The sequence below is a fragment of the Lygodium microphyllum genome, chromosome 20 (assembly GCF_053477565.2).
Source record: "Lygodium microphyllum isolate KBCC chromosome 20, Lygodium_microphyllum_v1.1.10, whole genome shotgun sequence".
NCBI lineage: Eukaryota > Viridiplantae > Streptophyta > Polypodiopsida > Schizaeales > Lygodiaceae > Lygodium > Lygodium microphyllum.
The window spans coordinates 56,754,650-57,043,007 of NC_141154.1; the positions used below are offsets into that span (position 1 = coordinate 56,754,650).

General features: G+C 42.3%; 1 protein-coding gene and 1 pseudogene across 2 annotated transcripts; both read right to left on the bottom strand.

Annotated features, from left to right (window-relative positions):
• Positions 1–54,113: 54,113 nt before the first annotated feature.
• On the bottom strand, positions 54,114–191,001 carry POP2 (Pyridoxal phosphate (PLP)-dependent transferases superfamily protein). Of its 2 annotated transcripts, XM_087701369.1 has the most exons (19): positions 190,869–191,001; positions 182,564–182,676; positions 182,272–182,356; positions 182,071–182,143; positions 181,608–181,705; positions 181,430–181,522; positions 166,141–166,214; positions 166,008–166,046; positions 165,821–165,909; positions 165,658–165,734; positions 165,496–165,570; positions 165,368–165,415; positions 150,927–151,010; positions 150,724–150,811; positions 128,676–128,754; positions 128,472–128,565; positions 128,303–128,381; positions 58,672–58,787; positions 54,114–54,441 (listed from the first exon to the last, which is right to left on the bottom strand). In XM_087701369.1, exons 1-19 carry the CDS (start codon positions 190,896–190,898, stop codon positions 54,361–54,363), a joined length of 1,515 nt encoding a protein of 504 aa, XP_087557495.1. In that variant the 5' UTR covers positions 190,899–191,001; the 3' UTR covers positions 54,114–54,360. The 2 variants fall into 2 exon arrangements, with proteins under 2 accessions (XP_087557495.1, XP_087557496.1); XM_087701370.1 differs by lacking the exons at positions 128,303–128,381; positions 128,472–128,565; positions 128,676–128,754.
• Positions 131,840–131,952, bottom strand: LOC148018925 (5.8S ribosomal RNA; annotated as a pseudogene; the record flags this gene model as incomplete).
• Positions 191,002–288,358: the final 97,357 nt, after the last annotated feature.

Sequence of the window (288,358 nt, forward strand, 5' to 3'; positions counted from 1 at the left end):
ATTTCAGTGCTATAATATAGTGGATAGCAAGCGTTTATAAGGGAAAATTAAATACCTATTGCTTTTGGATGTCATTCAGGTGCTTCATATCAATGTATTGATGCTTAGCATTAGTCTATGCACTTGGATACGCTATTGAAATCTTTTGAGCTTAACCTTTGAGCTTGGAGACATTTATCTTGGCCGTGGCTATGTGCCTTTGTTACTTCAATGGCATACACGGTTATGGGCTTGGAGAATCTATTGGGTTTCATGCTCTCAGCTTATGTTTCATGTATATTGGATACTCAGATGTCATGTACTTGATGTTTTGAGCTTACATTGCTCATTTGGCATTCGATTTTGTTCCAATGGAAGTTACTTATACTACTTTATATGTTACATAGATCTTTGGATTTATGCAGTTGAGCTTGAGATCATTCGATTGAGAATGTGGAATCCTTGTTATATGCCTATGCTCTCAGATGCTATTTGGATTCAATTATTGCTTAGTGGGTTGATTTGATCCATGCTTTGAGCTTGGCACCTACCTTTATTAGTTTGTTGTCATTGATGTATACACCTCATATGGTTATGTATTGAGCTTCTACTACACTTTCTCAGTTAGTTGTGTATTTGGCCACTCTCTTTCATTGTCTTGAGACTGACTATATGCATGACAATTGTGCCTCTTGGATGTATCTCTATTTGACATATCAATTTTGATAGACTGCTAGTGATTTGTACACATCCCACTTCTTGCACAATATACATGGAAGTTTTGCTGATTGAATTTTATTGATTGATTGCTCACACTTGGCTTTGGTTTATGCATCCTTTATGAGGGCAGATTCACATGGGCTCAGAGGATGAGGGGGAATGGATGTTGGTTTGTGTAATGAGATGCAAAGAATGGAACAAGAAAGCACAAAGGAGGTGTGAGAGGCTGGAAAACAGTGTCAACGACTTCTTGTTTTTGAAATACAATGGAATGTGTATGTGGTTTATAGAGTAAGCGGTATTTTATTGAATTTTATGATGAATCTCTTGTTCTTATGATAGAAAATGTTTGAATATGCTTGAATATGTATGGAGTTATAGAATAGCCAATAATTTCCAGCCATTCATGTAATAAAAATCAAAATTCTAAAATTTGCAATGTGGGATTTAGTAGAAAAATGATAATTTCATGGATTTTTATAGTTCAAAATGGTGTTCTTATGGAGTTATATTGAATGTTATGCTAAATCACAATCTATATAAGCTTTATAAAACTAAAAATAAAAAAACTAGCAATTAATTAAAATAAATGATAAAAATTATTAAATTTTATTTTTATTAGAAAAATTTAGTTTTCATATGTAAAATAATACTATAAATTAGGTATAGGTGTGTGGAAATATGGTGAAGGTAGGACATGGAAATTTTCCTCAACCTACATCCATCTTTATGTGAAAATGTGTGAAATAATATTTTTTGCATGACACGTTGGTTGATTTGTGGTTAATTTATTTGAGTACTATATATAGTATTACACCTTGCATTTGTATTCTTATACAAGGTATTAAGAAAGAGGAAGTCTCCTGGATGCATTGCAATTGATTGCTAAAACTATTGACCAATGATGAGTGTGTGAGGATCCCTAAGCTAGACTGATGAAGTGAGGAAACAAAAATGTCTCCTAGAACATGTAGCTTGGAAAAAGAAAGGACAATGTTACGATTGTGTTTTATATTTGAGACTGTGCATCCTGGGGTCAATCCCCAAGGTGTAGGATGTCAAGATTATGGGAGAGAAGGAAGGAGTCTCACTTGTAGCTTTCTTACTTGCGCAATGGGGGAATACACACACAGGTGGAGGCTGAAAATAGTTTTCCTCTTCTTAGTTGTATAAGCCAAAAAGAACTCTAGTACAAAGAAATAGAAGAACCCTATATATGGGTCTCAAACCAAACTCAACTAACTAAGGTGGCATACTAACTGAGCCACGAACTAGAGTAGATAAGGATAGTTGTCATCTAGCTATTATTCATGGGCGGTGTACCAACCGCATCTGCAGCTAACAAGTCGGTGACATAAATGCACAACAGTCACCCTGGCATATCACGAGTGGAGCTCGATATCTCAACACTCCCCCTTGAGCTCAATCCCAATTCCTGCACACCAAGCAGGTCTCTGAACTTGCGCAGCTTCTCTGCGCCCAATGCCTTCATAAATATGTCAGCTACATGATCCTTTGTGCTGACATAAACTAGATCAATAAGACCTAGTAAAACCCTCTCCCATACATAGTGATAATGCACCTCAATGTGCTTTGTTCTAGCATGATAGACTGGGTTATTTGCCAAGTGTATACTACTCATGTTGTCACAATAAATGACAACTGGCCCATCTGTAGCCTGATGCATATCATAAAGTAGCTTATGCAACCAAGCTACCTCACATGCAGCCATTACTGCACCACTGTACTCAGCCTTTGTGCTCGACAAGGCAACTGTAGGCTGTTTCTTCATGCTCCAAGTGACTGCAGCACTCCCAAAAGAGAACACATATCCACTGGTAGATCGTCTATCAAAAATACTACAAGCCCAATCAGCATCAGTGTATCCATGCAACTGTATCTGAACCCCAGTCTCATAAAATAGTCCATACTGCAATGTAGATTTCACATACCTGAGTATGCATCTAGCCGCATCCAAATGCGGTTTCCTTGGAGCCTACATAAACTGACTTACCAATCCAACAACATAGCTCAAATCTAGCCTGGTAATAGTCATATAAATCAAACTTCCTACTATGCGTCTATACATAGTAGGGTCTTCCAAAAGCTCACCTGCATCTGCGCTCAGCTTCACATTCTGCTCCAAAGGAACTGAAATAGGCTTATAGCCTGTCATCCCATATTTGGACAACATATCCAATCCATACTGCCTTTGCAAGAGCCGTATCCCACTTGGTGATCTAATCACCTCAATGCCCAAGAAATAACGCAGCTCTCCCAAATCCTTCATCTCAAACTTCTGCTTCAATAGCATTTTCACATGAAGGATATCTTCATCACTATCACCTGTCATAATCAAATCATCAACATAAATTACAAGTAGCATAATATATTTCTCTGTTTTTCTCACATAAAGTGAGAAATCTGCCTTGGAAATCTGAAAGCCAATAGTGACAAGATATTGTCCTATCTTGTCAGACCATGCTCTAGGTGCTTGCTTCAAGCCATACAAGGCTTTCTTCAACCTGCAAACAAACTCAGGATGAACAGCATGCACATAACCTAGTGATTGCTCCATATAGACCTCTTCTTGCAAATCACCATGCAAGAAGGCATTCTTTACATCCATTTGATGTAAAGACCATCCCTTTGATGCAGCCATAGCAATGACTGCTCTTACTATTGCCATCCTTGCAACCAGACTGAATGTTTCTTCATAATCAATGCCATATGTTTGTGCATACCCCTTGTCTACTAATCTTGCCTTGTATCTATTCATAGAACCATTTGTATTGTGTTTCACCTTATAAACCCACTTACAACCAATTGCATTCTTATTTTTAGGCAAAGGTACCAATTCCCATGTAGCATTTGCTTCCAAGGCATCCATTTCTTCATCCATGGCTTTCTCCCATTTTTCTTTTCCCATGGCTTGCTCAAAAGAAGTGGGTTCTGGTTCCTGTATCACTTTGACCATATAGGCATAGTGAATGGCTGTAAATCCATCATATTTCAGCCTATCCACAAGACAGTAAAAATCTGGCAAGTCTTTTTCGTTGAGCATGGCACGAGATACCTCTCCAATATGCCTGTTTTTCCTTTCTGCAATTCCATTTTGTTGTGGGGTATGACTACATGAATATTGCTGCTTTATACCATGCTCCTGTAGGAATCTTGCAAACTCATTTGAGAGATACTCTCCCCCTCCATCTGACCTTAGGCATTTTATTTGTAGGCCTGTTTCTTTTTCAACCATAGCATTAACAGTTTTGAAATGCCCAAACACTTCACTTTTCTTTTTCATAAAATACACCCAAACTTTTCTGCTATAGTCATCAATAAAAGTGACAAAATAATGACAGCCTCCAATAGATGCAGCTTTAGTAGTTTACACATCAGAGTGGATTAATTCCAATGGCTTCTTACTCTCTTGAACATGTCTAGGAAATGGTTTCCTTGCCTGTTTTCCAAATTGACAGGCTTCACATACCTTATGCATTTTAACAACCTTGAATTTAGGCAATCCTACAACAATATTTTGGGCTTGCATTGATTTAAGTCACTGTACATTAACATGACCAATGCGTTTATGCCAGATATCAATATCTGCAACTACACCGGTCCCATATGCAAACATTGCTGCACTCAATTTAGGCATGTCTGCATCCAACGTAAACATTATGCCCTTCTTCTTTCCTTTTGCTATCAAGCGACCTTTATTTTTCATAGCCTCAACAAAGCATCCATGGGAATTAAATCTGACCTGCAAGCCCTGCTCAACCATTTGACCAACAGAAACCAGGTTCTTGGTGATATTGGGGACATGAAATACATTCGACAGGTATTTCTTTTTCCCATCTTGCATAGACAAATGAATATTTCCAATCTACACAATAAGATGTGTAGTATCATCACCAGTCTCCATAAATCTTGGTTTTTCCATTTTCCTTGCATCCTGCATCCATTCTGCATGACCTATCATGTGGTTTGATGAACCTGAGTCAACATACCACACATCGTTGCTTCCTTCTGCACTTGTCATAGAATTGGTCATGTGCTGCACCATAAACAAATGCTCATTTCTGTCATCACCCTGTCTACTAGAAGATGCATAATTCCCTTGTTGCAAATTTCCATTCATGATGTCATTCTACTTTTTATAGCAGTCTTTAGCCATATGACCCATTTTACCACAGTAGTAGCATTCAACATTGTTGTTTGCATTTTGGTCTCTTTGCCATCCACCACGACCTCTTTGGCTCCCCCTGCCTCTAGAGTTACCACGTCCTCCATAGGACTGGTTTTCCTAAGTTTGCTGCATATTCTGATTTCTACCATGGCCTCCAGATCGGCCTCCTCTACCTCTGCCTCTACCTCTTCTAGCATTTGAGTAGAAGACAGCTTCTTTTGAAGTTCCTCCTGAAGAAGATGCACCACCATTTCTCTGCTCCTCAGAAATTAGAAGAGCAATCAACTCCTCAAAATCAGGAAATCTTTCACGAACGAAAATGGATGTTCAGAATTGTGCATAATCCTTTCCTAGACCATTCAAGGTCACAGAAACTAAATCATCATCTTCCACTGGTGACCCAATGGAAGCAAGTGCATCTGCAATCTTCTTTACCTTCATGTGATAGTCATTGATGCTCATACTTTCTCTTTGCACATTGTGCAACTCTTGCTTGAGCTGCATTTTCCTGGCTTGCATATTTGTGCTATACATTTTTGACAAAGTATCCCATGCCTCCTTTGGCGTACTTGCATCCTGAATATGCACAATCATAGAGTCTGAAATACTGATAGACAACCATTACATAACTTTTCTGGCTCTCTCATGCCATCCTTTAAATGCCTGCATTTGCTATTGATTGGGAACATCAGGAAGAACTGGTTCTTCTTCATTTCCTACAACGAATTCCCAATATCCTTTTCCCATAAGGAAATTCGTCATTCTAAACTTCCATGCTTGGAAGTTGTTCTTATTAAGCTTTTCAATGACAATATGTGAAAGAGAATCAGACGCCATTACAGAACACTGCAAAAAATCCTGTGACTGCAAAAAACACAGCTTCAGCCTCACAAGGGCAATTTGCAAAAGTGACGAAAGTGGTATTTGACCACACAGTCACTTCGTAGTGACGATTTTGCATCAACAAGCAACAAGGATGATTCTGTAACTCCCAATGTCTCTGCGCACAGGCATACGATACAATTTCTACTGAAACTTTTCACCAACCTGTAGAACAGTGGTCGCACAGCAAAAAACAAGGCCTTTTCCTGAGTGCGTGCGAAAAACTTCTGCCTCCAAAATAGGCCCCGAAATGGCCTCAAATTAAAAAAATAGAGCAACAAAGGGCTAAATCCCACACCCGCAGCATATATTGCCCTCTTGCTACACTACGAAGGGCTTCTCAATCTGAGACAATGCACTCTTACACTTTCCGGCTGTGCTACCTGCAGAGACTTGCTCCCAAACTCGAAAAATGAAAGCAACACTGGTCCTCTTACCAGAATGCCGCAAACTTGGTTTGCTTTCTTGAGTTCCTTACCACGAACCAGGCTCTGATACCATGTCAAGATTGTGGGAGAGAAGGAATGAGTCTCACTTGTAGCTTTCTTACTTGCACAATGGGGGAATACACACACAAGTGGAGGTTGAAAACATTTTTCCTCTTCTTAGTTGTATAAGCCAAAAAGAACTCTAGTACAAAGAAATAGAAGAACCCTATATATGGGTCTCAAACCAAACTCAACTAACTAAGGTGGCATACTAACTGAGCCACGAACTAGAGTAGATAAGGATAGCTATCATCTAGCTATTATTCATGGGCGGTGTACCAACTGCATCTGCAGCTAACAAGTCGGTGACATAAATGCACAACGGTCACCCTAGCATATCACGAGTGGAGCTCGATATCTCAACATAGGAGAGCCATAGGAGTCACAAAAATCAGTTAGGGGGTGCTTTATTTGTGTGTATGATGAGGTGCTAGTCACCTATATGTATGGATTACTCCCTCTGCTTAGAGTTGGGATGTGCAATACATTGGACTATAGTTCTATAGTTCAAAACTCATGTCTACAAATTTATTTGATAGATATATCATTTTGTATTATCTTGATGCTCTTGGCTGTGAGACTGTGGGGGTTGTTTTGAGAGTATAGGAGCCTGATTAGAGCCTTAGAGCTAGTGTTGGGCCCATTTTAGGTCCTAATACTATTGCATATGTGGTTTTTGACACATTACAGCTATGACAGTCCTCAGTGTTGAGCGGTAGTTCATGGCTTCTTTCTTCTTAGTTTCTCATAGTTGGTTTGTTGACATATTGTTGCAATTTATTATAGCAACCTGTCATTTCAGTTCTATGCATTCTATTTGAGGGTAGTCATCTAGGCTTGATAGTCTTTTGCTTATAGTTTGTGGACAACTCATTACTTTGGCAGTATCTCCTCTCTCCTACTTGATTCAGTAGTGGTTTTGGAGTTGATTTGCAAGGTATTACAACAACTCATATTTCCCTTCTATGTACTCTCTTGGTCTCATTATGGTTAGTGGTTCTCATGACAGTGCTATATTCAATATTGAGAAACTGGATGGGACCAATTACAACTATTGGAAGACCTAGATATAGCAATTTTTAGTGCAAAAATTGTAGGTTAGGCCAATCAAAAATGGGATTGCCAAACTTGAAAACATTGCAATCGTGGATTGGGATGAAATGGATGAGCTATGCAAGTCCATATCACTCTCTAAGAAAGTATACTACAATGTTGTAACTCGAAATTAGACTACATATAAGCTTTGAAGACAGATTAAGAATTTTTATGATAATAAGAATCCTACATCTCAAATATATTGGTTGAAATAGTTGATGGACCTTTGCAAGAACGAAGGGACTTCTATGTCTACACACTTGAATGAGTTTCACACCATCATTAGCCATTTAGCTTTGCAGGAGATTAAGTTCAAGGATACTTTGCATCCTTTATTTCTACTTGGTACTCTACCTGAGTCATGGGATACTTTTCACGTTGCTCTCTGTGCTAAGGATGGGCTAAAATTATAGGATGATGAGAGTGCCCTCTTGAAAAAAGAGGTGAACAGAAAGAATGTGGATACTTCCTGTATATCACATATATTTATTGTGAGAGGCCGATAGGATGAAAATAGCCATGGTAAAGACTCTAAAGGTCTTAGTCTAGGACACATGGACAGTCTTGTAGTAAGTCTCATGGCCATAAGTCTAGTCTTATTTCTCATTATTGTGGAAAAGTAGGTCATATTCGACCATAGTACAATAAAATACACGAAGATAAGTGCAAGGAAAAGGGAAAGGCGAAAGTGTAGGATAAGAATGATGATTGTAGCATTGTGCTTAGAAATTTTGGTATCAAGATTGGAAAAATTAATATAGTGTAGCTTAATATATCTAATGATCTTATCTTAGCGGCTTCTTCTTTGGATACTTCATAGCTGACTAATGCTTTGCTAGGATATACTCAATGTTGGCGGATAGATTGAGGGGCCTCCTTTCACGTGACCCCTCATAGAGAGTAGTTTCTCTCCTATCACATTATGACTAGATTTTTCTGTTTGGGTATTGACCTGGGATTGGAGATAGTTGGTATTGGTTATGTCTAGCTATGTTTTGGTCCAGACAATATTTTTACTCTTCATGATATATTTCATGTATTGGCTCTCACAAAGAGCCTTACCTCTGTCGGCACCTTGGATGATGCAGGTTATGTTGTCTCTTTTGGTGATTTCTCATGGAAGATTCACCATGGGAATCTTGTTATTGCACATGGTGCTAAGTCTAGTACCCTCTATCCTTTGCTTGTATCTGGGTCAGTTGACTTTGTTTTGGCTATGGCTGTAGTTCCACATGTATCTCTTTGGCATCATTGCCTTAGATGCATATCTTTGAAAGGAATGAAAATGCTTACTAGTTTGCAATATCTTATGCCTTTATACTATAAATGTTTTGAGTCTTTTTTATCATTATTTATATGGTAGGCAGACACATAGTATGCATAAGAAGTCTGGCATAAAGTGCATGGGTGAGCCTTTGGCTCTTGTTCATTCTGATGTGTGTGGTCCCATGCCTTGTCAATTACTCGGTGGTGTGAAGTATTTTATCATATTCATCAATGATTAAGCACATAAGGTTTGGGCTTACCCTATTAAGCATAAATATGATGTCTTCTCTACCTTCCAGTATTGGCTTGCTCTTGTTGAGAACCACTCTGGGTATAGGATGAAATAGCTAAGGTCAGGTAATGGGGGTGAGTATGTCTCAAAGGCTTCTAAGCAGTTTTGCAATGAGCAAGGTATTAAGTGTTAATTGACTCCCCCTACACCCCTCCTTAGAAGTATATTATCAAAGGTATAAATAGGACAATTCAAGAGAGAGTCTGCAATATGCTTAGGTAGGCAAGCTTATCACAGTACTTTTTGGCTAAGGTAGTTACTACTGATGTACACTTGATTAACTAGTTCCCTTGTACTGCTACTGATTGTTTCAGGTTACGGAGAATTCTGGATTGGGAAACCTCCATCATATGCTCATTTGAGTGTCTTTGGTTGTGAGGCATTTTGCCATGTTCCCAAAGACAAGTGTAATAAGTTGAAGAGTCCTAAGTCTGTGAAATGCATCTTTCTTGGTTATGGGGATGCAAGTGAGATGGGCTATTGCCTATGGGATTTGTAGGCTTGCAAGGTAATCTGTAGCTGTGATATTGTTCTCCATGAGGAAAAGATGCATAAGTAGCCTTAGCAAGTGGTTGACGTATGCAGGGTGATCTTTCAAGAGGAGCCACTTGCTCCCGTATAGCTAGCTAGATAGCCTACATCAAATTGATGCTCTAGTGGCTAAGGCCTCACCTATTGTGGAAGATGAGCTTGCTTTGAGATGCTCTAGTAGAGCTAGACAAGCAATTCATGCCCTCCATGAATTATGTTATGGTGATAGATATAAGTGTGCATCTCTCTTATGATGAAGCCATGCACAAAGATGATAGTCACTCATGGGACAATGCTATATAGTCAAAGTTTGACTCCTTATAAACTAACCATATGTGGGATTTGGTTCCTTTGCCTAGTGGCAATAAGGCATTGCCATGTAAATGGGTATACAAGCTAAAAAATACCCTTGGATATCTGAAGCCATCTGAAGCCCACTTATAAGGCCAGATTGGTAGCTAAGGGTTTCAAGCAGGAATATGGTGTTGACTTCGGTGAAGTCTTTTTTTCTATGTGGTCAAAATGACAACCCTACACTTGGTACTAGCATTGGTTTCTCTAGATCAAGATCTTTATCTAATGGATGTAAAGAAGACATTTTTACATGGGGACTTGCATGATGAGATCTATCTGTAGCTGCCTAAGGGCTTTGAATCTCATGAGGTGGCACATAACGGCTCTGCCTAGGACCTGGCATCATAACAGATGGAATCCCCAATTCACTGTCTAAATTGTCACTACTAGATGAATCATAACCTGCAGTGAGTGGACCTATTACATCTTCAAAAACCTTTTCTTTTCCCTTATCTGTTCTCCCCCTCACTGACATATCCATGTCAGTGGATGCAATAGTGCGACTCTGTAATCGTCCTTTCCAAGGACTCACTATAGATGATACATCACCTGTCTGACCACTCATGGAAGTACTCTCTACAGGAGTATTTTCAGCATGACTCATATTGGGTGAGCCATCACTAGGCACTGCAATAGGATTCCCATACCACGATGCTAACTCATCAAATACCACATCTCTACTTATGAGTGTCTCATGCGTAGAAGGTACATAACACTTATAAGCTTTCCGTTCCTGTGCATATCCTATAAACACACTTTTCACTGCCTTAGGATCCAATTTTTTCCTCTTCTCATCCGGTATATGCACATATGCAATGCTGCCAAATACCTTCAAGTGTGAAATATCAGGTTTATGATGACCATACAATCGTTCATATGGAGTGACATCATGAATCCCTGGTGTAGGGGTTTCATTCAGCACATAGACAGTAGTCACCACTGCTTCAGCCCAATAACCATTTGGCAGAAAATTTTCATTCAGCATAGCTCTAGCCGACTCCATCAAAACCTTGTTTTTCCTCTCTGCAACACCGTTTTGCTGCGATGTATAACTACATGTGAGCTGTCTTCTGATCCCATGTTTAGCAAGATACCTATCAAAGTAGTTTGAGACATATTCACCTCCTCCATCTGATCTCAAGCATGATATGTAACAGCCCAATTCATTTTCAGCATGTTTCTTGAAGTCTTTGAATGCATCAAACACATCATCCTTATACTTAAAATATAAAGCCAAGTGTACCTGTTGAAATCATCAATGAATGAGACATAATACCGTGCACCGCCAAAAGAAGCATTATGTGAAGGACCCTAGACATCAGAGTGCACCAACTGTAAAGGCCTAGTGTTATTTTTTACATGTCTCATGAAAGGAAACTGTGCCTACTTCCCAAATTGACATGCAGGGCATACATGGCCAAAATCATTATACTTGAATTTAGGTAATCCAAGTACTACTTCTTTCTGCTACATAGATTTCAGCTTTTGTACATTGACATGTCCAATCCGCTTGTGCCAAATCTCTACATCCCGAATGGCACTCTCATCATGAGCAAACATGACTGCCTTGAGTCCCGGAATGGTCGCATCCAATGTAAACATCCTACCATCCCTTTTTCCCTTGGAAATTAACTTGCAGTCATTTCCATACTCCTCAATGAAACACCCATCTTTGTTGAACCTCACTTGCAAATTCTGTTCTGCCATTTGACCCACAGACAACAGATTCTTTGTTATGGTTGGTACATGTAATACATCATGCAGGCCTTTCTTCTTGCCATCAGGCATCATAAGAGAAAAAATCCCTTTATGCTTTATGTCATGTTGGGTGTCATCCCCAATACATACATGACCATGTGTACCTGCAACCATCTCATCAAACCACTCTCCATGCGGTGTCATGTGGTTTGACGCTCCAGAGTCAATGTACCATCTGTCATCTCTATCATGTCTCAATGCATTTTTAGATACATACTGCATGGCAAAGAGTCTATCAACTAGCTCATCATGAGCACCACTGGAAGATGCATAGTGCCCATGCTGTCTTCCCTTTGCCTTCATATCTCTCTGCTTCTTGTAACAATCCTTTGCAATATGCCCATACCGGCCACAATAATGGCATTCCTTGTCCCTGTTGGACTGATCAGATAACTGCCATGAACCAGATCCACCACCTCTACCTTGGGGTGATCTCCCCGTGGCTCTAAACCCACCAGATCCACACTGGCCTTGTGTATTTGCACCATGCCAATTACTCTGCCTGCCGTTGCTGTCCATAAGCATTACGAGTGTCACCACGACCTCGAAATGAACCACGACCTCTGGATCCTCTGCCACGCTGGCTAGAGTATAACACAATGTCTCTACTTTGAGATGCACTGGAACCTGTATTCAAACCAAGTTTGACTTCCTCATGCAACAACAAAGCACCTAGCTCTTCCCAGCTAGGGGACTCTTCTCTGATAGAAATGGAAGTGTCAAAAGCTTTGTACTCTTTGCCTAAGCCATTCAAGGCAACAGCAATCATATCATCTTCTTATACACTTGAGCCAATAGTAGCAAGTTGATCAGCTATGGTCTTAATCTCCGTGGTATACGCCTGGATGCTCTTGCCATTCCTAGACATGTTGTTGAACTGCTGTTTCAACTGGATCTTCCTTGCATGTGTCATGGTTCCATAATTTTTCATCAGTATGTCCCAAGCATCCTTCGGATTCTCACATCCAGTGATTTGAATTACTGTAGCATCAGATATACATAAAGAAAACCAATGCAGCACCTTGCATGCTCTTTCATTCCATAGCCTGTAGGCTCTTTTATGTTCATTTGTTGGATTGTGTGCAGGCAACTCAGGAGCAACTTCATCTCCTGTACATAGATCCCAATAACCTCTGCCAACCAGAAAGTTTTTCATTCTGAATTTCCATAATGCAAAGTTCTTGTTGTCAAACTTCTCTCCAACTATCTGATTGATATTCTCAGTCCCATGTGCATTAGCCATGATGCAATAGATTGTCTATCAAGTGCCTGACTCCCTGCAAACCAGTAGGCATGACTGACCAAGTTCAGTCCATCACAGTTTATGACAGTTTTCTGCAATTAATTGCAGTAAAAAACCAGTAAATTTCAGCCCAGTATCAGCCCAAAATAGTCCACAATCAAGTTATCCAACTCGTAGAAATAACTGTCAATACATATGCCGTGTACTTGCTTCAGATTGAACTCTTGCAAATCCACTGCCAGGGTCCAAAAACATGCAGTCCAAACCTGTAAACTGTGATTAACAGCAACACTTCTAATGCCAAAAACAACATGCATACATGTCATATATGTCCCAAGTCTTCTCAGATGACTGCAAGTACATATGTCACTCCAAACATGAGCATAGAAGCACAAAACAGTGCATAATCAGCAAGTACAAGTGTTAACAGTTTTGTTTGCAAGTTGCAATCAACCAAAATTCAGCATAACAAGCTCCAAACCGCTTCAAAGTGTCTTCAAACCAAATCATACATTTGCTCCAATATGACAAGGTCAATGCATGCTATGTAGTGACCATAGACTGTCTGTCTCTAATGAAGAAAGTCATACATTACTTCTGCAATTTGTACTCAGTCCCAACAAGACAAGATTGCATTTGCTTCAGCTCCAAAAATTTCACCATTCAGTAGCACTTAATGCTTTTCTCAACCCATGAACATTCTGACATACACATGTCAGTACATACATCTCATAGATGTCACCAAATGTCACACTATGCTTCAGTAAAGAGCAAATGCTTGATGTCCATATTAAATGACAATTTTCAGCCTGTCTGAAATGCTCCACATCTGAGTATTTCAGTTACCAAAATCAGCTTGCAATGGATCACAACAGGTACATATGACCTCGAGCATATACCTATGCTCCAAGAGTGCTTCTGGGCTTGTCAGAGAACTTCCAAAGCTCTTCAATGTGTTGCATATACCATGTATACTATGTATACAGCAGTGGTGCTCTTTTTTTTTTCAGATCTGCCCACTCTGATCTCAGCTCATGTCAGAGCTCAAGGCCAAGCATTTGCCTCTTGCCATCTCAAAGCACTTCATACCTGACCTAACCAAGCATTTGATGAACAAATGCACTAGCATTTGATGAAGTGCATCCCAACAACTGATAGCAGCAAACAGGTGCAGTTCACGTAGATTTGTCCCCTGCTCCAGCAACACGATTTGCTGAGTTTGATATTGATGGCACACACTAGTGCTCAATACCCCCTTCACAAGGCTCTAAACAAGCCACAACCTGCAACTTGACCCATAGAGTAGACAATCACTCAATGCATACCTTCAGTTTACAATAGCATTCAGCCTGTTTGAAAAAATGACACAAGTCTTCAACTGCAGATCATCTTCACTCCCTCCTGCTCCAAGAGGTCCACCAAGTAAGGCTCTGATACCATGTTAAAAGTTGAGAGAAAGAGAGACATGGAAACTCCATTTTCTTGAGCCTTCAGGCTCTCAAGCTCATTCCTTCATGTTCCACACACTAAACTGAAAGGAACACACTATACAAAGATAAAGTGACCTAGTGTAAGTGTAGACTAGACAGACTAAGTCTAGTCAGGTCACTAATTGACTACTAACCCGACTTATTTAATGTAGTCACATGTAGACAGCTACACACACTAGCTGTCATAGATGTCGGTCATAGATAAAGACACACTGCTTGATTTCTAACATAAATTATTAGTTGTTTGGCCATAGGAGTTTGGAATAAACTTGACACATGAAATAGACCACTTGAAGCTTGCCAAATTTAAGGTTTCTATTTGTGAATGAGAGGTATTACCAACTTGCATAAGATTCAAAGAGTGGATTAGCATGAGAATGAGATGGAGAATGGAGATATAAAAGGAGGCACAGAAGAGGATAGCTACTGCATTGAACATGGATGGAACATTTTGGACATGGAGGATGGTGAAAATTTGCATGCATCATATTTCTTAAAAAGTGAAGGTACACAAAACACTTAGGAATTTCACCTAGCAATTTGTCCCAAGTGTACTAGGTTTTCAAAGTCGTATCAAGGAGTGAAAGGCATACCTTCCTTAGAAACACATCTATTTCATCTTCTTATGTATCATGAGATTTCATCAAATTGAACATATGCCCCCTTAATAGTATTTGTGGAAACTCTCGCTCAACCGCGAAGACCCACGGATTGCTTATTTCTTCAAGCGTTCCAAGCCAAGTAATAATGGATACCTCTCACATAGCCAACGCGCCATCCATCTCTACGGGTGTAGTGAGCTTACCTCCATGCTCGATCAAGTTACCTCTTCTCCCGAGCACTCTGATAGCTCCAAGATCTAAGTGCAAGCTTCAAGCAAGCTCCATCCTCAAGCTCCCCGCTCCAACCTCCATTGCCACGAGCAAGAAAAGAGAAGAGAAGAGAAGAAAATAAGAAAGGAGAAGATAGAGAGCTTCTCCTCCCCGGTCCCTCATCCTCACACACTCGCTCTCTCACACTCTCACACTCCCTCTCTCAAGCACAAGCTCAAGCAAGCAAGAACAAGAAGAACAAGAAGAAGAAGAAGAAGAAGAGGAGGAGAGCCACTTTTGGCCACACACAAGAATGAGCTTCTCATTCACTTTTCAACTTTATATACAAAACCCTAACTCCCTTTTGGGTGGTCATCCCCTTATCCCCTTTTTTACATGGTCGGCCGTGGCCTAGGCCCTTTTTCCAATTGTCCTCCTATCTTCCTAGCTTCCTTTGCACCGCCCGTCTACATTCACAAAACGCACACGTGAGAGCTTGGCACTCTTAAAATAAATCATGGTGCGCCTTGCGCTTTTTTACAACAGTATAGACTCACACTTTTTCTCATGTGTCTTTTTCCTTGATTTAGGACTTTTATGCACTTCTTGTGTTTCCAGATTCTTCTTGGCACGCCTTCGTTTTATGTCTCACTTTTGCCTTGGCCTTGTCTTCTACTTTAGATTTTTCAGCTTTTCCACCTTGTTCATTTTAGGGTTAACATTACCCCCCTCCTAGATAAGTGTCAGTCCCAAGGCACTCATCGTCGTAGGTAGTAGGATTTAGCATGCACCAAAGGTGTAGGTGGCAAGGACGTCTGTGGTTGCCTTGGAGGATTTCTGGTGGTGGGCATATGAAGGTTGTTGGGGCCACATTGTTAGCATGGGTGGCTGGTGGTAGGGTGGTTGGAGTTGGGGGTAGGGTTGTTCATTGTTGGGAATTGCGTTGGGGGTTGGCACACGTGGTGGTTTGTCAGGATTCTGCACATGCCGATTGTTTGGTGGGCTTGCATGATAGAAATGGTCAAGAGGTCAGAATTGAGTGATGATGAAGAGATGACGATGCATTTGATGGAGTCTTTAGTACCTGTGATTGAAAACCTCGCATATGTGGTCTCTCCCTGGGGATAGTGCTAGTCTTCTTATCGTGCACAAGACGTAGTTTGATTAGTTTAGGAGACAGACCGAACTCTATGCAAGCTGAGAGTATTGTCCGGCACTTGAGGACCTAGAGTGTGTATATATTTGGGTGTAGATATTATGTGAGTGTTTGTGCATACTTAGATATTACGTAGTTAGAAGGCCATGGGTCTGGTTCCTCATAACATGTGAATGAAGCAAAGTTGTCCATGTTGTGGAGTACACATGAAGGTGTATGAGACATCCTTTTCATTGTGACAGCACGATGTAACATAATTGAACACAGGGACAATGCACTTTTGGTAGTTGGCAGCTACTGGACTTGCTCAACGAGTATGATGTACTTTTCATGGCCAGTCATGCGGTGCTTACCAACAATCGATTGAAATGATACTAAGGCGGAGTGCAAAAAGGAATCATGCAATTGGGTTAGGGTGACAAGTCTAACCATAGGTGAGACAAGCTCCCTAGGTATGTCCTACCCTTAATGTACCCTGAACAATCATTGGGGAATGTGTAGAGGGCTAGGGGACTAGGGACGGAGCCAGTCAACCAAGGTCACTGGGAGTATCGAATTTGAGGACCCCTAGGTGTCGTGTTGATATTGTGAGTACTTTTTTTTCTTTTCTTTTCTTTTCTTTTCTTTAAAGAGAATAACCTAAGTACAACCATTGCAATACATTGAGGCTATCAACCTTTCAATGGGTTGGAAAATGTCGAGATTCAAAGGTTTTGGAAATGGATATTACATCGATGATTGTGCCCTAGCCTCATTGCTAGATAAATAGTTGTTGAGATGGGGAGATACACTGGAGATTTTACAAAACCTCTTTGTACCATGCAATGTTGGTACAATTGAGGTAACAATTGCCGTGAGTGCCAGGTATTCAGAAAGAGAGAGTGGCCACTGATCATGCTTTGGGCCATGCGATGTGGGTGATCGACAAGGATGATTTTTTCTTTCGACGGTGAGGCTTTGTCATGGCTCTTTGTGAGGTTGGTGGTCTTGCAGTGACTTGGGCCTTAAACACTTTCGTACAAAGACCTGCGTCGTCCTACATCCACTCCACACTTCGTGAGATTATATGCAAGTCGCATGCATCAATTATAATGAACAGATGCAATACAAAAAGATATCACTTTATCAAAATCCTATGGTACTGACTGTGATGCATATCATCAATGCTTGTTAAAGACGTGACATGTAGTAGTAGTAAGGGAGGTTTGTACAGTTGGGGAGTCTACCCCTTTAACCACTTAAGGACAAAAAGTTATGGCAAGATGGCCTTTGTTAAGAAAATTATACAACATAGGGGCTATTCTATTTGTATGAGGCGGGGTGAGTTTGGGTGGTTGGGCGACTGGGGCTGTACCGGTGAGGGGCTCCCATCAGTTGGACAGGGAAGATATCAGCTAGGATGTGAATGGTGTAATCCCTGGACGCAGCTGTTTCAAGAATGCTTTTAAATAATTCATCAAATTTCCTCTTGTTTCTAGCTGCCTTCTCGTCTTTCGAACACCTAGTGCTACTCAAGCATCTGGTGAGGGCCTGCACGCCTGGTGTTGCTACACCCCGGGTGCTCCCTTGATCCTTCGTCCTCTTGGCTTGGGAATTTTTTGGCCTGCATCCTGAGAAGTGTCGCTTGGGGCCTCTTTTTTGCGCATACCTCTTTAGAGTAGGCACATAGCATTCTAGTGGAGACGCTAGTGCCTTATGCTCCCTCCGACGATGAAGAGCTTCCTTGCAAGCCAGCTGCACTATGTGCTCCATGACAGCTACTATGGGGGAACTTGCAAAATGTGAACCAAGGTTAGGCTTTGAGACAGCATAGAATTATTTGCATGAAAGGGATTAAATAGTGGGTTATCAAGTGCATATGAGACAAGGAGGGGTAAGGTGAGGTATGTAGTGTTTGTTGTAGAGGGACGGCCCCTGTGATGATATTCATCCTACTTCGACGACTACGGGTTGTCTTCCTGTCATTAGCAGATCTTGGCTTATGCTAAGTTGCATGGACTAGTTGTGATGGAGTGGAGCAGGGCTTGTCCTCGGAAGGATAGACCGAAAAGGAGAAAGATGTATAGAAGGGGACGACGCCCCATCTATGCCGTCAAAGATTGTTGGTCAAGGATTTCTATGGTGGTAATGAGGGTTGCATGCCCTCCACCTAGAGGCGGGAATGGTCACACGACTTCTAGACATGTGGTGAGAAGAGGACCTGAGGATCTCAGCCAATCAAACCCAACTCTTCTCCCTGCGCCTTGACTATCATTGCTTGTGTGTGTTGATTATCTATACAGGGTCAAAAAACTCATTGTTTATTTATGTACATATTTACGAATCCACGTCACTTCGTGAGGATAAAAACCAATTGTAGAACTCAAGATTGTACTAGAGTATGGTGCACACATCCAGTACTTGTGGCAACTTACTCAATAACAATAGATATTTTTCAACATCGAGTAGCATGGTACCTTGTGTCCGAGTCTACTAGCAACATATAACTCCTCCTCAGTGAGAACCTTATCAGCTAGAGAATTCTCTTGGCTAGTTCCAGCTAAGTCCATACCCCTCCCAGTTCGGCCATTGTAGCACGGTTTTCAAACCAACATTTTTCAAATTGACTTCGACCCTCTGATTGTCGCTTTGGTTGCTCTATCCCCAAGAGATTTGGTTGGTAGAGCACATAATTGAATGTCATAGTTAAGCGTAGTTTATCAGCTTCCTTGTCAAAGATGAGTCGCATGCGTTCATCCAAGACCCTGTCATAGTGCTTGTCAAGATGTTCTTGCTCTTCCCAGGATAGGGGAAATGGCAAGTATTCTTTCAGCTTCCCCCTAGGAAATGCACCCATGTCTACAAGGACATAGACACGTGTGAATAATTTGAGTTTAGCATCCAACTCAATTAAGCATTCTATGACACTTCTATATTCAATGAGGGCTTTCTCGATTGCTATCTCATGCAAGCTTCTAGGAGTTTCCCTAGGCTTTAGCATAGCTAGGGGTTCAGGCCTACATGAGCAAGACTGGTCAACTCTAGAATTGCTTATGCTCTCAGGGTTTCCATGTTTCTCCTGATGCCTTGCTGCTATTGTGTCATGGTTCTCCTTGGATGTGACTATTACAGTCTTGTCACCCCTATTGTGACAGTGTTGTATCCACTCTTCATTGGTCAATTCAAGTTCTGTTGTCGATGGATTGAGTGTTGCAAGCAACCATTGATGGTAATGGTTGCTTTGCTTTTTCAAAGAACATGGATGCATTTGAGATTTCACTGCTACTAGGAGAGATGGCAATGGGTTCATTCATGGGTGGACTCGATGCTTTATTCCTTAGCTCTTCGGCACTCTTGCCTTGATCTTCTTGGTGTCTACAACCACTTGTAACTGCCGTTGTGTTCATTGTGTTCTCCTCTTGTTTGTGGGAAATGAAGGTGTCTTTCTTAACAACTCAGGACCCTGAACTAGGTCAGACCTGATGTGCTTGGTTGGGCCTTAGCACTCTCTTTCTCTAGTGTGCTCTCATGGGACTTAGTTGTGCCCTATTGAATAGCCTTGCTAGGTTGATTGGTCAGATGTGCCATCTCCTTGGCCACATCTTCGAGAGGCTTCTCCTCAAGCCTAGGCTTTAGGTGCTTTGGTAGCAATGCTAGAGGTATCAAGGATGTTGGTTGTGACACCTCTTCCACCAGTGAATGGCTAAGGACACATTTGGCAAGGGGCATCGTCATGGCCAAAGGTTGCGACTACTGTGATTCTTGATTGGAAGTAGTAATGGATGGTTCAGGGGACTCGCCACTATTAATAGGCTGTAGTGTTAATTCCTTAAGCAAATCAAAAGTGGATGTGTCTTTTGTTGCCCTTTGCACATTCACCTATGGCAATTGAGCATTAGTTGAGCTAGTCACAATGGATTGCACAAGCATATCCTTAGGTTGAGAGCTAAGGGTGATGTCATGTCCCGCATTTTGGACATTTGGAAGCTCAAATAAAGATCGTGATTGGGATTGAGCAGCTGCACTTAACGATTGCTGTTGTGCTTCTTGTGTCCGTTTAGGGAAAGAGAGTGTAGGAGACTTGGGACTCCTAAGTGGCTTTGACACTGGCTGGACGATTTGCTCGTGGCTGTTAGATAATTCTGCCATTTGCTTTGATGAGAAATTAACCTCACCATAAGCAATGTTGTGCCTATGATGCTCGTTATCCTCTTGGAAAATCAAAGGCTCCTTGGGCACTAGTGGCTTTCATGCACACTCAATGAATACATATGATATTCTCTTGTTAAGCACATTAGGCTGAGGATCTACCCCTCGAATAGAGTCCCATTTGGTTTCTTGATTTTCATGAGGGACTCAATCACTCCAACCTTGTTGGGTGAAGACTTGGATTTTTTACTAAATTTTCTCATTCGTTTCTTTGCTTTTGACACGATCTGGTCTTTAGCTAATAGAGGTGATTTAGCAGAGGGCTTTGGTACCCAAATCCATCAATTACCTGCATAATACCCTTGAGCACGTAGCAACGCTTTGGATATCCATTGCGGCATTGTATTAGCTCTCCATCGATGCCTTCATTTGTAAGCTTGGGCTTCTTTTGTGGTCTTCTATGATATTTGTAAGTCCAAAGCATGTCCTTTGTTAGAAATCAAGCTCCACTCGTCAGTGACTTGACTAGAGTTAGTCAGTCTAGTCAGTCTAGTTTACTTTAGATTGTATTGTGTGGTTTAGTATTATTCTGAATAGGAATAAAGAAAACACAATGAGAGCCTGAAGGCTCATGGATATGGAGTTTTCCCTGTCTCTCTCTCTCATCTTTGAACATGGTATCAGAGCACCCATAATACTGGGCTTTGTGGAGTAGAGCATTGCAGAAGATGACTTCAAGACTGACCTGAAGGGCTGGAAAAAGAAGAGGATTGATTGTCATTTTTACCATTTGGTCACACAGAGGTATTCATTGTTGAAGGAGACTAGCCATTGATCAAGAGGTTGTTGGTGACCCTGCTAGAGCATTTGAAAGGCCTTCTTGAGCCTATGCAAGCCTTGTATAGGCTCATATTAGTCATTGTGTACAGCAGCAACCCATGTTCATTCTGTGTGGACTGCGCCTATAGGGCAGAATGGACTGCAACGTGTGAAACATCAAATGGGGCACATGAACAAGACCCATAAAGCATGAATTCTCACTCTTGAAGGTACTTGAAGAGTACAAGAAGCAAATGCTTGTGTGGAAGCTCTATTATGAGCTGGATTAATCAGACACAGACCTGTAATCAATTCTGAACTATTGAGAAAATGAATGGACAGCTGGCATTTGGTCATTATTGACATACAGGAGCTTTGTGTTACACTCAGAAGGCATCATTAAAGCACAAGAATGTGTCAAAGCATGTATACATTGGATCTAATGTCTTGGAGCTGAGATTTTTTGCTCAAAATACTCAGATCTGAAAGCCATTGACAGGCTGGAAACTGTCATTAAATAGTGGACAACAAGCATCACTTTTCGCTGAAGCATTACATGCTACCTTGGGCACCCATCATCTATATGAGGTGACATATGTATGCTGAGTTCTTAGAGGATCAAAGAGAGCTTTGGATATTACTGAATGCTGAAGTTTTGGAGTTGAAGCAAATGCAAGTTCATCTTCTTGGCTGAATATAGACTATAAATGCAGTGTATGACTTGGCTCATCGAAGGCAGGAAGCCTAGACTTACCCGCATGGACATGTATTGACTCTGTCACAGTAGAGCAAATTTATGGCATGATTTGAAAACATTTTGGAGCTGCTTAAAGCTTGTTATGCTGATTTTTGGTTGACTGCAACTTGCAACCAAATTAATTGACACTTGTACTTGCTGGTTATACACAGTCTACAGTTTTCAGATTGCATCTTTGGTCCCTAGCAGTGAGGTTGCAGGAGTTTAAACTGAAGCAAATGCATAGCATATGTATTGATTGTTTTACCTACGGGTTAGACCATTTGTTTTGGGACTTTTTTGGGTTATCAGTGGGCTGAAATACCTTGGTTTTTTATTGCAATTAGTTGCAAAAAACTGTCATAAACTATTTTGGACTGAACTTAGTCAATCATACTTATTGGTTTGCAGGTAGTCAAACAATCTATTGCATCATGGCTAATGCACATGGGACTGATAATATCACTCAAATAGTTGGAGAGAAGTTAGACAACAAGAACTTTGCATTATGGAAATTCAGAATGAAGAACTTTCTAGTTGGCAGGGGTTATTGGCATCTATGTACAAGAGATGAGGCTACTCCTGAGTTGCCTGCAACGAATCCAACTAATGAACAGAAAAGAGCTCATAGGCTATGGAATGAGAGAGCATGTAAGGTGATGAATTGATTTTCTCTATGTATATCTGATGCTATGGTAATTCAAGTCACTGGATGTGAGACTCCGAAGAATGCTTGGGACATACTGATGAAAAATTATGGAACCATGACACACGCACGAAAGATCCAGTTGAAACAGCAGTTCAACAACATGTCTAGGAATGGCAGAAGCATCCAGGTGTATACCACGGAGATTAAGACCATAGCTGATCAACTTGCTACCATTGGCTCAAGTGTATCAGAAGATGATATGATTGTTGTTGCCTTGAATGGATTAGGGAAAGAGTACAAAGCTTTTGACACATCCATTTCTGTTAGAGAAGAGCCCCTTACCTAGGAAGAGCTAGTTGCTTTGTTGCTGCATGAGGAGGTCAGACTTGGTTTGAATACAGGTTCCAGTGTATCTCAGAGTAGAGACACTGTGTTATACTCTAGCCAGCGTGGTAGAGGATTTAGAGGTCGTGGTTCATTTCGAGGTCATGGTGAGACTCGTAATGCTTATGGACAACAGCAGCATCAGGGTAATTGGCATGGTGCAAATACACAAGGCCAGCGTGGATCTGACGGGTTTAGAGACAGGGGGAGATCACCCCGAGGTAGAGGTGGTGGATCTGGTTCATGGCAGTCATCTAATCAGTCCAACAGGGACAAGGATTGCCATTATTGTGGCAGGTATGGGCACATTGCAAAGGATTGCTACAAGAAGCAGGGAGATATGAAGGCAAAGGGTAGACAACATGGGCACTATGCATCTTCTAGTGGTACTCATGATGAGCAAGTTGATAGACTCTTTTCCATGCAGCATGTATCCAAAAATGCCTCGAGACATAATAGAGATGATAGATGGTATATTGACTCTGGAACGTCAAACCACATGACACCGCATGGAGAGTGGTTTGATGAGATGGTTGCAGGTACACATGGTCATGTATGTACTGGGGATGACACCCAACATGACATAAAGCATAAAGGGATTGTTCCTCTCATGATGCTTGATGGCAAGAAGAAAGGCCTGCATGATGTATTATATGTACCGACCATAACAAAGAATCTTTTGTCTGTGGGTCAAATGGCAAAATAGAATCTGCAAGTGAGATTTAACAAAGATGGATGTTTCATTGAGGAGTATGGAAATGGCTGCAAGTTAATTGCCAAGGGCAGAAGGGATGGCAGGATGTTTACATTGGATGCGACCATTCCGGGACTTAAGGCAGCCATGTTTTCTCATGATAAGAGTGCCAATCGAGATGTAGAGATTTGGCACAAGCGGATTGGACATGTCAATGTACAAAAGCTGAAATCTATGTAGCAAAAGGAAGTAGTACTTGGATTACCTAAATTCAAGTATAATGACTTTGATCATCTATGCCCTGCATGTCAGTTTGGGAAGCAAGCACGGTTTCCTTTCATGAGATATGTAAAAAATAGCACTAGGCCTTTACAGTTGATGCACTCTGATGTCTGGGGTCCTTCACATAATGCTTCGTTTGGAGGTGCACGGTATTATGTCTCATTTATTGATGATTTCAGCAAGTACACTTGGCTTTATGTTTTGAAGCATAAAGATGATGTGTTTGATGCATTCAAAGACTTCAAGAAGCATGCAAAAAATGAGTTGGGTTGCTACATATCCTGTTTGAGATCAGATGGAGGAGGTGAATATGTCTCTAATTACTTTGACAAGTATCTTGCTAAATATGGGATCAGAAGACAGGTTACTTGCAGCTATACACCGCAGCAAAATGGTGTTAGCACCCTAGTATGGGAATCATGTTGCAGTGCCTACTACTGATGGCTCACCCAGTATGAGTCATGCTAAAAATACTCCTGCAGAGAGTACTTCCATGAGTGGTCCAACAAGTGATGTATCATCTACAGTGAGTCCTTGGACAGGACGATTGTGTTGTCACACTACTACATCCACTGATACGGATATGTCAGTGAGGGGGAGAACACATAAGGGAAAAGAAAAGGCTTTTGAAGATGTAACAGGTCCACTCACTATAGGTTATGAGTCATCTAGCAGTGACAGCTTAGACAGTGAATTGGGGATTCCATCTATTATGATGCCAGGTGCTAGGCAGAGTTGTTATGTGCCGCCTCATGGGAGGCAAGCTCATAGTGAGCCACAACTCAGGAGATCAAAGAGGGTCAGACGACCTATTGATAGATACACTTACATTGGATATTCAACCCGTCATTATGCTTATATGACAAAAGTAACAAGTTTTAGAGAACCAAGCAAGTTTGATGAGACAGTTGCCGATGAGGATTGGCGTGCTGCTATGGATGAGGAATATTCAGCTTTGGCTGAAAATGGAGCATGGGATTTGGTACAATTGCCTGAGGGCAAAACACCTATTGACTGCAAGTGGGTGTATAAGGTAAAATGTAAATCAGATGGATCATTGGAAAGATACAAGGCCAGGCTAGTTGCAAAAGGGTATGCACAGCAGTATGGTCTTGATTATGAGGAGACTTTCAGCCCTGTAGCAAAGATGGCTATAGTTAGAACTGTGATTGCTTTGGCAGCAACTAGAGGCTGGAAACTATGGCAGATGGACGTAAAGAATGCCTTTGTGAATGGAGAGTTACAGGAAGACGCTTACATGGAATAGCCTGAAGGCTATGTGCATCCAAAATTTCCAGCACATGTATGCCAGCTGAAAAAGGCATTATATGGGCTGAAATAGGCACCCAGAGCATGGAATGCTCGCATCAGCAGTTATTTGCAGCAACATGGTTTCTGATTGGGTGATGCTGATCATAGTTTGTTTGTGAAGAAGACAGATCGTGGTTATGTATTCCTAGTTTTCTATGTTGACGACTTACTCATTACAGGAGATGATGAAAGCAGCATTGTTGAAGTAAAGATATGTTTACAGGCTGAGTTTAAGGTTAAGGACCTAGGAGAGCTGAAATATTTTTTGGGGATTGAGGTTATCTCTACACCTCAAGGCATATGGTTGCTACAGAAGCAATATTCTCAAGACATGTTACAGAAATATGGTATGGCTGATTGCAAGCCTATGGATACGCCTTTAGAGCAAAATGTCAAGCTGTAGATTGATGTTGGTATAGAGATTGAGAATGTTACCATGTACAGACAGATGGTAGGCAGCTTGATCTATCTCACGATCACTAGACCTGACTTGAGTTATGCTGTGGGGATGATCAGTCAGTTCATGCAGAAGCCTTGCAAACCACACTTGGATGCAGTTAGGAGAATTCTGAGATATGTAAAGAGTACTAGAGATCATGGGCTATTTTATGCATATGGAAAACCCCTTGATGTGATGGGATATACTGATGCTGACTGGGCTAGTTGCACTTATGACAGGAGGTCAACCAGCGACTATGCATTTGGATTGGGTAGTAGCATGATCAGTTGGCAAAGTAAGAAACAACCTACACTTGCATTGTCTAGTACAGAAGCAGAGTATCGTGGTGCGACCTTAACAGCCTGTGAAGCTATGTGGTTACAGAAGTTGCTGAATGACTTGGAAATGCACTTGGACAACAAAGTAAGGCTGTACTGTGATAATTTAAGTAGTATCATGTTAGCAAGTAATCATGTTTATCATGCAAGATCGAAACACATTGAGGTTTACTACCATTTCATCAGGGAAATGGTGTTAGCAGATCAGATTGACTTGGAGCATGTGAAGATTGAAGACCAAGTAGCAGACATCTTTACCAAATCACTTGGTAAAGATAAGTTCATTCACCTTAGACAGCTACTTGGAGTGATGCAGATGGTTTGAGTTTTTGGTTTGAGCTTGAGGGGGAGTATTAGAAATCAAGCTCCACCCATCAGTTTGTCTTGGTGTGTAACCGACATCTGTGACAGCTACTGTGTACAACTATCTCCATGTGACTACATTAAATAAGTCGGGTTAGTAGTTAGTCAGTGACTTTTGACTAGAGTTAATCTGTCTAGTCAGTCTAGTTTACTTTACATTGTATTGTGTGGTTTAGTATTATTCTGAATAAGAATAAAAAAAACACAACGAGAGCCTGAAGGCTCATGGATATGGAGTTTTCCCTATCTCTCTCTCTCATCTTTGAACATCCTTGGCATTGTCTCCCAACCCTTTTGTTTCAAGCATGGCCTCGCTCACTGGTTCTCTCTATTCGACATGCGCTTATATCAACTCTTTCAAAAATTCATTGCTCTCATTAGTAGGCTTGATTGTTATGTCAGCACCTTTCTTGCCTTTCCCTTGAGGTTTGATGAGGTCACCCTTACTAAAGGTCGTGATTATCCTCACACCCGGTAGCGTCAAGTGTATCCTAGTGCTACATAGTCGACCTCACACTTCGTCGCCCTTTTGAAAGGTCGTTCGATGAGGATTTCCTTTCCACAATTAGCACTATTTGAAGAAACATGGAATAGGATAGGCAAGCTTTCATTTTCAACAATTACAAGGATTTTACACTTTCCCGTATGTGCTTGGGAGTGTCCCCCATAAGGACTATGAGTTGTATTAGTCGGTGTGAGCTCTGGTTGGCCTAGTAGAGTCCATGCTTCATAGATCAAGATATTAAAATCAATTCCTTTATCGATGAGAGCGTCCACACAGTGCTCCCTTTTTGCGATGAGTTTGACCCTAAGATAAGCAAGTGGTACTATGTATTCGTCTTCCAGGTCTTGGCTTGTAAATTCAAGCCTTTTGATCCATGCCCTTGAGTCCCCAATTACACGACCAGATTTGGATTCTCCACTGATTTCTTGGGTCGTCTGTGCAGTGTCGTTCAAGGTGAATCTGTCTTCAAGACTGTCATCTCTATCATCCTCACAGTTGTAGCTTGAGGCTGTTGCATTCCGCTTTGACTAAATGCAGTCCGAACGCAATGTGTTTTTGTAGTATGGCATTTTTTCCCTTGTAGGATAGATTTGCCCATTGAGGTTCTAGGGTCTCTGTTTGTCTTTTTTCGAGTATGGGCTTTTGGTTGCTCTTTTGCAAGTGATAATCCATGCTTGTGTAGAGTCATTACTACAATATAATCTAATTTGGAGGACCTATCACAGCGCGTATTTTCTCTCCAACCTACTTGGAGCCCCAAGAGGAACACTAAGGAAAAGGGGTTTCTACTGCAAGAAAATCTATCTTGTAATATCAATGAGCTTCTATTTCATTCTTTAGATTACCAAAACAAGGAAAATAGCAAATCTTCACGTAGCATCATAGTAAATATCTCCCACAGATTTTATAAAAACAACCATAATCTTCAACATCTTCATAAAATACATCAATAGAACAAAGAACATAAAAGAATACACCATTTTTTAATGGAAATAATCACATAGTATTCATCTTCATTGTCTTCATAGGTTTTTTTCTCAATCTCTCATAGAAAGATACATTATTTTGATAGATTTGACTCTCTCTCTCTCTCTCTCTCTATCAATAGTACATCATCTCTTTACTAAAACACTCAAGAATGGCACTTAATAATCCTTCTTAGGTCATGGATGCACCTCCCAAGAGGTATGGGAGGTATGAAAGGGCACCAAAGCCACTACAGTGTCTCTTCATAGCTGTCTAATGTCACTATCACTCTAATCTTCTTCTTCAGTCTTCAGCACTTACTTCTTCCATTTGTTTTAGCTCTTTTGATCTTAGATTCATCCTTTCCAAAACTTAGAAAACTTTTCCAAAGTCACACATACATTCTACATAACACTTACTGAAGATCTATAAAACAAAACAGAACAAGAACAGAGCAAAGACAGAGCAAAGACAAAGGCTCTACAGAAGGTCTATAGAGGGTTACAAAAGGTCATCAGAGAACAATAGATCCTCATAACTCATACTAAAACCATTTCAAACTATCAAAAACTATTCAATAAGCTTTCAAAAAACCTCAATCTTTATCAATCATCAATCCATGCTTCATACAGAAGAAAATCAGAACAAAACAAAAGGTAAACAAAAGGTATTAGAACCTCAACAGAACCTACCAGAACATCACAAAGCTTTATATTTCTACTAAGAATCATCATGAGATTCCAAAATATAATAAATATCATCCAAAACACTCTCAAACACTTTCAAAAACAACCAATCATAACTCAAAATCCATCAAAAATCAACCATTCAGACCTCAAAAACAACAAAAAATCAATTAAAAATCAATCTTTTTCCACTCTCAACATATCTCCACACTTAGAAAGGAAGCGTCCTCGCGACCTAAGGAAAAGAAGAATGTAAGTTTGTTAAAAATATCAATTTGATCTTCTTTATTATCTTCAATAATCACCCAAACACGACCCCAACTTATCACATGTATCTAAGAAAGAATACTACTAAAGAAAAACATCATTTGCATTAACATATCTTATAAATAATAGAAAATCATGACAAATTCATAAAGGATATAAGAGGTCCCTTAGCTTTGCATCGTAGGCTTGCAATCCCACCATCACCATTAGTGTCAATAGTCGAAAAGAGAGCTCTCAAACAAATTATTCAACCAGCACGAACTCATCACATGAAAATTAATACATCATAAACATAAAATAACCATCTGAATGGCACCTCCAAAAAAATATATCATTAAGAAGCATAGAAGATACATTCAAGGGTATCATTGAAGATGATCCCTCTTGAAATCTTGATGATTACGAAAGTGATCCATGGATAAAGACTCATCTATAAAAGATTTTGCAGGATTCTAAAAGAATTGAAGGCAGCACATCCGTTCTAGCAAAACAAGGTATCTGCTAGGTAAAAAAAGGGCATGAAAATATAGAACATCCAATTGTTGAGTATCAATGTTCACATTGACATTCATACAAAGCTTGGGAATGGCCTTTTGATCGTTATGGGAATACCTATACATATATGCTAAGTACCAAGCAAAATGGACTGTCAATCTCACTTAAGGATCTAGAGATTGTGAATGTTGTTGGAAAAAATGGAGATAATTTTGGTACGCTTGACTAGCAGTTGTCCAGTCTCTTGGAATTAATGGCCAATTAATCTATGGTCTCATGAGAGAATCAATTGAACTCCATCCTCTTCTTCTTGGAATCTACTGATCAAATCCTTCATACCCACTAACCAATTGAGGGGGTTGAGAAATAGAAGTGGTAGAAGATGGAAGAGGAATAAGTAAAAGAGGATGAAGAGATAGGTAGGCAAAATCATAAAATTAGGAATAAGCTAAAGAAATATTAGCTTAAAATTTAGGTGAATCAGTTAGGAAATATGTTAATTGATAAGCAGGAAAAGTAGAATGTATATGGATAGATTGGGAAGGACAAGGCGGAGAAGGGGAAAAGACTCGATCTTTAATAAAAGAACAATAGGTAAATATTGGAATTTGAGGAAAACCCTGAGGTTGAAAAAGAAAAGGTAAGATGATTGCTGAGTTGGATTGATAAAGGGAAAAATAAGCATCATAGCGATGTGCCATTTGTTGATAATACAATAAGCTAGGAACAGAGGGACCTAAAACAGATCATCGATAGTAGGCATCAAAAGAAGGATGAATCAAATGGATGGTTCTTGGAAAGATAAGCTAAAAGATCCACCCTCAGTTGGTTAGTGTTCTACACATGAGTAGAGGTTGTATTCTGTCATTGGTTCAAAACTATAGAATTAATCATTGAATGCCATAAAGTGTCACGGCAAGTAGCCACTTTAGAATAATAGCACTGAAACATGTCATATATCCTCAACTCCAAATGGTTAACATATGAGGTGGCTTGTAAGACCACATCCCCTACATACCAAGTCAGATCTACATCATCTGAAATTAACAGATCACCTCGTAGATACATAAAAGATAGTAGCATGGTATCCGTCATCATAGAATCTTCAAAGACCATACGGACAACTTTTGTCAGCAAATTAGAGGACCGGGCTCCACTCCAACCATCCTCTTGAAGAGAGAGATCTATCGTTGAGAGCTTAATATAGAAGGCCAACTTTTGTAGCTGATAGTGGACAAAAAAGGAATGGTTGAGAGGAACATACTCCTGAAATTGCTCAAATATAGACCATATAAATCCATCCTAGACTGTAATCTTTCCACTTTAGCTTGAAACAACGGACATAATGTGGCCTGTCTCTAGATAACTGCCAAAGTCCTGCTGATATATAAAAGGAATCATGGGGACACTAGGACTTGGAGGGATGAACCGTGACTGCACTAGTTGGTCCTTCAACTTTGATCTGGGAAGCTTGGGATTCCACTGTATTGTGAGCAGAGTGCAAAGCTAACAGTTTCGTATCCAAAAGAGTCTTAAACTCTTGAGTTTCTTTGGACATTTTCTCTTTCTCTTTCAAAACTCTAGTGGCCTTTGGCTGAGCTTCTACTAACTAAGTTTTCAAAGAAGATATTTCTTCTCTTTGGGTCTTAATCATTTGTGTTTGTTGCTCCATCTACTTAAACAAATCGGAAAGTGTGTCTTTAGTAGAGGCTAACTCCATGGTTGCCTTATGCATATGGTCTTTGGATTGCATCAATTCTTCATAGAAAGAAGCATATAACTGTTGAACACAAGCTGTCACTGAGAGTTCAATAGAACTTTGAATGTCGTTACAAAGGAAAGAAATGGCATCCCCTATCACTAAGCTATTCAGCGAAGAAACTGATATATCCAAAGAATCCTCTCGATGTGCCCTGAATAAGTTGTTGCATGTGAGGTAAGCAGGGAGGTCACTTTCAAAGCTAGCAGGAACTGACATTGAAGGAATGACTAGTGAAATTGTCTCTGCTGCACGCTTCAAGAATCTCCAGTGAATGACCAATAGAGGAGGGGAGTCAGTATTCTCTATATCAATGGGTTTTAAATCTTCTAAAGGTGGAGGGGGAGGGACTGGATCAGATGGAGGAGAAGATAAAACACTCTTCTTAAGGCCTGAATATATCAGGAAAGCATATAAATATGAACCATAGGTTACATTGGTAATATTCCCTCTAGTCACATTGATAAAATACTGGTCCATCTTCGTAAGAAGGTAAGTACTCCAGTCAATGGCAATCCCTTTTAAAACCATCTTGGAAGCTATGAAGAGCTCCTTGGACAAATAGTGAGATTGTGTCTTGGTAGGCATGAACCTGTCTTGGAAAAATTGGCAAACTAGGATCCAAAGAGGATCAGTGATCATTGAGAAAGACACTCCTGAAGTGTTAATCACCTTCTTGACATCGAGGATCTCTTTAGTATGCTTTTGTAACGTCTTGAGGATCTCTTCATTTAAGAATAATTGCGGTGTACCATAGTTATAAAATTTGTTCCAATCAATTATACAGGGATTCTTCTATGGCAACACTTTTGGGTTCATTTTGATGAAGTACCATAATGACTATTAGCTAGGGGATCATTTTCTTTTAGTCCTTCCATTAACTAGTTGGCATGATAACTAATTTGTTATGCCTATAAAGTTAATACAAAAACAAGGAATTATGCATATCACAATTAGATCCCCTACTTGGACATTATGAAGGATATGACCAATTTTAAGCCATCTTAAAGAGTCACCAATGTACGTGGCCCATGGTAAAGCACATTGCATACCATTATCGATAAGTCCATTATCGTGCATCTTAAGTCTCCTAATTAGACTTTATAAAGTGTATGACCAATTTTTAGCCCTCTTAAGGAGTCGTTGATGTAATGGTACCCATAAAAAAAGCAAAGTGCATACCATTACCATAATCATGGATATGTTATCGTTCCAATATATACACACACAGGTGGATTACATCTTGAGTAGACAAAAGCTATCCATTTGAGTAGACATACATCTCCATAAAGCTATCGATTTGAGTATACATCTCTTTCTCTTTCTCTCCCTCTCTCATTTCCTCCCCTTCCCCCTCTCTCCCCTTCCCCCTCTCTTTCTCTCTCATTTCCTCTCCCTCTCACAATCTATCCTAATACTGTCCAAAAGAAAAAGGGAGAGGGAGAGAGAGAATGCACTCTCCCTCCCTCTCCCTCTCCCTCTTCCTCTCCCTCTCTTTCTCTTTCTCTCCCTCTCTCATTTCCTCCCCCTCCCTCTCCCTCTTTTTCTCTTTCTCTTTCTCTTTCTCTCCCTCTCTTTCTCCTTCTCTCCCTCTCTTTCTCTCTCATTTCCTCTCCTAAACAAGCAAAAGAGAAAGTGATTTAAACCCTAGACAAGCAAAAGAAGGAGAGAGGGGGACTCACTGATGAGATATGGCGACTGTGGGGCGGCTCTTCTTCGCGATGAAGGGTCCTCCTCTCCTTCACGAACAACGGCGGCGGTGCGGCAAGCCTTCTTCCTCTCCCTCTCTCACGACGGTCTCTCTCTCTCTCTCTCTCTCTCTCTCTCTCTCTCTCTCTCTTTCTCTCTCTCTCTCTCTATCTATCTATCTCTCTCTCTCTCTCTCCCTCCAGAGGATTCCTGATCTACATCGACAGCAGATTGAGATTCGACGACACTCGACACATTGGATCTCAAACCTCCAGTTTGCTCTTTCTCCATCGCCGATGTACCACATCCTGCATCCAGGAGGGATCACCTGCTATTAGAGACTTCGACGACTGCTACTACATCCCAGGATAGTATATCTCCCTGCATCTGTTACATATACACATCGCACCACTTTATCACAGCCGACAGTTGTTCCCCTATCACAGCTGACATTTGTTCCCCTTTTGTAGCCATTATCTGGAGTACCAGAGCTACATACGCACATACACATACACGACACTTATCACACTCACAGCACCGTATTTTCAGTTTTCAGTTTTTAGCTTTTCATTCAGCACTTTTATTTTGGATAGCTGGACCTCATTAGTTGTATCACAGTTTGTCTCATAGGCCAGTTTTGGTCTTTAGAAGACGTTAATATAACTTTCCTTCTAACTTTCTTTCTTTCTTTCTCTGTCTCTCAAAACACAAAACGCAAAATAAATCCATGCTCGGTTTCAGCCTATTTTTTTTGCGTGTGGAGCGTCGCTATTTCGACGCCGGTATCCATGTCGCTACCCGCAGTCGCTATAGGCTTAAATCCTTATAGTGCCTTTATCAAATTGATTTTTTAAATTTATTTTCTTGATTAAAATGTAAAAAATAAATTACAAATATTAAAAATCCTTCAAAATCCATTGAAAATTGAATAAAACTCATTAAAAAATTAATTAAAAAAATAATTTTATTTTTTTTAAAAAAACTTCACAAACTTATTTGAATATTTTTAAAATATTCCATATACTGAAAATGCTTTGTCAAATGGTTCAACTATTATTTTAAGATAAAAATACTAAATTCAATATCTAAATTCATGAAAAAATTATTTTTAATTTAAAAAATAAGCTTAAAAATACTAGATAAATCTAGAAACATTGTTGAAACTTGATAGTCTAGTTTTCACTCATGGTGGACTGCTGAAACCTCACCATAAAAATTTACAACATATTCATGTGTCTCATTTATCCCATTTTAATCATAATAAAAAAAAGCATCAGATATCTGTTTTAAAATATTTTTTTTAAAAATAAAAATAAAAATAAAAGATAATATAACAATACAATCAACAAGAACAAGAACAAAACAAATTACGTACATGAAACAAATAAACATTCACTAACCTTGCATTGACGTATTACATCATTTTCAATTCATGGTTTTTTTTCATTTTTGGACTGCTGACTTACATCTTGGGATTGAGACTTGCACATTCCATTTCATTGTATACACACATATCCACTTTCAAGTACATTTTTTTTCTCTTTCTATTTTTTAAATTTTCACTATCCCAAAATTCATGATTAATTCTTAAAATGAATCCTAAACACCACCATGGCATGCGTGCTCACGCTAAATACACATTTTTCTCATAAATTAAAATCAACACATTGTTCACTTTACACTCGCTACGTGCGCTTCAGAGGCATCTTAATTTTAAATAAAAATGAACAAACCGTCACAAAAATATACACGTTGAAAAAGAAGAGCGCTTCAAACACATCAAATTTTTAATTAATGAATCTACATTTAGAGACTTGAGTTTGGGTATTGAAGTTGGGGATTTGTTAAAAACACAATTTTACATTAATAAATTATAATTAATAATTTAAAAATGAACTATAAATTTTTAATTAAGGTTTATAACCTAATAAATTTTCAATCATTGTTAATAGTTTATTAAAATAAATCCTTCATTAAAATCATTCCTCTTAGTGTTTTTTTTCCCTTTTCAATAAATACGTTTTGTGGGATGGGTATGCGCAGTCTTTCAAGCTGTTATTGATTATAACAGTTCTAGTTATATCGTGAGAAGGTTATTGAGGTACTATAGTTTGATTGTATGATATGATTACGGGTGCGGTCTATAGTTTTATTTTCTACCTTGATACAAGGTCTCGGGTGTATGTTTGTTGCATAGTATGAAGCTTTCGATCGCATATGTGTAGAGGTCAAGCCGAATTTTTTTAAGGATGTGGATTATTTGGGGTGGACACACACACACCCACACAGGCACAAAATTTTTTACTATTTGATATTGTCTTTGACATGGTAACCTTGTATTACATTGTTGCATTTGATGTCTTCCAATCATTACAATAAAAGTTGATAAATTTCATAGATGGTCCACCACTCACAAGGCCAATCTATACAGTCAATGCCAGAGGAGACAGGCAACCTTCCAGACCTACCTACAATCTTGGAGTCTGAGATGGAGGCAATGATCGATGCATTGATTCCCATGGATGTCCAGACTTCTGATCCGCTTAGAGAGGAAGCATCCATACCATTATATGATGGGTGCCGAGTATCTCGGCTGAAGACACTGCTTGCACTCTTAAATGTGCAAGTAAAATACGGGTGGAGCGATACGAGTGTGACCGAGATGTTCAGGTACCTTGTACATACACTTCATTGATTTTTTTTTCGACACTATTATTACAAACATTTGTGCTTTTTTAAGGTGTTTTATGATTTTTTTCAAGTTATTAAAATATCATATATTACCACCTGTAAATACCATGCCTGAGTCTCGTAATGATGTACGACATGTTTTACGGAAGCTTGGCATGGACTGCAATAACATCCATACATGTATCAACGATTGCTGTCTGTTTCGAGGAGAATACGAGACTATAGAGACATGTCCAAAGTGTGGTGCTCACAGGTATCGACAGGACTTGCAAGGGCAAACCATCCCTCAAAAAGTTCTCAGACACTTTCCGCTCATCCCCTGCATAAACCACATGTTTCGTACGTTCGGCATGGAGAGCTTGACAACGTGGCATGCGCAGAATAGGTCCACGGATGGAGTTCAACAAATATCAATGGATTCGCGCACATGGAGCCACATTGACTCTACCTTCCCAGGCTTTGCGCGAGAGCCAAGGAATCTTCGGCTCAGTCTCGCAATGGATGGCGGAACCCATTCGGTTTGCGCTCAACTTCTTACAGTGTGTGGCCTATAGTCCTTGTCAACTACAACATCCCTCCATGGCTTTCTACGAAGAAAGGACATCTCATCCTTAGCTTGCTCATCCCAGGCCACTACAAAGTAAAAAATATGGACGTGTATCTTCGTCCATTAGTCGATGAGCTTAAGATTTCGTGGGAGGAGGGGGTCACTGTGCAAGATATGAGCAGGCGCGATGGTCGGCGGTCAGCCAATATTCGAGCCATTCTCATGTGGACGATGCATGACTTTCCAGGATTGGAAGAGTGCTCAGGTGAGCAAGCCTCCGTTCTCGCTGGTAATATCTATATTTTATCTCATTCAATCAAGTATTCACTAGGTCATGGTGTTGGAACAGGTCTGGTTACCTTAGGTTATCATGCATGTCCATTGTGCAGGCTACAGTTAGACTCCCAAAGGTCATGAACCATAAAGAAGATGGTATATCAAGGACACGCTGCTTTCTTGCCGGAGGATCATGAACTCAGGGAAGGTTTCCTTGGACGAGCTCCAACACGTATGAACACCGCAAGCTGGTATGAGCTGAAAATGGTCCACGCGGAATCACATCCAAATGGAATGTGGCGGTTCTCAGTTTTCTACGAGTTGCCATATTGGACCTACTTACAAGTCAACCACTTGTTGGATCCCATACATATTTTCAAAAATGCGGGCAGCTTGTTATGGGACCACATCACACGAAAGAGAGACACTATAGGGGCACGAATAGATTTGAAGGAGGTAGAAAAGATGGAGGCGCTTTGACCCAGTCGAGTGCTGATGATCGTGTGCAGCTTCCTCACACTCCTTGGGTTTTGTCCACTAAAGAAGAGCGCATTGTGAAGTAAGTAATCAAGTCTATTCACACTCCGACGGGTATGATGCATTCTCTCAGGTCCGCATTTTCTAAAGACGACCAATTATCAGGGCTAAAATCCCATGACTGGCATAAGATATGTCAGGTTTGTACTACGAATGGATTGTAATTAGTATGGGCATTTTGCTATTTGGAATGTGGCCATTATTCATAATGCTTTCTCATTTGTGGCAATTTGTACTACCGATCGTGATCGCAGGATGTCTTACTCTAGAAATTCGTGGGGCCATTTACAAGTTGTCGACTTTGGTGCAATGGATCTCACAGAAGGAGATTAAGACTTCCTCTATTGAATCCGCGAGGCGGGGAGCAGTGGAGACGGTCTGTCTCTTTGAAAAATACATGCCTATCAGCATGCTCACAATACAAATCCACCTTCTTGTGCATCTTGTGGATGAAGTGGAGATTGTTGGATCTGTCCATACGTGATGGATGTTCTTCTTAGAGTGCTTCATGAAAACCCTGAAAGGCTTTGTGTGACAACGAGCTCGGCCAGAAGGTAGCATGGCTGAAGGTTGATTGGTGACTGAGGCGCTAGTGCATATTTCACAATGGCTATCAACGGTGGAACCAGACAATGAAATGCTATGGTCGTCGTCGCTGAAGGAAAGTACTCGAGTGAGGACTGAAATGATGTATGGATTGACTCTTACCCATCAAACCTCCAATCCTTACTAAGAGAATTAAAGAGAGGCACCACCTAGCCAAAGGGAGGATGGGCTAGGACATCCCTTTTTTCAAAGAGAATCAAAAGAACCAAGAGACAACTTCACGAGAGAGAATATATGTACTAGAAACCATATTAGAATATGAGAGAAAGAGAGAGAGAGAAGAGGAGAGGGAGACAAGAGGAGAAGAGGTAGAGGAAGCTTGCCATTATGTATTCATGGAATGAGAAGATGAAAAGAGAGGGAGACAAGAGGAGAAGAGGTAGAGGAAGCTTGCCATTATGCTACATAATAAAAGAACTCACTCATAGCTTACCTCAAAGAGATGGACTACCATAAGGGTATTCTAGAGTGCTCTCATATGCTTGTCCTTTTCCTTCTCACATCTCCATGGACTCCTTATATAGCCTCCATGAGGAATTAGATTAAGCTAATCTTCTTGATTAACATAATCCTAGATGATGTATGGCATCTTTGAAAATATGGAGAATAGTGAATGGGACAAGTCTCCACCTTGGTCATCATGCAAGAAGCCAAGGGTCGTGGTATAAAAAATAGAGAAAGGGAGCTAGATTACAAGAGGTGGATGTCCAAAGTACATTATTATAATATATTTACAAGAAAAATAGAATGGAAAGTTGATGTGGTAAAAGAGAGAAGAAAATTGCATGTCGCCAGCAGTCTCCGCCTTCGTAACTTCAAATCGGTGAAGAATCTGAAAAAAGTTTCTTCTACAACTTTGTAGACCAGGTCGAAACCAATCGAGTAACGCATGAATTTTCTTTAAATTCGCATGTGGTAGAAATTCAGTTTGTAAAAAACCCGGATCATCGGGCTGCGTGTGAACAGCTACGTGAAAATGGCTAAGCATGCACCACCGCATGGACAAGTCCGGACGCGTGTCCTCGCGCACGAACACCCACAACAACCACCGACACCACGACCATGCACAACGGTGTGTGACTGATTGCAACAAAGACCCGCAACCCGCACTAAAAACTCGATTGTTGCGTACGAAGGGGGGCTTAATAATGGGTGGAAAAGGGCTTCCATAGGGGAGTGGGACAAGGGCTTAGATAAGGGGTGGGACAGGGGGGCCTAACAGGGGCTAAATGTAGAGGGGGAGGGGGCAATGTAGGTGGCTGGGGGCCAATTTGGGGGGATAGGGGCCAATTTTGGGAGGTAGCCAAATGTGGTTGGGAGGGAGGGGGAGGGCCAAATGTGGTGGAGGGGAGATGTCCACAGGGAAGGGCGAGGGAGAAGGAGAGGAGAGGGAGAGAAGGAGGTAGTGGAGGAGGAGCAGGTGGAGGCGAAGGAGGTAGCAAGGGAAGGGCCGTAGAGGGGTGGCCAGCAAGGAAGGGAGACCGGCAAGTGGAGGGGGAAGCGAAGGGAAGGCGAAGGAGGGAGCGGAGGAGCCGCAAAGGGGGTGGAGGAGGGAGCAAAAGGAGCCGCAAAGGAGGCAAACGTGGAGTGGGGGAGGCGAAGGAGGAGGAGACGGGCGAGGACCAGGACCGCGCATCGAGCACCCGATTGGAGAGGCGGGCGAGGAGCGAGGAGAGGAGAGGAGATGGAGGTAGGGGCGGGTGGAGGACTGCGGCATCAGAGGACAAAAAGAAGATGAAGAACACGACAATGACGATTGTGTTTTTTTTTTTTTTCTTCTTATCTCTGTTTTTTTTTTTGTTATTGTCGTTTTTTTTAAAAAGTTGTTTTTCTTTTTCTTGTTTTTTTTTTAAAGTTCTTCTTTAGGTTTTTTGTTTTGGTGAATTTTTTGTGATTTTTTTAGTTGGTTATTTGTGGTTTTTTTGTTTTTTCTTTCTTTCTTTAAGTTTTTTCTTTTTGGGATTTTTTTTGTGGGTTTGTGAGTGTTGTAGTTGTATAGTTCTGTTTGTAGTTGTGATTATTTTGTGTTTTAATTGTTTTTTAATGGAAATTGAATTTGTGGTTGTGTTTTTTATTTTTAATTTTAAATTTAAATTGTGGTTTTGTTGGTTTGATTATGTTGGTGGTTAGTGGGTAAATTAAAACAAGGAGTGGGGGGAAAATAATTAATGTAGGAAAAATTAAATTAAATGAAGAAAATAAAATCCTAAAAAGAAAAGAGCGCCCCCGTCCCGTATGCATGCATGAGGGAGGGTAAAGAAAATTTACAGTAATGGAAAAAATAGAGCCGAGACATCAGGATGAAAGGGTGAGTAGAGAACGGGGCGTCTCGAGGCACGTAAATTTAAAAAAGTGTGTGTTCAAGTGTGAGGCAAAGCACGCGGAAACACGGAAAAACAAAGAAAATTTAATAATGCACAAACCCTTCATCAAATGCAATGCTGAAAAAAGAAAAACTAGGCCCAAAGGCAAGGGAGAGCCTACGGAAAAGTACAATGGGGTGTCAAGGATCAAATCAGGGCGTTCCCAAGGAAAAAATGTAAAAAATAGGTGCGAAAACCCACACGACAATTAATATCAAAAAATCCATTCGCCGAAACGAAACATGGAAAAAATAAAAATGGTGGGAAAAGGTATAATACCGGACAAGCCTATCATGTCAGAACACAGTTCCGACAAAGATAAGACTCGTTCACATGGAAAAAAACCCAAAAATCAATCTTGATATGGGATTCAGAAATTAATAGCGAATGATCCATGCACCGGAAGGGAGGGCAGGAAAAGAAAAATGTCAGGACATATAGAATCTTCAAGGCTGTCGCATCAAATTTCAGTTTGGATGGGGTTAGAAGGCATTCACATAGTAAAAACAATAAAATTAAGCTCGATAACACCAATAAAAATTAATAACACAAAATCGAGAGGTCAAAATAGGGCGGATGAAAAATGAGAATTGTGAAGAAAGAATGGCCAGACAAGACTATCCATTCAAAATTGAATTCGGAGGAGAATAGGGTAGGTTCACATGAAAAAAATGTCAAAAACATGTACAAAAAATATACGAAACCGTACAAAAATTAATTACAAACAAACCATATGTCAAAATAACAAGTGGATAAAAGAAAAAATGTCTAGGGGAAGTCAAAGGACAGGATTGGGATGTTAGATCACTATTCCGAAGCTAAAAGGGCGCATTCGCATGAAAATGCATCCAATTGTGCGAGAAAAGCTTCAAAAATTAATAACACAAAAATGGTAAGTTGGAACAGGGGGATGTAAAAAGAAAAACTGTGTCATTCGAAGGGACAAATTGGGCTATAATGTTGGATCATGAGTTTGAGGAACGTAAGGGATATTCACATAGAAAATAAAAAAATTATGCAATAAAAGTAACCACAAGGGAAACGGTCTCGACGATAGGGGGTATGAGGGTAGATGGGTGAGGAAGGGACCCCATTAAGGCAAAACGAGTACGGGATAGACTCGCATGATTAGGTAATGACATACACATCAGACGCATAGGGACGTATCCCCACACTTAAGACCTTACCGGTTAGGGTAGATTGATTGACACAGCCACAGACTTGTCAACTGACTAGACGCTGGCGTTTCCACACTTAAGATATAACATACACCTGCAATCAGAAAAATAGGGTTAGGAACACTTAGCCCATTTTATAGATGGTTGAAAGGAACCGCCGTTGATGTAGAAAGGTTGAAGTCGTCATCAGGCGACAAGAGGAACCAGGGCACATCACAGAATACGTCCAACATGGCAGGGACCATGCAACAGCACCCAATGAGGTAGTTTTGTCAATAAATTTCGTAGATTCAAGTGTTGATGATAAAGAATAGAACTCTTAGCTCACGGGCACTCGAGGATGATAGAATAATCGCTCACCCCATGACGCACATCACTTCAATGAATAAGCATGAAATCCCATAACTCATGATCAGTTTAGAATTGAACAAGGGGAAAGTGATTGGGAGGGAGTATGCTAGTGTGCACAATTAATAGTGTAATCGTGCGTTCCACCCATCTCGCATATGTGCAAGGAGGAAGGCTAGGGAGCCTTGTAGTGCAGTGCACAGAACAGGGTGATGTGTCCTGTGTTGATGGTAGAGACATGTCCGGTGTGTTCATAGAGAAACGAAAACGTACCTGACTCCAATTTTTGTAATGTCCCTCAATCTCAGGTCTCGGAATTGATTAAGGAGAAACACTAGTCACACTCAGTCCACCCTCTGTCTCATACTCTGTTGAAAGATACAGAGGACAGCCCATTCCTAAAACCCATTGATATAATTCCTCACCTTCACTTATGCAGAGGTTGTATGCCTTGTGTGCATTTGATGGTGTAACAGTGCATCTCTCCATGTGTCGGCATACAGTGTAAGCAGGAAGGTTAGAGAGCCTTATGGTGCAGTGCACAAGAACAAATCGTGTGTTGTGCATTGAGAGGCCTAACCCTTGCGTGCAACACTCCATTCACACATCTCGCCTTTCATTTGATTTGAAGGGAAATACTGGTCACTCACCCCACCCTCTGTCTCATACTCTTTTGAAAGATACAGAGGGCAGTCCTCACTCACGTCCCCATCCTATGAGGATGAAAGCTTGCATCACTCAAGGGGTTGGTGATGAAGATATTGTTGGCTGTTGCCATCAGGATGTTGAAGACGAGACGTACCCATGGAGGCAGCCAACAAGTCTAGTACTTCAATGATTTGTATGAAAGGTCATCTTTTAAGGAGGGCAGACATACTAATATTGCAGAGATAGCGTACCATGGGAGGTGGCTTCAAATTGCTTCTGAAAAGTTCTGTTGATGAATCAGCTATCTTGAACTGCGGGGTGTTACCACCTTTTTCACAATCAGCTTCCCACCCTAGGGTGTTTCCACTTTTTTTTGAAACGAGGCCTGCTACAACATGAAATTTCTTCATTTTCTTCCATAACGATTTATTTGTTTTGGTTTTTTTTCGTTAATAAAGAGAATGGTACAAATACCATGTGTCAGGACCAACCTCGCCATCGTAACTGAATCAGACAAGAAGAGAACAAGGGCGAGTTGAGAGATATCTGTGAGAGGCTAGCAGAATGAGACCACCTTATGAGGAAGATCATAAGGACTATCAGAAGCACAAGGAGAAGGACAGTGCAATGCCCAAAAGGGAAAGGGTGGGTCGATTGTGATTGTCAAAGTCCCTAGAGAGGGAAGTACTTCTTCAGCCGCCGATAGCCATTGATCAGAAAGGGATCATCAGAGGTATCAACGGTCTGCACCTCAACAGAGCCATTAGGGTTGATAGCAAGTACCTTGTACAGGCCCATCCCTCATTGTTGAAGCTTGCCAAGAAACTTGCCAAATCACGAATCATAGGCTAGGACAAGATCACCTTCTTTGAACTCCTTGTACTTGATAAAACTGTCATAATATGCCTTACGTCGCACTTGAGTGGTTTCCATGCACTGCAGGGCCATCCGCCGAATCTTGTCTAAACATTCCAAGTGCAAGAGGCGGTGTTGCAATGACTCATCATCTCCCAAGCGTTCTTTAACTACCACTCGCAAAGAGGGCAATTCTAGTTTAACAGGGAAGACGGCTTCGGTACCATATACTAGCTAGAAAGGGGTTTGTCATGTAGCAGTCTTATGGGAGATTTTGTATGCCCAGAGGGCCTCTGTAAGTCGGTCATCCCAATCACGACAATGTGCAGCAATCGTTCTTGTCAAGATCGAGCAGAGGATGCGGTTGGTGACTTCAACTTGACCATTGGCTCTGGGGTAGTAAGGAGTGGACTTGCGATGACGGATCTTACAGTTCTGTCAACTCTTCCATGATCTTGTTAAGGAAATGAGTACCTCTATCACTTACTAGCTCAAGGGGACTGCCAAAACATGTGATAATATTCTCATACATGAACATGGATACGCTGTTACCATCATCCCACTTCAGAGCTTTAGCTTCACACCACTTTGTGACATAATCCGTACATACTAAGATGTATTTATTCCGCTTTCATCTGATAGGTGGATCAATGGGACCCACAAAATGAATCCCCCACTTCTCGAATGGATTTAGGGGAAGAATAGGTTGCAATGGCATGGCACTTGTTTTGGTGGATTTTTCCATTCACTAACAAGTATCGCATCTCTTGTAGTAGTCATGTGCATCCTTGTGGAGGGTCGACCACCAGTATCCCGCTAACAGAGTCTTCCTGGCTGTTGCTTCTCCTGTGAAGTGTCCATCACATGGTTCATCATGGCATGCTTTCAATACTATGCTGATTTCATCTCCTGCAACACATCTTCGCAATACTTCATCTTTGCCTCTCTTGTACAGTGCACCGCCTAGCAAGGTGTAGGGGACTGATTCTAACAAAAGCTTCTTCTTCTCACGGCTTGGGATACCAGGAGGATATTGTTGAGTTGTCAAGAGGTTGGCTATGTCTGCATACCATGAAGTAAATGTTTCAACTAGAAACAAGGAAGCATCAAGAAGGTCTGGATCATCCTATTCCTCTTTTACAGTTTGAGGGATCTGTGATGATCGGCTAGGACATGGGAATGACCAACTTAGTGATCACTTCAAAATCAAACTCTTGGAACAAGAGCAATCATCTCATCAGTTTCCCTTTGATGTCTGATTTATTCATCACGAATGACAAGGCTTCATGATCCACGTAGAACTTGAAATGCGTTCACAATAGATAATGTCAAAATTTCTCCAGTGCAAACACCATTGCCAAGCACTCAAGCTCTATCACTATGTAGTTCCGTTCTCTATCAGTGAACTTTCAGCTTGTATAATATATTGGTTGATCTAATTTAGAGGGGGACCTTTTGACATAGGACAACACCTAGCCCTTCAACTGATGCATCTGTGTGCACATGGAACTCCTTCGTCCAGTCAAGAGGTTGCAAGATAGGTGCTTGGATAAGGCACTGTTTTAGGGTATCAAAGGCTTCTTCGCAGTCATAAGTCCAAAGGAAATCCACATCTTTTCTTAGGAGCTTGTGTAGAGGGGCTGCCTTAGTTGCAAAATGTGCAATAAATCTTCTGTAGTAGCTCACGTGGCCAAGAAATCCTCTCAGTTTCTTGAGGGTTGTTGGTGCCGTCAAGGCGGTAATCTTCTCAATCTTCGCTGGGTCTGTTGCAATCCCTTGTGCAGAGATAATATGTCCCAGAAGGACTCCTGATGAGATGCTAAAGATACATTTGTAGGGATTGAGAGAAATCCCATACTCTCGACATCTGTCAAAACACTGCTCTAGGTGTCCCCAATGCTCACAGATTAGTTTATAGACACAGAAGTCATTGAGATACACCTCAATGAAGTCATGCATATGGTTTTGGAAGGCAGTCATCATTACTTGTTGGAAGGTGGCAGGAGCATTACTAAGCCCAAACGGCATCACTCTATAGGCATAAGTTCCCCATTCTGTGGTGAAGGTTATTTTGGATTGGTCCTCTTTTGCAATTTGGACTTGGTTATATCTGTTAAATCTATCCAAGAGGAAATAGAGCTCATGGCATGCCATTGTGTCCAACAGTTGGTCTGTGAAAGGGATAGGAAATGATCCTTCTTCGTCTTCAAGTTCAGCTTACGAAAGTCCACACATATTCGAAGTTTTTCGTTCTTCTTGGATACTACCACAATGGGCGAAACCCATTCACTATTAGCCACGGGATAAATGAACTTGGCTTCAAGAAGCTTCAATAATTCAGCCTTCACCAAAGCAGAATAATTAGGATTCATACGCCTTTGTCTTTGCCTTACAAGTTTGGCATTAGGCTCTAGGTCAATGTAATGTTGGCATACTTTGGGCTCAGTCCCCTTTAGGTCTTTGTATGACCAAGCAAACACGTCTAAGTTCTTCTTCAGTAGGTCTCGCATAAACACTAGTTCTTCTCTTGGAAGATTGAGACCCACTTTCAGGTGGCGTTCGGTACCATCAGTATCCAAGAACGTCACTTACCTTTCACCTTCCACTTCGCGGATAAATGTCCCACGGATTGCTTCTAGATAAAGGTCTGACTCCTTCAAGGAAGTAGTGTCATCGTCTGATGTTCCACTATAACCAGTGTCCTTCTGAACAGATGACTCATTTGTCTGTTAATATTGTTGGAAGGGTGCCAGATAGCATAGACCTTCTATAAGCCGTGGCTCTGATGGCTCTGGCTTCTGTTGACAAGGGGCATCGTCATTCTCTTTTCTCTAGAATGACTGGTCAGGGCGACAAGAGCCATGGTGAACTTAATTTTTATACCTTTGATCCATTGCTTATGCAGATTTTGCATACTTTATGGTCCATTGGTTAACCCAAATGGAACCATGGCCATTCCATCCAACCCCCCGAGATCTTCGGCCTCTAAAGTCTCTGTAGAGACATCAACAAGATCGTCCTATCAGAGGAATATTTTCATATGCACTTTCATAACCAGCTTCGTTTTCTTCCTCATCATCTTCATCCTCTTCCTCTGAAGACTCTGTCTCTGCTTCTATAGAGGCTCTGTAGGAGAAGAACAGGTCCTGAATCTCTGTGTCTACTTCTACTTCTGCTTCTGTCTCTGGCTCTATCTCTGCTACTATCTCTACTTCTGACTCTGAGACTGCCAAGTAACAGGAAGAACAGTACATCCATGCTTCTATCTTGCTGTCAGAGGTGATTTCAGAAGTCAATTCTAGTTGAGGCAGGAGGTATTCTCCCATGGACAAAGAATTTGCTTCTTTCGGTAGTTGGCTTACAGTGCCCATTGTTAGAGACTATGCCCCTGTTTTCTTAGGAAATATATGTTTAACAGTCTCTTCATATCCTGATGTACCATCTATTACTTCATTGGAGGAGTCTGTTATGACTTCGATGGATGTGGATCCATTACCTTTTTGCGATCCATACAATTTCAACACCACTTTATGGGGTCCTTTGCCTAGGGTTAGGGTTCCTTTGAACCAGTCCGTCCTTGCTCTTGCTTCAAAAAGCCAAGGTCTTCCCAATAGTGGAGGATATGAGGTCCCATAAGAATTTGGTTTGACCACCAAATATGTTAGCCAATAGTCTCTTTCTGCAAGGGTTGTTTTTACGTATGGGAGGATGCTCAACAGTTTGATTCTGCTTTGGTCTGCCAATGTGATAAGCCACTGTATAAGTTGAATTCCTTGCAAACCTAGATCATTCATTGTCACATCCATCATTATGTTTACTAATGAGCCTCCATCAATTAGGCATTTGCAATGAAGTATCCTTTTATCCATACACTAGTCTCTGGGGTTCCAGATCTAGGAAGACGTTAGTCATATCCACTTCCTTCGCAGGTTCTGAGGCTTTGTTGGACTTTGTTGTTGTTGGCGGAGCGATCCTTAGTCCGCATCTTCTTGTCAAGATGCTTTTGAATGTTTTTCGGCAACTGGGAGATAGCATCAACAACTGTCGGAAGGTTAGGTTTGATTTAAAGGTGTCTAAGTCTTTGACTAAGTCATAATCTTTGATAGGATCCACAGTCTTTTCCAGCCTGCTAGGGAATGGGGCTACACCCATTTTCATCTTTCCTTTTTCTTATAGAAATAGCAGCATCAACACTTCCTCTGTTTTTGGAGGTGCTTCTGTATCGTCTATCTCTTGGACCTCTGGTCCTGTTTCTGGGACTATCTCTGTGATTCTCTGTGACACTGCAGTGCTCTGTACTTCACTGTTATGTCCTTACTGCTCTGTCCCTCTGTTGGCAGGTTGAACTTCATAATCTTGGCAAAGGAGTTGTTCTCTTTTTGGACAACTGGCTCCTTGACGCATGTGATAGCCGCAACTTCCAACTCTACCAAATTGGAGGCAAGCTCCTGTGCTTGCTGGCTATCGGTGGCATTGGCCTTGACAGGGGTTGGACTTAGACAGTTATTTGCGGTGTGAACTTCTCCTTTGCATCGGCTACATAAGGACCTGTAGTCCACAGATCTTCTAAGGTTTGGACAATTCAGGGAGATATGACCATTTTCTCCACATCTGTAACATTCTACCTCGAATCTCTGACCATCGCCAGACTATCATCCTCTATAATTTTGAGAGGGAAACCTCCTTGGACCAAAATCAGAACTAAACTCCCTAGGCTTTAATCAAATGTCATGTATTGTCATTAGGCTTTTTGTCTTCGTTCGTGCATCTCTTTCAGAGAGCAGATATTCTCTATATGGTTCTTCCTCAAACAGTATGAACAAAAGGCTCCAAGAATGATTGATTTTCGAGTACATTCAGTAGCTAAATGTCCCCCTGATTGCACTTTTCACACCATGTATTAGAATGCATCACATCTCTCCCATCTCACGCAGGAGTGGATATATTAACAGTATTCACCTTCAGTGCATATAGTTTCTCTGTAATCACATCCATAAGCTCTTTCTTAATATTTTTGACTAAGTTGGATAAGTATTCCTTCAGATTTTCACTTCATGAAGTACTTGTAGTAGGGTTTTGGAAAGCTTCTGTAATTACTACATACACTGGTTGGGTTGATCCAAAGGGTCCTCTGTTCTCGTTCTGATTCAGAGCTCCTGCTGAGACTTAAGGTTGTTGATTCCAGTTGGTAGGGTTTCACTGTTGTTGAGTCACCATTTGAGGAACTGCTTGAGGCCATTGTTATTGTGGTCAAACCATCATTTGAGGCACTATCGTCTGCAGCGACCATTGTGGATTACTTGCACTATATTACGACATTGTTTGCATCTGGGAATAGGAATAGGAAACTATCCTTGGGATTTCATTTGGTGGGTATACCATTCCTGGCATGGAAGGAGGTAAGACTCCTCCTCCTGGAGTCATTAACAACCTTGCTTCAACTTCATCATACAATCTTGCACCTTCCATTGCAACTTGTAGATCGAATGGTCTTCTCAATTCTGCGAACTTGCGAACTTCTAGTTGTAGGCCTCTGCGGAACACTCCTTTCTAGATACCTTCGTTCAAATGATAGTTAGTCCATCTCTTCAGGATGGATTCCATTTGCGAGACATAAGCTTCTACTTTTTCTCCAGAGAACTGACTTTGGTTCATGAACTTCTCTCGCATCCGCTCTTCAAAACCTTCATGCCTGAATTTAGTGAGGAATGCCAACTTTAGGTCGTCTCATGTGCCAAAAGTTCCTGTTGCTTGTCTCTCATACCATTGAAACGCCGCACCTTTAAAAATGGCGGGAAAGATTACTAACCAATGCTCAGGGGTTCTAGCATTGTTATCTACACATGCTACCATAAACTCTACTACATGAATATCAGGATCTTCATTATACTCTCCTTTGAAATTTGGCAATGGGACTACATTTGTTGGCATGTCATCAATATTTCCAGAACGAATCTGACTAGGAAGGGGACCTTCAATCGCCATGGGGACTTCTGTAAAGAGTACTTTTAGGGCGTCAAAGGAGGCTTCTACTACAAGCTCGTTCTCAGCCTTGATTCTTGCATTCTCTCTTCATACGTACCTCTGAATCGTTCTAATGTTTGCCTCTTGATTGTGTCATTCATCAGGGTCTTGGCTGCAACCAGTTGGTCTGTACTCAACAGAATAGAATCTGAGAGGGGCTTCAATCTCGGGAGGATTCTCTGGCCAACATCTCTTCTACTTCATTCTTTTCAATATCTCTGAATTCAACTTTCAAACCACTACAGAGGGGGAGATATTCCATTCTGAAAGTATCAAAACTCATTCTTAGGATTGTTATTGTGCCATCATCATAATAATGACAGCTTCTGATAGTTTCAACAATGTATGTTGTGAAAACCACTCTGTCTACCAACTTCCAATGGGTTGCTAATTGGACAGTCAGAGCACCAAGCATCCCACGTATCTTGATGTTAAGCATCCACGAACAAATTCCAACTCTTTTCTTTCTTGTTTTCGTGAACCTCCACTGACCACGACTCCTGAAGCTTCTTCATGATCTCCCACTTGATGATGTCTAGAAACTTCTCAATGAATGCCAAAACTTTCATGGATGGTCATTCTCTATGTTTCATCTCTTCAGTTTTCTCCCAAACAATTTGCCACCAAGATGCAAGTTTCTACTGCTTCAACAAGGAGAGGAAATAGTCCACCACATAGAGCTTGCATTATGATAGTAATATGTTTCCGTCATTGTGGGATAAACTTGTAGAAAGTGGCTTTGGCAATAAGAATCTCCAATACTTCACTGAAAGAATGAACTTTGTAAGGATATATTAAATCATCATCTTCTTAGTAATGCCATTTTCTTCATTTTCACCCTCTTCTAATGCTTGTTGATGACAAGTTTCCGCGGTTACGTACCAAAAACATGAAGCCCCAAGAGGAACACCAAGGAAAAGGGGTTTCTACTACAAGAAAATCTATATTGTAACATCAAAAAGCTTTTGTTTCATTCTTTTGATAACCAAAACAAGAAAAACAACAAATCTTCATGCAGCATCATAGTAGATATCTCCCACAGATTTGATAAAATCAACCATGATCTTCAACATCCTCATAAAATCCATCAATAGAACAAAGAACATTAAAAAATAAAAAATAAAAATAATCACATAGTATTCATATTCATTGTCTTCATAGTTCTTTTTCTCAATCTCTCATAGAAAGATACATTGTTTTGATAGAAGTGATTATCTCTGTTTCTCTCTCTCTCTCTCTCTCTATCAATAGTGCATCATCTCTTTACCACAATACTCAAGAATGGTACTTAATAATCCTTCTTAGGTTGTAAATGCACCTTCCAAGAGATATGAGAGGTATGAAAGGGTACCAGAGCTACTACAATGTCTCTTCATAGCTCACTACTGTCACTGTCACTCTAGTCTTCTTCTTCAGTCTTCAACAGTTGCTTCTTCCATTTGTTTTAGCTCTTTTGAACTTAGATTCGTCATTTTCAAAAGTTAAAAAACTTTTTCAAAGTCACACATACATTCTACAGAACACTTATAGAATATCTACAAAACAAAACAAGAACAAAGCAAAGACAGAGACTCTACAGAAGGTCTACAGAGGGTTACAAAAGGTCATCAGAGAACAATATATCCTCATAACTCGTACTAAAACCATTCCAAACTATAAAAAAATATTCAATAAGCTTTCAAAAGACCTCAACCTTCATCAATCATCAATCCATGCTTCATACATAAGAAAATCAGAACAAAATAGAAGATATCAGAATCTCAATAGAATCTATCAGAACATCACAGATCTTTATATTTCTACTAAGAATCATCATGAGCTTTCAAAAAATAATCAATATCATCCAAAACACTCTCAAACACTTTCAAAAACAACCAATCATTCACTCAAAATCCATCAAAAATCGACCATTCAAACCTAAAAAACAATAAAAAATCAATCATAAATTCAGACTTTTTCCACTCTCAATACTTCTTGGGGTAAATGCCATGCACATCATAGATCTATTACTAGACTGAAATCTAGAGCAAGTAGTTCAAAACTTAGCTATGAACGGTCCTTCAAATCGCGCATGGCATTTACCGTAATGGCCCTTCAAATCATTAAAAAACCCTACTGTATGCTCCAATGTTTTGCTCCTATCCTTCCTAAATGCAAGAAAAAATCATAAGGAAAATATCTACACTACTCCAATATGCTTTTCCAAGTCCAAAAACCAAAAACCTACTTGCTAAGAAGATCGAATACCTCTTCAAACTCCCTCACTTTCTACCTATCTACCTCAAGCAGTGGTTCAGGAAAAACCCTACTTCAATGCTCGATTCGAAGCATGCAAGTGCTCAAGGCTTGAATCCGTAGGTCCCGGCAACGGAACCAAAATGTGAAAACTCTCTTTCTCTACCACCAAGACCCACGGACTGCTTATTGCTTCAAGTGTTCCAAGCTTAGCACTAATGGCTACCTCTCACATAGCCGACACGCCATCCATCTCTACGGGTGTAGTGAGCTTATCTCCATGCCCGATCAAGTTACCTCCTCTCCTGAGCACTTCGGTAGCTCCACGATCCAAATGCAAGCTTCAAGCGAGCTCCATCCTCAAGCTCCCCACTCCAAGCTCCATTGCCACGAGCAAGACAAGAGAAAAGAAGAGAAGAGAAAAATAGAGGAGAAGATGGAGAGAGAGCTTCTCCTCCCCGATCCCTCATCCTCACACACTCACTTTCTCACACTCCCTCTCTCAAGCACAAGCTCAAGCAAGCAAGAACAAGAATAATAAATGTGAAAACTCTCGCTCAACCGCCAAGATCCATGGACCGCTTATTGCTTCAAGTGTTCCAAGCCGAGCATTAATGGCTACCTCTCACAAAGCCGACGCGCCATCATCTCTACGAGTGTAGTGAGCTTACTCCATGCTCGATCGAGTTACCTCCTCTCCCGAGCACTCCAATAGCTCCACAATTCAAGTGTAAGCTTCAAGTAAGCTCCATCCTCAAGCTCCCCACTCCAAGCTCCATTGCCGCAAGTAAGACAAGAAAAGAGACGAGAAGAGAAGAAAAGAAGATAGGAGAAAATTGAGAGTTTCTCCTCCTCGGTCCCTCGCTCTCACACACTCACTCTCTCACACTCCCTCTCTCAAGCACAAGCTCAAGCAAGCAAAAACAAGAAAAAATGTGAAAACTCTCACTCAATCGCCAAGACCCACAGACCGCTTATTGCTTCAAGCGTTCCAAGCCGAGCACTAATGGCTACCTCTCACATAGACGACATGCCATCCATCTCTACGGGTATAGTGAGCTTATGTCCATGCCCGATCAAGTTACCTCCTCTCCCGAGCACTCCAGTAGCTCCACGATCCAAGTGTAAACTTTAAGCGAGCTCCATCCTCAATCTCCCCGCTCCAAGCTCCATTGCCACGAGCAAGAGAAGAAAAGAGAAGAGAATAAAATAAGAGAGGAGAATATGGAGAGTTTCTTCTCCCCGGTTCCTCATCCTCACACACTCACTCTCTCACACTCTCACACTCCCTCTCTCAAGCACAAGCTCAAGCAAGCAATAACAAGAATAATAATAATAATAATAATAATAATAATAATAAAAGAGCCACTTTTGACCACACACAAAAATGAGTTTATCATTCACTTTTCAACTTTACATGCAAAACCCTAAATCCCTTTTAGACAGTCATTCCCTTGTTCTCTTTTTTGCATGGCTGACCTAGGCTATTTTTTCCATCGTCCTCCTATCTTTCTAGCTTCCTTTCCACGGCCCGTTACAGTATAAACTTGCACCGTTTCTCATGCGTTTTTTCCTTGATTTAGGACTTTTCTACACTTCTTGTGTTTCCAGATTCTTCTTGACACGCCTTCGTCTTCTATTTCACTTTTGCTTAGACCTTGTCTTTTGCTTTAGATTTTTCAACTTTTCCACCTTGTTCGTTTGAGGGTTAACAATATTCCATACTCAAACTTTATTAGATATGCCCTTAAATGTCAACATAAGTTTGTGTTAAAACGTGATATTCTAGACTAGTTTTTAAAACATTGTGTTTGTTTCTAGCACCATGGCTTGAAAAAGTGCATGCATTGTGAAAATGCATGCCATGTTGAATGTCTTAAAATACATTTTTTGGGAGTGAACTTTTCTATGGCTCATTAGCAAAGGAAGATGCATCCTATTCAGAATGAAAGGAAGTCTTTATTTTAATTATAGAAAGCCTAAATGCTCCTCATTAAGAACAAGTCTTATTTGCAATCCATTGTCCAATCCTTTGTGTAATAATAGTCACACTCTTATGATCACATTGGTCTAATATTATCTTTAAACCTTACTAAAAGCTCACCATTTCACCTCAAAGATCAACATGAAAACCTCACCAAAAATATTATAGAGCTAAACATGGAGCTTGTAATTGACAAAGCCATCTTGGATGATAATGTCAAATTGAACATTAATCATATTTTATTAATGACCATGGCTAAACATGCTTACTTCTTCTGCAAAATAAGAGCAAAAAAATTATAATAGTTTCTCATTGTATTTGGCATCATTGAAATGTAGTTCATGGAATCCTTGAGATGCAAAACACATGCCTTCAAGGAAGCAACCCCCTTACTAAGTGATTTATCCATTGAACAACACTTGCTAAAATAACTTTGCCCACAAGAAGATACAAGTATTTGTGGCAATTTTATCAATCATAGACTACAAGGAATTCCATTTTGTATATGATTGTTGGGATAGGTTTGTCCCAAGCCCGTGCATGTGAAAATAATTGTACTTACTAATTCATTCCTAGTTCTTTCACAATTGAGAGTATCACAACTTGAGTAAATGGATGTATAGAAAGAAAAGGGACTTTAATTTATGATACAATTTGGGATAATTTCTTAATCAGGTGGGGTGTAGCAAGTACCATTTTGCGGGGCATAGCAAGAAGTTCCATTTTGTGGGATTTTGATTTATGATACAATATATGACTTAATTGGGAAGAAGTTCCATCTTGTACTTTGAGATAAGCCAGTCTCTATGAAATAAAACTACTTGATTTGTTTTTGAATTATTTTCTAGTTATGAGTGTCAATAACAAATAATAAATCAAGATTGTCCTTCTCTACAATCTCTTAATTAGTCTCTTCTAAATCTAGACTCGATGCCAAAGCAAGAAAATGAAACATTAGAGTCTCTTTATGTAAAACTTCATCAATCCAATATTAACAGTTTCAAGTACCCCAGCAGCTTCAAAAATAATTTTGAACATTGAACCCACGAGTTCGGATGAGAGAAAAACAAGAATTTGAGGGGTATAGAGTTTTAACTCCTATGTATATACCTGTACAATGCACACCTTTTCCTGTAGTACTTTATATAAATTGTCAAAAACTCTGAGAGGGATAAAAACCCACCATGCAGTCCCAAGAATATATGGCTTTACAAATACAGACCCGTCATGGTAACTGTATATCAGGAAAAGAACGTAAAATGACCAATCTATACATCATCACACAATCAAGAGATCAACAGGGTCACATGCTGGCCTTCTTTGTCTGAAGCTCCAAAACTCTTTCTTCTGTCCTCCTGACAGACTCTTTGAAAATAGATACCAACTGCAAAAAGGAAAACAAAATAAAGGGGGGGCTATCAAGCATAAGGCTGAAAGAATTTGTTAGTCAAGTTGATATATGGCTGCAATATAAGATGTTTGAAATCCTTCATTGTGTGTTTTATTAGACTACCTTTTGGTCGAGATAACAGTACGCCGGACGGATATACATACATACATACATACGTATGTATGTATGTATGTATGTATGTACACACATATATATGACTGCTCAAACCTGAGCTCTACAATATCTGTCAGCTCAATATTGAGGATCACAAATTCCATTGGAGGTGTAATGCTCTTTGAAATTTAGGCAATGCACACAGGCAGGAGATGGTCAACAGAGATTAATTAATGCCCCACAGGGGCTAGGCATTATACACAGGGAGTGAGGAGGCTCAAGGGGGCAGATGTTTCTATAGCCCAAAGCCCTCGGGAGGTTGGAATGGCCACCACTGACTTTTACACAGCCCTTCTAACCTCCACAACTAGACCTCCAAGATTCAAGCTGGACAGAGATACAGTATGATGGGGCACGAGGCAGGTAGTTGTAGAGGCTAGCGGAGCAGTTCTTATGGACCCTTTCACAGAGAAGCAGCTAAAGCTGTAGTTGCTTTGCGAAGTAGCAAGTCCCTGGAGATGATGGTATAGACGACATTCTTTCAGAGCTATTGGGACAATCTCACCTCAGGTCTTCTTTCACCCTTTCAGAAGCTCATGGCATTAGAAGACGTGTCCCAGAGGTTGTCAAAGGAATTGATAAATCTCATCCCAAAGGCAGCAAAGGTCAGAGATGACTCGGTAGAGCTATGTCACCTTGCCATCAACTAAGTAGAGATTATTTAGTGGAGTCCTATCACCTTATTAGGGACTGCAAATAAGAACCTAGCTAATTGCTTAGTCTCAGGCTTTCTCCCCTTAATGATGGATATCATTCATCACACTAAGATAAGATTTGTATGGGACCACATCATCTTCGATAGTATTGTTCCTTTTTGATAGATCCGCAGCTCACTCCAGGAATCAAAATTCCAACTGCTGCTTCTTGACTTTGAAAAGGCTCATGACAGGGAAGATTGGGAGTTCTCAGACATTCCAATGTTGAGGATGGGATCCCCAGATTGGTGGGCCAGAGGGATTGCAGCTTTGTAGTTCTTTGCTTGTAGCTAGGTTCTAGTCTGTGCTGCCAAAGCCGACAAATTCTGTATTCAGAGTTGCTATTTCCTTTTTGTATTTGTTGCACAGACCATCAGCTCTTTTCAGACAGACAGATCAACTAGAATTGGGGGGATTAGACTTCCCCATTCTAAATCAGATGGGCTTTTAGATGTGGAGTTAATGAATGACAAAACTGTGTACTTGGATGGGGATGAGAACTTTAGGACCTTTGCAGGAAAGACAGATTTTCTACAAAGCCACAAATGGTCTCACAATTGGCAGTTCCCATGAATTTTTGCCTGTAACAGATCAGCCCTATGAGAGCTTCACTTTGATTCCTTGAGGGACATCAATTAGGCCTCACATGGGGATTGACATTTCATCAAAGCAGCAATTACCCTCCCTACTTCTGAGCATTAATAATTAGATAGAAGGTTCACTATCCAAGAACAACTAGACTTTTCTTTGTAGGGAGGGTGACTGAGGGTGGCTAACCGGGTACTCTTAGCAGGACTAAGTGGTACATCACCTCCTGTCGGTCTTTCTCCAGATCCTATATAGGCTAGGTGAAGCAACTCATTAGGGACTTCATTTGGCTAGGAGAAGATTGGGGCAAGATGTCATCATTCAGAGAAACAGTTTGGGGGATTGATGTAGGCTGTCAAAGTATACATTTGCTAGTCAAGCTTACTGTTAACCAGGATATGGGACGAAGGAGCCATCTCTCTTGACAGTTTGAAAATCTCTACTCTAGCAGCTTATGCAAGAGCTGCCAAACACATAACAAACTGCACAGAGAGGAAGATTTGGGGAGTGTGATCTGTGCCACAGTGAAGATCCATCCATCATAGTCAATCTCCCCTTCCCCAATCTCATAGCATTGGGCTCTTATACTTACGCTGCCCCATAGAGCAGTGAGTCATCTTGCTTGGGGATAAAGTTGGCTCTTACTTCAACCTATAATCCAAAAGGAAATGGCAAAAGTGAACATGGATATCCACCTATCATTAAGGCCTTGGCCAAATCATGTGGAGGAAAGATGAAATAGTGGCCACAGCTTCTTCCATATGCTTTGTGGGCTGATAGAACAACTCATGGTGCTGTCAGGGGATATATGCTGGCTGAATTGATGTATGGTTAGAAGCCCATCATGCCAATAGAAGAGATGGATGTTACATGGAGTGTGATACCTTGGGAAGTAGGGTTGAATAGAGAGGAGTTTCTGGTTTTATGCATAAGGCAGTTGGAAAGAAGGCTTCTTCCATATGCTTTGTGGGCTGATACAATAACTCATGGTGCTGTCAGGGGATATATGCTGGCTGAATTGACGTACGGTCAGAAGCCCATCATGCCAATAGAAGAGATGGATGTTACATGGAGTGTGATACCTTGGGAAGTAGGGTTGAATAGAGAGGAGTTTCTGGTTTTATGCATAAGGCAGTTGGAAAGAAGGCCAGAAGCTGCCTTTAGAATAAGACACTGTTTGATAAGAGACATAGACTCTGGCCAAGAGCCATACATGACTACTTTGTCCTGTTGCATTTGTTATTCTATTTTATTTTCTTGCTTTTCTAATAGCCAATGTGTTTTGTTTGTCAACTTTCATCCCTAGCCTTCAAATTTTACTGTTCTTGCATGCATTCAGCAACCTGTTTCCCTTCATTATAGCCATCTAAAATGAGAAGATGCATGAAGTCACACTAAGATTTACATGATTATTAAGATAGTACTAATTCTAACTCTTGATCTGTGTGTGTGTGTGTGTGTGTGTGTGTGTGTGTGTGTGTGTGTGTGCTCGCTCCCGTTTCGCTGTTTTGGATTGAGGGTGAAACTCCGTTTTGCACCTCCGAAACACATTTCTATTTCCCCATTTTCTCAACTATGGTTGATCCTACAATTTAAACTCAAGCTCTAATATTGAAACCTGTGCTTCACAGATGGCAGCCTCTAGCCTGCTGCAGAACATGAAAGAGTTTGGAATCACCTCACCACATGCTCTTTGGGCCATACGAAACTCCTATGATTGTAGAAGAAGTGTGGTCACATATGGCCTAACCTTGCAAGGTTGGAAGGTCCCATCCTAGGCAGGATAGCTTTGGCCACTCTTGTAGGAGTGGTGTCTTTGCAATAAACTATTTGATTACTATACAGCGGATGGGACCTCCTTTCATTTGGCCATATTCCACTATGGCTGATTAGTGTAGATTTTTGAGCTTGTCTATAGAAGCGCAGTCTTTCATCCTTCCTTCTCATCATGGTTTTGCATAAATATTCACCAAAGTTTCAGCTGCTATACCATTTGGCTGGCAAGATGATCATCTCACTAGCCATTTTGTTTGGTTTCATATTCGCCCCCTCAGTGGATGATTCTTGCAGGAGAATCAATACTTCTAGTCCTTGATTCTCCAAACTATTTGTCTAGATTTGCCATCTTTATCATGGATAACAAGTTATTTCCTTCTACTCTTCAAGATTGGTAGGGTTTCATGGGTGCATCATTTGACAAGTGCAAATTGTCACTGCACAATAATAGTTGTATACCGATCCTCATCCTTTTGGTCCTTGACAGGAAGGCTTTCTGTCACTTACAAGGGAATCTGGGGAGTGATTTTGGCAGATCAGCCTCGATACAACCTAAGGGAAAGATTTTAGTCTAAATAATCTTAGCATTCAATTTTGGACACCTGGCATGTTTCTGGTGGAGCATGACTAGGGTATTAATTGGGAGTACTGTCCCCCCATCATAGTCAAGCTCCCCTTCCCCTGTCTCATAGCATTGGGCTCTTATACTTATGCTGCCCCATAGAGCCGTGAACCAGTGACTACTTTGCTCTGTTTCATTTGTTATTCTGTTTTATTTTCTTGTTTTTCTTTAATGTATAAGAAACTTGAAAAAAAAAGCAAACACATTTCACACATCCCAAAGAATACAAAATGACAACCCTGTAATAGACAGCTGCCTTTTTCAAGCACTTAAAAGGCCTGAAACACAATATGCAAGATGAAACGGAGTTTTTTATAAAGCATGTATGACAATGCATTATGTAGATTCATTAGCATGAAAAGGACAGACCTGATTGATCTCTTCCTCTGTACTGATCAAGGGGGGTGACATCATGATTATATCTCCAGAAATGCGAACTAGCATGCCTTGCTCTGCACATTGACTACCAAAATAGGACCCAATGCCTGCAAGAAAAGAATCTCACCATCATGGATAATATAAATAAACAAAGTTGAACTCAGTACTTCAGCAGTTCAAAAGTATTTTAGCTCAGAGTAACTGTTACACCATGTGTGATATGTTTCAGATGAGTCACATTGAGCATAGCTCCATATTTTACTACAAGCTCAACCAAAATAGGTTATTAGCAGAATCTAAGCATGCTCTATTCATATGCAAGAGATGCAACTGAAGTTAACAATGGAAATTTTCTCCCTTCAAGTTCAATCTTTCTAAACACTCTAGAAATGATGTCATAAGTATTTTGTAAAAAGGATGGGTCTGCCTGAAAATCTTTGACCAATAAAATATGATACTCGCAATAAAACAGTTTGTAGTTTGTGCTTTTACTTAATGATCACTAGTCTTGATTTCATAGCCACAAAAGTTTGGAGGGACTGCAAAAAATGCAGCAGCAGCGGAAATTTCAGGCTGCAAAGTAGACATGCATAGGGCAGCAAGGCATTACATATCTCAATCGAAAAAGTGGGGGCCAAAAAAGACTGCAAAGACTCACAAGTACTGCTGTCCCTCATCAGACTTAAAATTCAGTATTTTTGTTTCCAGGGGCAGGATACCTCACAAAAGAGCCAAGGTAGCCATGGTAAGAAGAAGAAATGGAAGTTGCAGCATTTCTTCAGCACTGGATAGACCTAGACAAAAACTTGTGATCGGCCTCTTTCCTAGGGCAAACATCAGTACCAGCACCCTCAAAAATTCTCTCACAGGAGACTACTCCTCTAGGTCAGGCTAGACCATCATCAAGATGAGTCACTTATAGGAGCCACCAGCCAGGGCCTTAAATAGAGCAGGACACCACATACCTCATGGCAGATGCCCATCTGTGTATGGAAAGCCTCCTCTAGTTCCTTCTCTGTGAAGGGGGCTATGAGGAAGCGTCCCATCTCCTCTGTGACGAGGGACGGGATGTTATCCCAGACCTGCTGTCTACAACAATATCCCCTAGCTGAGGCTGTCTCCTACTGGAAGAGGCGCCTATAGTAGTCGGTGGCAATCTCCATCACCTTGTATGGGCTAGAACGAGTCCTCCCATACTGATCACGAAGACTGTGTATCTGCTCTCCTGTGGTGCGAGACTGGTGCACCTGGAAGAACTCCCTGCACATCATGTCCCCCTTCCGTGCCCAGAAGGCTACTGAGATGCAGAAAGAGAACTCCGAGCACCTGTCCTCAAGGCCAGCAATGGCTGCTCACACTCCCACCTCCTGTGCCTGGAGGGTGGGATCTCGTGGTGCCTCCTGTAATAATCTCTATGTGGCTGCAAGGTCCCGCCGGAGTGCTCTCTCCTCCTCCCAGCTCTGCTACCTGGCCTGTATGGCTACCTCTTGGCAGATTTTGCTGGACTCAGCTAGGACCTCTACAACCTCCTCTGCGATCCAATCCCTCCTACCCCACTCCCTAGTCCAAATCTTCTCTATCTGTCTCGTCACCTCCTCCCTTCTATAGATCTAGTCAAGGATCCGGCAGGATCGTGTGTCTAGGGCAGATGCTGGGGGGTCAAGGGTCAGGATAACTGGGCAATGATCGGACAACGTGGTGCCCACCAACTGCTCAATCTGGCCTCCACAAGAGCCTCCCCACTCTTCCACATAAAACCTGTCCAACCGCTCCAGCAGGACTCCACCTAGTTGTCTATCAGCAACCTTTCCCTCCTATGGAAGGCAGGGTCTCTCCAGGCATCGCGTGCTCCTACTACCAGTAGAAAGACCTCTCATGCTTCCTTCTCCTCCGCAGCCATGCCCTGGTAGTTTCTGCCTCTGCCTTGCTAGTTCTCCAAAGCCTCCAAGTTGTTGAAGTCTCCTCCAACGATCCACGAGTCCACCTCTGAGAGTCCATCCGCGATCACCCAGAACCTGCTGCGTGCCCTAACCTCCGTAAAGGCATAGACATTGAGGACTCCAAGGTACGAGTTCCCAATATCTAATCTGATCCATAGAACCCTCCTTGACACTATCGTCCCGTGGTCTCGTACACAAGTGGTGAGACTCAGGCCAATAGAGGTGCATACATCTCCACTCCTGCCGTGGGCACCTATGGTGTGCTCCCAGTAAGTGTGCGAGCTGCCCGGGAGTACCTTCCCTACCTGCTAAGCCTGGGTGGGAGTGAGCTTGTGCTCCTGTAGAATGTAGAAGTAAGATGTCGATCCGTTTGGCAAGCACAGGCTGCAGCTCTTGCCGAACAATCAACTTCCTAGAACCACGTGCCCCACTGTAGTGGAGACTATTCACATTCCACGATGCAAGGTGTAAGCTTATGGGGAAACCTGTGACAGACCGAACACGCATCTGTTTGGTGTGGAGGCTGCTGATGAGGAGGAAAAACTATGGGGTATACAGGTACGCTTTGCCGCCAGTCTGGACGGCGAACTCCAGTCCCCCATGGTGGCCCTTGGCCAGACCATAGAGGTGATAGATGCTCCAAGTGGTACTATCAAAGCATCTATCAACCATGTACAAAGTCGTCAAAAGATGACGTACCAGCAAGACGGTAGGGTTTGCCAGGAGGAACACAGAGTAAACTCGGCAAACATGGAGAAGAGAAGAGAAGAGAAGAGAGAAGAAACTTTGATGAATGGATTGATGAAGTTCCGAATCATGGAGTGAATGTGATATAAGGGACCAAGGGTATCGTAGCACAAGGAAGATGATGAAGACAGCCACGAACCACGAACCGCGATGTCCTCCTGAAGGGGTGTGAGGGTAGTGGAGAGGTTGGAGAGAGGAGGTGACGGACTGAATGAATCAGCAGTGAGGAATGAATGAGAGAGTGGCCTATAAATAGACACAATCAATCTAGGATGGCGCTCCTTTTTGGGGCTGCAAACCCTACACGCAAAACCTAAACGCAAAACACAGAAACGCAAACTGCAGGTGAAGGGTAAAGGGTTTCTCAACACCCCCTCTCAGGCCCAAAAAGGGGAATAAGAGAAGAGTGAGGTGGAGATGCAATGCTTATGCAGCAGGTGCCACTTGGACAATGTCCCTCGTGGGGAAATTGTTCACTTGTCCAAGTGCCCTAGTACAAAGATGATGAAAGCATGCAATGCATAGGAGGAATGTGAAACTTTGTGTGGTGCCGAGAACCATAAGGATATACCCGTACTCAATCTCGGGAGGTGGCTCCAAGCTGACCAAGTGACCAAGGCAATAAGAGAAGAGAAGGAAGAAGATGTAGAGGATCCCTAAGATCCAAGATATCCACCGCAAAGGGAACCTGTAGTAAAGAATAGTAAATAGAGTGAATTGGAGAACCCGAAACTCAACCTCAAGAGAGAAGCCACTAGCTCCGTGCATCCATGTTGGAAGGAATACGAAGGCCTCGTCACCAAGTCACGGTTGAACCTCCGAGGTCCCGATCTAGGTGGTACCTGAAGATCCTAGGTATCAGTAGAAGAGATGACTGATCGAAGACAGCAACCCCAAGAAAGTAGAGGATGGGTGAAGAACTTCATGTGGAGTAGGGTCTGCCTCTGAGGTGGGAGGCGGAGAGACCCCCGCTGAAGTCGAAGAAGAAGTAGATACCCCCTCTGAGGGCAAAGAAATAACATCCCCCTCTGAATCCCCCTCTGAAGTAGATAGGAAATCCAAAAACTCATGGATCATGAACTCCAAAATGTCTGATAACGAAGGACGTGCCGCCAATCGTGCCGAAGAAGGTATCTGGGGTGCTAAAGAGCTCCCAGAGGTAGCCTCTCGAACATGAGTAGTCGAGGGTGGGGAAGGGTGGGGCTCAGAATGAGCAAGAGGTGGGCAACAGTCGCTGTGTCTCAATGGAGCAGATTGGGTAGCCAAAGAAAAGGAAGGAGTCGAACAGCCACTGTCTCTCGAAGGAGCAGACTGACGAGGAGACGGTATCAAACAATCATTGCCTCTCCATGGAGCAAACTACAGATCCATAGGTCGTGGAAGCCACTGTACCTGAAAATAAGTGGGAGAAGACTTCCGCTGGCATTGCGACGATCTCTAGGAGGTCATAGCGCCAATCGATCCTCCATGTGCTCGAAATGACTTAGTGCGCATCGGATGTGTCTTATTGCCTTGAGCATAGTACTCTGATAGTCAATGTAGAACAATCTCTGTGGCCCAGAAAGGAGAGGTAGCACAAGGAGTGCCTAGTGGAAGGCGCATCTACTCCGAGGAAGTAGGGAGCAAAGGTCGAAGTCGGCAAGCATCGATGGTGTGTCCGGTGATGCCACAATAGGAGCACCCAGTAGTCTGGACATCTGTTGGTAAAGAAGCCATGGATACCAATGTGCCTTGCTGAAGAAGGAAGAGGTCAGCCACCATGAACCACGAACCGCAATGTCTGCCTCAAGGAGTGTAAGGACAGTGTGAAGGACGAACCGCAATGTCTACCTCAAGGGGTGGGAGGGCAGTGGAAAGGCTGGAAGTGAGCTGCCAATGGAAGGAGGATACGACCAGCAATAAGAGGTTGCAACCAGTAGAAAAACACAAGTGAGGAGAGAGAAAGAATAAAAATGCAGGCAGGACAGCCTGCAGGAGAGAGAAAGACTAAAAACGCAGGAGAAAACAGCCGCAGCAGTCAATATGCTGAAATCAGCTCCGAATAGTGTGTGATAAGCTGGAAACAGGCGCCAAACTGTTGTAGAAAGCAATGGCCAGCTTGGATCGCGATGTCCTCTACATCCGGGGTGTAGGCAACAAGCTGAAATACCTGAAATCTGCAAAAACGAGATTATTTTCTGAACGGAGAGTGATCAGCAACAATAGCTCTGCTGTAAACAGCTACAAACTGCGGGTGGAAGGCTGCAAACATGCGCCAGACTATAGATGACACCAAGGGACAGTTGAGACTACAATGTCCTCCGCAAAAGGGGTGTGGGCAGCAAGCTGAAAACACCTGAAACCTGCAAAAACGAGATTTTGATGCAGCCTAAGAAGAAGAGAAGTAGATGCCGAACCTACCACCGGTCTTTGCCTTCACTGGACTGGAGGATCTTTGCCACTCTTTGAGCAGATCCGCTCTGATACCATATCAAAAGATGACATACCAGCGAGACAGTAGGGTTTGCAGGGAGGAACATGGAGTGAACTCGGCAAACATGGAGAAGAGAAGAGAAGAGAGAAGAAACTCTGATGAATGGAATGATGAAGTTTCGAATCATGGAGTGAATGTGATACAAGGGACCAAGGGTGCCGTAGCACAAGGAAAATGATGAAGATAGCCACGAGCCACGAACCGCAATGTCCTCTTAAAGGGGTGTGAGGGTAGTGGAGAGGCTGGAGAGAAGAGGTGACGAGCTGAATGAATCGGCCGTGAGGAATGAATGAGAGAGTGGCCTATAAATAGGCACAGTCAGTCTAGGATGGCGCCCCTTTTTGGGGCTGCAAACCCTAAATGCAAAACGCAAAAACGTAAAAACGCAAACTACAAGTGAAGGGTGAAGGGTTTCTCAACAGTCGTGACTCTATACACTGGTAGAAACGGGCCGCCTATGCCAGGGGCCACTTGATCACATCCTACGGAGCTCTCCATTGTGGGGGGGCTCGAAAGATAATACTCAAGTGTGGGACCTCGACACCAGCCCACCAGTAATGTCCATCATGCAACCAGGCCATTGTTGTGCAAATAGTGCTAGTCCTTCTTCTCCCATCCACTGGGAGGTGTGGTCTGCCACCTGACTTTCAGCTCCTCCTCTATCTGTGTCATCGTCCAATCCTCTGAGTAAGAGGACAGAAAGAAAAAAGCATAGTTTGGTCCATCCAGTAGTGCTAGTAGATGGACCTTGCCCCTCCTTGACTTACGAACCACGAAGATCCCCACCTCAAGAGGTAGTGGGAACTCTCCGCACTCCGTAACTCTCAAGTAGGACCATGGGCCACTGCAGAAGAACTCCTCTGGCAACAACTATGCCTGTCTCGTGAAAGTGTAATGGGCGGCAGGGACAAATTAGCTGGTAGATGTGTGGGGGGAGCACTGCTGGCGCAAGGAGGATGTAGGCGTGTATGGCTCATCACCACTTGTGGAAGAAGGGAGGGTGGGTCCGGGGAGAATCACCTAAACCGGGTGTGGAACAGGGAGGGTGCTCGGCAAGGGAGATAGTGGGGGGAAGAGGGGGATCAGGAGATGTCGGAGGTATGTGGCGGATGTAGCGGGGAGCTGGTGGCCCTCGAAGGACCAGGGTCAATGGGGGGGGCATGGGAAATGGGGGGGGAAGGGGTATGGGGGCTGTGGAAACTCAGGTGAAGTGGTCTGTGGTGTAGGTGATGGATGTGGGGGACTACGGTCTTGCCGGGTGGGGCGGGAAAGGGGGGGTTTGCAAAGTGCTCGACTGAGGAGACGTCGCTCGCCTTTCAACTCCCTGTTGTCAAGGCTGGGTCTGAAGAGCTGGCTATGCCCCCCCCCCCCCCCCCCCTACCATCTCCCTCTCTGTCATCTGTGGACCCGTGTGAAGCCATCAGCATCCACTTGTGGGCCCCTCATCGGAGCCGTCTTGGCCCCGAAACGCATACAATTTGTTGCCTGATGTCCAAAGTCGTGGTAGCGCAGGCATTGCCCTAGTTGCCCAGTCACAATGACCTGTTGTCTAAAGGAGTGACCTCCAGCCTCAATCTCCAAGAACTTTGGTATGCTTTTTGTGTCTTTCACGACCACTCGTACCTTTGGGACTCCTGCAGCTGTCATTCCATCCGCGAAGGAAGCAGGGAGAACTATGCCAAAAAGCCGTCCAAAGTCCTCCACTAATTGGCGGTACTCTACTGCCAATCCAAGGAAAAGTAGGGTGACTGAGTGTATGAGAAAACTGTTGTGGAGCGCAAATAACTCCACTGGGAAGCCGCTATACCAAGGAACCATGTAGATGATCCCCTTTGTGGAGACATAGGGTGAGCTCTCCACTAACTCACAGGTTGCGTCCGTAGAGGTGAGTCGAACCATGAAGATCCCTCGGCCCATGAGGACTGCCTCCGAGATCTGCGTTGCACCAATGCGTAGCGTGGAGTGGAGCCAATCCCACAACTGGGCCCTCAATGGGGAGTGTCCAACGATCGTTGTTTCTTTCAGCTCCAACTCTGTGGCCTGCACGGCCAAGAGCTGTTCCTCAAAGAGGATGATGCGCAAGGTGTTTGACTAGGGGGCACTCGTAGAATGCACTGGTGTCTGACCAGAGGTTTTCATTGCGCGTCCGTGCTGAGGACCTACCCCTCACGCGGGGGGGGGGGAATGCTTGTTTACACAGTGGGGGAGGTGTTGGACACCGCTGTAGTCCAACTCACAACGAGGCGAATGAGTATGTTAGGCCTATCGTATAGAGCCGCAGGCCACAGTACAGGTGGAGCTTGGGGGGGGGGGGGGGGGAGAGTTGGTTTTCAGGGCAAAGAGGTGGGGAACCAGATCCTTAGGCAAGAGGACACGACGTTGGTTCAGGCGCGGGGGCAGGGGGGGAGAGACTGTAGGTGATGGATGTGGGGGATTGCGGTCTTGCCGGGTGGGGCAAGCAAGGGGGGTTGCAAAGTGATCTGCCGACGAGGCATCGCTTACCCTCCAACTCCCTGCTGTCGAGGCTGGGTTTGAGGAGCTGGTTGTGCCCCCCCCCCCCCCCCCCAACTGTCTCCTTCTCTGTCGTCTCTAGACCCGTGTGAAGCCATCAGCGTCCACCTGTAAGCCCGTCGCCGGAGCTGTCTTGGCCCCGAAACGTGTACAATCTGTTGCTTGATGTCCAAAGTTGTAGCCGCGCAGGCACTAACTTGGTTGCCCAATCACAATGATCTGCTACCTAAAGAAGTGACCTCCAGTCTCAATCTCCAAGAACTTTGGTATGCCTTTTGTGTCTTTCACGGCCATGCGTACCTTTGGGACTCCTACATCTATCACTCCATCCACGAACGAAGCAAGGAGAATTGTGCCAAAAAACCATCCAAAGTCCTCCACTAACTGGCGGTACTCTATCGCCAGTCCGGGGAAAAGTAGGGTAGCTGGGTGTCTGAGAAAACTGTTGTGGAGCGCAAATAACTCCACTGGGAAGCTGCTATACCAGGGAACTATGTAGAGGACTCCCTTCATGGAGGCATAGAGCAAGCTCTCCACTAACTCATAGGCTACGTCTGCAGAGGTGAGTCGAACCATGAAGATCCCTCAGCCCATGAGGACTGCCTCCAAGATTTGCGTTGTACCAATGCGCAATGTGGAGTGGAGCCAATCCTGCAGTTGGGCCCTCGATGGGGAGTGTCCAACGACCTGACTAAAGATCGCTATTTCTTTTAGCTCCAACTCTGTGGCCTAGACGGCCAAGAGTTGTTCCTCAGAGAGGATGATGCGCAAGGTGTTTGACTGGGGAGCACTCATAGAATGCACCGGCGTCTGACCAGAGGTTTCCATTGCACGTCCCTGCTGAAGACCTACCACTCATGCTGTTGCGCTGTCGGGGGGGTGGGGATGCTTGTTTACACAGTGGGGGAGGTGTTGGACACCGCTGTAGTCCAACTCGTAGCGAGGCGAATGAGTATGTTAGGCCTATCGTACAAAGCTGACCTAATGCATTATTTGCATTATTTTCTACCTATTTAGATGCCTCCTCCTTAGTCTGATCATTCATCACTTGTAGATTCTAGTGCAAGCCCTGTTGAAGAGACGGAGCCGATGCCAATGCCCATGCAGCCAGTGACTCACTATTGTATGCAATTGTCTCGTGTTTGGTATATGGATTCCATTTCCCAAGTATATCTCTAAGTTCTCCTTTTGCAGTGTTCTTTTGTTTTCTCCTTTCTCTTGTATTGTGCAGTCTATTACAGCAATCTTCTACACTTTCATTGCTGCACCCACTTCTAGCATGGTATTAGACGTTCATGTTCAATCTCTAAGTGTTGTTTTCTGCAGTGGATGGTCTGTCCTCACCATTTACTGGTGCTGATTTACCTTCTTATGTCTGCTGCAGCTTGAGCAACTAGTTTCTAGGTATTTTCTGCCTGTTTTCAGCCTTCTGTCTTCTGTGTTCTAATTTTCTGCAATATTTTAATGTTGTACGGCTGCATTTAACACTCTTACTCCCAGCATTTTTGTACTCAGCCTTTGCATTTTCAGCATTTATTGACCTTGGAGGCTGGCCAGCAATGTTTCCAGTATTTGTTGTTTGTCATCTCTCTAATTCTCCCTGCTTTTGCAGTCATTTTGTGATTAGATCCCATACTCTCTCTCTTTTTTTTCGTAAAAGGTAATTGTATTAATTACGAAAAAAAGGTACAAGGTTACATGATTACAAGATACACGATGGCTCTAAGCCACTGTGTGTGAACTTGTCAGTACAAAACACGGAGTGGGATACACAAGTCCCAGACACAGAGGAAATTGCCCTATGCCAGGGAAGCAAGTCTTCCCGAGGAGCCTGGCAATGTGTCCCAAAACATTAGAGGCCGACTCAAAAAGAAAGGCATTCCGAGAAGTCCAATTATGCCAGCATCCCCAATATCTGAGAAAATGGAACAAGGTCTTCAAATGCAACTGTGCCGGTGCAGGGTATTTTGAGCGTGCAAAAACCCAATCGAAAGGACTCATTGAGAAACCAACCACAGCTCGCCAAACTGCAGACAAAAGCGACCAGATTTTCCTAGCGAGAGGGCAAGAGATAAATCGGTGACGGGCCAATTCCACAGTAGTGGTGCAGAAGAAACAGTTGCCGTTAGAGATTCGACGCTTGGAAAGGGCCGAGGCAAGAGGAAGACCACCAATCATTACCCTCCAAAGAAAGACCTTGCATTTGAAAGGTGTCTTGTTCACCCAGCCCTCCATCACAGTTGCCTTCCACCATGACTGAGATTTCCACAACCCCCATACAGTATTAGCTTTAGTGACCAGCCATTGATGATCTTTAATTAGAAGATGGTACACCTGGTTAGCCGAGGCCTTTTCCAAATTTAACCGACCTGCAAGGACCCAATCCTGCCACAGGCGATTCACAGCAAGGGCAGGAAAGGGTTGCTTGCTCTGGAGCACTGACAAAAGCTGTTCCCATAAATCATGGTATCCACGAGGGATTCGGAAAAGCCTCCTGGCAGTACGAAATGATATGAAGACATTACGACTGGCAAGGGTGGCATCTACAAACTGAGGTCAAGCCCAAACGGGCCATGCGGTTAAACTTTGCTCGAAGCTCCTGTTTGCCTTCCCATGAAAGTAATCTCGAGGCTGCCAACAATTCCAGTTGAAAAGAGTTAGAATTTACGCGGCCCTCCGCTGAAGACCAACGCGCCTTCTGAAGAACCAATTGCCAGGAGCCGACCAAATGAACAAGCAGAGATGAGGAAGGACTCGAAAACCAAGAGTCTGCATTAAGCACATGCCACCAGGAGCCTCGAATTTGTGTATTCCCATGCAGAAGCCCGCGGTCCTCAAGAAAATAACGGGCTATAGCGGCCCACGGGTGATGCTCCACACACATGGCACGAAAAAGAGACCAACGAAGTGCCAGCATATGAGTTTGGGCATCCAAAATAGCCCCACCACCCAAGCATTTGGGGGTACATGTATGCGACCACGACATCCATGAAATACCGGCATGCAATGAATGCTTCTTCCATAACATGAAACGAATGGGCCGGGTGAGAGCGTTCAAAGTAGTAGGAGTCCAAGACAGCAATGGCAAGAAATATGTGAGCATTGGCAGCATAATTGTTTGAGCCACTTTGAGGAGAAAATGGAAGGACCAAGCTTGCGACTTCCAATAGAGAAACTTCACTGCGAGTTTCTGTGAAATCCACTATAGTAGTTGTTTTGACTGAACATCAATACCCAAAGGGTACCCAAGATGCCTGACAATGGAACCACGGGGAACAACCTATCCCTACCAGCCCAATGACTATAAATCGGACTCCGTACAACTAAGAAGGGCCGATTTGAAAGTATTGATACAAAGACCAGAAGCCTGACCAAAGAGCATCCAGACATCTAATGCCTTGCAAATATTATCCTTATCCGCACGTAAAATCATAAAGCTGTCATCTTCCAATGATTGACTAACGAAGTGCAGAGACAATCCGGCCAACTGAGCAAAAGTTCCTATGGAGGATAACATCGACAGAACCGGATGAGTTGCTAGGGCAAAGAAGAGAGGACTCAAAGAATAACCCTGTCTCACAGAACCTGCTAGGACAAAGGGCTCTGTAACACCACCATTTAGCATAACTAGCGAAGAGGCCGCCGCACTAATGGTGTAGATCAAGCGGGACATCCGAGTGCCAAAGCCCATCGTTGACATAAGTTCTGCAATGAAAGACCAGTCTAAATAGTCAAACGCCTTTTCCAGATCCAATTGGATCAATACCACTTCTTGATTAGAGTGCCTTGCATAGTCAATAGCCATTTGCACATTTAAGATATTATGCAGAATGTTGCGGCCCTCTGAAACCATATTGAAGAGCATGCACAATGGCCGGAAGATGTTTGTGGAGCCGATTCGCCAGCACTTTGGAAAAGATTTTATACATCGAATCCATCAAAGAGATTGGTCTCCAATGTTGCAACATTCACGACGAAGGAACCTTTGGAAGCAATTTGATAAGCCCTTCTTTCCATGAGAAAGGCATGAACCCTGTTTCCCAAACCTGCTGAAACATAGCTGTAAATGGCTTCACCAGTTGGGTAGCGGAGCTCTCAAAGAATTCATTGGTGAGACCATCCCAACCGGGACTTTTATCCTTAGGCAGGTGCAACAAAACATCCATAACCTCCTCCTCACAAATATCAGACTCCAAAGTAGTTTGCATATCAAGTGGAACCTGATGTCGGACCAGATCATAGAAGACTGAACGTGCACGCGTAACCCGGTCAGAAGGTGACTGAGAAGAACCAAGAAGCTCCAGAAAATAATTCCTGCACATATTAACAATAGTCTGAGGGTCAGTGACCATTTGACCCTCTGAATTCTGGAGTCTAGTCATATTTTCTCGAGCCGGAGAGACATGCAGCGCACGAAAGAACTTATGAGTTTGACAAGCACTATCTTGCAAATTCTCAGTCAACTTTTGTAATTTGGCCTGGTGATAAGATTTTAGCTGAAACTCTTTACTAAGATCAGCTAAACGCATTGCTAGTGACAGCAGAAATTCATCATCTGGAGTGTCTACCAGCAGAGAGCGAACCAAAGCCAGTAAGTCCTCCGTTGCGTGTCGACGCCGCCGACAAAGAGAGGTATGGTGGATCCCATACTGCCGAGCTATCCGCTGCACATTAGAGAGCAATCTTTCAAAGGAAGCAGTGCCCTCAGAGGCGAAGTCCAATAAAAATCTATCAATCAATTGCTGCATATAGCCTCGGAAGAGCGAATGCTTCAAATAAGAGTTGAAACGTAAAGGGAGTCTATCCAACAGTTGCATAAAAGGTGCAATGGGTTGTGCAAGTATCTCAAGCTGGAGAGGGGAATGGTCCGACAAAGCATATTGCTGCAAGACTATCATTTCCAGCATCTCAAGAAGAAAATCATCATCCTGCATGATGTACATTCGGTCCAACCTCGACCATGTAGTGGCATACTGCGCCGAATGGAAAGAAAACCTTGAAGAAGAAGGGTGTAGCCAGGACCATAGATCTTGCTTAAGCATGGCAAGAGCAAACATATTCCACACCCGACTTTCCGGAGCATCCATCACCGAATGCCCTGAAGTGGATTGTGAAGAATCAACACACATATTAAAATCCCCCCATCTTCAAGGTATTCCAAAGATCCCGGTGGGAAAAAGGATCATTCGGAGCATATAGGCCCAGCAACCATAAGATTTCTCCTTCAAATAAAACTTTGACCACCACAAAGTGGCCATGTACATCATTTTTAATAAGAACCGGCTGATATTTCTCATGTACAATCATAAGCACACCAGAATAATGCCCGGCGGGTGTCTCTACATAAAATAAGCGAAACCCATGGCAATCCACAACTTTTCCTGCTTCACCATGACTCTTGTGCTCTACTGCACACAAGACATCCCACTGATTCTCATGTAATACAGTCCACATGGTATGTTGCTTATAGCAAGAACAAATGCCTCGCACATTCCACATGGCTATCTTCATGTGTCTCCAAAAAGAAAATTAGGAACGAGGCACCACTTGCCTCGATTTAACCTTTTCTGCTAGGATATCAAGGACACCGTCATCCAAAAAATCAGCTAACACGGCAAAAGAGTCCTGACAGCCAGCTTTAGAGGTAGACGGAATATCCACTGTCTGGGGGATGGAACGGGGATAACGACGATCCCATGGCGTAATCACATTCCCTCCAGTATCAAAAGCCAACTTAGCAGGTGGGCCCTTTGGACCGTCGGTATATACTTTCCTAGCAGACTGATTACGAGGAGAAGAAGGAACCATAGTACCCACAGCGTGCTCTGAAGACAGCATTTCTTTCCTGCACATATACGTGCACATGAAATCTTGTGAAACATTAGGCCCAGTAGCTGCCTGGCCAGCATCAACCTTTTTACCTTTTTTGGGACGTGCCTCTACCCAGTCATTGCCACGGGAATCCAAACCCGAAGCACGTTGTTTACCTTTATCCAGAACTTTCTGTGCTGGGGTGCATCCTGGGACGGAGCATCAAGCACCATGTCTTCCATCGGCAGCGCAACATGCTCATCATCTGAAGATGGTTTCTTCTCTGGGCATTCGGCCATAAAATGCCCCAATTTTCCACACGAAAAGCAATGTCCTGCAAAGTTGCCCCATTTCAAACGAAAGTGCAAAGGATGCATGCTAGAGCAATTAATACAAAGCCATGCAGGCCTTTTCCTAGCAGTATCCCATAGCATACACAAACAGTTGTGATTCATGGCCCTTAGGCTCGGGGGGACCAGAACAATTCCCACAACGGCCATGGCATCCTTTAACAACGGCCTATAGACAGCCGGGCAATTTTCCACTTCAACCCACACCGGGCATTCACATTGAAGGAGGCGTTGAAAGTCTACCATAGGGCGCCATGGCACAACATGGACCAAACGGCGATCAAAGAACAATGGCAGTTTAGACAGAAGCTCAGCCCGATGCACCTCGGATTTCAACAGTACCTCATAGAAGCCTCGGGGCCCAACAAAAATCTCCTCAACACACTCCCCCTGTAGTAAATGATGCAACCACTGGCAAATGTGGGAAAGCATTGGAATCCTGCCAATGAAGAAGAGTATAGCAGCACAGTCGTAAAACACCAAAAAAGAGAGCAAGACACTTTTTGGGTCCATCGTGGCTTCCAGAACATCATCAGTTCCAAAGTCAAAAAACGCTGCATGATTGTGTTGGACATACTCGCCAAGCAGCGTGTTGGCAAACTCCAATAAATCCTCCCAGTTAATATCCTGCAAGTCCACAAAGTCAGAGGCAACCTGAGCATACGAACATTCCTGATGATCCATTATCTCTTTTGACGTATGCTTGGAGCGTTTGCCCACAGGCTGGAAGTCCGGACCAGGGGGCATCTCCTTCATACACGGAACCATGTCCTCTGGTTCCTCTGTATCAGAATCCGGACCAAGGGCTGCCACTGTTTGGTCGATAAAAGCCAAATCCAGTCCAGCCATGGTGTTCAATACGTGTGCAGGTCGGATGCCACACCAGGAGCTCACGGAAGACCGAGACAACACAGGCCTCTCTCTCTCTCTCTCTCTCTCTCTCTCTCTCTCTCTCTCTCTCTCTGTGTCTTGCTGCAGCACAGGTCTCTGTCTGCTGAGTTAGAAAATTGCACCCCTATAAGCTGGTTTCTCACACAGCGGAGGCCGACCCTCTGCTGTATCACAGAATTCTTTCTGCTGTGCCAGAAACCTAGAAGACTGCGTGCCGGTCGCTCTTAGTACAGGGGATTCAAAGGCCAGAAGAGACGGGGGACTGACGGTGAAGTCTGCAGTGCAGCTGTCTGAGTGATGGGACAGAGTACGCGCAGGACAGGACAAGGACGTCTGGAAGGCAAGGGCGGAATTCGACAGGTCTGGCAGGGAATACAGACGGCGCCCACTCTCTCTCACGTGCGTACCTGATGTCACAAACGGGGGTTGAAGACAGATGGAAGAAGGAGATGGGCTGCAATCGAGCTCGCCAGAAGCTGTTGCCGACGTATCGGATGCGGGCAGAGTCAAGGAAGGTGATGTTGACGACACGCTCGACTTCTCTGACGTAGTCCTCAGGAGGACGAGGCCCTGGCTCGAACAGCACATCCACCTGCCGCCTCGCCTTGAAGGGCACCACCTGCGCCGCGATGACGGCGGGTCTGAACCTCCATCACCGACACTCTCTCTCGGGTTCTCTCTCCCTCTCTCTCTCTCTCTCTCTCTCTCTCTCTCTCTCTCTCTCTCCATGAAGATAATTGAATTAAGAAGTAAATATTTACATCAGACCATCAAGTCAGCAAAGAAAAAACAGACACAAATGAAAGTCTACCAAGACTCTAACACAAAAATATCACACAGAAAGGACAACTAGTGTGGAGTGAACAATATCCAACCAAGGAGCAGCAATGTCAGGAAGAACCAGATCAGCTGACACCATAGAGGAGATCTGCCATAACACTAAACCATGAACACAGGCCACATGACCATGGATGCCCGATGCTAAATCAAAAATATAGGGCATTCCAAGTATGCCAAATATGCCACATGACTATCCATCTAAGGAAATGGAAGAGGCAAGAATAATCTGAATGCAAAGTAGACATAGAGGTCATCTTTCTCATAATCCACGAATGAGCTAATATCTGATGCTGAGTCACTTAGGACCACACACGGGAAACAAAACTACAAATCTGTTGACCAACAGGGCAATAGACAAAGAGATGAAGCAATGTCTCCTCACATGTAGTGCAAAATATACAACGACCAACAAAGATCTTGTGAACACACAACACATCCCCAGTTGGAAGATCCCCAATAAGCAATCTCCACATGAATACTTTATCCTGATAAGGAGCCTTAGACATCCAGAGTTGGATGAATCTTTCCTGGCACTTCTTTTTGCTATCCCGAATATGCCATAATTTATCAGCCTTTCTAGTGACCCATCTCTTGGCCTCCACCATCTGATGATATATCTGATTAGCTGACCTTTTCTCGAGATCATCAAGAAGCACAAACATCCGATCTCGCCAAGGAGACGATGGATGTAACGCAGGAAAAGGAGAGAACCTCAAAAGCCTATCATGTATGGATGACCAAATGTCATGATATCCTCGAGGCACCTGAAAGTGCTGACAAATATGCCATAAAGAATAAAGAGGGGACTGCCCAGGAATGACACCATCAAGGACTGTTTGCAACCCCAAATGAGCCATCCGATTAAACTTGTCTCGCTACAAATCTTTATCAGGCCAATCCAACCTGGAGGTAGCCAATACTTCTCCTTGCAGCGAATTCTCCTCCTTACGAAAATCAGGGGGTGCCAAACTGCAAAACGTAACATCTCTTGCCAAGATACAATCAAATGAGAAAGGAGAAAAGATTGGGAGACCTTAATAGACCTCGTGGAATTAAAAGCACATGCCACCAAGAAGCGTGAATAACCGTGCTACCGTGAGAGATGCTAGTCCTTTCTATGAGCAGGGAATGCAAACGTGAGCAGTCGTGACTAGAGAATGCAGTCATGAGCAGTAACTGAAAACAGTGTAAATGTATTTGGGCTCATAAAAGATTACTGGGCTTGCAAAAATTTAGTGAGGGGTTGGGGAAACCCTGGAAATTTGCAGGAATTTGCAGGAAATCGCAGAAATTGCTCTGATCTGACAATACAAAGTACAAGTTGAGTGGCTTTGCACACAGTGTATGAGAGATGGATAATGTAGACAAATGCAAGCATCAAGCCATGGAAAATGAATATCTAGGAGATGAATCTGATCAAGAACTACCACAACTGTCCATGGAAGCAATGTTCAACACCCCTTCTAAGAATACACGATACAAGACATATGGCCGTAGGGTCCGTGATTGGACCGTCTCCCCAACATCTAACAGGCATGGAAAGACTTCACGCACCATGAATGAAAAGAAATATGAAGAAATTCATCTCATGATTCGCTCTGAACTAAGAATTATGAGACAAGAATCAGAGAAAGAAATATGAGAGCAGGTCAAACCCGAACTAATAGTAAATCAAAGGGCAGAAATGCAAGACATGCAGATAAAGATTAAGAATGACCTACAAGCACAAATGCTGTCTGAAATGCACACGCTGAAAACTGAAATGCTGAAAGTTGTAGATGCCTACAAAGCTGAAATCTTAGAATTGGGGGAAGAATTGAATACATTTAAGAAAAAAGAAATGAACGTGCAAGAAGAACTACAAAAAGAGAAAGAGGCTTTGAAGGCATGTGAAAGGGAGGTTCACTCATGGGCAGAAGTGGCAAAGGCAACACATAAGCAGATAGAAGAAGCCAGCCCATGGATTGAGGCAATAAAGAAGAATAAGGGAACATCAATGAGCAAGACTGAAGTAATGAATGCTACCTTGGAAGAAGAGGCTAGGAGACGAACTAGGGTTTTACATGTATGGGTAGTAGGATGGGAGGAGAAAAGCAGCCCATAGGAAGATGCTAAGACACTTGCTGACAAAATTGGGGCTTTAGACATACCTATCGTTAGTGCTTGGAGAGTGGGGAAAGAGGACTATAAGTCCAAGGCTCTAATTCTTCGCTTTGGAGACAGAGAAAAAAAAGGCCTTCCTCTCCAAGAGGAGAGCCCTCAAGGGTGAGAAGATTTATTTGGATGAGACGTTACCCCAGCACAGATAGCGCATCGCAGAGAACACATGCCCAAGGTATTGGAGGCTCGCAAAGAGGGAAAGTGGGCTGTTTATAGGGATGGACAAGTCATCATCACTGACAAAAGGACTTCATGATGGTACAAGGCCTATGAGACACTTCGGATGTCAATATGGAATTGTAATGGAGCCCTACGCTTCGATGTTGGTTACTTTGAAGATAGCCTCCGAAACATAGATATAGCAATGTACACAGAAACACACCAATGTAAAGGTAGCCAACTACCAGACGTGCGGGGATACAGGTGGGAAAGTGCATTTTGTCCAACAGCTAGAAAACCAAGAAGCACTAGGGGTTCTGGAGGTGTGGCCATACTATATCGGGAAGACCTCAAAGGGATAGTGCAAGTAATGAAAAGAGATGATGATGCACGATATTTATGGATTAGGATACATGCAGGAAGACCACGGGATATATTCATCGCAATATGCTACTTTCCTCCTGCAAATTCTACCTATGCCACACGAGATGGATCTCCCTTTGATGTACTCTATGAGGATATCATGAGATATGCTAGCACTGGGGACATATTATTAGTAGGAGATTTCAATGCACACACTAGAGATAGACAAAGTGACTTTTATATGCATGACAGTGCCAAGTTCAAAGAGATCGACATAGATGAAATAGACCTATGCAAGAGAGCCCAAGATAAAGAAGTGAGTACGTATGGGACACACCTATTGACTTTGGAAAGTGCACATAGACTAGCCATCTTTAATGGTCTGCCACAATGGCCAGGATCTGACAATTTGACATGTTGGAATCACAAAGGAGGGGCAAGTACTGTGGACTACCTGATGGGCTCACCAGCATTGATACCAGACATCCAAAATTTCAAGATATCTAAGAGGCCAATTGGCATAGCAGCAGATCATGCTATTCTAACACTCATGCTCTCTTGTGTACATATGAAACATGAAACACCGTGCCTTCCTAAACATCCCAAATACTACTTTACAGAAGACACCTCACACATCTACAGTGGTTCTCTGCAAACCAATTTACATACATTGGACTTGAGTAGATCGTTGGAAGAATGTACAAGGGATTTAGCAGAGGCCATACATGGATCAGCCATGTATGCATTCCCACACACCTTGCCCCGATGTAGACCCACACAATCTGCTACTCCCCAAAATAGCTGGTATGATGATGAGTGTAGAGTCACCCGAGCTCGCTTACAGAGGGAAGTGGAGCTAGGCACTCAAACACATCACCAAGCAAAGGCATTCTTCAAACGCCTTGTGCGGAAGAAGAAACGAGACTATCTCTCGAAAGCAAAAGCAGAGATATATCAGCTATTTTTGGGGTAGGACAACAAGAGCGCATGGAAGATATTTCATGAAAGACAACCCCCCATATAGATTACATCACCAAATGCCTTGGCTTGACTATGGGAGACAGTTGTATGACCTGCCAGGACAGCCACCTATGCAGCCCCCACAAGCTTGTATACCAACACAGTGGTCTTTCTTCACATGGAAAATAGTTAGGGATGCAATCTATAGATTACAAAATGGAAGGGCACAGGATGAGGATGGACTAGTAGCAGAACATTTCTCACATGTTGGTGACATATTAGCACCCATATTAGCACATATGTTCAATAGAGCAGTATGCGAAGGTTTCCCTATGAGTTGGTCAGACAATATTATAATTCCGCTATTTAAAAGTGGTGATCCCCCGATTCCTAGCAACTACAGGACTATCATGATCGGTCATTCTTTGGCCAAGATATATGGATCTATATTGGAGCATGAACTCAGTGAGTGGGCTGAAATGCAAGGCAAGAGAGCACAAGGACAGGCAGGTTTCAAACGAGGATATACCACGCTGGACCATATTCTCACACTTAGAGCCATTATTGAGGAGGGTCAAGCCCGAGACAAGAGGATCTATTGTTGCTTTGTAGACTTTCGCAAAGCTTTTGATACAGTGCCTCATACATGCATCATGCAAAGATTGCATGACATTGGAGCACCAAAGGGTATACGATGGGGTGTCTATGCATTATATGAGGCAGTGACAGGTCATGTACGAGCACCTGGGGGGCTATCAAAGAGGATTGACAGTACTATAGGAGTGAAACAAGGATGTCCACTTTCACCCACATTGTTTGGTCTATACATAGATGAAGTGAGTGATTACATAGACCGAGGAGGAGGAGCTGGAGCCAACCTGGCAAGGGTGCTGATACCAATATTACTGTATGCAGATGATATTGTTCTCATTTCAGATTCACTAGCTGAGATCATGTACAGATCTTGAGACCAGCTACAACCCATAGTCTCCACCACACTTTTGTACATGGCTAAATCAAATCTGGTTCTCCTTTCCTTTCCTTTTCTTTTCTATCGATTGAACAACACTACACATGATTCAACCCTAGTATAGCCCCATCGTATAGTTATTTTCAGTATTGTTTCATACGCCATCCACTTACTTGTAATGTTATCTTTACCTTACTGATGAGATGACATTAGACATGGATGTAAGCTGGATTTTGTCTCATAAGCCACATTGGCCTTATGTAGACATTAATATATCTTTCTTTCTTCCTTTCTATGAAAAATTTTGCAATATCTAACCAGGGATGACTCTCTACACAGTGCCTGCAAAAGAGCTAGTCTCAAAGCAGCCATATGCAAATTAACATCCAATAAAGCTGCTCCCCCCATCCTTCTACAAGTAGTCACATGCTACCACAAAATCCACAACTGGCCAAACGATTCCCTTTCTTTTTCCACAACACAAATCGAATAGGCTGAACTAGTTCCAAAAGAGACTTCTTAGTCCAAGGAAGCAATGGCAAAAAAACCGAAATCATACTAATCATGATGCATTGAGCAACTTTAAGTCTCACATGAAGAGGCCAGCCTTGAGATCTCCAATATGTGAACCGATCATAAATATGGAATGACATCTAATCAAGCAAGGCACATGGAGCTACATCCACACCAATAGGATAACCCAAGTGTCTGGTTATATCTCTCTTAGAAATCACAACTCCATGCCAACCCAAGGCCTACAAATCATTCTCCGTACAAAAAAGCGGTCTAGATTTTTGAGCATTAATATGAAGTCACGATGCCAAAGCAAAAAGATTCCACACAACCATTGCCCGACTAACATTAGTGTAATCAGCCTTAAGGAACATACAGGAATCATCAACCAAAGATTGACCCAAAAGTTAGGCACCACTCGGAAGAGACAAACTAACAATCTCACCTTAATCAGCCAACTTATCCAACAATGAGAGCATCGGGTGAGTGACTAAAGCAAATAGCAAAGGGCTGAGAGGACAGCCTTGCCGAAGAGACCAAGACAAGGCAATTTCATCTGTGATCCCTTCATTAAGTGCAATACGAGCCACAGCACCCTGACTAATGGTATCAACAAGAGAAATCATGCAATGACCAAATCCCATGGTGGACATTAGTTGCCGCAAAAAAGACCAGCTAACATGATCAAATCCCTTTTCAAGATCAAGCTAAAGCATAACAACCTGCTGGCTTGAAGCTTTGGCATAATCAATCCCTAGTTGAATATTCAAAATGTTATGCATTATATTTTGACCCTTAATGAAACCATATTGATGTGGATGAACCAAGTGCGGAAACACTTTCTGCAATCTGTTGGCAATGATTTTAGAGAAAATTTTATATAAAGAACCCATAACAGAAATGGGTCTCCATTGTTTCAAAGAGGTTGGAGAGGGAATCTTAGGCAATAACCAAATAACAACAATCTTCCAGTCCAAAGGCATCATACCAAAATTCCACACTTGCTGACACAGGTGAGTTAATGGGTCCTTAAGCTACTCAACATAGGCTGAAAACAGCTCATTAGGAAGCCCATCCGAACCAGGGCTTTTCCTTTGAGGCAAATGGGACAGCACATCTTCCACTTCATCCTCTGAAATATGTTGCTCCATCAAATCAACCCATTCTGGCTTAACCTGGTTACTAACCAAATCGCAAATGTATCGGCAAGTAGAGTGGACAGCATCAGAAAGAATCTCCTGTGGACCCAACAAAGATTTATAAAAGTCAATGCACATTTGAATGATGGAAGCAAAATCAGTCACCATAACACCTTGCTCATCCATCAAACTCACAATATTTTCCCAAGCGTATTTCTGGCGTAAACAAGCAAAGAACTTATGAGATTGACAGTTATTAACATGTAAAGCTTCTGCTCTTGCCAGCAATTTGTATTTAGCATATTCCTCTTCTTGAAGAGATTGAACTCTACATTCAACCATTCAATACATGTGAGTAAGTCATTAGTGTGGTATCCCCTGTGACTAATATAGAGACAACAAGTGGGCCAACAAAGATTACTCATGCTGCAATTCAGCTCGCATGCTGAATACCATATTATCAAGACAGCGCTCGTGCATTATCCCTAAAAACAGCACATGCTTCCATCCCTCCAAATAGGACCCCTGAGCTAAAAGAAGGAATCAATTGCTAAATACATTCCAAAAACTGATTTTGCAAGAGAAAAGATTGGTTGAAATGAAGAGGCAAATGAGCAAGGAGAGCCTTTAAGGCATGAACAGGTCTGTGGGTCAATTCCAAAACCAAAGGATAGTGGTCTGACAAAACATGATGTCAGTCCACCCACATATCAATGACTGTAGGAAGAAAAGAATCACTCTGACAAGTGTAGATCCTATCAAGTTTGGCCTAGGTGTTTGGATGTTGAAGAGAACGAAAAGTATATCCAGATTGTGAAGGATGCATCCAGGACCACACGTCCTATTTCAAAGACACAGTTGCCAGAGCATCCCAAGCCTGTCGCTCAAGACCATCCATGATCGAGTGCGGTGAAGTCGCCTGATCCGCAGATACACATGCATTAAAATCACCCATGACAAAGCCTTGACGAGCCATGGCAAGTGTTGGGATAAAGGCCCTTTATTCTATAGTACACATGCATTATTTAGTTGTATATGTGAATCCACCCTTACGTGCCCTAAATATAAATACATTTTATTACTCTCTCTTTTTTTCGTCAAAGGTAATTGTATTAATTACGGAAAAAAGGTACAAGATTACATGATTACATGATTACAAGAGACACAAGGGCCCTAGGCCAATGTGTGGGAAATCCCCATACTAATGCACTAAAAAGGTTACACCAATCATGGCAACGACCCAGAGGCAATTGCCATATGCCAGGGATGCAAATCCTCCCGAGGGAGCAAGTCGGAGTGCCGAAGGAGATCTAGCTGCCAATGCAAGAGCCCTTTAAGCCTGGCAATATGTCTCGGTACATTAGAGGCCAAATCAAAGAGAAAAGCATTGCGCATGGTCCAAATGTGCCAGCATCCCCAGTATCTGAAAAAGTGAAATAAGATCTTCATATGTAATTGTGGCGGTGTGGGGTACGTTGGGCGCACAAAAACCCAATCAAAAGGAGTTAGTGAGGACCCCACCACTATGCGCCAGATTTGCGACAAGAGTGACCAGATATTCTTGGCGAGCGGGCAAGAAAGAAAACGATGTCGGGCCGATTCCGCAGTAGTCGTACAAAAGAAACAATTGCCATTGGAGATTCGACGCTTGGAAAGGGCCGAGGCAAGAGGAAGACCACCAATCATTACCTGCCAAAGAAAGACCTTGCATTTGAAAGGTGCCTTATTCAGCCAGCCCTCCATCAACGTTGCCTGCCACCATGACAGCAATTTCCGCAGTCCCCAAACAGTATTAGCTTTCACACCCAGCCATTGGTGATCTTGAATGAGAAGATGATACACCTGATCAGTAGAGGCCTTTTCCAGACTCAACCGGCCTGCAAGGTCCCAGTCCTGCCAAGGACGATCCACAGCCATGGCAGGAAAGGGTTGCCTACCCTAAAGCTCCGACAAAAGCTTTCCCCATAAACCACGGTATCCGCGCGGGATCCTGAAAAGTCTCCTAGCAGTCCGAAACGATGCGAGGACATTGCGAGTGGCAAGGGTAGCATCCGCAATCGAAGTCACACCTAAACGGGCCATGTGGTTAAATCTCGGTCTGAGCTGATGTTTGTCTTTCCATGAAAGTAATCTCGATACTGCCAACAATTCCAGCTGAAAGGAGTTAGTCTGCAAGCAGTCCCCCACTGGATGCCAACGGGCCTTTTGGAGCACCACTTTCCAAGAGCCGACCAAGTGCAGTAACAAAGAGGAAGAGGGACTGGAAAATCGAGAGTCAGCATTAAGGACATGCCACCAGGAGGCCCGAAGTCGTGTGTTACCATGGCGTAGCCCGCTGTCCTCAAGAAAATAACGGGCTATGATGGTCCACGGGTGATGATCCACACACATGGCACGAAAAAGAGACCAACAAAGAGCCAGCATATGAGTTTCTGTATCCAAAATAGCTCCACCACCCATGAGTTTAGGGGTACATGTATGTGACCATGAAATCCACGAAATGCCTGCCTGCAGTAAATCCTTCTTCCATAGCATGAAACGAATGGGATGAGTGAGAGCCTTCAAAGTAGTAGGTGTCCATGGCAGCAATGGCAGGAAATACGTTAGCATTGGTAGCATAATTGTCTGAGCCACTTTGAGGCGGACATGGAATGGCCACGCTTGCGACTTCCAATACATAAACTTCGCCGCCAATTTTTGTGAAATCCACTCCAGTAGGTCCTTTGACCGTACATCAACCCCCAATGGGTATCCAAGATGCCTGACAATGGAGCCACGGGAAACCACCTGGCGCTGCCAGCCTAATGACTGTAAATCAGGCTCCGTGCAACTGAGAATGGCTAACTTAAAGGCATTGATGCGAAGACCAGAGGCTTGACCAAAGAGCGTCCAAACATCTAATGCCTTTCAAATGTTGTTCCTGTCCGCCCGCAAAATCATAAAGGTGTCATCAGCCAAAGATTGGCTAATGAAGTGCTGCCCCAAAGGAAGAGACAATCCTGCCAGCTAAGCAGAAGCCACCATTGAGGATAACATTGAAAGGACCGGGTGAGTCGCCAGGGCAAAGAAGAGAGGACTCAAAGGGCAACCCTGTCTGACCGAGCGTGCAAGGACAAATGGCTCTGTAACCCCACCATTGAGCATAACTCTTGAAGAAGCCACAGCACTAATGGTGTAGATCAATCGAGACATCCGAGTACCAAAGCCCATAGCAGACATGAGATCTGCAATGAAAGACCAGTCCACATAGTCAAACGCCTTTTCCAAGTCCAATTGAATCAATACCACTTCCTGACTGGAGTGCCGCGCATAGTCAATAGCCATTTGCACATTTAAGATATTATGCAGAATGTTGCGGCCCTTAATGAAACCATATTGGAGAGGATGCACAATAGCTGGAAGGTGCTTGTGAAGCCGATTCGCCAGCACTTTGGAGAAGATTTTATACATCGAGCCCATCAAAGAAATTGGTCTCCAATGTTGCAGCATTGACGGCGAAGGGACCTTTGGAATCAGTTTGATAAGGCCTTCTTTCCATGAGGAAGGCATGACCCCTGTTTCCCAAACCTGCTGAAACATGACCGCCAATGGCTTCACCAACTACGTGGCCGAGTTCTCAAAGAATTCATTAGTGAGACCATCCCAACCAGGACTTTTATCCTTAGGCAGGTGCAACAAAACATCCATAACCTCCTCCTCGCAAATATCCGCCTCCAAAGTGGCTTGCATATCAAGTGGAACCTGCTGGCGGACCAGATCATAGAAGACCAAGCGGGCATGCGTAACCTGGCTAGAAGGCGAGGGAGAAGAACCAAGAAGTTCCATAAAATAATTTCTGCACATATTGACAATGGTCTGCGGATTAGTGACCATGCGACCTTCCGAATCCTGGAGTCTAGTCATATTTTCGCGAGCCAGAGAAGCATGCAAGGCGCGAAAGAACTTATGAGACTGGCAGGCACTATCTTGCAATGTGTCAATCAAGTTATGCAGCTTGGCCTGCTGATAAGATTTCAACTGAAACACTTGAATAAGATGGGCCAAACGCCTCTCCAGTGACAGCAGAAAATCATCATCTGGGGAATCCACGAGTAAGGAACGGACCAAAGCCAGTAAGTCCTCTGCTGCATGTCGACGTAGCCGACAAAGAGAGGCATGATGAATCCCATACTGCCGAGCAACCCGCTGCACATTAGAGAGCAGCCATGCAAATGAAGCCAAGCCCTCAGAGGCGAAGTCCAATAAGAACCTCTCAATCAATTGCTGCATATAGCCCTGAAAAATTGGATGCTTCAAATAAGAGGAGTTGAAATGTAAAGGGAGCCTATCCAGCAACTGCATAAAAGGTGCAATAGGTTGTGCCCGCATCTCAAGCTGGAGGGGGAAATGGTCCGACAACGCATATTGCTGCAAGACCTTCATTTCCAACATCTCGAGAAGAAAATCATCCCCCTGCATGATATACATTCGGTCCAACCGCGACCAAGTAGTTGCATATTGTGCGGAATGAAAAGTAAACCCTGAAAAAGAAGGGTGAAGCCACGACCAAAGATCTTGCTTAAGTACGCGCAAAGCAAAGGAATTCCACACCCGGCTTTCCGGCGTATCCATTACCGAATGCCCTGAAGTGGACTAAGAAGAGTCAACACACATATTGAAATCTCCCATCAAAAACCCCCTTCGGCCAAGTGACATGGAGCCCTGCAAAGTCGACCAAAGATCCCGTCGGAATGCGGGATCATTCGGAGCATAGAGGCCCAGCAACCATAAAATCTCTCCTTCAAATAAGACTTCGATTACCAGAAAGCAGCCCTGCACATCATTTTTAACAAGAACAGGCTAGTATTTCTCATGGACAATCATCAGCACGCCCGAATAGTGCGTAGCATGTGTCCCTCCATAAAACAGACGGAATCCATGACAATCCACAACTTTTCCTGCTTCACCGTGACTTTTGTGCTCAACTACACACAATACATCCCACTGGTTCTCATGCAAGACAGTCCACATGGCATGTTGCTGATGGCGAGAGCAAATGCCTCGCACATTCCACGTGGCTATCTTCAAAAAAAGGAAGTCACGAACGAGATGCCTGTTGCCTCGATTTTACCTTTTCCGCGAGAGCTTCCAGGACACCCTCATCCAGAAAATCAGCCAATATTACAAACGAATTCTGACGACCTGCTTTAGAGGTAGAAGGAAAATCCACTGCCTTAGGAGTGAGGTGGGGATAACGCCGATCCCAGGGTGTAATCACATTACCTTTTGTATCAAACGCCAGCTTTGCAGGTGGGCCCTTGGGACCGCCTGTATAGACTTTCCTTGTAGACTGATTACGGGGGGCAGACGAGGCCATAGTACGCGCAGCCTGCTGTGAAGTGAACATTTCTTTCCTGCGCATATACGTGCGCACAGAATCCTGTGAAGCATTAGGCCCAGGATCCGCCAGGCCTGCATCCAACTTTTTACCTTTTTTTTTACGTGCCTCAATCCAATCAGTGCTACGGGAATCCAAACCCAGGACCTGTTGTTTGCCTTTATCCACGACATTAGGTGGCTGAAGGGCCTCTTGTGCTGGGGCATCAAGCACCATGTCATCCTTAGGCAGCACAACCTGCGCATCCTCGGAAGACGGTTGCCTTTCAGGGCATTCGGCCATAAAATGCCCCAATTTACCACATGAAAAGCAGTGTCCTGCAAAGTTGCCCCATTTCAAGCGAAAATGCAAAGGATGCATGCCAGAACAATTGAGGCGAAGCCACGTAGGCCTTTTCCTGGCCGTGTCCCATAACATGCATAAACGGTTTCGATTCATAGCCCTGAGGCTTGGGGGAACCAGCACTGTTTCCACAACTGCCATCGTATCCTTCAACAATGGCCAATAGACCGCCGGACAATTTTCCACTTCCACCCACACCGGGCATTCTCGTTGAAGCAGACGCTGGAAGTCGCCCATAGGGCGCCATGGTATAACATGGACCAAGCGGCGATCAAAGAATAATGGCAACTTGGACAGGAGCTCAGCTCGATGTGTTTCTGATTTCAGCAGCACCTCATAAAAGCCGCGAGGTCCAAGGAAGATCTCCTCAACACACTCCCCTTGCAATAAATGGTGCATCCACTGGCGAATATGTAAAAGCACTGGGATCCTGCCAGTGAAGAAAAGTATAACGGCACGGTCATAAAACATCGAGAAGGACCGCAAGACTGATTTCGAGTCCACCGCAGGTTCCAGCACATCATCAGTTCCCGCGTCAGAAAAAGTTTCATTATTATGCTAGACATAATCGCCAAGCAGAGTATTGGCAAAGTCTAGCAAATGCTCCCATTCAATCTCCTGCGAATCCACAGGATCAGAGGCAACCTGCGCATAGGAACGTTCCTGAGGACCCATTGGCTCGTCAGAAGTATGCTTGGAGTGTTTGCCCGCAGGCGGCAGTTCAGAACCCGGAGGCATCTCCTCCGTGCACGGTACCATATCCTCCGGCTCCTCTATATCGGAATCAGGGCCAAGGGCTGCCACCGTCCGGTCTAGAAAATCCATATCCAGGCCAGCCATACTGCTGTCTTCTCTCTGAAGAAGTCGTCAGGCGGCAGTCGTCAGATGGGTCTCCAGGCGGCGCGCAGGTCTAGGCGATCCTCTCTCTCTCGCTCTCAGCTGCCTTAGCTTTGCACGCGGACGTAAAGCAGGGGACCACGGGCGAACAGGCGTGCACTCGTTCAAGCGTCTCTCTGTCTCTCTCTCTCGCTCGCTCTGCAAGTTCCGCAGGCCTGCAAAATCAGGAGACCGCCCGACTGCAGCAATAGGACTGCAACGGGGCTCCTGTGCTGAACCGGCCGGACGCGAGCAAGTGAACCCCTGACCAACAGGGCGTGTGAACACAGGTGAGTAGCTGAGGGCACAGATCCAGGCGACTATGCAGCGTCCGAGGAGAGACATCAGGCAAGACTCCGCGCAGTAGGGCAGAGTCACACCGCAGAGGGAGACCAGGTCGCGACCTGATGGCCACGGCAGACGACGCGACGGCAGCAAAGAAAAGAGGGACGACGCAGACCTGGCAGGCACGGACGTCGACGGCGAATTCTGAGCCTCCACAAGTAGGCGCCCGCGTGCAGGATGACGGTCGCAGGCAGAAAACGACAGCGCAGGCGATGTAGGGCATCCTCTGACGGCGCAAGGACAGGACACCATCGTCAATCTTCACGCTCGCCATTCTCAATCAATCTCTCTCTCTCTCCCCAAGCCTCTCTCTCTCTCTCTCTCTCTCTCTCTCTCTCTCGTGCACGCTTCTCCTATTATCTCTCTCTCTCTCTCTCTCTCTCTCTCTCTCTCTCTCTCTCTCTCTCTCTCTCTCTCTCGTGCACGCTTCTCCTATTACTCTCTCTCTCTCTCTCTCTCTCTCTCTCTCTCTCTCTCTCTCTCTCTCTCTCTCTCTTTTTCAGCTGCTACATACACTCACAACAACTGGAATCAAAGCCCAAGGTTCTGCATGCTTCCCGAGACCAAGGCGCAACTGGCAAGTTGTGAAGGCAACCAAGTGACAACTGCAACGGGCAGGTCCAACAAGCAACGGCTGTAGGTCGACGTGAAGGCCATTGTAACGGGCAAGTCCAACAAGCGACAACTCCAACAAGCAAGTCCAGCAACAAGCGACAGCTACAGGTCGACGTGAAGGCCAACGTGACAGACAGCTGACTAGGCAGTGGGCGTGGACCAAGCAACAGGCAACGGAGACCAAGATCAGGCGGCAGGTGTTGCGCACATGGTGACCAGTGTGGACAGTCGGCGAAGGCGTAATGGACCTGGGAGCGGGCAAGCGACCTGACCGGCGGACAAACCAACGACAGGCGTCAGTCGTGCCTGTCACGCGACACGGTGGATCAATAGAAACCCCCCCCCCCCCCCCCCCCGCGCGGTTAGTTTTTCAAAAAGAAATCCAAAAAAAAAAAAAAATCTCAATTACCCTCTTGCCTTAACAGGGATTCACGCGTGGTAGCACAAATTACAAATTTATGCAAATCTGGCCCAGAAATTTGGGGCTTTTCCTAGATTTGATCCCGATTGTACTTGGTAGTGACATTTGTGTCAGAAATTGCAGACATTGTGCGTATTGACCTCAATTAAATTTGGGGATTTTGCCAAATTTGTCAGAATTTTGCTCATTCGAGTAAAATTTCCTGACATTGGACCTGAAAATTTGGGACTTTTCATGTTTTGCTGAAGTTGCTTAGCTGGGTCAGATTGGCAGACATTTATGCACTGTTGGAACTGGAATTTTGGCATTTTGTGCAAAATTTGGTAAATTTCTGCAGCATTTGCCCATGTGGTGGCTGGTTTATGTAAAAACAGCAGAGATTTATTACTGCTTGGGCAAGAACAGAAGTGTATTTTGTTGGTTCAGCTTGTGCTTCTGCAGTTCATTGCATTTACCCTTGTGTTTGTGATAAAGATGGCTGCAACTTCTTCCAGTTCTGACATTAAGAGTTTGATAGAAATCAAACAGTTTGATGGTCATGGCTTTGACCTTTGGAAAGACCGTATGCAGGGCATATCGTTCTTAAAGGATTGCGAGGATGTTTTGCAGGAAGATAAACCCGCGTAAATGTCTGATGCAGATTGGACCAGAGTTAACAAAAAGGTTGTGGCTTACATAAAGATGGGTGTCACTGATGACATTTTGACAAACATTAAGGGATTAGATACAGGTTATGCAATATGGGAGAAGTTGAAAACTACCTATAAGATCACCACCCATGTTAATCAAATGCATTTAATGTGCAAATTGGTGAATATGCAACTCGATGACTCCAAGCCTACAGCTAAGCACTTGAGTGCATTTATTGGCATTTTAAATCAGCTCAAGAATGCCAATTTGGATTTTGATGATAAGTTGAGGGCAATCTTTCTGATCATGACACTGCCTCATTCTTGGGAGACCTTGGTGGTTTCTCTCAATAATAACCCCAATCTCTCATATGATGGTGTGAGGGGTTCAATCTTGAATGAAGAAATTAGACGTAAGTCTAGTGGAGAAGGCAGCTACTCAGCTTATAATGTTAGAGGCAGGGTTGTAAAGAAAAATGTAAATGTTGGACAGAGAAACAGAAGCAAAAGCAAAGGAAAGGAAAAGAGTGATATTACTTGCTATCAGTATGGTCGGAAGGGCCACAAGAAGCCTGATTGCAGGTACTACAAGAAGGAACAAGAGAGAAAGAATAATGCAGGAGACAAAAAGAAAAAAAAGGATAAGGCATATGGATCTGAGGCAGCCAAAGGCAAGGAAAGGGCCAATGTTGCCTCCAATGTAGTCATAGAGGAGCTTTTGGATATAGAGGCACATGTATTATGTGCAGTTGATTATGATGCCCTTGTATGTCACATGTAGGATATGCAGATTACCAAGGCTGATGTGATTGATGCACTTTGTCAATTGATGATGGTGTCACTCAGACTTGGATTGTAGACTCTGGTGCTTCTTTCCATGTAACTCCTTGCTTGGAGTGTTTCGCTATGTTCAATGCAAGTAGTTATGAAAAAGTATACCTTGGAAATAACCATGCTTGCAGCATTGATGGGATTGGCACTGTACACTTGTCTTTAGACAATGGGCAAGAGCTTGTATTGAGAGATACTAGATATGTGCCTAGCATCAAGAAGAGTTTACTATCTGTTGGTCAGCTTGACTTGCATTGTTACACTACATTGTTTAGTGGTGGTTTATGGAAATTGAAAAAGGGTTCCATACTGATTGCAAAAGGAACCAAGAAGGGCACTTTGTATTTTTTACACTGTAAAGCTTTGAATGGCAACTTTCTTGCAATTGCTGAAATCAGTTGTCATCTGGAGTTGTGGCATAAGAGAATAGGCCATATGAGCCAGAAAGGACTTGATGTCCTTACCTCTTTGAAGAAGGTTGATGGAAAAAGCTCTAAACTTGACTTTTGTAACGAGTGTGAGTTTGGCAAGCAAATAAAAATTTCATTTTACTCTAGTGTCTCTTGTAAGTCCAATGTCTTGGACTTAGTGCATTCTGATGTATGTAGTATGCCCGTGAAATCCTTGGGTGGTGTTGTATATTTTGTCTCCTTTATTGATAATTGTTCCAAGAAGATTTCGGTATACCTGTTGAAAAAGAAAAGTGAAGTGTTTGCTATTTTCAAAACTTTTCATGCATTTGTGACCACTTGGACAAGTAGAAAGCTAAAATACTTGAGAACTGATAATGGGGGTGAGTTCACATCTACTGAGTTCAAGTCTTTTTGTGACTTGCATGGAATTAAGAGGGAGTTTACAACTCCTTACAGCCCTTCTTCAAATGGGATGGCTGAAAGATATAATAGGACTTTATGTGAAAGAGTGCAGTGCATGCTATCCACTGCTAATATCCCTCATGAATTTTGGGGAGAGGCACTTAAAACCGTAGTTCACATTTGCAACCGCTCTCCAAACAGGTCCTTAAATAATGGCATCCCTGAGGGGGTTTGGTCTGGCAAATCGGCCTCATATGACCATTTACGGATATTCGGTTGTGATGCCTTTGTGCATGTTAGAGATGAGCTGAGAAGTAAACTTGACCCAAAATCTACCAAAGGCATTTTCATGGGCTATGGTGATGAGGGTGAATTTGGCTACAGAGTGTAGCTACCTCAGTCTAAGAAAATTATTCGCAGCCACAATGTTGTGTTTAACAAGGCAAAATTGTTGAAAGGTACTTCAACCTCTAATGAAGACATAAAAAAGGTCGAATTTCAGAATTTACAGCCACCTATTACTTCAGATGATGAGCCTCATGGCACTGTACCACAAGCTGAAACTGATGATCAGCCGGTTATTTTTGAGCCAGATGATGATGGACAACAAATAGAAGCACAAGGAGGTCATGCACAGCAAATAGACTTGCTGATTATGAAAATGAAAGTGATGTACAACATGAACAGCATGCTGAAAATAGCTTACAGCAGCCAATAAATGCCGAAAATGCCATACCTCCAAATGTAGACCCAATCCTTGATTATTTAGATCATTGAATACGCAAGTCTACACACGTATGAAGGCAACCACATAGGTATGACCCTTCTTTGCACTATGTGATGCTTACAGATGAGAGTGAGCCTCTTACATATAAAGAGGCCTAGTCATGCAAATTCAGCAGTAAGTGGGAGCTATGCAGGAAAAGATTAAATCTCAGTATGCCAATGATACTTGGGATCTTGTGTCATTGCCCAAAGGAAGAAAGCCTCTTCCAAACAAATGGGTGTACAAAGTAAAGACAGTTGATGGAAAGCCTAAGTACAAGGCAAGACTCGTTGCCAAAGGGTATGCACAGAAGGAAGGGATTGTAGAGCTGTACAAAATGGTTGTGAAAACAGCTTTTCTGCATGGTGACATTGATGAGGAAATCTACATGAAACACCCGGAGCGCTTTGTAGTTCTTGGAAAATACCAGTTGGTGTGTAAACTAAAACGCAGCTTGTATGGGCTGAAGCAAGCACCACGGCAGTGGTACAAAAAGTTTGATACTTTTATGCTCTCTCATGGGTTTACATGCAGCCATGCAAATCATTGTTTGTACATGAAAAAGGATATAGATGGCAACCCCATCATACTTGTTTTGTATGTGGATGATATGTTGCTAGCTAGGAAAAGAAAGACTAGCTTGGATGCTCTCAAAGATCAGCTAAAATCAGCTTTCTCCATGAAAGATTTGGAAAATGTAGAGCATATATTGGGCATGAAAATTCGCAATGATAGAATGCAGAAATTGTTGTTCTTATCTCAAGAAAAGTACATTGAAAAGGTATTGGACAGATTTAACATGACTGAAGCTAAGCCTTTTGGGGTGCCCTTACCTCCATACCTTAAGCTTAGTAAAGCCAACAGCCCAAAAGATGACATGGAAGCCAATGCTATGAAGGGAGTCCCTTGCGCATCAGTTTGTGGCTCTCTTATGTATGCTATGGTTGCTACTCGTCCAGACATTGCTCATGCAATGGGAGTTGTCAACAGGTTTATGTCAAATCCTAGCAAACCACATTAGCAAGTTGTTAAGTGTATTCTTCGATACCTAAAGGGTACACAAAGAAAGTGTATTTGCTATGGGCAAGGTGCACTTAGTCTACAAGGTTATTGTGATGCAGACATGGCAGGTGACTTGGACACTCGTAGGTCCACCAGTGGGTATGTCTTTACAGTTGCTGGTGGGCCCATTTCTTGGTGTTCCAGGTTGCAGAACATCGTAGCACTGAGTACTACTGAAGCTGAATACATGTCAGCTATTGAAGCTTCTAAGGAAGCTATATGGTTGAGCAGACTTGCAGAGGATCTCGGCATGTCTATGAGTACTCCAATGTTAGGATGTGATAGCTAAAGTGCTGTGTATCTGGCTAAGAATGCCATGTATCATTCACGCACAAAGCATATAGATGTGCGATATCACTTTATCAAACAGATTCTAGAAGATGGTCTAATCACATTGACCAAGATCAAAACACAAGACAATCTTGCAGATGTTCTCACTAAAAGTCTAAGCAAGACTCAGCATGAGCATTGCATATGACTAGTGGGAGTTGGTTAGAGATTCACTTCATGCCTTTAAGTGAAAGGCTGTTGGGATAAAGGCCCTTTATTCACGTTCCTGTATAGTACACATGTATTATTTAGTTATACATGTGAATCCACCTTTACGTGCCCTAAATATAACTACATTTTATTTTTTGTGTACCAACACATTGTTGGTACACCCAAAATCAAATCGTACTCTCTCTCTTTTTTTTTTCGTAAAGGGTAATTGTATTAATTACGAAAAAAAATACAAGTTTACTTGGTTACAAGATACATGATGACAGTAAGCCATCATGTGTAAAGGCTCCAGTACTAAACTACAAAAGAGTTACAAAAGTCATGACAAAGCCGCAGAGGAAATTGCCATATGCCAGGGAAGAAAGGTCTCCCGAGGGAGTACGCCTGAGTGCCGAAGGAGATCTATCTGCCGATGCAAGAAACCTTTAACCCTCACAATATGTGCCGGGACTTTAGAGGCTGAATCCAAAGAAAGGCATTCCGAGTATGTCTCTTTCTTTCATGAAATCCCCAGAATCCAATACATCCCACTGGTTCTCATGCAAGACGGTCGACATGGCATGTTGCCTGTGGCGAGAGCAAATGCTTCGCACATTTCTCAGAACTATCTTCATATATCTTCAAAGAAGGAAGTCAGGAACGAGGCACCTGTTGCCTCGATTTCACCTTTTCCGCGAGAGCATCCAAGACGCCCTCATCCAGAAAATCAGCCAATACTGCAAACGAGTTCTGGCGACCTGCTTTAGAGGTAGAAGGGACATCCACTGCCTTGGGAGCAGGGCGGGGATAACCCCGATCCCAGGGTGTAATGACATTACCTTTGGCATCAAACTCCAGCTGAGCAGGAGGGCCTTTGGGCCCGTCGGTAGAGACTTTCCTTGGAGACTGATTACGGGGGGCAGACGAGGCCGTATTACGCGCAGCCTGCTGTGAAGTAACCATTTCTTTTCTGCGCGTATACGTGCGCACGGAATCCGGAGAAGCAGTAAGCCCAGGATCCGCCCGGCCTGCATCCAACTGTTTACCTTTTTTGGGACGTGCCTCAATCCAGTCAGTGTGACGGGAGTCCAAACCCAGGACCTGTTGTTTGCCTTGATCCATGACATGAGGGGACTGAAGGTCTTTCTAGGGCGGGGCATCCAGCACCATGTCATCCTTGGGCAGCACAACTTGCGCATTCTCCGAAGACAATTGCCTTTGAGGGCATTCAGCCATGAAATGCCCCAATTTACCACATGAAAAACAGTGGCCCGCAAAGTTACCCCATTTCAAGCGGAAATGCAAAGGATGCATGCCTGAACAATTGAGGCGAAGCCAGGCAGGCCTTTTCCTGGCCGTGTCCCATAACATGCATAAACGGTTGCGGTTCATTGCCCTGAGACTGGGGGGAACTAGCACTATGCCCACAACCGCCATCGCATCCTTCAACATTGGCCAATATACCGCCGGGCAATTTTCGACTTCCACCCACACCGGGCATTCTCGTTGAAGCAGACGCTGGAAGTCGGCCATGGGACGCCATGGCACAACATGGACCAAGCGGCAATCGAAGAATAGTGGCAACTTGGACAGGAGCTCAGCTCTATGCGTTTCCGATTTCAACAGCACCTCATAAAAGCCGCGAGGTCCAATGAAGATCTCCTCAACACACTCCCCTTGCAATACATGATGCATCCACTAGCGAATATGCGACAGGACTGGGATCCTGCCAGTGAAGAAAAGTATAACTGCACGCTCATAAAATACCGAGAAGGATCTCAAGACTGATTTGGGATCCACCGTGGCTTCCAAGACATCATCCGTTCCTGCTTCAGAAAAGGATTCATTATTATGCTGTACATATTCGCCAAGCAGAGTGTTGGCAAAGTCTAGTAAATGTTCCCAGTCAATGTCCTGCGAATCCACAGGATCAGAGGCCACTTGCGCATAGGAACGGTCCTGAGAACCCATTGGCTCATCTGAAGTATGCTTAGAACGTTTGCCGGCAGGCGGCAGTTCAGAACCTGGCAGTTCAGAACCCGGAGGCAGCTCCTCCGTGCATGGCACCATATCCTCTGGCTCCTCTGCGTCGGAGTCAGGGCCAAGGGCTGCCACAGTCCGTTCAAGAAAATCCATATCCAGGCCAGCCATACTGCTGTCTTAGCGGAGGCTGCAGATCCGACTGGCGACAACAGGGCAAAGTACGCAACTGGCGGGCCTCTGAGATGCAGGCTACGGGCCTACAGGAGAAGGCAACGGGACTGCAAATGACGGCGAACGGAACAGGCAGCAGGAGTACAAGCTATGGCTCCAGGGCGCAGGCGACTCCTCGCTGACGAGCTCTGTCTCGCTCACGGGCACGCACAGAGGCACCCAGGCGAAGACGTGGACCTGCGGAGGCAGACGGACAGAGGCCAAACGGCAACTGACGTAGCGCGGGCAGGCGGCGGTGGCTCAGGCGACTAGGGCGCAGACGAGGGGGGTGCAGGCAGACGACGGGGGCTATGCGAACGGGGCTCAGGAACTCAGGCGACGAAGGCGCAGTTGACGGGAGCGCTGGCAGACCACGGGGTCGCAGGCAGCCGACGAAGGTCCGTCGCCGCCATCGCCTCTCGACCTCGCGCTCTCCGTTTCTTCTCTCTCTCTCTCGTACTCTCTCTCTCTCTCTCTCTCTCTCTCTCTCTCTCTCTCTCTCTCTCTCTCTATATATATATATATATATATATATATATATATATATATATATATATATATATATATATATGACGGGCGAATGCTGACGAATGTTGACGAACGCTAACGGGCATGTGACGGCGGGCGTGTGCTGACAGGCGTGAGACGGACGAATGCTGATGAATGCTAACCGGGGCGTGTACTAACACGGGCGAATGCTGATGGGCGTGAGACGGACGAATGCTGACAAATGCTGACAGGCATGTGCTGACGCAGGGGAATGCTGACGGGCGTGTGACGGACGAATGCTGACGGGCGTGTGACGAGCGAATACTGACGAGCGTGACGGTTTTTGTGTGACGTTGACATGACGGACGTGTGCCTAGCATGACGTGTGATGCTGAAGTGACGACTGCTGTGTAATGCTCTGAAGTCACGGGTTGTCAAGTCTGATGCAGGACAGGTCATCAGTAATGCAAGCGTGATGCAAGACAGTAAGGCTCTGACAAATGAGTGCTGCGGCAGCAGTAACGAATGTACTGTGGCAGCAATGACAAATGAGCACTAAATGAACAATGACGAGATGTACCTGCAGTAAACAGTGGTGGGTCTTATGAGCAGTATCTGCAGAGATACACTAGGACTGATGGGACAGTTTTAGGTCGTGATTGTGACTGTATAAGAAATCTGTAGACTCTCTCAGACTGACATGAATGCAAACACTGTGAATGTACTGAGATTGCAGATGTACTCAGACTGATGTGAACCTTGCATGCTGTGTGGATTGGAGACCTACGTGATTTCAGACTGACGCACATTAACATTTCATGCTACAGTGACAGTTTTATGTGAGATTGATAGTTTTATGCTACATTGACAGTTCAGCTACAGTCATATCTTATGATGCAATCACATTGACAGTTTATGATATCCTGACAATTCATGCTAGAGTGATAGTTTATGTTACTGGTTTACTACTCCACTCAGACTGTAAACAGTTTTATGCTATAGCACATACTATAATCATGATGGAAGAAACTGACAATGAAGGAATCACAAAACCAACCATGGAGACAATGTTTCATACACCGCCAAAGAACACGAGATACAAAACCTATGGGCGTAAAACCCGAGATTGGAATGTCTCTCCTGGGTCGAGTAGATATGGGAAGACATCCCGCAAAATTAATAAAACAATATATGAGGAGATGTTGACCATACTCCATGCTGAAATGCGTACCATGAGGAAGGAAATGGAAAAGGATATACAAGAGCGGGTTCGAGCTGAAATGATGGAAGAACTAAAAAAGGAGATGCAACAAACATTGGATGCACAAATGGTAGAGAAAGACTCAATGATCTCTAATCTACAAGAAGAACTTTAGGAATGCAAAAAGAAACTGGACGCACAAAACGAACCACAAACCACATCAAAACTACAAAAAGAAATGGATGTTTTAAAAAAGGATATGCACACCTATGCAAGTGTGGTGGAAGGCACACAAAAGAAAATGGAAAATGTTGAGAATACCGTCAAAGAAAATGCAGAATGGATAGATGTGGCAAAAAAGAACAAAGGAATGCATGGCAACAAAGTGGAAGTCATGAATGCCACCTTGGAAGAAGAGGCAAAAAGACGGGCACGCGCACTCCACGTAAGAGTGGTTGGACTAGATGAGAAAAGCTCCCCAATTGAAGATGCTACAACTCTTGCCACCAAAATTGGGGCTACAGATGTACCCATCATTGGGGCTTCGCGAGTCGGGAAAGCTGACACAAAAACAAAAGTCCTCATCTTAAAGTTTGGAGACTTGGAAAAGAAGAGAGCCTTCCTCTCCAAGAGCCTTCCTCTCCAAGAGGATCGCTCTCAAAGGAGAAAAGATCTACCTAGATGAAGACCTCACCCCAACCCAAATAGCCCACAGGAGGGAAAATATACCACGTGTTCTAGAGGCACAGAAAGCAGGTAAATCGGAAGTATACAGAGATGGAAGAGTCATCATCACAGAGAAAAGGATGGCATGACAGTGCGCGGCCTATAAGACCTCGAAGTTCACACTGTGAAATTGCAATGGCTCCCTTAAGACAGATGCAGGTTATTTTCAGGATACTTTCAAAGGAATAGACATTGCTATGTATACTGAGACACATCAATGTAAAGACAGCCGTCTACCTGATATATATGGATATAGATGGGAAAGTGTATATCGCCCTCAGCCTAGGCCGCCAAGAGGGACGAGGGGATCAGGAGGTGTGGCAATTCTATTTAGAGAAGAGCTCCGAGATACAGTCCAAGTGGTACATAGAGATGTAGAGGCAAGATACATGTGGATTAGGTTACGTACAAGCAAAACTCGAGACATGTATATTGCCATATGCTATTTTCCCCCTGCACACTCCAAGTTTGCCCCTAAAGAGGCATCCCCGTATACACCACTATATGAGGACATGATGGGATACATGAGAATTGGGGATGACCAATCTGCTTTCTTTGACACTAGTGATGAGATGTTCAGAGATATTGCATTAGATGAAGTGAGATTAGTTAGATCAGCCCAAGATAGAGAGAGAACAAAATATGGAACACACCTACTAGCATTGGGAAGTGCACATGGTTTGGCCATCCTTAACGGGCTACCACAGTGGCCAAGATCTAATGGCTTCACATGTTGGAATAATAAGAAAGGGTCAAGCACAGTGGACTATTTGATTGGATCACCCAACTTGCTACCTAACAGAAAAAGCTTTGAAATCTCAGACAGACCAATTGGATTAGTAGCAGACCATGCTATTCTAGCTTTCACAATGCAATATGGGCATATACACGAAGCACAGTCACACATACCAAAATTACCACGCTATGATTTTGTGGAAGCGACCTCACACATATACAGCACTACTGTGCGAGATACATTGAGGGAGCTAGACACACAGGCCTCTCTGGATGAGTTTACAGGACAGTTGACCGAGATAATACACACTTCAGCAGCATACGCTTTCCCACACACTATACCGTCAGATAAACCTCCACGAGGTAATGGCCCACAGAATGGCTGGTATGATGATGAGTGCAGAGAGACACGAGCACGTTTTCAGCGAGAGATGGCACTTGGCATATGTACACATAAGCATGCTCGAACACTCTTTAGACAGTTGGTACGCAAAAAGAAGCAGGAATACCTGAGCAGACTAGAAACACAAATGTTCTCCATGTTCTTGGGGCAGGAAAACAAGAGAGCATGGAAAAAGATGCACGAGAACCAGCCACCCCTACAAATTACTAGACCGGATGATTGGCATGGATATGCTTGCACACTCTATGATATTGCTGGCCAAGAGCCTATGCCACTCCCCTCAACCTCAAGACCAGCAAATTGCAGATTTTTCACCGAAAAAAAAGTGAGGAATGCCATATGGAAACTAAAAAATGGAAGAGCCCAAGATCATGATGGTTTAGTGGCTGAACACTTCACGCATGCCTGTGATATTCTGGCACCAACGCTGGCACACATCTTTAATAGGGCAGTTTGTGAGGGATTTCCAACCTGTTGGTCAAACCATATTATTGTGCCGCTCTTTAAGAGTCGAGACCCCGTGCTACCTAGTAACTACCGAACTATCATGATTGGACACATGCTGGCCAAGATATATGGCTCTATCGTGGAACAAGCATTGAGTGAATGGGCCGAGATGCATGGCCTGAGATCAAAAGGCCAGGCTGGCTTCAGGAGGGGATATACATCTCTAGACCATATCTTTACATTGAGGGCCATCATCGAAGAAGGCAAGGCATTCAAGAAAAAGATTTATCCCTGTTTTGTGGACTTCCGCAAGGCCTTTGACACAGTGCCACGTGCTAGACTCATGAGAAGAATGCAAAACATTGATGTGCCCATAGAGATACAGTGGAGTATCTATGCCTTGTATGAGACGGTGACTGGCAGAGTACGAACACCTGAGGGCATCTCAGATACAGTCAATAGCACCATTGGGGTGAAACAAGGCTGTCCACTTTCACCGACACTATTTGGGTTGTACATAGATGAAATTTCAGAATATGTGGATAGGACTGGTGGGGCCGGAGCTAGCCTAGCTGGAGTGCTGATACCATTATTGCTTTATGCTGATGATATTGTACTTATATCTCACTCACCTGAGGGACTAAATAGACACTTGGATGCATTATCAGCCTTTTGGAGAGATAGAGATCTTAAGGTGAACCTTGGGAAAACTAAAGTTATGGTATTTAACACTTCAACTGCTTGGGTGACAAGAGCTGAGCACCAATTTACTTTTGACGGAGAGCCACTCGAGATGGTTAGGCAGTATGTTTATTTGGGGGTCACATTTAAGGGACCACAGTTCTCTTGGAGAGAGACATCAGAGGCTCGTTTCGCAAAAGCATATGCAGCCTTAGGTGCATTGGAGAGGCAATGTGCTCATATACAATTTCATGAGCCGCGCACCAAATTGTGGCTTTTGACACCCTGGTTACACCCACACTCCTATATGGGGCAGCTATTTGGGGTCCGAGTCTCTTTCACACAAGGAGACAGCCTTTGGAAGACCAGGATGGATCAAAGAAGGAATACTATGATGGATGGGAGCATATGGAAAGACCACTGGTCATGATGATCTCACGCATGATACGAGCGAAGAGCTCGACCCCACATGAGATTATCAGAGCTAAGTTGGGAGGATCACCCATGGTGGCTGAGGCCTTGGTCGAGGCAGTGACTTTCATACATAGACTATGGGAGCTCCCCCAAGACAGATACCCACGGCTAGCCCTGGCCTCTTCTAGACAACTAGCAACAGACGATGATAGACACTGTTGGTATGGTCAGATGAGTACATGGATGAGTCTACATGGGGTGCAGATTGACAGACTAACCCCCTTTGACTATAGCCTGGATTGCCCTACACTTGACCTAAGCCAATCAGAGCTAAACCATGTGATCAGAGCAAACATACTGAAGTTAGATACGGAGAAGGCCTGGATCCGACCCCCCTCGCCCCATGGCACGAGGATGGCACACTACCAGACCCACTTCCTCCAGGTATCTGAGGATGGTTTCATCACCCGACCCAATTACATGGACACACAGCTGCCTCATGGACTACGCACAGTTATTGGTCAGATCCGCACCTCATCCCACCACCTGAGGATTGAGACAAGCAGATGGGAGGGTATACAGACAGAAGAACGCATATGCCCACTATGCGACAGAGAGCCAGAGACAAAGGAACACTACATCTGCCGATGCACTGTATATTTTGACATACGAGGTAGATACCACTCTCTGTTTGGAGAGGGTTTTGGACCCCTGAGACGGATCATTCAGTTTGAGGATCAGAGATGCTTGGGATTTTTCCTCTTGGAGCTCCAGAGGTGCAGAGCAACAATTCTATGGAGTAGGAGGCCCCCACAGCTCGGCTCACATAGACAGAGAGCAGTCACTGACTTTTTCACTGATACACGACAGAGTATGGCAGATACCACTACTACTGCCACACAGCCTACAGGAGTACATCATCATTGGACCTCATCTTCTGTAGGTGTCCCTTTGGATAGAGTAGTGGCACTTAACCGGTCTAGGCGCCCACGTCCACCCGGACGAAGGCCTAGACATCCACACCACAGACAAATAAAAGCCATCATTGAGCGCCACAGGAGACAGATGCCGAGACGCCTCAGCCATGCAGAGATACACCTCCCTAGAGAACAGACATATCATTGATGGAGAGTTTTCCTTTCTTTACTCTCACTTTCAGATCACTGACATGTTTCCCTTTTATAGGACACTATTTCATTCTTTTTCAGTCTTATAGGCATGTTTTTCATCTTTTTCTCATTCCAGATGAGAAACACACCATCATTGTATGTATTGCTTTGGTCTCATAGGCCACATTGGCCTTTTAGAGACGTTAATATACTCTCTCTTTCTCTCTATCACTCTCTCTCTCTCCAAAATCAATGTGGTCATTATTTGGTTAAGTTTATTTACAAGGGTTGATGCAACTAAGTAAGCCAATACCACGAAGAAAAGTATAAACTGTTAGTGTGGAATACCAAAATTACCATGGGAAGAAAAAACATACACTAAAGCAATGAGATCCTATAAAAATCTCTCTTCAAAGCAAAGGTTGGTAAGACCATCTACAATTCCACTATTGTGACAATCCATCCTTGCAGAAAAGGATAGAGAAGAGAGGCCAGCAATTTGTCACCCCTTTTTTCCTAGCTTCAATCCAAAATTTGTAATTGATACAAATGATTTTCCATGGACAAGTTAGGGGGTGATCAAAGGTAAAAGATCAACACAAAGATCCAGAATACTTTGTAAGATGGAAAAGTCTTAGCCCATGCTTTACTTAGAATAGCGAGCATTTCCAAGTAGAAGGAGAGTTTTCTATGCACCCCGCATCTTCAAAGTGCTAGCTACATAAGCTATGTGCTAGAACCCCATGTAGCTTAAAAATCCTTCCATCTCCTTTGCATACTCTTAGGATCATTTTGAAGTGTCACATCTACCTTTAAAGGTGTCAATGATCTTTGTTCAAATGTGCAGGAGTGACCTTTGAGGCAATGGTAGCCTGATGATCAATATAGCGTGGGTTGGTGGTATGGGACACCAACCCTTGGGATAACAAGAAAGGCTCAAGCACAGTGGACTATTTGATTGGATCACCCAACTTGCTACCTGACATAAAAAGTTTTGAAATCTCAGACAGACCAATTGGATTAGTAGCAGACCATGCTATTCTAGCTTTCACAATGCAATATGGGCATATACACGAAGCACAGTCACACATACCAAAATTACCACGCTATGATTTTGTGGAAGTGACCTCACACATATAAAGCATTACTGTGTGAGATGCATTGAGGGAGCTAGACACATAGGCCTCTCTGGATGAGTTTACAGGACAGTTGGCCGAGATAATACACACTTCAGCAGCATACGCTTTCCCACACACTACACCGTCAGATAAACCTCCACGAGGTAATGCTCCACAGAATGGCTGGTATGATGATGAGTGCAGAGAGACACGAGCACGTTTTCAGCGAGAGCTAGCACTTGGCATATGCACACATAAGCATGCTCGAACACTCTTCAGACGGTTGGTACGCAAAAAGAAGCGGGAATACCTGAACAGACTAGAAACACAAATGTATTCCATGTTCTTGGGGCAGGACAGCAAGAGAGCATGGAAAAAGATGCACGAGAACCAGCCACCCCTACAAATTACTAGACCGGATGATTGGCATGGATATGCTTGCACACTCTATGATATTCCTGGCCAAGAGCCTATGCCACTCCCCTCAACCTCAAGATCAGCAAATTGCAGATTTTTTACAGAAAAAAAAGTGAGGAATGCCATATGGAAACTGAAAAATGGAAGAGCCCAAGACCATGAGGGTTTAGTGGCTGAACACTTCACGCATGCCTCTGATATTCTGGCACCAACGCTCGCTCACATCTTTAATAGGGCAGTTTGTGAGGGATTTCCAACCTGTTGGTCAAACCATATTATTATGCCGCTCTTTAAGAGTGGAGACCCCGCGCTACCTAGTAACTACCGAACTATCATGATTGGACACATGCTGGCCAAGATATATGGCTCTATCGTGGAACAAGCGTTGAGTGAATGGGCCAAGATGCATGGCCTGAGGTCAAAAGGCTAGGCAGGCTTCAGGAGGGGATATACAACTCTAGACCATATCTTTACGTTGAGGGCAATCATTGAAGAAAGCAAGGCATTCAAGAAAAAGATCTATTGCTATTTTGTGGACTTTCGCAAGGCCTTTGACACACTGCCACGTGCTAGACTCATGGAAAGAATGCAAAACATTGATGTGCCCGTAGAGATACAGTGGAGTATCTATGCCCTATATGAGACAGTGACAGGCAGAGTACGAACACCTAAGGGCATCTCAGATACAAGCAATAGCACCATTGGGGTGAAACAAGGCTGTCCACTTTCACCGTCACTTTTTGGGCTGTATATAGATGAAATTTCAGAATATGTGGATAGGACTGGTGGGGCCGGAGCTAGCCTAGCTGGAATGCTGATACCATTACTCCTTTTCAATCTTATAGGCATGTTTTTCATATTTTTTCTCGTTCCAGATGAGAAACGCACCATCATTGTATGTACTGCTTTGGTCTCATAGGCCACATTGGCCTTTTAGAGACATTAATATACTCTCTCTCTCTCTCTCTCTCTCTCTCTCTCTCTCTCTCTTTTAGCTGCTGCACACCCTCACAACAAGCAAGGCAGTGCAATCATCCCAAAGTTGAGATGACATTCCAGACCAATAGAAGGAGCATACACGCCCGCCAGCCACAAAACTTCTCCCTCATATAGGATTTCCAGTACCAAAAAGCTGCCGCGAGGGTCATGAGAAACCAAGGGTGGTTGCAGGGAATATCTAATGGCCAACATAACTCCAATTTATGTGGAACCCAACCACTTTAAAAAACTATATGCTCCTTATATACATAAGAAGATCTTGTCAAAGCATGTTGTTTGTGCTTCACAGCACAAAAAACATCCCCATTTCTACCTAGCACAACTTTCCACAACCGATACTGCTTACTACTTGAAGAAATGCCTTTAACATTCCATAAAGCAAGTCTCATGATAAATCACAGAAAAGAAAACTACTAAATCACCACTTTTCCTTTCCCTTTAGCATCAATAGCTTTAGCTGCCTGAAATCTCTCCGTCTCACTTCGGATCACATCTACAAGATCTGCCCTCTACAAACTAGCAATCGAAGCATGAGAAGGAAACAGTTGTTGCTGAGAACGGAAAACTTCCCGAGGAGGCACAACCCTCCCACACACATCAAGTGGCCAAAGAAAGTGAAGATGCTAGGGAGTTTGAGAAATGTCCAAGGCAAGCATGGAGAAAATTGCAAACCAAACAGTCAAATGTTATGGGGGATTTTACAAATACTGACATGCTATCGTATGTTACAGAACTTTACATACATAAAGGGATACAACCCATCAAATGTGATAAGCATACACAACCATTTAGTGCTATGTTCACTTTAGAAACATTGGAGGCAACCCTCAACAAGATGGCTAATGGAAAAGCATGTGATACTTTGCAGTTGAATGCGGAGATGTTGAAATGGACAACAAAGGAGACGAGATTGTTTATGTTACATGTGATACATCATGCTTTTGCATATGGTTTTTCCCAAGAATGGCAAGAGAATTGGATACAACCGTTGTATAAGGGAGGAGATCGCAATTTGCTCACAAACTACCGCACGATTATGGTAAGTTCAACCATGCCAAAGCTATTCAGCACTATCGTAGAAATGCAATTGAGTAAATGGGCAGAAAGTAATAACAAACGAGGTTATGGACAAGCAGGTTTTCGCCCTGGTCATAACACCATAGACCATTTGGTTACTTTATATGTGCTTATGGATGAGAGTCGACTTGAGGGAGCAACCTTGTATTGTTGTTTTGTGGATTTTGAGAAGGCTTTTGACACCGTACCAAGAGTTGGCTTATGGAAACGAATGCAATAATTAGGGGTCCCAAATGATCTATGCATGGGAATTTACAGAATATATCAAGGAGTGGTGTATTGCCTCAAAGGTCGCAACGAGCTGCCACAAGTATTTGAGAGTAATATGGGAGTCAAACAAGGGTTGCCCGCTCTCCCCTACGTTATTTGGTTTATGCATTGATAATGCTAGAGGAAATACTTCTCACGGCTATGAATGAAGAGGAAGCCAAAAGCCCGCGTATTGGTATGTTTGCCATCTTGCTCCTACTTTATGCAGATGATGTGGTCTTCTTTACATATACTGGGGAACGTATGCAGCAGTTCATGGGGATTCTTGAACGATTTTGTCAAGATAGTGGTTTGACGGTGAATGTATCAAAAATAAAGCTAATGGTTGTGCATACCAAGCAATCAAAGACCCCACCAAAAGTATATTATGCGGGACAGTCTATAGAGGTAGTATCTACTTTCAAATACTTGGGGATTGAGATACTTGCAGACCACAGATGGCATACATGTGTGGAGCAACGATTAGCGGCAGGGAATAGCAAGTATTATCACTTTGAAAACGAATGCAACCATACATATACTAAATGCTGGAAAATACGCTGTATGATTTTTTATGCATATATTCTACAAATGGTATTATATGGAGTGGAAGTGTGGGGGGGGAAGCATCTCCTCATCTGCATGAAACAACATTGAGAAGTTGCAAAAAGCTTTTATTCGTAGACATTCGGGCATCAAAAGCACCACACCATATGTACTTATGCTTTTGGAAACTGGCCATTAGCCAATTGAGGTACATGCTATGATCCGAGTACTGAGATATGCCACCCGAGTACGTCAAATGAATGACGGTAGGCTCCCCAAACGGACATGGGATGCTAGCACACACCTACAGAAAACGTGGAAAAGTAAAGTGCTTTCAACAGGATGGGTGTTGGATATGCGAAAATTGTTTAAAGAGTGGGGAGTGGATAGATATCTAGATATGGCATCCGAAGATATATGCATGGACACATTTCAATCAGACCTCTTACGAGCGTATCAAGCAAAATATCAAAGCAAGGAAGCAAATGGCAAACTTACTTATTACAGTATGCATATCTATCCTTCATATTGGGAATCCTACATACAGACAGAGGCACACACGTAGCCATACATAGCCAACCTGTGCTCAGTGGTATTTAGACGGAGTATTGCACGACTTCGAACTCAATCACACACTTTATTGATCGAGACAGGTGCATGGAGTGGACAGGCAAGAAAGACGAGGTTATGCAAGCTGTGTGGACTACAAAGTGTAGAATCAGAGGAACACATGATTATGACATGCCCAGCATATGTACACATACGGGTTGACTTTGATATCCCTTTACACGGGCCACTTCACCAATTTTTGACCACTACTCCTATATCGAAGTTAGGGGGCTCTCATCACCCGCATGTTACACTTTCAGGAGAACCACACTGCATAGATCGTTCTTTCACCATAGCTACCCCTTTCCTACCATGGGGAAGGAGAATCATTGTATATCTGGAAAGGTCCCATGGGTCATAATTTGGCCACCCGTGGACAATAATAAACTAATCTACTCTCTCTCTCTCTTTTTTTCCGTAAAAGGTAATTGTATTAATTACGAAAAAAGGTACAAGTTTACATGATTACATGATTACAAAATACACGAGGGCCCTAGGCCAACGTGTGTAAAATCCCAATACTAATCCACGAAAAAGGTTACACAAATCATGGCAAAGGCCCAGAGGCAATTGCCATATGCCAGGGAAGCAAGTCCTCCCAAGGGAGCAAGTCCAAGTGCCGAATAAGATCTATCTGCCAATGCAAGAGACCTTTAAGCCGGGCAATGTGTCTCGGTACATTAGAGGCCGAATCAAAGAGAAAGGCATTCCGCGTGGTCCAAATGTACCAGCATCCCCAGTATCTGAAAAAGTGGAATAAGATCTTCATATGTTATTGTGGCGGTGTGGGGTAGTTTGGGCGCACAAAAACCCAATCGAAAGGAGTTAGTGAGGACCCCACCACTGCGCGCCAAACTTGTGACAAGAGTGACCAGATATTCTTGGTGAGCGGGCAAGAAAGAAATCGATGTCGGGCCGATTCCACAGTAGTGGTACAGAAGAAACAATTGCCATTCGAGATTCTACGCTTGGAAAGGGCCGAGGCAAGAGGAAGACCACCAATCATTACCCGCCAAAGAAAGACCTTGCATTTGAAAGGTGTCTTATTCAACCAGCCCTCCATCACAATTGCCTTCCACCATGACTGCGATTTCCGCAATCCCCACACAGTATTAGCTTTCACACCCAGCCATTGATGATCATGAATGAGAAGATGATACACCTGATTAGCAAAGGCCTTTTCCACACTCAACCGGCGTGCAAGGTCCCAGTCCTTGCAAGGACGATCCACAGCCAGGGCAAGAAAGCGTTGCCTACCCTGAAGCACCAACAAAAGCTGTTCCCATAAATCACGGTATCCGCGTGGGATCCTGAAAAGTCTCCTAGCAATACGAAACAATGCGAGGACATTGCGAGTGGCAAGGGTAGCATCCGCAACCGAAGTCACACCCAAACAGGCCATGCGGTTAAATCTCGGTCTGAGCTGATGTTTGTCTTCCCATGAAAGTAATCTCGAGACTGCCAACAATTCCAGTTGAAAGGAGTTAGTATGCAAGCGGTCCCCCACTGGATACCAACAGGCCTTTTGGAGCACCACTTTCCAAGAGCTAACCAAGTGCAGTAACAGAGAGGAAGAGGGACTGGAAAATCGAGAGTCTGCATTAAGGACATGCCACCAGGAGCCCCGAAGTCGTGTATTACCATGGCGTAGCCCGTTGTCCTCAAGAAAATAATGGGCTATAATGGTCCACGGGTGATGATCCACACACATGGCGCAAAAAAGAGACCAACGAAGAGCCAACATATGAGTTTCAGCATCCAAAATAGCTCCACCACCCATGCGTTTAGGGGCACATGTATGTGACCATGAAATCCACGAAATACCTGCTTGCAATGAATCCTTCTTCCATAACATGAAATGAATGGGGCGAGTGAGAGCCTTCAAAGTAGTAGAAATCCACGGCAACAATGGCAAGAAATATGTTAGCATTGGCAGCATAATCGTCTGAGCCACTTTGAGGCGGACATGGAATGGCCACACTTGCGACTTCCAATACATAAACTTTGCTGCCAGTTTTTGTGAAATCCACTCCAGTAGTTCCTTTGGCCGAACATCCACCCCCAATGGGTAACCAAGATGCCTTACAATGGAGCCACGGGAAACAACCTGGCCCTGCTAGCCTAATGACTATAAATCAGGCTCCGTGCAACTGAGTATGGCTGATTTAAAGGCATTGAAGCAAAGACCAGAAGCATGACCAATGAGCGTCCAAACATCTAATGTCTTTCGAATGTTGTCCCTGTCCGCCCGCAAAATCATAAAGCTATCATCAGCCAGAGATTGACTAATGAAGTGCTGTCCCAGAAGAAGAGACAATCCGGCCAGCTGAGCAGAAGCTGCCATTGAGGATAGCATTGAAAGGACCGGGTGAGTCGCCAGGGCAAAGAAGAGAGGACTCAAAGGGCAACCCTATCTGACCGAGCGTGCAAGGACAAATGGCTCTGTAACCCCACCATTGAGAATAACTCTTGAAGAAGCCACAGCACTAATGGTGTAAAGCAATCGGGACATCCAAGTACCAAAACCCATAGCAGACATGAGTTCTGCAATGAAAGACCAGTCTAAATAGTCAAAAGCCTTTTCCAAATCCAATTGAATCAATACCACTTCCTGACTGGAGTGCCTCGCATAGTCAATAGCCATTTGCGCATTTAAGATATTATGCAGAATGTTGCAGCCCTTAATGAAACCATATTGGAGAGGATGCACAATAGCTGGAAGGTTCTTGTGAAGCCGATTCGCCAGCACTTTGGAGAAGATTTTATACATCGAACCCATCAAAGAAATTGGTCTCCAGTGTTGCAGCATTGACGGCGAAGGGACCTTTGAAAGCAGTTTGATAAGGCCTTCTTTCCATGAGGAAGGCATGACCCCTGTTTCCCAAACCTGCTGAAACATAGCCGCCAATGGCTTCACCAACTGGGTGGCCATGTTCTCAAAGAATTCATTGGTGAGACCATCCCAACCAGGACTTTTATCCTTAGGCAGCTGTAACAAAACATCCATAACCTCCTCGCAAATATCTGCCTCCAAAGTAGCTTACATATCAAGTGGAACCTGCTGGCAGACCAGATCATAGAAGACCAAGCGTGCATGCATAACCTGGCTAGAAGGCGACGGAGAAGAACCAAGAAGATCCATAAAATAATTTCTGCACATATTGACAATGGTCTGCGGATCAGTGACCATGCAACCTTCCGAATCCTGGAGTCTAGTCATATTTTCTCGAGCAGGAGAAGCATGCAAGGCGTGAAAAAACTTATGAGACTGACAGGCACTATCTTGCAATGTGCCAGTCAAGTTGTGCAGCTTGGCCTGCTGATAAGATTTCAACTGAAATACTTGAATAAGATGAGCCAAACGCATCGCCAGTGACAGCAGAAATTCATCATATGGGGTGTCCACCAGCAACGAACAGACCAAAGCCAGTAAGTCCTCTGCTGCATGTCGACATCGCCGACAAAGAGAGGCATGATGGATCCCATATTGCCGAGCAACCTGCTGCACATTAGAGAACAGCCGTGCAAAGGAAGCCAAGCCTGGCAAAGTTCAATAAGAACCTCTCAATCAATTGCTGCATATAGCCCTGAAAGATTGGATGCTTCAAATAAGACGAGTTGAAACGTAAAGGGAGTCTATCCAGCAACTGCATAAAAGGTGCAATAGGTTGTGCAAGCATCTCAAGCTAGAGGGGGAAATGGTCCGACAATGCATATTGCTGCAAGACTTTCATTTCCAGCATCTCGGGAAGAAAATCATCCCCCTGCATGATATACATTCGGTCCAACCGCGACCAAGTAGTTGCATATTGTGCGGAATGAAAAGTAAACCCTGAAAAAGAAGGATGGAGCCAAGACCAAAGATCTTGCTTAAGTACGTGAAGAGCAAAGGCATTCCACGCCTAGCTTTCCGAAGCATCCATTACCAAATGCCCTGAAGTGGACTGAGAAAAGTCAACACACATATTGAAATCTCCCATCAAAAAACCCCTTCGGCCAAGTGACATCGAGCTCTGCAAAGTCGACCAAAGATCCCGTCAAGACGCGGGATCATTGAAAGCATAGAGGCCTAGCAACCACAAAATCTCTTCTTCAAATAAGACTTCGATTACCAGAAAGCGGCTCTGTACATCATTTTTAATAAAAACAGGCTCGTATTTCTCATGGACAATCATAAGCACGCCCAAATAGTGCATAGCATGTGTCCCTGTATAAAACACGCGGAATCCATGACAATCCACAACTTTTCCTGCTTCACAGTGACTCTTGTGCTCAACCGCACACAAGACATCCCACTGGTTCTCATGCAAGACAGTCCACATGGCATATTGCTTATGACGAGAGCAAATGCCTCGCACATTCCACGTGGCTATCTTCATATATCTTCAAAAAAAGAGAATCAGGAACGAGGCAGCTATTGCCTCGATTTCACCTTTTCCGCGAGAGCGTCCAGGACACCCTCATCCAGAAAATCAGCTAACACTGCAAAAGAATTCTGGCGGCCCGCTTTAGAGGTAGATGGAATATCCAATGCCTTGGGAGTGGGGCGGGGATAACGCCGATCCCAGGGTGTAATCACATTACCTCTAGTATCGAACGCCAACTTAGCAAGTAGGCCCTTGGGACCGTCTGTATAGACTTTCCTTGTAGACTGATTACGGGGGGCAAAAGGAGCCATAGTACGCGCAGCATGCTGTGAAGATAAAATTTATTTCCTGCGCATATACGTGTGCACGGAATCCTATGAAGCATTAGGCCCAAAATCCGCCAGGCCTGCATCCAACTTTTTACCTTTTTTTGGACGTGCCTCGATCCAATCAGTGCTACGGGAATCCAAACCTCGGACCTGTTGTTTACCTTTATCCACAACATTAGGTGGCTGGGGGGCCTCCTGTGCCGGGGCATCAAGCACCATGTCATCCTTAGGCAGCACAACATGCGCATCATCGGAAGACGGTTGTCTTTCTGGGCATTCGGCCATAAAATGCCCCAATTTACCACATGAAAAGCAGTGTCCTGCAAAGTTGCCCCATTTCAAGCGAAAGTGCAAAGGATGCATGCCAGAGCAATTGAGGCGAAGCCACGCAGGCCTTTTCTTGGCCGTGTTCCATAACATGCATAAACGGTTTCGATTCATAGCCCTTAGGCTTGGGGGAACCAGCGCCATTTCCACAACTGCCATCGCATCCTTTAACAATGGCTAATAGACCGCCGGACAATTTTCCACTTCCACCCACACCGGGCATTCTCGTTGAAGCAGGCGCTGGAAGTCTGCCATAGGGCGCCATGGCACAGCATGGACCAAGCGGCAATCAAAGAATAATGGCAACTTGGACAGGAGCTCAGCCCGATGTGTCTCTGATTTCAGTAGCACCTCATAAAAGCCACGGGGTCCAAGGAAGATCTCCTCAACACACTTCCCTTGCAATAAATGGTGCAGCCACTGGCGAATATGGGAAAGCACTGGGATCCTGCCAGTGAAGAAAAGTATAACCGCATGGTCATAAAACACCGAAAAAGACCCCAAGACTGATTTCGGATCCACCGTGGCTTCCAACACTTCATCAATTCCCGAGTCAGAAAAAGTTTCATGATTATGCTGGACATAATCGCCAAGCAGAGTATTGGCAAAGTCCAGCAAATGCTCCCAGTCGATCTCCTGCGAATCCACAAGATCAGAGGCAACCTGCGCATAGGAACGTTCTTGAGGGCCCATTGTCTCGTCAGAAGTATGCTTGGAGTGTTTGCCCACAGGCCGCAGTTTAGAACCCAAAGGCATCTCCTCCGTGCACGGCACCATATCCTCCATCTCCTCTGTATCAGAATCAGGGCCAAGGTCTAGAAAATCCATATTCAGGCCAGCCATACTACTGTCCTCTCTCTCTGTCAGGGCGCGCAGCCAAGGGCAACGTCGCAGGGCAAGTCAGCCAGGTCACAAGTCAACCGACATCACAGGTCAGCCGATGTCTCGGGTCCACAGGGCAGGTTAGCCGACCTCACGGGCTCAGCAAGGCGGGTCAAACGAGGGGCCAGGCGAGCGCACCGACACAGGGAATCGCGGGGTAGGTCGTCGTGCAGACGCAAGGACCGGCGGAGAGGGAAATCGGCACAATCATGCACGCGGGGTCTCGCAGACGAGCCGATCAACGTCGGGCAAGGGTCAGACAAGGCGCGAACCAGGGTGAGCGTGGGCGAACGGGCGCAAGCAGGCGCAAACTGGGTCGGACGAAGGCGAACAAAAACGGCGCAAACCAGGGCGGACTGGTCCGAACAAGTGCAAATGAGTCAGGCGACTGCGGCAACAGGCCACACAGGCCAGACGAGCGACGAAGGGACGTGCGACAGTCAACTCTCTCTCTCTCTCTCTCTCTCTCTCTCTCTCTCTCTCTCTCTCTCTCTCTCTCTCTCTCTCTCTCTCTCTCTCTCTCTCTCTCTCTCTCTCTCTCTCTCTCTCTCTCTCTCTCTCTCTCTCTCTCTCTCTCTCTCTCTCTCTCTCTCGCGGCTCCTCCGTGCATGGCACCATATCCTCCGGCTCCTCTGTATCGGAATCAGGGTGAAGGGCTGCCACCATCCGGTCGAGAAAATCCATATCCAGGCCAGCCATACTGCTGTCTTCTCGCTTTCGCTCGCTCCCACACTCTCTTTTTCTCGCTGTGCAAGTCCCGGAGGGCTCTCTCTCTCTCTCCCTTCTCTCTCTCTCTCCCTCTCTCACTCTCTCTCTCTGTACAAGAGCAAATCAGATCTCGGAGGCGAGCAGGGTTGCAGTCACGTGCTGCCAGATTAGGGTTCCCTTTCCCTGTCACGGCACCGCAAGATGCAGAGGGCAGGCACCCGCGGGCAGCAGGCGTAGGGCAGGGGGCGGACAGGACAACTGCGGTCTCAGACGAGCAGCTGTCGACAGCAACTGACGGAACGCGGGCAGAGGACGGAAGCTCGGGCGATGGAGGCGCAGACGACGGAGCCTCTGACGGACGACGGGGGCCCAGGCGACGCGGGCTGAGGAGCTCAAGCGACGAGGGCACGGACGACGGGAACGCAGACCAAAACGACGGGGGCCCAGGCGACGGGGGCCGAGAGGCTCAGGCGACGAGCGCACGGACGACGGGGACGCAGGTCAACGACGGGGGCTCAGGCGACGGGGACGGGGGCTCCATCGCCATCTTCTCTCTCTCTCTCTCTCTCTCTCTCTCTCTCTCTCTCTCTCTCTCTCTCTCTCTCTCTCTCTCTCTCTCTCTCTCTCTCTCTCTCTCTCTCTCTCTCTCTCTCTCTCTCTCTCTCTCTCTCTCTCTCTCTCTCTCTCTCTCTCTCTCTCTCTCTCTCTCTCTCTCTCTTTTTCGTAAAAGGTAATTGTATTAATTACGAAAAAAATACAAGATTACATGATTACACGGGTACAAGAGACACGAGGGCCATAGGCCAACGTGTGGGAAATCCCCGGACTAGTATACTAAAAAGGCTACACCAATCATGGCAAAGACCCAGAGGCAATTGCCAAATGCCAGGAATGCAAATCCTCCCGAGGGAGCAAGTCAGAGTGCCTGATGAGATCTAGCTGCCAATGCAAGAGCCCTTTAAGCCTTGCAATATGTCGTGGTACATTAGAGGCCGAATCAAAGAGAAAAGCATTTCGAGTGGTCCAAATGTGCCAGCATCCCCAGTATCTGAAAAAGGGAAATAAGATCTTCATATGTAACAGCGGCGGCGTGGGATACTTTGGGCGCACAAAAACCCAATCGAAAGGAGTCAGTGAGGACCCCACCACTGTGTGCCAGATTTGGGACAAGAGAGACCAGATATTCTTGGCGAGCGGGCAAGAAAGAAAACGATGTCGGGCCGATTCCGCCGTAGTGGTGCAGAAGAAACAACTGCCATTCGAGATTCGACGCTTGGAAAGGGCCGAGGCAAGAGGAAGACCACCAATCATTACCCGCCACAGAAAGACCTTGCATTTGAAAGGTGCCCTATTCTGCCATCCCTCCATCAGCGTTGCCTGCCACCATGACGTTGATTTCCGCAGCCCCCAAACAGAATTAGCTTTCACACACAGCCATTGGTGATCTTTAATAAGAAGATGATACACCTGATTAGTAGAGGCCTTTTCCAGAGTCAGCCGGCCTGCAAGGTCCCAGTCCTGCCAAGGGCGATCCATAGCCAGGGCAGGAAAGGGTTGCCTACCCTGAAGCTCCGACGAAAGCTTTCCCCATAAATCACGGTATCCGCGCGGGATCCTGAAAAGTCTCCTAGCAGTCCGAAACGATGCGAGGACATTGCGAGTAGCAAGGGTAGCATCCGCAATCGAAGTCACACCCAAACGGGCCATGCGATTAAATCTTGGTCTGAGCTGATGTTTATCTTCCCATGAAAGTAATCTGGATACTGCCAACAATTCCAGCTGGAAAGAATTAGTCTGCAAGCGGTCCCCTACAGGATGCCAACGGGTCTTTTGGAGCACCACTTTCCAAGAGCCGACCAAGTGCAGTAACAGAGAGGAAGAGGGGCTGGAAAATCGAGAGTCAGCATTAAGGACATGCCACCATGAGGCCCGAAGCCGTGTGTTACCCTGGCGGAGCCCGCTGTCCTCAAGAAAGTAACGGGCTATGATGGTCCACGGATGATGATCCACACACATGGCACGAAAAAGGGACCAACGAAGAGCCAGCATATGAGTTTCTGCATCCAAAATAGCTCCACCACCCATGCGCTTAGGGGTACATGCATGTGACTATGAAATCCAGGAAATGCCTGCCTGCAATGAGTCTTTCTTCCATAGCATGAAACGAATGGGATGGGTGAGAGCCTTCAAAGTAGTGGGCGTCCATGGTAGTAGTGGCAGGAAATACGTCAGCATTGGTAGCATAATTGTCTGAGCCACTTTGAGGCGGACATGGAACGGCCAGGCTTGCAACTTCCAATACGTAAACTTCGCGGCCAGTTTTTGTGAAATCCACTCCAGCAGGTCCTTTGGCCGTACATCCACCCCCAATGGGTATCCAAGATGCCTGACAATGGAGCCGCGGAAAACCACCTGGCCCTGCCAGCCTAACGACTGTAAATCCGGCTCCGTGCAACTGAGAATGGCTGACTTAAAGGCATTGATGCGAAGACCAGAGGCTTGACCAAAGAGCGTCCAAACATCTAATGCCTTGCGAATGTTGTCCCTGTCCACCTGCAAAATCATAAAGGAGTTATCAGCCAAAGATTGACTAATGAAGTGCTGCCCCAAAGGAAGAGATAACCCTGCCAGCTGGGCCGAAGCCACCATGGAGGATAACATTGAAAGGACTGGGTGAGTCGCCAGGGCAAAGAAGAGAGGGCTCAAAGGGCAACCCTGTCTGACCGAGCGTGCAAGGACAAATGGCTCTGTAACCCCACCATTAAGCATAACTCTTGAAGAAGCCTCCGTACTAATGGTGTAGATCAATCGGGACATCCGGATACCAAAGCCCATGACAGACATAAGATCTGCAAGGAAAGACCAGTCCACGCAATCAAACGCCTTTTCCCAGGTCCAATTGAATCAAGACCACTTGCTGATTGGAGTGCCGCGCATAGTCAATAGCCATTTGCACATTTAAGATATTCTGCAAAATGTTGCGGCCCTTAATGAAACCATACTGGAGAGGGTGCACAATAGCTGGAAGATGCTTGTGAAGCCTATTTGCCAGTACTTTGGAAAAGATTTTATACATCGCGCCCATCAACGAAATTGGTCTCCAGTGTTGCAGCTTGGACGGCGAAGGGACCTTGGGAATCAGTTTGATAAGGCCTTCTTTCCATGAAGAAGGCATGAGCCCTGTTTCCCAAACCTGCTGAAACATGACCACCAATGGCTTTACCAACTGCGTGGCCGAGTGCTCAAAAAATTCATTAGTGAGACCATCCCAACCAAGACTTTTATCCTTAGGCAAGTGCAACAAGACATCCATAACCTCCTCTTCGCAAATATCCGCCTCCAAAGTGGCTTGCATATCAAATGGAACCTGCTGGTGGACCAGATGATAGAAGACCGAGCGGGCATGCGTAACCTGGCTAGACGGCAAGGAAGAAGAACCAAAAAGATCCATAAAGTAATTTCTGCACATATTAATAATGGTCTGCGGATCAGTAACCATGCGACCTTCCGAATCCTGGAGTCGAGTCATATTTTCGCGAGCCGGAGAAGCATGCAAGGCGCGAAAGAACTTATGAGACTGGCAGGCACTATCTTGCAACGTGTCAGTCAAGTTTTGCAGCTTGGCTTGCTGATAAGATTTCAAGCTAAATACTTGAATAAGATGGGCCAAACGCCGCTCCAGGGACAGCAGGAAATCATCATCTGGGGAGTCCAGGAGCAAGGAACGGACCAAGGCCAATAAGTCCTCTGTTGCATGTCGACGACGGCGACAAAGAGAGGCATTATGAATCCCATACTGCCGAGCAACCCGCTGCACATTAGAGAGCAGGCGTGCGAACGAAGCCAAACCCTCAGAGGCGAAGTCCAATAAGAACCTCTCAATCAATTGCTGCATATAACCCTGAAAAATTGGATGCTTCAAATAAGAGGAATTGAAGCGTAAAGGGAGCTTATTCAGCAACTGCATAAAAGGTGCAATGGATTGTGCCCGCATCTCAAGCTGGAGGGGAAAATGATCCGACAACGCATATTGCTGCAAGACCTTCATCTCCAGCATCTCGGGAAGAAAATCATCCCCCTGCATGATATACATTCTGTCCAATCGCGACCAAGTGGTTGCATATTGTGCGGAATGAAAAGTAAAACCTGAAACAAAAGGGTGAAGCCACGACCAAAGATCTTGCTTAAGTACGTGCAAAGCAAAAGAGTTCCACACCCGGCTTTCTGGCGTATCCATGACCGAATGCCCTAAGGTGGACTGAGAAGAGTCAACACACATATTGAAATCTCCCATCAAAAACCCCCTGCGGCCAAGTGCCATGGAGCCCTGCAAAGTCGACCATAGATCCCGTCGGGATGCGGGATCATTCGGAGCATAGAGTCCCAACAACCATAAAATCTCTCCTTCAAATAAGACTTCGATTACCAGAAATCGGCCCTGCACATCATTTTTAACAAGAACAGGCTGGTATTTCTCATGGACAATCATCAGCACGCCCGAGTAGTGCTTAGCAGGTGTCCCTGCATAAAACAGACGGAATCCATGGCAATCCACAACTTTTCCTGCCTCACCGTGACTTTTGTGTTCCACTGCACACAATACATCCCACTGGTTCTCATGCAAGACAGACCACATGGTATGTTGCTTATGGCGAGAGCAAATGCCTCGCACATTCCACGTGGCAATCTTCATATATTTGCAAAAAAGGAAGTCAGGAACGAGGCGCCTGTTGCCTCGATTGCACCTTTTCCGCGAGGGCATCCAGGACACCCTCATCCAGAAAATCAGCCAATACTGCAAACGAATTCGGGCGACCTGCTTTAGAGGTAGAAGGGAAATCCACTGCCTTGGGAGTAGGGCGGGGATAACGCCTATCCCAAGGTGTAATCACATTACCTTTTGCATCAAATGCCAGCTTAGCAGGTGGGCCTTTAGGGCCTTCTGAATAGACTTTCCTTGAAGACGGATGACGGGGGGTAGACGGGGCCATAGCACGCGCATCCTGCTGTGAGGTGACCACGTCTTTCCTACGCGTGTACGTGCGCACGGAATCCAGAGAAACATTAGGCCCAGGATCTGCCAGGCCTGCGTCCAACTTTTTACCTTTTTTTGTCGTGCCTCAATCCAGTCAGTGTTAGGAGAATCCAAACCCCGCACCTGTTGTTTGCCTTTATCCATGACAGTAGGTGGCTGAAGGGTCTCCTGTGCCGGGGCATCGAGCACCATGTCATCCTTGGGCTGCACGACCTGCGCCTCCTCAGAAGACGGTTGCCGTTCCGGGCATTCGGCCACAAAATGCCCTAATTTACCACATGAAAAGCAGTGACCGGCAAAATTGCCCCATTTCAGGCGAAAATGCAAAGGATGCATGCCTAAACAATTGAGGCGAAGCCACGCAGGCCTTTTCCTGGCCGTATCCCATAGCATGCATAAAGGGTTTCGGTTCATAGCCCTGAGACTCGGGGGAACCAACACTGTGCCCACAACCGCCATTGCGTCCTTCAACAATGGCTAGTATACCGCTGGACAGTTTTCCACTTCCACCCACACCGGGCATTCTCGTTGAAGCAGACGCTGGAAGTCAGCCATAGGGCACCATGGGACCACATGGACTAAGCGGCGATCAAAGAATAGTGGCAACTTGGACAGGAGCTCAGCTCGATGCGAATCCGATTTCAACAGCACCTCATAAAAGCCGCGAGGTCCAAGGAAGATCTCCTCAACACACTCCCCTTGCAGTAAATGGTGCATCCATTGGCGAATATGTGAGAGCATTGGGATCCTGCCGGTGAAAAAAAGTATAACCTCACGGTCATAAAACACCGAGAAGGACAGCAAGACTGATTTTGGGTCCACCGTGGCTTCCAGCACATCATCCGCAGCCGCAGCAGAGAAAGTTTCATTATTATGCTGGACATAATCGCCAAGCAAAGTATTGGCAAAGTCCAGCAGATGTTCCCAGTCGATTTCCTGCGAATCCACAAGTTCCGAGGCAACCTGCGCATAGGAACGGTCCTGAGGACCCATTGGCTCGTCTGAAATATGCTTGGAGCGTTTGCCTGCAGGCAGCAGTTCAGAACCCAGAGGCGGCTCCTCCGTGCATGGCACCATATCCTCCGGCTCCTCTGTATCGGAATCAGGGCCAAGGGCTGCCACCGTCCGGTCGAGAAAATCCATATCCAGGCCAGCCATACTGATGTCTTCTCGCTTTCGCTCGCTCCCTCACTCTCTCTCTTTCTCTCTCTGTGCAAGTCCCGGAGGGCTCTCTCTCTCTCTCTCTCTCTCTCTCTCTCTCTCTCTCTCTCTCTCTCTCTCTCTCTCTCTCTCTCCCTCTCTCGCTCTCTCTCTCTGTACAAGAGCAGATCAGATCTCGGAGCTGAGCAGGGTTGCAGTCACGTGCTGCTAGATTAGGGTTCCCTTTCCCTGTCACGGCACCGCAAGATGCAGAGGGCAGGCACCCGCGGGCAGCAGACGTAGAGCAGAGGGCGGACAGGACGACTGACGAAGGGGCTGAACTCGCTCGCTCGCTCAACTCCTCTCTGACGAGCTCTGTCTCGCTCACGGGCACGCGCAGAGGTATCCAGGCGAAGATGCGTACCTGCGGACGCAGAGGCGCAGAAGTTGACGGCGACTGACGTGGGCAAACGACGGGGGCTCAGGCGACGATGGCGCAGGCAACGAGGGCTCTGACGGATGACGGGGGCCCAGACGGGGGCGCAGGGGCTCAGGCGACGGGGGCGACGGCGACTGACGTGGGCAAACGGCGGGGGCTCAGGCAACGAGGGCTCTGACGGACGACAAGGGCCCAGACGGGGGCGCAGGGGCTCAGGCGACGGGGGAACAGACGACGGGGGCTCAGGCAGGCAACGGGGGCTCAGGCGACGAGGGCGCAGGCAGCCGACGATCCATCGCGCTCTCTCTCTCTCTCTCTCTCTCTCTCTCTCTCTCTCTCTCTCTCTCTCTCTCTCTCTCTCTCTCTCTCTCTCTCTCTCTCTCTCTCTCTCTCTCTCTCTCTCTCTCTCTCTCTCTCTCGCTCTCTCTCCCCAAATGGATCCTCTCTGTTGTTTTAATGATGCGATCACCTCTTGCAAGACGACTTCAGCAGTATGGGATAAGCTTCAATAGTTGTACTCCCTCGACTATGCATGCAATTACCCTCTATGTTGTGAGAGGGGTAACAACCCCTCCTACTGCCTTTATAGGAGACGGTACCCAACAACTACTACCTCTTATTGGAGCAGATTGCAGTGGTCTCCAAGAGGGCTTATTGCCTTGTAGGATCTTATTCACTCATAAGGGCTTAGAGCACATCGTGTGCATCTTATTGCCTTGAGCATAAAAATTTGATAGCCAATGCAAAATGATCTCTACGGCCCAAAAAGAAGTGTCAATGGGAAGACACATATACTCTGATGGGGTGGAGAGCAAAGGACGATGGCGACAATCTTCAATGATATGACTGTTCTTGCAGGAGGTGCACCTAGTGGGCAGTCCTATCTGTGGAGAGACTATAGCATCAATGTGGCAAACTTGTAAAGGGAGGGTGGGAGGGAGAAGAAGATAAAGGTATCTCCCGATGATGTAACAAAAATAGGGGAAATCTAAAGGTGATGCTAAATCCACAACATTTGTTTTTCTTTTCAAATGAAGAGGATCCTTAGCTCTTTGAGCATCTCTGCTCAAATACCATGTAAAAAAATACTCAACAATAGAAAATAATCTTACAACAAACACAAAGACTGATACAAAAATATAGTTGGGGTTAGGGTAACTCTGAGATAATGAACATAGTGAAAAATGAAACGAATGAATCTGAATAGAATATGATGATCAATGTAGCAAACACACAATGGAGTGATGAATATCAAACCTCAAACTCCCCTATCTCAAGGACCGAGGCAAAGATAATGAGCTAGAGAGTGGATCATACTCCTAACGGATCTTGAAACGCAATAGGCAAAGTCCAAAGTGATGGAGCCTAACGGAGCTGAGAGCGAACGCAATGGATAACACACACACAGGGTAGAGAGCAATAGAAAGGAGAGTGAGCACAATACTTTTGATGTTCAATACAAAAAACTAGTGTACCTCTTTAGATTTTAGATAGATATATATGAAAGTATAAATGTGCTAAGGGGTGTATTCACACCCGTGCACATATAAAAGGTACGATAGCCTTTTATTCCCAACAACTTCCCACGTAAAGGCAATGTGCCTTAAGAGGATAAAAGAATCACCTAAGTCTAGATATGTATAAAGCTGAAATATGTATACCTATCCAACTCCAATCATCTGTCAACAATGAGCAATCTGCTCTGCTAGAAGACCCTTCGTGAGAAGATCTGCAGGATTATCATCTGTATGCACCTTGACAAGCTCAATGCTCGTGCTGTCAAGTACATCCCTAACGAAGTGATACTTCACCTGTATGTGCTTCATCTTTGCATGAAAGACGGGATTCCGTGCTAGCATGATAGCACTCTGACTATCACAATGGAAAACAGGTAACTCTGTAATACCAAGCTCTCCCACCAGACGTGAAAGCTATAAAGCCTCCTTGCATGCCTCACTGGTAGCAACATACTCTGCCTCTATAGTAGACAATGCAATACACTTTTGTAGCTTGGAGATCCAAGAGACGACTCCTCCTGTGAAGGTAAACACATACCCAGAAGTGGACTTTCTACAATCCGCATGACCAGCATAGTCTGCATCTGTAAAGCCAACGACAGATGCTTTCTGCTTTCCAAAGCAGATACACAAATCCTTTGTGCCTTTGAGGTATCTCATAATACCTTTCATTGCTTCCCAATGCTTTTTACCAGGGTTTGCCATATATCTGCTAACCACTCCCACTGCAAAGGCAATGTCAGGACATATAGCAATCATAGCATACATCAAACTGCCAACAACTGAAGCATATGGTATCTTGGACATTTCAACCTTCTCATCATCAGATGTAGGGATGTTCTCTGCACTGAGTTTCACATATGGAGGCAATGGAACCCCAATTGTTCCTCCCCCCCCCCCTCCATATTGAAATGATGCAAAACCTTGCAGATATACTCTTGCTGAGATAGATAGAGTAATCCTTTTAACCTATCTCTAAGTATTTGCATGCCAAGAATGTGATTTGCATCACCAAGATCCTTCATGTCAAAGCTACCATGAAGACTAGACTTTAGTGAGTCTAAGGCATGAGTATCCCTGCCAGCAATCAACATGTCATCTACATACAGAACCAAGATAATCAGGCTGCCATCTGCTACCTTCTTAGTGTACAAGAAGTGATTCACCTGACTTCTATGAAAACCTTGAGACTGCATAAATGTATCAAACTTATGATACCATTCTCTTGGTGCTTGTTTCAGCCCATACAAACTCCTTTTGGGTTTACATACCATCTTCTCTTTCCCTTTTGCCACAAACCCTTCAGGCTACTGCATATATATATCTTCATGCATATCACCATGTAAGAATATAGTCTTTACATCCATCTGTATGAGCTCCATATCTTCAACTGCAGCCAAGCCCAAAATGGTTCTCAATGTAGCCATCTTGACTACAGGAGAGAAGATCTCATCAAAGTAAACTCCATGTTCCTACTTGTACCCCTTTACAACCAATCTTGCTTTGTACTTTGGCGAGGAACCAAAAGTGGCCTTCATCTTGTAAACCCATTTGCATAGAAGGGTTTTCTACCCTTTAGGCAACTACACCAAGTCCCAAGTGCCATTTTTCTCAAGAGATTCCATCTCTGACAACATGGCTTTATACCATTTCTTGTTGTCTTGCTTGTCCATTGCTTCCTTGAAGCAAGACAGTTCACCACAGTCTGGCAACATGACATAATCAGCCACATTGTTTGCATCAGGAACGAATCTATCAGGTTGTCTAGTAGCCCTAGATGATCTCCTAACCCAATTATCATTGTTTGCTGGCTGTTGAGCCTGCAAATTTCCATTTTCAGCTTGCTATCCTGGCATTTTAGCCTGCAAATCAGCATTAATAGCTTGTTGTCCTGGTTATTCTCGCACATCCAATGGCTCATCATTATGGGCAATGGTTGGCTGATCATTTCTGGAATTATTTTCTACATTTGCACGTTCATTTACAGCAGGTATTTGCTGCTGTACAGCGGGCACATTTTGCTGTCCAAAAGGTATTTCTTCCCAGAATACCACCCTACGGACCTCCTCAATCTTTTCTGGCTGTTTATGCATGCGATATACCCCATTTCACCCTCATCACCATATCGCATTTACAGGACTTTGGCTCAAGTTTGCTGTGTTCTTCTTTACAAATGTGCACAAAAGCCTCACAGCCAAACACTTTCAAGTGAGCATATGAAGGTGACTTGCCCAACCACGCATCCTGAGGGATTCCCCCCTCCCAAAGACATGTTCAGTGACCGATTAATCAAGTGAACAACTGTCATAACAGCCTTTGCCCAAAAGCCATGGGGTAATGTAGAGCATGAAACAGCATAGTACGGATTTTATCCTGTATGGTCCGATTATACGCTCTGCAACTCCATTTTGGAGTGGACTATGAGGGGCAATGAGCTCCCTCTTTATCCCTTTGCTGTCACAAAATGCCTGAAAGGCCTTGGACACATTCCCCACCATTGTCAAAACAAAGACACTTAAGTGTCTTAGCAATCTAATTTTCAACCAATGCCAAGAATTTTTGAAACTTGTCAAGCACTTCGTCCTTGCTACGAATAGGGTAAACCCATACCTTCTGTATAGCATCATCGACAAAGGTGACAAAGTATTTGTATCCCCCCTAAAGATAACTCTAGCATCTAATATACATTGGAATGTACTAACTCTAGAGGAGAAGATTTCAGTGAAAGAAACTTCTTATGAGACGTCTGTGCATGTTTACCATAAACACAATGATCACAATGCTCAAAATCAGCATAACGAAGACAAGGCAAGTAACCCAAACGAGAAAGCACTTTCATTCCAGTTTGACTCATGTGTCCCAAACAGCCATGCCACAAAGAAACGCTTGGCTACTCGGTCACGGCAACAACATGGTCAGGCACACTAGATACATGGAGAGGATACAAGGTATCACTTTTACAACCTCTGGCAATCATTCTAGATCCCTTACAGATCTTTCATTTCCCATCACCAAAGGTGGTATGAAATCCATCGTCATCTAGCTGCCCTGTACTAATCAAGCTCCTCTTGAGCTGACGTACATGTTGTACATGCTGAAGTGTCAAGACAGAACCATGCTGAAACTACAATTGCGCACTGCCAATACCTACAATGTCACATGCATAGTTGTCCCCAAGATAGACAACACCATGTCGACCCCCTGTATAGTTAGAAAACCACTCACGATGAGGGGTGACATGAAAGGAAGCACTTGAATCTAGAATCCAAGTATGCATGTCATCATCCGTATCTGCAAGTAAAGCATGTGTACTAAAGTGTGAAGAGACAAAGAGTACCTCATTCCCACTGTCATTGTCATGAGTGACTACATTCACCTCTTCAATTTTGACACTGCTCTTCTTAGGCTAACTCTCTTTCTTCTCTTCCTTGCTATCATCGATCTTCTTGCCCTTTCTCTTTCTTCCATTTGTAGCAATCATGTTTAAAGTGACCCTTCTTGCCACAATGATGGCATTCAATATCCTTACCACGTGATTTACTGCGTCCCTTGCTATCAGATTTTCTTTTCTGTTGTGATCTGCCCCTAGTATGCAAAGCACTAGAAGACTTACTTGATGCATTGTTCTACCGATTCATTTCTTTCATGAGTAGAGCACTCTCTACATCAGCATACAAAAGCATCATAGCAGTCCTAAATGTATCCCAACTCTCTGGCAAAGTGCAAATCAAGAACTTAGCGTTAAATTGTTCATCAATCTTGAACTCCAAGGCAACCAGCTAGCTGAAAATGGAGTTAAACTCACTCAAGTGAGTAGACATTGTTGTACCTTCTTTCATACGCAGATCCATAAGCTTTTTCAGCCAGTAAACTTTTCTTGCGGCACTCTTCTGGGCATACAGTAATTCCAATTGAGTCCAAATAGCATAGGCAGAATCCAAACCTTCAATGTTAAACAACAAGGCATCAGAGATCGATAGCTCAATGGTTGAGCATACAAGCTCATTTAACTCATCCAAGTCTTCTTGTTCCATGTCTATGGGCTTTGCCCCTTTGGTCTTAATCGGCCTTGCCTGCTTCTTCTGCAACAGGATATTATAGCACTGTTTTTGCCAGACTACAAAGTTATGTGCTCCTTCAAGCTTCTTAATGTGCATGAGATGACTGTTGTCACTGCTGCCAGCCATGATTTTCAGCCCAAATGTGACCAACAAATTCAGCAAATGCAGGTCCAAACTGTCACACAAGTGACCAAGGTACAAAAAAGTACCAACCAGCAACAAATAACCACATAAAAGCAGAAATTCCAGATCTGCAAATAAATTTTCAGAAGCACTAAACCTTGTGCTACAGCACTCCACAACTGATTACAGCTGTTCCAAGGACAAATACATCACATTACATGAGAAGTCACAAATTTTAGCTGCAATTTCTGTTGTACATGCACCCATGGACACAAAATTTGACACGCATGGTCAAAAGCCCCAAAATTTTTGTGCTCAAAGCATCAACCATACATCTGCACTCTCTCTAACATGCATAGAATAGGCCAATTTTGCCAAAATAGAGCAATTTCAGCAAAACCCCCACATTTTTCCAAGTGTTAGATGTCCAAATTGCATGGAATTAAACCTGCATGTACATAAAATGACCAAATGGTGCACAAATTTCGCCCAAACAGCAAAAGCCCCAAATTGCACAGGATCCAATGTGCATCAATGTCAAGAAATTGGGTAAATTTCAGCCCAATTCTTGCATGTACATGAAAATCCCCAAATGTTGGAGGCAAAATGTCAGAAATTCCTGCAATTTCTGAGCCAAATATCACTGTTGTATCTTGCTCGCATCAAATCTAGACAAATTCCCAAATTTCTCGGGTCCGGTGTGCACAAATTTCAATGAAATTGAAAATTTTTCACTAAAATGTGACAAGCCCCAAAATTCCCGGGCAAATGTGCACCGATTTTGCAATTTTTGAGTCAGATTGTCCAATTCTGCATTACAGTCCCCAATCTGGGAAAAGCCCCAAATTTTCCAGGCCAGATTTATGCAAATCTAGAAACTGTGCTTCCACGCGTGAACGCTGTCAAAGGAAAGGGGGTAAAAGAAAAAATTTGGGGAAATTTTTTTATTTTTAAACAAAAAACACTTGACGTGGGGTTTGTTGACCCACCGGCCTGTCACATCAGTCACGCGACACGGTCGATCGCTTGTCTCATCGTGCGCCTGCAGACCGCTCTATCCGCCGGTCTTTCCCCGTCACATTGCACCTGCGCCTGCCTTGTCGCCCGACTGCTGCGCCTGCACCTGACTGCCTCATCACAACTGCTGCCCCGTCACACACAGCTGCCTCATCACGCACAGCCTGTCAGCTGTGTGTTGCGTCAGTGCCCCACTGGTCCATTGTAGCCTGCCTGGTCCCAACCATGTCGCCTAAGCACCCATCAGCTGCCTACTGATGACTGTGGACTGGGAAGCGTTGGGATTGATTGCACAAAACCTTAAGTTCTGATACCAGTTTGATGGAGCCTAATGGAGCTGAGAGTGAACATGATGGATAACACACACACATAGTAGAGAGCAGTAGAAAGGAGAGTGAGCACGACACCTTTGATGTTCAGTACAAAAAACTAGTGTACCTCTTTAGGTTTTAGATAGATATATATGAAAGTACAACATACCCGTGCACATATAAAAGGGATGATGGCCCTTTATTCCCAACACGAAGGTGTTTGCTAGCAGCAAACACAGCCCAAATGCGGCTGGATCAATGACGGGATGAATCAGGACAGTATCAGCAAAACACGGATGTGGTGATGGTGTGGCAGCAGCACTAGCGATGTCAGAAACAGCAAAATGATGAGCTAGCAGGTTACATCAACATCAAACGCAGGCTACTCTGAGTAAACATAGGCTGCACAGGGGCAGATAGCGGTAAACACAGCCTTCTAGGGCTGAAGGCAGCAGGCAGCAGCTGGTACAATAATAGACAGCAGTCTTCCTGCTGTATGGCTGGAAAGAGAGAGAAATGGTGAGAGAACACTGGACAGCAGGCACTAGTTGATGGACAGCAATGGTGGACAGCTCTGGCTGAGATCTCCATGAACAAAGAGCATGTGAGAAGACAAATTGGATGAGGGGATTTTCTTCTTTACAAGAGAGTGGGTGTATAATCTGCATCAACGACTTCAAGAAGAAGACTACCATGTAATTTTTCAGTAGTTATTTGCTCTTTTCCATAAGCTCAAAAGAAATGAGGGAAGCTAGCAACCACAAGGGAATTAACTTTTAGTATGAAATTGTATACATATGACCTTATTTGGCATACGGAAGATCCTAAGTAGTTTTAACTGCAATTTGTTCTTCTACTTGAATGCAATTACATTTAAACAGCAAGCCAGCCTAAACCATGTTAACTCTCGCTGCTGCTATATATGATGCAGAGCATTTTGGCAATCCACATAGTTACCTTATTTGGCATATGGAAGATCATAGGCAGTTTTAACTGCAATTTGTTCTTCTACTTGAATGCAATTACATTTAGACAGCAAACCAGCCTAAACCATGTTAACTCTCGCTGATGCTACATATGATGCCGAGTGTGGCAATCCATGTAGTCACAAGTGACAGTCATCTTTGGACTTCAGGATTAGGGGAGAGTAGCTTCTTTCCGTCCCATGTATCATCCATGTGACTATATAGTCACAAGTGACAGCAATTCCTGAATCCTCCTCATCCCCCATCCCCCATCCCCATCCGGGCCGGGACTATGGCAATCCGTGAGTGAAATTTCCAGAAACGGGAAAATTTTTGACTCATCCTAGTATGGACATAGCACTTAGGCCAGATGGTATGCCTTATAGCCTTGTTTATTTCACTTCAAGCATCAAATGAATGAGCTTGTCTTCAATGTTCCTGCTGTCTCAGAAAATTAGCAAACGTCTTTATGATTCTAACATTGCATGTGCACACTTGACAAGCAGACTGGAGTAGCTAAACATGATTCTAAATGGAAAGCACTAGTGTATCAGTGCTTGGCAAGCTGCATTAAATAAGTGAAGAAGTATACAAGGTCTTACCCCACTCTGCTGGAAATAAATCAGAGGGAGACTTGTTCGCTGTGAACTCCACTCCCATTATCAGTCCAGTTCCACGTATCTTGATTCATCCAGATTTGAAGAAAAACAATAGGATCTTTAGTGACAAATTGGTATGTATGTGAAATGCATTTCATAAAATCTCAATCACCTCTCCAACAATGGGGCTATCTCCAATTGCCTTTCTCATGCCCTCTTGAAATGAAGGACTGAGGCTTTTTACATGATCAGTAATTTTGCGTTCCCTGAGCCAAATCCAAGCTTGTTCACAATATGCAAGTAATCTGTGGCCAAGCCACCTATACTATAAAAAATAACATAAAAATGAGCTGCAGCATAGAATCTATGTACTTACTCATATATCTTCAAAGTCTCTAAAGCAACTGCACATGCCACTGGATGACCAGAATATGTGAAACCGTGTCCAAAAGATCCTGACATTCACCATCAAATAGTCTTCAAGTTGGAAAGCAGTAGACTTCTCATACAAAGTCAATCAGATCTAAAATAATTAAAATTCAGTCATTGAAGTGGACATTGAGGGCAGCATAGTAGGTAAGTAGTATTCTGTCCTGGAGTTGTTGCTACTGCAGGGTAGCTGAGCAGTACTCTGTCCTGGTCCCTGGAGTTGTCACCACCCACAGCTAGACATGGCCCATGTTTGAAGTTTTTTAGACTGCTGCACTGGCGGCCTACACAACTACACACTGATCTTATGCAGTCTGAGTTGAGCATACATTTGTTAGTCATGTTGTTCATACATCTCTTTGAAAAACTCTGTTAGCCCTAGTTTTCTCACTCGCAATGGTAGAGCTCAAAACCTCACAGGGTGAGAGAAAGACTTGACAACCTAAGAACAAGAGAGCTTTTTTGGAGAGCCTATGTCACCTCGACATCCCAAACTAAGTGAGTAGTAAAGCCAAGAAAGAATATGATTATTTCTGACCTGAATGTCCCTTTTGTTTTTTTTCTTTCTTGAGGGACATGTAAAGAGAAGAGGAAAGGATTGAAATGGACAAGGATGGCGGGAGAGAGAGGGGGGGGGGGGGGGGGGGGGGGGGGCAAAGGAGGACGAAGGAAGAATAGTGTAAAGTATCCAAACCTTGACACGTTTTAGTAGTCCATTGGGAGTCTGATCTAAAGACACTGCCTGGCACTCCCACGAAATGTCAAAGGATTTGTCAGTTAGCGACTCCCGAGTCTGCTCCGCAACGAAACGTATCGGCCAACCCTGTTAGGATCAGCCTGAACCTTATTGGGTTTCTAATGGTCAAGTCATTCCACAGCCTTCTAGCATCAATCTTCAGTCTCCTTTGTGCAAATCATCTGAACTAAAGCGGACTCATATCACACTTGGTTCAAAGAGAATGGGAAACGAGAGGGATGCATCACTCGACCTCTCTACCCGTAGGGTAAAGTCCCATTCTGGTCCCCTAAAACGATATGAGCCAGTGTTCTACCCTACATTAGCTAAGGTTAATACGTCATCATGGTTTGAATGTTGAGAAGCCTCCCAGTTCTCTGGCAACACCCTGCCATAGGACAAACCAATGAAGGGCTCTGTCTGCCTGCCTCCCTTGATAGCTTTAGTTTTCTACTTACCTAAGGGCACATTAGTGGTAACACATACAAGCAACTTCCTTAATTAACCCATTAGTCACATGTTTCTTTATGTAAATTTATGCACTAACACGAAAACAATTCAAACAAATTTCTTGAAGGTAAACTTTATATTAAAATTTCAACTGAGATACAAATCCCATCCATAGGATAATTCTCACAAATCGTAAGGATGTGTCTTACTATCCTCCAAGTTTCTGCCCTTGCACTAGTAACAGGGCCTCGAGAATCCATCTCGAGTCACGTAGACCGTTTGAGTAGGACCCGGAGACTCGGGATTTACAGCCAAAGTCCCCCCTGGCATCCAAACGTCTTATGATCAAACTAGTTCACAGAGAAACCTCTCGTGGCAAGTTCGGTCCACATTCCCGTCACGGTTATTTAGAACCCCCTTGGATAGGGTTAGCAACCAGCTGGGGGTGGCTTGGTACGCCCCTCCAGGAATTTAACCTGATTCTTTATACAAGATTCTTATGAGAGCTTTGGTCAAACAATTCTTTCACAAACAGTGCTCCTAAAATTACAGGCATAAACAATAATGTGGACAAGTGCTCAAATCACCTCCTAAGGTGGAGTTCCTTTTTGAACGCTTAGCATTCAACCTTCAGATTTTTTCTTGCCTTGGTGTCAACTACAATGCCCACTATGGGGTAGGGAATACCCTCGTCCATCCCTTATTCTTATGCAATAAGAACAAGAATTTACGCAATTAGGCTTACATCCAATTGGCAACACCCATTAGTTTCCCAAGTTCTATAGCTCTTGGGTTGGGTTTTCGGTAAAAATCTAGATAATCCAATCTAAGACCCACAAGGACCATTTGAGGGTGGCTCCACCCTCTTGAGAATCCATTACGAATTTCAGTCCCCCTCCAGCTTCCACTATAACGCTTTTCCATCTATCTTGTGGTTGAATTCTTAGTTGTTACCATTGAAAGAATATCCTAACGAATTTTCCTCTTACAAGCTAGCTTTAGTACAAATTACGATGAGCACCACATCCTATACGCAATACAACCAATATTATATCTACGATATCAAGAAAAATCACGATACAAGGTTTAACACCCTTGAGAGCAAATGCTTTCTATGTAATGTGGGATCCTTCATGCTTAATATGGAGATGCAAGCTATCTTTCTTCGCTGCATGATTTTATGAATGTGAACGATCTACGAATTACAAGTTGCACTTTTGTAGAAATAACTCTAATATTATGCACCAATTTATTCAATTCCATGCAAGAAAACATGATCATTTCAATAGGCCATTTCAATGTAAGATCATTTCAATGCAAGGAAGTATGATCTTTCACAAAACAAATCTTTTTCCTTTATTTTCTATTTGCTACGTAGGAAAGATTATCAATAGCACCTGGTTATTCAAGGATGTATTATATACACCCGAATCCAAGTTGTTTGCCATACCGCCTTGACTGGTAACTCCATTCGTGTTAATGGGATTTCCATCAGCGCGAGGCACTCTTTGCTTGAGGGCCATTCTAGGATACCTTTCCTGCTAAGGACGAAGACTCCAACAATCTCTGATCAAGGTAGCTTGAATCCGCTTCTTGCGCATGCGTCCTTGGTAGATGGCTTGCTCCTTACGAAAGATAGTGCGTGAGAACCCCTCTCAAGGGGGGGGGGGGGGGGGCGGAACTTGGAAACTTCTAGAAGTTTCTTCTCTCTCTCTCTCTCTCTCTCTCTCTCTCTCTCTCTCTCTCTCTCTCTCTTTTCCTTCTTTTTTTTCTTTTCTCTTTTCCTTTTGCTTCTCTTTCCTTCTTTTCTTCTTTTTTTTTTTGTTTTTCTTTTCTTTCTTTCTTTTTTCTTTCCTTTCTTTTTTCTTTTTTTCTTTTTCTTTTTTTTCTTCTTTTCCTTTTTTTTCTTTTCCTTTTCAGTTAGGGACGCTCAAGCAGGTATGCCCTTAGACGAGCCGCAAGAGCAAGTTGCATTCAAAGACTCGATGATTCGCGGAATTCTACAATTTACACTACGTATCGCATTTCGCTGCGTTCTCTCTCTCTCTTTTTTTTTCCGTAAAAGGTAATTGTATTAATTACGAAAAAAATACAAGATTACTTGATTACAAGATACATGACGACAATCTAAGCCATCATGTGAAGAGGTTCTAAGTACTACAAGTTACAATGTCATGGCAAGGACGCGGAGGAAATTGCCATATGCCAGGGACGGAAGTCCTTCCTAGAGAGCAAATCAGAATGGTGGAGAAGAGCTAACTGCCAATACAAGAGGCCCTTAAGCCTCGCAATATGCCACTGAACATTATAGGCGGAGTCAAAAAGAAAAGCATTTCGAATGGTCCAATTATGCCAACAGCCCCAATATCGAAGAAAGTGATACATGAGCTTCATATGTGGCTGTGTCGGAGTGGGGTATTTGGGCTGGCCAAAAACCCAATCAAAGGGACGCAGGGTGATACCAACCACCCCTTGCCAAACAGCCGACAAAAATAACCAAACTTTCTTAGCGACGGGGCAAGAAATAAATCGGTGGCGGGCGGATTCCATAGTAGTGGTGCAAAAGAAACAGGTACCATTGGAGATTCGTCGCTCGGAAAGAGCTCAAGCAAGAGGAAGACCACCAATCATCACTCTCCAAAGAAAGACTTTATATTTAAAGGGTGTCTTGTTCAACCAGCCCTCCATCACAGTTGCCCTCCACCATGACCGGGATTTACGCAATCCCCATAAAGCATTCGCTTTAGTAACTAGCCATTGATGATCTTTAATCAGAAGATGATACACTTGGTTAGCAGAAGCTTTGCTTAAATTCAGCTGGCCTTGTAGGTCCCAATCCTGCCAGGGATGATCCGAAGCAAGGGCAAGAAAGGGTTGTTTGCTCTGGAGCACCCTCAAAAGCTGTTCCCATAAAGGCCTATATCCACGAGGGATCCTGAAAAGCCTCCTTGCTGTACGAAACGATATAAGCACATTGCGACTGGCAAGGGTGGCATCCGCAACCGAAGACAAGCCCAAACGCGCCATCCGGTTGAATTGTGGTCTAAGCTCATGTTTACCTTCCCACGAAAGTAAACGCGAGACTGCCAGTAATTCCAATTGAAAAGAGTTAGTAGCCAAGCGATCCTCCGTCGGATGCCACTGAGCCTTCTGAAGGACGTGTTTCTAGGAACATACCAAATGAGTAAGCAGCGATGAAGAAGAACTGGAGAACCGCGAATCAGCATTAAGAACATGCCACCAAGAACTCCGGATTTGGGTATTGCCATGCAGAAGCCCATGGCCCTCAAGGAAATAACGGGCTATATCGACCCACGGATGATGATCCGAGCACATGGCGCGGAAAAGAGACCAACGGAGTGCCTGCATGTGAGTTTGGGCATCTAAAATAGCTCCGCCACCCATGCGTTTGGGGGTGCACGCATGCGACCACGAGATCCAGGAAATACCTGCATGCAATGAGTCCTTCTTCCATAGCATGAAGCGAATAGACTGAGTAAGAGTATTCAGAGTCGTAGTAGTCCAGGGCAACAATGGCAAGAAATAGCTGAGCATTGGCAACATAATTGTCTGGGCTACTTTGAGGCGAACATGGAATGGCCAGGCCTGAGACTTCAATATATAAACTTAGCCACCATTTTCTGAGAAATCCACTGCAGAAGCTGCTTTGGGGGAACATCAACACCCAAAGGGTACCCAAGATGCCGGACAATGGAGCCATGAGGAACAACCAGACCCTGCCAGTCCAAGGACTGCAAATCCGACTCCGTGCAACTTAGAATGGCTGATTTGAGGGCATTGATACGAAGGCCGGAAGCCTAACCAAAGAGACCCCAAACATCCAATGCTTTTCGAAGGTTATCCTTGTCCGCACGCAAAATCATAAAGGTATCATCCGCCAGGGATTGGCTAATGAAGTGCTATCCTGTAGGAAGCGACAGTCCGGCCAACTAAGAAGAGGCTGCCGTATGAGATAACATGGAAAGAACTGGATGTGTCGCAAGGGCAAAGAATAGAGGGCTCAAAGGGCACCCCTGTCTGACAGAACGGGCAAGGACAAATGGCTCAGTAACACCTCCGTTCAGCATGACTCGCGAAGATGCCGCAGCGCTAATGGTGTAGATTAGACGAGACATCCGAGCCCCAAAGCCCATAGCAGACATAAGTTCAGCAACGAAAGACCAGTCCAGATAGTCAAAAGCCTTTTCCAGGTCCAGTTGAATCAGTACTACCTCCTGATTAGAATGCCTTGCATAATCAATTGCCAGTTGAGCATTCAATACATTGTGAAGAATATTTCGGCCCTTAATGAAACCATACTGGAGAGGGTGCACAAGGGCAGGGAGATGCTTATGGAGCTGATTCGCCATTACTTTGGAAAAGATTTTGTACATTGAACCCATCAAAGAAATTGGGCGCCACTGTGTCAACTTAGATGGCCAAGGAACTTTTGGAAGCAGTTTAATAAGTCCTTCTTTCCATGAGGAAGGCATGATCCCCGTTTCCCACACCTACTGAAACAAAGCCTGCAATGGTTTCGCCAGTTGGGTAGCAAAAGCTTCAACGAACTCATTAGTGAGACCATCCCAACCCGGACTTTTATCCTTGGGCAAGTGTAACAAGACGTCCATAACCTCTGCCTCACAAATATCTGACTCCATAGTAGCTTGCATGTCCTACGGAAGCTGATTGCGGACCAGGTCATAAAAAACCGAACGGGCCTGAGTAATTTGGGCTGAAGGTGGAGAAGAGGAACCGAGAAGGTCGCGGAAATAATTCCTGCACATATGCACAATAGTCTGTGGATCCAGGATAAGGTGGCCTTCTGCATCCTCGAGCCTGGTCATATTCTCTCGAGCAGGAGAGGCGTGGAGAGCTCGAAAGAACTTATGGGTCTGACATGCACTATCTTGCAAAGTTTCTGTCAGATGTTGCAATTTGGCCTGCTAATATGATTTCAACTGGAATTCTTTAATAAGATCGGCCACCCGCATGGCCAGTGCGAGCAGAAATGCATCATCCGGAGTGTCCACCAGCAGAGAACGAACCAAAACCAGCAGGTCCTCCGCTGCTTGTCGACGCTGCCGACAAAGAGAGGCATGATAGATCCCATACTGCCGAGCAACCTGCTGCACATTAGAGAGCAATCTTTCAAATGAGGCAGTGCCCTGAGAGGAAAAGTCCAAGAAGAATCTGTCAATCAACTGCTGCATATAGCCCTGAAAATTTGCACGCTTCAAGTAGGACGAGTTGAAACGCAAAGGGAGTCTCTCCAAAAATTGCTTGAAAGGTGCAATGGGTTGTGCAAGCAACTCGAGCTGCAGAGGGAAATGGTCCGACAAGGCATATTGCTGCAACACTTTTATTTCGAGCATCTCAGGAAGAAAATCATCATTCTGCATGATATATATGCGGTCCAACGGCGACCATGTTGTTGCATGCTGGGCAGAATGGAAAGTAAACCCTGTAGAAGACGGGTGTAGCCAGGACCAGAGATCTTGCTTAAGAACAGCAAGAGCCAACTCATGCCACATACGACTTTCCGGCGCATCCATTACCGAGTGCTCTGATGTGGACTGGGAAGAATCAACACACATATTGAAATCCCCCGTCTCCTTCTTTGAAGAGCCGCTCTTGTCTATTCAGATCTGCATAGGCTTTCTGCCTATCCTTGGAAGCCCTAATGTCTTGTCTAATGGCCTTGACCTGTTTTCCTCGTAGCATTTTCTTGGAAGCCTCTATCCTTAAGATAAGATCTGAAAATTTCAATGGAGTATGACAACCATGCTCATACAATGCTTAAAAAGGTGTCAATTGAATGCTTAGCTAGTAAAAAGCATTATAGGCGAACTCTACAAATGGTAGATATTGGATTCAATTCTTGGGCTCGCAGCAGCAATATGCTCTAAGAATATCTTCAATGACTTGGTTGACTCTCTCCGTTCGGCCATCAGTTTGAGGATGATAGGCTGTACTGAAACAGAGTTGAGTCCCAATTGACTCAAATATCCCTCTCCAAAAGTGAGATATGAAGAGAGAGTCGCGATCACTAATGATCCTTCTGGGCAACCCATGGAGTCTGAATATCTCCTTGACGAATAATCTAGCAATATCTAAAGCTTTATAGATTTTCTTGACTGGAATGAGATGTGCAACCTTAGTGAGCATATCTACTATAACCATAATTGAATTGTATCCTCCTTGAATTGAAGGTAACCCAACAACAAAGTCCATGCTGATAAATTCCCACTTCATTTGAGAAATGTCAAGAGATTGCAACTTTCTAGGCATCTTGACATCCTCTGTCTTAATGCGCTGGCAACACAAGCATTCCGTGACATATTTGAGAACATCTCCCTTGAGTCTTTCTGAATGGTAGCTCTTTCTAACCATGTTGAGGGTCTTAACATATCCGGGATGGCCTGAAAAGGAAGAGTCATGTGCCTCCCAGAGTATTCTCTATTTGAGTTTCTTGCTTGAGGAAATGCATAATCTTGTCCTAAAATAGACAAGTCCCCCATCAACAGAGAATTCTTGATACTTAATTTTAATTCTGGGGTTTTGGTCCTTTTCCAAAATCTCTTTTATCATCTTCAGATATTCTGGGTCATGGCTAGCTTCCTCCTTAGCTAATTCAAGGATAAGATTACTAGGCATTGACACCATAGTCACTAATGATTCCGCCATTGAAGGTTCCTCCATAATAAGAGAATTGAGGAACGCCTTGCAACTTAAGGCATCAGCGGACCACATTCTCCTTACCAGATCTATACCTGATTTCAAAGTCATATTCTTGCAGAACCTCAATCCAGCGACGTTGCCTCATATTGAGGTCATCCTCGATGAAAATCCATTTGAGGCTCTTGTGGTCCGTGACCAAGGAGAACTTGTTGCCAAGCAAATAGTGTCACCAAAGTTTGAGAGCATGAATAACTGCTAGCAACTCCAAGTCATGGGTAGCATAATTCTTTTCATGGGTTTTTAGCTTCCTCGAAGAATATGCTATAGGATGACCTTCTTGCATTAGTACACAACCTAGTGCAAGCGAGCTAGCATCTATGACAACTTCAAATTTCTTGCTCAAGTCAAGGAGTTTCAAAATTGGTGTTGTCACTAAGCTATGCTTGAGTTTATCAAAACTTGATTGTTCGATGGATGTCCATACTATGGCAAATTGTTTTTTTAGTAGATTTGTGAGGGGTGTTGCAATTAAGGCATAGTCCTTAATAAAGATCCTGTACTATCCTATTAGGCCAAGAAAACTACGTACTTCTTTGACAATGGTTGGTGGAGACCACTCTTAGACATCCTTAAGCTTTATAGGGTCTATAGAGATTCCCTCTTCTGACACAATAAACCCAAGATATTCGATCTATCTCTTGAGGAAGACACACTTTTTCTTCTTAGCATAGAGCTTGTGTGTCCTCATGGTCTCAAGGACAATGCGAACCTGGGGTTATGATCCTCCTCTTCCTTGGAATAAACCAAGGTGTCATCAAAAAAGACAAGTACAAAATTATCGAGATATAGTCTAAAAATATCTTGCATTAGCTTATTAAATGTGGCAAGTTAGTCAATCCAAAGGACATTACTCTGAATTCAAAATAGCCATATCTGGTATTGAATGCCGTCTTAGGAATATCCTCATCCTTGACGCAGATCTGGTAGTACCCTGACCTTAAATCAATTTTGGAAAAGATTTTTGCTCCTTGCAATCGATCAAGTAACTCATCTATCCTTGGGATAGGATATTTATTCTTGATACTTACTTGGTTCAAACCTCTATAATCAAACCAAAGGTGAAGTGTACCATTCTTTTTCTTCTGGAACAAGACTGGAGCTCCCCAAGGAGAACTGCTGGGGCGTATGTACCCTTGGTCCAATAGCTAGTTGAGTTGTTCTTTTAACTCGATAGCTTCAGAAATGGACATCTTGTAAGGCCTTTTTGCAACTGGTGCAGCACCTGGCATCAGCTTAATCTCATGGTCAACTTCCCTAGGCAGTGGTAATTCTGACAATTCTTTTGGGAATATATCCACGTACTCTTTTAACCATGACGGTTCTTCATTGGAGTCCTCTACCTGTTCCAGGTTGTTTAGCTTGATCAGATAGACAGGTAGTCATTTCCTTATCCCTTGAGCTATTCGTGTTGCCTTGGCTAGCTGGATCTTTGGTTTACCAGCTTCTCCTTGAGTTGTAACTAGCTCACCTTTAGAATTCCAAAAGGAAACTTGGCTCTTTTCACAATGGATGTGAGCGTCATTGGGGACTAGCCAATCCATCCCAAGTAGGCACTTATGGACCCCTAGATTTATTACCCTGAACTTAACAGATGTGGACTCTTTTTCGAGTAGAAATTCCACCTTAGTAGTTTGTCTAGTGCAAGCAATATCTTGCCCATTTGCTAATTCGACAAGCAAAGTAGGTGCAGCTACAGTGGCTATTCCTAATCTTCTTGCACAAGCTGGTGAAATGAAAGAATGAGTATCGCCACAGTCAATCAAGGTTTTGAATTTCTTACCTTGGTAATCAAATGGAATTTCGATCACCGAAAATTGGTGATTCGGCCCCTTTTATGGAGAGCGGCATGAACTGATGCCCTCTCAATCTCAGCTTCCATGGATGGGTCTTCTTCTTCATTGATTTCCTTAATGGTGATATTGGAAGTTTTTGCCCTTCCCATTGCTGCACGACCGCGGCCACGAGTAGCCCTGGATTGCCCACTAAATTTTCCTTGATGACGATCTTCGCCAAGTTTGGGACACTCTCTTTTGAAGTGCCCAAGTTCCTTGCAATAAAAACATCGCAGATTCTGGTCATTTCTTTGAGTGGGGACAAAGTCACTAACTACATTTGCCTTCAGCTTCTTCCATTGGCCTCGACTCTGTCCTTGCGCCCTTTTAAATTGAGCTTTCGATATCCCTAGATTCTGGTCTTTGTGAGACCAAGGTCTATTATTCCTAGATTTTGACTGGACTTCTTGGGCAATGGATCCCACTCTTATCAATGCATCTTGTAAATCTAAAGGACACATTGATTCCAATCGAGTGTTCATTGGTGGATTTAACCCATCACAGAACTTAGAGACTTGTTGGGAAATACTCATTGTCGGGGCGTATTTTAACAAGGAGACAAATTTTGAGTAGTACGCCTCCAAAGACAAACCCAATTGTTTCAACTTAAAAAACTTATTCATCTTCTGAGTTTTGTATGTAGGTGGCATGTACCTTCCTTGCACTCCTTCTTTTAGCTTATCCCAAGTTACTGTGCTTTCCGTGACTACTTGGTCTTTACACTACTTCTTCCACTAGAGCCTAGCTTTGCCGGTGAGTTTGAGCTTGGCAATCATAGCCTGGTTTGGAGGTGTTGTTCCTGCTGCACTGAAGTAATTCTCCATGGATTCAATCCATATTTCCGCATCGGCCTCAATGGTCTTCCATTTCCCATCAAATTCTAGTGGTTTGATTTGTTTGAGAAGAAACTTCTTCTCTTGTGCCTCTATCAGGCTTAGTGCAGGAACAAGGTTCTAATTTTGTGTTTGGGGTTGTATCTGGTTCAATTTAAACTTTCGCGTTAAGATTGCACTTACACATCTCTTCACAGCTTATCTCAATGCGCATATTATTTTTCATCAATACTGTGCAACAAGTCAGATAATCATAAAATTCCCATTTATCCATAAAGAGGCATAAGCCTTAAGTACAATTATTCGGGGATAGATAAAGATAGGCTTGGATGATTTTTCTTTCAAGAGATACATCAATGCCAGGTTACTAATTCCTTATTGGATTCAGCTACAGGGACAAAATAGTAATATGGATTTGGGGAATGGATTCTTAGGAAGCGATAAGTCATGGAAAGTTCAGAAAATTCCTGTTTTTGATAGCCATGACGTTCGTTTCACCCCATTACTTTAATTCTATCTACCGGCAAGACTTTGACCACCTCCTCATAGATGTAACGAGTCTATTCTACCTATTAGCGTCCAATGTGCAGGATCGAGTTCACATGTGCCTCAAGGAAGATGAATAACTTGATAATCTTCAAGTCCTCCAACCATTTTAGCTGCTTCAGATTGTTTTGAAGATAGGCAAACCGGTTGGCATCTATGAAGCAATAACCTACACTCCATGTCCAACGCCTTTCCCCATACCACGGTGAAGGGTTGTAGAGGCGATCCAAGATCCCCATCATGTCGCTTCTTCTGCGATAACTTGAAGAATTCATAGCAGTCCGGAACATGATATGAGATATGAGAAACCTGCTCCATGCCTCGTAGGTTTGGAAGTAACAACAATCCAGAAGTGAATAAAAGAAAAATGCTTTCTAATGAAAACATCATTTCACTCTCCCTGATTTATTCTTAACTTGATTGTGTTATTTGTTGGTTCGCTCTGATACCAACTGTAATGTATCCGAACCTTAACACATTTTAGTAGTCCATCGAGAGTTTAATCTAAAGACGTTGCCTTGCACTCCCATGGAATATCACAGGATTTGTCGGTTAGCGACTCCCGCGTCTACTCCGCAACGAAACATATCGGCCAACCCTATTAGGATCGACCTGAATCTTACTGGGTTTCTAATGGTCAAGTCATTCCATAGTCTTCTAGCGTCGGTCTTCAAACGATCTCCTTTGTGCAAATCATCTAAATCGAAGCGGACTCATAACACTTGGTTCAAAGATACTGGGAAACGAGAGAGATACATCACTCGACCTCTCTACCCGTAGGGTAAAGTCCCATTCCAGTCTCCTAAAACAATATGAGCTAGTGTTCTACCCTACATTAGCTAAGGTCAATACATCATCGTGGTTTGAATGTTGAGAAGCCTCCCAGTTCTCTGGAACCACCTTGCCGTAGGACGAAGCTCAATCCACCCGCTTCCCTTAATAGCTTTAGTTTTCTACTTATCTAAGGACACATTAGTGATAACACATACAAGCAGCTTCCTTAATTAACCTGTTAGTCACGTGTTCCTTTATGTAATTTTATGCACTAACACGAAAACAGTTGAGACAAATTTCTTGAAGGTAAACTTTATATTAAAATTTCAAGCGAGATACAAATCCCATCCATAGGAGAATTCTCGCAATCCGTAAGGATGTGTCTTACTATCCTCCAAATTTCCGCCCTTGCACTAGTAACAGGGCCTCGAGAATCCATCTCGAGTCACGTAGACCGTTTGAGTAGGACCCGGAGACACGGGATTTACAGCCAAAGTCCCCCCCCTGGCATCCAAGCGTCCTCCTACGATCAAACTAATCCACGAAGAGACCTCTCGTGACAGGTTAAGTCCACATTCCCGTCACGGTTATTTAGAACCCCCTTGGATAGGGTTAGCAGCCAGCTGGGGATGGCTTGGCACGCCCCTCCAGGAATTTAACCTGATTTTTTATACAAGATTCTTATGAGAGCTTTGGTCAAACAATCCTTTCACAAATAGTGCTCCTAAAATTATAAGCACAAACAATAATGTGGAGGAGTGCTCGGAACACCTACTAAGGTGAAGTTCCTTTTAAAACGCTTGGCATTCAACCTTCAAATTTTTTCTTGCCTTGGTGACAACTACAATGCCCATTGTGGAATAGGAAATACCCTAGTTCCATCCCTTATCCTTATGCAATAAGAACAAGAATTTACGCAATTGTACTTACATCCAATTGGCAACACCCATTAGTTTCTTAAGTTCTATAGCTCTTGGGTTGGGTTTTCAGCAAAAATCTAGATAATCCAATCTAAGACCCACAAGGACCATTTGAGGGTGGCTCTACCCACTTGAGAATCCATTAAGAATTTCAATCCCCGTCCAGCTTCCACTATAACGCTTTTCCATCTATCTTGTGGTTGAATTCTTAGTTGTTACAGTTGAAAGAATGTCCTAACGAATTTTCCTCTTACAAGCTAGCTTTAGTACAAATTACGATGAGGACCACATCCTATGCGCAATACAATCAATATTATATCTACGATATCAAGAAAAATCAGGATACAAGGTTTAACACCCTTGAGAGCAAATGCTTTCTATGTAATGTGGGATCCTTCATGCTTAATATGGAGATGCAAGCTATCTTTCCTAAACACGTCTTGAGATGCCATTCCTTATAATAATTCAATTCTAGAAAATTTCTTTTTAAATATGCATCCTACAACCAAATGACACTTGCACATACATCTTAAGAGAGAAAATAGATGAAAACTTTTCTCTCTTCCTACGAGTTACTTAACACATTTATCCACTCTTCATGTGCGGATTTATCCAAGTCTTGTTCGTTGCGTGATTTCATGAATGTGAACGACCTACGAATTACAAGTTGCACTTTTGTAAGAATAACTCTAATATTATGCACCAATCTATTCAATTCCATGCAAGAAAACATGATCATTTCAATAGGCCATTTCAATGTAAGACCATTTCAATGCAAGGAAGTATGATCTTTCGCAAAACAAATCTTTTTCTTTCATTTTTTATTTGCTACATAGGAAAGAATATTAATAGCAGCTGGTTACTCAAGGATGTATTATCTACACCCAAACCCGAGTTGTTGTTTGTCGTACCGCCTTGACCGGTAACTCCGTTGGTGTTTGTGGGATTTCCATCGGTGCGAGGCAACCTTTGCTTGGGGGGCATCCTACGATACCTTTCTTGCTAAGGACGAAAACTCGAACAATCTCCGATCAAGGTAACTTGAATCTGCTCCTTATGCGTGCGTCCTTGGTAGATGGCTTGCTCCTTACAAAAGATAGTGCGTGGGAATATCTCTCAAGGGGGGGGGACGAGGGTTTTGGAAACTTCTAGAAGTTTCTCCTCCTCTCTCTCTCTCTCTCTCTCTCTCTCTCTCTCTCTCTCTCTCTCTCTCTCTCTCTCTCTCTCTCTCTCTCTCTCTCTCTCTCTCTGTGGCGTGACAGGTGTGACGGGCGTGACAGGCATGACGGGTGTGACGCTGGCATGACGGGCACGACGGACGGATGCTGATGCGACAGGCGTGACGAGACAGATGCGGACGAGACAAGCGTGACACTAGCATACGTGTCTAGCAGAGCAATGTACTATGACGAATGTACTATGGGGCAGCATTGACGAATGAGTACTAAGTGAACAGTGACGGGATGTACCTGCAGTAAACAGTGGTAGGCCTTGTGAACAGTATCTGCAGAGATGCGCAGTGACTAATGGGATAGTTTTGGGTCGTGACTGTGACTGTATAAGAAATCTGTTGACTCTCTCAGAGTAACGTGAATGCAAACCTATGTGAATATACTGAGATTGCAGATGTACTCAAACTGATGTGAACCTTGCCATGCTGTGTAGACTGGAGACCTGCATGATTTCAAACTGACGCACATTAACATTTCATGCTACAGCGAAAGTTTAGGTGAGATTGACAGTCCTATGCTACATTGACAGTTCATGCTACAGTTATATCTTATGATGCACTCACATTGACAGTTTATGATATACTGACAGTTCATGCTATAGTGATAGTTTATGTTACTGAATTACTACTCTAGTCAGACTATAAATAGTTTTATGCTAAAGCACATACTATAATCATGATGGAAGAAACTAACAATGAAGGAATCACAAAACCAACCATGGAAACAATGTTTCATGCACCGCCAAAGAACACGAGATACAAAACCTATGGATGTAAAACCCGAGATTGGAATGTCTCTCCAGGGTCAAGTAGATATGGGAAGACATCCTGCAAAATTAATGAAACACTATATGAGGAGGTGTTGACCATACTCCGTGCTGAAATGCGTACCATGAGGAAGGAAATAAAAAAGGATATACAAAAGCAGTTTCGAGCTGAAATGATGGAAGAACTAAAAAAGGAGATGCAACAAACATTGGATGCACACATGGCAGAGAAAGACTCAATGATCTCTAATCTACAAGAAGAACTTGAGGAATGCAAAAAGAAACTGGACGCACAAAAGGAACCACAAACCACACCGGAACTACAAAAAGAAATGGATGTTTTAAAAAAGGATATGCACACCTATGCAAGTGTGGTGGAAGGCACCTAAAAGAAAATGGAGAATGTTGAGAATACTGTCAAAGAAAATGCAAAATGGATAGATGTGGCAAAAAAGAACAAAGGAATGCATGGCAACAAAGTGGAAGTTATAAATGCCACCTTGGAAGAAGAGGCAAAAAGACGGGCACGCGCACTCCACGTAAGAGTGGTTGGACTAGATGAGAAAAGCTTCCCAATTGAAGATGCTACAACTCTTGCCACCAAAATTGGGGCTACAGATGTACCCATCATTGGGGCTTCGCGAGTCGGGAAAGCTGACACAAAAACAAAAGTCCTCATCTTGAAGTTTGGAGACTTGGAAAAGAAGAGAGCCCTCCTCTCCAGGAGGATCGCTCTCAAAGGAGAAAAGATCTACCTAGATTAAGACCTCACCCCAGCCCAAATAGCCCACAGGAGGGAAAATATACCATGTGCTCTAGAGGCACGGAAAGCAGGTAAATGGGCTGTCTACAAAGATGGAAGAGTCATCATCACAGAGAAAAGGACAGCGTGACAGTGCGCGGCCTATCAGACCCTGAAGTTCACACTATGGAATGGCAATGGCTCCCTTAAGACAGATGCATGTTATTTTGAGGATACTTTCAAAGGAATAGACATTGCTATGCATACTGAGACACATCAATGTAAAGACACCTGTCTACCTGATGTATATGGATATAGATGGGAAAGTGTATATCGCCCTCAGCCTAGGCGGTCTGGAGGGACGAGGGGATCAGGAGGTGTGGCAATTCTATTTAGAGAAGAGCTCCGAGATACAGTCCAAGTGGTACATAGAGATGTAGAGGCAAGATACATGTGGATCAGGTTACGCACAAGCAAAACTCGAGACATGTATATTGTCATATGCTATTTTCCCCCTGCATACTCTAAGTTTGCCCCTAAAGAGGCATCCCCGTATACACCACTATATGAGGACATAATGAGATTCATGAGAATTGGGGATGTTCTACTAGTAGTAGACTTTAATGCACGCACAGGAAGCAACCAATCTGCTTTCTTTGACACTAGTGATGAGATGTTCAGAGATATTGCATTAGATGAAGTGGGATTAGTTAGATCAGCCCAAGATAGAGAGAGAACAAAATATGGAACACACCTGTACTGGCATTGGGAAATGCACATGGTTTGGCCATCCTTAACGGGCTGCCACACTGGCCAAGATCTAATGGTTTCACATGTTGGAATAACAACAAAGGGTCAAGCACAGTGGACTATCTGATTGGATCACCCAACTTGCTACCTGACATAAAAAGCTTTGAAATCTCAGACAAACCAATTGGATTAGCAGCAAACCATGAGATTCTAGCTTTCACAATGCAATATGGGCATATACACGAAGCACAGCCACACATACCAAAATTACCACGCTATGATTTTGTGGAAGCGACCTCACACATATACAGCACTATTGTGCGAGATGCATTGAGGGAGCTAGACACACAGACCTCTCTGGATGAGTTTACAGGACAGTTGACCGAGATAATACACACTTCAGCAGCCTACGCTTTCCCACGCACTACACCGTCAGATAAACCTCCACGAGGTAATGCCCCACAGAATGGCTCCTATGATGATGAGTGCAGAGAGACACGAGCACATTTTCAGCGAGAGATGGCACTTGGCATATGTACACATAAGCATGCTTAAACATTCTTCAGACAATTGGTACGCAAAAAGAAGCGGGAATACCTGAGCAGACTAGAAACACAAATCTATTCCATGTTCTTGGGGCAGGACAACAAGAGAGCATGGAAAAAGATGCATGAGAACCAGCCACCCCTACAGATTACTAGACCGGATGATTAGCATGGATATGCTTGCACACTCTATGATGTTCCTGGCTAAGAGCCTATGCCACTCCCCTCAACCTCAAGACCAGCAAATTGCAGATTTTTCACAAAAAAAAAGCGAGGAAAGCCATATGGAAACTGAAAAATGGAAAAGCCCAAGATCATGATGGTTTAGTGGCCGAACACTTCGCGCATGCTTGTGATATTTTGGCACCAACACTGGCTCACATCTTTAATAGGGCAGTTTGTGAGGGATTTCCAACCTGTTGGTCAGACCATATTATTGTGCGGCTCTTTAAGAGTGGAGACCCCACGCTACCTAGTAACTATCGAACTATCATGATTGGACACATGCTGGCCAAAATATATGGCTCTATCGTGGAACAAGCATTGAGTGAATGGGCCGAGATGCATGGCCTGAGATCAAAAGGCCAGGCTGGCTTCAGGAGGGGATATACAACTCTAGAACATATCTTTACATTGAGGGCAATCATCGAAGTAGGCAAGGCATTCAAGAAAAAGATCTACTGCTGTTTTGTGGACTTTCACAAAGCCTTTGACACAGTGCCACGTGCTAGACTCATGAGAAGAATGCAAAACATTGATGTGCCTGTAAAGATACAGTGGAGTATCTATGCCTTGTATGAGATAGTGACGGGCAGAGTACGAACACCTGAGGGCATCTCAGAAACAGTCAATAGCACCATTGGGGTGAAACAAGGCTGTCCACTTTCACCGACACTATTTGGGTTGTACATAGATGAAATTTCAGAATATGTGGACAGAACTGGTGGAGCCGGAGCCAGCCTAGCTAGAGTGCTGATACCATTACTGCTTTATGCAGACGATATTGTACTTATATCTGACTCACCTAAGGGACTAAATAGACACTTGGATGCATTATCATCTTTTTGCAGAGATAGAGATCTTAAGGTGAACCTTGGGAAAACTAAAGTTATGGTATTTAACACTTCAGCTGCTTGGGTGACAAGAGCTGAGCACCAATTTACTTTTGATGGAGAGCCATTGGTGATGGTTAGGCAATATGTCTATTTGGGGGTCACATTGAAGGGACTACAATTCTCTTGGAGAGAGACATCAGAGGCTCGTTTGGCAAAAGCATATGCAGTCTTAGGTGCATTGGAGAGGCAATGTGCTCATATACAATTTCATGAGCCGTGCACCAAATTGTGGCTTTTTGACACCCTGGTTACACCCACACTCCTATATGGGGTAGCTATTTCGGGTCCGAGTCTCTTTCACACAAGGAGACAGCCTTTGGGAGACCAGGATGGACCAGAGAAGGAATACTATGATGGGTGGGAGCATATGGAAAGACCACTGGTCATGATGATCTCACATATGATACGAGTGAAGAGCTCGACCCCACATGAGATTATCAGAGCTAAGTTGGGAGCATCACCCATGGTGGTTGAGGCCTTGGTCCAGGCAGTGACTTTCATACATAGACTATGGGAGCTCCCCCAAGATAGATACCCATGGCTAGCCCTGGCCTCTTCTAGACAACTAGCAGCAGATGGTGATAGACATTGTTGGTATGCTCAAATGAGTACATGGATGAGTCTACATGGGCTGCAAATTGACAGACTACCCCCCTTTGACTATAGCATGGATTGCCCTACACTTGACCTGAGCTGATCAGACCTAAACCATGTGATCAGAGCAGACATACTGAAGTTAGATACGTAGAAGACCTGGATCCGACCCCCCTCCCCCCATGGCACGAGGATGGCACACTACCAAACCCACTTCCTTCAGGTATCTGAGGATGGTTTCATCACCCGACCCAATTACATGGACACACAGCTGCCTCATGGACTATGCACAGTTATTGGTTAGATCCGCACCTCATCTCACCACCTGAGGATTGACACAGGCAGATGGGAGGGTATACAGACAGAGGAACGCATATGCCCACTATGCGACAGAGAGCCAGAGACAAAGGAACACTACATTTACCGATGCACTGTATATTATGATATACGAGGTAGATACCACTGTCTGTTTGGAGAGGGTTTTGGACCCCTGAGACGGATCATGCAGTTTGAGGATTAGAGATGCTTGGGATTCTTCCTCTTGGAGCTCCAGAGGCGCAGAGCAACAATTCTATGGAGTATGAGGGCCCCACAGCTCAGCTCACATAGACAGAGACCAGTCACTGACTTTTTCACTGATACACGACAGAGTATGGCAGATACCACTACTACTGCCACACAGCCTACAAGAGTACATCATCATTGGACCTCATCTTCTGTAGGTGTCCCTTTGGATAGAGCAGTGGCACTTAGCCGGTCTAGGCGCCCACGTCCACCCGGACGAAGGCCTAGACATCCACACCACAGACAAATTAAAGCCATCATTGAGCGCCACAGGAGACAGATGCCGAGACGCCTCAGCCATGCAGAGATACACCTCCTTAGAGGACAAACATATCATTGATGGAGAGTTTTCCTTTTTCTACTTTCACTTTTACATCATTGATATGTTTCCCTTTTATAGGACACTATTTCATTTTTTCAGTCTTATAGGCATGTTTTTCATCTTTTCCCATTCCAGATGAGAAACGCACCACCATTGTATGTATTGCTTTGGTCTCATAGGCCACATTGGCCTTTAAGATACGTTAATACTCTCTCTCTTTTTTCTTTTTCTTTTTTCGTAAAAGGTAATTGTATTAATTACGAAAAATACAAGATTACTTGATTACAAGATAGTTGATGACACTAAGCCATCAGGTGAAGAAGTTCTCTCGCTCGCTCTCTCTCTTTCTGATTACAAGAGGCACGAGGGCCCTAGGCCAACGTGGGGAAAATCCCAGTAGTAGTGCACTAAAAAGTTACACGAATCATGGCAACGACCCAGAGGCAATTGCCATATGCCAAGGAAGTAAATCCTCCCGAGGGAGCAAGTCAGCGTGTCGGATGAGATCTAACTGCCAGTGCAAGAGGCCTTTAAGCCTCGCAACATGGCGCGGTACATTAGAGGCCGAATCAAAGAGAAAAGCATTGCGCGTGGTCCAAATGTGCCAGCATCCCCAGTATCTGAAGAAGTGAAATAATATCTTCATATGCAACTGTGGCGGTGTGGGATACTTCGGGCGCACAAAAACCCAGTCGAAAGGAGTTAGCGAGGAGCCCACCACAGTGCGCCAAATGTGCGACAAGAGTAACCAGATATTCTTGGCGAGCAGGCAAGAAAGAAAACGATGTCGAGCTGATTCCGCTGTTGTGGTACAGAAGAAACAATTGCCATAATACTCTCTCTCTCTCTCTCTCTCTCTCTCTCTCTCTCTCTGTGCACAGCTCGACCGGGGGAGTGGTGTGTCTTTATAGGGAGGAGGAGGGGTGGTATGGGGGGTGATGGTGGCCTTCTCCCCACCCTCCACTTGATGATTGCATGGCGGCAGCCAGTTTCGGGTCGCCCGGGTGGAGGGGTTGGGGGAGGGAGGTGGCACAAGTGTGCCCCTCCTCCCACATCATCTTCATTGTCGTCGTCGTCGTCATCTTCTGCTTCCCTTCCCTACCGCCAGTTGGCGGCATCGACAAGAGCGGGGGGGGGGGGGGGGGGGGGGGGGGGGGGGCGGAGGGGGAGGTTGTTTTATTACACAAAGGAGGCGAGGGAGAAGGAACATGGGAAATGGACAGATGAAAGGAAGCAAGTAGGCCTAAAAGTTGGTAAGATGACTTGCGAGTGGCAAGAAGGGCTCCTCGGGAGGGGTGTAGGTGCAAGTACTTGGAGATCCCACTCTCCAACTAAAGAGGACAACATGGGCACTGTTTTCTTTCCTTTTTTTTCACATGGGGATATAGAAACACCTCAGTCAGACTAGACCAAGCCAAATGCAATACAAGCCCTATACAGGACACGAGACAGAACAAGAACACCTGCAAGGTCTAATAGAATGCCTGTGTGAATAGTCAATCCAGTATTCTATAATGCCAAACCATGTACACTTCCATTCATTGACCAAGATTGCTACGAAATAGAAGCCTGAATTGAGGCACAAAGGAAGCATTGTTACTTAACTCACCAAATGAAGCAAACTGCATATGAGCTCTCTTAAGAATGTACAAGAGGCACAAGATACAGCAGCTGAACAACACTTTAGCTGCCTCCCCCTCCCCCCCATGTCAATGGACAAAGATTTCTGGACAGCAACAATATGAATCGAGGAGTAAGTGGTGCCCCTGGCACAAACTTAAGGCTCTGTGTCCCTCCCTTTAATTATTAGCAGAATTCAAACCCACAGCTTGTGAAGGGAAGCATTACCAATGGGCTATCATGCCATTCAATTCATTTGTCATTTTGAGAGACATAGTCTAATTAAGAAAGTTGGCAAGGAATTACCCTGGTCATGGTTGGATCATTCCCCAAAGACCAGAACTGTAGTTGTTTTGGAAACTATCCTTTTATCTAGTACGAGATTTAGTGTATTGAATATGAATTCCTTAACTATGTAGTATCAAGCACATCTAGCCTTTGTTCTCCCATCCTACCGCTTAGTCTAACCTTTTATTAATGGGTGGGAAGGAGATGATGTGTTTGGATGAATTAGACTTCTTCTTTGGTCTTCCGTGAACAATAGCATTTAGTGGTTCTATCTCTGAGTGCCACAAAGTTTTGTCAGATGTCCAAACAAGGCATGTGCTCCAAGGATGATTGTTACCTGGGGATAATTACTACATGGGGCTCTTCTTTATGCTGCTTTTGTACAATGACCTACCATGATGAACAAAACAAATCTATAAATGAATATACCTGTCCTATACTTTTGCTACCATATTCAATTCTTGCTCACACTTTCGGTCTTCTCAACTTTTATTGTAATCACAAACAAAGCATTCTTGACAGAAAGAGATATCAAAACAACTGTCCCTCCCCCGCAAAATTTGCTGTTTTAATAGCCTTCAAAGTAGATATGATTGTATTTTGCAAAAGGATTATCAAAACATACCAAGCTCATTGGACTGAGATGATACAACTTCTGCAATCTCTGGACTGATAAGAACAGCACCAATTGGCATGTATGCAGATGAGAGTGCCTGCAAAGCCATTTTGTAGCAACAACACCACCCATTGATATTAAATTTTAACTCCTGTATATATAATCCTGGTGTCCTTGTTAAAGAGAAATTCCCAAATCCAGAGTTAGGTCACCTTTGCAAGAGTCACAAGGTCTGGTTTGATGTTGAACTTTTCACATCCAAACATTGTACCTAGTCTTCCAAAAGCACAGATCACCTGAAAGTCATTAAATGTAGAGATTGCAGCAGCTCTTAGAAGGAGTCTCTAAGTACACTTGGTCTGTCAAGTAACAACTGACTAACCAAGTCATCCAAAAGCACAGATTACCTGAAAATTGTTAAATGTAGAGATTGCAGCAGCTCTTAGACATTTCAAAGTCATTAAATGTAGACATTGCAGCAGCTCTTAGACAAAATCTCATAATGCACTTTGTTTGTGATAGGCCTTAGTATACCTTCCAGCATGGAATAACCAAGCTTGTGGCTTCTCTCGTGAGGTTGAGTTTCAGGTCCTATCAACTCATCATGTCTATTGTTCTTCACTACAGGTTACCTTACAGGTGGAATACTAGGATTTCAGCATTGATCTTCTTCTCTCTCTCACTCCTCTTTTCCGCTCCTTGGGTCTGAGAGGGGGTGCTGAGAAACCATTCACTCAATGCATTTCTTTCCCTTCACTTTTAGGGTTTCACACAGCAGACAGCCCCAAAAAGGAGCTGGGCACCCACATTCTAAGTCACCACCCTAGACGATAATTGCCTATTTGTAGGCGACATCTCCCCTCATTCCAACATCCCATACTTACTCTTCCTCAATCATTTTGACACTCTCTCCCACATTCTTCTCTCCCCTCCCCACTACTCTCCCTCTGATTTGCTTTCACAGCAGCCATTTCTTGACACTTGGCACCCAAATTATGGGCCTGGCTACTTTATTACAAGTTATAGCCCCAATTTGCCTATAAATACATGGCCTACCCTCTCTCTCTCTCATGGGAGCTGGAGATCTTCGAAGAGGAGCATGCTGTCCACATTGCAACCAGCTGGGCAACATTCAACACTGCTGCAGACCTGCATTCAGAGCAGCACCTTGCGTTTTGATCAGGGCAGCATCATATCTGACTAGGGCGGCCTATTTACAGCCCATTTCAGACTGCCTTTTGCAGGGACAGATCATTGTCAAAGCTGCATTTTGTGCAGACCTGACCTCGGATTGCTGCATTTGACCAAGGGGAGTTCTTATCACTCCTGAGCGGTGTGAATCTCATCCTAGCGGCTATCTTCTTCACTATAGACCTGTGTGTTGTGCAGAATTCATCATAATAGCACTGTATTTTTCTCAGGACAGGGTTCTTCTCAGCTGGGCAGCATCTTTTACATACTGGGAGGTCTGTTTTACAGGTGGACAGCCTTTTGTTTGGCTGTGATTCTGTTTGACCAGTCAACCTCTCTGCTGGGCAGCATTGACCTTTATTCTCGGTGGCATCATAACACATGGACAGATCTATAGTTCTTGCTGCATTTGTACCTGGAGCACCTCTGTGACACAGGCAGCTGCTCTGAAAGGCTGCATTTACTACAGCAGATTCCTGCATATCTGCGTTTTGCAGACCTTCCACTTCCCAGCCCAGCATCATGTTGCCACTCCTACCTCAGATACTTCCCATGTCTATTGTCGTACATCAGTCTTTTATAATCAACAACCGACAGACCCCAAACAGGTAGAGAACATCTTAGTTGCAGCATCCTCTTTTGTTTTCTTCTTGAAGGACATCTGTGGCCGACATGTATGCTTTGGGGGATCGTGTGGTTCGGGATCGTTCAAACCAACCACCATCCTATCATTCTCTCCCTTCATATTCTTTTGCAGCTTTCAATCCCCAATTAGCATTGATGGCACCCTCAATGCAAGTGCCTGTCCTACCCTCTCTACTTGTATCCAAGAAGCTAGATGGAATGAACTACCCTTTATGGTCATGCTGAATCAAGTGCATCCTCAACACCTACGACCTTTGGGATTTTGTTGCAGTCCCTAAACCCCAACCTATCATGAATCCTCATGATGGTGTGGCTTAGGACTCAGTAGCTTTAAGGGATCAATTGAATGCCAAAGCCCACTCTTTTCTCTTTTTGAGTTATGTAGATTCTATGCTTGCACATGTAAGATGTATCTACAAGTATTCCACACGTTTGAATGAGATTGGCAGCTCTCTACTAGATCCAGACTTGTGTGCTTCCGCTATCTCTTGAGTTGAAGCTACAACAGCTTCCTATCGCAGATTCCCCTACAATGAGGAATCACATCCACAAGATGGAGGAGATTCGGGATGAGCTTGCATCCATTTGTTTAGACACTTCTTCGTGTTGTGCTAAGAAATGCACTTAGCCACTTAAACAGCCCCAAATTATGCTTATTTTAGGCTTATTTTAGCCAAAACCCTAAAATGGGGAGTGGATCGAGAGAGTTAAGTGGGAGAGGATCTAGAACCCTAATTTTCTATAAATTGGCAGCCAACCCTCCACTCTTCTCTAATCTCGTTTTTGCAGATTTCAAGTGTTTCAGCTCGCTGCCCACACCCCGTTTGCGGAGAACATCTCAGCCGAAGCTGTCCATTGCTGTCTCCATCAGTTGGCGCCTGATTTCCAGCCCTCTTCACGAGTTTGGAGCTGATTCTAGTCAGGCGACTGCTGTTCCTATGCAGATTTGCTGCCATGTAGCCTACCGTGTCATCACAGTCCTATTACCTGCGTTTTTAGTCTTTCTCTCTCCTACAAGCTGTCTTGCCTGCGTTTTTAGCCTTTGTCTCACCTGCTGCCTGCGTTTTTAGTATTTCTCTCTCCTCACTACTATTTGCATCAGATCCAGCTTCTCACTGTTGCGTTTGCTAGTGTTTGACATCTGAAGGTTGCCTTGCTACGATTCGGGATCCATTCGGAGTACGACACACTCTCTAGCTCATTACCCCTGCCCTGATCCTTGAGGTACAGGAATTCGAGATTCAATATTCATTCACTACATAGTGTGTTTGTTGTTTGAGCATCGTATTATTTAGTAATTATATCAATTCATTTATTCACTGTGTTCATTGTCTCTAAGTTACCCTAAACCTAAATGTGTTCTTTTATCAGTCTATGCTTTGTCGTACAATTTCTGTTTATGTTTCTGTGTTAGGACATTTCTTTACATGGTATTAGATCTTGGTACTCTCTAAGAAACCTAAGCCTTTGATCTGAAAGCTCTACACAAGAAGCAAGAACAACAGTAGGTTCAAATAATTTCAAACACAACAACACCAATTCAATCTCCAAAACCAACTATGCCGAGAACCAAGCAAGAGTGGGCCAATTAACTTGCTCCACAAAGTTCCGACATGGTGGAAGACACTTCTGATTACATGGAAGAAAAGCTAGGCAAGTTGACCTCTGAAGAATGTAAACTCATCATAGCTTATAGACGAAAGAAGATTGAGGAGCTCGATCATCGAAGGATTGCCCTTCAAGAAAAGCTTCTAAATGAAGGTATGCATGAATTTCTCTCTTCAGATGTTGCACGTAAATCTAATGATATTGCAAGGCCATCGAGACCTCCATCAGGGATGGGCCCCCCTCTTAGAGAACAAGACCTGGAGTATGTTCCTTTCTTTCATCCTCTTCCGTCCACTCTGGTACAAGGTACCTTAGATTTGTCTTTTGTTCCTTCTTTTTCCTCTTCTGCTTTGCAATATTATGGTAGAGATCATGTGGAAGAAAGAGTCTAGTCTGTTGACTACAAAAAAGGTCCTCTTGAGAACCAATTGCTATATGTTAACACACGTCGTGGGGATTATAAGAAAAAGCTAGGTACCTCTTCTTCTACCTTTGCTTCTTTTCTGTCTACTTCCCAAAATCAGAATGAATTTGGTGTTCCTTTTTATTCATTGTATGGTACATCATCATTTTCACATTTTCATTTCCAATCATTAAATAATAAAAATGAAAAAAATGCATCTGCATCTCATACACCTCATTTTCAAAACCCACCCATCCCACCACATTCATCCGCTGCTTCTCCACTTCCATTCACGCCATTCACTTTTCAATTTCAAACATCTTATGTCGCACTGCACATCACACTAGGGGATTACGGAAACATAGGCACATCCTTTAGGACCTCATCCTTATCTCTGTCGGGTGGTGTTCCACCTACTTCACACACACTTTCAGGATCATTGCAGCCTGGGTATCCCCCCCAGTCTCTCCCGAGTGTGGATCAGTTGACTCCACCGTTTGCCTCCATGGTTTTACCTAGTGGACCTTCTGGTCATACTATTGTGCCCCAACCTCACTTTGGACAAGCCTTCCATGTCCCAGTGCCTCCGCGTCAATCGGCACTCATTGGACACTCACAGCCTACTTCTACCTACCCATCTTTTCTCCCTTCTCCTTCTTCTTATCAGACACATCCACCTCCACCATCTTACCCTCCACACTCTTATCCCCCACATCCATCTTACCCTACCTACTCGACACCTCATAGTTCTAGCTCATCTTTTGCCAAGCATGCATTTAATAACAAACTTGTTTTAACGGGTCAAACTTTACTACTTGGTTGAACTTGATGAGACATGTCCTTGACTCCAAGAACCTATGGGATCTTGTGCACGGGTTAGAATCCCAACCCGATCCCGCACTTGTTCTATACGAGTTTGTTCGCTCGTGGAAGGCTAGGAATGCCTCCGCTATTGTCGAGCTGATGCAGGGCTGAATGCCTGAGTTTCATTCTCAGCTTCAGCATTTTGACTTAGCGTCAGAGCGATGGGCACACTTGACTGACCGCTATGTGACTCGGGATAGGACCTATCATATTAATCTTGACCATGAGCTTCATCTTTTCAAAATCACTAACCAGGATGACTTGAAAGTTGTTGGGAATAAAGGGCCATCATGCCTTTTATATGTACACGGGTGTGAACACACCCTTAGCACATTGTACTTTCATATATATATCTATCTAAAAACCTAAAGTGGTACACTCGTCATTGTACCGAAAAACGTGCTCACTCTCTACTCTGCTCTTTTGCACTCTCTCTGTCTCTCACTGTGCATACGACAGTCTGCTTTGATCTTTGTGCTTAATCGGTCCCTACAAACTGGTATCAGAGCCTAAGGTGTTATAGAGATCGTCAAGCTGAGGCACAAGACAAGAGTGGTGGCAAGACGGCTCAAAGGCGAGCTCTCGGTGGGCAACAGACTAACTGTCAAACGTAGGTCCACTGTGGTCCAATAGGCGGCAGTAGGTCCAGCGTGGACCAGTGGACGTGAAGTCTGCAGGGAGCAGCAACGAGGCGCTAGAGTGTCGGGCAGCAATCAACGACCAGTCCACGCAGGTCTAGCGCATAACGGAGCAGCAATTGAGCAGGCGTGGCAGCGTGGCGCTGCAACAGACAAGGCACTAACCAACATGGCTCACGGACGGCAACCAGCGGGCATTTTCAGTGGAGCGCGCGACAATGACGTGACCAATGGGCGAGCGCGCAACAGGGAGAACAAGAGACAGGCCTGACGGGTCAACAGACCCGTCATCCGAAAAAAAAAAAAATTAATCATTTTCTCAAACTCCTTCCTCTAACCGGGGTTCGCGCATGCAAGCACAAACCATCAAATTTGTGCAATTTTGGCCTAGAAAGTTGGGGCTTTGCCACACTGAACATTATTCGTGAAAAATTGAGGCATCTGTGTCGGAATTACAGACATTCTGCGCATTAGAATTAGGGATTTCGCCAAAATTGTTGAAATTTTGCTCATCTAAGTGAAATTTCTCAATCTTTGGTCCAGAAATTTGGGACTTTTCCTAGATTTGGAATATTTGATGCAGGACAAGTAAATTTGTCTCAAAAATTGCAAGAATTTGTGACATTTTGTCCCCGACATTTGGGCCTTTTCATGTACATGCACAAATTGGGCTGAAATTAACCAAATTTCTCGACATTGAGGCACATTGGACTCCGTGCAATTTGGGGATTTTGCAATTTGGGCAAAATTTGTGTAGCATTTGGTCATTTTATGTACATGCAGGTTGAATTCCGTGCAATTTGGACATCGACACTTGGTAAAATTTGGGGGTTTTGCTGAAATTGCTTTATTTTGGCAAAATTGGATAGTCCTATGCATGACAAAGGAAATGCAAATGTGTGTTTGATGCTTTTGAGCACAAAATTTTGGGGCTTTTGACCATTCATGTCAAATTTTATGCCTGTGGGTACAAGTACAACAGAAATTGCAACTAAAATTTTGGGATTTCTCATGTAAAGTGATGCACATACCCTTGGAACAACTGTAATCAGTTGGATAATGCTATAGCACTTGGTTTGGCGCTTCTAAAAATTTAATTACAGATCTAAAATCTGTACTTCTGCGTGGTCATTTATTGCTGATTGGTACTTGTTTGTACCTTGGTCACTCGGGTGACAGTTTGGGCCTACATTTACTGGTTTTTTTGTCACATTTGGGCTGAAAATCATGGCTGGCAACAATGACAGCAATAATCTGATGCACATAAAGAAGCTTGAAGGTGCACACAATTTTGCGGTTTGGCAAAAGCAATGCTACAATATCCTGTTACAAAAGAAGCAGGCAAAGATGATCAAAACCAAAGGGGCAAAGCCCGCTGTTGGAGGGGTTTTTGTCGAAAGGTCGAATCCACCGAGGATGAGAAGTAGAAGGAAGTAGAGATAGGAGATGGAAGAGAAAATAGAGAATACCCAAGTGGTAAACACTACAAAGACAAATCACAATGAATTGAATCAATATGTATTGAGAGAACCTGGAATCTTCGCACTACTCAGAAGCAATCTCCAGGCATTAGATCTCCTAGAGCTTCTTCATAGAACAAAACGTAAATAAAAATTACAGCTCCTTCTTTGCTGCTCGAAACCCAAATCTGATGGCTCTGTTGGCTCCGAAAGGGGGGTAAAACCCCAAGACACCTACTCACGGATCTCCCAAATCACTCCTTCTTCTTCTTTCAATTCAATCTGCAATTTTCAACTACGGCAATCGCAACGCGCGCGATTTCATCAATCTGTCCCTCTTGTGAAAATCCCCTAATTGGCTAAAAAAGCAACTAGCTTTTTGCATGCTATCCTAATCTAAAAGCTTTTTTTTTTTCTTTTTCGAATTTTTACAATAAATAATATCAAAAATATGGTAAAATTATCCAAAAATCTAGTATTTTCGGATAATCCATGCAACTCACACTAGTACTAACGACTCAGATCACATTGACTCTCTAGATCAATAAAGAAGTCAGATGATGATGCATTCCATACTTTTTCACACTGTGTCCTCATAACATCACGACACCGCGGACATGGATCAGGATGATTGGGATGAGTTGAATGAGCTTGCACGCTCAACCATAGAGATCTCGATTTCTGATGCCTTGCTGTTTAACATTGAAGGTTTAGATTCTGCATATGCTATATGGACTAGACTGGAAAAACTGTATGCACAGAAGAGTGCTACAAGCAAAGTGTATTGATTGAAAAAGCTTATGGATTTGCGTATGAAAGAAGGTACAGCAATGTCTACTCACTTGAGTGAGTTTAACTCCATTTTCAGCCAGCTGGTTGCCTTGAAGTTCATGATTGATGAGGAATTTAAGGCTACTTTCTTGCTTTGCACTCTACCAGAGAGTCGGGATACATTCATGACTGCTATGAGCAATTCTAATGTAATCCTTTTGTATGCTGATGTAGAGAGTGCTCTACTTATGGAAGAAATGAATCAACAGAACAATGCATCCAATAAGTCTTCCAGTGCTTTGCATACTAGGGACAGATCACAGCAAAAGGGCAAATATGATGGCAAGGGATGCAGTAAATCACGTAGCAAAGATATTGAATGCCATCATTGTGGAAAAAAGGGTCACTTTAAACGTCACTGCTACAAATGGAAGAAAGAGAAAGAAAAAGGCAAGAAGACAGATGATAGCAAGAAAGAGAAGGACATTCAGCCTAAGAAGAGCAGTGTAAAAATTGAAGAGGTGAATATAGTCACTCATGACAGTGATAGCGGAAGTGATGTACTCTTTGTCTCTTCACACTTTGGTACACATGCTTTACTTGCAGATACAGATGATGGCATGCATGCCTGGATTCTTGATTCAGGTGCTTTCTTTCATGTCACCCCTCATCGTAAGTGGTTTTCCGCCTATGCAGGGGGTCGACATGATATTGTCCATCTTGGGGACAACATGCATGTGAGATTGCAGGTATTGGCAGTATGCAGTTACAGTTTCAGCATGGCTCTATCTTTACACTTCAATATGTACGACATGTACCTCAGCTCAAGAAGAGCTTGATTAGCACAGGGCAGCTACATGATAATGGTTTTTATACCACCTTTGGTCATGGAAAATGGAAGATCTATAAGGGATCTAGGGTTATTGCCAGAGGTTGCAAGAGTGATACTTTGTATTCACTTCATGTATCTAGTGTGTGTGACCATGTTGTTGCCGTGACCGAGCAGCCAAGTGTTTCTTTGTGACATGGCCGGTTGGGACACATGAGTCAAACAGGAATGAAAGTGCTTTCTCGTTTGGGTTACTTGCCTTGTCTTCATTATGCTGATTTTGAGCATTGTGATCATTGCATTTATAGCAAACATGCACAGATATCTCACAAAAAGTCTCTTTCTTTGAAATCTTCTCCTCTAGAGTTAGTATATTCGGATGTATGTCAAATGCCAGGATTATCTTTAGGGGGAAAGAAATATTTTGTCACCTTTGTTGATGATGCTACACGGAAGGTATGGGTTTACCCTATTCGTAGCAAGGATGAAGTGCTTGACAAATTTAAAAAAATCTTGGCATTGGCTGAAAATCAAACAGATAAGACACTAAGTGCCTTCGCTCTGACAATGGTGGGGAATATGTGTCCATTGCCTTTCAGGCATTTTGTGACACCAAAGGGATAAAGAGGGAGCTCATTGTCCCTCATAATCCACCCCAAAATGGAGTTACAGAGCGTATGAATCGGACCATACAGGATAAGGTCTGTACAATACTGTCTCATGCTGCATTACCCCATGATTTTTGGGTAGAGGCTGTTATGACAGTTGTTCACTTGATTAATCGGTCACCAAACGGGGGAGGGAGTTCCCCAAGAAGCGTGGTCGGGCAAGCCACCTTCATATGCTCATCTAAAAGTGTTTGGCTGCGAGGCTTTTGTGCACATTCATAAAGAAAAATGCAGCAAACTTGAGCCAAAGTCCTATAAATGCATTTTCCTAGGATATGGTGACAAGGGTGAAATGGGGTATAAATTGTGGGATCCCGAGAAAAGGAAAGTAGTACGCAACAATGACGTTATCTTCCGGGAAGATCGCATGCACAAACAGCCCAAAAAGACTGAGGAGGTCCATAGGGTTGTATTCCGGGAGGAAATACCTTTTGGACAGCAAAATGTGCCCGTTGTACAACAGCAAATACCTGCTGTAAATGAACCTGTAATTGCAGAAAATGATGCTGGAAATTATCAGCCAGCTATTGCCCATGAAAATGAGCCATTACATGTGCAGGAACAGCCACGACAGCAAGCTGTTAATGCTGATTTGTAGGCTGAAAAGCCAGGACAGCATGCTGAAAATGGAAATCTGCAAGAACAGCCAGCAAACAATGACCATTGCAATGGTTAGGAGATTGTCTAGGGCTACTAGACAACCTGACAGATTTGTTCCTGGTGCAATTAATGTGGTTGATTATGTCATGTTGACAAACTGTGGTGAACCATCTTACTTCAAGGACGCAATGGACAAACAGGACAGCAAGAAATGGTATAAAGCCATGTTGTCAGAGATGGAATCTCTTGAAAAAAATGGCACTTGGGACTTGGTGCAGTTGCCTAAAGGGTAAAAAACCCTTCCATGCAAATGGGTTTACAAGATGAAGGTCACTTCTAGTTCCTCACCCAAGTACAAAGCAAGATTGGTTGCAAAGGGATACAAGCAGGAGCATGGAATTGACTTTGATGAGATTTTCTCTCCTGTAGTCAAGATGACTACATTGAGAACCATTTTGGGCTTGGTTGCAGCTGAAGATATGGAGCTCATACAAATGGATGTAAAGACTGAGTTTTTACATGGTGATCTGCATGAAGACATATATATGCAGCAACCTGAAGGGTTTGTTGAACAAGGGAAAGAAAAAATGGTATGTAAACTCAAAAGGAGTTTGTATGGGCTGAAACAAGCACCAAGAGAATAGTATCATAAGTTTGATACATTCATGCAATCCCAAGGCTTTCATAGAAGTCGAGTGGATCACTGCTTGTACACCAAGAAGGCAGCAGACGGTAGCCTGATTATCTTGGTTTTGTATGTTGATGACATGCTGATTGCTGGCAGGGATACTCATGCCTTGGATTCATTGAAGCAAAGTCTTCATGGTAGCTTTGACATGAAGGATCTGGGTGATGCAAATCACATTCTTGGCATGCGAATACTCAGAGATAGATCTAAAGGCTTACTCTATCTATCTCAGCAGGAGTATATCTCCAAAGTTTTGCACCATTTCAATATGGAGGAGGGGAAAACAATTGGGGTTCCATTGCCTCCATATGTGAAACTCGGTGCAGAGGGCAGCCCTGCATCTGATGATGATAAGGCTGAAATGGCCAAGATGCCATATGCTTCAGACGTTGGCAGTTTGATGTATGCTATGGTTGCTACACGGCCTGACATTGCCTTTGCAGTGGGAGTGGCTAGCAGATACATGGCAACCCTTGGCAAGAAGCATTGGGATGCAGTGAAAGGTATTATGAGATACCTCAAAGGCACAAAGGAGTTGTGCATCTGCTTTGGAAAGCAGAAGGCATCTGTTGTTGGCTTTACGGATGCAGACTATGCCGGTCATGCGGACTGCAAGAAGTCCACTTCAGGGTATGTGTTTACTTTCAGAGGAGGAGCAGTCTCTTGGATCTCCAAGCTACAAAAGTATTGCATTGTCTACTACAGAGGCAGAGTATGTGGCTACCACTGAGGCATGCAAGGAGGCTATATGGCTTTCACGTCTGGTGGGAGAGCTTGGCATCTCAGAGTTACTTGTTCTCCCTTTTGATAGTCAGAGTGCTATCATGCTAGCACGGAATCCTGTCTTTCATGCAAAGACAAAGCACATACAGGTGAAGTACCACTTCATTAGAGATGTACTTGACAGGAAGAGCATTGAGCTTGTCAAAGTGCGCATACAGATGATAACCTTGCAAACCTTCTCACGAAGGGTCTTCCAGCAAAGCGGTTTGCTCATTGCCAACAGATGATGGGAGTTGGATAGATATATTTATTTCAGCTTTGTACATACCTAGACTTAGCTGATTCTTTTCTCCTCTTAAGGCACATTGCCTTTAGGTGGGAGGTTGTTGGGAATAAAGGGCCATCATGCCTTTTATATGTGCACGGGTGTGAACACACCCTTAGCACATTGTACTTTCATATATATACATATCTATCTAAAAACCTAAAGTGATACACTCGTCATTGTACCGAAAAACGTGCTTACTCTCTACTCTGTTCTTTTGCACTCTGTCTCTCACTGTGCATACGACAGTCTGCTTCGATCTTCGTGCTTAATCGGTCCCTACAAAAGTCAAGTTGGCTGAGTATCGGTGCCTCCTCGCTGAATTCTCCACTACGAGGACTCCTAAGTCCTCTAACGATCAGGTCACATTGTTCCTAAACAAACTCCCTAGGAAATACTTCAATTTTGTGGAAGGCATAGTTTCAAAACCTACCATGCCTACATTCTATGAATTTGAGGTGTCAGCTATTGCGTTACGCACGGTTGTTCGATCAGTTACATTCGAATTCCTCTTTAGAGAGGGCTCTTGTTGCTCATTCTCAGAAAGGGCAACAAGGGAAGGGCAAACAAAACCAAACCTCCACTCAAAATCAAAATCAAACTCAAAAGCAAAATCAATCCGAGGACTCACAAGGAACATCCAAATCCCTCAAACCTGGGTGGCAGAATGTACCTAAAAAGAATAGGTATTGTCAACATTGTGAAAAGGCTAGTCATTTTGACGACAAGTGTCAATCAAAGGCAAGAGGCACAACACTAAAACCTAAGTCTCAGACCCCCGCCCCTCAATCGAGCAACCCCCAACAGGGGAGGCAAGGTGATGGCAAGGGGCAATTTAAAGGTCAAACTCACACTACCACCGCAAAGCCATCTTAGTCAACAACATTCTCAACTCCAAAGGGCTTATTTGACTGGTCTGCAGAGGCCCACATCGTCTCCACATCAGATGCGAATCTCGTCCACATCTGTGAGTTGCCTCCTAATGAGGTTACCGCAGAGGCCCACTCGTCACGGCTGAGCACTTCAGCTCCTGTTTGGATTGTGGACGATGAAGCTACACATCATATATCATGGACATTTGTAACTTCATCCGCACTGTTAGGATGACATGATTGTAAAAGGACCCCAAAACATGCTTATTTTAGGCTTATTTTAGTCAAAACCCTAAAATGGGGAGCGGATCGAGAGAGTTAAGTGGGAGAGGATCTAGAACCCTAATTTTCTATGAATTGGCAGCCAACCCTCCACTCTTCTCTAATCTCGTTTTTGCAGATTTCAAGTGTTTCAGCTTGCTACCAACAGCCTGTTCACGGAGGAGATCTCAGCCGAAGCTGTCCATTGCTGTCTCCATCAGTTGGCACCTGATTTTCAGCCTTCTTCACGTAGTTTGGAGCTGATTCCAGTCAGGCGACTGCTGTTCCTGTGCAGATCTATTGCCGTACAACCTGCCACATCATCACAGTCCTGCTGCCTGCGTTTTTAGTCTTTCTCTCTCTTGCAGGTTGTCCTGCCTAAGTTTTTAGTCTTTCTCTCTCTTGCAGGCTATCCTGCCTGCGTTTTTAGTCTTTCTCTCTCCTCACTGCTGTCTACATCAGATCTAGCTTCTCACTGCTGAGTTTGCTAGTGTTCAACATCCGAAGGCTGCCTTGCTGCAATTCGAGATTCGTTCGAAGTATGACACACTCTCTAGCTCATTACCCCTGCCCTGATCCTTGAGATACAAGAGTTTGAGATTCAGTATTCATTCACCACATAGTGTGTTTGTTGTTTAAGCATCGTATTATTCAGTAATTATATCACTTCATTTATTCATTGTATTCATTGTCTCTGAGTTACCCTAACCCTAACTGTATTCTTTTATCAGTTTGTGCTTTGTCGTACAGTTTTTGTTTATGTTTCTGTGTTAGGGTATTTCTTTACACTTCGAAGGACCTAGTTGTGACACTTCTCTCACATATTCCATCACTAACATATGACATGTTCTACACCGACCTTCTCACTTCTCATAGCAAGAGACTAAGTTCTCAAGGTGTTTTGTTGCAAGATCTCCGTCCGTCAAAGGGTATCATCATTGTTGGTGACATCTCTTTAGTGCCTATTAGTAGTATTGACACCTTGGATCTATTGTCTAACTGTCCATCGAGCTCCGTTTCCAAGGCCCTACATGTTTTGAACTTGGGCTTCCATATTCTCTTAGTTTATGGCCTCATCTTCACCGAGCAACCCATCTTTGTTGAGGATTCTTCTACGAGAGCCACTCTTGCGACAAGTTGGCAAGAGAGGGGGCTATACATGCTCCATTTCCCTTTCATAATGCAGGTCCCTTTGAGACAAATTTCCATTGCCCACCAGTTATCCCAATTTTGCACCATCTACCCCACATGGTTTGGGATTATGAATCACCAATTTCAATCTTCTTTTTGCCATTTGTACTGTACATTCTTCCTTGAGAGTGGCCATCTAGGAAGTTGTTTATCTGTCAATGTCTTTCATATAATTTTCTTTTCTTGGAGCAAAAATACACAAATTCATTACAGATCCCTACCACATTTAGATGTTTCGTGGAAATCTGTCACCATAGATTTCATGTTAGCTCTGATATATCCAAAGGCATGACATAAGTTGATAAACTCAACAAGCAATTACAACTTTTCTTTCTCATATGACACTAAAGTCTTCACAAATTGCATCGCTCTTAATCTAGCACATTACCTAAGTTACACTTATTAATATGCTACAGCTTACATTAGTGATACAGAAGGGATAATTGGAGAAATATCTTCCTCTTGGAGGTTTTTTTACAAAATAAAGTACAGACATCTGCAGAAAAGCTCCAAAAATACATGATGCAAGGAAAAGTGTTTCGACCACCAATATTCACAAGTGATGCTATAGGCACAACATTGACATCCTAGTGCGGGAGTATGATGCTGCATCATTAGCCAAAAGCCACCTACTGTAAGTAAACAATGCCATGGTTCAACCCCAGAAATCAGCCTGCACACCACATTGAAGTATCTAGCCATGTTGAAGACCATGAGGAGAAGTAGAGGGTTTTATACACATGCACAATGCTTGTTTGCCAACACCTAAAAACAACATAATACTTAAAAGGCTAAGAATCTTTAGCTGAGCAAAAGAACATTACACGTAAGTGTGCTTGTGTTCATGCACAACCAGCATGCTTTATGCTCCATGTCATGAATTAAAACCTTGTGAAAACAAAAGCAACAGGCATACCTCATCAGCAATAAAGAGGATATCATACTTCTTCAACACAGCTTGAATCTGTCAAAAGAGCAACCCTTGCTTTATAACTTTGAGACAAATCTTGGGACTGCCTAGATGACTAGTATATTGCAGCACACCTTCTCAAAGTATGTGGCAGGGGGTGGAATCACACCGCCAGCACCCATTACTGGCTCTGCAATAAATGCTGCAATCTGCAAACAAAAAAGACTTGCATGAAAACCTCACATTAACTAGCTCAAAACACAAATGCAACCTTGATGGCCAACATTAATGCTTACAGTTTCAGGCCCTTCCTTGATGATAAGCTGCTCAAGGTTGTGGACCAACCTACTGGCAAACTCCTCCTCACTTTCACCTATTTGAACCAGCTGCAAATTAAGATAACCTTTTCTTTTTTGTAGGTCAAGTGTGAGGAACACAAAAGATTTAGATAATGCAAACCTGGAAGGTGATAGCGCCAATAATGTGGACAATCTGTATGTAAAACGAAAGGTACTGGCAGATCAAACTTTTGATGAAGGGCAGTTAGTCTATAAAAACATAAAACCATTAGTTAGATAAACAGATTTAAAAATGACAGAATTGTAAATAAACTTTTTGGATTAGCTAAAATATGAAAACCAACTACCCTGTGAGACTTGCTGCCACAACAGTTGATCCATGATAGCTGTCAAAACAAGAAGCAAGATTGTAAAGCACCCTCCATTCATTCAAGTTTTTCCATTTCGGCTCCTTATATAAAAGTAGAATAAGAAAATTACGCTTTAAGACGAGCAATGAACTTCTTTTTGTGTGGCCTTCCTAGAGCATTATTGTAATACCAAACCAGCTTCACCTGCAGTGTTGTGAAGAATAAAAGAGTTAAGCTACCACCTACTTATAACAGTTTTCCATCAGACATACCTAAAAGGTTAAGTGAGCTTAAAGAACCGTCAAATGTAAACGCACAGGCACAAAACAGCAAAGTCAAGGGAGGCCAGCTAAAATATCTTAGAAAGCCTCCAAAAACAAGAAGACACAGAAACCATCATGTCATGATTATGTCCAGTTGTGCAAAAGTGATATGCAGAACAGACAAAACTTGGTGAATTGATTTGACTGTACATACATTGCATACATTGCAAACATGAATTCCAATTGCAGAGAAAATATAATGGACCCTTGCTAACCATGCTTTAGCCTCAAGAAGAATACCTCATGGCCAGGCCACTTTATGCAAAATACAGCCACATATCAGCACACTTCCGAGAATGAATTCTTAGCTGAATCCAACCAGGATATCAACTAATCATGCATCACTCTCAACCAGTGTGCCTCATGGCCAAGCCATTGTATGCATAAAACAAGCCAGATATTTTTCAATAAGAAAAAACTGAGTGATAGGGGTTTCATAAAATCTTCCAGTATTTTCTAAGATAGCAGCACTGGAGTTGGTTGGATGTGCTTACCAAAGTCACTGAGACCTCCTTTTCTTAGACCAGCACAAACATATGAAACTGATGTCAGCAGGGCTGACACAATGGTTGGTTCCATACAAAGACATATGAAATGTGATTCAATGTATGTCGTATGCGATACACATTCTTGAGGATGAATTCCTAGCTAATCCCAACCGACCGCAATCCATAATGCATGATATGAATTGAAAATGGAGATAACCCTACAACATAAGCCTCTCTACAAACCCTCACCACTCGGAGCTCCACTTTGATGTGGCAATGTAAATTCTCTACAAGAAGTTTGTCAAACGTTACTTTTCTTTTGCGCAAAGAAGAGAAAGGTCAATTAATAAACGCCTCCGAAAAACATTACTAAAGTAAAACACATAATAAGCCCTGTATAGGACTTTGGCCATATATCAAAGACATAAAAGGAAGCCTTGTACAAGGGCTGAAGGCATGACGAATCAGGCAGTCTATGATGCTAAACCATATGTGGCTCTAAATGGAAAAGGTGCCCAATTCCCGAGAATGAAGAAAAGCATCTCTTTTCTTCCTTGTATGTCCAAAGTCAATCTCTCAAATATCCCCTAGATCATATGAACAATCTCTATCCAAATTCTAGAGTGTCTTTGTAGTAGATATGTCCTGTAGATCTATGGCATGCAACCCTCAATTTGAAAGAACCAAGAAACAACACAGCAATCGGCTACCATCTATGGCAATGTCTCTCAATCCACTCTATCTAGAAAAAATTCTAGCTTGAGTATCAAGCTCAACTGTTGACCATGAATGAGAAAGGATTCACTCCCCTAGATATGCTCACATCCACATGTAGTTGACCCTCAAGTCACTATCATAGACAGTAAGGGCTCTCTCCTCCTTAGCCCTTGAGCCCCATGCCTCCCAAAAGCTAATGAATAAATGGATACAATGCTCAATGCAGTAAGCACACTATCGGGGTGAATACAGAACCTCAAACTGGTGTCTCTAAAGGACCAAGGCAGGAGGTATGAGCTGGAGAGTATGCCGTACTCTTTATGGATCCCAAAACACATCAAACAGCCTCCTAATGTGATCAGCAGCAACAAACGCAGATCTGGTGAGTTTGGATCTGGCTGAACACAACTAGAGCAGCATGAACAGTAGCCAGTGGCAGAAGAGTGCCAGAGTGAAGCAGGCGACAGCTGGGAAGTGAAAATACAGCAGCATGTTGCCATTGCTGATAATCATTGATGAGAACAGCAGATATGCTGCAAATGCAGGCTGTAGCAGACCTGGCAGCAGCAAAGGAAGCCTAGGGAGGAGTCTCTAACAGTAGGCAATGACTGGAAGCAGCCAACTGCAGGCTGAAAACTGATGCTCATCAGCAAATGCCAGGCAAAAGAACAGCAAACTGTTGCCAACACCTGTTGACAAAGATTGGATGCTGCTGAAAATCTCCTGGCATTGGAGCATTCTCTTTTAGTTGATTTGCCAAATGATTACTCTTGGTTTCTCTATCGATGCAATTGTCAATGCTCATTAAAAATTTCAGCTGCAGTTTTATCAACAGGCTAAGACTGCTTCCTTACCAAAGGGCTCACAGGATAATAATTGTCAAACTTGCAAATTTTTTTGAGGTTTGCACACCTCCTTTTCAAGGAAAAATGTAGTAAGGCTGCAAAATTCTGTCCAGAAAATGGTTACAAATCCCCAGGTTATTGTGCAAATGTGTAAGAAATATTTTATGGATTTACTTGGGTTACAGTTACACATTTCAGACAGAATGACAGCCATCCGCTCTATATTTTATGATTTAGTTAAGGATCGAGTCTTGCCTAATACAGGAAAGAGTTTAGATGCAAACATATTTGAGGATGATTTGGCAGCTCCTTTCATTGCTATATGTCAAGAAGTTTGGGCAACTGGAATTATGCCTACCTCTTGCAAAGAGGGTGTTCTAAATTGATTCCAAAGGTACCTTCACCTTCTACTCTTAAACATTGGAGACCAATCTCTTTGATAGGCAACATGTATAGGATTTTCACAAAATTATTGGTTAATAGATTGCATGAGCGCCTTCCTCATATTGTAGACCATGCACATTATGTGTTTATCAAGGAGAGAAATATTCTACATGATATCTTAAATGTGCAAATGGGAATTTATTATGGCCAATATACAAATCAAGGATTGGTAATGATTCAGTTGGACTAGAAAAAGCCTTTGATTATCTTGAATGGTCTCTTCTACCCCAACTTATACAAACGATGGGATTCGGACCTCAAATGTTTCGTTTGATTTACACCATCAGCACGGATTCCTCCTTCAGTGTCATGCTTAATGGTGGTATTATCGAACCTTTCATCCTTTCTACATCTGTTAGACAAGGCTGCCTTTGGAGCCCTCTATTCTTTACTCTTGTAACACGTCCTATTCTCACAATGTTATCAAATTTAGCTGCAAATGGTGATGTGGTGGATTGTCCCTTCGCTCGCGACAACATCTAGTCGGTCAAGCCTTGGCTGATCATACATGTATGTTTCTAAAAGCTGATAAAGATAATCTTCACAAAGCAATGGACATATGGAACTTGTTTGCTCTGGCTTTAGGGCTCCTTATTAATACCACCAAATCTATTGTTAGTGTATAGAACAGGACTTGCTAGCTTTGGGTCGGCAAGGAGAGGTGGTAACTAAGGGCAATATTATGAGACATTTGGGCTATCCCTTGGAGGTGAATGCCTTGTCTAAGAAGTTGCTTCAATGGATCTCCACATATATTGTTAATAATTTTCTCTATTGGAAATCACAAGCATGGCCTTTTCATATACGTCTTAAAGTGGGTCAAACAATCATGGTGCCAATGATTTCATATGCTTTGCCACTAGTGCTTCCTTGGTCGAAGTTCAATTTGCTTGAAATTACTCACTTGTTTGTCTTATGCTCTGGAAAAAGGACTAAATCTAGCATTTCTAGGATCTCTTGGAATCATATCTGCACACCCATTTGCACACCCAAATAATGGGAGGTAGAGCTATCCTAGATGTGGATGTTTGAATGTGGAACAAAGGAGAGACAGTAGGGTTTGCAGGGAGATACACAGAGTGTGTGTACGGCAAACACCAAGAGAGAAGAGAAACTCAAAAAACATAGAGAACAAGATGACGAAGCATTGGATCATGCTATGTGAAGAAAAGTTGATACAATGGAGCCGAAGCTTTGAAGATGACTGCAATGTCCTATCTAAATCAGGCAGCATCACTCCAAGGGAATCTACATAGTGAAGGGAGCGAAACGCAATCCTTTGGGTAGTGGGCTATCGAAGTAATCACTGAAAGGTGAAGGATAGTTGTGAGGGAGTGAAGCATATGTCAGAGTGCAGCGGTGCGGAAGCGTAGGACTGAGAGTGAGAGAACGCAGAGAGAGAAGGGAGAGAGAGACAGTGTACACTGAAGATCTGCTGTATAAAGAATGCTGAATACAAAGATATACACGGGCGCAGTGCGCTGGACTGCGTGTCTCCACCTCGACGATGCGACCTGCTGTCCACCTCGAAGTCTGCTGCAGTCTGCACTGTCTGCTGTCTGAAATCTGCGAACAGAGACAGAGATCTGCACGGCACCGGTCTGTAATCTGCGACAGAGAATGAATGCCAGACTGCTGAAAACGTCAGCAATAAATAGGCGAAAATCTGCCTAGAATGGGGCGCCAAAATAGGGCGCAGCCTGATAAAAAACAGCTGCAGGCAGTCGGACTGCCACGTGGCAGTCCGACTGCACAGTCCGACTGTGCAGCTGGACTGTGCAGCTGCTGCCTGCCTGAAAACAGGCTATGATCTCTGACACCCCCTCTCAGAGCCTGAACAGGGCAGAAGCCTGAGGGATCTGGAATGTTGCCGAAGTAGAGCCGGAGGAAGCGCCTTCGTAAACAAATCCGCAAGATTATCCTCCGTCTTGCAATACTCCACAGTGATGGTCTCATCCAAAAGCTTTTCTCGGATAAAGTGGTACTGGATCTCAATGTGCTTCGTCCGGGCATGAAAAACAGGATTCCTCGCCAAGGCAATGCAACTCTCATTGTCACATCGCAGCAGTGTAGGACGAGTCTGGGAGCACCCAAGCTCCTCCAACAGTCTCCGAAGCCACACAACCTCGCATGTGGTGGAAGACGCGGCCCGATACTCCGCCTCAGTAGACGAAAGGGCTACCGTGGGCTGCTTCTTGCTACTCCAAGAAATAACACCTGCACCCAAAGTAAAGCAGTAACCTGTTGTAGACCGCCTGTGATCCACGTCACCGGCCCAATCCGAGTCGCTCCAACCTGCAAGTACAAGATCTGACCCATCTGTCCCTGCGGGGTAATGAATCCCCAAATCAGACGTCCCCCTCAGATACCGAAGTATCCTCGGAGCAGCCTGCCAATGCACCGTCTTAGGTTCACTCATGAACCCTGCCAAGAGCCCAACAGCAAAACATAGATCAACCCTCGTGTTGAGAAGCCAAATCAGAGACCCTATCAACTGTCGATAGCGGGAAGCATCCGCCAAAGGAGAAGCTGAGTGGGAAGTGGCCTTCCAGTTCGGATCCATAGGAGTAGAGAGGGCCCGACAATCTTCCATCTCAAAAGACACCAAGAGTTCCTGTACATATCTCTGTTGGGAGAGAAAGATCCCCCTCTGAGACTGAAAAATCTCATGTCCTAAAAAGAAATGGAGTAGCCCCAAATCCGTCATCTCGAACGTCCGATGTAAAGCTGACTTTGTCTCCTGGACCTGCTATGCATCATCACCTGTGACAATCAAATCATCAACATATAATACAAACAGCACACAACCATCCTCGGAAGTGTGAACATACAGCTGCGGATCGGCCTTGGACCGCCGATATCCCAACTGAGTCTGGAGGAACGAATCAATCTTCTCGTTCCAAGCTCGCGGGGCCTGCTTGAGACCATACAGGGCCTTCTTCAACCTGTAGACTTTCCCATCTGAAGAACCAAAGCCAGGAGGCTGCTCAACGTAGATCTCCTCCTTCAAATCACCATTCAGGAAGGCCGACTTCACATCCAGCTGATAAACAGGCCATCTCCTATGGCCAGCCAAAGCAAGAACAGCTCTAATGGTTGCCATACGAGCTGTAGGGGCAAAGGTGTCATGACAGTCAATCCCTGGGCGCTGGGCAAAACCCTTAGCAACAAGGCGAGCCTTGTGCTTATCCAAAGTACCATCACTGAGATATTTGGTCTTGAAGACCCACTTGACTCCAATCACCTTCTTCTTCGGGGGGCGTGGCACAAGTGACCAAGTGCCATTCCTCTCAATAGCTTCCAACTCAGCTTCCATAGCTTTCTTCCATGGGGCGGCGGACTGTAAAGCCTCCTTCACGGAGGTGGGCTCTCGATCCTGCATAACTCGGGACATCAAACAATAATTGGAGCACACAAGCTCCGAAGAATGCGCCTGGTGCCTCCGTGACCGCCGCGGACCATCCTGCGGTCCCCACTCCTCAGGAACCCCCTCGATCCCTGAATCACGGAGTGTGTCACGGGCCCAGCGAGGAGGAGGCCGAACCTCCCCTCGTCGTTCTCCATCAATAGAAGACTCTGGAATGTCCACCAGTGGTAACTCCTCAGAAGGAGCCAGTGGAACAGTAGACTCTGTGTCAGAAACAGAATCATAATCAAACGGCACAAGCTCCAGTGGAACTGTAGAAGGAGCCAAACTCTCCCCTGGATCTCCAAGAACGGGATGCTCCTCACCCGTTGAAGAAGCCGGAACCTCCACAAACCGCACATCACGGCTAGTATATACATCCCGCTTGACGGGATCATAGAGTCGGTAGCCTTGGGATTGGGAGCTGTAGCCAACAAATACCTGTTTGCGGGAAGCTGCTTCGAATTTGTCACGGTGAGCTTTGGGAATGTGAACATAGGCATCACACCCAAAGACCCGAAAGTAAGAAACATCTGGCTTCGACCCAAAATACGCCTCAAATGGAGTCATCCCTTCCACGGCCGAAGTAGGAGATCGGTTAAGAATGTGGACTGCAGTAGCCACAGCCTCGGCCCACAGAACCTGAGGGGTCTGTCGGTGCTCCATCATGGTGCGCGCCATCTCGATCACACTGCGGTTCTTCCGTTCGAGAATACCATTTTCTTGTGGAGTATTCGTATTGGCAAACTCCTGGTGAATTCCTCTATCTGCACAAAACCGAGCAAATTCATTAGACACAAATTCACCTCCCTTGTCGGATCGCAAGGTCTTCAACTTCCGGCCTGATCGGTTCTTCTCAAAGAGAAGCCAATCCTTGAAGTGCGAGAAAGCTTCTGACTTTAGTGCCAAAAAGTAGGCCCATGTCATCCTGCTATAGTCATCCACGATCAGCATGAAGTACGAGCTCCCACGCAGGGACTCATTCCTCATAGGGCCACATAGATCCGTAGATACTAACTCCATCGGTGAAGTAGACCGCCGCGAAGCGGTGTGGGGAATGGCATCCCTATGCTGCTTCCCCCTTATGCAGGAGACACATGGCTGCTGGCTCACCACTATATCCGGCAACCCTCAAACAAGCTGTCCCCGTGACGCCTTCCGAAGATAGTCATAGTTCAGGTGACCAAACCTAGCATGCCATAATTCAGACTGTGACTGTGAGGTAAGAAGAAGAGTAGAGAGGGCAGTGGAAGACTTCAGTTTGTAAATGCCGTTCTCCTCATATCCAGATGATAGAACCTTCCTCGATTCACGATCAAGGACTCGCACTGTAGAACTGTCAAACTCCACCAGAAGACCAAGGGAGCAAATCTTATGGACTGAAAGGAGATGGTACCCCAATCCTGGTACATGCAAAACCTCTGAAGTATGGGTGCCACCTCGTCCATCCGGAATAAGCTGCATCTTACCCCGACCTGCAATAGAAACAGAAGAGCTGTCTCCAATGAGAACCTGCCCACGCGAAGGTCGCAGCTGGGCAACACCATCTGATGAAGGAGTCATGTGCCGTGAGGCACCACTATCAATAATCCACTCTCGAGATTGGGAAGCCGCCATCGCAGCATCAGAAGCATTCGGTGAAGCGTCGTCAATGACAACTAAGTGTAGAAATGCAGCTGATGAGGGTGCAGCCACTGCTCCAGAATCCTTGGTTTCCTTCTTCTTGGTGTCCTTCGAGTCTTTATCAGGGCAATCCTTCTTCCAATGGCCAGTCTTTCCACAAATATGGCATGTGGAGTCTTTGTCCTTGTCCTTCTTGGACTTGTTATCCCCCTTCTTCTTCTTTTGGTCCTTCCCCTTCTTCTGAGAGGCTTGACCTGTCAATGCCTCCGTCTTGGAAGCATTCTGTCCCTTTAACTGTTCCTCTTGGTCCAAGACCATAGGAACCAACTCCTCCCACCGAAGAGTAGACTCTCGCCCTGAAGCAATAAGGGCAGAGTAAAATGTACCGAATCGTGGCGGCAACTGGGACAAGAGTGTAATCGCCATGTCTTCGGAGGAGATCGGCTTCCCCGCATTCTGAACCTGCATCTGTAGCTGCCTTAGCTTGTTATTGTGTTCCCTTAGCGAAGAAGACTTATTGACGGACAAAGTCCGCATCTGTACCTCCAAAGAAACCCTCTTCATCAGGGTCATCCGATTGTACATTTGATCAAGCTCCAGCCATATCTCACGAGCCACCGTCAAGTGCTCGATGTGAGCGATCACGGCTGTAGTGCATGATAGAAAGAGAAAGGATCGAATCCTGGCATTCAGTTTGTCCCAATGAGACTGGGCCCTGGCCAACTCCGCACGAGCATCGGAAGAGAGTTTGGACTCGTCTCTTACCGAAGGCCGGTCAATATCTTCCTGTACCAACTCCGCCAAATCATAGGACTCCAAAATGGCCAACATCATAACGCGCCAAATGCGGTAGTTGTCGCCGTCGAGCTTCTGATCTGTAGGAAGAGCCGGTAGGACAGGCACCTTCCGGTCCATAATCGCCTGGAACTCCAGGTCCATCTCTGAAGACATCTTCACCTGCAATGCCTTCTCAAACGCAAAAGCAGCCCCCTCTGACTGAGTAGACTCAGCCTGCTAAGGCTCTTCAGCGTCCCGAAGCTTCTTCACCCGCCGGAGGCGATGAAAAAGCAAAACCTGCACTTTTAGGTTGAAAACTCAAACTTTCTCCGCGTCAAACAGCAGTAAACAGCAGCAAATCCACCACCTGTACTCCTTTCCTGTGCGCCCACACTCGTTTCAGCCTTGTTCCAAGGCGCAGCCCTCCTGTCTGCCCTTAAACGCAAAAAACGCAAATTTGTGTCGCTATGGAAACTCCTCTTCAGGTTGATTCTGCGCTCAGTCAGCCCTCTAACACTGCTCTGATACCATGTCAGAGTGCAGCGGTGCGGAAGCGTAGGACTGAGAGTGAGAGAACGCAGGGAGAGAAGGGAGAGAGAGACAGTGTACACTGAAGATCTGCTGTATAAAGAATGCTGAATACAAAGATATACACGGGCGCAGTGCGCTGGACTGCGTGTCTCCACCTCGACAATGCGACCTGCTGTCCACCTCGAAGTCTGCTGCAGTCTGCACTGTCTGCTGTCTGAAATCTGCGAACAGAGACAGAAATCTGCACGGCACCGGTCTGTAATCTGCGACAGAGAATGAATGCCAGACTGCTGAAAACGTCAGCAATAAATAGGCGAAAATCTGCCTAGAATGGGGCGCCAAAATAGGGCGCAGCCTGATAAAAAACAGCTGCAGGCAGTCGGACTGCTGTGGCAGTCCGACTGCACAGTCCGACTGTGCAGCTGGACTGTGCAGCTGCTGCCTGCCTGAAAACAGGCTATGATCTCTGACAGCATAGTCCTCATATGCCATCATGGATGAAGAAGATGATTACTAGTTGTCAAGGGAGTGAAGCGCAGTCCTCCAATGCCAAGAAGAGGGCCAGGGCTGCAAACCCAAATGCCTAGAAGGGCCAAGGCTGCAAATGCAAATGCCTGAGGCCTGCAGATGGTGACACCTGTGCAGGAGGTCACCAAGTGGAGCAAATGCCTGAGAATGGCAAACACAAAGTGGTGGAGCCTCTTCTAACTAATAAATGCAAGTGGTAAGGCTGCAAACCTCATGCCAAGTGCCTGATGGTGATACAAGCAAAGAGAAGCCCTTCAGACAACCAAACCCAATGATGAGTGATACTTGAAAGGAGAGGAAGCTGACGCCAATGTTGTGGACGCTAACACTACACTAGAGAGAAGCTATAAATACAAAACGAAACCATGTCACCGGCAGTGGGGGAGATGACGCGAGGTTAGGAGATGGACAATGGCCACAAACTTCAATGTCCTCCAATAGGGGTATAAGCAGCAATGGTGAGGAGAAAGAAGGGTATCAAAATGACGAAGAGAGAGTATGGAATGAATGAAAGAGATGGATGATGAATGAGGGAAAATTTGATACAGTGGAACCAAAGCTCTGAAGATGACTATATTGTCCTGTCCAAATCAAGCGACATCACCTGAAGGGAATCTGCACAATAAAGGGAATGAAACGCAATTCTCTGGGCAGTGGGCTATCGAAGGAATCACTGGAAGGTAAAGGGCAACTATCGAGGGAGCGAAGCGCAATCCTCAAATGCCATAAAGAATGAAGAAGATCATTACGCCTTGTCGAGGGAGTAAAGCATAATCCTCAAATGCTAGAAAGAGGGCCAAGGCTACAAAGGCAAATGCTTGGAAGGGCCAAGGTTGAAAACGCAAATGCCAAAGGCCTAGAGATGATGACGCCCATATGGTGTCAAAAGATGACGTACCAGCGAGATAGTAGGATTTGCGCGGAGGAACACGGAGTGAACTCGACAAACATGGAGAAGAGAAGAGAAGAGAGAAGAAACTCTGATGAATAGAATGATGAAGTTTTGAATCATGGAGTGAATGTGGTACAAGGGAACAAGGATGCCGTAGCACAAGGAAGATGATGAAGACAGCCACAAACCACAAGCCGCAATGTCCTCCTAAAGGGGTATGAGGGTGGTGGAGAGACTGGAGAGAAGAGGTGATGGACTGAATGAACCAGCCGTAAGGAATGAATGAGAGAGTGGCCTATAAATAGGCACAATCAATCTAGGATGGTGCCCCTTTTTGGGGCTGCAAACCCTAAACGCAAAACGCAAAAACGCAAACTGCGGGTGAAGGGTGAAGCGTTTCTCAACACCCCCTCTCATGCCCAAAAAGGGAAACAAGGGAAGAGTGAGGTGGAGAGACAATGATAAATGCTAAAGAATGCTCATGCAGCAGGTGCCACTTGGATAATGTTCCTCGTGGAGAAATTGTTCACTTGCCCAAGCGCCCTAGTACAAAGATGATGAAAACATGCAATGCATAGGAGGAATGTCAAACTTTGTGTGGTGCCAAGAACCATAAGGATATGCTCGTACTCAATCTCAGGAGGTGGCTCCATGCTGACCAAGGGACGAAGAAGATCCACCCTGTAATCTAAGAATACCACCTAAAAGGAGACCTTTGAAGATAGTCAAGAGACTGGATGAGCTATAGAACCCAAAACTCAACCTCGGGAAAAAATGCACTACCTCCGTGACTCCATGCTAGAAGGAATATGAAGGCCTAGCCACCAAGTCGCTCTACTGAAAACCCAAGGGCCCCGATCAAGGTAGATCCTCTAGATCTTGGATATGAGTAGCTCACAGGAGAGCCACTCCTCGAAAGTGAAAGGTGGTGGTCTTAATGGCACATAGGGTCCCTCTCTGAATCGGAAGGAGTAGAAGTAGGAGTCCCCCTATGAAGCCGAAGAAGAACTCGAAGTCCCCTCTGAGGGCGAAGTAAGAAAATTCCCCTCTAAATCCCAGTCTGAGAGAGAAAGGAAATCCAACCACTCATGGCTCTCACGAACTGCAAAGCATCTGCTGACGAAGAAAGTGCCGCCGGTCGTGCTAAAGAATGTATCTGGGGCTTGGAAGAAGAATCCGGAAAGCACCCAAAAGTGGCCTCTCGAACCTGAGTGGAAGAAGGTGGGGAAGAAGAAGGCTCAAGATGAGCCAAGGGTAGGGAACAGTCGAGGGCTCTCAGGAGAGTGGACTATGGAGGAGATGTGGGCCAGAGAAGCCACTATACTCGGAAGTGGGTGGGGGAAACCTCCGCGCAGGAGGTGGTCTCCAGGAGGGCTTATCGCCTCGTAAGGTCTTAGAGCCTCCGTGTGCTCGAAAGGACTTAGTGCGCATCAGGTGTGGCTTATTGCCTTGAGCATAATACTTTGATAGCCAATGCAGAACGATCTCTGTGGCCCAGAAAGGAGAGGTGGCACAAGGAGTACCTAGTGAAAGACGCATATACTCCGGAGGGGTGGGGAGCCAAGGTCGACGTTGACAGTCTTTAGTGGAATGACTGTTCGTGCCGTAGTAGGAGCACCCCGTAGAAGGGCAATCTGTCGGTGGAGACGCCATGGTACCATGGTGGTAAACTGAATAAGGAAGGGTGGGAAGAAGAAAAAGAATATCTCCCAAATCACATCAGTAAAACGCGGTAGTAAAACATCACAGTAAAACGCAGTAGTAGAACGCAGCAATAAAACGCCACAGTAGAACGCAGCAGTAAAACGTGGTAGTAAAACCCAATAGAAGAAGAAGAGAAGTGGATGCTGAACCTGCCACCAATCTTTGTCGTCACTGGAGTGGAGGATCTTTGCCATTGTTTGAGCAGATCCGGCTCCGATTCCATGTCAAAAGATGACGTACCAACAAGATAGTAGGGTTTGCGGAGAGGAACACAGAGTGAACTTGGCAAACGTGGAGAAGAGAAGAGAAGAGAAAAGAGAAGAAACTCTGATGAATGGAATGATGAAGTTTTGAATCATGGAGTGAATACAAGGAAACAAGGGTGCCGTAGCACAAGGAAGATGATGAAGACAGATACGAACCACGAACTACAATGTCCTCCTGAAGGGATATGAGGGCGGTGGAGAGGCTTGAGAGAAGGGGTAATGAACTGAATGAATCAGCTATAAGGAATGAATGAGAGAGTGGCCTATAAATAGGCACAGTCAGTCTAGGATGGCGCCCCTATTTGGGGCTGCAAACCCTAAAAACAAAATGCAAAAATGCAAAAATACAAACTGCGGGTGAAGGGTGAAGTGTTTCTCAACATGTGGGAGGTCGCCAAGTGGAGCAAATGCCTAAGAGTGGCAAACACCAAGTGGTGGAGCCTCTTGACTGACAAATGCAAGTGGCACAGCTGCAAACCTGACGCCAAGTGCCTGATGGTGATGCCAAGCAAAGAGGAGCCCTCTAGACAGCCAAACGCAATGACAAGTGACGCCTGAAGGGAAAAGAAGCTAACGCCAATGTTGTGGATGCTGATGCCATGCTGGAGGGAAGCTGCAAACTTGCAAACGCAAGATCGAATCATATCACCAGATGTGGGTGAGATGATGCCAACCTAGGAGACGAAGGAAGGTGGCCACGAACTGCAATGTCCTTCAATAGGGTATGAGGAGCAATGGTAAGGAGAGAGAAGGGTGTCAGAATGACAATGTCTAGGGTGGCGCACCACTATCTGGGCACCCACTGATAAAGTGCCCAAAATGAGGGCGCAACCCTTTTGGGGCTGTCAGTGGGAAACCCTATCTAAAGTGAATAACTGAAGAAGTGGTTTCTTAACAGTGGAGACTCACAAGACAGCACTCCGACAGTTTTTGCTTGAATACCGGAGTATCTTGCATGGAAATACCTAGATTCAGGCTTCATGGTGGCATATTATTAATGTTGATCAGCCTAATCTTCTCAAATCTTCCATGTTACTATCTCACTTGGTCCATTCTTGGAAACTGGTACTCTCAAAGTCTTCTTGGCATCCAAATGCTGATTGTTTACAAGCTAACTCTACAAGCTAAATTTTTGGCTGCTTTAAGGCTTGTTTCATAAGGGAAACAACAAGATAGGGCCAGCTTGAACAAAATGGCAAGGCTTGGGCTGATTTCTATTGCTGATGCACTTTTGCCTGCCCAATACACTATGGTGTCATTTCAGTCAGTCCAAAGGTTTCTTCATGTTCCCAGAGGCTATCGTCATTCATGGGAGACCATTTCAGCTTCTTTGCGTGTTTTGCTGCCCTTTCCATACCTAAATATGGATAGCCCGTGGCAAGACCGGAGATTTTAAAAACAATTGTCATTAGATCATATATCTGTCAATCAGATATATCATTTGCTTTTTAAGGACCAGGACTGGTTTATGGACAATAACATTTGGGGTCTCCACAAAGGCAAAACTTGGTGGAAATCTACGGTGATGGTAGGCTGGCTTAACAATACTCCCTTCAAATACAAAGTATTTATTTGGAAAATGCTGGTGGCTGGTCTTTCTCTTGCTTCTGCACAATCAAGACGCAATATTTCCAATAGCTCTTGCTTCTTTTGCACTACAAGTGAGAAGACCCACCATCATTGGTTTCTTTCTTGCCCCGTGGCAAGAAAGGTTTGGTCTCTTTTGTTTGTTGTTTGGTGTCATGTGCAAGATTCATCATGGAGTTATGTTAGCTGGATTAAGAACATCATGAAATGAATCCCCTCGAGAATATTGAGCTACTTGGTAGTTACTGTCACTATTGCTTTTCTAGCTTTTTCTTGGGTCACGTGGATGTCTATGTCCACTTGTTCAATAGCCATTTACAATTGTCTTGCAAAATGACCTACTTGTTTACACATTTAAGAAGTGTATGAAAAGGATGAGAACTCAAGCTGTATGCAGTAAGGATAGACTCCATTCATGTCCAGATCAAGGCATAATAGGATTTCATTTGCTAGATCCCATACAAGGAAACCCCTTTTAGGCAGTATACAATACTTCACCCATGGATTGTGCCAAGAAAGAGACGCGCAGTAAAAGATACAAAAGGCAATTATCTAAGAGCCACCCACAACAGCCAAATGTCATGAAATCCTTTATAAGATCAACTTACGGGTCCTAAGGCATAACATAAGCAAAACAACCAGCCTCCATACTCGACATAGTAACCAGCTAATAAACAACAACAAGATCTGGGCGTTCTAAAAGAGAAATTTTCCCTTCATAGAAAACGCACAATCTTGAGTGCATCCACTACATCTTTGACCATCCTCCCAACATAGGTTCATTCATGACTTTACCCCTGAAATATAACAAAGCCCATAGCATTGAACCACTCCACCTAGGAAGTGCGGATTCCATCTACAGCTCTTTACACCAGTTAACCCATGAAAACTTTCCTTAGGACTTTGACCAATGATTGCACTGTTGGTTCAATCGCTGTCCTCTTTCTCACATAATATTTAAAAGTTCTACTCCTACATGGCGAGAGGACGGAAGTTGTTTTATAGTTTCATCACATTAGTTGCACCCCCAGGCACATATCCCATTGTCCAATGTGTTTAAACCATTGTTTCCTCAAGAGAATCATCATACTATATGAAGGTGAGCACAAGTTAAAAAGGACCTAAGAACTCCTTACCATAAACTCCTATCTTCTTTAAAATGATGGTGAAAGGAATTATCAGTTGTCTTAGAGTAAATAACTAGGAAGAGGTTTCCACGTTATCTTATTTTCAATGTACTGCTTCGTATATTACTAATATTCCCAGGCTCAAAGAAGTAAAGCAAAACCTGTGAATCATTGGCCTCTGATCCATCATTTGTGAAAAATACTTTTGACATTTTTGCCGGAGTAAACAGCTCAATCAGTTCTTTGGACAGTTCCTGTAAAGAAACTTCACCTCATCATCATGAACTGCCACAAAATTCCTGAGATTCAGCAGCACTCTAATAGTTACTCTGAGGATACCATTGTTGGTTTTGAGATCCGATTCCAGAATGAATGGTAGAAAGGTAATGTGTTCATCTGTTTCACAGCAGCCTGGACAAGGCGAGGCTCACTCCCTCCTGAAAAGTTCAACTATGTGTCAGCATTAACTATACACTGACTAGCCTATTTATGCTCTGAGGTACTGCTAATTGAAGAAGGCTCCGAACTTTAAAGAGAGTAAAAAACTGTTAAGTGAACTTACAAATGGAAATCTCAGAGCTCTCCAAGGAGTGTTCATAAAAAACTGAGGTTTAGTGTAAAGCAAGTTGCTAAATTTGAAAACAAGAACTTTGAAGTTTTGAGAATGTCTTTTAATTTCAAAAACTAGGGCCATTTTATATTTTGTATCAGTACTGAAAAATGTTTTCCATGAACAGTGCCTCCAAGACGATTCAAAGGCAACAACAGCTAATCAGGCAAAATGGCATGAATTAGAACTTGCCTAAGGATGTGCACCATAGTCCAGCAAGAGTGTCTAGATACTTCTTGCCATTACTGTCATACACATAGGCTCCCTGAAATAAACTACATATACATCAAGAGACCAGAGATTGGGAAATGCAGTCAAGATATCTATTTATTTCTCAGCTCAATTTACTTTAATGTCAATGAAAGGAAATGATTTCCCTTGTGTATGACTTACCTCAGATTTTTCTATTACCAATGGATTAGTCTCTGCTGACTGTCGAGCTGCTGTAAATGGGGCAAGTACGGCATGGCCTGCAGCCCTGACAATCAAAATTTAAGAAAATTTTAGTTAAAAAGAAAGGCAATTAGTGCACATGCCATGAGAGGTGGAAACACATTAACGTAACAGCTTTTCTTGACTGGAAGATGGCCTAAGTTGTTCCACGCTTCTGAGATAACACATTACCCGTTGTAGTTACAACTTCATTTTCAAACCCAGAATTAGTGAAGAAGTTAAAAATGCTTACGTATCAGCTTGAGCAGTAGTGCTAGATAATCTTTGGACATTTTTGAACGTATAAAGCTGCTGCTCTCCTATGGATCCAACTATAGAGGCTGCTCTTGAGCAAACAAATTTCACCTGCCAAGGTATGAACATTACATTAAAGGCATTCTCTATGATTCCAAAAAGCCTCAACCAGTCACAATGGCATGCACATAAGGTTGTGGTCTGTCTGCTTGAAATGAAACCTACCACTTTAGCAGAAAATGAGAATCATATTTACTTTCACAGACCTGTCAAAGTAAAGTTCAGCAGAATGGGAAAAGAGAAGAAACGCAAAATTTTCCTAGTAAGAGAATTACGTGCTGCCCAAATAATTATAAGTGGGAGGACCACTTGACTAAACCCTAGGAACTTCATTTCTTACTATGGGGACATAATATCCTTATTATGGTTACCCTATTCTTATATACCACCGGCTTACAACTCATTTAAGTGATCCATGATGGCTCAGGCACCTCCAGTCACTGTTTCTCTTCAAACTTCTCTAACCACCCACACTTCCAACTTCTCTCAAGCCCACCACCCTCCAAACATGACACCAAAGCACAGGCTCTTAATCCTGCTTGCATAGATTAGAGTAGGGGTAAATGTAAGTTGGCCATCACTATAAAATGCAGTTCATTCTCATTGTCTGTAGACTAGTCCATTCGTGCCGTGCATGAGCTACAGCCTATGATTTCCAAAAGACGTGTTTTCATGTCAATTGCTTGTGTTCTGAATTTCACACTCCATGAGACCCCCAACCCAAAATCCATAGGACTTATGCCAATTAGTAAGGGTATCTGAGGCTAAACAGTTCCATGGCTGCAACAGAAGATCTGAAGTTACTCTCAGCCCCAGCCAAATAGATAGCAATGTCATCGGCAAACTCCACAACCATAACCTCATCATGATCTGCAATGGAAGTTTAAGCCATGTGATGCAAGTGGCTGCATCAATCAAGAACAGACTTTGGCCTCCACCACAAAAAGGAAAAAGGGAAGCTAGAGGGAACCCCTATTTCTCTCTGCATATTAAATCTCCTGCACCATTGACAAGCACCTGGTGATGTGCTACACTCTGATCCGCTGCTCCAGGAAGGCCATCCTCAACATCTTACCCTCAAGGAATTCCCAATCAACTTTATCATAGGACTTCTTGAAATGGAAAGTCAAAACAATCAGGTCTTTGTTGACTGCCTCTAGCAAGGATTGTGGTCTCCTAGAAAGTGATATCAGATCCTGTGTCTGGGGCAGGTCCCTCACCATAAAATTCAAAGGAAAAGACACTTATTGGATCATTACTACTACTCCTTCAGCTATACCAAGGAGTTGCACTTCCCTTTGACTAGCCACCTAGATTGCAAAAGATGTGGACCATGATAGAGGTAAACTTAAGTGCATTGGAGGGATTGGTGATTCTTACTGTAAGAGGTGGCTCTTGTGATCCATAAGAGAGGTAGCACCGGAAACATTGTGGGCATACACAAAAGAAGTCGAGGGTGCCACTTGGCTAGGGATTTGGCCGACTCGTCCCTTGCTCTAGACCCAAGGCTTGAAATGTTCCAACTTCCAAGCCATTGCTTCAGCTCTTGCCTTGACAAAGGGATATGGTGTAAGAGTCCACCCAAGGAGACCTCCCTGACTTTGCCCAATGCATGGCATAGCTCTAAAGCATACGTGTTTGGTTGCTCGCCAACAAGATCGGATACCATTCCATCAAAAGTTTTATGCTTCTTGCCTTTTTTATCCTTATTGTCATCTACATGGTTTTTAGACTTACATTCTAGGCATTCATGTGCGCTATATGCCCCTCTTGTTCACAAACATAGCATTTGTTTGTATCATACAATGTCTTTCTTTCAGCAACATTCTTAGCACTAGCAAATGACCTTTTGCCTGGTCTGCCTTTCTGAAAGACCGACTTCGACTAATTTTCAACATGTTGACCCTTTTTTGAGGATTTAAACTTGCTACCCAAAAATTCAATCTTGCTGCCCTTATTTTTAGCATTGTCCTTTGAAATATCTTTGCTGCCTTTAAATCCTATGGCATGTTTTTTCATCAATGCATAAGCTATATTTGCATTTTCAATCAATTGTGCCATACTGATCATTGTTGTCTTGGTGCAATAGGCACAGATTTCTTTGAGTAGACCACAACAGTAGGTCTCTATTTGCTCAACCATCATGACCTTACAAAAAGAGCTAACTAATAACAAAGGTGCCCAAAATTTGTTTGTCTACTCTTCCAAATCAGCACAATGAGTTGAATCCAATTTGTGTCAAGCTATTGTCACATCCACTTCAAAAGTATTTGTGAGTCAGTGAAAAGAGAGAACCTATTGAAATGCACCCAAGTTGCTAGTGCCTTGCCTTGCATCAAAAGGATTGTCCGCCACTGAAGTGCATTTCCTTTTTAAAAAGTAATTGCCTTAGGCACTTTTGAAGGCTTGGAAATTTTGCCCCTTGAGTAGGATGCATCAAATTGTTGAATGAAAGTCAAAGCCTTCAATCTATCTTGCATACCATTAAAGGTTTCAAATTTGACTACTGCCCCAACTTTTTTGTAATTTTTAACTTTATCCAAAGGTGTCAAGTTATAATACACAAGTGGCTGCAAAAATGGTGGTCCCAGTGATGCCATTGCTGTATTTGCATTTGACTATGCCCAGCAGTGTCTCCCAATTGACCAAACATTCCAATTTGCATACCTGGCTGCATACCAATGTTACCATACATGCCAATGTGCATTTGGGGCTGCATTGCCCCATGATAGTTTCCCTAAACACCTAACTATAGGTGGCTGAAAACCAGCTGCATTTTACATGTCAACATTGGCCGGTGCAATGGCATCCATAGCCTAAAACACTAATCCACCCCCAAAATAACCTAGATGCATATATGGTGGAGGAATTGTTTGCTATCCATGAGGAATATGTTGCACATTATTTCCTAATGGATGATCATGCTACTGAACTAGAGTTCCTTGCACATTCGGCATTACAGGCACTGATGTATGCAATACCTTTAGCTGAAAAGTTTGCCCGTGAGCCTCACTTGGCTGTTTAGAATGCGAAGCAACCTTTTTCCCTCTAATATCAGGAACTAACTGCATAAAGTCAGCAAATTGAGGTTGCTGAATTAACTGTTACAAGTTCATAACAGCACTTGCTAACTATGCGATAAACATTGCATTTGCTTCTTGAGAGCCTTGGACTTGTGGAATTACATGTGATTGAGCTGCATGCTCACCAATCACATTTGTTGCTTGTTGTCCTAAAGCATTTTCAGCATTTGTAGACTCAAAACCATGTGTTGAGTGCCTCTCAAGAGGGGATTCCTATTCCTCACTCCTACCTATGTTGTGTGACATCTTTTACCTTTTGCCCCTTGCTGTACACTTTTTTCAGCAAGTATAAACCTTGCTATAATTAAATTACAACGAATAAAAATGCATGTGTTTGCTCCTCGAGACAACCATAAGCTCACCTCCTTCAGAAAGTTGGTGATGTCCCAACAACGAAACCATGAAATCGGCCTTTGGAAGTCCAAAGGGCACTAGACCACATTTTAGCAAACACTTAATTTAGCTTAACAATAAATTCAACAAGAAAACTCCACACACAACTGGAGCTAGAGTACTCTTGCATCACACATTGATACTTGTTGGCCCCTTTCGGTATTTCTTTAGATTACTGAAATATACTCGAAATTGATTACAAATGGTAATATTTTAGTGATTTCTCATATTATAACTGATCCTTGCACAATGGCCTTAATATATTCACTGCTAGCCTCCAACCAGCTATAGAATGTTCAAAACTGTGAATGAACTCTTCAGCCTGCTAAACCCTAAAAATGACAGCAAGTATTTGAACCCAATTTCGCAAAGCATTTGCTGAGATAACTCTTCAGTATAGTCCCCATGCACTCCCACATTGTTTCTCTCACAATTTGAGAGGGGCCATTTCTCATGATAAAATTGTAAGAATGTCGCTTTCTTCGTGACAAAATCGCCCAAAAAGTGCACTAGGCTTGAGATCTCGAAGAAAAGAAAGGATGTCAGGCCATAGTGCTATCATAACCTATTTTTCACATATTTCACTCAAAAACAGCAACATACCTTGTTGTATATACAGTTACGCCCCATGCCAAGAGAAGGGAAATTGGTTGCTATCCACACTCCATCTATGCTATAAGCTCATTCCATGGCCTAAAATCTGTAATTTTCTATAACAAGAAAGAGAAGAGTGGTTGTCTCCCAACTTGGATTTCTCTAAAAATGAGAAAGAAAAAGCCCCAAATAGATAAGATAAGCTTTCCAAATGAGTAACCAGCTGCTCCTTAATCATATCAAGTTTTTTATTAAGAGTTAATTAATGACTCAATCATTAATCATAAGTGAGTTGTTCGTTGGATAAAACTTTAACTTAAGGATTACTTAATGACGTAAGTGCCATAAGTGAGCTGCTTATTGGAAAAAACTTTCAATGTAACTCAATTCTAAGATACAAACTTTCAATTTAATGAAAGTTTTACATTGCACCTTGTTTCTTTAGTCCTTGCCATGTACCACATGGCCTGCATACTTATCCACCACACGCTCCAATGTCAAATCCTTCACTATGAATACAATGGTCACCATGCCAAGAGCTAAGGATACCAAAATTAAATTTCATTTTAATTAAAATCTTTATGAAGTTTAATTAAATCATTAAGTTTATTTCTCATTCCAATGACAGTTACCTCTTCAATTGATTATTGAAGCTTGATGATCAAGAAGAATCAATCTTCAATCATATGCATCCAAGATAGCTCCCAAAATGCTCCAACAACTCCAATGTCCAATCTTGATGCTTGAAAACCAATAAAACTTCAATATTGAAGAGCCTTGAGCATTATTTACTAATGAAAAATTAAGCCTTGAGATGAAGAATCCCCAAACATTAACCCATAATGGTTTTTTGATATCCAATGAGCTCAAAGACCTACAATCTTGCTTCAATCTTCAAAGTGTCCAAGCCAAAGTATTGACAAATCTTCAAGATATTTGAGCTTCAAAAAAATGGCTATGGCTGCCCTGCTATCATTTAGGATTTCAGTAAATAAGAAGAAAAATAAAGCCAAATGTAGAATAATCTTATTGAAGCTTTGTTGGAGCTTGATGATTATTACTTGCTTCAGATGTGTGTGAGAGATTATAGGTTGTGAAACACAAATTAATGAGCAGAAAACTCGACATGATTTGCACTGCATTTTGTGCTAATGTGGCTTCTCTAACAAAACTCTTTAAGAAGTGCTATCTACATGATGAGCATTCTCCATAGAATGCTTGCCACAAGGTTTGGAATAAAGATGAAATTCAGCAAGAGAAAAGATTGAAGGACTATCCAATATGAAAGCTTTGGAAAAATTCTTGAAAAAAATAGAAAGGAGACTCTTTCCGAAAAAGTAACTAGAACTTTACACCACTGCTAACTCCTAAGACATCTTCTTTTGACAAAATACCTTCAAAATAGCTTGAAATTTGATGACGACCTGCTATTTTGTCCGATCTACATCTAACTTTGCCACCATCTCCTGTGGAATCCTTTAATGAAGACTATCTTCGTCATTTGAAAGACCACTGGTCATTGCACAACTCCCTAAAAGATCTGTACTTACTGTACCTAAGTAGCCATGGATTATCTAACTGAAGAATAAGAAAGATTTGGTGACAGGAGTGCAAAAGAGAGAGAAAGATTAACGAGGAGAAACAAAGACTAGAATGAAAAAGAGAAGGGAAGAAACACCATGAAACCTACAAGAAGTGGAGAGATGAAGAGACTGTTTTGATTATTGTTGAATGATGAAAAAAAATACAGTCTCTTGCATATTATACCTAGTTAGTGTGACTTATTTTTTTCAAATATTTCCCAAATGCTATATCTTCCCAATTCTTTACACAAACTGATTAGCTCTTTGAAACAGCCCCAAAACATGTAAATTACCAAAAGTTAGTAGACAATGTGCGGTCCTAGAGAGATTCTATGTCCCATAACCAAAACCTTAATTAGGAAGGATCCTTCTACATCTATAAATGGACAGGCTGGCCACCATTTATCCCATCCTTGTCTTGCAAGTGTTAGCCATCAGCCCTCTTCCACTAGCTATCCAACCGCCAATGACTACCGCTACGTGGTCTATAGCTATTGCCTAACCTCCCACTGCTACTAGTAATCAGCTACTATCATTGTTAGGTGGTTATATTGCTGCATTTACTAGTTCCAGGCCCAAAGACTACTACATTTTGGTTTCCAACCTACTACCCTTCCATTTCCAGACAAACCTGACTTACACTTGCATCTACAATAGGTCGTTTTTGTGTTTTCAGCACTTTTCTTCATCAACCTTTGCTCCAACTAGTGATTACTATACTCGAGATCCGTCTCCACTGGACAACACACGTCGTCACCTCCCTCAACCCGCTCCCACAAGAGCCATCAGCCGGTTGGACAACTCTACCCTTGAGCATTTTGTGCATTCTCTCATTCATTTGTAGCATTGATTCATACACTTCAAAGTTCTCTTTCTTTACTGTTTGCATCTTGTGTTTTGTGTTTATAACATTACTATCTGAGTTATTGTGTTTCAGCCGTATTCATATATTTTGTGTTTTCTCTGTGCAAACCCTAGCATATCTTCACATCCCCTACATGTGAGGACCATCAAGGGAGTCAATTAGTCTTGCATTTTATGCATTATCTGTTTGGTTGTTTTGTTTCCCATACATATATGTGTGATGTGTTGCCTATACCTTTTTGAACTTTTTCATATGGCGTCCAATTCAAGCCTACCCTTATGTGTCATTTGGCAAGTTAACTCAGTTTATGCAGCATCATTTAGCTTCCCTTCTTTCTTCCTTGGAGTCAATTCTCTTTTGCATTCAGCTCATGTTCAACTTGTTGTGCCTTAGTTTGCTTCCACTTCTTGTCCCTCCGATTGTCCTCTAGGACTGGTCCATGGGAGTTATGGACCAAGTGTTTGTAGGGAGCCCAGAAAATTCATGTTTGTTATCTTTGTGTTGTATCTTGTACTTTAGCCACTACCATTGAATCTTGGTGTGTGTTCCCTGCAGTTTGAAAAAATAGAGTCCCAAACATGTCTAGCCAATCAACGCCCAAAACCTGACCAGAAGTCTCTAAGCATCCTTGCCTTTGATGGGCACCAGGGACCTTTTCTTCGATGCTGCTTTGTTTTTGTGCAGAAAGCCACTATCATCACATCTTCAGGGTTTCCTCAAGTTGCAGTCACTGCTGCCTATACCCTCCTTTCAACTTGACTGCAGTGCAAGTTCCTATAGTCATCCAAGTTGTTGTGCAAGTGCGATGTTAAGATTCAAAGGCTTGACAGGCACTAAAATCATGTATTCTGTAGCAGTCTTTGATACTACATTCAGCAGATGGCAGGTGAAGGTATAGACTTGTTGCTTGGCAACGTAGACAAATCGATGTCAAAAGGTTCACAATCGGAAACACAAGGACGCTAATGAGTCTTGATTGATCCAGCCTGACGGTTGAGCGGTTTCTCTCAAGGCATGAAGCTTGTTTGGCAACGCAGATTGTCTTGCAGGATCTAATTCACAAGAATCGGAACACCAAAGGGGGGGAAGAAGGGGGAAAATGGTGGGGTTCTTTCACTTTTCTACTCTCTCAATGGCATTGGAGATGAACGGATTGGATGCCGACCAATGGCATTAGAGATTAACAGATTGGATGCAGATCGGCGGATCGCGAGCCCTTGAATTATTACATTATCAAGCTTCCTTTCAGAATATAGACTACAACGAGAAAGGTAATGTAGTCCAACTTTTGGACCTTCCGAGTGAGAGGAGAGACATGGTTTGGTTGGGAGCTCGGGTGCGAGCCGGCTATGTGGGGGGCTTGGATTGCTAAGGCATGATGAGTCTAATAATATGATGCATCCAGAGTCTGAAGGCACAATGAGGTGTTCGATCTCTCATAATGAGGTGTACAATTCCATAATTGAGTAGAGAGGCATGGTGGTTTTGGAGCTAGAGTAAGAAGCCAGCTATGTGATAGGCTTGGCTTGCTAAGGCATTTCTCGAAAGGCATGAGAAGGTGGATGATACGATGAATCAAGAGTAAGGTCTGCCAGGCCTGGATCACTAAAGGCGTGCTCTTGGAAGGCACGATGAGGTGTATGATCGGATGGGTCCAGAGTAAAGAGAGAACTATACAAAACAGCAAGGGTAAACAGAACATGAAGGGTAGGCAAAGGCACTTACAGAGGAGAGGAGGCCTGTCCGACGAGCCATGGCCGGAAGAGAAGAGCTGAGAGAGCAGTTACTCCAGAGTTTTATTCCAGTGTGTTCTTTTGACGCATCGCCGGGCCCTCGCGCCTCCCCTCCCGGCGCCTCGTGCTCTCGGCCAACGTCAAAAGCGGCCCATCCCACGTGTCCCATTCGGAGACGTCGCCTAATGGTCCCAGTGCCCACCATACTCGCGCAAGTGGCAAGTGCCTGTATTTTTCGCTTTTCTCTTTTCTGGCATTTTTTTTAAAAAAAAGCTAAGGGCTCAATCACACGAAGCACGCGACCACGATGCCACACCATAGGGGCACCAAGGGTAGCCTGGGAATGTGTTCGGATAGCATGCCCACACTGATAGAGTGGCTATGCTTGAGGAGAAAGGATGAACGATGCACCGAGAAGAACAATTAAGAGGGCCATAATCAAGTACCTTTGTGTGTGTGTGTTTGTGTGTGTGTGTGTGTGTGTGTGGTTATCAAGTGGCTACCCAAGGTAGTAAGCCACCCATCTTATCAACCTACAAATCCAACTTCAAATCTTGCATCTTTTTTCTTATTTACTAGATGACCACATGACTGTAGAAACTAAACTCAAGGTCTTCTAGTCACCATGTTCAACATGCCAACTTACTCATACCCATTTGGCTTCTATTCTTTTCTGTAATCCTTGCATTCAACCATTTAAAATGCACCTGACATATTTTTATTTCTTTTCAACTCCTTACTTTCATGGACCTTAAGATGTGGCAAGAGTTGCAACTTGTAGTCATGTCTTCCTAGACACTTACATTAACAATTTTGTAGTACAAATCACCTTAGCTTGTGCTGCAACATGGACATTACTAGCCCAATTCCTAGGGCAACATAGTATAATGCAAATCATGCAATAAGAGGTGAATGATGATGTGGCCACCAAAAGGGTTGGATGCCCAAGGGGGAATAGGAAAACCCTAACCCTAACCCTCATGTATAAATGTATAAGGCAAGCCATTGTGAGCCATCCTATTGCTTTTCACATATGGTCAATTGGAACCCATGAATACTTGAGGCCTACATCATCATGTCATATCTTATTGACCTAGTCAACACATAAAATAAGGTCTTTTATAGACATTTGGAAGATGGAGCACTTGCCCCAATGTTGTTCTTGCCCTATAAACTTATTACATTGAAACAAATCATACATAGATTACTTCTAGAATGGGAAGAATGCAGTGTGTAGGTGTAGCCACCACTCTATCTATGCTTGCATTGATATCAAATAATAGTCGATAGTAGTCCATCTTCAGGAGGCGGAAGCTATGTGTATTGTCTTTCTATAGAGCTTTTATTGTTGTGAGATTACATATTTACACACGTCTACATGCGCCTTAAGCTGACTCTCTGTGTGTAGTGAATTTGCTAGTTCATTGGTCAACTTTGCTAATACTTATCCAAATTTTTTCTTCACTTTATTCTTAGTTTGGGTCTAATGTTTTTCTTCACTTCATTCTCAATTTAGGTGATGGTCTTGATCAAACTTGTATCGAAGCCTATTCACTTTTGAGGTGGAGATTTCGATGGGAAAGAGTTAGTTTGCAAAGTGTATACTAGTTATTTTATAAAGTAGGCTTGCAAAGATGAGCCACTAACTAAATGGAATTAACCTCATTCCTCCAACTCAATTTTTTTTTACTAAATAAATATTTAAGAAACCTTGTTGAATTAACATACTTTGTAAGAATCTTGTTACACTAAATCAATTGAAACTAGACATTATAATATATCTCTACTCAAACTCAACGCATTGTATCAAATCAAAGGAGATATTGAAAAAAATCTCAACATAATCTAGCTTTGCAGATTAGTGCAAGCTACCTTAAGTTGTTATTGGCCTTGCTGACTCTCCTAGATTTCTCTTTAATGAAGAGCTATTTTAGCCTTCTCTTTCTCTAATTGAACTATCAAGTATACTACTAGGCATGCACTTCTTTCCCTTTCTTTTGAAGCTCTTCTGTTTTCTTGTTTTTAGTTTCTAATGCCAAGTCTCTTTCCTTTAATCATGACTAGGTCTCACAGCTAATGATTAGTCTAAACTATGAACTTCCTATAGGCCTCTTGGGTATTACCTAACCTAGTTTGGAGCTTTTGTTTATCCTAAAGTGTTGTAAGGTTTGGACCTAAGTTCTTCATGTAATAACTCTAAGGCATCCAAGTTTCCTACTACACTTGGTGCCAAATTGGTCTCTAGTGGAGCAGATGCTACATGGCATTGCCTATCACCCTTGTGAAGTGATTATGACCTCTTTTGTGGGTTTCACTTTCTTTAATTTGGCGATTTTGGTTTGTGGGTTTTATATCTACATTAGCAACATTTGGAGGATTTATTGATCAAAGTTTTGTGAGCTTTTAATTGCTTTTTCTTCCTATTAATTGAGCCACCTTCCTCTTCCTCTATTAGGGTTGCTTAAATCTATTGTGACAATGTATGGCTCATTTCTTGTTTTGCCTCTATAAATGACCGCAACAGAGTCCTTTTGATATACCCATGTACTCTTTCATCCTAGCTTCTATCTTTTCCATTTCCTTCTTACTTCTTATTTTGGTAATGTGGGCTACTACTCGTTCTTTAGGGGTATCTCTTTCATTAAAGTCCAATGTATATGACCTCTCCTCACTCTTCTTCCCCCTTTGATCACAACTAGAGTCCTTTTGATGTACCACCCACTTGCACATTAAATTAACAAGACACCCAAAAAGGACAAGCGTCCCCATCGACTTTTCGAATAAGGAATCCACCTTGTGTATGATCCCCGGCAATAAATAAAATTTTATGGAATCCATTGCAAAATCTCATGGAATCCACCGTGGAATATGCCTCCTGGCATCAAAGAAATAGACATCTAAGCCTATTAAGTGACCAAGAGAGCATATGGTTTAGTGGGAGAAAAGGACTATTGCTAACTTTAAGGAATTCTATTTAGCAAGTTATCTTTGTAAGGTCAAGACCAATGTCAACCTCTTGTAGTAGTTAATTAAACTATCTTAGAGAGTGCATAGCTTCTATCTTTTCCATTTCTTTCTTACTTCTTCTTTTGATATACCCATGTACTCTTTCATCCTACCTTCTATCTTTTCCATTTTCTTCTTACTTCTTCTTTTGGTAGTGTGGGCTACTACTCGTTCTTTAGGGGCATCTCCTTCATTAGATTCCAATGTATATGAACTCTCCTCACTCTTCTCCCCCCTTTGATTGCAATAGATTCCTTTTGATATACCCATGTTCTCTTTCATCCTAGCTTCTATCTTTTCCATTTCCTTCTTACTTCTTCTTTTGGTAGTGTGGGCAACTACTTGTCCTTTAGGGGCATCTCCTTCATTAAAGTCCAATGTATACAAACTCTACTCACTTTCTTCTACTTCTCTTCTCCCACTTTGATTGCTTTGTTCTTTGATAGAAGTTTGACTTCTTTTCTCATGTTTCTCTTGTTAGATATGCTCAATACCCTACCCTCGTGTAAGGTGCCGCCAATGATCCATGGTACTCAATGTTGTAAGGCCCCCATTATGAGGAGAAGTCATGTGTGAGCTTGGACATTGGTGGGTTCTAACTTGTATGTCAGATGAGGTCTATGTGATCAGATGGCCAAAAGGTGACTATTGCAGGTCTAGCCTTTGGGTTAGATAGAGTAGTTAAAGCTAGTAGCAACTTGAGGCATACCACAATGATTTATGGGGTAAGAAAGTTATCAGGGATCCCTATTTTGGGTTTGAGGGGTGTGGAAGTAGCCCTTGGCTAGGGGTAGGGAATATTCCCTAGCAAACTAGTGGAGGAGCACATGGAAAGTCAATAGGCACATGTGCATATGGAAGGTCATCCATCATGATCCCCTTCACAGGCTATAAAAGGTAGACCCCTCACAACTTTCATGATCCATCCATTCGCCCAATTAGTGTTATTCCAACTAGCCTTAAGCTCTTCACCTATCTTTTGTCTAGATCACCATCTAAGCTTCACATTGGAAGCACATGGGTTAATAGAGCCATCTCTATATTAACTTGTTTGGAGTTAAACAAATTTGTTGTTCTCCTCTTATATGTTGTGTACTCTCTTTCTCTATCTCTTGGTCAAATTCTATTCATTGCACTATGTAATTTTTACATGGTATCAGAGTCGAGGGGGCTCTAAGGATTGAAGAGTATGCTAGAGGCAAATGCTTCGATAGCAAGGAGAAGCAATGTCAACTTCTGCAAGTGGTTCCGGTGCATCATGAGCAATTCTAGAGGTGCTGCTGCTATACTACTAGCTATTCAAACACTGAGGATTTGTCCACTAACCTTTAGCAAAGGCAAGATAGATGGTACAAACTATACTTTGTGGAAGTTTAAAATCACTACAAACCTTAATTCTTATGAGCTCTTAGAGACGATGCTGGGGACTGACCCAAAACCACCACAACCGACCCTTGATCCGTCAAATTCGAGTGTAATGATTCCTCCAAATGCAAATCTTCTATGAGCTTGGAAATGAAGGAATGAAAATGCACTATGTGCCTTAGTTACAAGCTATTCTGATAGTGTTTTATCTTTGATCAACATACAACCAAGGCATCAGAAGCGTGGACTATATTGAGAAGTCAATACGAAACAAAAAATCAAACAAGGATTCAAAACCTGGAGAATCAACTAGCAGTGGAGAAGTTTTCTGAAGGAGAGACGGTTGAAGCATTCTCATCACTTGGATTAAGAATTTGCATGACTAGATGGCTAGCACTAGGATACAAAAGACTAGCAAGGAGCTAGCTCAAAGGTGTCTTTGAATCTGCCCGCCAAAGTTTGATGGATTGATAATTGCCCTTAATACTCAAGTGAGACCTCAAGCTTTGACTTTTGAGGAGTTTTGTGTATTATTAATGGAGGAGGAGTTGAGGTTGAAAGCTTGAGAAGGAAGCATCAATGGAGATGCTAAAGGCAATGCCAATGCAAAAGACAAAGGTGGCTCCTCCACAAAAAATGATGGTGACAAAAAGAAGAAGGGTGGTAAGAAGAAATTTCAAGGAGAGTGTTTCTATTGAAAAGAATGGTACCCTTAAAAGTAAGGGAAAGGAGACACCCAACACGGTTGAAGCAGAGCTAGAGCTATTCACAGCAACCATCAAGGAAGTGTGTTCCTTGGCACAAGAAGAATCTACCACTGATTCATGGGTGCTGGATATTGATGCATCCTGTCACATGACCAATGAGAAAGGTCTATATAATTCTATATGTAGCCTCTACAAGAATCCATCACATTGATGGTTGAAAATGATGCAAAATACCTTGCTACGAGCACAAGTACTATGTCCTTTGTTGCTGCAACGGTGAAGTCAAAAAGCTTTCAAATGCGTTGTATGTTCCAGAAATTAGGAGAAATTTGTTATTACTTATTGCCATAACCAATCTTGGTCATGAAGTGAGATTCAACAAGATAAGTGTAGAAATTCTTGACAATGTTAGCAAAGGAGAAAGGAGAAACAATCTGTATGAGCTAAGTGCTCTTACAATCACCACTGGAGTGGGCACAAGTAAGCTTTGGTATGAAATATTTGAACACATTAGATTTGCAGTTTTGAAGGAGATGCATAAGCAAGGTATGCTTGCTCACCTACTTGCAATTATTGAATTGAATGATCCATGTGAAGCTTGTATGATGGGCAAGTAATAGAGAAATGCATTTTCACAAGAAAGCATGGATAGAGCAAATGCTCCTGTAGAGTTAGTACATGTTAAATTGTGTGGTAAGATGCCTACACAAGCCTTGGGAGGATCTTCTTATTTCATGTTGATTGTTGATGACTATAGTAGGAAGATGTGGGTGCACTTCCTTTATGATAAGACTCAAGCTTTTGGTAAGTTTAAAGAACATCTAAAACTTATTGAGAATGAAACAAGAAAAAGTGTGAAGAAATTTAGAATAAATGGTGATGGTGAGTTCAACTCAAAGGAGTTTGAAGACTTTTGCAAGAGCAAAGGAATCAAGCATCAATTGATTACGCCTCATACATCTCAAAAGAATGGTGTTGTGGAATGTAGTAATTGTACCATTCTAGAGATGGCAAGGTGCATGCTACAAGGCAAGGGTTACTAAACCATTTTTGGGCTGAAGTTGTAAATACTACAATCTACATTCTCAATCAGAGCTACACAAAGGCTCTCAAGGGAAAACACTTCATGAGGATTACACTGGCAAGAAACCATCTATCTCACATTTTGGAACTATTGGATGTGAATAGTATACACATGTTCTTGATGAGAAAAGAAATAAGTTAAAACCAAAAAGTGGAAAACGTATCTTCTTGGGTTATAGTGATGAGCAAAAGGCTTATAAATTGTATGACCAAGAGGCAACAAAGATCATAGCAAGCCGTGATGTGGTGTTCAAGGTGTAGCTGCATACAATGGAGGAGGAGGAGAAGGTAAGTTATTCCACTTTATCATTAACTGAAGAAGTAGTCCACTATGAACCTATCCCAACAGCTACCCCTATCCTTAAGGAGGAGGAAGAATTATCTTTGGATGATGAAGAGAAAGTTCACCAACCTGACATCACACCACCAAAAAAGCCATTGCCATGATGGGTGAAGCAGCTCTATGACCAAAATGATCCTATGCTCACATTTATTGAGGAGAAGGCAAATGGACCAAAGAGATCTCAAAGAATAGAGGAGCAAAGAACAGATTTTTCTCACATAGTCAATATGACTAAGATTGTGAAAGAAGTAAAGAAACTAGCTGACTTGGAAGAAACACTTGTAGATCCAGTACAGAACGTAGCTATGCAAGCTGAGTATGACATCATAATGAAGAATGATACTAAGGAACTAGTGGATCGACCACCAAAGAGAAAGATTATTGGCACCAAGTGGGTCTATGAGATCAAGTACGAGGCTGACGGAACCTTAGAAAAGTACAAATCCAGTCGCTACACAGGGATTTTCACAAGTTGAAGGGTTTGATTTTCAAGATTCATTTACTCCAATTACTAGAATGACCACTATTCGCACAGTACTTACAGTGGCTACCCACAATAAGTGTTCATTTTACAAAATGGATATTAAATTAACATTCTTGAATGGTGACCTCAAGGAGGAGGTGTACATGGTTTAACCACTAGGGTTTGAGGCCCCCCATTTTGAGAACAAAGTGTGTAAGCTAAAGAAGGCATTGTATGGGCTGAAACAAGTCCTTAGAGTATGGTACTAGTAGACAGGTAAGTTTTTTTAAAGCTTAAACTTCAAAAGATGTGCCTCATATTCTAACTTGTATGTTTACAGAGATAGTAAAAAGTTTGTAGTTTTTGTCCTATATGTGGATGACCTTCTTATTACAGGTGACTATGAAGATATGATCAACCAAACTCAAAGGTTTTGAGCTCTGAGTTTGAAATGATAGACTTGGGCTTGTTGCACTACTATTTGGGGAAGTCTGGAAAGAGCCAGCATGAAAGATCTTTATCTCCTTGAAGAAGTATGTATGGGAGATCTTGAAAGCATTTGGTATGATTGAGTGCAAGGAGATAGCTATACCTATGGAGGTCAATGTAAAGTTATCCATTGAGGATACATCAGCATTAGTAGACATTAGGAGGTACAAGAGGTTGGTTGGTAGCTTTATCTACTTGTGCAATACTAGGCCAGATATTAAGTTTTGTTGTTGGAGTTTTGAGCAAGTTCTCAAACAAACCCTATGAGAGTCATTGGAAGACTGGGATGTGATTGCTAAGATACTTGAAGAGAACTCTTGACTATGGTATCATATACAGTTCCGGTACTTCTCTTGTGGGGTACTGTGACTCAAATTGGCCAGGAGACAGTGATTCTAGAAAGTCAATTTCTGGTTATTGTTTTTCTTTAGGTTTAGGAATTTTCTCTTAGATTAATAAGAAGCAACTAACAATGGTATTGTCTTCTATAGTGAAGCAAAGTACAAGGTAGCTTGTTTTGCTACATGTGAAGAAGTATGGTTTAGGAGAATCTTATGGCATATGGAAGTGTAGGACAAAGACTTGATTGTGCTAAGTTATGACAATTAGAGTTGCATCGCCATTGCCAAGAATCAAGTACTTCACGCATGCACAAAACATATAGAGATCTAGTATCATTATGTGCGTGATTTGATCAAGGATGGGATAATGGAGCTAGTCTATTGTCCAATAGAGGAGAATGGAACCAATATCTTCACCAAATCACTCTCAAAGGATCTAGTTTAAGTTCATGTTCAGAGACTTGGCATTGAGCTAAGGAGTTAGTTCACCTACGAGTGGACATTGGGGAAAAGTTTTGTGTAAATGCCATAGAATGCTTTTTTTGCATAAGCATTGCACCTATTCCTAATTCTCTATTATTGTTCACAACTAGAAAGAATGATTTGGTGAAGTCAAGTAATTGGAGTACAAAATAATATGTCAAAAAGTACTTCAATGTATGAAATGATGATTTTTCCTCACTAATTTCCTAATGGAAAATGATATTTTAATACAATAAAAGTATAAATGAAAGAGATATCAATGAAAACTTTTGTACAATCTTTTAAAGGAAAGTAGTTAAACCAACAAAGGAACAATGCGCCGTGTAATTTTTACATCTCTTTCTCCCTTTGTTGTGTTAACATTATTTTGTGAATGATAAAGTCAAAGAAGGTTGAAGTGCATGCCAAATTTATTTTATGGCGGATTATTATTTTTGGAGTGCTTCAATGATTATTTTTGGGTACTTGTAGTATCTATGTGCTTTGTGGATACATTATATTCATGGATATATTATTTTGTGAGAGTTAGGCTCGCAAAAATGTGCATATTGTATCATTACTACCTACATTGTATTTCTCGTACTTGCAATTGTATGGGTTACGTAAATGTATTTGTGATTGTATTAGCGTAGGCTAAGTCTATTTAGGTTAAGGATCAAGCACATTTCAAGGAATGGCCAATCTAGAGCCTATATACTAGGTAGGACTCCCAAAAGAGGGTGCAAACCCTAATTCACAGTGGTAGAAACCCTAAAATGTAAAAGGGATGCAAACCCTAAAATGAAAATAGGGTGTCATCCTAGAGAAGCAACCTAACCTTGATCCTAATCTTGGTCTATATAAGACCGGATGGTCTGATTTGTGTTTATTCTTTTGGTACATCCATGTTGCGAAAGCTTTATTAGTGCAACCATTCAATCCTTCTATTCTACTATCTTTCTTCCATTTGAGAGAGAGAGAGAGAGAGAGAGAGAGAGAGGTCTCAAAAATGTAAAACCCAAAACTCAAACTCTTCCTGCTTGAATAAACCATGTGACATTATTGTGGATTGAAGATGTATCATGCTTGTCGTTCTTGTTTGGTTGTGTGTGCACTAAAGTGAAAACAATACAAAAACACTAAACACTAAAGGCAAAATGTAATTTCAAAACTCAAAACTCAAAACTCAAAACTTGTTGCAAAAGCAATCCATGCATCAATATTGTAGATGCATTTTGCTTATTATGGTGGGTGATTGATTATGGATGTATTCAAGGAAGAAGGCTGAGAAATCCTTTAAAAAAAAAGTAAAACTCACAATGTAAGAATAAAATACATGGCCATTGTTTTCATTGTTTGGTTGGTTGTTTCTTGTTTCCATAAGTTGAGTTGGTAAATCATTTTTGGCCCTCGTAATTTGATTTGATTTCAATTGAGACCTCTCTTGTTGCACATTATACCTTTACTTCCATACTAGCACTCCACTTTCATGCTAGGACTTTCATAGTAGGACTTCACTTCCACACTTGCACAAATCATATACATTTATACACTCATACACAAAACCCCCAAAACATCTCCATTTCTACATATATAACCTAATACACACACACACACACACACACAAAAATTATACACCCTATACTTACTCCACACATGTCTTAGATTTGCTCATTTCTTGAGTTCACTCATCTTAAGATAAGTTATCTTAAGTTTACTCATCTTAGTGAGGGAGAGAATGAGCACTTGTGGCCTCTACAAAAATGGGATCAATCTTCCCACATTAAAGGATGCGAAAGTGATATTACCTAGCCAAATTGGAAGTGGATTAGGGCATTTTTTACACTATGAGTAGAGAGATGATAATGTAAGTGGTAAAAGATGAAGCAAATGATTGAAGACGCTAATATTTAAAGGTACAACTAATGAATTCCAATCTAAAAAAATGGGAGAGATAGGCACACACAAGTGGAGGGATAATGAAGGGTAGAGAATGAGGAAGGATGAGGGCAAGAGTAGAAGGAGGGTGAGCCTATGATGAAGCGGGGAGCAAGGAGGGTGAAGGAATTGAAAGATAGATGGGGAATGAGAGAGAGGGAGATGGTGTGTGTGATGAAGTGGGGAAGAAGGGTGGTGGAGTGGAAGAGGACGGGGGAGTGATGAAGGAGAGGACGAGAATATAAGTAGTGAGAATGATTATAGAGTGGAGTATGTGTGTCTTTCCGTTGAAGGCTCAAAGGGATATCCTTTTATAAGCACTTGACTAGATTATATTATTTGCTAACCCTAATTAATCAAGCATAATATTGATTGATTAGAGCCCAAATTTGCATAATGCACTAGGTCACAGGTGATATAAGGTAGTACACGAAGTCTCCCTTCATAATGCATTTTTTTGTCTTGTGTGCATAAGTCTTCATAGTCAAGTTTCCCAAAATAATAAGAAAAAGGAAGGTAAACTATAAAGGTTGGAAAATATGAGGGAGAGTTATACATGTGCATTACTAGTATAGTGTGATGCCTTAACAATATGGGATGGATAGTTTTATAGAATTTTGAGTAGAGAGAATGTGAAAATGTATATACACTTCTTACAATATGTTCCATCCTCCAAAAGGAGTGGAATCTTGCTTTGGAGAGAGAGAAAAAGGCTTTGAATAATAATTGAGAATAGTCTCAAATCTCTACTATTGTAGATGTGGCCTTTGTTATGAATCTTTTCATGTAATAATATATTATTACATTTTTTTCTTTTTAGGTGGCCAAAGCTTTTTCTATGTATACACCATTTATGAAGCTCCAAATACTGAAAGGGAGAATATCATAGTTAACAGGCTAGGAAAAGTGAGATACATGAAATGAGAAAAATATAAGAGATAAGAAAAAGAGAATAAGATGTATGCATCACATGGGAGAGTTATTGGAGCATTTCTTAAAATGATAAAAGACGTGTGTGTCCAAGCTTGGACCTATCTCCTCCTTTCATTTTCAAAGATTTTGGCTTGAGGTAACTAACAACTTTGATTTTTTTATAGAAGGTGCTCTCATATCCCCCATTGTCCTCATGTTGACTTTCTTGTATGCTTGGTACCATTTCCTTAAATGAGAGGAGACTCTTATGTATCACTCCAATGTTTTTTAATGTCATGTGGCTCACCTCCGAATCCATCCAAGCCCAATGCTAGAATTATTGTAGATAAATATTTGTAAAGAGGATTACTTCTAGAAAAGATTTTCTTAAGGAAAAAATAGATCACTCTTATTTAGTAGAAATATGCAAGTCTTTATAAACATCGGTTCCTATTTAAAGCTTAAAATATGCACCCAAAAGCTATATACACATTGCATGATTCTAAGAGAAGATTCATATGAAAAAATAAAAGGTTGTGAAATACACTTATCATTAGGATCACTCGTCTTGAGATAACTCACCTTGAGATCACTTATCCTAAGTTTACTTGTTTTAAGTTTACTCGTACTCACACACTAGGACTTATACTCTAACACTTGTACACATGTTCACTTATACACTAGAGATCATTTACACCTTGATCATTCACACTAGTTCCTTCACACTTAGGTTTAGGGTTCCTTTGCCCTAAGAGTTCATTTGTATACCTAGGTTTAGAATTCCTTCATAGTAAAAGATCATTCACACTTAGGATCCTTCACACCTAGGGTTAGTAACTTTCTTCACACCTAGTTTTAGTGTTTCTTTGGACTAAAAGATAATTTACACTTAGATATAGAGTTCATTTGCACCTATGGTTTAGAGTTCCTTTGTACTAAGAGTTCATTCATACCTAAGTTTAGTATTTCTTCATACTAAAAGATCATTTGCACTTAGGATCCATTGCACCTAGGTTTAGAGTTTCTTCACAATGAAAGATCATTTGCACTAAAAGATTATTTATACTTAGGATCATTCACACTTAGGTTTAGAGTTCATTTCACACTAAGAGTTCCTTTGCACCTAGGTCATGATAAATTCATTTGCACCAAAGATCATTCACATCAATTCATAGCACTTAGCTCATCAAGTTCATTCACACATCTCAAAGTTCATTTGCACCTAGACCATTGCACTTAGCTCACTCCCTCACAATACTCGCCCACACTGTTAACCCCACTTTGAGATGGAGAAAAAATAAGTCAAGAATGCAGATGCAATGGAAGAAGTAAGATGGAGGATAGCCAAAAGTATAGGGGTAACCTCAAAAATCAAATCAAAGGCAAATGCACATTTTTAAATGCAAGGCACGCCTAAAACTTTTGTAAAAGAGCACCAAGATTTCTCTTGTGCAGATTGTAAAAGGTAGATGGGCATTGGTAAAGAGATAAGGCAAATAGAAGGGAATGGGAAAAGAGGACCTTGCCATAATGGCCGATCACGTAAAAAAGGGGATGGGTGCCCAAGGGATTTAGGGCATGCATAAAAGCCAAAAAGTGAATAGAGAAGCTCATTCTTTTGTGTGTGGCAAAGTGGACTCATCTTCTTCTCTTCTCCTTCTTCTTGCTTGTGTGTGCTTGAGAGAGGGAATGTGAGAGTGTGAGTGTGTGAGGGTGAGGGATCTTAGGGGTGAACCTTTCCATCATCTGCTCTCTTCTTGTATTCTCTTCTCTTCTCTTGTCTCGTGTGTAACTATGGAGGGTAGAGCTTGGAGGTGGAGGCTTGAGGATGCTTGAGCTTGCATCTCGAATCGTGGAGCTATTAGTGTGCTTGAGGGAGGAGGCAACTCATTTAGGCATCGAGGTAAGCTCACTACACCCCGATATGATCGAATGTGCATCAGCTAGTTGAGAGATAGCCATAGGTGTTTACTTGAAACACTTGAAACAATAAGAGGTCCATGGGTCTTAGCGCTTGAGCTGAGCTCACCTCTACATTTTGGTTTCGTTCTGGGGCCAATGGATTCAAGCTTGAGTACTTGCGCACCTCAAATCAAACAATGAAGTAAGGGTTTCTCTAATTCTACACTTTGTAGTCCACACATCTTGCATAACCTCGTCTCTCTTGCCTGTCCACATGTCTCGATCAATAAAGTGTGTGATTGAGTTTGAAGTCGTGCAATACTTCATCTAAATACCACTGAGAGTGGGTTGGCTATGTATGGTTGCATGTGTGTCTCTACCTGCATGTAGGATTCCCAACACGAAGGATAGATATGCATAATGTAATAAGCAAGTTTGCCATTTTCTCTCTTTCTTTGATGTTTTGCTTGATACTCTCGTAAGAGGTCTGATTGAAATGTGTCCATGCATATAGCTTCGGATGACATATCTAGATATCTATCCACTCCCCACGCTTTAAACCATTTTCGCATATCCAGCACCCATCCTGTTGAAAGAACTTTACTTTTCCACATTTTTTGTAAGTGTGTGCTAGCATCCCATGCTTGTTTGGGGAGCCTACTGTCATCCATTTGATTTACTCGGGTGGCATATCTTAGTACTCGAATCATAGCATGTACCTCAATTGGTCGATGGCCAGTTTCCAAAATCATAAGTACATATGGTGTGGTGCTTTTAATGCCCAAATGTGTGCGAATAAAAGCTTTTTGCAGCTTCTCAATGTCGTTCCATGTAGATGAGGAGATTCTCCTCCTCCCCCCCCCCCCACACACACACACAATTCCACTCTATATAATACCGTCTATAGAACATATGCATAAAAAATCATATAGTGTATTTTTCAGCATTTAGTATCTGTACGGCTGCAGTCATTTTCAAAGTTATAATACTTGCTTTTCCCTACTGCTAATTGCCGCTCCACACATGTATGCCATCTATGGTTTGCAAGTATCTCAATCCCCAAGTATTTGAAAGTAGATACTACCTCTATAGGCTGTCCCGCATAATGTACTTTTGGTGGGGTCTTTGATTGTTTGGTGCACACAACCATTAGTGTTGTTTTTGATACTTTCACAGTTAAACCACTATCTTGACAAAACCATTCAAGAATCCTCATGAACTGTTGGATACATTTCCATGTATATGTAAAGAAGACCACATCATTTGCATAAAGCAGGAGTAAGATGGCAAACATACTGATATGCAGGCTTTTGGCTTCCTCTTCATTCATAGCCGTGAGAAGTATTTCCTCTAGCTTATCAATGCATAAACCAAATATGTAGGGGAGAGCGGGAAACCTTGTTTGACTCCCATATTACTCTCAAATACTTGTGACAACTTGTTGCGACCTCTGAGGCAACACACCACTCGTTGATATATCTTGTAAATTGCCATGCATAGATCATTTGGGACCCCTAATTCTTGCATTCATTGCCATAAGCTAACAACCCTTAGTACAGTCTCAAAATCCTTCATAGAATCCACAAAACAGTAATAAAAGATTTCTCTCTCAAGCCAAATCTCATCCATAAGCACACGTAAAGTAACCAAATGGTCTATGGTGTTATGACCATGGCGAAAACCTACTTGTCCATAAGCTTGTTTGTTATTACTTTCTGCCCATTTACTCAAGTGCATTTCCAAGATAGTGCTGAATATCTTTGCCATGGCTGAACTGACCATAATCGTGCAATAGTTCGTGAGCACATTGCGACCTTCTCTCTTATAAATGGTTCTATCCAATTCTCCTCCCATTCTTGGGGAAAACCATATGCGAAAGCATGATGTATCACATGCAACATAAACAATCTCCTCTCCTTTGATTTCCATTTCAACATCTCCACATTCAACTGCAAAGTATCACATGCTTTTCCATTAGCCATCTGGTTGAGGGCTGCCTCCAATGTTTCTAAAGTGAACATAGCACTAAATGATTGCGTATGTACATCACATTTGATGGGTTGTACCCCTTTATGCACATAAAGTTTTGTAACATATGATAGCATGGCAGCATTTGTAAAATCCCCCATAACATTTGACCATTTGGTTTGCAATTTTCTCTATGCTTGCCTTGGACATTTCTCAAACTCCCTAGTATCTTCACTTTCTTTGGCCAACTACATATCATCGTCACTTTTTACACGTGAGAGCATTATATTGTTTTTCCACCTCACTTCATTCTTGTCCCTTGGGAGGATTTTCAGCTTTCTACGTGCAGCCCTACATTGATTATCAAACCTTTGACATTTTTGTGACTACTATTTGGTTTTCCAAAAACCTCTATAGTTGTATTTAACATTGCATCTCTTTGATCAACCCATGTGCTCCTAGTAAGATTGCTCACAAGACTATCCAGGTGACTAGCATATGCTTGTTTCTTGTCTATATCAATACGGAATGCACTAGTACCTATTGTGTCCCCTACATGTCCTACATGGTGGCAAATATCAAGTGTCAAGCCCAAAGCTACATGAATTGATTTTGGATATAGTCTACCACACTATAACCTCCACTAGCTAAGTAGCATGTGTATCCTTTAGTATCGGGGAAACAATTCATACCATTCAATATCGGCATGTGCAAACCATTAACCATATCCATCAAAGCACGTCCATGAGCGTTAATGTTAGGGGTCAAAAAGCTTCCCCTAAGTTAACCCAAAACGAACATCTCTCTGATATAAAACATATTCAGATTACGACTAATATTCGCCTTTCTGTCTTTGTCATCATGCACCATTGAACATCACTTCAACATATAGACCAGTTTTCCATTTCATAATTCATTTTGCAATTAAACCAAGACAGGAAACATTTTCAACATCTTCTGCTTAGAAACAATGATTATAGACTTCCCTATTCTATTGACTTGAACATTAATTCTGAATCATTCCTTCCATCAACAGGCTCATTTACGTCCACATAGACTCCATTTCATAATTCAGACAATCAATTATACAAAACAGATATCAGTTTTGAAAACCAATAGGAACATAGAAATAAGAATCTGTTCCGTTCTTTCATAATCACAACATCATTTACATGCTTGTCTATTTTTCTCACGTGAAGAGATATGGACAGATCTCACGACTCCTCCTAACTTTCCCAAAAAGACTCATAGTCTCTTCATGACTTTTCACATCTGAACCATTACAAAGGCTCAAAACTACACTTAAAGATTACTTAATGGACCCCTAGGTTATGCCCTTACCTTGCCTTTAATACTAGCACGCTCGGTGGTTACTATTTTCCCAAAATAGTGGACTTGAACCCATAAAATCCCTTGATGTCATTTTAGTCTTGACAATTTCATTCCTACATTCCTAATTGTCAATTTTGCTTTGCCTGAATATCAGTTAAAACTGATTGAATTGATTTCTCAATCTCTGCATCATTTTTGGTTTCTTCCTCTCCTCCTAGAACAACTTCATCAATTTGGGTTGCTAAAAATGAATTTGTGTCCACTCCCACCAAATTCAAATCAGCATCTTGAAACTTATTGAGCAAAAACAACTTTAGTCTAAAACCATTCACAGGTTTAGCCAACAATTTACTCTCCAAATTAGCCAACTAAAATGTTCCTTGCCCTAGGTCCTTAAAAATTCTGTATGGTCCCACATACCTGAGTTTTAATTTTCTAGGATTCTTGCCCAATTTAGAGTTATACATTAAGACCAAATTTCCTTGTTTGAATTTCTTCTTCTTCAAGTACTGATTTAGCCATGCAGATCTTCTATTCTGAATCACAGTAGCCACATAAGCATTGTGAAATCTGTCTTCATCCAAAGACATCAACTGCTCCAATCTTTGTTTAAGTGAATCCTCCTGTGTTAGTCTATTTGAAAGTGCCACCCTCAAAGATGGTACTATGAACTCCATTGGCACCACAGCTTCCATGCCATAGACCAATCTAAATGGTGTGAGTCCTGTACTGACCTTAAAGGCTATTCTAAATGCCCACAGTGCAAATTTCAAATTCAGATCCCAATCCTTCATGTATTCTGAAACAATCCTTTTAAGAATTTTAATCAAAATTTTGTTATTACTCTCAGCTAATCCATTGGCATGTGGATGATATACTAAGGACATCTTATGGCTAATCATATGAGTTTCAGTCAGAACTTTAATCACCTTGTTAAGAAAATGGACTCTCTGATGATACAAGTTCCACTGGGCAACCAAATCTAGTCATTATGTTATTGTATAGGAAATGGGCCACACTCCTTGCCTTATTATCCTTTAATGCAACAACTTCTACCCATTTGGTACAATAATTTGTAGCAACCAAAATATAAATGTTTCCTAAAAGTTATGTTGTTGGCTTGAATGGACCCATAAAATCCATTCTCCACTTCTCAAAAGGACCCAATGGCAAAACTGGATGCTACCTCATTCTGTCCTGATTCCTTGGATATTCATCTCGTTGACATTTATCACATGCCTTTAAATACTGATGTGAATCTCTGATTACTGTTGGCCACCATAAACCACTCTGAAATATTTTTCTACTCGTTATGTCACCTGAAAAGTGACCTCTAGAACTTCCTGTATGAGCTTTAGTTAACATTTCTGCCTATTGACTGTCAGAACACATCTTCTGATAATATGATCCACTCCTCTCTTATACAGATATCCTCCAATTACTGAATAGGTTGCACTTCTTAATACTAGCTTCCTCTTGTGGTCTTTCGTCATTCCCTCAGGGAATATACCTTCAGTAAGGTAATTAAGAATCTGTTCGTACCAATCATCTGATTTGGTTGCCTGAATTTGAAATAAGTCTGCATCAGGTAAATCATCTAGTATCCCTTCAGGAGGTTCTCTTGACTCCAATCTGCTAAGATAATTAGCAATCAAGTGTTCTCTTCTAGGTCTATGCACAAAATCCATCTAGCCAATCTTCCTGTTGGTTGTGGTTTGTTCACCAAATAAATCAATGCCTGATGATCCACATGAATTATGATTGAATTGCCCAACAAACAATGCCTAAACTTTTTCAGTGCAAAGATAACTCCCAAGCACTCCCTTTCAGTAACATAATAATTTCTTTCTGCTCCTGTCATCACCTTGCTTGCATAATAAATTGGTATAAACCAGCCTTTTTATTTTTCCTGCATTAACACATCTCCCACTTCAATATCAGAGGCATCTGCAAACACATGGAATGGTAAACTCCAATTAGGAGGCTACATTATTAGTGCTACTTGTAACATCTTCTTCAATAATCTGAATGCTTTTTCTTGTTCTTCTGTCTAGACATACTTCACATCCTTATTGATCAACTTGGTTGATGGAACACAAACATGAGACAAATATTTTAGAAATCTGTTATGCCACTTGATCTGTCCAACAAATCTGCTCAATTCCTTCAAGTTTGCTGGTGCCTTAGCTTTCTGAATAACTACCGCTTTTCTAGAATCAACCTGCATTCCTTCTTCTGAAATGATGCCCCAATAAAATCTCTCTTTTAACAGCAAAAGCACATTTGGCTAGATTAAGACTCAACCTAGCCATTCTACATCTTTCAAAGCATAATCTAAGTTGATTAAGGTGATCCACAGCCTTCCCAAACACACTAAAATCATCTAGAAAGACTCTCATGAATGTTGTCAAGTATGGAGCAAAGACTTCCTGTACCCATTTCTGAAATATAGGTGGAGCATTTTTCAAGCCAAATACCATTACATTACTGGCATATACTCCCTACTCTATAACAAAAGCAGTCTTCTCTGTGTCTTCTTTTGCCATCAATATTTGATTGTAACCACTGAATCCATCCAAGAAACTATGCATCTGATGACCTGCAACTGCATCCAATAGAGTATCCTGAAATAGTAATGGAAAACGATCAGTTATAATGGCTGCATTTAGTTTCATGTAGTCAACACACATTCTAAGTTTACCATTCTTCTTTGGCACCACCACTATAGGTGATAACCATGTCACCTTCTCCAAAGGATAAAACAATCCCACTTTCAGAAGTTTATCCAACTCCACCTTGACAGCCTTTGCATAATTTGGATTCATCCTATATCTCTATGAAATAACAGGGATTGTATCTTTTTTGAGGTTAATCCTATGCATACAAAACCTAGGATTCACTCCCTTCATATCATTGTAAGTCCATGAAAAAATATCTTTAAATTCCTGTAATAGCTAACTCAGATCTATTTTGAACTGGCCTTCCATATGAACATTGACTTTGACCATCCACGGCTCCTTTTTAGAATCTAAATTAAGATCTTGTAAATCATCTTCCTAGATCCTAGCAGTTTTAGCCATCTGTTCCTCAAAAGCCTTTTCAGCATGAATGATCTACTGAATGTGCATCTTCTCCTCATGTTCAGACAACTTCCTATTTATGTCCTCTTCTGCAAGATCTTCTTGTTTACTCTCATTCTGTTGTTGTGAAGCTTCTGTCCCTTATAATGTTCCAAAATTCTGACCAAATCTATATCAAAAGCAGGTACAACTGATTCATTGACTTTAAGGAAAGCATCTTCATCATCATCATCAACTTCCTTCACCATATTAATACCTTGCACATACAAGGCTCTGGCTTCTCTGGGCAAAGTTGCATTTGGCGCTATGTTCATGTGCACTTTCTTCTTTTCCTTCCTAATTGTAATTTTAGTAGCTCCCCAATCCTATTTGACCTTTGCTTGTTTGAACCAAGGCCTCCCCAACAAAATTGGATAAGGGTTGTCTCCTTCATCCATTTTCACAACCACAAAATTCACTAGAAAGATAAGTCCTGAAACAAAAATCTGCTAATTTTGGAGAATTCCTAGAGGCCGAATCCTCCTCTGATCTACCATCTTCTATTGAAAAGAAGCTTCTTCTAACTTAGGTAGCTTTAATATGGTATACAGGAACTCAGGTAAAATATTCACACTTGAACCTCCATCCAATAATGCTCCCTGAATCTCCTATTCTTGAAAATTAACAGTCATTTTGGGAACTTTATAGTCCACATCTTCAGCTTCAATTTGACATGCTTCAGGTTCATCCACCTGTTCTTCCTCCTCACTCAGCTTTCGGAGTACATGTCTTTTAAATTCAGGAACCAAACTTAAAATCTGATCCATTGTAACTGTGGTGTCCCTCAAAACTTCAGCTGTCAACTGTGCCTCCCTTATCTCTTGATGCTGGATCTCCTCCTGAATACTTAAATGTATATCAGGTATTTGCTACTACAATTTCTGTTGACCATAGTCATTTTTTGGACTCTTTTGAATTTTCTTTAAACATCCCTATTTGACTCATCTTTGATTCTCCCAATATTGAGGATGCTTCATCTCCTAATGGGATATAATAGGATTAGCAACATACTTTCCACCTGATCTTGTAACAACCAAAACTAATGCCGATTTTTCAGGAATCTCCTTCACCTATATGCAATTTGAACAATCTCACTAGACATGCAACACATTGAGATAGTCCCATTATTGTTTCTGCAACACAGGTTCATTAACTTGCTTGGCTTCCTCCACAATGACTACATTAGCCTGCGGTGACCTATTCTATTGTGCCTGTGCAAGTGGTCTCTAATTGTTATATTTGATAATAGGAATATCTCTCTTCTCTTTGTGTTTACACCACAATGAGCAATTAGGACCCTTCCTGTGATTCATTCCTCCATAGTATGTGCATAGGTCATCATTCAGGTTACCATTTCCTTCAGGATTAGGTAGTCCCCAGTTATTTCTCCCTTGAAATCTTCGAGGTGGACCTTCCATTGCTCTATTTCTATTTGGTTCTATTGCATTTGCAGCTGGTGCGTTTGCCCTTGGCACTTGTTATCTTGGGTTTGCCCTATTGTTAGGATTATACCAACAAGTAGCATGTGTGTGCCATGCTTCTGGCATGTGTTACAATATGGTTTGTCCTTCTTCTGAGATGTTGAAATTCCCATACTCTTCAGAGTTGCAATAATTTATTTATTTAGGTTCTGAGACTTGCTCTTTGTTTTTCCCTTTCCATTTTTGCCCTTCTTTCCCCTAGATTTACTTCTCTACTTCTCTTTCCTTTTCTTCTTTTAGCTTTTGGATTTCCTTTCCTCATCTTCTGAATCATCAAAATCAGAATCTGAACTATCATCTTTTGAATCTAAACCCGAGTCAGTTGAACGTGAGTCAGACTCTCAATCTGAGTCTAAATCCGAATCTGTATCTGTATCTGAATCTGAATCATTGCTATACTTCTTCTTCTTCTTTTGTTTGATGGTTCCCAACCTTTTCTTTGCTCTTCTGGCAACTGTTATCAATTGATTAAATCCTCCTGCACCTCCAGGAATATATGTACTGGCTATTGTAGTTCTTAGGGACTCCCTCAACCCATTACATAAATATTCCCCCAGCATCTCATTGGTTGGCCTTTCATTGGGTGCAAGTCTTCCATTCAAATCTAAAAACTGATGTGCATAATACTCCACAAGGAGCCTCTTCTGTTTCATTGTTTTAAGCTTCTTTAGAATATCAGTGGGTGTTTTCCACCTTCTGAATCTTGCCAAAAATGATGTTTGTAATGCTTGTGTATCAGCAAAATGGGATGCACCATACTGTATAAACCAGTTCATAGCCTTACCCTCCAATGTGGCAGCAAATTGCTGCTTTTTCACATCATCTCCATACAAATACTCCTAGTCCACTTGCTTCCCATTTTGTGCTGAATTGAGCTACATGGGCATTAGGGTCTTCCTTTTTGGAATCACCCTTGAAGTTTGCAAATTTGACTTTGAGATTTGCTGGATAAGGGGGTTGTGCCATTGATTCTGGCTATTGTGTTGCTACAACCTTTCTCCTTGTTGGTTTTTTAGGCAATGGTTGAAACCTTAGTTTTCTCCTTGCCTGTCTCTAAATTTGAGACCATGCTAGCAGTCCCACAAATCAATTTTTGTTTCTCTCCTCCTCTCCTGGTGCAACATGTAATTGCTTATTAGTAACAACATCTCTTGCTGCATGACATGATGCCAGGAGGCATATTCCACGGTGGATTCCGTGAGGTTTTGCGGTGGATTCCGTAAAATTTTATTATCGGGGCTCATACACAAGGTGGATTCTTTGTGCGAAAAGCCAATGGGGACGCCTATCCTTTTTCGGCGTCTTGTTAATTTAATGTGTAAGTGGGTGATTCCATAGTGGGTGATTTCGCAAAATACATATTTAAATTAATAAATATTTATGAGTTTAGAGCGCGCACTGGTAATAAATTAAGGTTAGGATTGAGTTCTAACCAATTTATTTATTTTGTAGCTGAAGACTGCTAGGTATTCACTTTTGTCGGTTTAATTGTATTATTTTTCTAACAATTGTGAATGCTTCAGTTGATGGGCAGAGCAAGCAGTGGTGGCATTGGGAAGCATTGGAGGATAGCGTGTATTCAAATTATTATCAATTTTTGATGGGCGCGCATCTTAGGCATGGTGCCAATATTTTGACGTGCTTATTTATTAAAGCGCTTGATGTTTATTTATTACTTTTGTATGCGTATGGGCGTACAATTTAAATATTTGTATTGGACATTGTATTTGGGTACCACTTGCTCCTTGGGCGCCCAATAGCTTTAATTATTTAGTGGCACAAAAGTAAACACAAAAGCTAAAGCGTGCTAATTGTAAATTGGGCTATTTTTTGAGCTTGAAGATCAATAATATATAAAATACATGCTTTGTGGAGCGCTCACACAAGGCATGGGGGGAAATTGTACCCAATTAGTCTCTTGCTTCATGTCGTGCAAGCTTTCTTCCTTGTTTTTTGTGCAAAAGAGAGTTCTTTTGTTCTTGGGGACCTTTCGACGCTCACTACGCGTGCATATGGCGCCCGATCTGTGCTCCAGTGGTATCAGAGCGAAGTTGAGATCGAGAGCTTCCAATCGCTTACCATCTCGCGTGAAGGCAGAGCTCCTGGAACGATCCAGCTCTACAGTCAGTCTCGTGGCAAACGGTCAATACCAGCGTGTTCTTGGCAGTCAAGAATCCCCTGCTAAATACTCAGATCGCGAGGGACTGGCCTCTGCAGCAGGCAGAGGACCACGCGGAAATATCCTACATCAAGTCGTTGGTTTCTTCTTAACAGATAAACCAATTTCCTCCATAGCTCTTAAAGCTTCAAAGTTAAGCTTGGAAGGCTTAAAGAGAAGCTTTATAAAAGCTTCAAAATTCGTTTTTAATTCGTCGGCGGCGGCAATATGTACTGCCCGTCGCCGAAATGGACAAAGACATATTCTTGTCCTCAAAATCACGATTAGTTAAAAAAAACTAAAAGCTCTAAGTTACAAAGGTTCTAAAGATCCTAAGCTCCAATCTCCATCAACTACCATAGAGGCAGTTCCTATTCGGCAATATACGAATCTACTTAGTACTCTCTGGAAGCCCCTATTCACACCTGTGAATTGACAGAATGAGATTCTAGCGAACAATCGGCAACACGTAGTTTATACGCAAAATTATTTTCTTAGAAGACGACTGTGACATCGAATTTCGCAATCGTAAAGGAGAAATACTACAAAAGCCAAACTAATATATATATATATATATATATATATATATATATATATATATATATAAGCCTTGTAAACCCGCCTTTGAGCTACGCTCATCCCGCTAACAAGGTTTCGAGTGTGTGAGGTCTTTTGGAATTTTACAGGATGACTGATCAAACCATGGAAGTTTTTATGGGGCTGAAGGTGATCTACCTGAACCAACAATGGAGCAAAAATTGGATTTGATTATGATGCAGCTTCAAAAGGAACGAAGAGCACGACAAACTTTGCAAGCTCAATTGACCAATCTGCAACAATCTACCGCCGACCAAGATGGATTGCAACTTGAAGATCTTATACGACGTATGATCGATGCAATACTTGAAGCCCAATCTATTCGGAAATAAACAAAGATAAGTAAAAGAAACTTCAAATTTTGTACTTTCAATGGATCACGCGATGAAAAGACCGTACTTGCTTTTATCAGTCAATTTGATGATTATTTCCATGAAGAATCATATGCTGAGAAAGACAAAATTAAATGTGTCACTAACCATCTAGTTGATCGAGCATCCTTATGGTGGACTGTTGTCCGCAAAAGCGTTGATTGTCCCACTACCTGGGAGACTTTCCAAAAGAAATTTTTGTAGAATTTCCTTCCACCTCAATTCCACGAAAAAGCAATCAAACAATGGGATTTTCTACAACAAAGGGATCGCGAACCTATTTCACAATATACTGAGCGTTTCTGGAATGCTCTATTGCAACTACGAATGCTCGAAGATGTACCTGAAGCAACTCATAAACACAAGTTTATGTCTGGCCTACTTGGACATTTTTATGCGGAGGTCAATATGTTCAAGCCAACAACCCTTGAAGATGCAATTTCCTTGGCCCATGACACTAAAGACAAAATTCACGGACGAGATATGTGACCGCAATAATTTCCAACTAATGGTAACTTTGGTTCCAAACAATTCAATTCAAATTTTCAAAGATTTAATCAAAGCCATTTTCTTCCATCTTCATTCCGTAAATCTTGGACACGACCACATGCCTTGCCATCAAACACAAATCCAAACCCTAAGCCATCTCTTCAGTCAAATCCCAACATTGCTAAACTTCTTGCCATTACCAATAATGTATCCAAAGCAAAACCCATAGTTTGTTACAAATGTCATCAACCTAGACATTTAGCAGCCAATTGTCAATCCAAAAAGCCATCTGTTCATATCAATTATTTGGGAGCAATAGACGATGTAGAACGTGAAGAGATGCCAGATTTTACGGAAGATGATGACGACATTGGTACTACTTCTGATACTTTGCCACGTATGCCAACTCCCCATTCCTTATTAACAATGAAATGTTTTGTGCATGGTAAAGAAAAGACTATTTTACATGATGCTGGGAGCACACACGACTTTATTTCTGCAAAATTGGTCAAAGAATTAAATTTACATATTGTTTCTACACATTATTGCATCAAGGCTGCATTCCTAAGTACGAGATATAATGGAACATAAGAGGTGCATAATTTAGAAATTAAAATTGGTGATTATACTGAACGAAGAAATTTCTTAGTTGTACCTTTGTAGTCTAGTGACATTATCTTAGGAATGCCTTGGCGACATCAATACAATCCTGATATAGATTATTCTACGCATTCAATAAAAATCTATTTTCAAGGAAAACAAATCACACTGCATGGTATGCACACTTCCAATAGTTTTTCATTGCTTACTCATACTCTGGCTAAACGTGCATTACGTAAAAGTAGCAAATCCTATTTAATATGGGTGAATGAAATTAAAGCTAAAGAAAACTAGATGCATCCTAGCATGCACAATTTCTTTCCCAATTCCAAGATTGTTTTGCTGCTAATTTACCACTTGGATTACCACCTGTACGTCCTAAAGATCATAAGATAGATTTAATTCCTGGATCACAACCACCATGTAAAGCACCATATAGACTGCAAAGGTACAACTAAGAAAATTTTATTTAGGGCACAAAATTTTTCTTAGTACCACCATGCAAAGGTACCACCATGTAAAGCACCATATATGGCAGATCCCATAATCAGACACAAAAATTGAACCATTCAAAATCAGACACTCCAAATCAGACATGTAAAATCAGATAACTGTCAAATTAGACGTCCAATTCCTAGAATCAGACATTATAGAATCAAACCAAATTTTGACACATCAAAATTTACAAATTTAGCGCGTTTAGGATGATTGAGAATAAAACCCGCAACAAGAGAATTCACCAAAAGCTTTGCATGCAAATCTAACCCTAGAAATCACAACTGAAAGGCCAGGAATAGTGCTGACACTCATATTAGCATATTCGACATGCTTAGAGCCATAGGCTAACCAACAGACCCCAATTTGACCTTGAATAAGCTGAATGATGCAGCACATACCCTAATCACTAGCAAGAATGGCTAGAAATCAAGCCTAGAGCCCCATTAGGCTGAGTACATAGATGAGAGTGTGAGAGCTACAATTGTCACTTTGTATTTGTACCCACAATACTTTTCAGCACTTGAAGTGAACTTAAGAAAAGCTGAAGGCCTGATTTTACACGGTGCATGGAAGAGAGCACGCACACACACCGAGTGAGTGTAAGTTGAGGAATGTTTGTAAATAATGAGGAAGTCACTCAAACTTAATAATCAGAATGAACCCATGAGTAGGAAAAGACTCTAAAACATAGTCAGGTGATCGAGAACCCCAAGTATAAGACCAAGCAAGGATGCCACACACAAGTCAGACGACGCAGCAAGGGCTGGCACCATTGGAGGAGTGGATCTACCCAACTTGATCAATCTCATCGACAACTTGGTAGAGCATGAGACCATGGATATGGCAGAGTCAAGCACTAACCACAAATGTAGTGAAGAGCTTGATCTAGGTGATTTCCTGACGGAAATCACCTAGCTAGTCACTAAATACGATTTGTAGACCTGGACGGACCACCATGGTAGGCCATATGAGGAAATCATAGTTGATCTCAAAGAGGAGAGGAAGCTAGTGCAAAAGGCCTTGCAGAGCATAATAGGCTACAATTTAAAGCAACAAGCTAGGAGCTTACACCAGAATATAGAAATGTGTGAGATTTAGTGAGTGCTAGCCCTAATAAGCAGAAATAGGATAAGACGACATAGAGAGGGAAAGAGCGCTAGAAGGTAATCTCACGTTGAGTGAGCTTCTTACGAAGTGACTGTTAGACAACTTGTCAGCAGAGTAGAGCACGCTGCATTGGCAACCTCGTTGCTTGCAAGATTAGGAGTTAACCAGGGTTGTAAGAGCCAATTGAGAATCCATGTCGTGGCTAAGAAATTAGACAAGTACTAGCACAATGACCCAACATAGCTTCATAGAGCATTTTGAGCAAGTCTATGAGGCCAACGGTCTCACCAAGCTTACTGGTGCTTGTAAGCTTTCAGTCTATGCTTAGGCGATAAGGGTAGGACCTCGTACATGAGTCTAGACATTGTTGAGTGAACTAACTTCAACAACCTCAAGAGTCTCTTCATTAAGAGATTCTCTGAGCCTAGTTACTCCAATAACCTTTTAGTGCAGCTGATGAATGTCAAGTAGAAAGACAAGGTGGACATCAGAGACTACGTCACCCACGTGCGGAATCTCTTCAAGAGAATCCCAACTAGCGAGTGACCCATCGAAAGAGCAGTCTCCATAATCTTCATCAATGAGATACGAAGTGAGGAACTCTACAAGGCCTTGGCAGGCAATTCAAGCTTGCAGTGAGATGCGCTAGCTAGGGTCTTCGACGATGCGATTAGAGTGGACGACCAGCTCAAAGAGAGAGAAGCTTTAGGAGCTAGACCTGTGAGGAGACTAACACTAGAAACTTTGAGAGAGCTTCAATGTCAAGAGAAAGATCATGCCCAAGTACTCGTCAGGATAAAGGAAAGGGCACTGACCCAAGTCAGTGCATCATTTTCACCTCTCGGCGTGTAGGGTTCTCATTTTGAGCAAGGCAGCCAGGCCCCTTGCTCCAAGTTTGAGTTGCCATGACTTATTATGAGGAGAGGTGGGTTATAAACCGTGTCGCCTTCATGGCGCTGTGTTCCAGGATGGTTGATTATGGATCCTTGTGAGCCCGAAACTCTTCTGTGGCGTGATCCGGCGCCTCCAAGTGCCACGTTACCATTGTGCAAGTTAGACAAACACGTTATGCACTCTGTGAGTGAGCCGCAATGTAGGAGGGACATCAAGGGTGTAACGGCCTGTGATGCAATGCGATGCAATGGGGTCATGCTGTGATGTGATGGTATGTCGCCTTGACATGTCTTGTGAGTTGGCTTCTATTGTGTGCTTAGGATGTGACGCGGTGCTACGTGCACGCAGGCCATGTTGCTTGTGTGGGTTTCACGTACAGACCTGTGGGACCAGGTATGCATTGTCACACTTGTATCAAGGAGCTAGCAGAGATGAAGATGGAGCTAGCCAAATTACAAGAGATGATGAGACAACCAACCCGTCCTCATGTCCAATGTATGTATTGTGGCAGAAACCACCTGCTAGCTGAGTGTTAGGACCCAAGGTCCCGACCTTGTGCAAATTGTGAAAGGGAGCAACGGATCGAAGGTTGGACTTGAGAGCTATGGCGGGAGAGCAAGAGCAAGAAAGGGAGAGACTAGAAATGGGAACTCCAACAGTCACAATGTGTGACCGGGCCTTCCTTTATTCAAACTATCACTAAAAGAATAAAGAATAAAGTGACGGTGACGTGAGCCCACCACTTGCAGTGTGCAGTGGCGGTGACTGTCAGTGTAGTAATACACGGGCGGCTAGGCAGAGGCGCTTTTACCCCCAACAACCTCCCACTTAAAGGCGAATCTGCCCCAGTGAGGAGTGAAAAGAAAAAGAAAAAAAGATAGTAGAACATGTACACATGTACAACAGGACGAGGAAAGACGTCATCTGTTCCCATGCCCATCAACCTCCTGAGAAAGGCAAAGCGCTCTGTAGAGAGGCTTTTTGTGAGCAGATCTGCAGGATTCTGGTCAGTCGAGATCTTGACAAGATCAACAGACTTGTCCTCAATGACCCCACGTATGAAGTGATACCTCACCTCAATGTGTTTCGTCTTCGCATGGAAGACCGGATTTTTGGCTAACTGAATAGCACTCATAGAATCCGAATGCAGTGTAGGGATAGCATCAATACCAAGGTCAGCAACTAAACGACCCAACCAAATGGCCTCCTTGCAAGACTCAGTGGCTGCAACATACTCGGCCTTTGTAGTAGAAAGGGCCATGCATTTCTGCACCCTGGACATCCAAGAAACAACACCTCCAGCATAGGTGAATACATAGCCGGAAGTGGACTTCCTACTATCTGCATGTCCTGCATAATCAGAGTTGGTGTACCCCATGACTCTTGTATCCTGGCTTCCATAGCATATGCATATATCTACAGTGCCCTTCAGGTAGCTCATGATTTCCTTCATGGCATCCCAATGCTTCTTGCCAGGTGTAGCCATATAGCGTGCCACAACACCAACTGCAAAGGCAATATCTGGATGAGTGGCTAGCATGGCATACATAAGACTGCCCACTGTAGATGCATAAGGAAACTTGGCCATCTCGGTCCTCTGCTCATCTGTCTGTGGACAATCAGCCTGTGATACCTTCATATAAGAAGGCAATGGACAACCAATAGGCTTTACGTCCTGCGTGCGGAAGTGCTCAAGGACTTTATGAATGTACTCCCTCTGTGACAAGTAGAGGAGTCCCTGATGCCGGTCGCGTCTGATGTAATAAGCTAATGGCAGGCTTATGGGCCTATCAAACAACCTATAGAATAGTTGTGGGATAGACTCCCTATGGAACTGAGGCAATTCTACCTGTAGAAATCTTCATTTCTAGCTTGAGAATCGCTATTCAAGAGAGATGGGAGGGAAAGAAAGCATGGATGGAATGTCTAGTTGAGCTAGAACGCTTATCGAAAACTTGACTTCTAGCCACCCCATGCACTGATTTGCGAAAAGGCATGACGCAAGAGTTGGTTTGACAAGCACGTCAAGCAGTGAGATTTTAAATAGGGTGACTTAGTACTGTTGTACTCCGTTAAGGCACATAAGCAGAAAATGAAGTTTAGGGAAATTAGGACCTTTCAGAGTTTGCACCATAAGCTAAACCGATAATGTAGAACTCAAAACCCTAGAGGGTGAGGGCATAGACTTCTTGAATGGCAGCTGCATAAAGAAGTACTTCCCTCCCACACATCCACTACATGAACCCCTAATGCTAGAAGCTCCTGTCAATGTACGAGTAGCCACCATTATGGAGATTGAAGATGAGGATGAGAAAACTGTAGCTCTAGCTTAGTTTCCCATGACCATTACAGCCTAGTAGACACACACCATTGATGCATTGATCGATGAGGGCGCTGACTTTAATATCCTGACTCAGGATCATTGGACTCAAATCGGCAAACCATAGTTACATCCCACTAACGCCAAACTCAACCCATTTGGGGGTTGATCATATGCACTTCTGGGAAAGTGCAAAGTTGTAGTCTTTATTGAGTCTGAAAGCTTGCCCATGATCTTTTATGTGTTTCCAAATATGAAAGATGCAGGCATGGAATTGCTATTAGGACAAACCTTTAAAAAGCAAGCCCATTGTAATGTCAACTACTAGTCATAGTGTATTCACTTGGCCATTGCAATGTGCAAATTGTCATATCTTTTAGCAAGGGCTACATGACTCCATCACAGTTTGCAAAGCCACCAATAGAGAAACCCACCATCAAGCCTAAGGAGGGGGATCATGATTCATCACCACCCGCCAAAACTCAGCACCAATAAAAAGGCGACGACAAAGCTAAATCCCTTGAACACTGGTTCAAATGGGTACCAAAACATCCAAGACCGTTGCCTAGAAGCACCCACCAACCACGAGCTCGCAAGACTAGGAACCTTCCCTCGAAACCTAGGAGGCTTAGAAGAAACCACATGTATCAACGAATGGCCAAAAGCTACGATGGGTCCCAAGACCTTATTGCAAGTGCAAGGCTATTATGAGGGTAACACGTAGATCTGGGTACCTCAAGCTTGACCACATGAAGCATCAAGAGGAATCAAGCATCAAGCCTCTGCTTGCAGTGCCCATTGCCCTTCCAAATCCTAAACCCATCGAGACTCAACAAGTCTTTCGAACCAAATTGCAGCTCGCTACTCCTAAACTGCCTCAACCTTGCCTTGCTAGTACCCCAACCGCTACCTAAGCATTTAGTAGCGCGCCACCCACTGCACTAGCCATGCTTAATGCACCAAAAGCAGAACCCTAGCTAGAATCACAACTAGAGCTGCACCCGTCAGCTGTTGAATTGTCAAGCCCAACCAAACCTCAACCGCCTGTCGACCTTAGACCCTCTTACTAGTAGAGATTCATTCTAACCTTGGCCGTAGATTTAGCTGAGAATACAAGCAACGACTTGGTTGCTTGCCTCAATACTTGGATGCCACGTTTACCATGCTTTCTACAAGCTACGATCAATTGGACTTAGGTCTTTTGGATGAGCCTTTAGCAATGAAAGTGCGAACGCTACCTTGCTTATGGGAGGAATCTAAATTCATATTTGTCAAAGCTTCTGAGGCGGGTGAGTAACTCATTGCCATTGAGCTTTCCATTGAACAAGCATGCAGACAACGCCTTATCACATCTTATGACAATAGAAAAGTGCTTGCCACCAAGGACCAGGAAATTGAGGAGTTGAAGCAGCTCGCTGACAACGACTTCTCTTTCTTACGCAAATGGTATGCTCTTCGACTTCAATGGGAACTAGAAGGATGCCAAGTCATGACAAATGTTGAACAAAGATGCACGATCAAAACCTCGGAGTATAACCTGACATATGCACCTCCAACTTCTTATAGGGTGCTGACCACTGTTCGTAATCGACCCCTTGAGGACCACATCAAAGGGCATCCCTATTTGGATCGAATCCTCATAGACGAGGAGTTCCATATTGCTAGTAGAGTCGACTCCAGTGATTTCCTGCTTGATGTCCTCACTTACATCACACATGTAGGCATTCGACCCTGCGACACGGACCACTATGCTCAAATGGAATACAACCCCACTTTTTATCCTTGGCTCATGCAAAAGTAAACATAGTAACCATGTGTGGAATGCCCTTAACCCCTTAATCTATAATCCTGGGAAGGATTCTTCTTATTTCCACAGGGGGAGGGGGTAAGGTGGAAATAAGAATAAAACTCAAAAGCAAAGGAAAACAAATCAAAACCAATTCATGGTTAAGAAAAAGGGTCATAAAATTTGGAATGTATGGACTACTTAAGGGAGAAGTTTAATTCTATAATTAGGCATTTCAATTCCTCAAGCACGTGATCTTCTTGCTTTGCAAATAATTGTTTTGAAAAGCACTAATGGTGAACATGGCTTCATGTGTTGCTCATTGAGTAATGAACCGGTTGAAAGGATCTCACTTTTGCTTGTCCATAGAAACCATCAAGTAATAGTGTTCTACTTTTCCATAGAAACCACAAGAAATTATAAGTAGGGCCCTCAAGAATTCTATGCATGGAGAGCATTGCATAGCCTCAACAAGTTTCTTAGCATCATAACATTGTCTTGCATGAGCAACAAGATCTAAAGACAAGGATCCACCATGGGGAGGATTTGATGTTTCTTTTTCATCATTTGAATACACTTTGGATCTTTTAGAGCCAATTTATGCATGGCTACATGCCATGAGCATGAGAATGTTATAGCATATTTCGAAATAGGTGTACCATCTTGGAAACTCCACCATTGTGGCTTAGTGTTAAAAGGGCCAAGGCCACACATCACTAGCTAGGCAACCCTCAAGACCATAGTAACAACCTTACACATTGAGAGAGAAACCCATCTGATCCTTGCTAGTTGGAATACAATTGAGAGAAGTGAGAACCCATTGTAAATTCTTTGATAGTGCTAGAGAATTATAGAAGCACAATAGTACCCACTTTGAGTAGAAGGAAAGTATTATCACAACTTGTGCTTGATTCCCCAATTGACCACCCAAGAGTGGGCTATTCGTACTACAATTGAGTCAAGAACTTAAATCTATCTTGAGACCAAAAGGCTCACTAGGTTGTGGCCTCCTATCCTTTGTCACAAAACGTCAAGTTGCACTTAAAAGTTGGCGATCAAACTTGACCACGAAGGGAAATACTTGACCAAAATGACTGGCTAGTTGCTAAGAGAAATAGAAGCATCACCAATCACCTAGGGAAGCATGAGAGAAGGTATAACACTTAAGTCAAGGACAAATCAATGCTAGATATTTCACAATCATACCTTGATAACAACCATGGAGGACTCAAAGGCTTTGAGGGGCTAGGGAAGGGGAAAATACACTTAGCATTAAACAAGGAAAGAGAGCTGACATTGACCTAGGAGCTTTGGGAAATTATATGAGAGAAACACTCAAGCACTTACAAGCAAAAACACTAGGAGGGAAACAATGAGACTAGGGATAGCACTCAAAATGTGCCAAGAGAAGCACAATTTTCAACCATACCCTAAGAACTAGAGAATTTGTGTGCTAATACAACCAACCAAGGGCCCTTCAAGTTCTCATCTGGATGGACTAAAGCTTGATGCTATTGAATTTTCCATAGATATCTAGCAATTAATCACACTTGATGACTAGCACACGAGAATAGTACATGTGGGAAGACTAGTAGCATACATCTTAGTGGACACTAAAGCTGAAAGGAGGCTAGGGAAAGTCCTCAAAAAGCAAGTAGCCTACACAAGAAACCAGAGACTCAAGAGATGAAGGAAAGAAATCGAGTTGAATCAAATCCAAAGAATCTTGGACCTAGTCTAAGAGACGACAGTTAGTGAGGATGAAAATGAGATTGAGGCATCCAATGATGCACTCAATCCTTTTGAGCTCCTTCTCAAGCACCTATTGGGACAAACTTTGATAGAAAAAGGTAGCATTGCTCTAGCCACCACTCTCTTGACCGGATTAGGAGTAGCACCAAGAGCTAGGGATCAAATGAAAATGCCAATAGTCACCAAGTTGCCAAGTATAGGGGTAGAGATGACCCTTATAGCTTTATTGAAAAGTTTGGATAATTTTATGAGTCAAACAACCTCATGGATGTGGACAAGAGGGAACAAACCTTTAGGCTATGTCTAGGGAAAAAGGGTAGAACATGGTTTACAAGCCTAAACAACACTAAAAAGAACAACTTTGACATGCTCAAGAACTTATTCATCAAATGCTTCTTAGAAGCATGATACTCTGATAACCTAAGTGTCAATCTTATGAACGTGACCCAAAAAGGACAAGGAGGAGATCTGAGCCTATGTCACTCATGTGAGGTGTCTCTACAGCATAATCCCAAAGCTTGGGAGACCTACATCTAGGGCTATGTCAACATTTTTAATGAATGATATAAAAAATGAAGAATTGTGTCTTAGGGTTTTGCCCCCCCCCTTCTTGGAGCAATGGAACTATCAGATTTATGATTTGAGCATCATATCATTGATTTTTCCAAGATCCCTCCCACAAAGAGTTCTTCTTCTTAGCCACAACCCTTCTTCTCTAATTCACTATAAATTAGAGGCATGGGGAGGCACAAGGGAGCACAAGGAGACCTCGAGAGGCTGTGAGAGAGAGGTAGTAGGATACCCCTCCAAGAGATTGTGAGAAGGATCTTGAGAGAGAGAGAGAGAGAGAGAGAGAGAGAGAGAGAGAGAGAGAGAGAGAGAGAGAGAGAGAGAGAGAGAGAGAGAGAGAGAGAGAGAGAGAGAGAGAGAGAGAGAGAGAGAGAGAGAGAGAGAGAGAGAGAGAGAGGAGTTACCTCAAGAGGCTGCAAGGGAGAGAGTAGCTCAATTCCCCCTATCCCAGTCTTTGATTAAGCCATCTTCTCTTATGCTCTTCCATCTCAAAATCCATTCCTTCCTTATCTCTCAAATCTACTTACAGATGATGGCTCCCAAAGCAAAGAATGCCACGTGCAGATGGCAATCCTACAACTAGGAAAGAAGCTTCAGGTGAAGGCATCACTATCAATCCAACTGCGGTACTGGTCGTAAGTAATGTATTTTCAAATTGATAGATACTTGATTTGATTCTCGTATGAGATACGCTAGGCCCCATACTATGATGCATGAGTATAGGTCATCGAAAATGATAAATTTCATCTCACATATTCGAAAGATGAAGCTTGCAAAGTGCATGTATCAAGGGAAGTTAATTGCACCTAGTTGCATATGGCTTATTCGTTGATAGAGCAATTACAAGGAAGAATCGGTCAAGGGTTATGAATGGCATAATCATAAAAAGAATGACATTAAAAATTGTGCATATAAGTGTTAAGTAAATTTTACATAGAATCGCTCCTTGATCCCAAGGGGAAGAGCAAATATGTGATGGAATTGTTATCATGTCTATTCTTGTATTGTTTGGGAAAAAGACAGTTGGTTTTTGTTGGTTGATTGAATAACTCCCTAAATGCTTGTACATTCAACTGATTGTTGGATTGTCATTTGGGTGATTATTCCAAGTGCTTGTGATTTATGGTAAATGCATGGCAAGGGTCTGTGACAACAAATTGCCATGGGAATAAAGGAACGTTTTTCTTGGACAATGATATTAGGGCTGAATGCCTTGATTGTGCTCGATTCTTAATTGGATTAATTAAGGAAGGATATTTTGCACAGGTGGATCACCTCCATAATCACATTGCGGATTAACCGGAAGAGGGCACTGCTTGATTCATGGGCCAAAGGTCAAGTGGTGAAAAGGCCAACCACGGGGATGATTTTTCACTCCTAGACATCTTGCGGGTTAGGTGGAGCTTTGGACACCCCTTGCTAGGTCTAAAATGGAGTTGAAGACCTCTGGGGTCCCCAACATCTGGGCATGTTGAGAGATCCTACTTTAGATAAAGGATAGAATTTGTGGTGCTATGTGATTTGGACCAGTTACTTCTGCTGGGTAGAAGGAATACATAATTTCTCCTCTGTGGTCAGGAGACAAAGATTAACTTGAAGATAAGTTAAGGAACTTATTTGTTAATGGATTGCTTGCTTTGTATTCGTGTTTGTGTTGTAAATTACCTGAACAAACCCTGTTCCCTAAAAGGCTTAATTAAGAAAGTTGATTTTAAATGTCACACATAAATGTGATAGGACCTAATTAGACAACTAAAGAACATCTTTTGAGGGAAGCGGGTGGGCGAAACCCCCAACGGGGGTTTGTTCTATGGAAGGGTGGTCCTAAAGAACTGGGAGGCTTCTCACAAGGTTTTACCGGTGACCGACCCTTAGAAATTGTTAGGATAGAACCTTGATTCATGCCATTTTGGGGGACCGAAATGGGACTATGCCCTACAGGCAGAGAGGTTGAGCAACACATCCCTCTCGTTTCCCATTCTCTTTGAACCAAGTGCGGTATGGGGTCAGCTTCGGCTTCGGTATCTTTGTGCTTGCCACCATCATTACTAATTTACCTTTCATTGGAAAAATGGATAATCAAGGGTTGCAAGTAAGCTATAATAAATATGGTTGCTCCATTGAAGACTTTAGAAATAGAAAATCTAGTAAATTGATTGCTCATGGTCAAAAGAAAGGCAAGTTGTTTGCTTTGGATGCAAAAACTTCTATCATACGGAGGTCCTATGTATGTTGAGACTAGACATGGACAAGATAAGGATGTTGAGTAATAGCATAGAAATGCAATCCATATAGATTGTTCATGGGCTTTCACTATTTGGCTATGTCAATTATGATCATATATGTGAGACATGTCTTGTCAATCTGAGAAAAATATCGAATTTACGAGTCTCGATTTTTTAAATAAATTATTTTAATTAAATAAAAATTATTAGTTATTAATGTTAGTTAGTTTTTACCTTAGTTAGTCTTTAGTTAGTAACCTTACTAACTTATTAATTGACTAACTAACTTTCGAACTAACCAACTAACTTTTATTGCGTGGAAATATTACAAAAACTAAAAACTAAAACACGAAAAGATTATTTTCCTCTACCATCATGGATCAAATACTTCATAAGGTTATAGCTCATAAACTATATTCATTTATGGATGGGTTTAGTAGTTATAAAAGCAAGTACTTATTCATCCTAAAGATTGTAACATGTCCACTCGTCCGCTTGTGGGACACGTCTTAGTAGCCCATTGGGAGGAGGGTCTAAAAAGCTCCGCCTGGCACTCGCAAGGAATGTCACGTGGTTTGCGATCTAGGTCTTCCCAAGTCTCCCCTGAGCGGAAGTGTCCGACCCTTCCCACTTAGAATCGACCTGAAGTCAGGGTTCCTTTCCTATCAGCAAGGTCTCTAGGAAGTAGCTAGCGTTGAGCTCCAGATGAACCACTTTGTGTAGGAACAACAGAGTCGAAGCAGATTCATGCTGCACTTGGTTCATGGAGAATGGGAAACGAGAGGGATGCGAAGCTCAACCTCTCTGCCATAATGCATAGTCCCATTCCTTTCCCCTAAAACAGTATAAATCAGGATTCTAACTCTACTGATGCTAGGTCTTCATAGTTTCATTATCTTGTCTTTTGAGAAAACTTCCCATCTAACCGGGACCACCCTTCCATAGGACGGACCCAAGTCACGTCCACCGCACTTTCCTCGGTTTGCTTAGTTATCTAATTACCTACCACATTACTTTTGACATGCAAAAGTAGCTTCCTTAATTAATCAATTTAATCACTGGTTCCTTCACGTAACTTAGGCACTGACACAAAAACAATGTCAAGCAAGTTTTTTTTTTCAAATATCTGATCTTTATTTATCATAATCCTAGAGTACATCAAGTATCATGCCCGAAGGCTATCCTAGCAATCTACAGGATTGCTGCTCCAAGTTGTGCTCGTAGACTAGTACACGGACCTCGAGATCCCATCTGGAGTCACATCGGTCTCTTGTGTGGGATCTGGAGGCAATGAATTTATAGCCAGAGCCTCCCCTGGCACCCAAGTGTCCTCCCGCTCCAAGCAGCACCCACGGAGAGACCTCTTGCGGTGGGTAGCAACCCCCTTGGATAGGGCTAGGCAGACAGTTGGAGGTAATTGTTCCTGCCTCTCTCTCCAGGCATTTAACCTGAAGCATTAAGTGTTTTTCCTTGAATTAGTTCCTTGAGCAAAGGAGTTCAAATAATGTACCTAACTGTACAATCACGAACATTTCGGAGGCCATTTGTATGACCGACTGCTAAGGTGTGACTCCTTTTTCTCGGATGCTCCCAACATCTGATCCTGGATCGTTCGCGACTTGGCGAGATCCTAATAATCTCAAACAAGATCATGCAAGCAAATGTTCTTGGTAAGTTAACTTATTTTGACTTGCTCTTCCCCTTGGGTTTTACCTTATGGTATCTTAACCCTAACTCAAATCATTAACTGGTCAACCAAGGCAATGGATATGCCTTATTCGCAACCCAACCAAGGGTCTTTTATTCTTCCAGTTCTTTACTCATCTCCCTCCAACCAAGTTCAGTTAACACACTTGGCAATGCAAGACTCTTCATCTAGGCCTTCAGGATACAGTCTAGATGCATGCGTCCCTTCCATCCCTCTTAGTACGGTACTATGCAGAATTTTCCAATCAAACTTACCCGTCATGCACATGGTGCGTTTAATATATTAGTACATCCTAAATGACCTTTAACTCTCTTCATACCTAGCAATGAATACTTAATCCTAATGCACCGGATCTCATGTGACTTGTGTATATGAAAATCTAGGTTTCTATCCATCGGTACAATTGCATCCTATGAACGGAAACTAACATTTCATGTGTTTATTTTAATCATGATTGCGAAGCATGAATTCTAGATGACATTCATGCACTGAACTAGATTAAAAACTATTATTTTATGTGAAATAATGTGAAAATCTTATCATTCTATGTGTGTAAAAGCTATCATTCTATGCATATAAACTTATGCGAACTCCATGCTCTACCATTTCATGCATGTAACCTATCACTTGGAGTAAAAAATCCTAAGGCTCGTTCTTGTTCCATGCATGTAACTACCCATTTATTTCTTCTTCTTGAAATAATACAGAATATGCTTAACCAAAATTAATTATAAAGCCTTGAATATCAAAAGGACATGGGTTTGATTCGTGATCGTAGGGGCATTTGTTGCGGTGGTCGCTCCTCTCACCTCTTCCGCATTACCGGTACCATTGGTAGCTCTGGCACTTACACTTCCCGCAACTCTCTTTTTGGGAGCCATTTACCACACGGAATTCGGATAGTCCTGACCTTAATGGGCCTTCAAGATGATATGCTTGGAAAAGGAAAGGTCATGAGTAAGGTGACCTTCGTCGATGAGGGGGTGGCTTGAAAAATGGCTCCTCGAACACGGCTCCTCGACACCTTCTCCACTCACCAACTCTCTCTCTCTCTCTCTCTCTCTCTCTCTCTCTTCTTCTTCTTCTTCTTCTTCTTCTTCTTCTCCTCTTCTCCTTCTCTCTCTCTCCCTGTTCTTCTTCTTTTCTTCTCTCCTTCTACTCTCTCTCTCCCTCTTCTTCTTCTTCTTCTCCTTCTCTCTCTCCCTCTCCTTCTCTTCTTCTTCTCTCTCTTCTTCTCCTTCCCTCTCTCCCCCCTTCTTCCTCTTCTTCTTTTTCTTCTCTTCTTCTTCTTCTTTTTCTCTCTTCTCTCCTTCTTCCTCTTCTTGTTCTTGTTCTTCTTCTCTCTTCTATGTGTGTGTGTGTGTGTGTTCACAAGGGGGGTTTCTCTGCCTAACGAATGAGGAGGGGGAGTTTTTTGACGGAAGCCCCAAGGGGCGATGTTGTTGCCGCAAAACGGAGGGGGGGAACGTGATGATGCATGAGGGGGGGAGGACCTGCCATTCAACCCAGGGAGGAGGGGGGAGTCTCCCTTATATGGTGGAGGGAGGGGGGAAAGACGGCCGCCACCCCTCCCACCTGGGGGGTTGCATGCCCCCCTAACACTAGTTCACTCCCTCTCTCTCTCTCTCTCTCTCTCTCTCCGACGTGCTGTTGGCGGGGAGAGAGAGAGGGATAAAAAAATTTGTATTAAAGTTTTAAAAAAATTATTAAGGGGGGTATATTACATCATCTCCCTCTTAGAGGAATCGAGATGTGCTCATCTCGAGAAGACCTGGGGGTATTGTTGATTGAGAGTATTTTCATCCATCCAGGTGGCATCCTCTTCGGGATAATCTTTCCACTGGATGAGGTATTCTCTCAAGGTCCTTGATGTCAAATGCCTCTCCTTAACATCTAGGACTCTATCAGGCCATAGCTCAAGGACTCCTTGGCTAGGCATTACAATTTGCTGGTCATTAAGTATATGATTCGGATTAGGTAGATACTTTTTCAATAGGCTAACGTGGAATACATTATGAATCTTTAGAGTTGCGGGTAGTTGTAGTCTATAAGCATTAGGTCCTAGGCACTGAGTGATCTTGTAAGGTCCACAATACCTTAGACTTAGCTTCTTGTACTCTCCCAAGGACAGTGAATTCTTTTTACGGCTTACGCGGATGAAGACCATATCACCTTCAACGAAGGATCTGTCTTTCCATTTCAAGTCAGCGTAAGCCTTCTGTCTATCCTTAGCAGCTTGAATGTCTTGTCTTATTGATTTGATTTGATCATCCATGTCTTCCAACATCTGCCTTGAGGCTTCTACCCTCAAAGTTGGATGTGAGAAGTTCAAAGGGGTATGACAATCATGCCCATACAATGCTTGGAAAGGGGTCATCTGAATACTCTGTTGGTAAAAAGCATTGTAGGCAAACTCGACCAGTGGCAAACATTGAATCCACTTTTTGGGTTTGCGACAGCAGTATGCCCTAAGCATATCTTCAATGACTTAATTGACTTGTTCTGTTTGACCATCAATTTGGGGATGGTAAGCTATACTGAAACATAGTTGAGTTCCAATAGCCTCAAAGATAGCCCTCCAGAAGTGTGATGTGAAGAGAGAGTCTCGATAACTTATGATTCTTCTGGGTAACCCATGCAATTTGAATATGTCCTTGATGAATAATCTTGCGATGTCTGAAGCTTTATAGTTTGTTTTGACAGGGATGAGATGTGCGACCTTGGTGAGCGTATCTACTACAACCATAATAGAGTTGTATCCTCCCTAAACTTGGGGTAGGCCAACAATGAAGTCCATACTAATGAATTCACATTTCATTTGGGGAATGTCAAGTGGTTGCAATTTCCCATGCATTTTAATATGTTCTGCCTTAATACGTTGACAAGACAAACATTCCGTGACATATTTGAGAACGTCACCCTTGAGCCTTTCCCAATAATAGCTCTTTCTAACCGCATTAAGGGTCTTGGCATAACTAGGATGTCCTAAGAAAGGGGAGTCATGGGCTTCCCACAATATCTTCTGCTTGAGAGTTTGGCGTGCAGGGATACATAATCTTGTCCTAAAGTAGACAAGTCCACTACTGATGATAGAGAATTCTTGATACTTCGTCTTTAGCTTCAGGTCTTGATCCTTGATGGGGATCTCCCTTAGCATTTTCTGATAGACTAGGTCATGATATGCCTCATCTTTTGCTAGCTCAAGAATTGGGTTGTTTGGCATTGATACCTTTGTGGCTAGAGACCTTGCCGTTGATGGATCTTGCAAAATAAGAGAGTTTAGGAATGCCTTGCAACTGAGTGCATCGGCAACTAAATTCTCTTTTCCAGGCCTATATTTGATTTCAAAATCATATTCTTCCAACACTTCAATCCATCGACATTGCCTCATATTGAGCTCATTCTGGGTGAAGATCCATTTAAGACTCTTGTGGTCTGTCTCACTAAGGAAAATTTGTTACCTAGCAAGTAATGCCTCCAAAGTTTGAGGGCATGGATGACAACCAACGGCTCCAGATCGTGGGTAGCATAATTCATTTCATGGCTCTTCAATTTTCTTGAAGAATATGCTACGGGGTGACCTTCTTGCATAAGTGCACATCCTAAAGCAAGTGCACTAGCATCAGTTACCACTTCAAACTCCTTACTAAGTTCAGGAAGTTTCAAGATGGGTGCTGATACTAAGCTTTGCTTTAATTTGTCAAAGCTGGTTTGTTCAGCAGGTGACCATACAATTGCTTCTTTAGTAGATTAGTCAGAGGTGTTGCAATCAAAGCATAATCTTTGATGAAAATCCTGTACCATCCTGTCAACCCAAGAAAACTATGATTTCTTTGACAGAAGTTGGTGTTGGCCATTCCAAAACATCTCTGACCTTAGCTGGATCTATTGAAATTCCTTCTGCTGATACAATGAATCCCAAATATTCAATCTGTCGCTTGAAAAATGCGCACTTCTTCTTCTTGGCATAAAGCTTGTGTGCTCTCATTGTTTCGAGAACAATGCGAAGCTGGGATTCATGATCTTTTTCCTATTTAGAGTAGACTAGGGTATCGTCAAAAAAGATGAGTACGAATTTGTCAAGATAGGGCCTAAATATATCCTGCATTAATCTATTGAAGGTAGCAGGAGCATTCGTCAGCCCGAATGACATCACTAGGAATTCGAAGTGTCCATACCTTATACTGAATGCAATCTTCAGGATATCTTCTTCTTTGATTCTTACCTGACAATATCTAGATCTGAGATCTATCTTAGAGAAGATCTTCACTCCTTGAAGACGGTCAAGTAATTCATCTATTCTTGGAATGGGGTATTTATTTTTGATGGTTGATTGATTCAACCCTCTGTAGTCAATGCATAGATGAAGCGTCCCATCTTTCTTCTTTTGGAATAGCACTGGAGCTCCCCATGGTGAACTACTAGGATAGATGTAGCCTTGGTCTAACACTTGCTTGAGTTGCTCTTTCAGTTCGATAGCTTCCGGAATGGACATCATATATGGCCTCTTGGCAAGACTGATGCAGCTCCTGGCACAAGTTTGATTTCGTGGTCGACTTCCCTTTCAGGAGGAAGTTCTGTCAGATCTTCAGGAAACACGTCTACGTATTCCTTTAACCATGATGGTTCTTCCCTAGATTCCTGGTTCTGATCTAGCTTATTTAGTTTAATCAGATAGACAGGTAGGCCCTTTCTAACACCTTTTATTATCCGTGTTGCTTTTGCCAACTGTATTTTTGGCTTACCAGCCTCTCCTTGAGTCGTGACTAGTTCCCCTTTAGAATTTCGAAAGGATACTTGGCCCTTCCCACAGTGTGGATGTGGGCATCATTGGGTATTAGCCAATCCATTCCAAGTAAACATTCATGGACACCTAGGTTCATTACCTTGAATCTCACAGAAGTTGGCTTCCCAGGAATTTCACCTTAGCAATTTTCCTAGTACAAGTGACCTTATACCCATTTGCTAATTCCACAAGTAAAGTAGGTGTATCTATTGTGTCTATCCCTAATCTTTTTGCACAGATTGGTGAAATGAAGGAATGTGCATTGCCATAGTCAATCAGGGTTTTGAAGCTTTTACCTTGATAATCTGATGGAGTTTGAATCACCGAGAATTGGCGATTCGGACCCTTCTTGTGAAGAGCGGCATGAACCGTTGCCCTCTCAATGTCAACATCCATGGATGGATTTTCTTCATCATCTAGTTCCTTGTTGGAAACACTGGAGGTTCTCCCTCTGGCCATAATGGTGGTTCCTTGGCCATGAGTGGCTCTATTTTGACCTTGGAATTGCCCTTGGTGATGTCCTCTACTAAGTTTGGGACACTCCCTCTTGAAGTGTTCGGGCTCGTTGCAATGGAAGCAACGTGGGTTGCGATCATTACTTTGTGTTGGAACAAAGTTATTGACAGCATTGGCTCTAGCTTTCTTTCTTTGGCCCTGGTTCTGACTCTGCGCTCTCTTGGTTTGAGCCTTAAGCATACCCTTATTCTGATCTCTGTAAGGCCAAATCCTGTTGTTCCTTGGTTTGGTCTGCACCTCCTGTATTATTGGAGCAACTCGAATGAGTGTGTCTTGTAGGTCCATTGGTCACATTGATTCCAATCGAGTGTTTATGCATGGATTCAACCCAACACGGAATTTTGACACCTGCTGTGTTATATCCATTGGGGGTGCATAGTTTAGGAGTGAAATGAACTTTGAATAATATGCTTCCAGGGATAATCCTAGCTACTTCAAGTCATAGAATTCATTCACCTTTTGTGTGCGGCAGGTAGGTGGCAGATACCTCCCTCGCATAGCTTCCTTAAGCTTATTCCAAGTGACTGTCCCCTCCGAGATCGCTTGGTCTCTACACCACTGTTTCCACCAAAGTCTTGCTTCACATGTAAGCTTACGTTTGGCGAGCATGGCTTGGTTAGCAGGTGTAGTTCCTGCTACCTCAAAATAGTCCTCCATGGACTTAATCCAGATCTCAGTGTCGGCTTGAACAGTCCTTCTCTTGCCATCAAACTTGGATGGATTAATTTGTTTGAGAAGGAACTTCTTCTCTTGAATCACAGCTCGACTTAGTGCAGGAGTCGGACTTGGAACTTGCGCTTGGGGTTGCGTCTGGACAATAAGATTCTTTATGTTAACATCTTATCAACATTCCCCATATTACGTTAATACGACTAGCATAGCTTTTAGCCAAGTGATTTAATGACTTAACACCTTAGCTAACATTTATGATCAAGATAGATGATTGTAAAAAGTCTTATTCATTCATGAGGGCATAACCCTTTGAGTACATTTATTTTGGATAAGTAGAATAAGCTAATTGATACATCAGTTTGGGAAAAATAGGATTGTGTTACAATCGGCTACAGGGACGGAATAGTGATATGGAGTGGGGTCATAGATTTTCAAAAAACGGTAAGTCATAGAAAGCCTGGGGTATCCCTTCTTTTAATACCCATTCTTCTCATAGCGCCCTAACACTTTGAATCTGTCGGCAGAGATCACCCGGGTCACCTCTTCATAGACATACTTATTCTACTTGACTTGCCGACTGCTAACATGCAAAGTTGCGTTTACGTGAGCTTCGACAAAGATGAACAGCTTCATGATCTTTAAATCCTCCATCCACTTGATTCTCTTCAAGTTGGTCTGAAGGTATGCGAGTCGGTGGGCTACTATGTAGTATATTCCTGAGTCTCCTGTCCATCTCCATTCCGCATACAAGGGCAAAGGATTATAGATGCGGTCCAAAATATTCATCATGCCAAGCCTTTGGCGATAATTCGAAGCATGCATTGCAGTCATGTACATGACGTGGAACACCAAGAACTTGCTCCATGCTTCGTGATTCTACAACCCAGCATCCATAAGTGAGTAAATAAATGTTTTAAACAGAAAACACTGCTCTATTCTACTCACCTTCCCCTGTTTATCCCCTTATTCCCTTTATTTTTCTCTATTAAGTTCCCTTGTAATCCTTAGATCCCGTTGGTTTGCTCTGATACCAACTGTAACATGTCCACTCGTTCGCTTGTGGGACACATCTTAGCAGCCCATCGGGAGGAGGGTCTAGAAAGCTCCGCCTGGAACTTGCAAGGAATGTCATAGGGTTTGTAATCTAGCAGCCCATCGGGAGGAGGGTCTAGAAAGCTCCGCCTGGCACTCGCAAGGAATGTCACAAGGTTTGTAATCTAGGTCTTCCCGAGTCTGCCCCGAGTGGAAGTGTCTGGCCCTTCCCACTTAGGATCGACCTAAAGTCAGGGTTCCTTTTCTATCAGCAAGGTCTCTATGAAATAGCTAGCGTCAAGCTCCAGATGAACCACTTTGCGTAGGAACAAGAAAGTCAAAGCGGATTCATGTTGCACTTGGTTCATGGAGAATGGGAAACAAGAGGGATGCGAAGCTCAACCTCTTTGCCATAATGCATAGTCCCATTCCTTTCCCCTAAAACAATATAAATCGGGATTCTAACTCTACTGATGCTAGGTCTTCATAGTCTCATTATCTTGTCTTTTGAGAAAACTTCCCATCTAACCGGGACCACCCTTCTATAGGACGGACCCAAGTCACGTCCACCGCACTTTCCTCGGTTTGCTTAGTTATCTAATTACCTACCACATTACTTTTGACATGCAAAAGTAGCTTCCTTAATTAATCAATTTAATCACTGGTTCCTTCACGTAACTTAGGCATTGACACAAAAACAATGTCAAGCAAGTTTTTTTTGTTCAAATATCTGATCTTTATTTATCATAATCCTAGAGTACATCAAGTATCATGCCCGAAGGCTATCCTAGCAATCTACAAGATTGTTGCTCCAAGTTCCGCCCGTAGACTAGTACACGGGCCTCGAGATCCCATCTTGAGTCACGTCGATCTCTTGTGCGGTCTCTTGTGCGGGATCCAGAGGCAATGAATTTACAGCCAGAGCCTCCCCTGGTACCCAAGTGTCCTCCCGCTCCAAGCAGCACCCACGGAGAGACCTCTCACAACGGGTTAGGTCGATATATCCGGCACGGCTAGCAACCCCCTTGGATAGGGCCATGCAGATAGTCAGAGGTAACTGTTCGTGCCTCTCCCTCCAGGAATTTAAGATGAAGCATTTAGTGTTTTTCCTTGAATTAGTTCCTGTAAAAATTACACGGCGCAACGAACAGCATCTGAGAAAGAGATAGAGAGTACACAACAGATAAGAGGAGAATCAGTAAATTCTTTAGCTCCAAACAACTGATACAAAGATGGCTCTGTCCACCCGTGCGCTTCCACTGTTGTGTGAAGCTTAGATGGCGATCTAGACAGAAGATAGGTGAAGAGCTTAAGGCTAGCTGGAACAATAACTCTGACTGGGTGAAAGATGAATGATCGATGGCTGTAAAGGGGTTTAGCTTTTATAGCCTGCGAAGGTCGTTAGGTCGGCCTGACCGACCTACCATATGAGCCTCCACTAGTCAGTCGGGGAATATTCTAGGGAATATTCCCTTTACCATCGGGCCAGAGGCAAAGCGGCCCCCTGGACCCTAAAATAGGGGCCCCTTTTAACTCCCTTACCCCACAACTCGATGCAATGTGCCTCGAGTTACTACCAGCTTAACCACTCTGTCTAACCCAAAGATTAGACCCACAACGGTCACCTTTTTGCCATCCGATCACATAGACCTCATCTGATATACAAGTCAAGACTCAACCAATGTCTGGGCTCACATTTGGCTTCTCCTCATAATGGGGACCTTACAACTTTGAGCACCATGGATCATTGGTGGCACCTAATGAGGGTGGGGCATTGATCATATCTAACACCCCCCTCAATGTCCACCCATAGGTGAACTATCTCCTCGGCCCAATGCCGAGTCTCTGAAGATGAACTTGAAGTAGATCCTTCGTAAGTGCTTTGGTAAAGATATCTGCTCCATTCTCCTCTGTTGGACAGTAGACCAATTCCACTATCCCATCCTCCATCAAATCACGCACATAGTGATAATGGATCTCTATATGTTTGGTGTGTGCATGAAACACTGGATTTTTGGCAATGGCGATGCAACTCTGATTGTCACATCTCAGCACAGTTGGTTCTTCATCCTGCACTCCCATATGCCATAGAATCCTTCTCAACCATACTGCTTCACATGTAGCAAAACAAGCTGCCTTGTACTCTGCTTCGGTAGAAGACAATGCCACTGTTGGCTGCTTCTTACTAATCCAAGAGAAAATTCCTGAACCCAAAGAGAAACAATAACCAGAAACTGACTTCCTGGAATCACTGTCTCCTGCCCAATCTGAGTCACAGTTCCCCACAAGAGAAGTTCCGAAACTGTATGTGATACCATAGTCAAGAGTTTCCTTCAAGTATCTAAGCACCCGCATCCCAGCCTTCCAATGACTCTCATGAGGTTTGTTTGAGAACCTGCTCAAAACACCAACATCAAAATTGATATCTAGTCTGGTGTTACACAAGTAGATTAGACTGCCGACCAACCTCCTATACTTCCCAATGTCTGCTAGTGCTGATGTATCCTCGACGGATAACTTTGCATTCACCTCCATAGGTGTAGCTATCTCCTTGCACTCGGTCATACCAAATGCCTTCAAGATCTCCCATGCATACTTCTTCTGAGAGATGAAGATCTTTCCTGGCTCTTGCCAGACTTCAATTCCCAAACAATAGTGCAGCAAGCCCAAGTCTGTCATTTCAAACTCAGAACTTAAAGCCTTTCGAGTTTGGTTGATCATATCTTCATAGTCACCTGTAATAAGAAGGTCGTCCACATATAGGACAATCACTACAGACTTTTTACCATCCCTGTAAACATACAAGTTAGCATTTGAGGCACATCTTTTGAAGTTTAGGTTTAAAAAGAACTTATCTATCCGCTGGTACCATGCTCTGGGGGCTTATTTCACCATATAATGCCTTCTTCAGCTTACACACTTTGTTCTCAGAATGGGGGGCCTCAAACCCTGGTGGCTAAGCCATGTACACCTCCTCCTTGAGGTCACCATTTAAGAACGCTGACTTAACATCCATTTGGTACACTGGCCACTTCTTATGGGCAGCCACTGCAAGTACCGTGCGAATAGTGGTCATTCTGGCAATTGGGGCAAATGACTCTTGAAAATCAAACCCTTCAACTTGTGAAAATCCTTGGGCAACCAGTCTAGCTTTGTACTTTTCTAAGGTACCATCAGCCTTGTACTTTACCTTCGAGATCCACTTGGTGCCAATAACCTTCCGCTTTGCTGGTCGATCCACTAGCTCCCAAGTGTCATTCTTCATTATGCTGTACTCCGCTTGTATAGCAGCCTTCCATGATGGATCTGCAAGTGCTTCTTCTAAGTCAGTTGGCTCCTTTACTTCTCTCATAATCTCAACCATCAAGGCCATATTGACTATGTGAGCAGAAGCCCTCCTTTTCTCCTCTATTCTCTGAGACCTTCTTGGTCCGTCTGCCTTCTCCTCAACAGATGCATGCATAGGATTATTGTGGTCATAGAGCTGCTTCACCCAGCGCGGCAATGGCTTTTTCGGTGGGGTGATGTCAGGTTGGTGAACTTTTTCCTCATCATCTGAAGATGATGCTTTCTCCTCCTTAAGGATAGGGATAGCTCTCGGGACAGGTTCATAGTGGACTACTTCTTCGCTTGATGATAAAGTGGAAGAACTTGCCTTCTCCTCCTCCACTGTATGCGACTCCTCCTTGAACACCACAGCACGGCTCGCGATGATCTTCTTTGCCTCTTGGTTATATAATTTGTAAGCCTTCTGTTCATCACTATAACCCAAGAAGATACATTTTCTGCTTTTTGGTTTTAACTTGTTTCTCTTCTCATCTGGAACATGTGCATAACATTCACATCCAAAATTTTTGAAATGTGAGACAGATGGTTTCTTACCAGTATAAGCCTCATGAGGTATTTTTCCCTTGAGAGCCTTTGTGTAGTTCCGATTTAGAATGTAGATTGCAGTATTAACAGCTTCAGCCCAAAAATGGTTAGGCAATCCCTTGCCTTTTAGCATGCATCTTGCCATCTCCACAATGGTGCGATTCTTGTGTTTCACAACACCGTTCTGCTGAGGTGTGTGAGGCGTCTTCAATTAACGCTTGATCCCTTTGCTCTTGCAAAAGCCTTCAAACTCCTTTGAGTTGAACTCACCACCACCATCTGTTCTAAATTTCTTCACACTTTTCCCTGTTTCATTCTCAATAAGTTTTAGCCATTCTTTAAACTTACCAAAAGCTTGAGCCTTATCACGAAGGAAGTACGCCCACATCTTCCTACTATAGTTATCGACAATCAATATAAAATAAGAAGATCCCCCCAAGGCATGTGTAGGCATCTTACCACACAAGTCAGCATGCACCAACTCTAGAGGAGCCTGTGCTCTATTCTTGCTTTCTTGCGGAAATGCCTTTCTTTGTTGCTTGCCCATCATACAAGCTTCACATGGTTCCTTCAATTCAATTATTGTAGGTAGGTGAGCAACCATACCTTGCTTTTGCATCTCCTTCAACACTGCAAATCCGATGTGTCCAAACCTTTCATGCCAAAGCTTACTTGTGCCCACTCCAGCGGTGGTTGTAAGAGCACTTAGCTCATACAGGTTGTTCCTTCTTTCTCCTTTGCCAACAATTGTGCCAGCACTATCAAGAATTTTTGCACGTGTCTTCTTGAACCTCACTTCATGGCCAAGATCAGTTATGGCAGCAAACTGATAAGAGATTTCTCCTGATTTCGGGAACATACAACACATTTGAAAGCTTTTTGACTTCACCATTTGCAGCAACAAAAGAAATTGTACCTGTGCCCACAATAGGGCATTTAGCATCATTTCCAACCATCACAGTGATGGATTCTTGTAGAGGCTGCATAGAACTGTATAGATCTTTCTTGTTGGTCATGTGATGGGAGGCCCCACTATCCAACACCCATGAGTCAGTGGTAGATTCTTCTTGTGCCGAGGAGCACACTTCCTCTATGGTCGCCATGAATAATTCCAACTCTGCTTCAGCTGTATTGGCTGTCTCTTTCCCTTTACTTTTAAGGGTACCATTCGTTTCATCTGCCTTCTTGACACGACAATCTGCAATTGCATGTCCTTTCTTCTTGCAGTAGAAGTACTCTCCTGGAAATTTCTTCTTTCCGCCCTTCTTCTTTTTGTCACCATCATTTTTGGTGGAGGAACCACCTTTGCCTTTTGCATTGGCAGAGAATGTAGCATCTCCATTGTTGCTTCCTTCTCGGGCTTTCAGCCTCAACTCCTCCTCCATCAATAATGCACAAAACTCCTCAAAAGTCAAAGCTTGAGGTCTTACCTGAGTATTAAGGGCAGTTACTAGTCCATCAAACTTTTGTGGACAAATCCGAAGACACCTCCAAGCTAGCTCTTCACTAGTCTTTGGTATCCTAGCGCCAGCCATCTGATCGTGCAGATTCTTAATCCGAGTGATGAATGCTTCAACCGTCTCTCCTTCAGCAAACTTCTCCGTTGCTAGTTGATTCTCCAAGTTTTGAATCCTTGTTTGGTTTCATGTTTCATACTGACTCCTTAGTACATTCCAAGCGTCTGACGCTTTGGTTGTATGCTGAATCAAAGTCAGAACACTGTCAAAACAGCTTGTAACTAAGGCACACAATGCATCTACATTCCTTTGTTTCCAAGCTCGTAGAAGATCTGCATTTGGAGGAATCATCACACTAGAATTTGATGGGTCGGGGGTAGGCTGTGGTTCTGCGTCATTTCCCAGCTCAGTCTCCAGAAGCTCATAAGAATCAAGGATAGTTGTAATTTTGAACTTCCACAAGGTGTAGTTCGTACTATCTAACTTGCCTTCACTGAAGGTTGGTGGACGAATCCTCAGTGTTTGAATAGCCGGTACAGTAGCACCACCTCCTGCACCGCTTCCTGATGCGCCAGAACCGCTTCCCGAAGTGGACATAGTTTCTTTTTACTGTTGAAGCCTTTGCCTCTTGCACACTCTTCGATCTCTAGAGCTCCCTGGGCTCTGATACCATGTAAAAATTACACGGCACAACGAACAGAATCTGAGAAAGAGATAGAGAGTACACAACATATAATAGGAGAATCAGTAAATTCTTTAGCTCCAAACAACTGATACAAAGATGGCACTATCCACCCGTGCGCTTCCACTGTGTGAAGCTTAGATGGCGATCTAGACAGAAGATAGGTGAAGAGCTTAAGGCTAGCTGGAACAACAACTCTGACTGGGTGAAAGATGAATGATCGATGGCTGTGAAGGGGTTTAGCTTTTATAGCCTGCGAAGGTCGTTAGGTCGGCCTGACTGACCTACCATATGAGCCTCCACTAGTTAGTCGAGGAATATTCCAGGGAATATTTCCTTTACCATCGGGCTGGGGGCGTTGGCCCCGGACCCCCACCAGGGGGGCCGCTGGCCCCCCTGGGACCCCCCCAACCTGGGGCCACTTCTGCGGCCCCCGGACCCTAGAATAGGGGCCCCTTTTAACTCCCTTACCCCATAACTCCATGCAATGTGCCTCGAGTTGCTACCAGCTTAACCACTCTGTCTAACCCAAAGATTAGACCCACAACGGTCACCTTTTTTCCATCCGGTCACATAGACCTCATCTGATATACAAGTCAGGACTCAACCAATGGCCGCTTCTCCTCATAATGGGGACCTTGCAACTTTGAGCACCATGGATCATTGGTGGCACCTAATGAGGGTGGGGCATTGATAATATCTAACAGTTCCTTGAGCAAAGGAGTTCAAATAATGTACCTAAGTGTACAATCACGAACATTCGGAGGTCATTTGTACGACCGACAGCTAAGGTGTGACTCCTTTTTCCCGAATGCTCCGGCATCCGATCCTGGATCGTTCGCGACTTGGTGAGATCCCAATAATCTCAAACAAGATCATGCAAGCAAATGTTCTTGGTAAGTTAACTTATTTTGACTTGCTCTTCCCCTTGGGTTTTACCTTATGGTATCTTAACCCTAACTCAAAGCATTAACTGGTCAACCAAGGCAATGGATATGCCTTATTCGCAACCCAACCAAGGGTCTTTTATTCTTCCAGTTCTTTACTCATCTCCCTCCAACCAAGTTCAGTTACACACTTGGCAATGCAAGACTCTTCATCTAGGCCTTCAGGATACAGTCTAGATGCATGCGTCCCTTCCATCCCTCTTAGTGCGGTACTATGCAAAATTTTCCAATGAAACCTACCCATTATGCACATGGTGCATTTAATATATTAGTACATCCTAAATGACCTTTAACTCTCTTCATACCTGGCAACGAATACTTAATCCTATAGCACCGGATCCCAGGTGACTTGCGTATATGAAAGTCTAGGTTTCTATCCATCGGTACAATTGCATCCTATGAACAGAAACTAACATTTCATGTGTTTATTTTAATCATGATTGCGAAGCATGAATTCTAGATGACTATTCATACACTGAACTGGATTAAAAACTATTATTTTATGTGAAATAATGTGAAAACCTTATCATTCTATGTGTGTAAAAGCTATCATTCTATGCATATAAACTTATGCGAACTCCATGCTCTACCATTTCATGCATGCAACCTATCACTTGGAGTAAAAAATCCTAAGGTTCGTTCTTGTTCCATGCATGTAACTACTCCTTTATTTCTTCTTCTTGAAATAATACAGAATATGCTTATCCAAAATTAATTATAAAGCCTAGAATGTCAAAAGGGCATGGGCTTGATTCGTGATTGTAGGGGCATTTGTTGCGTTGGTTGCGCCGCTCGCCTCTCCCACATTACCAGTACCATTGGTAGCTCTAGCACTTACACTTCCCGCAACTCTCTTTTTGGGAGCCATTTACCACGCGAAATTTGGATAGTCCTGACCTTAACGGACCTTCAAGATGACAGGCTTGGGAAAGGAAAGGTTATGAGTAAGGTGACCTTTGCCGATGAGGGGGTGGCTTGAAAAGTGGCTCCTTGACACCTTCTCCGCTCACCAACTCTCTCTCTCTCTCTCTCTCTCTTTATCTCTCTTCTTCTTCTCCTCTTCTCCTTCTCTCTCTCTCTCCCTCTTCTTCTTCTTTTCTTCTCTCCTACTCTCTCTCTCCCTCTTCTTCTTCTTCTTGTCTTCTTCTTCTCCTTCTCTCTCTCCCTCTCCTTCTCTCCTTCTCTCTCTCTCTTCTTCCTCTTCTTCTTCTTTTTCTCTTCTTCTCCTTCCCTCTCTCCCTCTCCTTCTCTTCTTCTCTCTTTCTTTCTTCCTCTTCTTCTTCTTTTTCTCTTCTTCTCCTTCCCTTTCTCCCTCCTTCTCTTCTTCTCTCTCTCTCTTCTTCTCCTTCCCTCTCTCCCCCCTTCTTCCTCCTCTTCTTCTTCTTCTCTTCTTCTTCTCCTTCTCTCTTCTCTCCTTCTTCTTCTTCTTCTTCTTCTTCTTCTTCTTCTTCTTCTTCTTCTTCTTCTTCTTCTTCTTCTTCTTCTTCTTCTTCTTCTTCTTCTTCTTCTTCTTCTTCTTCTTCTTCTCTCTCTCTCTCTCTCTCTCTCTCTCTCTCTCTCTCTCAATTCACGGGGGGGGGGGGGGGGGGGGGGGTTTCTCCACCTGACGAACGAGGAGGGGGGGTTTCTCGGCTTGACGAACGAGGAGGGGGAGTTTTCAGACGGAAGCCCCAGGGGGCGTTGCTACTGCCTCAAATGGAGGGGGGGAACATGACGATGCACGAGGGGGGAGGACATGTCGTTCGACCCAAGGAGGAGGGGGGAGTCTCCCTTATATGGTGGGGGGGGGGGGGGGGGAAAGACGGCTGCCACCCCTCCCACCTGGGGGGCTGCATGCCCCCCCTAACACTAGGTCACTCCCTCTCTCTCTCTCTCCCCGACAACATGCTATCGGTGGGGAGAGAGAGAGAGGGATAAAAAAATTTGTATTAAAGTTTAAAAAATTTTATTAACGGGGGGGGGGGGTATATTACAAAGATCAATCTAAAACCACTTTCATTATGGAATGAGGCATGTTTGCTTACAAAGTAATGTCTTTTGGTATGCGCAACACACTTGCAATGTTCCAAAGGGTTATAATTGTAGGCTATCAAGATTTTCTTCGGCAATGGATAGAAGTGTTTCTAGATGACTTTTGTGTTTATGGGACATCGAAAGAAATATCTAATCTATTATTACATGTATTTGAATGTGGTAATAAAGTAGGTATCTCATTGAATCCTAATAAATGTATTGTTGGAGTTCCAAAAGGAACCTTGTTCAGCATACTATTTTGAAGGAAGATTTGCCATAGGGTCTACTAAAATTACTAAGATTTTTACACCTCCGCCACCAACAAATCTTAAACAATTTTGGTAATTTTTAGGGCATTTAAACTATTATCGATATGTTATTTTGAATTTTGCAAAGCTAGCATTGAAAACAAATTTGTTATGAAAGGATACCCCTTTTAACTGGGATGATGCTTGTTAGGTAAACTTTGAGTTCCTTAAATGGAAGTTAATTGAGGGACCAGTATTAGGACCCCCAAAACTAGACAAAGGAATTTCACATTCTTGTAAATGCATCTATGTGGCTACTGTATTGGAAGTTGTTATATGTCAATCAGATGACAATAAGGTGGATCATCTGATTTACTATGTAGGTTAGAATTTGAGTGATGCGAAAAGGAATTATACCACCATTGAGAAAGAATGCTTATCAATGGTATCTATGGTGGAGAAAATTGGCCATTGTTTATTAAGAAATAAATTTACCATCTATATTGATCATGAAGCATTAAAGTATTTACTTAATAAGGTAGAACTTTATGGGTGAGTGATTCATTGGATGTTATTGTTTCAAGATTTTGATTTTGAAAGAATTACTCATCCTAGAATAACTCATATTCTAGCAGATCATTTTCATGATTATCAACATCGGATAAGAAGAAGCTATGGAGGATGATTTGCCCACAATGCATCACTTTTTACTATGGTGACACAAGTTCCATGTTATGTTGATATTGCTAATTTTCTTAGCACAACTCGATACCCACCTAGTTGAGAGATGGATTCTGGGACCCATTTTTTAAGCGTTGGAGCCATTTTTGAAGCGCAAAAGTGGTCAAGAGTGCAAAGGACTAATTTTTCATGGAAAATTAAGTGATGGCAAATGGTCGAGAGCTAGAGTTTTCCTAGGTGGATTTCGATGCTAGGAATCCAATGCAAGTCTTCATTCATCGATTGGAGGTCATTTGACCCCCATTTAATCCCTGCAAGGTTTGGTGTTCTAAAGTAGCTACATGATCCTTGAGCTAAAAAGTTCGCGACAAGCTTGATAAATTTTGATGCTACGAAGTGCTTGTCCAATCGGATCTTGAATCCGAGTTTTTTTGGGCCTCCAAAATGAAAAAAATCACTTGCATGCAGTGTGAAAATCCAAATTTGAACTAGATATTTCAGTAATTAAACCTAATGACTTAATTATAAGGTTATCATAGTTAATGATAATGGGTCTATAGATGTGCAAGATATTAATACTGAAAATGAGATCTTTAGGGTTAATGGCCTATGCCTTAAGCATTTTGTGACTTAGAGTTAGTAAGGTATAGTTAAATAAGCAGCTAGAAAAATCTTAGTCATTATCAATAATCTTCTAGAGTTGCAATACCAGTATGACTATACATGTTGTTTCATATCTTATTCCTAGAATTGTTCTTTAGATCAAACAAGACATGACATATAAATCTCATTACTTAGAATTAATTGGAGTTAAACATAAGTATTTATGAAAAACACAAAAGAAAAATCATGAAAGAATCATCCAAAAGGACAATGAGATCTAGGGCATATAATCGAAAGCATCAACAAGAGTTCGCACAAAGTCCTGATGGGTTCCTAGAGCATTGTTGTGTACTCAAGGGCATTACATGGAAAGTCAATGCACCCGGTTGCCTAAAATGCTCCACAACCACCTCTATTGACCATAGCCCTAGTCACATCAAGATCAAGGAGAAAGAGAAAGAGATTCAAATTTAGATCTAGGTCAAGGATGAAAAACTTAAGGAGACCCATGCACACATATTGGAGATTGAGAAACTAGTACTTGAGAATAAAAAGACTCTTCTTGTCTATCAAGAAAAGACATGTGAGCCTACACTCACCGTATCCTGATGCAATTACTACTCCACCACAAACAATTGAAGTGTGTGAGAAGTCACCAACTCAAAAGTAAGAAGCAATGTATTTGCATCCTTGTGATGCTACTCAAATCAACAACAAAGAAGGTATTGAAAAGGAGAAGGTAGATCTATCAACAAGTGTTGAGAAGTAGCAACCCAAGGAAGTTACTAGTCCATCCAAACATCCAAAGACTCATGAGCAAGCTCACAGTGAGCCACAGCTCAGGAGATTAGAGAGGGTCAGACGACCTGTTGACAGGTATACTTACACTGGATATTCAGCCCATCATTATGCTTATATGACGAAAGTAACAGGTTTTAGAGAACTAAGTAAGTTTGATGATGCAGTTGCAGATGAGAATTGGCGTGCTGCTATGGATGAGGAATATTCAGCTTTTGCTGAAAATGGTACATGGGATTTGGTACAGTTTCCTGAGGGCAAAACACCTATTGGATACAAGTGGGTGTATAAGGTAAAATGTAAATCAGATGGATCATTGGAAAGATATAAGGCCAGGCTGGTTGCAAAAGGGTATGCGCAGCAGTATGGTCTTGATTATGAGGAGACTTTCAGCCATGTAGCAAAGATGGCTACAGTTAGAATTGTGATTGCTTTGGCAGCAGCTAGAGGCTGGAAACTATGGTAGATGGACTAAAGAATGCATTTCTCAATGGAGAATTACAGGAAGAGGTTTACATGGAACAGCCTGAAGGCTATGTACATCCAGAATTTCCAGCACATGTATGTGTCAAGATTGTGGGAGAGAAGGAAGGAGTCTCACTTGTAGCTTTCTTGCTTGCACAATGGGGGAATACACACAAAGGTGGAGGCTGAAAACAGTTTTCCTCTTCTTAGTTGTGTAAGCAAAAAAGAACTCTCATACAAAGAAATAGAAGAACCCTATATATGGGTCTCAAACCAAACTCAAATAACTAAGGTGGCATACTAACTGAGCCACGAACTAGAGTAGATAAGAATAGCGGTCATCTAGCTATTATTCATGGGCGGTGTACCAACCGCATCTGTAACTGATACGTCCGTGACATAAATGCACAACGGTCACCCTGGCATATCACGAGTGGAGCTCGATATCTCAACACTCCCCCTCGAGCTCAATCCCAATTTCTGCACACCAAGCAGGTCTCTGAGCTTGCGCAGCTTCTCTGCGCCCAATGCCTTCATAAATATGTCAGCTACCTGATCCTCTGTGCTGACATAAACTAGATCAATAAGACCTAGTAAAACCCTCTCCCGCACATAGTGATAATGCACCTCAATGTGCTTTGTTCTAGCATGATAGACTTGGTTATTTGCCAAGTGTATACTACTCATGTTGTCACAATGAATGACAACTGGCCCATCTGTAGGCTGATGCATATAATAAAGTAACTTATGCAACCAATCTACCTCACATGCAGCCATTGCTACACCCCTGTACTCGGCCTCTATGCTCGACAAGGCAACTGTAGGCTGTTTCTTGTTGCTCCAAGTGACTGCAGCACTCCCAAAAGAGAACATATATCCACTGGTAGATCGTCTATCAGAAATACTACCAGCCCAATCAGCATCAGTGTATCCATGCAGCTATATCTGAACCCCAGTCTCATAAATTAGTCCATACTGCAATGTGGACTTCACATACCTGAGTATGCGTCTAGCCGCATCCAAATGCGGTTTCCTTGGAGCCTGCATAAACTGACTTACTAGTCCAACAACATAGCTCAAATCTGGCTTGGTAATAGTCATATAAATCAAGCTTCCTACTATGCGTCTATACATAGTAGGGTCTTCCAAAAGCTCACCTGCATCTGCGCTCAGCTTCACATTCTGCTCCAAAGGAACTGAAATACGCTTACAGCCTGTCATCCCATATTTGGATAGCATGTCCAATCCATACTGCCTCTGCAAGAGCTGTATCTGACTTGGTGATCTAATCACCTCAATGCCCAAGAAATAATGCAGCTCTCCCAAATCCTTCATCTCAAACTTCTACTTCAATAGCATTTTCACATGAAGGATATCTTCATCACTGTCACGTGTCATAATCAAATCATCAACATAAATGACAAGTAGCATAATACCTTTCTCTGTTTTTCTCACATAAAGTGAGAAGTCTGCCTTGAAAATCTGAAAGCCAATAGTGACAAGATATTGTCCTATCTTGTCAGACCATGCTCTAGGTGCTTGCTTCAAGCCATACAATGCTTTCTTCAACCTGCAAACAAACTCAGGATGAACAACATGCACATAACCTGGTGGCTGCTCCATATAGACCTCTTCTTGCAAATCACCATGCAAGAAGGCATTCTTTACATCCAGCTGATGTAAAGACCATCCCTTTGATGCAGTCATAGCAATGACTGCTCTTACGGTTGCCATCCTTGCAACCGGACTGAATGTTTCTTCATAATCAATGCCATATGTTTGTGCATACCCCTTGACTACTAATCTTGCCTTGTATCTGTTCACAGAACCATCTGTATTGTGCTTCACCTTATAAACCCACTTACAGCCAATTGCATTCTTACCTTTAGGCAAAGGTACCAACTCCCATGTAGCATTTGCTTCCAAGGCATCCATTTCTTCATCCATGGCTTTCTCCCATTTTTCTTTTCCCATGGCTTGCTCAAAAGAAGTGGGTTCTGGTTCCTGTATTACTTTGACCATATATGCATAGTGAATGGCTGTAAATCCATCATATTTCAGCCTATCCACAGGATATCTAACTCTGGTAGACCTGCGCAAAGTAGGTTCACTTCCAGGTGCTCTCAAAACATCCCTGGTCTTCCTTACTCCAGGTGTAACAATAGAAGGAATACCCAATTCATCATCAATGCTCTGTTTTGAGCCACTGGATTCACCATCCACATAAGAGTGACCTGCATTCACATCAAACATGGGCTGATCTACCTTCTCTTTTCCTTTTCGTGATACCTGCATACCACTATCTGCATTGCTTTGAGAAGATTCTCCTGATCTCAATCTGCCTGTCCATGGCGAAGAATGTGAACCACTACTAGAGGACGCTCCAGGTCCACTAATATTTTGTGACTGCTGCTGTGAATTCTGTGCAGCATTACCATTTTGTGCATCTACATCATCAATCACATTTACTAGTTTATACCAACTACTCATCTCATCAAAAACAACATCTCTGATCACTGTAAACTTACGAGTAGAAGGGTTATAGCATCTATACCCTTTTTGCTGCAGAGAGTAACCAATAAAGATGCACTTCTCAGCTTTTGGATCCAACTTGGATCTCAACTCATCTGGCACATGTACATAGGCAATGCAACCAAAAATTTTCAAATGAGAAATATTTGGTTTCCTACTAGTATACCTCTCCTCTGGAGTCATCCTATGTATTGCTGCAGTGGGAGTCCTGTTCATTATATAGACTGCTGTAGCAACTGCTTCAGCCCAGTAAAAATCTGGCAAGTCTTTTTCATTGAGCATGGCACGAGATACCTCTCCAATATGCTTGTTTTTCCTTTCTGCAATTCCATTTTGTTGTGGGGTATGACTGCATGAATATTGCTGCTTTATGCCATGCTCCTGCAGGAACCTTGCAAACTCATTTGAGAGGTACTCTCCCCCTCCATCTAACCTTAGGCATTTTATTTGCAGGCCTTTTTTTTTTCAACCATAGCTTTAAGAGTTTTGAAATGCCCAAAAACTTCACTTTTCTTTTTCATAAAATACACCCAAACTTTTCTGCTATAGTCATCAATAAAAGTGACAAAATAATGACAGCCTCCAAGAGATGCAGCTTTAGTAGTCCACACATCAGGGTGGATTAATTCCAATGGCTTCTTACTCTCTTGAACATGTCTAGGAAATGGTTTCCTTGCCTGTTTTCCAAACTGACAGGCTTCACATACCTTATGCATTTCTGCAACCTTGAATTTTGGCAATCCTGCAACAATATTTTGGGCTTGCATTGATTTAAGTCGCTGTACATTAACATGACCAATGCGTTTATGCCAGATATCAATATCTGCAACTACACCGGTCCCATGTGCAAACATTGCTACACTCAATTTAGGCATGTCTGCATCCAACGTAAACATTCTACCCTTCTTCTTTCCTTTTGCTATCAAGCGACCTTTATTTTTCATATCCTCAACAAAGCATCCATGAGGATTAAATCTGACCTGCAAGCCCTGCTCAACCATTTGACCAACAAAAACCAGATTCTTGGTGATATTTGGGACATGAAATACATCGGACAGGTATTTCTTTTTCCCATCCTGCATAGACAAAGGAATTTTTCCAATCTGCATAATAGGATGTGCAGTATCATCACCAGTCTCCACAAATCCTGGTTTTTTCATTTTCCTTGCATCCTCCATCCATTCTGCATGACCTGTCATGTGGTTTGATGCACCTGAGTCAACATACCATACATCATTGCTTTCTTCTGCACTTGTCACAGAATTGTTCATGTGCTGCACCATAAACAAATGCTCATTTCTGTCATCACCCTGTCTACTAGAAGATGCATAATTCCCTTGTTGCAGTTTTCCATTCATGATGTCATTCTGCTTTTTATAGCAGTCTTTAGCCATATGACCCATTTTACCACAGTAGTAGCATTCAACATTACTGTTTGCATTTTGGTCTCCTTGCCATCCACCACGACCTCTTTGGCTCCCCCTGCCTCTAGAGTTACCATGTCCTCCTCCATAGGACTGGTTTTCTTGAGTTTGTTGCATATTTTGATTTCTACCACGGCCTCCAGATCGGCCTCCTCTACCTCTGCCTCTACCTCTTCCAGCATTTGAGTAGAAGACAACTTCTTTTGAAGTTCCTCTTGAAGAAGATGCACCACCATTTCTCTACTCCTCAGAAATTAGAAGAGCAATCAACTCCTCAAAATCAGGAAATCTTTCACGGATGGAAATGGATGTTTGGAACTGTGCATAATCCTTTCCTAGACCATTCAAGGTCATAGAAACTAAATCATCATCTTCCACTGGCGACCCAATGGAAGCAAGTGTATCTGCAATCTTCTTCACCTTCATGTGGTAGTCATTGATGCTCATATTTTCTCTTTGCACATTATGCAACTCTTGCTTGAGTTGCATTTTCCTGGCTTGCGTATTTGTGCTATACATTTTTGACAAAGTATCCCATGCCTCCTTTGGCGTATTTGCATCTTGAATATGCACAATCATAGAGTCTGAAATACTGATAGACAGCTAGTACATAACTTTCCTGGCTCTCTCATGCCATGCTTTGAATGCCTGCATTTGCTGTTGATTGGGAACATCAGGAAGAACTGGTTCTTCTTCATTTCCTACAACAAATTCCCAATATCCTTTTCCCATAAGGAAATTCGTCATTCTAAACTTCCATGCTTGGAAGTTGTTCTTGTCAAGCTTTTCAGTTACAATCTATGAAAGAGAATCAGACACCATTACAGAACACTACAAAAAATTTTGTCACGGCAAAAAACACAGCTTCACCCTCACAAGGGCAAATCTGCAAAACTGGCGAAAGTGGTATTTGACCACACAGTTACTTCCTAGTGACGATTTTGCATAAATAGGAACCAAGGATGATTTTATAACTCCCAATGTCTCTGCACATAAGCATACGATGCAATTTCTGTGGTAACTTTTCACCGACCTGTAGAACAGTGGTCGCACAGCATAAAACTAGGCCTTTTCCTGAGTGCGTGCAGAAAACTTCTGCCTCCAAAACAGGCTCCGAAATGGCCTCAAATAAAAAAAACAGGGTCGCCAAGGGCTAAAGTCCTCTCCCGCAACATATACTGCCCTCTTGCTTCACCGCGAAGGGCGTATCAACCTGAGACAATGCACTCTTGCAATTTCCGGTTGTGCTACCTTTGCACAGATCTACTCCCAAAACAGAAAATGAAAGCAACACTGCTCCTCTTACCAGAACACCGCGAGCTTGGCTTGCTTTCTTGAGCTCCTTACCATGAACAAGGCTTTGATACCATGCCAAGATTGTGGGAGAGAAGGAAGGAGTCTCACTTGTAGCTTTCGCTTGCACAATGGGGGAATACACACAAAGGTGGAGGCTGAAAACAGTTTTCCTCTTCTTAGTTGTATAAGCCAAAAAGAACTCTCATACAAAGAAATAGAAGAACCCTATATATGGGTCTCAAACCAAACTCAAATAACTAAGGTGGCATACTAACTGAGCCACGAACTAGAGTAGATAAGGATAGCTGTCATCTAGCTATTATTCATGGGCGGTGTACCAACCGCATCTGTAATAACTGACACATCGGTGACATAAATGCACAACGGTCACCCTGGCATATCACGAGTGGAGCTCGATATCTCAACAGTATGTCGGCTTAAAAAGGCACTATATGGGCTGAAACAGGAACCCAAAGCACGGAATACTTGCATAAGCAGTTATTTGCAGCAACATGGTTTCCGGTTGGGTGATGCTGATCATAGTCTGTTTGTAAAGAAGACAGATAGTGGCTATGTTTTCCTAGTTGTCTATGTTGATGTCTTAATCATTACAGGAGATGATGAAAATGGAATTGCTGAAATAAAGACATGTTTACATGCTGAGTTTAAGGTCAAGGACCTTGGAGAGCTGAAATATTTTTTGGGGATTGAAGTTGTCTCTACACCTCAAGGCATATGGCTGCTACAGAAGCAGTGTGCTCATGACATGTTACGGAAATATGGTATGGCTGATTGCAAGCCTATGGATACGCCTTTGGAGTAGAATGTCAAGTTGCGGATTGATGTTGGGACAGAGATTGAGAATGTTACTATGTATAGACAGATGGTAGGCAGCTTGATCTATCTCACGATCACTAGACCTGACTTGAGTTATGATGTGGGGCTGATCAGTCAGTTCATGCAGAAGCCTCGCAAACCACACTTGGATACAGTCAGGAGAATTCTAAGATATGTAAAGAGTACCACAGATCATGGGCTATTTTATGCATATGGGAAACCCCTTGTCTTGATGGGGTACACTGATGCTGACTTGGCTGGTTGCACATATGATAGGAGGTTAACTAGCGGTTATGCATTTGGATTGGGTAGTAGCATGATCAGTTGGCAGAGTAAGAAGCAGCCTACAGTTGCATTGTCTAGTACAGAAGCAGAGTATCGTGGTGCGGCCTTAGTGGCATATGAAGCTAAGTGGTTACAGAAGTTGCTGAATGACTTGGGAGTACACTTGGACAGCAAAGTCAAGCTGTACTATGACAATTTGAGCAGTGTTATATTAGCAAGCAATCCTGTTTATCATGAAAGATCAAAACACATTGAGGTTCACTACCATTTCATCAGGGAAATGGTTTTAGCAGATCAGATTGACTTGGAGCATGTGAAGACTGAAGACCAGGTAGCAGACATCTTTACCAAATCACTTGGTAAAGATAAGTTCATTCACTTTAGACAGCTACTTGGAGTGATGCAGATGATTTGAGTTTTGTTTTTGAGCTTGAGGGGGAGTGTTAGAAATCAAGCTCACCATCAGTGTGTCTTTAACTATGACTGACATCTATGTGACAGCTAGTGTGTGCAGCTGTCTACATGTGACTACATTAAATAAGTCGGGTTAGTAGTCAGTTGGTGACCTGACTAGAGTTAGTCTGTCTAGTCTACACTTACACTAGGTCACTTTATCTTTGTATAGTGTGTGCCTTTCAGTTTAGTGTGTGGAACATGAAGGAATGAGCTTGAGAGCCTGAAGGCTTAAGAAAATGGAGTTTCCCTGTCTCTCTTTCTCTCAACTTTTAACAATTTAGGCTATTAAGACTATGTTTTTGTTTGGATGCTTTGTTTGTTCACAAAGTCATCATTGCAAAACCATAGTAATTGATCTTCTTTCCATCCGCAATTAGGGTGGATCTCAAGGTATAAAAGTAGTCTATTGGAACACATAAAGAGCTAGTTGCAATATACTTATTGTATTTCTTAAGCTTCAAATCTTGCTCCCTCCATTTTGGGCATTCAATTTAGTCTTCTTTGTGGTTCTTTTAATTTTCCACTTAGTCGAAAGGACCTCTTGTTGTTTCCCCTTCTCTCTATCTCCCATTTAGTGGGGCAGGTTCATTTTGGGCATTATTTAACCTAGTCTTCTTTGTGGTTTTCTTTATTTTCTACCGAGTGGGAAAGTACCTCTTGTTGTTGCCCCTTCTCTTTGACTCCCATTTAGTGGTAGATGTCTCTTGCTCTTAGCCTTCCCTTCTCAATTGACCTCGAATTCACATAAACAACTCTAGATGATGAGAGAAATCTTCCCCCAATCAACATGGTTGGTTAGTATGGTTTTGTGAATAGACATTGGGAACCAACTCTTAGAGGCAAGGATTGTGGAGAGTTGGTTACTCGCAGCTTAGGACTTTATGAGTAAGATGTGACTTTACAAGTATATAGGCTTTGTTGGGATTGAAAGAAGGCTTGATTAATCCTCCTGCTTATAGTTATGGCACATTTTGTCTTTTTAGGGCTACTTTGAGGATTCAAATTTGAAGCTACAAATCAAGTTTCCTTGTTACCATGAGCACATTGATACTATGGATTTTGGAAATCTTGTGAATCTTTTAGTGTGGATGCATTTCTTTCAAGTGAAGATAGTCAAATGTATGCTTTGATTTTGCTAAAGAAAAAGAAATATATGCTTATTGCATTGAAAAATCAAAGATGACTGTTCTTTAACACTCTCGAGTGCTTAAGCACCCAAGGAGGGGTCGATGGATATGATTGTGAGGGTACAAAACTTGCTAGATCCTCATGACTTACTGATTTAGAGTCCTCCAATTGAATAGCTTGAGGTAGAATATTTTCACTCACGAGATATGTAGTTGAATAACTCCCAAGCAAAGAGTACGTGCACACCCAAGAAAGGGAGCTTTGTGATCTTAGGGGTTGTGTGGTTGAGGTGTTGGGCTATGCTGAAATGCTCAAGATGTGTAGAGTAGCAATATGGAAGCTTAGGGTTCAAGTAACCTAGACCAAGCTCTATCATTCAAATGTGCTTCCTAGCCAATTCATGGGCTAGTCCAAGTCCCTTTGTTTTCCCTCTTGAAATTACTCAGTGCATATCCCCATGGAAAATTTTTAAGCAAGTATGCCAACTGGGAAAGGGTCAAGCTTGGGAAGGTTGTAGTCCAAAAGGCCAAGTTGCGGTGCCCAAGGGCCTAATGAGGTTGTTTTACCGAGAGTCAAGTTGTGATATCAAAGATAATCATGGGCCAACTTGATTAGTCAAGGTTCCACTATGGCCAAGTTGTGATGGTCAAAATGGGATGGCCATAATGAACATCCCCCAACTTGGCTGTTGTGAGCCAAGCGTGCCAAGTCAAGCCCCACATGGGCATGCTTGAGTAAACCAAAAAGGCCATATATGACCAAGCTATTGTGAATGCAACCCAACTTTGGGTATAAGAAATGAATGGGGGCCCAAATGCCATTTAATTATGCATCACATCCCAAAGGGAAGGAGTTATGGCCCAAGGTCTTTTAATAATCATCACCACCTCTAACGGGCTAGATGGTGTGAAACAAGCCCACAAGGCCTCTTAATACTACCACCCAATTATTGTCGACGGTGTGCATGAAGGCCAAATGGCGTTCGAATAATAATACTTCATGGTCTAATAAATAATGGGCCGAATGTCATGCGATGCCCTTTGATGACTTCCCACAACCTTAATGAATGGCTAAGACTTGGAAGGAATTGAACCTTAATATGTGAAATAACTAAGGTTCATGTGGAGTAATGAAGCCCAAGGTGAACTACTACAGTTGAGAGTCATTAAAGTGCAAGGCCAATTTGGAAAATTCAAGGCGGGGCCCAATGAATAGGCCAAATGACCACACCAAAATGCCCACACTAAAACATCAATTTTTGGACTTGATCACATCAAACTACCAAAACATCTTCTTTCATAGCATTGAGGGTGATGGGTAAAGTGTGAGGGTGAGGAGGGGGAATGGATTAAAGGAGCATCACTTGAATCATGACACCTTCATCAAAGCTTTGAAGGCATTTAGACTACAATCCATGACGGTGAGAAGATAAGGCTACTACAAACCCTTGGTTGTCTGCTTTCTTGCTTGTTTGGAGTAGTGAGAAGTGAGTGAGCAGCTATAAGGTCTGATTTTGAATGACCATGTGAGAGGTGGTTGAGTTGAAGAGCACTGAAACTCTTGAAAATGATATGAGTCTATGTTTACTCCCAACTGTTGTGTGCATAGCTTAATTTTGATTTCATTGCCACAATAGGGATGGAATCAATTACTCAATGACACTCGCATTCACAACCATGTAGTAGAATAGGAGGCTTGTGTGTTTGAGATTGGGATAGAGAGATGAGGAGTTGATATTCCATTTTCATATCTACTTACTCCAAAACTCATGCAATGAGAGCAAGAAATCAGATTGGTGATGAGGAGCTAGATCAAGGCTTTATGTTTTCATTTGCTTGTTTGAAATAGAGTAGATAAACGCAAGGTAGCACAATCCTCATGGATTACCACCGGATTCCCATAGTGTGGCTAGATCTTGGAAATGGAAAATAAGTGAACTACTTGAGAGAAATGGTTGAGTGTTGGAATTGCCATCAACCAAAGCATAAGAACCTTCATTGAAAAATTGGTTGGACATAAGGTAATCAGTGCATGCGATTGTTCTAAATCCCACCAATCCAATAGCACCCAAAAAACATCTACAAGATACAATATTTCAATTCAAAAGGTCAAGGCCACACAAACTGACCCCCAATATGAAGAATAATACCGCATGCATACATTAGGGTCAAACTTGTTGCAAGAGTAGTCATCGATGCTCTCATTAATAGCACCTATATGATGTAATATTTCAATTCAAAAGGCCAAGGCCACACAAATTTACCCCAAAGACAAAGAATAATACTACCTTCAAGGTGTACATTAAGTTCTTAGGGTCAAATCTATGACAAGGAAAGAGAAATCATTGATGCTTTTGATGAAGTAGCAAACTTCAGTATCTTAACATACAATTACAGAATAAAGTCTTGAGAGTGCTAATTCAATGGACTTTGAGTATGGTTTTGATGATTGATGAATTGATGGAGTTGCATTTGAGTATTGATGAGGAATTGGTTTGAGTGATAAAGAGACTTCAAGAGACTCGAGTTGATTTTGCCAGTGAGTTTGTGAATGAGAGAAAGTTTGAGTTGAGTAGACCTTGTTGGGTAATGCATCTCAATGAGAGTGTGAGTGATCATTACTATGGCAACAATGATGAAGTGACTTACATGAATCGCATGGTGGGAGGGCTTGCTTGAGCTATTCTACAAAAAACATACACACTACACACAAAAGAAAGCTCACTCAAGAACACAAGAAGAGAGATGGAGGCCAAAACATTTTCTTATTTATTTTTCTTTCTTTCTCAATGTACACAAAAAGTATAGATAAGATGCAATATAAAAGAAAGTGGTGTACCAGTCAAATAGTGCATAACTGACTAAAACACTATATTAGGGAATTTGGAAATTCTTGTGCACTTTGGAGACCCCCTAATACCTTTATTATTTAACCACATGGTCAAATCTTGTTATCTTACTTAAAGGTGGAATCTACTCTAAATGCAATATAAGCTACCTTTCAAAATTCCACTTTCAAATATGGATCAACATTTAGCTATGTGGTCAAATATTTATCACTTATTTGAAATTGAGACATGAAAAAATTCAAAATTCTCTAATATGGTGTTCTATACTAATTGATTCCTAATGCTATAACTATGCCAGTCATAAGCAGATGTAATAAACCGAATATAATAAGTGATAAGTCAGTGGCCATGTGAGGATCATAATGATCTCTGACATGCTAAGTGTGGATATGCAAACCCATCTAACCAGACAATCCATCATCAATGTCCGTACGTATTGAGCTTGCCATCTCAATACTCCCTCTCAAGCTCAATTACATCTCTACAACTCCAAGTAAGCTTCGAAATTTTCAATGCTTCTTTGCACCCAATGCCTTTGTGAGAATACTAGCTATTTAATCCTGTGTGTTGACATATACCAAGTCAATATCTTTTGCAAGTATCTTCTCTCTCATAAAATTGTAATGCGTCTCAATGTGCTTTGTCTTAGCATAGAACACTAGGTTCCTAGCTAATTGTGTATACTACTCATGTTATCATAATGATTGACAATTGGACCATCTTTCTACACATCTAAATAACCCAATAACTTTTGCAACCATACCACCTTACATGTTACTATAGCAACATCTCTATACTTAGCTTCTATACTTGATAAATAAATCATTTGTTGCTTTTTGTTGCTCCAAGTAACTGTTGCACTACCATGGAAAAACATGAATCCACTAGTAGATCTTGTAATAACTGGCTACTACCAACCCAATTTGCATTTGTGTATCCAAATACATGCACATCCTTACCTACCTCATTAAACATTCCATAATGCAAGACGGACTTCCATACCTTAGTATGCATCTGATTGCATCTTAATGAGGCTTCCAAGGTAGTTGTATAAATTGACTCACAAGCCCAATAACATAGCTCAAGTTAGACATGCGATAGTCATATAGATCAAACTCCCTACTATCTTCTTAAACATAGTAGGGTCTTATATATCATTCCCAACATCAGTACTCAACTTTACATTTTGCTTCAATGGTAGTGAAAGAGGATTATATACTATCATATCATACTTGGATAACATATCCAATCCATACTGCCTTTGGGACAACCATATACCATGTACACATCCGATCACCTCAATACCAAGGAAGTATCTTAGCTCACCCAAATCCTTTATCTCAAACTTTTGCTTCAAAAGGCCCTTGACATTATCAATCACATTGTCACTATCACCTATAATAATCAAGTCACCCATATAGATGACTATGATGATTGAACATACATTACCCTTTCTCACATAAAATGAGTGATCTTTGCATCAGAAACATAAAAGCCAATGTTAACAAGATACTCTCCTATCTCGTGAGATGATCCTCTTGGTGCTTGTTTCAGCCTATAGAGTGCCTTCTTTAGCCTACACACATATGTGGGATGCTGTATATCCTCATAACCTACTAGTTGCTCCATATACATCTCTTCTTGCAACTCAAGAAGACACTCTTTACATCCATTTGTTGTAAGCTCCAACCATTGGCTATTGCCAAAGCAATCACACATTTGACAGTTGCTATCCTAGCAATTGGACTGAATGTCTCTTCATAATCTATACCATATATTTGTGCATAGCCTTTTGTAGCCTTATACATGCTAATAGAATCATTTGCATTATATTTTATTTTATGGATCCACTTACAATCAATAGTTAGACTTGCGATAGTCATATAGATCAAACTCTCTACTATCTTCTTGAACATAGTAGGGTCTTATATCTCATTCCCAACATTAGTACTCAACTTTACATTTTGCTTCAATGGTAGTGAAAGAGGCTTATATACTATCATATCATACTTGGATAACATATCCAAGCCATACTGCCTTTGGGACAACCATATACCATGTACACATTTGATCACCTCAATACCAAGGAAGTATCTTAGCTCACGCAAATTATTTATCTCAAACTTTTGCTTCAAAAGGCCCTTGACATTAGCAATCCCATTGTCACTATCACCTATAATAATCAAATCACCCATATAGATGACTATGCTGAGTAAACATGCATCACCCTTTCTCACATAAAATGAGTGATCTGTGCATCAGAAACATAAAAGCCAATGTTAACAAGATACTCTCTTATCTTGTGAGATGATCCTCTTGGTTCTTGTTTCAGCCTATAGAGTGTCTTCTTTAGCCTACACACATATGTGGGATGCTGTATATCCTCATAACCTACTAGTTGCTCCATATACATCTTTTCTTGCAACTCAAGAAGACATTTTCACATCCATTTGTTGTAAGCTTTGACCATTGGCTATTGCCAAAGAAATCACACATTTTACAGTTTAAATCCTAGCAAGTGGATTGAATGTCTCTTCATAATCTATACCATATGTTTGTGCATAGCCTTTTGCAACCAGTTTGGCCTTATACCTACTAATAGAATCATTTGCATTATGTTTTATTTTATAGATCCACTTACAATCAATGGCTTTCTTGCCATTAGGTAATGATACTAGATTCCAAGTCTTGTTGGTCTCTAATGCAACCATCTCCTCATCCATTTTGCTACATGTTAAACCAAATGCACCAATAGTCAGAACTTTGGATGCAGATTTCTATTATTTTAGAAGCTAAAACTCCCTTCAGTGACAATCTCTCACCTTGTCTCTTAACACTTCACTCTAACTAACCAACTATCCTCCTCAAGAAAGTAAAAACACAAGACCAGCATATCGAGGTGTAGTGAACTCACCAACTTTCCTTTCCACATTGTAGTCCAAAAGCTTGAAGACTTGAAGATGGTTCTACGATCACAATTAACACGATCCAATGCCATCGCTCCTTCACATCCACCACCAAGCACACCAAAACTCAAAAAGCTAGTAGAGAAGAAGAAAAAAGTAAGAAGATGACAAAGAGCTTCACCTTCTCTTAGTCCCTCAGTCAATACACCTCTCATTCACTCTCAACAATAGAAGCAATATGATATAATAGAAGAAGAGAAGAGAAAGCTTCAATAGTTTCATTGATAGAGCTTCTACAACATGGATGCACCAAAAGGGTCAATATACAACAGAGACCTCCCACCCTTATATAGATACAAATTAGAAATAGGGTTAGTTTATCTTTGTAGGACGATGCACCATTTTACGGTTAGGGTTTGTGTCTCTTTTTCATTTTAGGGTTTTCACCACTATGAATTAGAGTTTGGGCCCTCTTTTGGATGTCCAATCCACTTTGTGGGTTCTAAGCTAGTCAATCCTCATTGCATGCTTATACATTAGTCTAAATAGACCAATCCTATCCTAATACTATGACAAATACATGTACACAACCCATGCAATAGTTGCGGGTGCAACAAACACAATTGCAAGTGATAAATACAATGTGCATGGGAGTGAGCTCTCGACTCTCACAAAATAATACATCCATGATAATTTGGTGATATCCATAATACAAAAATAGGTTCTTTGGTTCGTGTCATGAAACAAAACAAAAATACATACAATGAGAAAAAAGGTTAGTTATATACAAGGGTCAGTATTTTGTAGTTTTTGGGATCCCGTAGTCATAGAAATTTGGATTGTACTCCAACTTAGCAAAAATATCCAAGTCAGTCGGTTTTGTAGCTAGTCGATAAATGTAAGTAATTAGATTGTCAAGCAAGGATGGCCTTGCAAATGGATGGAAATGTGCAACTCCTCTTCAGTTAGAATCTTATCAAGTAATGGGTGGTATTTCAACTTTTGTGGCAAGTTGAGATGCTGAGCCAAGATGATAGAATGCAAGGAAGTACTCTCATAGTAGGTTGGATCATATTGAAGCGTACTAACTATATTACGATGCTCACCCATTGTCATAAGATGAATGCCATCTCAAGGAATCTTAAGGCGATGAGAAAACCATTTTTGCAAGAATGGACTTGAGGAATTTAAATTCTTCTCAAGTTCATCAAAGTGTTGTGACTAGTCTTTGAGTTTGGTCAGAGAAGCATAAGAGGAAATAAGTTAGCATGATTGCAATTTCTTATGAGGAAAGGTTTTAGCATATTCATCTTAAACCAAGAGGCTTTTTTGGTAGATGTGTTAACTCTCTTCCCAAGTGGGATGCCATTTGAAAGAAACTTTATTGTCTCATCATCAACAAGGCCTAAATCAATCATTGTAAATAGCTTGGTATAAGTAGTAAATATGCCATTAAATTGGAGTAGTCATTTTGTCTTAGAGGAGTTGAATTTCTGGCCAAATGAATAGCCATGATGTTTGAGTGGTCGAGAGACAAGCAAAGATTGGGTATAAGGAGTAATAGCCATGATGTGAAGAATTGGTATTGAAGAAGGTGATGCTCTTCTGGATGCTATAGATGATGTTCAAAAAGATATGATAACTACTAGAGGATGATGTCTGTATGAATAATCATTGATGGCATAGCAAAAGAATAGAAATGAAACATGGAAGGATGAGGATGGAGAGACCAAGTAGACTGAGCTTGCATATCTTGACACTCTAAAGAATCTTGCATCATCCTAGGAGGGGAGAAGGTGATCCTCCATAAGGTTTGATGACTATATTTATTGGGACTAGTTTAGGTTGACTAATCACAGTCCATACATCATAAGTCAGGATGTTGTAATCAAAACCTTCATTGAGAGAATCAATGATAAGCTCTTTCTTGGCAGTTATTTTGATCCAAAGATATGAAGGAGGTATTAGCTCTTCATATTTTGGGTTAGAGTTGGTGGCTTTGACCTTTTGGATCTTAGGCTCTTTGGATTGTGTGAGGGTACTACTGTGGATGCCTTGCATGTCGGACAGTCATGATACATATGAGTGATGCCACACTCAATGCATCTAAGGTCAATCTTTGTGAATGTTTGTATCCATGTCTAGTCTACTAGTTGTTGCCTAGGCTCTTGAGTTGTTAGCTCAATAATATTGTAAATGGATGGATGGATGTGAAGGTTTCTTTTATTGTTGACTTTGAAGATTTTAGGACTTGTAGACCTATGGCCTACAGTAGTCCGCTATGAGGTGGATCAACTGATTCTTAGGCTTTAAAAAGCCAAATGATACTCTTATTGCAAATATAGTTATTGTGGAAATCGCGCGACACACGATTGTTGTTTTTAGGCAGTGAACAGTACTTCGAAAGTGGGAGATGAAGAAGGAGTGATCTTGTAGGATTCTGGCCAAGTGTCCTGGTATATAACCCCCCTTTTGGAGCCATTGGAAGGATCATATTGGCGATCTGTGCAGCATAGAGGAATGTATTATTTTGTACACGTTTTTGTCTATTAGAGTTATATTTTCTCATAATGTTGAAAGAAACTGACAAGCTTCATCTTTGTTAGTATTCTTCTATATTTTCTAATTCTTTTTTGAAGTATTCTTCTACATCTTCAATCTCTTCGAACCCCTTCTCTTCTGTCTACTCCTCTCCTTGAACCTATCTTCACCCTGCTACCACTTATATTCAAGAACTTGGCTTGAAACCTTCAACCCTTCTCTTATCTCTACCATCTCTAGAGTCTAAGCCCTTGAACCCATCAAGAATTGCATGGGTTGCTCTATCTGAGCCACTAGAGTCCCCATCAAGAATTGCATGATTGGTAGATACATCATTACAGTCTAATAGTTTCTACTTCTCTTTGTCATTACCATGTGTCCTCTATACATCTAGTATCCTGTGACTATCCAAACTCTTTAAGCCACCAAAGTCTGTATCAAGAATTGCATAACTAGTAGATGCATCATTATCATCATACACTTTCTTCTTTCCTTTGTCATTGCCTGCAACACTAGTAGATGCATCTGAATATGTGGGGATTCTCCTTAGTCTCCTAAATCAAGGAGGTAGATCTACTACTAGATGTTGTCTTTGGTCCACTAAGAGTATGTGATTCCTCCTTTTCTATTTGCACATTTCTATTATGATCATCAATATCATCCAATGCATCTCCACTATAAATGCATACCAAGTGCTCATCTCATAAAAAATAACATCCTTGCTTACTCAAAACTCACCACTAATAAGATTATAGTAGTGGCAACCTTTCTATTAAATAGAGTATCCAATGAAAATGCATTTTTCAATCTTTGGATCCAATTTATTTCTTAACTCATCAGGCACATGAACATATGCAATACAATCAAACACTTTCAAGTGTAATACATTAGATTTCTTGCTTGTAAAACATTATTCAAGGATCATGCTATAAATTGTAGCTGTAGGAGAGAGCAATATGAATAGGCTCAAACAAAAAATGTTTGGCATATTTTTCTTAGCTACTATCAATACATGTGCAACTTCTACAATATATTTTCTTTTTCTTCATGCAAACCCATTTTGTTGTGGGGTATATTTGTATGTAAATTATTGCTTTATCCTATGAGACCTCAAAAAGTCATAGAACTCACCTTCATCTCACCTTAAGCACATAACTTTTAAGTCTATTTTTGTTTCAATAATAGCCTTGAAAGTTTTGAAGTGCTCAAAGACTTCACTCTTTTCCTTCATAAAATATACTTAAATTTTTTTAGAGCAATTATCAATGAATGGAATAAAGCACTTGAAATACCAAGAAATACATTTTGGGTAGTCCCCAAACATCTATATGTACAACATCAAGTATATTCTTGCTTACATCTTTGTTATGAGAAATTAATTGCCTTGCATGCTTTCTAAATTGACATGCTTCATACAATTTATGTAAGTTTGCAACTCTGAATGTAGACAACTCTTGGGACTGCATTAATTTTAGCATTTTGTAGATCTACATCTCTAATATGTTTGTGCCATATTTCAATGTTTGCAACTATATCTTTACCTTTAGTAAACATAGTAGTATTTATAATAAGGATTCCAACATCCAAAGTAAACATGTGACCAACTCTGCTTTCTTTTGGAATCGTCTTACACTTATTGTTAAAGTCTTCAACAAAACAATCTTTTGCATTAAATCTAACTTGCAGACGTTGGTCTACCATTTGACTAATGGATACCAAATTCTTTGTGATTAATGACACATACAAAATATCTAATGAATACTTTATCTGACCATCATGTATGGACAATGAAACTTTTTCAATATGTGAAATCGAATGATATGGATAATCATCTATCTCTACATAACCTAGACTTTGTAAATTTTGCATCTTTGTAAACCATTCAATACGATTGATTATATGATTAGATGCACTCAAATCAACATAACATGACCTACCTTGCATGCTTTGATGTGTTGCTTCCACTGGCCCCTATTCACAATTAACTCATTGATTGGCTTCTTCTTTCGTTTGCGCTCCTGTGTTAGCTTGTTGTTGATCTTTCTCAGGTCGTCCAATTGTGCCTTTGCCTCCTCATATGAGATACCAATGTCATGGATAGTGTCCTCCTGCATTGAAATAATTTGATTTTTTTGTTGAACTATAGTGTTATTCAATTGTACCACTTGTCCTATGAGTTGTTGTATATGAATTTGATGTGCAGCAATCACATCATGACATTTTTTTATGGTTGCTTCGCAAGTTGTAAATACTTTGAATGCCTGATCATTAAGCTGCCTAGTGTAATCGAGAAACCCATTTTCACCCTCGCACACATACTTCAGCAAATGTGTGATTCTTGAGAAAGTTGGAGGTCTATTGTTTAAGGGGTCAATCGGATAGATTCCCCCATCAACCCACAAGTCCATATGTTTCAATCCCATTTTCCTATAACTCTGCAGAACCTAATGTTTGACACTGGTACTTCGGGTTCTTTTAAATAATGGGACGTATTCAATCTCTACCTTAATATGCAACTCCTTGTTTTATGTATTCATTTTACTATTAATAGAAACAAGGAGCCTACTTGGTTATCACAGGAGGTAGAATGGAGATGCACACAATGGTGCCAAGGAAAAGGAGGGTGTAAGTAATTCACTCTCTTAAATGAAGATTGTATACACAAAGAGAAGAGGTCACAATAGAGCCATGAGAGAGTATAGATCTGGGGAAAAATAGCTCAAAGAGTAGGGATGTCCAAGATCTTTCATATTTTAGAAATTTCTATTTTACCTCCAAAAACATTTTCAAAAATACAAAATTTGACCAGTTTGTTTTTTTAAAACCAAAAGCTAGAATATAAAAAATCCCCAAAATATCTTTAAAAGAACTTCTAAATTTTTATTTTTCTTGTTCTTGATTTAAAAATCAATTACCTCGTATCTACTAATCATTTTACATTGAAAATGAAAAACCACACTCCCATAACTAATTCCCTTTTTAATATAAAATTTGGTTGAAAAAAAATTCTTGAATAAAGAGAGAGAAGGAATCTGAGTATATCTTTATAGATAATATAAAAAAGGAAAAATGAGATTGCAAAAGTGGAGAGAGAAGAGGATTATTTTACAATTCTTTTCTCCTCTTTTCCTTGTTTTAAGGAGAAGAGAGGGGGGACTAAAAGGCCCATTTGTCAGTTCATTTTTTTTCTAATGTTTCTCTTCTAGAAACACCTCCATAATTGAAACATAACACCTATGATGTTTTCTTCCTGTTGTACCTACTTTTTCCATGGTTGAAAACTCATTCTTTGCTACTAAATTCCCCACAATAGTAACATTCCCACTGTAGAGGCATAGCTCAAGCTCAACCGCCAAGACCCACAGACCGCTTATTGTTTCAAGCATTTTAAGCTGAGCACTAATGGCTATCTCTCACATAGCCGACGTGCTATCTATCTTTAGGAGTGTAGTGAGCTTACCTCCATGCCTGATTGAGTTGCCTCCTCTCTCGAGCACTCCGTTAGTTCCACGATCCAAGTGCAAGCTTCAAGCTCGATCCCCAATCTCCATATTCCAAGCTCCATTGCCCGTGAGCAAGACAAGATAAGAAAAGAGAAGAGAATGAGAGAGGAGAAGATGGAGAGCTTTTCCACCATGGTCCTTCACCCTCATACACTCAGTCCCTCACTCTCACACTCCCTCTCTCATGCACAAGCTCAAGCAAGCAAGAAGAAGAAAAAGAAGAAGAAGAAGAAGAAGAAGAAGAAGAAGAGAGCTACTTTTGGCCACACACAAGAATGAGCTTCTCATTCACTTTTCAACTTGATATACAAAACCCTAAATCCCTTTTGGGCGGTCATCCCCTTATCCCCTTTTTTACATGGGCGGCCACAGCCGTGGCCTAGGCCCTTTTTTCCATTGTCCTCCTATTTTAAGCTTCCTTCCTATCATCCATCTACCTTTACAATTTGCACAAGTGAGATCCCGGTGCTCTTAAAATAAATCATGATGCTTTTTCCCATTGTCCTCCTATCTTCTAAGCTTCCTTCCTATCACCCATCTACCTTTACAATTTGCACAAGGGAGATCCTAGTCCTCCTATCTTCTAAGCTTCCTTCCTATCACCCATCTACCTTTACAATTTGCACAAGTGAGATCCCGATGCTCTTAAAATAAATCATGATGTGCCTTGCGCTCTTTTACAAAAGTATTGACTTGTGCTTTTTCTTGTGCGCCTTTTCCATTGATTTAGGACGTTTCTGCACTTCTTGTATTTCCATATTTTTATTGGTGCACCTTCATCTTCCCTTTCACTTTTTACTTGGTCTTGTCTTTTGCTTTAAATTTTTTAGATTTTCCACCTTGTTCGTCTTAACACCCACATAGTGTCCCTACTATACTTGCTAAATTTATTGTTGTTCTATTATTTATGGTAGATATATCAACATTTAAAACACCTATACCTGTATATACATTAGCTGTACAATGAACCCCTACTATAATTTCATAATTTTAGCAAGAGACTTCTCCTCTTTATCCTCATCCATCATGCCATCTTCATTATCAGTCACATGGTTGTTCTTTCCTATAATATGCTATAAATTAGGGTTGAGTGACTTAATGTGAGCTATCAAATGAAACATGGGAATATTGAGAGTAGCACAACTGATTATCATACCCAATAATGATAGACACTTTATGAGCACCCATCAAATACTCTCTACCACATTTAAGAGTTGTAACCACTCCTTAAAGCTCCCTGTTTACTTGTAGATATCTCCATTGCCTCTCTTTCCAATACCTTTACTTTCAATCTAATAGTATATCTGTTCACTTCAGTATCATCTTGTCCCATTGCCCATCCAATACCAATAGGGTTTTGATCGACCGACAGTGAGGATGATAGGCCTCAGGTAAGTTACTCATGAATATATGTGTGCATCATGTGGGTTCAAAATAAGGTATTTTTAAAATATTATTTTTATATATTTTTATATATAGAAGGGTGTAATATAAATGAATTATTCATAGATTGCATAGAAAAGGGTTATGTTTTATTCAAGAAAAATTCACAGATAAGGATATTTATAAATAGGCCTTGAACGCACGTGATATAGAGGATATACATATAGTAACTTCCCTGAGGGCCTTCCGTTCAAATAATTTGCCTTCTTCAAGGTTTGTGCAGAATTTAGCAATTTCTTTAGATTTTGATTAGCCTTTGTACGTTGTCTTCCCCAACGAAACTTTTGCCCCTTTCTTAGTAACAAATAAAGGCTTTTAGCCACATGTGTAAGATGAGGGATCCATATCAAATGGAAGATGCATGTACCCAAAAATCTCGTGACTTCTGATACATTGGAGCATACGTCTACCATCCTACTAATCCCATCAATCTTAACTAGTAAAGGCTTTTGACCATAGGGACCACACATATACCCTATAATTAGCACCTCCTCAATATCAAAGACATATTTTGCACCTGACACAGTGAGATGCATGTCCTCTAACTAAGTCAAAATATTATTGCAATTCGTTATGTGGTAAGAAAAAAACATCCTACAACCCCTATCATCCCCAATTCCTCATTCTTTCTCTACACTTCACAGTCCTTAATAGAGACATCATCAAAAGGGCATCATGAGCTATGGAATATAATCTCTCAAGACCTTATGCATCACATTCATCATATGGGCAACTAAGTTAGTCGCCCCCTATGGAAGGGTACACATGCACACCAAACCAAGTGGTGTTTTTATAGTAGTGATGTCTTGGCTTTCTAATGCAAGTTGAAATTGATCATAGCTAGAGTATAGATCCATGTGGAATAATTTTGCAAACTCATCTATAATAGGCCCTACATCTACATTCCTTATTGTGACCTTGTTGGCTAGCTGCATATCCTATATAAACTGCAATGCCTCATTCTTCTTTGAGACTGTAAATTAACGATTAGAGTATGGAGTTAATGATAGCTCCAAAATCTTCTTCCTAATTTTCTCATTTAAGAGCTTCATCAGATTAACCAAGTATGTGCGAGGCATTGGAATTGATTTAAGCTTCCATGAAACATGTGGCACTATAAAGCTCACCATTGGAGCCACAATAGTAGGATCCATGTAGCCAATTTTAGTAGGTTGAAATGCTAAAGCCTTTTCACACCTAGTTAACATTTGCATTAAACAATCCCTTTCTACTTTTCTGCTGGTAAGAGAAAACCCATTACATCCAACCTTCAACTCTTTCAATGTTTCTATAGTAAATTTATGCCCTACACCATTCGGATACAAAGACTTGGCTATTAAGACATTATCTCATTTAGCCCATCATTATCAAGGGGTAAAGACAAATCCATGGGTTTAACCTTTTTGTCAACCATTTTATATTTTGTTTCCACCAATGCTTGAGCCCTCTTTTATAGCCTTTTATATTCTTGTTCAACAAATTCACTTATGATATCAAACAGTCCAAAGTACATATATGATTGTTATGGTTTTTAGCCTTGTTTTAGTATTAATCACTATAGTAATTTCAACTAATGTATTAGTGAAATTCAGCCTTGCAAATAGCTCCAAAATATAGTCATCTATAGCCAAAATATCATATTTCTTCAACTCTTTTTTAGTGTGATGTACATATCCCTTTTTAGCCATGCACATGGCTACAATACTCTTGAATCTACCTATACTGCTTGTTGTCCATTTCTGAAAACCAGTCTCACAAAAGATAGTTTCCCCTTTTCTTGGAGGCAAAAACATCTTCCAGGTAGCAATGCCATAGTCTCCATTTAAAACAATGCTATAAAAAAACCCTTGAATTCTCTAGCATTAGACAAAATCAGATAATCACTTAAGTATATCTTGATTATGGAGATGATTGACACATATAGTTAAAAATTGAATTGCCATTTTGTCATCTTTACTTTGTAAATGAGCATAAGAATAACCATCATCTATCACCTTAGTCTCCATCCTTGATTCCACAATGTATGGTTATCCCAGGATAACTGTATAACTATATGAAAATTGTATAAAGAAGTAATATTTATCTTAGACATCTCCATTAGTCACTAGAATACTTGAGCATGCACCATACTGTAAGGTTTGTGAAACATTGTGATGAATATCAGCATTCAAAATTTCCAATTGGAAAGGACAAGATGGAGCTAACACCAATGATTGCATGACAACCCTTTGAGAAGTGGGGGATAGATTTTGTCAAGCTTATAAGGCTTTCAGCTCAATATTCACATGCTATGTATATTATTGTTGCTAATGCTTACCTCACTAAGTTGGCTGAGGCTAGAGCCATGGGAAAAAATGAAGCATGGAAAACAACTAAATTTTTATGGAAGCAAGTGATCTCTCGATTTAGTTAACCCATTGAAATTATAAATGACTAGGGCATGAATTTCATTAATGAGGACATCGTGCATCTATTGTCCACATTCATGATTATATAGTGAAAATCCTCCCCCTACTACCCACAAGAAAATGGTCAAGATAAAGCTACCAAATAAAATCTTGATCAATATATTGGCCAAAATAGTTTCAACTTCTCAAACGGATTGGAATAGTAGGCTCATGGCAACACTATGGACATATCATAGAGCCCACAAGATTGTGACTAGCCCAAATCCCTTTAAATTGACACATGACACTGCTGCAATTATGTCAGTCAAATTCTTTATTCCAAGCTTGTGAGTAGCGGTACAAGTGCAAAGGTTGGGAGGTTTGAACTAACCTCTTACTCAACTTGAAACTATTATTCAAAATTTGATTACTAGCAATATATGCTCTTATCTGTGAAAAAGCACAATAAAAGGTTGACTCAAGAAACACATCAAATAACAATATTTTGAGGAGAGGGACCTCCTATTGCTTTACTTCATTGAAGGCATAAGCAAAAGATGAAATTGAAACGTTTATGTCATTTTTGTGAGTGCATTCAATTAATAGAACCATCAATGTCAAGCTTGAAACATTAGATTGTGAAGATATAGGCTTCCAATGGTATCCGAATAAAAAAATATTATCCACTAGCAGAGTTACTGTAGGAAGCCCTAATGGCACTACCATATATTTCCATAAGGGTTATTAGAATCACTAAGCCTAACCTCAAGGATGGCAGTCCCATATCTGTCCCTTACCTAATGGTCACATTGACGGCATAAAAATCCCACACAATCAATGCCCTAACCAATGAAGGTGTTAATTGAAATGTTATGGTGTATGCTGAATGGATGAGCATTAAAAATCTTGTGTTAAATTCTGACAACTACAAAGGTGAATCCATACAAAGGAACTCCTTACAAACTGTTGGAAAAATGTCAAATCATGTTGATACTCAAGACTAAAGTCTACCAATTATCTACTATGTGATACCTAACACTAAAGAAGCTAATAATAAAATATTGTTGGGACACCCATTTAAACAACTAACCGAGTGTGTAGTCAATTTCAAAATGCAATGCATTCACTTCGAGTTACCCAATGTCAAGATTATCACAACTTTTAGTAAGGGCATTAGGCCTCAAAGATTTGCTCAAAGCTCAAGCGAATCATAGTATGCCAATTAGTTATGTACCTAAATCAAATATGAAGCACCAAAAGTGGCTTCCAAAAATGTCACATAAAAAGGGGTAGGTCCACTAACCTATTAGCCACTCTCAAGAATCAACCCCTAATCAAGCACAATGGTGACACCAACATCACAACCCCTATCTAACTAGATGGGTTACTAAGGCTCTACTCAAGCCACAAGGTCACTATGCTAGCAACAAATGGATATGGTTGTTGAAAATCGCATATAATTCTCCCATATTATCCCAGTTTCCTTAGATCAATAGGACATAATAGAGCCAAGAAAACATGCACCACAACCTCCAACATCAAGTGTTATGCATCAACTAGTCTACAAACTTAAAAAAACTACATTCATCACCAATTAATACCATGAAGAGCCCATACTCCAAATATTATGGAACAAACTACAACAAGCTATGGACTACTAAGCCATTAGAATCAAACTGCCCCATTATCACACTAGCTGCCTTTATTTGTGAAATATAAAGAGACAAGTAATAAGGGAAACATGGTAGAAATATAATGCAATAATTAAACATCCTTAATGTATTGTGGGAATGGAATATCTATACTGAAACCTCTTCTATTTGTTAATTCCATATCCGATAAAGTTATCATTATATAGGATAAGCTGCAAAATCTCTTGGTACAATTAATTATATACTAAACTCTTTTAAAGTTCTCATAAGCTTCATGGATACTAAAATATTTATACTTAATTACACTATGGATACAGAAATCATAATGCAATTCATCATTCTAAAACATTTTGATTCTTCTAAAGTACAATCAAAACATCACTCCAAGTTGGAATGCTTTGTTCATTAACCTCGATGGATAAAGGATTCAAAGGATCTTGTGATCTCCCCACTCTCTTCCCATATGAGAAATCTTCAATTCACACTAGATCATTTTAAACTCTATCTCAATGAAAAGGTTGATCTCATAATATGATATACTACAATATTTCCATGTTAAGGACCTTGTATTAGAATAAAAATAGATATTCTTGATATTGGAATCTATCATCATTCTATACCAAGAGACCTATGAATGGCCATGGTACTATACCACTTGATAGAAGAAATGGAACAACCTCCCAAATGATTTAGATAATTTCCTCTATCTTAATAAGATACATCTACAAATACACATGAATAATCATATATCAATCATCCCCCCTCATTTTTTGGACACTTGTTAAAAGAAATAAGGAATATAACCATGATATAAAGAAACACGCAAAGATATAAAGAAATAAGGAAGGTACCAAAGAGGAACAACACAATTGAGGGGAACCTTGGGCTAGCATAATGTAAAAGGGGACCCTCGAGGCTATTGAGGAGGGATGTGCTAGGACAAGTTAGGACCACATAATGTTTTTTGACACTTATTAAAAGAAATAAGGAATATACCCATGATATAAAGAAACACGTGAAGATATAAAGAATGCACCAAAGAGGACTGCATAATGCAAAGGGGGGCTTTGAGATGTTCAAGTCACTCGTCCCCCTGTCGTGCAAGTCCATTGTGAACATGGATCCACATAACATGAGAGAGGCCCCTAGGATCGCACAATGCAAGGGGGGGCTTTACATTTGCAAGTCACCCCTCATTGCAATGTGTGGGTCCAATGCAAGCATGGACCCACACAATGCAAGAGAGGCCCTCAAGATATTTAAGTGCCCCCCTCCTTGAGTTGTGTGGGTCTATCGCCAACACAATACAAGGGGGAGTCTAGCATTGTATTTGGAAAGGACTTATCGTGTTGTGTAGGTTACTACCACCTAGCTTCTTTATAGATTGGTCTAATAGTATTCATTTTGAGTAATTTTTAACATCCCACATAACGTCTAGATCATTCAAGTTATACATGCATTTGGGATGCAAAAGATGTATGAGAGGACTAGCGCAATGCAAGGGGGGTCCCCTCATGTTGTATGGGCCCTCTTGACTTGACATTTTTTATAGAGAATTTGGTAAATTTGATTATGCCATTGTGTTTGGAATAGGCCAAAACTCCCTTATTGATTTCAAAAACACTCAAAACGGACACACGAAGGCCAAGATATGAAGAAATAGAAGTGTCACACCAGAAGACCCATACAACATGAAGGAAACCCGACCAAAATTAGTAGGGGCCCTCCTCACATTGTGTAGGGTCTCTTGAGTTGACATTTTGGGTGGTGAATTTAGCAAAAATGATGACAAGATTACATTTGGAATGGCTCAAAATCCCCATATATGATTTAAAAGTGCTCAAAATGGACATCAAAAGGCCAACATGTGAAGAAAAAAAAAATCATCTAAGGAGGACCCACACAATGCAAGGGGAGTCCCTCCAATTAGAGGGGGCCTCCCTCTCGAGTTGATTTTTTGCATGGAAATTTTGGAAAAATAAATAGTGCTATTACCTTTGGAATGGCCCAAAATCCTCATTTTGTACTATCATATACCCAAAATGTAATAACAATATCGATCTTACCTAGTCATATACCCAAAATTTTGATTTTGTACTATCAATTGATTTGTGTATCTAGAATGGATCAAAATGCAATGATACATTTTTAAACATACCAATGGATCCCCCCTTGCATTGTTTTGGCTCTAGACTAGCACAATGTGAGAGGATCTTAGGCTTACAAAACACGAGGGTGTACCCTCTAACAATCTTGGGGGCCCCTCTTTGTACAGTGTTGGCCTAAGTCCCCCCACGAAATCCACTTTTTGTCATCTATATCTAAAACATATTCTTTCCCTTGAAATGGAAAACAAAGCAAATGAAATTGTTAAATGAAAAGTAGGAGTGAGAAGAGTGAATCACATGCAAAATTTTGAAATGAGAGATACTTCATGTAATACTCAAAAGTTTCAAGAAAAAGATAGGGATATTACTCAAATGGAGGGAGAGTATTTTGATGAAATATTCAAGAATTTCAAGAAAATGATAGAAATTATGGAAGGGTGTATGAGACTGATAGAAAATGTCACTATCTAGCCTATTACATTGTTCAGGAGCCTCTTTGTTTCTATGCCTCAATGAAATTTTCCCAAAAGTACCTAAAAATGTCTAATATTGGAAAATTTTAAGAATAAGATAGGACATTAAAAATAAAAATGTATATTTTTACCCTAACAATAGCTCTCTCCTTATCGGTTAAGAGGTTTTCTCTCTCTAAAAGGCCCAAATGTGAGTCCAAATCTCCCCTAATGCAATAACACCAAACCACATTAGAAGTTCTTGTGAAGTGACAGAATAAAGGGCAAGAGCAAGCAAAAAAAGATATGAATCAATAGAGGAAAGAAGTATCAATGCCTTGCAAAACCTAGCCACTTACTTAGCTCAAGCTAAGTAAGAGAAAAACTTGGAAGTTGAGAGAGATAGAGCAATAGAGGAAGTGATGTAGGCTCCACAACAAAACTTCACCAACATGCTACTTGAAGTATGGGAGCTATGTGAGGTGGACATAGTGGATAATCTTAAGAGAAAAAAACTATTTTGTAAATATTATCTTGTAAATTTTACTATATATAATACCCTTTCTTTTGAACCCATTGGGTATCTTACATGTTCTATAAGGTGGACTCCGGGGTGGGGGTGGAGATATTAGACAATAAAATGAATACGAGGGCAAATAGCAAGTCAGTGATGAGGAATTGCAAGAAGACTATCACAAATAGTAGGGGAAGATATTGTTGTTGGAGAGACAATTCTGGTTATGACACAAGAAACTCTAAACCACTTACTATATAGGAAAAAAAAGAGAATTTTCTAGTTAGATTTCCACATAACTAGAAAGAGTCTAATATAGGAAAAATCAAACTTTACTAGATTGCCAATCTAGAAAGATAGTTTCCAATATAGAAAGATTTTTCTAGTTAATTTACTATATAGAAATAATCTATATAGTAACTTCATAAATAGAAATAATCTATATAGTAACTTCATCGAAAAAGTTACCATATAAGAAATTATAACATATAACATCTATGTAGTAACTTTATCATACAACTTAGCATATAGGAGGCATATAATGATATAACAAAATATCATAGAATGACATTTTTATATGTTTGATATAAATAATAATAGAAGAATACTTTATTTAAAAAGTGATTTTAATAAAGTAAAAGTGAATAATAGATTTTTTGCCAATGTCCACAATACAAAAGTGGCATACTATAATGTGAAATCCAAATTGTCCCTATTCTACTACATTAACATCATCTAGGCTTAAACTTCCAATGACTGTATCTTTGATTATAACTCGTTTTTGAACCACCAGCCACTGTACTATAGCCTTTCTCATGGCATCCACATTATGCTCTGTACGATTTGTAGTGAAAGTGGGATCTCTCTTAATGATGTTAAAAGTGGATTTTAATGATGTATATAGCTCATCCACCGTAGCAATATCCAAGTATTTTAACAAGATCGTTTCTTCATCCACCTCACTCAACATACTCTGCAATTCCAAAAAAATGATTTTAGTAAAAATAATTTATATTTACATATTTAGCAATACACACGTATACTAAATAAACACAACACATATAACCTGAGAGGATTGGGATTTATCAAGTGTCTTAGCATGGCCCCTAGCTAGCCGCACATTGGAGTTTTCAATCCCCTATTAAGCATCATAAAATGGTTAAATTACCAAAATAAAGACATCCATATTTATCTTAAGATACACTCAAAATACCTTGGATTTATTATGATTCTCTATATCCCTTGAAGCTTTTTTCTTCATTTCCTTCATGTTATCTTTCATCTTTTCACTCCACTATAAGATAAAAATAAATTGATTAAGTAAAGATAACTTTTAATCCAAACTATAGAGATAAAAAGAAAGAGAAATATCTTAGTACCTTTGGGATTCGCTTGCTTTTTCGATTTAGAACTATAACATTATTTGCCAACATAGTGTTCTCCTCAATCTATAATTTTTTTTAAAATAATATTATTAAATTATAATATGATATATATTAATATTTAATTTTTACAAAGCATTAAAAATAACTAACCTGTGTAGCATGTACAAGAAGGTCGGTAAATGATTTATAATTCTTGAGCATGTCATCCTTAAAAGAAAATGAAACATGTTAGTAAAATTATCCAATTTTTTTTATAAAAAATAATTATAAATATCATGCTCACCGTATCAAAATTCTCGTCATTTTTTGTGTGATTTGAATCATCTTGTGTATGTGAAGGTAGTTCTGGACGATAAACATCCTCTATCTCCATCTTGTTTGAAAGAAAACTCAGTATTCAAATAAAAAACATAAATATTCCAAAAAGTAATGATCAATGAGGTGCATATCATAGTTTTATTGACAAACCTCTATTGTGCCACATGCATTACGATCCAAACCCTCATTTTCTTCATTGTTAAAAGCTTGGGATTGCTGCAATGTTTTTTTTTTAAATATAACAAAAACTATTGCTCTCCTCCTTTTCCTTATCAACCATCCATGTATTATTGTGATACAACAATTCCAGTCCCTCGTGCAGTTATCCTCCATAGAAACTTTCCATAAGTTATTTTGATTGTGATCTTTCTCCAACCATGCTAATTTGCATTCTTTTTTTTCTCTATCCACTTCACGTATCACTGCATGTTTGGTTAAATTGTTATTCATATCCATATATGCCAACACAATATCATTCTTCTCTAGCCAAGGAGGAATACATCCAACTTCACCTACTTGAAGCAGTCTTGTCCTGGGTGAGAGATCTTTTATTTCATAAGCAATAAGCTTATTAGTGAAAGGGAGAAGCATACACTTGTGCAATAATGAGCTTACAGGCCTTACACAATCCCAGTCAAATGGAAGACGTTCTCTCTGTAACACACTCATTCCTGTAGTTGGTTCGATAAGTAAGCACTCTTTATTATCTTTTACTGTGATACATTGTTTATAATACTCCGCCCCAAAGAAAAGCATGATCTCACTATTCCATTGAACTGAAAAAAATGATGTAATACGAGCCTTCCAATGACCCATGCTTTCAACAGTAGTGTTAGGCTCATCAACTTTAACTACTACATCATCCCCAAGCTTATAAACATCCCCATTGAACAATAACTTTTTATACATTGTCACATGTTGGGATTGTAGAGAATTCTCTTCAAGAGACCAATAGTGCTCCACATACTTTTGTTCCTCCTGAATAAGTGGTCTAATTATTCCTCTCTTTTGTCGTATTGCTATACCTTTTTGTTTTATCATTCTCCAACATGCAATATCTTGATTTATTATTTCAAGCTCCCTCCATAGCTCCTTCGCCCTCTTGACTGACGAAACCTCCAAGATTCCTTGTTCATGTGTTGCGTGGCATGATGTGCTGTCACGACTTCTTATCTCAAAAAAAGAAGGAACTGATAAACACATATGAACACTTTTTAATGTCCTCTCATGTGGCAAAAGGCTATCCTTGTCTTGTTGTAATATTGAAAAAACCTTTGTAAATAGTATTCTTCTATAATAATGAATGTACGACATCTCCATGTCTTTTTTATTGGTCTTGATACCAACATATGTTAGTACCTTACGTTCAAATTCATAACACCAATAGATATCATGCATTCCATGCCTGTAAACATCATCAAGTATTTCTCCAAACCCTGTAAATAAAATATGTTAGTTTACATTATTAGAGGCTATGAGAAATTGATATAAGCAATTAATAAAGGTTCATACCTGCAACATGCTCAAGAGGAGAAGAATTTGCCCCCATAGACTCTTCCTTTCTTACTCTCCATGAAAGAAGCAGGGAACGCATCATTTCTATGCTTTCCTTTGACCAACCTTTGTCGCGACTGTAATTATAAAACCCATGGGATATATCTACTAGAAGAATCCCCAAGTCATAGATTTCTCTATGTAAGTCAGAAATTCTTAGTAAAATATACGGTAAACACCATTGGATGAACTTTTGATTCTCCTCTGCCTTAAAAATATCATGGTATTTGCTTGGAGTGGATGGCCAACGACCATTTCGAATGGATTGTGGAGCGAGGGAAAATACTTTTTCAACACAAGCATCTATTTCTCTCTTTGTCTCATTGGATGCAGCTTGCATAAGAGCACTTATATATTTTTTGAATATATTCAATGCAAAAATATGCATTGAATCATAGACTAAATCCAATGATAAATTGAAACCATATAGATCATGCAATCTCCACATTATAGACTCTCCAGATAATCCTGCTTCCTTGAGTATACATTCTCGTTCAATCTGCGTGAATGCTTTTTTGGATTGTAAAAGTGCTTCTTTCATTCCTTCTATGGTACGTTTTTCTGGAGGATACCGAGCTTGATATCTATTTCCATCATAAATATAGCAACCTTGAAATGATGAGTTATTACTATCCAAGGTAGCCTGAGCTTTATCCCTTCGACAAAAGGATTGTCCTCCATCTTTAAACATTCCAAGTTTGCATTGGGCTGGATGATCACCTGTGACCATCATTAACATTGCACGTATCTTGCAAAATTGTGTTTGTTGAGCGGAATTATCAAAGATACGTTCAATTGGATAATTATAAAACACATTTACTCCCTCAATGAATAACTCCTCAAGCTCTTTTATTAATGGTCTCAAAAGGATCCCGAATGCAAAGCTTGAATTGCGAATCAACTTTTTGCTACTTAGTGGCAAAAATAATACAGGAAGAATCCCAACCCTAGACCTTTTGCCACCGTTTAAAATCATAATTTCTACTGCTCCACAATCCTTTTGAGTTGTTCGAGAAGCTTGGAATCCATCCCAATGTAGAAGTAGAGCGAAGTTTCGAGGTTCTCCCTACATAAAAAATTAATTTAGTACAAATACGCATAGAGCAATAACTAGTATGATTCTATGTGTTCACAACTAGATTTGGTATACATATTTTGAAAAGATAACTAGTGAAATATGTACCTTGCATAATTGTTGATGGTGTTTATTCAAAGTACGACACTTATTGCATATAAATACATACTCCTTGGTAGATTCGCTCCATCCATGCTGAAGTGTTTCTGATTTTCTTGGAAAGGTGGAAAACATAGTATTACACCTTGAGTTTTGGCAGATGATAGGTAGCTCGTACTCTGCATTTGGATTCCAAAAATCTTGGACCTCACGACATTTTGATCCATCCCAAAATTCAAAGGATGAGTTTGGATGCATAGAAACAGCTTGTCCAAGCCATCTCTCTTTGTGGCGCCACATTTGTAAAAATCCATGGCAAAAGCTTTGACTTTTTACTAAAAGTTGTAGTTGATTCTTAATAGGTAAATAGTCAAATGAAAGCATATCCTTTCGTAGCTTTTGACACCTTGGACACTTGGAAGAACAAATTAAGCAATCACGTTTCAAGATGCTTTGTCTTCTATTTCCTGGACAAGAACACTTTTCAACATTTCCCACATATAGATCTTCTCTACTAGGCTCAAAAAGCTCTATCTCATGAGGATTATCACGTGTACCTCCACAAATCTTATAGCGTTGAGATTGAATCATTCCAAGTCCATTGTACATTGTAATCAATTGCTCCCAACATGCAGGAATCCTTACTCCATCTAAGGTCCCATCCCATGTCTCAGGCAATTGAACTAAGAGCTTACTCAAGCTTGGTTTCAAAGGCTCATTATCTCGTTTTCCAACTCTTTGGCCACCCATATCACCAAACAAAAGTTGAAGCATTTCATCTTGAGCTGTAATAGATACTCTATGTTTATCCCAAAGAGCTTGTAACTCAATTACTTTCTCAAGTATCTGGATGCAAAGTAAAGACTCTGTACCATCCACATTTGCACTACTTGGATCAACGTCTTCATGTATATGGGTATGTTCATCATGTTCTTCCAAGTGCTCAACATTGTTAGCATTATCCTCACAATGTTGATCTAGGTCACTATATGCATGATCTCCATGATCATGAACATCACTTATTATATCATCATTGCTCTGTGGCGTTAATCCTATCTCGAGTCCCAAGTCTCGATATTTCAACCTCAATTGTTGATGAATAGCAAAGGTAGAAGGAACAACATATCTTCCACCATGACAATATAAAATGCAATTGCACCAAACCTGTCTCCTCTCTGTGGGCCCATCTATAGTTTCAGTTAATTGTTCCTCGTCTTCGGCCATAGTCAAGTTTGGATTTTGTAAACCGACTCTCCTATACATATTACCAAGTAAATCTTGGCGGCTATGATGGTAGAAAGTACTTCGACTAACCATCTGCCATCCTTGATTAGTTTTTGAACACTTGTAGAGGCATGAGCATCTTCTCATATCACTTGAGGAACTTGCCATCTGTGCCACAAGAATACCATTCAATTAAAACTTTATATAATCTCTTAACAATTTTAGTTTTCAAGCTTACTCTAATCCAGAAGCATATTTCAATAAATAAAAGTATTGTAAGGTGTTTCATATGCGAAGTAGAAAACGACTTAGGCACTAGTAGGGAAGCACATAAAAAACACTCTAATCCACATTTACAAACCCACACAGCACCCATGTGGAACACTCTTGAATCTTAGAAGGAACATGGTTGTAGGCTGAAAGGGTGGTTGTAAGCATGGTTAGACATCTCCTCAAACAAGCAAAGGGGATATTAAAAAACCCTACTTGGATAGGAAGATCGTGTCCCTAGGGCCAAAAAGACCCATCACAACAGTTATCCTTTCCCAAGCACAAGAATGTCTAATGAACAAGCATATTTCAATAAATAAAAGTATTGTAAGGTGTTTCATATGCGAAGTAGAAAACGACTTAGGCACTAGTAGGGAAGCACATAAAAAACACTCTAATCCACATTTACAAACCCACACAGCACCCATGTGGAACACTCTTGAATCTTAGAAGGAACATGGTTGTAGGCTGAAAGGGTGGTTGTAAGCATGGTTAGACATCTCCTCAAACAAGCAAAGGGGATATTAAAAAACCCTACTTGGATAGGAAGATCGTGTCCCTAGGGCCAAAAAGACCCATCACAACAGTTATCCTTTCCCAAGCACAAGAATGTCTAATGAACAAGCATATTTCAATAAATAAAAGTATTGTAAGGTGTTTCATATGCGAAGTAGAAAACGACTTAGGCACTAGTAGGGAAGCACATAAAAAACACTCTAATCCACATTTACAAACCCACACAGCACCCATGTGGAACACTCTTGAATCTTAGAAGGAACATGGTTGTAGGCTGAAAGGGTGGTTGTAAGCATGGTTAGACATCTCCTCAAACAAGCAAAGGGGATATTAAAAAACCCTACTTGGATAGGAAGATCGTGTCCCTAGGGCCAAAAAGACCCATCACAACAGTTATCCTTTCCCAAGCACAAGAATGTCTAATGAACAAGCATATTTCAATAAATAAAAGTATTGTAAGGTGTTTCATATGCGAAGTAGAAAACGACTTAGGCACTAGTAGGGAAGCACATAAAAAACACTCTAATCCACATTTACAAACCCACACAGCACCCATGTGGAACACTCTTGAATCTTAGAAGGAACATGGTTGTAGGCTGAAAGGGTGGTTGTAAGCATGGTTAGACATCTCCTCAAACAAGCAAAGGGGATATTAAAAAACCCTACTTGGATAGGAAGATCGTGTCCCTAGGGCCAAAAAGACCCATCACAACAGTTATCCTTTCCCAAGCACAAGAATGTCTAATAAACAAGCATATTTCAATAAATAAAAGTATTGTAAGGTGTTTCATATGCGAAGTAGAAAACGACTTAGGCACTAGTAGGGAAGCACATAAAAAACACTCTAATCCACATTTACAAACCCACACAGCACCCATGTGGAACACTCTTGAATCTTAGAAGGAACATGGTTGTAGGCTGAAAGGGTGGTTGTAAGCATGGTTAGACATCTCCTCAAACAAGCAAAGGGGATATTAAAAAACCCTACTTGGATAGGAAGATCGTGTCCCTAGGGCCAAAAAGACCCATTACAACAGTTATCCTTTCCCAAGCACAAGAATGTCTAATGAACAAGCATATTTCAATAAATAAAAGTATTGTAAGGTGTTTCATATGCGAAGTAGAAAACGACTTAGGCACTAGTAGGGAAGCACATAAAAAACACTCTAATCCACATTTACAAACCCACACAGCACCCATGTGGAACACTCTTGAATCTTAGAAGGAACATGGTTGTAGGCTGAAAGGGTGGTTGTAAGCATGGTTAGACATCTCCTCAAACAAGCAAAGGGGATATTAAAAAACCCTACTTGGATAGGAAGATCGTGTCCCTAGGGCCAAAAAGACCCATCACAACAGTTATCCTTTCCCAAGCACAAGAATGTCTAATGAACAAGCATATTTCAATAAATAAAAGTATTGTAAGGTGTTTCATATGCGAAGTAGAAAACGACTTAGGCACTAGTAGGGAAGCACATAAAAAACACTCTAATCCACATTTACAAACCCACACAGCACCCATGTGGAACACTCTTGAATCTTAGAAGGAACATGGTTGTAGGCTGAAAGGGTGGTTGTAAGCATGGTTAGACATCTCCTCAAACAAGCAAAGGGGATATTAAAAAACCCTACTTGGATAGGAAGATCGTGTCCCTAGGGCCAAAAAGACCCATCACAACAGTTATCCTTTCCCAAGCACAAGAATGTCTAATGAACAAGCATATTTCAATAAATAAAAGTATTGTAAGGTGTTTCATATGCGAAGTAGAAAACGACTTAGGCACTAGTAGGGAAGCACATAAAAAACACTCTAATCCACATTTACAAACCCACACAGCACCCATGTGGAACACTCTTGAATCTTAGAAGGAACATGGTTGTAGGCTGAAAGGGTGGTTGTAAGCATGGTTAGACATCTCCTCAAACAAGCAAAGGGGATATTAAAAAACCCTACTTGGATAGGAAGATCGTGTCCCTAGGGCCAAAAAGACCCATCACAACAGTTATCCTTTCCCAAGCACAAGAATGTCTAATGAACAAGCATATTTCAATAAATAAAAGTATTGTAAGGTGTTTCATATGCGAAGTAGAAAACGACTTAGGCACTAGTAGGGAAGCACATAAAAAACACTCTAATCCACATTTACAAACCCACACAGCACCCATGTGGAACACTCTTGAATCTTAGAAGGAACATGGTTGTAGGCTGAAAGGGTGGTTGTAAGCATGGTTAGACATCTCCTCAAACAAGCAAAGGGGATATTAAAAAACCCTACTTGGATAGGAAGATCGTGTCCCTAGGGCCAAAAAGACCCATCACAACAGTTATCCTTTCCCAAGCACAAGAATGTCTAATGAACAAGCATATTTCAATAAATAAAAGTATTGTAAGGTGTTTCATATGCGAAGTAGAAAACGACTTAGGCACTAGTAGGGAAGCACATAAAAAACACTCTAATCCACATTTACAAACCCACACAGCACCCATGTGGAACACTCTTGAATCTTAGAAGGAACATGGTTGTAGGCTGAAAGGGTGGTTGTAAGCATGGTTAGACATCTCCTCAAACAAGCAAAGGGGATATTAAAAAACCCTACTTGGATAGGAAGATCGTGTCCCTAGGGCCAAAAAGACCCATCACAACAGTTATCCTTTCCCAAGCACAAGAATGTCTAATGAACAAGCATATTTCAATAAATAAAAGTATTGTAAGGTGTTTCATATGCGAAGTAGAAAACGACTTAGGCACTAGTAGGGAAGCACATAAAAAACACTCTAATCCACATTTACAAACCCACACAGCACCCATGTGGAACACTCTTGAATCTTAGAAGGAACATGGTTGTAGGCTGAAAGGGTGGTTGTAAGCATGGTTAGACATCTCCTCAAACAAGCAAAGGGGATATTAAAAAACCCTACTTGGATAGGAAGATCGTGTCCCTAGGGCCAAAAAGACCCATCACAACAGTTATCCTTTCCCAAGCACAAGAATGTCTAATGAACAAGCATATTTCAATAAATAAAAGTATTGTAAGGTGTTTCATATGCGAAGTAGAAAACGACTTAGGCACTAGTAGGGAAGCACATAAAAAACACTCTAATCCACATTTACAAACCCACACAGCACCCATGTGGAACACTCTTGAATCTTAGAAGGAACATGGTTGTAGGCTGAAAGGGTGGTTGTAAGCATGGTTAGACATCTCCTCAAACAAGCAAAGGGGATATTAAAAAACCCTACTTGGATAGGAAGATCGTGTCCCTAGGGCCAAAAAGACCCATCACAACAGTTATCCTTTCCCAAGCACAAGAATGTCTAATGAACAAGCATATTTCAATAAATAAAAGTATTGTAAGGTGTTTCATATGCGAAGTAGAAAACGACTTAGGCACTAGTAGGGAAGCACATAAAAAACACTCTAATCCACATCTACAAACCCACACAGCACCCATGTGGAACACTCTTGAATCTTAGAAGGAACATGGTTGTAGGCTGAAAGGGTGGTTGTAAGCATGGTTAGACATCTCCTCAAACAAGCAAAGGGGATATTAAAAAACCCTACTTGGATAGGAAGATCGTGTCCCTAGGGCCAAAAAGACCCATCACAACAGTTATCCTTTCCCAAGCACAAGAATGTCTAATGAACAAGCATATTTCAATAAATAAAAGTATTGTAAGGTGTTTCATATGCGAAGTAGAAAACGACTTAGGCACTAGTAGGGAAGCACATAAAAAACACTCTAATCCACATTTACAAACCCACACAGCACCCATGTGGAACACTCTTGAATCTTAGAAGGAACATGGTTGTAGGCTGAAAGGGTGGTTGTAAGCATGGTTAGACATCTCCTCAAACAAGCAAAGGGGATATTAAAAAACCCTACTTGGATAGGAAGATCGTGTCCCTAGGGCCAAAAAGACCCATCACAACAGTTATCCTTTCCCAAGCACAAGAATGTCTAATGAACAAGCATATTTCAATAAATAAAAGTATTGTAAGGTGTTTCATATGCGAAGTAGAAAACGACTTAGGCACTAGTAGGGAAGCACATAAAAAACACTCTAATCCACATTTACAAACCCACACAGCACCCATGTGGAACACTCTTGAATCTTAGAAGGAACATGGTTGTAGGCTGAAAGGGTGGTTGTAAGCATGGTTAGACATCTCCTCAAACAAGCAAAGGGGATATTAAAAAACCCTACTTGGATAGGAAGATCGTGTCCCTAGGGCCAAAAAGACCCATCACAACAGTTATCCTTTCCCAAGCACAAGAATGTCTAATGAACAAGCATATTTCAATAAATAAAAGTATTGTAAGGTGTTTCATATGCGAAGTAGAAAACGACTTAGGCACTAGTAGGGAAGCACATAAAAAACACTCTAATCCACATTTACAAACCCACACAGCACCCATGTGGAACACTCTTGAATCTTAGAAGGAACATGGTTGTAGGCTGAAAGGGTGGTTGTAAGCATGGTTAGACATCTCCTCAAACAAGCAAAGGGGATATTAAAAAACCCTACTTGGATAGGAAGATCGTGTCCCTAGGGCCAAAAAGACCCATTACAACAGTTATCCTTTCCCAAGCACAAGAATGTCTAATGAACAAGCATATTTCAATAAATAAAAGTATTGTAAGGTGTTTCATATGCGAAGTAGAAAACGACTTAGGCACTAGTAGGGAAGCACATAAAAAACACTCTAATCCACATTTACAAACCCACACAGCACCCATGTGGAACACTCTTGAATCTTAGAAGGAACATGGTTGTAGGCTGAAAGGGTGGTTGTAAGCATGGTTAGACATCTCCTCAAACAAGCAAAGGGGATATTAAAAAACCCTACTTGGATAGGAAGATCGTGTCCCTAGGGCCAAAAAGACCCATCACAACAGTTATCCTTTCCCAAGCACAAGAATGTCTAATGAACAAGCATATTTCAATAAATAAAAGTATTGTAAGGTGTTTCATATGCGAAGTAGAAAACGACTTAGGCACTAGTAGGGAAGCACATAAAAAACACTCTAATCCACATTTACAAACCCACACAGCACCCATGTGGAACACTCTTGAATCTTAGAAGGAACATGGTTGTAGGCTGAAAGGGTGGTCCTAGTAGAGATGTATGTCATTAAAATACTAGACTAAATCCCCAAGCAAGTGATCACACCTAGGTGACAATGCATGGTGTAAGAGTGTGCTATTATGAATATGGATGTGTCCTACTATGTACATGAGTTGAATGTAGAAATGTAAGAGTCCAAAAGGCACTTAACTTGGCATACATGGCGATTTGAATGGCTATGCACACAAAGTAAATGAGCTAGAAAAACCTTCTTAGGTCATGTGAGACTAGGCTTCTTATGCACATTGTTTTCGTCTCTTGAAGTGAGAATGAGTCTAATTATGAAGGAATTGAACTTCATGATAAAAAGCCAATTTTGTAACATTTTTTCAATTTTCTTAATGTGCTTCTCTCTCAAAACAAAATAACTATAATGCATGATTCCCCCTCTTTCTCCTAAGAGAGCCATATCACAAACCAAACTTGGTAGAACCTTGGACAAAAGCCAATGAGAGATCTACCAACCATACTTCTAGAGGAAGATCGTGTCCCTAAGGCCAAAAAGCCCATCACAACAGTTATCCTCTCTCAAGCATGGTTCCACATCTCCTAAAATAAGTGATACTTGGAATCTTAGTTCACTATTTCTACACTTTCAACTTTCTAGCTTACTATAATAAAGCTAAGCTTTGCAAAAGCTAGTGTAAAAGCCAATGAGAAATTACAAAATCATACAAAAGATAGTGTAAAGGCTTGTACTTGATTGGTACCTTTGCTTATATAAAGGCCAACTACTGCAAGAGAAGTTGTGAAGCCCAAGCTGGATGTAAATTGCTCCAACACAGCGCCTCAGTACAGCTCGATGTCCAGCTCACGACCACAGCGCCTCAGTACAGCTC

What these genes read in the sequence shown, in the direction of transcription:
- POP2 (XM_087701369.1), bottom strand. Translation starts at nt 190,898, where the DNA reads ATGGCTCGTCGGACAGGCCTCCTCTCCTCT. An exon ending in GGACAGGCCTCCTCTCCTCT is followed by an intron (nt 182,677 to 190,868) that starts GTAAGTGCCTTT and finishes ATACCTTGGCAG; the next exon opens with GTGAAATTTGTTTGCTCAAG. An exon ending in ACTATGGTGCACATCCTTAG is followed by an intron (nt 181,706 to 182,070) that starts GCAAGTTCTAAT and finishes TGAACTTTTCAG; the next exon opens with GAGGGAGTGAGCCTCGCCTT.